Source organism: Notechis scutatus, chromosome 2 (assembly GCF_049901735.1).
Source record: "Notechis scutatus isolate UNSWTSFEM ecotype Mainland chromosome 2, rNotScu1.2, whole genome shotgun sequence".
Taxonomy (NCBI): domain Eukaryota; kingdom Metazoa; phylum Chordata; class Lepidosauria; order Squamata; family Elapidae; genus Notechis; species Notechis scutatus.
This window is the reverse complement of record NC_142010.1, coordinates 174,289,943-174,578,300: the sequence shown is the minus strand read 5'-3', so window position 1 is coordinate 174,578,300 and position 288,358 is coordinate 174,289,943. Positions and strand designations below refer to the sequence as shown.

The following is a 288,358-nucleotide window of genomic DNA, read 5'->3' as shown; positions in this document are numbered from 1 at the left end:
TAAAACTAAATCTACTTCAGAATTAAAGTTGTGCTATTGCCAGTTAATTTTATGGCCTGAACCCCAGATGTAGTATTTATTGATTCTCCTATAGATAAAAATAAGGAATGTAAAAAATGCCTTGTGGAATTCTCATGTATAGAAATAAGTAAATAAATGATCTGAACAACTTTTTGTTGCATTACAGGCACTAAAGGGTGTTTATTTTGTTTGTCTCCACAGGGGCTTGTTAAATCGAAACTCCTCCAGTCCAGAGATGGAGTAAAAGGCCTAATGTAAACATCTCAAACGTGTTCCTCACAAATTCTTTAAATCATTTCCCCCCCAAAGCACTTTTAAGTGCTAATTTCTAGTATTTAGACTTTTGAAAGAAAACTGGCTCAAGGATACAGCACATTATTTCTCGTATGAACTCTTGCATAAACTGATGCATCAGTTTAAAAACTAGACCTTTTTCAATTATCTTTTAATTTTAATTTAACCTCTCTTGGGCAAATACTTATCTAGTATGGCACTGAATCCTTCAGCAAGATACAGGCCTTATGAATGTAATTTTCCTACTGCAAACTTTTCTCAAAATCCTATGCCAAGTTTTTCTTTTTCTGCATTAATTCCATTATTAATTCTTATTAATTTAAATAGAGAAGCACCAGTTATACACAAGATGTTTATGGAGATTCTCAGTCATCTAAGTCATAGTTGTCCCAAAGGTGCTTTCTTTCAAAAAGCAACTGGAGGTTGTTGTTGTTTTTGAGCAAAACAAGAAGGTCCAGTTGCCTTTTGAAAACATCTTTGGATTATACACAAGAGTTATATTTGGAACGACAAACTATTTCAAAATTGTAGTTCACAGAATACATTAACCTAGATATTGCAAAGGGAGGCTTTCTATGGGGCCTCCACTATTCTTTGTGTAGTTCCACCCAAAATGGACAATCTCCAATATCCTGTTCTGCTAGAGATATAGAATTGAGGAAGCTTCTCAATAAAGATCCTGCAGACCACGCACTGTATCTGCTTACCAAGGAAAGAGAACAGCATGGCTTTCTTGTTTGTGTGTTTTAGTCAACAGATGACGTTTTTCTTAGCAATTGGTGGTTCTTCAGTTCTGGCTTCAGCTTTACTCCTTACTGCGCTTGTCTAATTATTTAGCAAATTATCTGGTATCGTGGCTCAAATTTCTCAGCAGGATTTGGAAATTATGTTCGACAAAGGAGACATTTATTTTATAAGTTTGAATTATGTTTTTTTGTTTTTGTTTTTGGAGGTTGGTCAAAAGGGGCATTGCTTTCATTCATTAGCTCATGCTTAAATTAAGATCCTTAAAAGTATAACTTCCCTATCACCATTTCCAAATCCCTCAGCTGTTCACAGATTAACCATTTTACGTCCTACATGTGCAGGGCATAGTTTATGGATGATGTCAAAGCACATCTTATTTACAATAGGCAGTTCCTCCTTCTCTTTATTCCTTGGAACATTTTCTTCAATTCCTGTTGGTATAGTGTCTTGGAAGTATGGACAAAAATTGTCACAAGCATTGTCTTTCTAATGCTGCAATGTAATTTATAACTACTGTATGTAAGAATTAGCAATGGTATGAATAAGGAGAATAATCTATTTGAATGAATAAACCTCATTGTGAACCTTTCTTGTCTATTTCTGTTGTTGCTCAGTCACTAAGTGATATCTGGCTCTTCGCGCCCCCATGGACCATAGCATGCCAGGCCCCCCATCCTCCAGTAAGTCCCCAAGTCTGCCCAAATTCACGCCCACTACGTCAATCACACTATCTAACCATTCTTGTCAACAGAAATGTCTTCTCCCCCCCCCCCCGCCCTTCTGCCTAAATTCACAACTGTGGCTTCAGAAGAGATTTTGAAATAATTTTAATAGTCATAAACTAGCTTGCATAGCATGGGTAGGCAAGATGAGAAAAACACCAAATCTTCCATATCAGAGAAGGGGAAGACTCAGATATTCAGTTCATTGGGGTAGGTTTTCATAATGCCCAGCCTGTTGTACCCTTATGGACTTGTTAATTACTTAATGACTATCCTCTAAACATAGGAATCGTTCTCCGATGAAAACCACTGGGCTTGTACTCAGACATAAGGATATGAAGAAGGTAGGCTGGCTTATTTAACCAGTGATGACCATTTGAGATATGCAAACTGTTATTATTTTGTATTCATCAAATGAAGCCATTCTGAGGTTGCCTGAGAAACAGTGGAAAGGACTGCACTCCTACGTATAAACAACTTGTGGTTGTTTGTGGTTGTATAGAAACCTCCACTTTCCTGCTTAACACTTCCTTGAGCATTTCATGCTTGAAATGATGCTGACTTAAAATACAAGATTTGTGTACTTGTCACGGCAGGAACAGGTTGAAGCTCTATGTATAACAAGCATGCCTGAAGTAGAATTGGATGATATAACTTCCTCAACTAAAACGTGCCCAGGCCATGCAAATCCCCAATTACTTCCATATAGGCATATATACAACTTTGTTTTTACAGAAAATCTTTATTTAAGTAAAAAATTACATTTAGTATTAAAGCTGAACATTTGAATTCCTACAATCAAAATGAAAAATCTTTTTGCCAATGAAGGCAAAGGTTATTTCTGAACTTTCAAACCTTGGATGCTTGGCAGGTGCAAAAAAAAAATTGAGCACCATCACTGTTTCTTCTTAACATATTCAAATATAAGTTAAAAACGTCTATTGGACTGATGCCTTTAATTCTGGACTTTCTTTTGTTCCCCACCATGACCAAAAAATTAGTAATTTTTTTCCGCATTTTTTTTAAAGAATTAGCAATCTTTACAAACCCATTTGGCAGTGGGTCACTTAAGAAAACCTATTAGGCTTGTAACTGGGATGAAATTTGAATTGAGATTGCCTGATTCAAACTTCTCACCTTGCTTATGGTCTCAACACAGTACTACTCAGAGTTTTAGCCCTAGTCGAAGATCTCTAAGCTATAAAGCTGATACTGTGGAGCACAATTCAAGGACATTCACAGGTGTGGTCAAAAACCCAAGATGGTAACCATGATCGTGGCAGGGCATGGTCAAAAAAATCAAGATGATACCAAAAGCAATAGCAATTTTATATACTCTATGCTGACTCTAAGAGTCAGCATATTGCCCCCAACAATCTGGGTCATCATTTTACCCACCTCGGAAGGATGGAAAGCCGAGTCAACTTTGAGCCTGGTGAGATTTGAACTGCCAAATTACAGGCAACCAGCAGGCAGCAGAAGTAGTCTGCAGTACTGTACTCTAATCACTGCGCCACCGTGGCTCATAATGATGATTACAGTGCAATCAAAGCTCTGCAATGTACATGCAAAAGCTTTGATCACATTATTGTAGTCATCACCTTGACTTTTTTGAACACACTTTATTTATTGGAATGGCATCCATTTTCTAGGAAGGCATTCTTAAAATATTCTGACAGGAAAATCGGAATATGTTGCCTCACCCATTTCTAAGTAAACTTTTTCAGGTAAACAAATATTTATTGAAAATACAATCCCTGTGCTAAAGTTATCCTTGTTTAAAACAAGCTTCACAGGGACGTTTCTCCTTACATAAGTATTCAAGCTGGGCTGTTCATAGTTTCTGCTGCCTTCCACTCTTTCCTTCTACTTCCTGCCTTATGTTGCAAAAAAGTGAGGGTGTGATGTGTTTGAATTATGCCAAGTTTGAACAAAAGAATGAAGTGGGTGAGGCAGAGGAAACTTCCTTATTCCAAGGCTTGAGTAGAAGCTCAAGATGGAGCTCTTCTTTGAGCTGAACTGCATTGTGGGAATAAGTACTCATGTTCTCCTATGAACCCACCATGACAGCGATTGTCAGAGTGTTTGCAGCGTGACTATTATTGTGAGACAACCCAGGAGCAAAACACGGCACACAGAGGCTTCGTCTTTTAACAATAGTTTATATACAAGACTGCTATATACATACATACACGTGTTAGGCAAATATCTGGCAATCAATCAATCTTGAACTCTATATGGAGAACTACAATGGCAAAACGCCCTCTCATGGCCGCCCTTATATAGACAGCTTGTTAAAGTGGCAATAACCCTGCTGACCCATCCTCAATTTTAAATTGGCAGTAGCCCTGCTGACTCATTCTCATTGCATCAGCATTTATAGCAGCCTTACAGCAGGTGGTCAGCTCTTAAATCTTCATTACCTTAACACTCCTCCCATTTAAATCTGAACAGCTGATAATCCAAATGCTTTAACATATTCCTGGTGTTTGTCCACAGGTACAGGCTTTGTTAATATATTAGCTGTATTACGGTCAGTAGGACAATGCTATAATTGCATCAGTTTCTCCTTTACAGCCTCCCTAACATTACAGTATTTGACGTCTACATTACAGTATTTGATGTATTTGATCTCCTGTTGCCATTTTCCGGTTCCCAACCTTTTCAGTTTTGTGGATTGGCAGTGGTGGTGGTGTTAGTGGGGAGGGGAAAGGGGTGGTTTCTCACACATACTGCTTGCATGAATGCAGCTTCATGCACTTGCCTGATGCTTGCACGGCCCGGTTCCCAACAGGCCTTGGCTGGCACAGGGCCACGAACAAAGGGTGGGGGATCCCTGGGCCATTATATTGTGGATGGAAATCTAAGTGGCACACACTCACGTGGTAGCTTTAAGGAAAGGTTAACAAATCCATCTTGGTTTCGTGCAATTCTGCAGATTCTGCAGCTTGAAATTATCATTATTTCACTCCAGGTAATAATTGGACGTTCTTGTTGTCAACTAGGCCAGTCTAGGGAAGAAAACAAAGTTGAGCAGTGCTCTGCTTTGTTCTCATAATTTCTTGGATGTAATTCCAGGAGAGTGCTTAAAAATGACCTGGGAGTCTCTCCATATTATTGGCGGAAGAAGAATAGAAAACTGAGCGAACAAAAGGAGAAGAATTTTGTTAAGAACAAGAAAACCATCCTTTTAAAGGTTATGGTTTGTCTGTAATAAAAAGCTACCTGCAACTTGCAGTTTAATCATCCATATGTGACTTCTGATATACCAGCTAATATAACTTCCGATGAACATTTTTGCTTCTTTTTAAGATAGTTCTCTGTAGAACATAGGCACAGAAAATGGACCTGGCCTGTCCCAATAATCCACAGCACGGATTTTGTAGTAGCCCACGAGTGTAGTTCCTGTAAAGAAAACCCAACAAATGAGAAATTGTGAAATTTAAATTCCTTTACGAGTTACTCCTAAATTGACTGATCAGGCTGAAATATATTTCTATAAATACAATTGTGACTGATCATTTAATTTTAATCCACGTTAAGAATATTCTGTTATAAATGAAATTGCAAATCTTCTTATCTTGTGTTGACAATTCCTGAAATCAATAGGTCCATCCATTTATATTTTAAATATGATTTTCTGCATTAACATATAATGAAGAAAACTTGTTACCGGTGGAACAGAATATCTGAACGATATAGGCATCTGGATTTGCACTCCAATATAATTGAAGAGACTTTCAAAGTGGAGTAGGAAATTTGTTGGGGTTACATGTCAATAGTAGATGGGGCTACATTTCCTCTGTAGGAACCTTTTTTCATGAAACAGGCAGGCCCCTTTCATATAAGATCTACTCTAAATGACTATCAAGCACAGGATATCTGAGATTTGAAAACTGTGGGTCGCAAGGCTCCCCGCTTTAAATTTAAGAATCTTTCTTCCAGAAGATATCATGCAGAAATTTTATTCATCTTCCCTTCAGTTCAAAAAACCAATTTAAGATTTTACATAAAACACTTAAACATAATACTTTATGCATATGGTCATCATTTTCCTTGAATTCCACCCCTTTAAAAATATTTTCTTTCATAAACTGCCTATGGAGAACTTCAAAACATTATGGATGGAAGCGAAGGTGTCATTACATATTTCGCTAAATAAGGATCTAAGGAATGCTTAGATCAGCAATCCTGGAACAGAATTTTAGGGAAGAACTTAAAGACACTGTTTGAAAAAAAAACCTATTTTCCTGATTTAGAAAAAGGCTTAAAACAAAAGCTTTCCTTCCCAAATCAACAAATTTATATTAATGATTATAGTTTTAACGGGAAATACAGTGGTAATAATAAATAACATTGTAAATAGTTTTAGTAAAGAATTGTAGTTTCCAATTAAATTCCAAATGCATGCTTGAGGTTTTAAATTGAAATTGCATTTTTTTCACCTTAAAAAATGCAGGAAATGTGTTGTTTTTTACCTGGACTGTAGATTAACATTGTAAATATACTGTCCTTGACACTGATTTGGTGATATTTTTTCCCATCCACTGAAAACATCACTTCAAATTTTTTCAAACATCTGTGTGAAAATACACATGCATATTTATCATAAGGGTTACAGGGTTATTTTTATTTTTTTCTGCAAAGTAAAAGGGTTTCCAGGAAAAGACTATAGAGAATTTGAAAGTATTTTCTCAAATACTGTTTTTTAAAAAGCAACAAGGGGAGAATCCAAAAGGTGAATATGTCCCTGCACAGTACAGTACCAATTGCAAAAAAAAATAAAAATGTTTTTTGAAAAAAAGATCTATTCTCATGCATTGGACAAAGAGCTGTCTTTTGAGATTGATAAATACATGTTAGATATTAAAACTGCTATTATTACTACTACGGTTGTCGGGAGCACCAGTGTTTCTAGCTTGAAAGAATTGAATGGTCACTTCACTGTAGCTCAGGGGACACCTACTTGGGCGCTCCTTTCATATCCTTGTTAACTTGCCCGCCAAAGTGGTACCCATTGATCTACTCGTGCTGCTTTCGAAATGATGGGTGGGCAGGAGCTGGAGGGTGTGATGGAATCCATCCCATTCTTCAGCAGCACCGAGGTCTTGAACATGAGTCTATCAATTGTCAGCCCGGTGTCTTAACTTTGTGAGCCACCACTTTCCTATTACAGTAAAACTACTGATCAATTTTGCTGGTAAATGGGGGAAGATTAAACTATCCCAAAGTCATTCCTTTAGTATAGTGGGCTGGCTGGGGAATTCTCAGAGTTGAAGTCCACACATCTCAAAAGTTATCGAAGTTGAGAAATATAGGTAGTCCTCGACTTACAACCACAACTAAGCCCCAAATTTTGGTTGTTATACGTGGTAGTTAAGTGAGTTTGTCACCGTTGCTAAGTGAATCACTGCAACTGTTAAGTTATTCATGCGCATGTTAAGCAAATCTGGCTTCCGTCATTGACTTTACTTGTCAGAAGATGGCTGGGGAGGTTACAAATGATAATCACATGATTACAGTCATCATAAGTACATGTCAGTTGCCAAGTGCCCAAATTTTGATCCTGTCATGCCCCTGGTGGAGACTGACCCTAAGGGAGAGGAGGAACAGCCAACTGGGAGTGGGAGTGTGGCTCCAGAGGTGGTGGAGGAGGGTGGGGAAGGGCAGGGGCCGGCTGAGCAGTCAGAGGAGGACCCAGGCCCATCCCCTCCCCATCCTTAGGCACACAGGGAGGAGAGGATAAGGGAGAGACGTGGTCTACTCAGGACGAGAGGGCCTTGATCCTCTTCATGGGCTGCAGCTGTGACAACTGTATAAGAGTTTGGACCTGCGTTCTGGCAAACGCTGGAGACAAAGCGTGTTTTATTTTGGTTTGAGGTTATCTTGGTTGGCGTCCTTCCAACAGACTGTATTTTGTTATCTCCTTGAACTTGGTAAATACTTCTCCTGTTCCGTTGTGGAAATTTCATCATTGTAATTTTGGTTTTTATTTTCACCTCTATCTGCTCATTAAGTTCGGACTGTATTGCTTTCTTTTGAAGACTATTTATGAGTACGTTTTATCTCCAACTGAGAATTTTTGAACAGTGGGGCCAAGTTGGAGGCATTTATTTATGTTTTGGACTTTGTTACATTTGTGTTACACTCTGGGTCATCACAGATCCCATGACCATGGGATGCTGCAACAGTCATAAGTGTGAAAAATGGTCATAAGTCACATTTTTCAGTTCTGTTGTAACTTTGAATGGTTACTAAATGGATGGTTGTAAGACAAGGACTTCTGAGAGATTCTGCTCTTACCCTTTTTAAAAAAAATTATATGCGTCTGTTTATACAACCAGGCAGCAGCCAAAAAAGTTAATACAATCCTTGGTTGCATAAACAGAGGCATAGAATCAAAATCATGTGAAGTATTATTACTGCTTTATAAAGCCTTAGTGAGACCAAACCAGGAATCCTGCATCCAATTTTGGTCACCACATTACAAAAAAATTGTTGAGACTTTGGAAAAAGTGCAGAGAACAGCAACTAAGATGATTAAGGGCCCGGAGACTAAAACATATGAAGAACCATCGCAGGATTTGGGTTTGGCCATTCTAGAGAAAAGAAGGATTAGGGGGGATATGACAGCAGTATTTCAGTATTTGGGAGGCTGCCACGAAGAGGAGGGGGTCAATTTATTTTCCAAAGGAACAGAAGGTAGGACAAGAAACAATGGACGGAAAAAATCAAGGAGAGAAGCAACCTGGAATTAAGGAGAAACTTCCTAATAGAGAGAACAATTAACCAGTGGAACCGCTTGCCTTCAGAAGTTGTGGGTGCTTCATCACTGGAGGTTTTTAAGAAGAGACTGGACAGTCACTTGTCTGAAATGCTATAGGATCTCCTGCTAGAGCAGGGGGTTGGACTAGAAGACCTCCAAGCTCCCTTCCAGCTCCGTTCTCAATTTTTTCACTTGTGGAAGGTGGCTTTGTCTCTAATTAAAAGTATTGGGGAAAATATGAGAGGCACAGATTTCAAGTCTTTCCTCCCAAACAGCACAAGCCATTTCTTATATTATACGATTCAAACTTCTTTAGTGCTACAGATGTAAGTCAAGGTGATCTGAGAAGTATTCATCAGCCCAGGTTTTTGTCGCCTTATGTAACCATACTGGAGGTTAGAATTATGATAGGGAAGAAATTTTCCAGCTAGTTGCTTGCAAACAAAGAACAATTACAGTGTTCAAAATTAAAAATAGCTATTAAATTAATAGTATTTTATCTGGAAAATGAATGAAAGGACAACAATGATGGATTTATTGAAAATGACCTACTTTGAATTCACACAGCTGTCATCCCATGTTATCAGAACTCGTCCTTTCATAAGACCAATGAAACGAACGCCATTCACCTGCCAAGACAGAATCGCTTGGACTAAATACTGCATGCATGGAAAATATGAGCTGAGATTCAGTTCAGGTTATTTAATGTGTGGATTGATTCATTTTTAGGTTCGGAAGAAACGAAAGCACATCAGTCCACACAAATAACAAAGTCAGGAAGGATGGCTGACTAACCAGGAAAACTAACCGGGCTTTGGATTTTACTAGGATATTTTCAAAGTAGCATTTAGAGTTGATTAAGTAGAATGTTAGACTTACTGTGTTCACTCACCATGAATTAAAATTTGTGTGCAATAAAGGAGCACATCTTTGGAGTATCATCTCACACACTTGGAGAATGCAAGCTGTTTCTTGAAGCTTTCTCCTTTACAATTCTTTCTAACATCTTTTAAGGAATTTGAATTGACAAATAATACAGCAACTTGCACAACGCTATAGTGAGGAATGCTTTTCTAACTGCTACTCACATGCCTCTGTAATCCCTTCTACTGCCTGCAAATTAGGCACACTACAAGCAGAATCAAGGTGAGCATCAATAAGTGCTGCCTTGTGATTGTGAATCGCGGTTGCATTTTTCCAATCTCACGACTGGGTAGAGGGTTAATCCTTTGTAGGACAAGATATTGTGTATACTAGATGATTGTCTTTTGCTATCAAGGGCTGTTTGCCACATTAAGGAAAAGATCTTAGGACATTTTTTTTTTGTCAAATTCTTGAATTTTTGTTACTGCTTGGCACGGGGCAAAAGCTCATCCTGTAAGAAAAACCCAACACAGCCTTATACATTGTTTACATCTAAGATAGAAGTAAAACAATCAAGCAAACAGCAAATATCAAAACAAAAAGCATCCTGCTATCTTTGCTTCTTATACAGGTTGGTAGGTTTTGTTTAGAGCTCATGAAAATAGAAAACAGGAGAAGATTGACCAAGTGGTCCAGAATAATAAAATCTAGTTTGGTGGATTTGTCACCTCAAAAATATAAGCTTAAGATAGGTTGATTCTGATTCACTTACTTCCAGATAAGTGTACATACGATTGGTCCTTGATAGGAAAAAAAAAATCTGGAGTTATACGCAGAGCAGACTGTCCTTTCATAAGAGCATAAGTATCTCAGAAATCGTGACAATTTCCCTTTCTTTCAACTCCAGCAAACCATTTGTAAGAGTGAGGAAGAGACAGGTATTTCTTTTCAAGTTAAAAGCTTGGAGGCACAGTGGTTAGAATGCGGTATTGCAGGCCAACTCTGCCCACATCCTGAAGTTCGATCCTGATGGAGTTCAAGGTTGTCTCAACCTTCCATCCTTCTGAAATCGGTAAAAGGAGGACCCAGACTTTTGGGGGGGCAATATGCTGACTTTGTAATTTGACATTGCTGTATAGCATTATGGTGCAATATATACGTCTAAATGTTGCTACTATTGCTATCTTGGGGAATGTAGCTTTTTTAGTACAAACCTGACATCCTTATTCTCTGGGACCCGCTTGTCTTCTAGGCCAGTGATCCCCAACCTTTTTGATGCCGCGGCCCGGTACTGGCATCAGCTGGGCGCCACGGCCCAGTACCGGCATCAGCTGGCGCCGCCATCTTTTTGATGAAAATGCCGTGACACGTTTCATCAAAAGCTTCCGGTGAGCTTGGCTCTACCGCCGTGAGCACCGGAAAAGCTCACCGGAAGCACTTTTTCATGAAAAAAAGATGGCGGCGCCCAGCAAGCCAGCGGCCCGGTAGGAGTTGTTCCACGGACCGGTACCGGTCCGTGGACCGGTGGTTGGGGACCCCTGTTCTAGGCCTACAAAAGCCTATACTGTGCACATTTTAGGAGTAGCCAGATATCCCTAAGACATATATTTACCACCTCAATGAGAGTTATGTCTTGGAGCAAGGGCTGGACATCTGTAATCCTTCATAGTGTTGGATTATAACAGTAAGCACTGCAGCCAGAGACCTGTAGTTCAACACCCAGATGGGCCAAAGTCCTTCACAGATGCTTTATAGGCCATGCTTTCCCTTTGGCTGGAAAGCTGTCTCTTTCTTTCTAACCTTGATAGGTTTTCCAGGTTCTGTACGAGGGTATACTTGTACTTGCCAGGGGGAAAAAGTGGCATCTGGTGCACAGCAGTGTAAAAACATTCTTTGGATCAAATAGTGCCGATAAAGGATAATAAAAGAACCGTGGGAGTCATTGAAAGAACGCCAAGAATCCTCCAGCCTCTCCTAACTCCAGAGTGAAGTCAGGCTAAGAAACAAATAAAGTCATTTAGTTTCCAACTTTCTGTGTTTGCAAGCAAGTGGCCTAAGAGAGCACCCACCTGGTTGGGAACAGAGAGGGGCTTTGCACAAATATGAAGGAGGAAAACAGCTGGAATTGGAAGTTCTTGCTTCAGCATTAAATGGTCTTTTGCAGGTAGTGGAAATGGTCCTTTCACCACAGGGTCCTAAGAAATAGATTAAAAATTAATGTTTAAAAAGGCAGAGATGCTGGAGAACATTATCTAGAACCTCAATGACACATATGAGTTGGGAAAATTATCAGTAGAAGACCATCATCTAAAGCAGGGGATATCCAAACTTGGCAACTTTAAGTCTCGTGGACTTCAACTCTCGACTATGCTGGCTGGGGAATTCTGGGAGTTGAAGTCCACAAGTCTTAAAGTTGCCAAGTTTGGAGACTCCTGATCTAAAAAAAGCCATTTCTTTGACTCTTGTACTCACATTGTTCATTGTAATTGGGGTGGTTTCTGCATTTTTATGTAAGGTATTTCATGTTTAAGCCTTCATTTAAAAATATGATTGTTGGGAAGTTCAATTGGCTTCTTAAGTTGAACTCTGGGAATCTATCATGATCATCTGAAGAAGAAATCTTTACCTCTTTTCTTAAATAGTTGCAGAATGTATGCTTACCAAGTTTAAAAGGTGTTTCAGGGGATGCAATCCCAGGATAAGGGGCAGCTGACTTAAAGAACTACGGAAAGGTGTTACATTTACACCCCTGTAAATTCAGATATTAGACTAGGACAACCCAGCTTCAAATCTCTCTTCACCCACATGGAAGTTCATTAGCTGACTTTGGGCCCTTCACTCTCTTTCAGCCCAATCTGCCTCTCAGGATTGTGATCGTGAGGAAAAATGGGAGGGAGAATCTTGTACACACCACCTGTAAGAAAGGTGAGGTGTAATTCTAACAAGCAAATAATGGTCCCCAAATTTTATTTATTTATTTAAGAAATGTATATGGCTTCCCAATTTCAATAACTGTGGCTCTGGATGGTGTATGATCCACCAGCAACATGTCGATATATCAGGAACCCAAACTGGTATTACATCACTTCATGCAAGTAGTCCAATCAATTCAGCTGGGATGGGTCCAACCATATATAACTACATATGGATGTGGGGAAGGTAATTCCAATGGGCAAGCACTACAAAGGAAAAAAACACATTCAAAAGAAAAGCAGAGAGGAGGCAAAGCCAATTGGTCCTGTCTCCTGCCACTTATGTGTATAGTTAGTGGAAAAAAGTGGGAGGCATAGGACAATGTCAAAAGAAGAGAAATATGGAGAAATATAGATGGGAGACCCCATCTATTTCTTGCTTAAACTCCTTTCCTTGTTTGTTTCAGATTCGTCGTCTAGTTGGCACGTGACTCCCAAGAAGGAATATTGTTCCCAATGGGTGAGGGAAGCTGAGGCCAACATTTCTGATTTCCAATTCTCCTCAGAAATTCTCTCTGTGTCTGCAACACCTTCTTTGTTTGTTTGTTTTTTTAAAAGCCCCATTTGCATTGAATCACTGAGCAGCTTCAAGAGGACACGGGTGGTGCTTAGATTCCCTAGTGCTCAAGCATGTCCTAATAGGAGAGCATGGGGGAAAGATCAAAAATAAAATCAGAGGGGAAACATTCCTTCTGGCTTTGTTTGTAAAGAAATCTATAACCATAAACATTTACATAACCCCTTCCATAGTGCCAGGTCCATGGAAAAAGTTGGCCCACAAGGAGCAAACATCTGGTTAGCATAAAAGGAATGAATCCGATTGGGACGACTACCTGATTTATTTCTACAGGACAAGACAAAAGAGATACAGAGGATAGGTGAGTAGATTGGGGGAGGGGTTGCCCTCATTTAGAGATCATTCCCGACATATATTAGCTTAATGCCATTTTGACTTTCCCCACAAATCACCCTGGAAAATGTAAGTTGGAAAAAATAATGACAATTCTTTTATTTGAAGGACTGTGGCACTGCCTCCCTTCAGAATTAAGGGTCCCTTCAATTGCTTGGGAATCTGTTACACCTGGAGAATAAAGAAGCTTTCATAATGCCAGATGTGGACATGGTGTGTGTGTGTGTGTGTGTGTGTGTGTGTGTCAAACTATTTTCCAAAACATCAAAAGGCAAGGTGAGAAACAATGGATGGAAACTCACCACAGAGGGAAGCAACCTAGAACTAAGAATAACTTTCCTAATGGAGCAATCAACCAATAAAACAACTTGCCTTCAAGAAGCTGTGGTGCTCCATCACTGGAGGCTTTCAAAAAAAAAAAAAAGATTGGGCAATTGTTTATCTGAAATTGTACAGGGTCTTCTGCTTAAGCAGGCAGCTGGAATAGAAGACCTCAAAGGTCCCTTCCAACTCTATTATTCTATGTTCTAATGTAAGGGTACAAGTTCAACACAAATTTTAAAATAAACTTAGCTTTTGAAGTTTTACCAGAGAAGGGGCTTTTCAAACGAGAGTAGATTTTGTAGTAGTTCAAATGAGAGCAGAGCTGAGCAGACGAGGGAGCCAAGAGACTGGAAGTGAGGTGAGAGGTTGATAGCCAAATATGAGTTTTCTCTCAGAATTTTTCTCAAGGGAGCTCTTTATTGCTATGAAAAAGCAGAGAGCTGCTAACATGAAGAGATCTGGAGGTTTAGACGTTTTATTTTTCTACTAAAGAAATTGTAGAATTTGAAGTATTGTGCTTTTCAAATAAACAAATGAGAGCAACCCTAAATGTATTCAGAAGTAAATATGTCTGTGTCCAGTGGGGCTTATTCTTTAATGCTTAGGACTCATTGAAAAACTGTGATAGAAGCCTATATTGTTATGAATGCTATGGAGAGAGCAGACAGTTTTGTTTATATTCTACCTTACAAAAACATGACATGAACCTAACGAAGTAAACAGAACTTCTTTTGACTGGAGCAAAAGAATACGCAATCCAGCCCCTCTGTCAATCAGCTCTGCTTATGATTTCTCAGAAATCTTCAAGGGGCTGTAGTTAAAAAGAGAGTGCTGGACGGGTCTAATTCAGCAGAAGAGTACCAGCATTCAGCAAAGAAGGAAGAGGACAAGCTGTTTGAAATAAGGGACCAGTATAAGGCAGCTCAAAAGAGTATACAGTACAGGAAATATGCAAGGTGGTAGTCAGAGCCTTGTTGCAAAGATTAAACTTATAGTCAATGGAAAGAAGTAAAAATGTCTCTTCCCCCTCAGCTTTTAGATGGGAGATGGGAGGGACCTACTTGTTTTAAGACTGAGCTAAAATTTTAAGGATTTTATCCTATCATCTGCCCACTTAACAACAATATATCACTCAAAGCTATAGAAAACTTTATTAATGTTTATTCTTACATAGTTATTTTAATGCCTTCCTTCCTTCCCTGTCTTCCTTCCTTCGCCCTCCCTTACATAAGCTTTCCCTAACCATGGCTGAAAATTGTGGGAGTTGAAATGCAATACATTTTTGTAGCCCGCCAGTGGCCAGTAGAGCTGGCGGCAGACTCGGACAGTGAGGAGGTTGGGGAGGAACATGGGCCAGTCCTGGAGTCTGGGGAAGGCTCTGATGAGTGCTCTGCATCGGAGGCAGGGCCATCTGACAGTTATTAGCTGCCTTTGGAGTCGGAGATCAGTGGGGCAGAAGAACAGCTGGAGCCTGTTCCTAATGTGCGCATGCGCAGAACTGCCAGGAGAATGGAACAGTTAAGGAACAAGAGTCAGCTCGGGAAGAAAGGCACAAGTGGATGGTGAATGGCCACTCCCATAGGAATAAATAGGAGCAAAAGGGGAGTGGTGTTTGCAGGAGACAATTAATTCGTTTAATTAGTGTGAAGATTTGTTTGTCTAAGTTCGTGACTCACCAAGACTCCTTGCCAAGTATTTCTTTGTACAGCGTTGCACTTGGAAGCTATCAGCCTGGCAACTCTCTAAGCCTGTCTGTGGTTGTAATTCATCCTTGAAAGACTGTTTGCCAGAACTTTGCTGGATGTGAATGATAGGAATTCACATTAGCCAAATAAAAAAGGGTTTTGTCGGGACAAGAAACCTGTTTCGTGATTTTGTGAAGCCTAGGTCAGAATACACATCTGGACGAAGTTAGGGAAAATTAGCTTAAACAAATGGTTTCTAACATGGTCTGTAGATCAATGAAAAAGTTTACTGTTTATTTTCTGTTTTGCACCATAAATATGTATACAATGCCATGGTGATTATTTTGACGTAAATTTTCATGCGACAGAGATATAGGGTGACAAAACATACTTAGGAAGAAACTCACTGAATTCAGAAACATTTGCTCTCAAATAAGTAGGGCCTGGGTCTGATTTCACAAAGAGCCATTTCTCAAATGCATGACACTGTACCTCAGCATCTCTTATTTGCTCCCATTGCATCTGAGAAGGAAAATCCGGCATTCCCGTTTTCTTCCATTCCAAATATGGATTGGTTAGGTTGTTATCCATGTAGTATGTGACATATACAAGTTCTTTGGGAAGACAAAGAAAATGTAATAGTTTTAAGGTTTGGCTTTAGTTGAATGTCAAATCAAACATAAGCGATCTGGTGCACAGTCGTTTATTTAATGATTTCAAGTAATAAGTTTTGGGCCTCCACTCTTGGACAAAATAGCTTTAGAGCAGAGGTCTCATTCTCGCAAAGTAGCTTTAGAGCAGAAGTCTCATTCTCGCTGGCTAATTGCGGCCCGCAGGACGATATCCTGTGGCCCCCACCGTGATATGAAAGTATAATATTAGTGCATTCTCCATGCGTCGCTAGCTGGCTAAACACTTCTATGTGCGGCCCAGCCTCACCCAGACTCTGCCTCCAGTGGCCCCCAGGTAAATTGTGTTTGAGACCCCTGCTTTAGAGAGAAACAGGGAAGTAGGTCATCAGGAGCCTGAAAAACCCAAGCTGGCATTGTTTCATCCTGTAGGCCACTGAAAAGGTTTTGCATCCTGAAATATGAAAGGGAATGGGGGGGAAAAATCCAACTGAGCCTGACTAAGATACAATGCTCAGTAGACTGTTCTGATGGGAGGCGAGGTAAGAGCCAAATCTCCAAATAGATTTGTTGACCCCTGAGTTGATATGTGCGACTCCAACGTTTCTCGCTCTCCTGCAAATCCCCGGTTAAAAAGATGGGGGCCTGCTTGTAACGTCACTTGATGAGTGAGGGGCAACAGTCCAGAACAAATCTCATTGCAGAACTCAAACTCGGTGAGGGTTTGTTTGTTGAAGTGAAACCCGAGATGCCGTTTCACTCTTTTCTAACTCTTTCTAAAAACCTGCTTGGGAACAAGTCTTTCTATGGGAATGAATGAAAGCAACATTTCTGCTGAAGAGAAAGAGATCCAAAGGGTGACAAGCTTTTCACCAAGAGAAATTTTTTTCACAATCAGATTTTTTTTCCACCATGAAGTTGTCTCGGTCTCACCCCCAGAACCAGTGGTGGGATTCAAATAATTTAACCACCGGTTCTCTGCCCTAATGATTTCTTCCAACAACCAGTTCACCAAACTGCTCAGAAACTTAACAACTGGTTCTCCCGAAGTGGTGCGAACTGGCTGAATCCCACAACTGTCCAGAACCGAAACAAAAACCCCTAACATTGAACGTACAATTGTTTCACAAAACACAATTCTGTGTGCTTCACTTGTCCTAATTAGATTGTGTGAATTGTCTATTCAAGGTAAGCCATCAGGGATTATCTGCTGGCCATGCGCCTTCAGAGTTCAAACCCCAAAACCTCTTCCCATATGGCTTAAAGAATGATCCTCCCGTGCCGCTACTCAAACTAAATACTCATTTAAAAGTAAGTATTTAGTGATCACTTTAGGATGAGGCAGTGTTTGTGTGTTCATGCTGTAGCTGTTAGGAACTGTCCATTGCCCTGTGAGACCTCAGAAAAGACCTCACTTGCATTTGTTTAACCTGCTTCCCCAAACTGAATGTAAATCTCATGTTTTCTGAAGGGTATCAGGTTAATAGCTCTACAAAAAAAAAAAAAAAAGTCATAGTAAAAATTTACCTCTGTGTTTAGGATAATTGGCTATGTTTAGAATCACAGTACTGATGTTCGAGGATGTCTTGTTATCATTGCTTGAATAGATCAGTATTGATGCTTGCCAGCTGTCTGACAATTGTAATCCTGAAGGTTTATGTAAGCTGGCTAATATTCCCAAAGAGTTACAGTCTTCTGATTTGTGACTGGAAATGTTGGCAGAAACTTGCTCTTCTCCTGCACAAGAGGGAGAAAACCTTGAACCAAAAAAAAAGGGCTTGAAATGAGAAACTTAACAGAGGAGCATTTAAAGCATGTTGTCATAGCTCCAGCAGTCGGCCACATGAACTGTAACACTGTGTTAGAACATTTCACCAAAAGATTTGAATTCCATGTGGGCATAAGAAGAGCTGAAGTTTGAAATAGCAGATAAATATTTAGTTGAAGATACCTAAGTTGCTTTATTGGTTCTTGTTCTGTTTGTTAAAATCTGTCCTTCTAAGATTGTGCCATATTTTTATTTTTAGTTTTTTTTTCATCCCCTCTTTATTATTTTTTATAAATAACTCAGGGTGGCAAACATATCTACTATTCCATCCTCCTCCTATTTTACCCACAACAGCACTGTGAAGTGAGTTGGGTTGAGCAAGAGTGACTGGCCTAAGTTCACTCATCTGCTTTTTACCAGAGGAAAAATATAAACTAATTATATGCTTGAAGGCAAGCAGCTACCACACACTATTTTTTCTCCCAAGTATGCAGGACTAGAATTTTTAGAACTCAGACAGTCTGCCTTTGGTATTCATTTGAATTAACATTAATATCCGAACAGACAAAGGATATAAGTATAATGATTTAAATTGAGATGAAATAAATAAAACAGATAATAAGGGGGGAGTATATGAAAGTGTGGAAGGCAAATAAGATATTGGTATATACACAGCATGAATTTTATTTTCTGTCCAAAAAGTATGTTACCGTAGCGTAACAAGAGTTTTATGAATTTTTAGTTTTGAGATTTGTTTGAGTATTGCCTTATTTCCCAGTTCATTTGAATTAACATCAGCTGGTCAACATAATATACTTCTTCCTTCTTTATCAAATGCAAGATACTTCATTTCTGGGAATAGTTAAGTGTGTGGAGGAAAGGCTGAGCCTGAGGGAGGAGTCAAACGCATCGTCAGCCTTGAATCCCTTCGTGCCCACAAGATATCTAAGTCCAGCCCATTTTCAATTCCGTTGACTCTTATCTGCTGCCAATTTGCTTTGACCATTAGTAGCTCCTTGAACTACTAACCTTGAGCTGTCTGGACTCTTGATTGGACAGTGTGATTAGCAGTTGTGAAAAGGAATGGGGGAGGGGGTGTCGTACCTAGCAAAGCCAGCAAGCCCATTACTGTGAGCACTGGCTTCCTCACCATCTGGACGTGGGGGGGCTTTGTGTTATTCATCTGAAAGCGTGCCGTAAGGGTCCTCTGGGTGAAGTAATAGGGATGGTAACTCAGGAATGCATTGTCGTTGCTTAGCAAAGTGTAGTTGATGGTGTTGTCGGGTTTAGCGATCAGAAGGTTTTGATGCTGAGCAATTACCTGTAAAGTAAAGGAACACCCTTTGAAAATACGTGAGTTATTATGTTAGCTCCGTAAAACAAGTGATATGCTTCTTTTATTTTATCTTACACTTTTATCTTTATTGTACCTAACCTACTACATGTTATTCTATTTTATCTCACCATAGCTATTTTATCTCACTTCACTCTACCTGATCTCATCTCATTTTATTGTATTTTACTGCTGCTGATGCTCATGTTTGATATGGTCAATTGACTAATCAATAAAGTATATCGTACTGTAACAAGTAATAGAAGTAACCTTCTATTTTCCAGGATTATTGATGGCCAACCCACTGCAGGACAAGATCATTATTTTAAACCAATCCCATCTAACCTGTTGCTCTTCAAATATATTTGGATAACAATTCTCATCATTCACAACCAGGTTAGGAATGCTTGAAGGAACTAGGTTGGGGAAAGGGTGATTTGCATCTCCTTTATGAAATTATACAGTATATAAATCATGGCTGTGGGTATTCTGCATACAGTAAAATTTTGCAACAAAGCAGCACAGGTTATGAAACGCATATACGTTAAAACAGGTTTGCAATATTTCCTCTTAATCTGGATGCTTTATTCCGTATCAGTACTATTTAGTGTATACTTAGCAAAAGTTGGCTTGCAATATGGAGGAATACAGCACTGTGCAAAGCACTGAAACTCCAAAGTTATTTATTGATATATGATACAGCATATACATTGATTAAATAAGTAAGCGGCTTTATTATTTTTGACAACTAGGAATTCAGGTATTTGTTATATATTTTCAAGTATAATGTTGCAACGAAGGAAAATAAATAGAAGTTGTTTCAACCAGTTAAAAGAAAAACTAAGATTTACAGCTGCACATTGGGTCAAATATCATATCTGATTCTTCTGCAGTCTTCCTAAAGAAGCATACAGTATACACATAGCTGAACACAAATATTTCATATTGGGATCACTGTACAGCTTTGCTTTCTTTCCACCTCATTTCTAATTCCAAACAGACGATCGCGCTGCAGTTTATCTCTCCTTACAGAAGAAATTAAATCCAGTTGCAGGATCACTGTGACAACTTGAAAAGAAAAAAAGCACCGTAACATTTTAGCATCAGGGTCCACCAAGAAAAAAAGCCTTTCCAATAGCTTGAATTGACCTAATTCCCTAGCCAGCTAAAATTAGGAATTTAAGAGGAGGATTGCAACAGCATAACTAATCAGATGCAGAAGGATTAATGTTCCATGCCAAAATAGGCACACACAAAAAAGCAGATTAGCTCTTAAGAACACCGAGTTTTGCAGAAAGGAGCTGTTATAAAACTGCATATAAAAATCACAAAAAGTTGCTCACATTAAAATGAATGAGACCCCAGGAAGACAAATTGTCACTGTTTCTAACTCTATTAATTTATGGAAGGTGTGTGTGTGTGAATGAAATAAACTTTACATTCCTTGGTCTTCACTGAAAAATCTAAGAGTAGGCGACTCACAGCACTTAGACTTGTATACCGCTTCATAATGCTTTATAGCACTCTTTGAGCAGTTTACAGAGTTAGCATATTGCCCCTAACAATCTGGGTCCTCATTTCACCGACCTCGGAAGTATAGAAGGCTGTGCTGACTTTGAGCCGGTCAGGATCGAACTCCCGGCTGTAGGCAGAGTCAGCCTACAATACTGTACTTTAACCACTGCCTCATTGAGGGCTCCTAGTAAAATAAATGGGGAAGCTGGATTCACTTAACAACAACACTATACACAAAAACATGATGGGAGTTTTGAGTACACAACATTTGAAACATTAGTTTGGAATCTTTCAGCTACAATTTCTAATTCATGGTGCATGGCATTCAACTAAAGTTCAGTGAATACAAATTCTGGGCTGTCTGTCAGATAATTCCATCCTTTCCCAACATTATGAACTCAATTGCTTGAAATTCATACCGAAAAGCGAATTTTGAAAAAGATGCAAATTACGTTTGACTCTTCTTTCTTTCTGTCATTCCTTGATCTTTTAAAGTGTAAGGATTAATTAATCAAATATAAGGAGGGAGAAGGGATTTTATAGAATTGGTGACTTGTTGAAGGAAGTCCTGTTATTTCTAAATATACATATATTGAAAAATGATTAGTTGTAATCTGATTTCCAACAAGTCAATCCTATATAAGCTGCCTTCATAATACTTTCATAATTAGCAATAAAATCTGAATATACTGTATCTATTTCACTTTGTGGGAAGTACCTCTCAGCAGTGCTTGTACTGTGTAAACATCTTATGTAAATAATAACAGGTTTGTTTGAAAATTTTACTGCTTAGCTCTCCTCCCCGCTGTGTAACCATGACTAAGAAGTGTGGAGTGCCAAAGTCAGCAGCAATGCCAGGCACATCTCCTGTTGAAGATATGGATGCCAACTGGCTCCAAAAACTATGATCTACTTCTGCCCCAATCTAGCCATGGTACCTCGGGTAGCAAGGAACATAAACAGGGTGAAGAACATTCCTGATGCCCTAAGCATTCAGGGTAATTGTTTAAGGAAAACAGATATTGCTTTTCATTATATAACACAATGATGCAGATCATAAACCTATAGGAAATGTCTTTTTTGGAAACCCACATCTCTTCTCTCCTCAAAGAAAGATGAGGAAAATACATCTAGGGCAGTGTTTCTCAACTGTGGCAACTTTAAGGTGTGTGGACTTCCACTTTCAGCATTAACTGGCTGAGGAAGTCTGGGAGTTGAAGTCCAAACGTCTTAAAGTAGAGACAAAGTTGAAAAATAACTGTTCTAAGGTATTGCTTAGGGGAACAGATACATCTTCTGGGCAACCAAGAACTTGTCAGAGTATATTCATTAACTGGCAGAGACATGGTTAACAAAGTCAGCAAGTGAGTAAGCATGGCAACAGACCAGCCAATGGGAGCTGACAGACTGGGTGTGGTTTGGCTCTGTGTGTTTTGCTGAGAATTGAAACTGAAACTAACTTGCTTGCTTGCTTGCGGAAACTGGTATCTGCTCTGAGCTGCTTCTGCTTCTGCTTGTGTTTTTGTTTATGTTAAGTTGAAAGAATCTACAAATAGTATTGTAAACTTTACTCGTTTTATTATGTTTACAAAGAAGTTAATGATGCTACCAAATCAGTCACCTGTGTGTTTTCTAGACTTGAATTTCTGTTGCAAACTCTTAACAGAACTTGAATCTGACATGATAAGATGATCCTTCAATAGCTAACTCAGGATAAATGTGTCAACCACTCATTCTTCAATTGCAAAAATTAGCCTTCGGTCAATAAAACCCACAAGCAGGGACAGAGATGCTCTATCAAATGAATATTTTATGCTTGATTCTCAGTAGCTCAAGAGATCTATCTTTGTTTTTAATTTAAAAAAAAGGGAAGAGAGGCTCAACCCACCTTCCCTTTTAAAGGGATGACCTTTGTTTGTTTTAAAATCCTAGGATAACCTTCTTGCTGAACCCTGTCCTCCAGCTTCTATTTACCAGAATATAGGTAGTCCTCAACTTACAACCATTTGTTTAATGACCATAGAAAGTTACAGTGGCACTGAAAAAAGTGACTTATGACCATTTTCCACACTTATGATGTTTATGACAGTAGCAGTGTCCTGGGGGTCATGTAATCACTTTTTCCAATCTTCTGACAATAGCAATAGCACTTAGACTTATATAACTGTCCCGTGATGCTTCACCACGCTCTCTGAGAAATTTATATTATTAGCAAATCGCTCCAACAATCTGGGTCACATGGCACATCTAACAAAAGTGGATGTAGATTTACAGCAAAGACAAGATCGTATGCTGGACTTAACACCCCTTTTTCTCCAAAGTGTATTTTAAATTGTAATTTGTTTTTAAACATGGTAGGCAGACACTACTATAAAGGAGAACGTTTGTTGCTAAGGGTTGAAATGAGGAGTCACTGCCAAAGAGCCAACACTAAACAACTCAACCAAAGAATCTCTAAGGCCGCCCCAACCCACACAGACAAGCAAAACATCAGAATATAAACTGACAGCAAATAGCACTCCTAACTAGCACTGATGATGTCGCCTGGTTAAGGGTAATGAAATGTCTGCAAGAAAATAAGCAAGCTCAGAGAGAACTAAAGACACTACTTATGATTACCAAAATTGCAAGGTGCAAATACAGTTTTCTCCCGTTAGGTGGTGCACAAAGCTTGACTTTGCAACATTGGGAAGCCTACAAAACTAAGCTAAAGCATTCATTCCAATGTAGCAGCTCAGTTGTGGCCATAAGTCTAGGGCTATCTGTTATCAATTAGTGGGGAAGGCAGCTGTGTATATGGGGGCTCTGAAAACAGCCCACCTCTAGTTGCATGCTGTATTCCCATAGGCCAAAGGCAGAGGTGGTATTCAGCAGGTTCTAACCAGTTCTGGAGAACCGGTAGTAAAAAATTTGAGTAGTTCAGAGAACCGGCAAATACCACCTCTGACTGGAGATTTTACAGTCTCCTTCCCCTGCCACACTCACCAAGCCATGCCCACAGAACCAGTAGTAAAGAAAATTGAATCCCACCACTGGCCAAAAGGATGTTGCAAATAGATGGAGCAACTATCCTCCATTTACTTTACCTTCTTCTCAACCGTTTTGGATCTGTTCTGGTTCATTATCTATGTCAGTGCATAAGTTGGTCGAAACAGAGCAAAGAGACATCTGTTACAAGCTTCCCGCTTCCTGTTGTCCCAATATAATATGGAGAAGTATGGCAATGAACTTTCTGGCCTTTTCCTGGTCTAGATTAGAGCCTAAATTCTTACAGCCCTGGCCTGGTCCTGACAGCCTGAATGTTTGTCAGAGCAAGCAGAGCAAATTGAGCAAGAAAGTCTAGATACGCTTCTGTTTATTTTGATATTCCAATTATCCAATAAAAACCTTAAATCAAAAATTTCTACATTTACCAGCATCAACCTTACCTTTACCACCATAGCTGCATAGGTCACATCCGCTCTCCACTGCTGTGGAATCGACCATCCTACTAAAGGATCAGCCTCATCATTGTATATAGGGACTGAGGCAAAATTGGGGAACATCTTCTGAATCTGTCCCATAGCCTCAGTTTCCTGTTCCAAGATATGAAGAGAACTCCCAGCTCCCTGGTGATTAGAAGTATTGTGATGACTCTTATTATCTATTAAGCATAATGTCAACTAAAAAGATACTCCTTTGGTCTTTCTAGCTGCCAGAAAAAAGGGATGGGGAAAAACCAGGGTCACTGTTAGGGAAAATACACCCGGTATTCCATAGTAGCCTCTTAAAACCTATGGTGGGATCAACCCAGAGGCTACCACCTAGTGAACCCCCAGACCATGGTCATAGGAGGCCAAACCCATTATGAGGTGCAGCGAATCCTTGATTCGAGGTGGCACAGGAGACAACCAATATCTAATCAAGTGGAAAGGCTACTCTTTATCAGAGGCATCTTGGGTAAAGAGTAGGAACGTCCTTGTGACGAGGTTCCATGCAGAAAACCCAACCAAACCTGGTGTGTGTGTGTGTGTGTTCGCAACCCTAAATTCTATACCTGTAATAAATTTGTTTTCTTTTTGTGTTGTACAGGTCACCTTTAGCAAGTGAGGGGAGCTGAATGTCAACTAAAAAGATACTCCTTTGGTCTTTTTAGCTGCCAGAAAAAGGGGGTGGGGGAAAGACCAGGGTCAAGGGGGAAATGTATGATGTAATTTAATATTGGCTTCACCCAGCCACACGCCAACATGGCAACTTCTAATAAACCAAATTTACTTTTTCTGAGATGAGGCTAGAGACTTTTGATTTGAATGAGGGTAGATTTGTTGGAGCCCTGACACATACACCTGATCTCCTACTCTTATACTATTGTGTCAAAATGAGGCCAGGGAATCTCTCTTTTTTATCATCTGTGAGGTTGTAGGGGGTCCACAGAAGCTCCAAAATTTATGACCAAATTAAGAAATTTTAAATGTACAAGAAGAGGAATACTATTAAATAATGATAGGAGGCTAATAAATCCAACTACATTTTTATAGCTATAAATAATATTAAGCTTATAATATTAATTCATATTAGGCTCCAAGAGCCAGTTTGGTCTCGCAGAACTAATGTGATCTAAGGCCCTAGATTACAATGCGAGAGACTGTGAATTCATGTCCCACCTTAGCCATGAAAGCCAGCTGAGTGGCTTTAGGCCAGTCATTTTTTCTCAGCCCAACCTACCTCACAGGGATGTTATGGAGAAAATAGGAGGAAAAAGGCATGTTAGGCATATTTGCCACCTTGAGATATTTGAGAAAATAATAAAGGTAGAATATAAATAAATGGCTTCTATTTTATTCTCATACTACCAGGGATTCTGTGGTTCGTTAAACCTTTGTTCATACTAAGCTATCCATCCTGATTAATACGCTCTACTGGGAGTCTTTTTACTTGAAGTTTTATTTTTTTTATTTATACAGCGTATAGTTCATCCAATTCTCAATAACTCTGGGCAGCTTAAAATTCGAAATATAAAATACAAAACTTCTCTCCCCCCAAAAACGAATAGCCTCAAAAGCAACATATAAGCCAGGAAAATTCATTCAACAGGGACACAACCTCAACCTTGCCCAAAGTTTGGGAGAAAAGTCAGGTCTTTCATAGCTTCCTGAAGGATGGAAGCCATCCAGATCTCTTGGGAGCGAGGCTATCATTCCCACAAGTCCCACAAGGTGAAACTGCTTAATCATTGGACTGGGAGAGAATCAATTTTGCCCCATCACATCAGATTGGCAGAAAAAATTGGAGACAGGCGCTCCCTCAAATCAAGAGGATAACCAAGCTCCTTGAATTGTACTGGGAAGTTCGTTGGTAACCTGAGCAACTCATGGAGCAATGGGGATCATACAGGCCTAATGAGGCATGCTCAACATGGCCGACACGGGTACATTCTGGACTACCTGTAGCTGCCAAGTTTAATAGAGGAAACTAAAGCTTCAGCTATAAATAAGCCTACAAGGTAATATAAATTTGAACATGCCATATAATTCTCTGCAAGAGGTAATAGCCACTTTTTATTCAACTCAATGTTTTCTACCCTGTCTATATTTTTTAAATCAGATAAAAGTAAATAAATGAGAACATTTAATTTGGATCAGGAATTTTTAAAGTTTTCGGCCATTAAAAAAAAAAATGAGCTGACCTTTTTATGCATGGCGATGTAGTCTAGCCGGACTCCTGTCTCTCCAGTGAAATAATTTGTGCCGTTGTAGCAATGACTGAGGAGGTTCCAGCAAATTGGAGACTTTGGAAATGGATGAAAGGAATCACCGGGGCCTCCCAATTTTAGCTGACAACTGGCTTCCCTTAATCCTTCAGAACAAGCATCATAGTAGTTGAGAAATCCTAGATGTAAAATGAAAGAGTTGTGAAAGACTTAGCATTTGGTATCAATATGGTATCTTGTCAATGGAACAGAAAAGTACTTCACCCTTCAAAACACGCTAGGCTGAAATCTAACAAAGCAGAGCATATTACAGAATATTTCTGTATTAACAACAGCTGATTAAGAAATATAACATTTGCCTCAACTTGTGTGTCTTCTTTGTGACTATGGAACTTGGGGCTATGGATTCTATTATGAATGCCGATAAAGTAATTAATATATATATGGAATATTATATTATTCCATGGAAACGGAATATATATATATTCTTAAGTTTTCGCGGGTAGTTACATGTATGGTATTCAGCTTTGTTCGGGTATTTTCCCACGTCATTATAGTTGTGCTTTTAAAGTTGTAGCAACGTTTCGGCAGAATCTCATCTGCCATCATCAGGCTTCTGTATTGTGTTCGTCTGTGAGTCAGACTTCATAGCATTGACTTCAATGGCACCAAAACGGAGGTGATTCCACCAGACTGTCAATTATTTGGAAGCCTAAACAATTTCCTAACACACCTAAACAACACCCCCCCCCAAAAAAAAAAAATCAAATTCACCATGAAAACGGAAACAAACAAACAACTACCATTCCTAGATGTACTAATCTACAAAAAACCCGATGGCACACTAGGACAAACCATATACCAGAAGAAAACACACACCAACCGCTACCTCAACGTCCAATCCCACCACCACCCAGCACAGATAAACTCCGTGGCCAAAACACTAATTGCCAGAACCAAATGCCTGGCAGACAAGACACACATAAAGACTGAACTATGCACCCTGACTAAAGTACTGACAGCCAATGGCTTCCACAAAAGCAAAATCACTGGCTTGATACACAAAAACACACTGAGACATAATGGAGACCTAAAAGATGAACAGACCTATAAAATAGTTGTCCTGCCCTACATAAGAGGTACTACAGACAAAATCAGTAAGATACTACACAGGCATCACATCAAGACTGCCTTCAAAACAGACAGAAAAATAGCAGCCATCCTAAGAAACCCCAAAGATAAAATTGACCTGGAAAACCAAGGCATATATGAAGTCCCCTGTGCATCATGCCCTGCCACATACATTGGACAGACCAATAGAAGAATAAGTACCCGCCTGGATAAACACAAAAATGAAGTAAAAAAGTTGGAACACACTTCCTCACTAGTCCAACACATGAAAGCCACAGGTCATAGCATTGACTTCAATGGCACCAAAACCCTAGCCACTATAGAAAACTCCAGCTACAGAATTATCAGAGTAGCCACAGAGATTGAAAAAAGACCTGAAAGCATGAATAGAAGAGATGACTCCACCAGACTGTCAATTATCTGGAAGCCTGCACTCTCAAACAAAAAAATCTCCACACCACAAGCCAGCCAAACACCTGGGCAAAAACAGACTCCCCCTGATACCTCCAGCTCAAACACACCCCAACCAGGCGCCCAGATGAAACCTAGCTTCCTAATAAATGATAGCCGCCCATTTACTCGGAGCCAAGCTGCACTAAAAGCCTCCAATACAGCAAACACAATGTTGCCAGCCAATCAAGACAAAAAAAGCTACAAAACAGACAGAAGATATTAGAAACACCAATCAAGCAGAACACAGCAAACTCCAAGACCAATAAACACAGACCAAGACTCCCAACCAATCAGGATGAAGAAAAAACCATTCTGGCACAGCATAGGCTAGCACCAAATTTAAAACAGAAACGGCTGTGAAAGTCTGACTCACAGACGAACCCAATACAGAAGCCTGATGATGGCAGATGAGACTCTGCCGAAATGTTGCTACAACTTTAAAAGCACAACTATAATGACATGGGAAAATACCCGAACAAAGCTGAATACCATGCATGTAAGTACCCGCGAAAACTTAAGAATATATATATGGATGGTATTCAGCTTTGTTCGGGTATTTTCCCACATCATTGTAGTTGTGCTTTTAAAGTTGTAGCAACGTTTCGGCAGAATCTCATCTGCCATCATCAGGCTTCTGTATTGTGTCCATCTGTGAGTCAGACTTTCACAGCCGTTTCAAAACAGACGAACACTATACATACATATATACATACACACACACACTGTATATATACATACATATATATTTTTCAACTCTACAGTCTCGTCACAAGCTTTGGGCATTCCTAGTGATTTCTCATTCAAGTACTAACAAGCTTGGCCTGACTAAACCTTTTTTGGGATCAGTTAAGGTGCAGGAATGTGCAACAATTGGGATGGAAAAATATTTTCTTCCCCCTTTTTCATCAGGTGAAGGCTTAAGCAAGAACAAGGCAACTGGAAAATCGTAGGTATTTCATGCAGAACTATTTAGGGCATCCTTTTGGGGACACTTTTAGGATTTTAAAAGTTGAGAAAAGTTTCCAAACTGGGTGCTCCAGAAAGTGATGTATTATAATTTCCAGGAAACTGTGGGGGACAAGTATTTTGTTCCTTCTTTATTTACCTGATAAAATCAAATCCACATTCTTAACATTCTTTGAAGAGCAAGAGGAGGATCATATAAATTGAATAAAATAAAATAAAGAAATGTTGGTCAAGTAATATATAATTAAAATGGTTTTAAAAGATTAAATAGCATTTAGTCTTTTGCTAACCTGGGCACAATAACCTAGCTTTGGAAGAGCCTGGATGGCAAAACCAACATCTATTTGATATCAAGTCTGGGTTTTACAAGATCTAAAGTGAGTAACATTTTCCTTGCTTGCCTTCAACGTCTCCTTGGAATTCTTTCCATATTATTCACAATTGTTATAAAAGGGATTTAAAACAGCTTACCATTTACAGTCATTGATACATTGTCAAAGTCATGGTGATCTGGTTCGTTCCAGGTCTCAAAATTCCACTTAGAAACATGTTTCAATCCATACCTCTCTGGAAACCAAACTTACAGTTAGTGTATTAAAACTCATTCATTAGACTATGAGGAAAATCTCAAGTGAACGACTCTTGGGCCAAACAGTTCCACACTAGCAGACTTTGCCATTAAGAGATATACATGGATGATTAATCTGGGAAATGAAAGATTTACAGATAATTTATTCCATAAAGTGGGGAGGGAGAGTCCCTGCGGATTTTACTCTGCTATTCATTGATGACTTTAGGAGGTGGTGGTCATCTCCATTTCAAGGACATTGACCCAGTATTGTCTGAAAACATTTCCACAGTTATATGACCAGCATGACATCACAGAGCACTGTTACCTTCCCACTGAAGTGGTACCTATTTGTCTACTTGTATTTGAATCAGTGGTGGGATTCATTTTTTACTAACGGTTCTGTGGGCATGGCTTGGTGGGTGTGGTAGAGGAAGGATACTGCAAAATCTCCATTCCCACCCCACTCCTGGGGGAAGGTTACTGCAAAATCTCATTCCCTCCCCACCCCACTAACCTGCTTTCCAGCTCCGTTCTCCTGTACAGGGCAACAAAACAAGACCCAGCCAATCAGCTGGGACTCTGGAGGCAAAGAATAGATGAGGGCGGGGCCAGTCAGAGGTGGTATTTGCCGGTTCTCTGAACTACTCAAAATTTCCGCTACCAGTTCTCCGAACTACTCAAAATTTCTGCTACCGGTTCTCCAGAACTGGTCAGAACCTGCTGAATACCACTTCTGATTTGCACGCTGTCGAACTGCTAGGCTGGCAAGAGCTGGGCGATGACAGGAGCTCACTCTGTTACATCGGCTTTGGATCTCAAACCTGGGCTGCTGGCTTTCCAGCTGACAAGTCCAGCGTCTTAACCACTGAGCCATTGTGTCACCCATTTACTCCACAATAGAGCCTCAAATTTGTCTACATAGGAGAACACAACGAGGAACCTCTGAAGTAGATGCAATTTTCCTAAAGACATACACAAAATTGCTGTAGCCCTTCATAATTCTGTTGCTTAATTGTATTGTGTAATGTAAAAGAAAAGGAAATAACCATATTAACTGTGTTGAATTAATATAGAGTTCAAATATATATAGTATGATCCTCAGTATATAGCTCAAAGGCCTAGTGTGATCCTCAGCCCAAAAGTTCATATATCCATGTGGTAGATCCATGTAAAGTGACAATAAAATTTGATTTTATTCTATTCTTAAATGTTTGCACCAGCCCTGAATTTGATTAACTTACCTATATATCTTTCGGCCAATTGTACAACCAGGTTCTTCCATTCTACCACTTGTTTTTTATCATCAAAGTCAGTGAAGTATCCTGAAGGATTTCCCATCAATTCAAAACCTTCATTTAAGATAAAACAGAAGGAAAATAATTCAATCAATCAATCAAGAATTGATAGCATTTTGCAATTTTCAATGTAAGCCTGCTTTAGTCTTCACTTTTGAACAATACTTAATATCCAAGGAATCAGGGGACCAATTTCATTTAAAGTGTGTGTAAAGCAGGAAAGGACCTCTACAGCTAATAATTTATGGTAACAGCAGACAAATAAGCCAAATGAATTCTTAAAAATGCAAATCTTCTACTAGATACATTTGAAGAAGGAACTTCAGATTTCAAACCATAATTATAGCCATGTGCACTCTTACCAATAATTTAAACACTATCAATTTAATTATTGATGTTCAGGTGAACAAGGCAGGCCAGTGAGAATATTCTTTAAGTATTCATCCACTGTAATATAATATCTGGTATTTTATACAGCGCTTTTTCATGGCTTTCCACACGTTCTTCAAATCCTTATAAAAGTTCTATGGAATGAATACATTCTAGTTCTATTATCTTTTTTATTAGAGAGTTGGAACAAGAAATGGGTTAAGGTATGTTTAGTATTCATGGCTCAACTGAGAATGTATCAAGAACTTGACCAATTATTTTAATCAGTACCCTCTAATTTCTTCCTGATGTGCATTCTTAAAATGCCACTTAGAAACTGAGGTACAAAACAATTTGAGAAATCTTTTTGTGAAGTTCTACTTGGGAGGTTGTGGGGATGTCTACTTAAGCATTCACTTGGTTCAGATATAATTCAGCGTCATTGGACAGCATTGCTATACAGATAGTCCTCTACTTAAAACCATTTGTTTTGTCATGCCCCTGGTGGAGACTGACTCTGAGGGAGAGGAGGAACAGCCAACTTCTACTCCGAAGTGTGGCTCCAGAGGTTGTGGAGGAGGCTGGGGAAGGGCAGAGGCCGGCTGAGCAGTCAGAGGAGGACCTAGGCCCATCCCCTATCCATCCTAAGGTATGCAGATAGGAGCGGATAAGGGAGAGATGTGGTCTACTCGGGAGGGAAGGGCCTTGATCCTCTTCATGGGCTGCAGCTGTGATAACTGAATAAGAGTTTGGACCTGCGTACCGGCGAACACTGGAAACGAAGTGTGTTTTATTTTGAGCTGAAGTTTATCTTGGTTGGCGTCCTTCCAACAGACTGTGCCTTGTTATCTCCTTGAATTTGGTAAATACTTCTCCTGTTCCATTGTGGAAATTTCATCATTGTAGTTTGTTTGGTTTTTTATTTCACCTCTATCTGCTCATTAAGTTCGGACTGTACTGCTTTCTTTTGAAGACTATTTTTGAGTACGTTTTATTTCCAGCTGAGTATTATTGAAGTTGGAGGCATTAAAGGACATTTATTTACGTTTTGGATTTTGTTACGTTTGTATCCCACCCTGGGTCATCACATGTTTAGTGACTGTTTAAAGTTACAATGGCGTTGAAAAAAGTGACTTATGACTAGACCTCACCTTTACCACCATTGCAGCATCCCCACAATTATGTGATCAAAATTTGGGTGCTTGGTAACCGGCATGCATTTACAATACTTGCAGCATCCAGAGGTCATATGATTGACATTTGCCAGCTGGCTTCCATCAAACTAAGTCAATTAGAGAAGCTGGATTTGCTTAACAACCATGGCAAAAAGGTCATAAAATTAGGCACACTTAACAAACACCTTGCTTAGCACATGGAAATTCTATTCCCAATTTGGTCATTAAGTTGAGGACTACCTATATCTATACTGTTCAGATTGCAAGTAGAGGCTTTTATGATAGTATAAATTCCTATTCAAAAAAACCCACAACCACTTCATTTCAAATAAGCTTCATACTGAAGTTGAATGGTCCAGATACTAGATTTATTTTCCCAGTAAAAACTGGACCTCAAAAATTGCTTTAAGGAAGGCACAAATTGCAACTATTTCCTCACTACTTTCTTATATTGTTTTTTGTTTTTTTTTACAAGTAGCACAAAAAAGTTTTGTAACGAAACAGGTTCTTTGTCGGCAAGTTCATATAGTTTGTTAACCTACAATACGGTTTATTTCTTTTTGGTTTAGCATGCTGTATGAACTCAACTCAATGAGATTTTTAAAAATAAATAGCTAACTAAAGGAACCATCTCCTTCAGCCTCTTCACTTCAAATAAAGGGACTTTGGTAGAGATGCTATGAAGGACTTTAAAGAATAGTGGACACTTGGAATTGACAAAATTAGGCTTCAAGTAAGAGTTCTTGTTGAGGTAATTCCCCGTTAGGAGAATGAGCGCACACAGGGAGACGTAGTGAGAGTGGTGAAGAATAACACACAAACAGCACACAGATACACTGTATAGTAAAATGTAGGTTTTTACTTCCAATACACGTTTAAGCAAAGTCCAACAAGGGTCCAAGTCATTCACGGTTAAAACAGTCAGTTTTCAGTCCAGGGATAATTCTAATAATAAAGTCCAGTATCAACAACAGTTCAGTAACAGACTTACATCAAATCCAAGAATAACAGTCAATAGGGAAAAATGGAGGACCTGCAACACTCTCAGCAACAAGAGAACAAGACTAAACAACCCAGGTTTCTGGCTCCATCTTATGGCGGTTTGAGGAACCACACCCAATTACAATTTTAGCATTCCCTTAAAGAGACAGTATTAAAATGTCTATTCTGATTTATATATTTTCCAACCCAGCTGTTAGGTGACTTACATTCCTAACAGTTCTGCACCTTTTTTTTTATGATGGGCAATTCTGAGAACAGAAGGACATTCTCACAAGGGTGTGTGTGTGTGTTGCCCATTCACAAAGTGATATCATAACCAGACTGCTAAATAGTCTCTCCTTCCACAATAAATGCTCCAGTGTTCCTGATCTTTTTTTTTCTTTCTTTCTCTCTTTCTTTTGTTTTCTTTCTCTCTTTCTTTCTGTTTTCTTTCTTTCTTTCTTTCTTTCTTTCTTTCTTTCTTTCTTTCTTTCTTCTTTCTTTCTTTCTTTCTTTCTTTCTTTCTTTCTTTCTTTCTTTCCTTCTTTCTTTCTTTCTTTCTTTCTTTCTTTTCCTTCCTTCCTTCCTTCCTTCCTTCCTTCCGAAGCATTAGGCTGATTTTCAAACATGCCATAGGCTAAGTGATGAAAGATGACGAAAGGCTGAAATGGATTTTTATGTATCTCTTTAAAATATCATTTTCTTCCAGTCACTGATTGTTTTATTGAGTATTTAATTACAAACCACCTTGAGTCTCTCTTTGATTTGGTGGCTTTACCAGATAGCGTCATCCTCATCTAAGACAGGTTTTGAGATCTGTTTGTAGTCCAGGCATTTGTAGAAATAACAATGAGCCAGAAATTGTTTTAAAATTGAAATTGCTTTACTCTATTGTAAGTTTCATTCACAATTTCATTCACAAACACATATGTGTCCATGTGTATGTAAATACACACACACACACACACACACGTATATATATCTGTAAGCCAACAAATAGCCTAATCTATAGATAGGCTAATGGACTGATATAAAGTAAAACAGTTTCATATGAACAGGAGTAATATTTAGCACCACTCTTAAAACACAGAGCAGGAGCCTCTAGCATTAAACGACACAAGTGATGAAGCCAGAATATGTACAGATAGCCCTCGAGTTACAAACAAAATTGAGCTCAACGTTTATGTTGCTAAGTGAGATATTTGTTAAGGGAGTTTTGCCCCATTTTACGACATTTCTTGCTACAGTTGTTAGGTGAATCACTGCAGTTGTTAAGTGAATCTGGCTTCCCCATTGACTTTGCTTGTCAGAAGTTCTCAAAAATGATCACATGAGCCCCCGGGACACTGCAACCCATGAAAAATATGAGTCAGTTGCCAAGCGTCTGAATTTTGATCCCATGACCATGAAGATGCTGCAACGGTCATGTGAAAAAAATGGTTATAAGTCATTTTTTTCGGTGACATTGCAACGGTCAATAAATGAACTGTTAGAACTCGAGATTAACTTGTATAACATTCAGCTAAAATGAGGCTACAATTTTTTATTCATTCAGTAATCTAATAGAATTCTACATTCATTGAAAGATTAGATGGATCCCATGATATTCAAAAAACAGAGTAGTATAATAATAAGAGCACTGTATTTTTCTTCTACCGTAATAACAATAGATAGTTGCAGAGTCTCTGTTTCTGACAACATTGGCTAAATATCAAATGTGCACACATCTACTGGCATTAGATAAAGTGCCCATTAGAGTACTTATGTCATGCCCCTGTCAGAATCTGATTCCGAGGGGGAGGCCGAGCAGCTGACAGGGAGTGGGAGTGTGACTCCATTGGCTGTGGAAGAAACTGGGGAAGGGCAAAGTCCGGCTGGGCAGAGCAGGGGAGAGGTAGAGCAAGGCAGAGGGAATTCAGAGGAAGATCCAGGCCCACCCCCTCTTCATCCTAGGGCACACAGGGAGGAACAGAGAAGGGAGCAATGTGAGTTGCGTGGCTTGCGGGGGAGGAAAGTGTTAAGTCGTGGGAATGAGACTCAGGACACCAGCATGACTGTCAATTGTTTTATTTCCTTCTAGGACTGAACTGCGGAGAAACTGCGGCAGCCCTTTTTATAGTTGGACTGCTCATGGCTGTGACCAGTGACAGCTCTTCAATTTTCCCGCCGCCACGGACCGACCAATTACAGGTAAGTATGTTAATACATAACAGAAAGGGCCCTGATTCCCTTCATTAGCTGCAGCTGGGAACATAGTGTTTAAAAAGGGAGTTTGCACATAGCAACTTGTTGGAAACACTTGTCGAGACTTATTTGGGTTCCTGGCGTCTTTCCAACTGTGTGTGTTTTGCTGGCCTTTGAAGTCTGCAATTCCTTATCCTGCCCTGTCCAGTTAATTGCTGCAGCGTGGTTTGTGTGGATTTTTACTTACAGTTTATATGTACTTTGTTTTCAGACTGAATTTCCTCCACTTAAAGACTGTTCTTGGGAGAGTTTTTTCTCCACCAGAAGGTAACTGGACATTGGGGGCAAAATTGGAGGTATTAAAGGGACTTTTCTTACATATGTGACTGTGTTGCCTTTGTGCCATGCCTCAGGTCATCACAACGTGTCTATCCAGTACTAGCTATTGATTTTCCTGGGATCAGATATAAAACAATAATTGTTCAGCTGTGTGAAATATAAGCATTTTAATGCTAACATTATTTGCAAAGGCTGTGTAACTTCCAACTGCCCTTTGTCCTTAAGGAAATGTAAAAATATCCATCAGATATGGTGGAAGTTTAACTTCTTGAATTGCAACATTTACTTGTTAAATTTTTGTAGTTATCAAGATAAGCAAATGATTGCACATAACTCCAAATACCTTCACTTAAACATTGTCAAACAGAAATAAGAATTGTCTGGTTTTATATTTACCAGGACATAGCTTGTTTTCCCAAAGAAGATTCATAAAGTTATCCAGGTTTGTGAAATTGTAGTGAAGTGTCCCATTTATCATCCTGAAAAAGAAATTGCAGACCTTTGACACCTGTTTGAATTGAAAGTTCCTCCTTCTCGCCCTCCCAAGTATAATTTCACAAACTTTTCATCAATAAGATAAAGGAGCAGCAAATTACTAATTTACAATAGAGTCTATGCAACTGTATACACCAGAATAACTTTCCATATGAATACATCAGCTAGCTGAATGGACTTCAGCAGAAAAAGATGAAATGGAGAATTAAAAGAATCCCCATACACTAGCCTTCTTTAACTTGGTGCATCCAAAGATATTCAATTATAATTCTAGAATTTGAAGCCAGCATGCAGAAGGCTGAGAGAGAGGGGGGTGGGGAAGAGGGAGGAAGGGAGTGGGAGAGAGAGAGAGCTTTCTATATGCTGACTGCAAACAAAATGAGAAGTTACCATATGTACATACGCATAGATTATTTGGGAAATTTAATTTCTAATATTGTTTCCTTTCTATAAAAAAAATCTCATTATTAAATTGCCTTTTATGATACAAGGACTTAAGGTTTTTTTTTTTCTTATTTAAGGAAAACAAAAGTTGTTGGAGTTATACAAAACCCTAGATTTCATGAAAGCATTCAGACTTTGATGACTTGTATGCTGGAATCATTTTTGGTTGCCCCATTAAGCAAATATGTTTAGTTCATATTCTACGGTAAAATGCATCTTTACAATAGATAATTTAGATTGGTTAACTGCATACAAGCCATGTGCTGGGTTAAACAGCATTAAACTTCTTACATGTAAACAAATATTGTAATTTGTATCAGTTGAATTCATCTCTAAGTGACATGCAGACCACAAAGTAAATGTATTATATTGCAGAAATGTTAAACATTTCTTCAGACTACATAGTAACACAGGTAATATACTGTGAAAAAAATATCTTTACTATCTTTATCCCAAAAATAACCAAATATTTAAAATTTGCATATGGATGTCGCTAAAACATTGTTCTCTAGATATGTGAGCAGTAATGAGATGGACCCTCACTCAATCATGATTGAAATAAACCACTGAAATCAGTAGTGTGAGTTAATCATGACTAGCTGAATCTAAGTTTGGATCAAATTAAATTATCATCATACAGTATATTTGAAATATACACATGAAACTGGTTCACACATGACACAGCTCATTTATAATAGAACTCAAGGTGTTCTGGACCGATGGCAATACCTTTGTATATTAAAGAAACCCACAAGTTATATAACAGTGATATATACATGGCAGGAGGAGGAGGAGGAGGTGATGATCTTGACCTTCTAAGGAGACTTTTATCTTGTATTTGGCCAAGCTCTCCAGGACCAAGGACAGCTCTATAAAGAAAGATAAACATTCCAACCAACCTACAGCTAGCTGCTGGCTGAATGTGTGACCCCTTCAAAAATTATTACAATAAGCAACAGCAAGACTTCAATGTTTCCAGCCAGCTTTTATCAGTCTAATTAGAAAACTCTCATGTACTGAAAAACAGAAATTCCAGATTCTGGTAGGTTGAACTTTGGTTCTGCAAACTCACTCCTCCGGGTTTTGCTCTATGCTTTCTGTCATTCCTGCTTAATCTTTTGTGAAATCAGAAGGTGCCTTAAGTAGAATCAAGTCTGAGGCTTCAGGCTTTGGAAAAAGTGGAAGAGGAAGAAGCCTGATGAGTAAGGGAACAGTAGAGGGATATTTTTGCTCCAACTGTATTGCAGTCCTAAGAGCCTAGAATTTTAATGTAATCCCACTCCAATATCAAGTCTGATATTTAATTTGAAAGCAAAAGGAGCAGAAGGAGAAACTTCAGAAGCTAGCTCCTAAGGAAACAACTTCCAACTGTTTAGCAATGCTTAGGAATAGCGAGTCTGACCTCCACATTTCATTTGAAGCAGCAGAAGGAAGCTGTGTGTGTATCTTGGCTGCTCTTTCTCCTTCATCCAACAAAATCCCTCCAACGGGTTTCTCAGCACTGAAAGCTAATAATTCTGCAAACGGCCACTGCAAAATGCCTATGAATAAGCAAGGCACACATAAAGATTCAGAACTGAGAGTGGACAAAGAGAGCTTTCTATCTGATCAAAATAATGCGGCCTGCTATTTCCTGTTTCTCAGCCAGCCTAGCCCAGCTACCTAATTCTCCATGCTTTCCTCGGCAACGGGGACAGAGCGAGAGGGAGGGAAAAGAAGAGACATGAAAATCAAAGAGCCTTACAGCTCCTTGCCTGATGGAGGTATGTTTCTATATTAACCTTCAGTATTTTTACTGTAACTCAGTATTATTCATTCTGGCATTCTAAGGAGGGGGAAAAAAACCAATAGCAGAACTGAAGCAAAACAGAACTGTCTCAACAAGATTTTTAATCAGGAAACAAGCTTGAAATGACTATATCCATACTATCATTTTGTTGATACATTTCTGAATTCAACCTCGAGCTACGAAAGCTGAAATATGGCAGCAGAGTGTTATCTTTTGATGATTATTTTTGTTGTTTTTACTAATGCTTTAATTACAGCTTGATTGCATGTCTCTTTCTTACTGGACTGTAAATCACAGTGAGTCAGTTTGAATTCGGCACTCTATAAAGATAACTTAAGTTCTGCTTTAAATATGAAATACAAATAAGCATTCAATAGCTCTGCTTTTTAAAACACTTCTTCCCAGTATGAGAATGAATACTCAAATGCTTATTGCTATTCAGCTATAATACAACAGGTATTGGGCAGCCAACTTCCACCAGAAATGGAAGTGTTAAAATTTTCTTTGCAATATACCCTTTGGTCTAAGAAAAGAAAGTCCCTAGGTAGGGAGAAAAGAATTGCAGAAATTAACCTTTAATGGTTAGCCCACAGTGGACAAGCGACATTATTTTGTTCTTAGTTAGCAAGGCATTATATTACTACATTATTACAGTTTGAACCAGTGACTCAACCCTATTCTTGGTTAAAAATCAATGATGAAATAACGGTTTCACAAATTTAAAATTAATCATTGTCAGGTTACATGTTATTTGGATGCAATACGACATTGGAAATGGCACCAAAGTTCTAAATTCCAGCAACAAAAAGTCATATGGTACATAAGAGTAACTTTTTAAGGGATAAAGCAATATAAATTCATTAATCAACAAACTGACTCAAAAACTACAGCCAGAGGTAGTTCTGGATATTTCACTACAAAAGTTTTTTAGGGTGATGAAAGGAACCATTCCTATGACTAGATGCATTTTCTATCATGGAAATGGAAAAGGCAAAGTAGATTTCTTCCTTGTTTTTGTTTTTTTAACATGGCTTTCTTTTTATAAAAGATTCTATTGCAGTTTCACCCAAACCATAATTTCTGACATTTTGCAAAATATAGGTTATGAGAAATTGCTTGATATGACATTAAGATGAGTTGAAGAATTTGGAATGTGAAAGCGGGATTTTAATTATTTAGGATGCAAAGTGTGTTGCCCTTTTTTAATGTGTAAAATTATTTTTATTGATCCAAATTTACATTTCTTGCCTCACACAGCACTATTTGTAAAGCAAACTAAGCCCAACCCTTTATTTAGTGAGATTCTGCAGTAGAAGTGGAAAAACGGCAGCATCTGGGTTTTACATAGATACCATTTACATTGACCACGGCGGAACAAACTATTTGGCATAGTTTACATAACATAGCCAAGAAATGGAAATCCACAGATTGAATCTTGCCAAAAGTGCTTCATAGGGTTGTTTTATTCCTAGCAGAATTGTTCTTTGTTTATGGTTAGGCAGCACTGGAAGAGATTGATCCTCAACCCCAAATAATGTCATATAGGTGGCATGTTTTAAATTCCTAATTTTGCTTCTGTGGATAGAATAGAAGGCAAGCCAGATCTGTTTACTACAAGAAAAAACATCTGCAGGTCTAGACTGGGATCACAACTTTATTTTGCTTGTGGTGGGCATTCTAATATTTAACACATTCAAACTGATCTCCCTCTATGAATCCACAAAGGGTGTCTTGAGGTGCTGTAGGTTTCCCAAGCCACCTTCTGTCACCCCCCTTCCTTGATCACATTCTGGAGATCTGATGCCAGATGGAGATCATCCAAGGGTCTTTCCACCTTTTCATCTCTTATGCAGATGATTGATCACATGGTCCATTGTATGAAGGCCACGCTCTGATTAAATTTCTCATAGTCTTCTTTGAGGGCTCCAGTGTTTTGAGATTACCCGGCAGAATCCTCTTAAGTGTTCTTCTCTTAGCAAAGGAGGGAGGCACCACGAGTTTCTGTACCTGGAAAGAACAGGGATGGATCCTCTATAAGCTATAGAGGTTTCCAGAAGATAATTGGGGCTTACAGCTGATAACTTGGAATGTGTAACATTGATCAAGTTCTCTGGGAGCACAGAATGTAGGAAGTAGCAAGTAAAGTGGGAAGGTGGATATGTTGTTGGATACCTTTCCTGCTAGCAAGTTATTATTTATTTTTGTCAATTGCTTACCAAATAATAGGTATAAGTAAAAACATAGTTATGAATACATGGAAACATGTAAGAAAAATAAAAAATAAAAATAAAATAAACAATAGGACGGACGGTGGGCACGTTGGTGTGCTTATGCACGCCCCCTACAGACCTCTTAGGAAAGGGGTGAGGTCAATAGTAGAAGGTTTAAGGTTAAAGTTTTTGCGGTTTGGGGAAGAAACCACAGAGTCAGGTAGAGTATTCCAGACATTGACCACTCTGTTGCTGAAGTCGTATTTCCTGCAATCAAGTTTGTATCTATTGTTTGCTCTTGTGTTGTTATGGTTGAAGCTGAAGTATTCATTGACAGGTAGGACATTGCAATGTATGATTTTATATACTATACTTAGATCGGACCGAAGGCAGCATAGTTCTAGGTTTTCTAGGTCTAGAATTTCGAGTCTGGTGGCATAAGGTATTCTACAACGAGTAGAGGAGTGGAGAACTCTTCTTGTGAAATATTTCTGGACTTTCTCAACTGTGTTAATATCAGATACGTAATGTGGGTTCCAGACTGATGAGCTGTATTCGAGTATTGGTCTAGCAAATGTTTTGTATGCTCTAGTTAGTAGTGTGATATTACCAGAGAAAAAGCTACGTAGGATTAGGTTAACAACTCTTATCTTTGATTATCTATGAGAGTTTAACCATGAGAACTGTAGGTGGCTCTGGAAAGTCAAAACGATAATGCCTTTGCTTGAGAAGAAGGGCCAGGGCTGACATGATAGCAGTGTTCCAATACCTAAGGGGTTGCCCCAAAGAAGAGGGGGTCAACCTATTCTCCAAAGCACCTGAAGGCAGACAAGGAGCAATAGATGGAAATTAATCAAGGAGAGAACCAACTTAGACCTAAGGAGAATTTACCTGATAATTAGAATTAATCAGTGGAACGACTTGTCTCCAGAAGTTGTGGGTGCTCCATCACTGCAGATTTTTTAAGAGAGATTGGACAACCATTTGTCTGAAATGGTATAGGGTCGTGATGGCGAACCTATGGCACGCATGCTGGAAGTGGCACGCAGAGCCATTTATGCCGGCACACGAGAGGTCACCCAAAAGAGCCCCACTGTGCATGCACATACGTGCGCCCCTCCCACCAGCCAGCTGATTGTCGGGTATCTGCCGTGCATGCATGGGGGGAGATGCACACACATGCACAGGGGATCGTGCGCGCATGCACAGGGGGCAGCGGGGGGTCACATGCACATTGCATCATGGGTGCAGGCATGCGAGCGTGCGTACATGCACTTTCGGCATGCGACGTGGAAAAGGTTAGCCATCACTGGTATAGGGTATCCTGCTTAAGCAGGGAGTTGGAGTAGAAGACCTCCATGGTTCCTTCCAAAGCTGTTATTCTGTGATCAGAGCAAACAAATTGGCACGTGGGAAGGAAGTCAAACCTGCCTTGCCATTCAATCTTCTCTCTTTCCTTGCATTTTCACAGTTACTTCCGGGGCAAAAGGTGAGACATTACATTAAAACAAAAGATAACAAGCTTGACAAAGAGGCGGAGACTGGCCAAAGGTGGTAGCTCATTCAGGTAAACATTCCTTTCAGGATAAAAAAAATATAAAATAAAATAAAATCCCTTCCTCTGTGTGATTGCAACCTCCAAACACAATATTACTTAAGTAGGAAGCCAGCTGATGTGGTTAAACAAACAGAGAAATACTACAAGCCTAACTACCTAGCATCTCCTTTTGGCCATGCAGCCAACTATAGTTACCAAATATAGATAGTCCTTGACGTACAACCACAACTGAGCTCAAAATTCCTGTGGCTAAGGAGGGCAGAGAAAGTTTTGCCCCATTTTATGACTTTTCTTGCCACAGTTGCTAAATGAATCACTGTAATTGTTAAGTTAATAACCTGTTTGTTAAGTGAATCTGGCTTCCCCATTGACTCTGGCTTGTCAGAAGGTCTCAAAAGGGGATCACATGACCCTGTGACACAGCAACCGTCACAACTATGAGTCAGTTGCCAAGTGGGCCTGAATTTTGATCATGTGACCATGGGGATGCTGCAACAGTCATAAGTGTGAAAAACAGTCATAAGTCGCATTTTTCAGTGCCGTTGGAACTTGGTCACTAAGTGAGCTGTTGTAAGTCAAGGGCTACCTGTCATTCCTAGTGGGCAGGCTTTGTTTCTGGGAAGAACAAAGAAGAAGTATAAAAGTAATCACTTGACAGCTGTAATTCTGCTGCAGTCTTCAAGTGCTGTTCCTTCGCATTAAGGCTGTCAAATAAACCCCGTCTCTGCCTCAAGCAACTTGCTTGTTCTGTGATAGGACCTGGCCTCAATTCGAACCCAGAATTGTCTTCTAACAAGCAGTTGTCTCCCACTTGATGCTGCCCTCATATTCTAGAGTGGAACTTGCATTCTCTCACTGGCCATGGCAGTGGAAGTTATAATCCTAATGCCCCTTTGGAAGAGATATATTTCTCATTCTGAAATTTATACAGCCATAATTTCTGAGTTAATATGTAAACCAGCAAAGGAATGTGAAAATGGAATGGACCAGGCCCGGAGCTGGAGAGAAAAACATTCCAGGATATATCCCTAAAGAAGAAAGGTTTGGGCATCAAATCAGAAGGTTTTTGAATGTTTTGTTCTAAGCCAAGGCAAGAAAAACCAAAAGTACACATATAGACTGGGTGAAACCAGGTTCAATAGCAGTATCTGTGAGAGGGATATTGGAGTCTTAGTGGACAACCAGCTAAATATGAGCCAGCAGTGTGCAGCCGCCGCCGCCAAAAAAGGTAATGCAATCCTAAATTGCATTAACAGAGAGAGATACAATCAAGTAAGGTACTAATATCACTCTATAAAGCCTTAGTAAGACCACACCTAGAGTACTGCATCCAGTTTTGGTCACCACACTATAAAAGAGATGTTGAGACTCTAGAAAAAGTACAGAGAAGAGCAACCAGGATGATTAGGGGACTGGAGACTAAAATATATGAAGAACGGTTACAGGGACTGGGCATGGCTAGTCCAGTAAAGAGAAGGACCAGGGGAGACATGATAGCAGTCTTCCAATATTTGAGGGGCTACCACAGAGAGGAGCGGGGTCAAGCTATTTTCTAAAGTGCCTGTAGGCCAGACAAGGAACAATAAATGGAAATTGAACAAGGAGAGATTTAACCTAGAAATAAGGAGAAACTTTCTGACAGTGAGAACAATCAATCAATGCCCTCGGAAGTTGTGGGAGCGCCATCATTTGAGACTTTCAAGAAGAGATTGGACTGCCATTTGTCAGAGATGGTGTAGGATCTCCTGCTTGGCCAGGGGGTTGGACTAGATGACCTACAAGGTCCCTTCCAACTCTGATTATCTGTTATCTGTTAAGCTTTCTCCACTTCCTCCTGGTCATGTGACCCGGACCAGAGCATGAAAACATAAACACACATACATGTATTATGAGAGAAGAGAAGCAACACATGTGCACAGGTCCAATATGTTCCACAGAAGAAAATACAAAGTATGATCACTGGTAGTAAAGAGGCTAGAAACTATTTTAGAAGTCAGGATTCGCATACTTTCACAAGAAAACCATTTATACAGAAGAAACACCAACTAGGAAATGCAAAACATTCAGCTATATCTGTCTAGAATTCTAGCTGTTAAGCAGTACATTAAACATTTAAATAGCAGACGTGAACTTTGTTTAGTTGGGTTTTCACCTATCTGCAGTGATAAGGCAAAAAAAAAATACTAACAAAAGGTATATAAATGAATATTTATTATTGTAGTTAATCAGCAGGTAACTTTGTTTTCCTTCAATTATTCCAATAGATCAAAATATTGTCATTTTGTCTTACCTAAATATATTTGCATTGGTGTGGCTTTCCAAAATATCTTTTCATTTCAGCTTGTCTCATCTTAGTACTACCATTTTGTGTACAACATTTTACAAAGCAGAGCTCTTTAAATTAAAACATTACTATAAAACAGCACAGTATTAAATTTTAAAGAATCTTACTTTACCAGTAGGAATTCTTACCCAACTAAATCTGTTATTTGCCTAGTCCGACAACCAACATGTGCTCCTCCCAAACTGGTGCCCTTCAGAAGAATAGTTACAACTCACATAAATTCCCATACTTGCTGGTAACTTGATAGTAAATGTGACAACACAGTCATGCAAAGGATAAGCAGTTATTAATTCACTCACATTCTAGTTGTTATTTATGTACTAAAATGGCATCCACAAAAAGTGATGATTCAGTAAAGATACTATTAAACTAAGTAAAAATTTCCAGACATATATTTATCTAATTTAACAGAAATATAAGGTATAAGAATCTAGATGAATAGATATATTCAAACAATGGGTATAACTAATTTCTCAAAAACAGCTAATATTTCACTGTTTATTTAGTTTTTTGAGAGTAATCTAAGTAACAAAGGCTGGTTAGCCCTAATGTTTGGTGGATTCCAGCATTAAGAAAAATATCAGATATGATCCTCACATCCTCACATCAATGTAATTACATATTCCCTCACCTCATTAGTTCTGATTGACACCTGAAATTATTGCCTAGGATACGTAGTTTAAATTTCTGCAATTTTCTTACATATTCTGTCATAAGGCAAATGCCAGTTTTATCTATCAAGTAGAATTCTGTGGCACATAAAGGCATACATGTTGTCTTGTGAGCTCTGGATTGGACTAATATTTTTATTATTTATCAAATTTATTGGCCACCCATCTTACTGGAGGGTAATTCTGGATGGCTTACAACTGTGATGGTGAACCTATGGCACATGTCCCAGAAGTGGCATACAGGGGGATCTCTGCTGGCATGCAAGCTGTCTCGCCAGCTCAGTTCCACTGCGCATGCGCACATGCCTCCTGCCAGCCAGCTGATTTTTGGGCATCTGCCGCGATACGCAGGGCGCATGTGGGAGATGCGTATGCATGCAGAGGGGGGCGGGGGAGTGTCATGCGTGCATTGCATTGTGGGTGCACTTTTGGCACGCGACGACAAAAAGGTTAGCCATCACTGGCTTACAACATTAAAACAAAGCTGCATAAATAGAATACTACAAAACTATAAAAACATAAAATATATAAGTAATGTCTATTATTACTATGGATTTTTGAATTTTCTATTTAAAGTAACTGAAGCTATATCTTAAAAGATAACCTTGTTTCAATTATTGTTGTTACAACAAATGTAATCATTGCAATCTAAATACTTCAGAATTTTTTTGCTGGTTCTCCAGTAGATTAAGACAGCTACGTCCATCATATGAAAATAAGCACAAGTGGTTTTCTAAAAGGTTCATCAGGATAGAGAACCAAGTTAGTAGGATTGCTCTTTAATTCATAGCTTCTTCCAGTTAGAAAACTATTGGGTGGGTGGAGGGGACTGGATCAATTATTACACAGTCTAAAGGAATATTGCTTGTTTAATATTTACCATTAAACTTGAGCAATTTAAAAGATTTGGAAAAAAGACAAGACGAAACATGAGGAAACGTCAGACTGCACTTTGTAATCCTTTGTTCACGCTCTTCAATCTTTACCTAGCTCAGACTATTGCTTGTTTGCGTTACCGCCTACATGTATTAAAAAGTATCTTCTACAGTCTTTAGTGCTGATTTGCTTCGATGCAGCTGATCAGGAAGGCAGTGAGATTCAAGTGGGCTTGTCATTCTCATACCTACACTACAGAACAAGACAGGTAAGAATAAAGCTTTTGTTCTCCCCCATTTCACAGATGAACAAACCACATGTGACTGCAGCAGCAGATTCATTAAAACAAGGAATAGAGGGTGTATTTTTTTAATCAGAAAAAGTAAGATATTTTTTTTTTTTTAACGCAGTACAAGATTTTATACACTTATGGCTATTTACAGTACATCTGGTGTTTTGCAGGACGTGGAGCTCAGTTTTCTTTGAATAAACTTCAAGAGAATCCTTAAAAATAAGTGAAATTTTCTCAGAACAATTACTGTTGAGAATTTACGTGATATATATATATATATGTTTTTAAAAATCTTAAATGCGGTTTTCTGTTCAATAAAGTCTTTCCTCCATTTTTGCCCAGCAAGAAGTTCTAGATACTCTCTTTTTCTGGTGGACCATACAAAGTTAGGAGACTTGCATACCATTTCTGTTAATTTATGAATATGTACTCTTTCTAGTATAAGCCAGCCACAGATTCTTAACCTGTGGTCCATGTTCCCAGTGGAGTGTGATGTCAACACAGTGGGGTCCACGAAGAGTTGAAAAAAAATGTTATGATTTAAATCTTGAGTTAAGTCTTGGGAGTCCATGGACATGGACCGTGGCCACAAAAGGTATTTAAAGGGGGTCCATGGTGAAGAAAAAGTTGAGAACCACTGGAATAAGCAATCTGCATAATTTAATTCAGCCTTAAATTTCAATAAACTTGCTATTAAGGATGTGGTTCATGATTCTTTTAAAGTGGAAGAAAAGTTCATTCATGTTATTTTATCATTTGATCTTTAATAGTTGAGCTAATGTTATCAATTATGTACACTGTAAAATGCTCTTCCTTCCTATTTCTCTCAACTATCGATAATCAGCTTACTTAAACCTGGGGAATATTAAGAGTGGCTGATTGCCTTCTTGGGAGCTTAGAAAAGCTCCCAAGCTTAGTATTGGGAACCATCCCAATACTGTTTTTTTCCATCTGTGCTTCCATTCTGCTTTTAATATAGATTATAAATACCCTAGGGGTCTGATAAGACTGAGCAAAAATATCTGGAATAAATATTATCCCTGTATGGAGATGTGTATATTAAAGGGTGACCTAAAAACAGGTTATTTGGTGCACTAATCTTCTGGTGGATGCAATGAGATTTTTAATTAGCCATGCCTATACTCCTAAACAATATATTTATTCTGAATGGATCTCTGATTTATCCAAACTAAAAAACTAGAATGCTTATGCTTTTATCTCAAAGGCCCAGAATAAGGTGACAAATGAAAGATACTTATTGTTGTGAAGCAACCCTAAGCCAATACACTTGTCGATTATATATATGGCCCCAACCAATATTTACTCCAGGACTATATAGTACCATTTCCGTATTTTGTCCAATTTCACCTCCATATACAAAACAGATGCCTCTCTGTTCATTAGGGGATGAGCGGGTGAGACCATACCTGATGATACCCAAAATACTACAATCAAAATCTGTGGATTCATCATTTTCATTTGATTTTAAAAAAAAAAAAATACATTACATTTTGAAAATAAAAACAGTATAATAAAAACATTAAAAAATGAAGTTATAAATCATTAAGGTCATTAAGAGAGTCACCCTGTGACCGGATATATCTCCATTGCAAATTGCAATCATGTGACTTTGGGATGCTGCAACAGTTATACATGTGAGCCAGTTGTCAAGTGCCCAAAATGAGATTGTGTGACTGTGGGGGAGGTTATCGCAGTCACAACTTTAAGGATGGGTTGTAGATACTTTTGGGGGCTCCGTGTAACTTCAACTGGTCATTAAGCAACTGGTCACTAAGAAATTTATTGTCTCTTAGCAGATATGCATTCTGTTTTTCACTGAGTATTACTTTTTTATAATAAAACTGGCAATCATCAACAAAAATCACCATTTGTGGCCTTCCCAGGTGGCTTCCATAAAGCAATGGAGGAATTATGATTTGCTTAACAACCGTGTGACTCACTTAACAGCTGCCTCACTTAATAGCAGAAGTTCCAGTCCCAAGTGTGGTCAAAAAGTTGAGGACTGCCTATATTGCTTCAAAGCTGTGCAACTAATTTCTCGCCTAAGTTTCTATTGTGCATAATGGTTTTTTTAAAATCAGATAATGTAATATGAATTTATGACCATCATAAAAAAACGAAGCAGAGATTTTCTTTCTTGCCTCCATTATCATAGTAAACTTAATATTTTAAAAAGTTGGTTCGACTGACCCAGAATCAATTTGATTAGGAAACATGTTGAATAAAAATAATAATGAATATTCAAATAATGCATCGGTTTGCTTGAGTCCCATTATAAGAAAGTGGCAGGTCTTTAACGATTACATTTCAAACAGTAATCTTTTTGAATTACAGGAAGTGATTAAAGCTGGTCCAGAATGAAACAAAAAATGGAAACAGTCACAACAGAAAATGGATCTCTTCTCCAGTTTTACATGGAAAGAAAGATCCCCCAAAAGGTCAGCAAAACAGCAGTTATCAAAAACCAGCTAAGAAAAAAATGTTCCTGCAGCATGAAAACAATGAAAAAGGCCATTCTGGATTTCTTTCCCGTGTTACAATGGCTTCCCAAATACAACTGCAAAGAATACATCTGGGGAGATGTTATGTCGGGACTGATCATTGGGATCATTTTAGTTCCTCAAGCAATAGCCTATTCTTTGTTGGCTGGCTTGAAGCCAATTTATAGCCTTTACACCTCGTTCTTTGCCAACATCATCTATTTTCTCATGGGAACCTCCAGACACGTGTCTGTGGGCATTTTCAGTTTATTAAGCTTAATGGTTGGACAGGTTGTGGATCGAGAATTGCTGCTGGCAGGATTCAACCTGAATGACGACCCACAGCAAGGTGTTGGTGACCAGGCTCATTTGAACTTCACGGTCTACAATTTTACCCTTGGGGTGACAAGCAATGAATGTGGGAAAGAATGCTATGCTATTGGGGTAGCTACAGCACTGACCTTCATGGCTGGAGTTTATCAGGTATGGTTTTTCCCTACCAATCCTCAACCCATATAGATTTGCAAATGTAAACTGAAAGTGTGGTTCATCTTAAGAGGCAAATATTTCTAGAGAAGTCTTAGAAATCAAATCTGATCCTATTCTTATTCCAAGCCAGGAGAAAGATGCAGGAGAAATGAATTGGAAGCAGGCTGGAGTTGGAAAGGAGGTCTCCATTTATTTGGTAGCCAGAAACAACAGTGACAATAGCATGTTTCTTGGGCGTCTGACAAATTGGGGTTGAGAGTAGATGGTGCTTTTATACAATTTTGGGGGCTTTGTGATTGACATGCCTATTTCTGTCCTTTAACATTTTAATGGCTGTTGCCAGATTCCTATGGGGTCATGTAGGGGTCATGACTGGCTCTATAGGCAAAAGGGGAAATGCAAATCCTAGGTGTTTTGTCTGTCTTGAGCTAAAACTGTCAGTTTCGGCTCCTTGCCTATTGTGCTGCTTATTCGGAGCTGCTGGATGCCCTTTGTTTACTAATAGAGTGGCCTGGCTTTATGAATGAATACAAAATCCAGTCACAAAGCCTAACCTTTTCAGGCTGCTGCTTGAGGCTGTTTTCCTATAGCAGAAAGACAGGGGCAGCTTTCTGCCTTTGTTAAGGAGATTTTTCTCCTCTTTTCCCTTAGGGGAAATATTTTATTCTGCCTCTTTTAATATTTTGTAGAGTATTTTATTCTGGGGAGGGGAGGACCTTCCCACAGAAGCAAGGAGAATCCCCATAAGAACAATTAAAAACAATCAAATATCAAACAGAAGCATAGGAGAGTAAAAGATAATTTTGTACCTCTTGTATTTGCTGCAAAGGAAATTAGTGAGCTTCTATTTTTTGCTTTTCTTTCTTTCTTTCTTTCTTTCTTTCTTTCTTTCTTTCTTTCTTTCTTTCTTTCTTTCTTTCTTTCTTCTTTCTTTCTTTCTTTCTTTCTTCTTTCTTTTCTTTGCTCTCTCTTTACTTTTTTTAGTTTATGTTAGTTTTTATGGGTTTTGTATAACTTTTAATAAATTTTAAAAGACAGATATAAGCCCGGTGAAACAAATGAATAGTAAATATACAGAGTAACAGAGTGAATGCTTGTAATTAAAGGGATTCTAGAAGAAGGCTTGGCAGATCTTTTTGTGAAGATTCAAATTAAATTACTTGGACAATTTATTTCATTTATTTATGTAATGCAATTCTCAGCCACCAAATTCCTCAGCAATTCTGATTGGTTTATATATATATAACAACAATCCATCCTAAAACACCCAATTAATAGACGACTAAATCCACATCACAAAAGGAAGAAACAATTTGACCATGAGAAAGCATGATTTTTTTTTTTAATCTGCTGCTTTATGTTATTGTCATGCAATTATTTTGTCTGCCTGTTTTTATCTCATCTGAGTCAGACACCTGGAGAATATTAAGTGAGCCTTTAAAGAAATAAATACAATTTATTTATTTAAATAAAAATTTAAAAGCTAAGGAGAAAAAGTATACAGGCTGTTTCCCTTATTATTTTACTTATCTAAAATCCACACTTGGAAATGTAACGCTTCTCCCAGTTCTAGGCCGGAAACAGATAAGAAGTCACTCAAAGATAAAGGAATTTCTGATAAGTAGATTTTTTTTAAAAGCAGAAAACGGGAATCAGGGTAATATGAAACAATACCTTATCAAATGTAGACCTATTTGCAGTGAAATCAAAACTGAATTTCTTGTACCTTTTTCTCCTACATGCGCTGTTTGAAATCATTATTAAAGTCTTTCTCTTTGGAATGGGAAGACACTCATCTCTTGTTTTGCAAATAGACTAATCTGTTTTTAGGTTGTGATCTTCTGAAAGCTAGGTTTCACACTGAGAAATAGGTTTGCCCCAGGGGCAAACTCTGAAGTTTGCTAAATGTACCCTACATCTGGATTTAGGGATAGTTCTGTATAATTTCATACATACATCTTACTCTTTTCCAGTGACACATCAAGCCAAGTCATAAAGAGACTTCTGGGGGGTAAAGTAGGTTGAAGAAACACGGGACAAAAAGGGTTTGGCACAATAGTAACTACTTACATAATTTATCCAAAGAGTAAAGGCAGGTATTTGGGGAGTGAGCTTACTTTAAAAATGTCAAATGTGTGATGCACAGATAAAACACTTTTGTAATTGCATACTCTTATTGTACTAATAATTGTATGGATATTTCTATTATTATGTTTCCTATTTTTCTGTAAAATTGTGTTCTTTGGTCTGAGATAATCTGGGGGGAAAAATAAGACAATCTAAAATACCACAAAGGTAGAAACATCTTCCCGCTGAATATTCCAAGCAGCGTTGACCTGATCTGGTTTTTCTTGCAGGTCCTGATGGGAATTTTTCACCTCGGGTTTGTATCTGTATATCTTTCTGAACCAGTGCTGGATGGATTTGCCACTGGTGCTTCGTTAACTATTTTAACAGCTCAAGTTAAATACCTCATTGGAATAAAAATCCCACGCGCCCAGGGACATGGGCTCTTGATTACCACTTGGGCTAACATTTTACCGAACGTTTCTCAAGCAAATCTATGCGATGTGATCACCAGCGCTATCTGCATTGCCGTACTGGTCACTGCGAAGGAACTGGGTGACAAGTACAAACACAAGCTCAGGATCCCTCTCCCCACAGAGCTGGTGGTAATTGTGATTGCCACCCTGGTATCTCATTATATGAAACTGAATGAAGTTTATGCATCCAGCGTATCGGGTGAAATTCCGACTGGATTTATACCACCTAAAATGCCCAGCTTCCACCTTATGCAAAGAGTTGCTGTTGATGCTCTCCCACTTGCCATTGTTGGCTTTGCTTTCACCGTTTCACTCTCCGAAATGTTTGCCAAGAAGTATGCCTATACTGTCAAGGCCAATCAGGAAATGTTTGCCATTGGCTTCTGTAATATCATTCCAGCTTTCTTCCACTGTTTCGCCACTAGTGCTGCTCTGGCTAAGACCCTGGTTAAAACGTCCACTGGATGCCAGACCCAGGTATCCAGTGTTGTGAGTGCTGTGGTTGTACTGCTTGTGCTGTTGTTCTTTGCTCCCCTCTTCTACAACCTACAAAAATGTGTTTTGGCTTGCATCATAATAGTGAGTCTAAGGGGAGCCCTGAGAAAATTCAAAGACATTCCTCAACGCTACCGCCTGGACAAAGTAGATGCCCTAGTTTGGTGTGTTACCATGCTCTCATCTGCTTTGGTCAGCACCGAAATGGGGTTGTTGGTTGGAGTTATTTTCTCAGTCTTCTGCATTATTGGCCGCACCCAGTGCCCACATGCTGCCTTGTTAGGGCAAATCGGGAACAGTGTCTTCTATGAAGACGACGAAGAATATAAAGACCTTCTCCCGGTTCCAAAGATCAAAATCTTCCGTTTTGAAGCACCACTTTATTATGCGAACAAGGACTTCTTCCTAAAGTGCCTCCACAACAGGACAGGGATGAATCCTGCACTTGAAGTTGCCAAAAGGAAAAAGTCCAGGAGGAAAGGGCAACAAAATCTGGATAATATATTAGGACAGAAAGAAATGGCACCATGCTTGGTTGCGGAAGATGGTGACTTTCATACAATCATCATCGATTGCTCTTCTATTCCATTTTTGGACACAGCTGGGGTCAGCGTATTGAAAGAAACATTCAAAGACTATCAGGAACTGGAGATCAGCATACATTTGGCTTGCTGTAATCCTTCAGTGATATCTTCCCTGGAAAAAGGAGGCTATTTTGAGAGCGCAGACAAAGACATGCACGAATTTCTGTTTCATAGTATATCTAGTGCTGTCCAGTTTGTAAGAGAGAAGGAAATTACAACGGATGACTCTGTTGTTTAGTCCAGTAATTGGCAGTTTGGAGATTTTGTGTTCATTATAGACAGATTGTGGTTTCAACATGCTTGGACTGGGTGCTTCCTTGAGCCCCGTTTGGTCATATGGAACACATTTCCAAAGCTTTTAGGTAAGCACTGTAACCCACAAATGAAATCTTAAATCAAATAAAGTTAGACATTGTTGAATATAACTATAAACAAAAACAGTTTTGTTCTAACTCTTGATCATTGGATAGTGTTTTGACCCCTGATCTTGTTCTTCCTCTCCCTGTTCTTCATTTAAAGGAGACCAAAAGCTTCCATCCTCAGTGTTGAAAAAAGGAATGTTTGCCATTATGTTCAATCTCATGTGACTTATATCAAGTGTTTCTGTAAACAAATAAGGTTCAAGGTGTTGTTTCCTACCATAATTTGTTAACTTACTGCAACTCATTTTTGTAACACTAAGCCATTCTTTAGCAATATATTTGCCTCAAGATATACTGTTCTCTTAAGTCTTCTTTACTGAAGATTAGGTATTTCTTTCATGGAGTCCTGTACTTCTTTTTCTTTTCAGAGTTTCTTTTTAAGGTTTCGTCCAGCATTGGATGAATGAAGGCTCTATTTCTTGATTTATCTTTTTTTTTTGTAAATTTTATTGGTTTTTAAAAACAAACATAAACAAACAAAACATAAAAACATCAAACTTTCTTCCATAGATATACAAACAGTGTGCCGGTTGGTTTACAAATTATTTTGTGCATCCATTTCGTAGTCATCAATTACAGTTACATCACATAAAAGCTCATATTATCAATCAAAGATTAAACACCCTAGTATCATTATTAATCAATCATTTGACTATAGTTTTATTCATTCATATTTTACGAGATAACCATAATTTACTTAGTTTATTTTATAACAATTCATATTATCCTCCCAAATCTATCCTAAAAACATTTTGTAGATATAATAAAAAAGAAATACATCTTTATATATTTATTATTTTCTAAAAATCTACATATTTCATTACTGTATTTTATTATCTATTTGCTAAAAACTGGAAAAATGAGAAAATACCATCGCAGGAGGAAATCATTAAGAAAATATTGGAATGTGCTGAAATGAGTAGATTGACATTTGAAATTAGAGAACAAGAGGATAAACAATTTTATAAAATTTGGGACCTTTTTTTTATCAATGGTTAGATAATAAAATACAGTAATGAAATATTTCTTGATTTATCTTAATGGTAATTTAAGATAAAAGCAAGAAACACCAGAAGTTATGTTCAGAAAGGATAAGCCCCACAGAGCAATAGCTTCGCTTACTTATGTTGGAGGTTCAAACTTTGCTTGCTAAACTGCAGATCATCTTCTCCTAAAACAATTATTTTTAATGTGTATCCTATCAGCCAGAAACAGCTCACAGCATTTTGTGATTAAAGACAAAATTGATACCTTTCACTGTAGTAGATAGAAACAGTCTTGCTATCTAGGGCAACTTAGCCAATAACAGAGAAGACTTAAATGTATTTTTTCTAAACCATAATTACAGGTAGTCCTTGATTTACGACACACAATGGAGCCCAAAATTTATGTTGTTAAGTGAGATAAGTGGTTAAGTGAATTTTTCTCCATTTTATGACCTTTCTTGCCACAATAGTTAAGTGAAACCTTGCAGTTGTTAAATTAGTAATAAGGTTGTTAAATGAATCTCTCTTCCCCATTGACTTTGCTTGTCAGAAGGTCACAAAAGTTGATCACATGACTCCAGGACACTGCAAATGTCATAAATAGGAGTCCATTGCCAAGTGTCTGAATTTTGATCACATGATCATGGAGATGGTGGTGTGAAAAACGATAAGTCACTTTTTCCAGTGCTTTATAACACTGAAGAGTCACTAAACAAATGGTTGTAAGTCGAGGACTACCTGGACTTAATTTTGGTGACCTAGGAGAAGTCATGATGGCAGTGTTCCAATTATCTAAGGCAGGAATGTAAAACTCGGGACTTTTCCCCCTTCGCTAAACCAGGCGTGGGTGTGGCCAGCACGTGACGCATCCGGCCCGTGAGCTGGGAGTTTGACAGCCCTGATCTAAGGGGCTGCCACAAAGAAGAGGAAGTCAGCCTATTCTCCAAAGCACCTGAGGGCAAGACAAGAAGTAGTGGATGGAAACTAATCAAGGAGAGAAGCAACTAAGAACTAAGGAGAAATTTCTTGACAGGACAATTAATCAATGGAATGACTTGCCTCTAGAATGTGGATTCTCCAACACTTAGTTTTTAAGAAGAGATTGGACAATAATTTGTCTGAAATGGTGTAGTAGGATTTCCTGCCTTAGTGGGGGATTGGACTAGAAGATCTCCAAAGTCCCTTCCAACTCTGTTATTCAGTTATAAAACAGTGTTCCAGTCAATCTCAGCTTCTGATGACTACATGGCACATCCTTGTGGTTTTCTGGGCAGCAACACAGCATGGCTTCCAGCCCTTCACAGCGTAGTCTCTAGCCCAAAAATATCTTGATGGTTTTCCATCCATGTATGAAGCAAATCTGACCCTACTTAGCTTGTAAGTCCAAGTCACATCTGCAGCAATTTCAGGATATATAGTATTCCAAAATTTCTGTTGAAACCCAGGAATAGCTCTGAAATACTTTATGCAATAATGTGCCTCTCAGTATAATGAGCTATGTAGGCTATTCTCAAACACTTAAAATAAAAGAAAAAAACCAGAATGTATGATTTCAATTTTAGGATCTCTTTGTAGAAATTGATCTCTGATTGGAAGAAACTTTACAGTTCTTTTTCCATACAGTTGTAAAGTTCCTCCTTCCTACATTTTGTCCACTGTGCTTTATTTATTGGGTCTCAATTTTCTTCCCTTCCTTCATACAATTCATTACGAAGTATTTACTAAGGCTCTTTGTGTACTTTTACAATTACATCATTTTATAGTACAAAGGGGAAATCACTGAATCACACATCAGAAAGTTTCTGTCCAGATATCCTCAACTGCTTTATAAAAAAAATAATCCTCCATCTTCAAAGAGGCTTCAACTGACAGCCAACAAAGATTAGTAAATTGAACGTGTCTGCTGTAATAGATGAATTGATATCTCTCCTGAAAAACACTGTGCATATCATATACATTTAAGGAAATATTTTCTATTGTTTCTTCAGGAGTTCATAATACTACACACCCCAAATTGCAATTCTGACACACAGTCTTTCAATTTTAATTCACTGTCTGAAAAATCTCTGAACTGGAAGACAGCTGCTTCTTCAAGTGAGGTCCACAAAATGGAATGCTTAATTTGTTTTTGTTTTTTTAATTAAGAAAACTGTTGATTCAGAGCCCATCAGAAGACAGGGTAGACCACATAGTTCTTCAGTACCTCTTGAAGCAAGTATATATAAATTCTACTGAAAACTAATTGTTGTTCACAAATCTGGCTGATAGATAGATAGATAGATAGATAGATAGATAGATAGATAGATAGATAGATAGATAGATAGACAGAGATAGATAAAGACATACAGACAAATAATCTTATACTAGTGAGCACATTTAAGTTCCTCCAACTGAACTTTCCACTGAAGCAGGCACAATTCAAAGTACTGTACAGAATCCTATACAATCAAAGAAGTCACATGGACCACTGAGTCTAACTCCCTTGTGCTGCTCAATACAAAAAACCAAATAAAACTATCCTCATTAGGGGGCTCTTTGAATTCTGTTTGAATATATCTAAGCACCTTCCTGGTAATCATCTCACACCACTCACATTTCTCCAAATACAAACCTTGCTCACCCACCTTCTGAGGTTGGAAATTGTAGGTTACAGAAGAATGATGGACTCTGTCTTAATTAACATGTTTTATCTGTCTGGCTTGCACTATTTCTTGCTATGTCATCAAAGCCAAACCACGGTGTGGCCAGAGAGCAGCCATATCAGTCCTCAGAAACAACAGAAGTATCATTCCTTTCTATTGCTGTATATTCTGAGAGGCTACATAGACATCTTCTGGATAACTTCTGATATTATAACCACAAGAAAATACATGCCCCTGTATAATCAAGATATTTTACATGCAAAGAACATCTGTTAATTATTCAGCTGTAAAATCACCTTTAAAGCAAAAATATCATCCAAAGCATTTTCTAGGTAGCCCTTGTAGTAACCAAGCAGACCCAATGCAAACTGAGATGTTATGCTTTGAAACATTCTAAATGATCCCTTATGAATCATGCTGGGAATTCCCACAAAAATATATTTCAAGAAACATTGTCTGTTATCAGAAATCCTTATTTTGAAAAGCTAGTTTTTTGTCCAAACTAGCATGGCTTACAAATGGTTCCCAAGCCATCTCTTAATAAGTTTTCTTTAATTCAGAAAAACTCTTTGGTGGCTTAGACAAACATAAAAAAACTACAAATGAGAGAGAGAGAGTAAAGAATGTAACTTACTCAGCTTGAATAAGTTCCAGCAGCCAATGGATTCGAATTTGTTCAATACCATTTTGTGGCACAGATGAAATATAAGCCAAATTAATTATTTGGTCTTTACTGAGATTAAACAAATCTGCTCGTCTGTGTGGTAGAGGAGGACTGAAAAAAAATGAGGAAAATATATTACTTAATATAGGTAGCATTTCTGATAGTTCAAAATTTCTCACATCAGATATCTTAGCAATCCATATAACAGCCTTGTAAATCGAGTTTTCTTACCAGCCAGTAAAGCTTAAGACACAAGTAGTTCTTACTTACCAACTGCAATTGAGACTGGCAACTGCTAAGCAACATAACCGTAAAGTAAATAATAAATAATATTAAATAAAAAATAAAAATAAATAATAAAGTACGCAACTTGTTAAGAAAATCACCTATGATTGTTCAGCGCAACATCGTATAACAGCGACTTGCGACTTTCTGCCAGCTTCCCCACTGACTTTGCTTGTTGGAATCTGGTTATGAAATTCTGGTTATGAAATTCTCAAATGGTAATCATGTAAACCCAGGATACTGTGACAACTGCAGCTTTGAGAACTGGTCATAGGTCTTTTTCAAAAGTGTTCTAATTTCAAGTGGTCGCTGAAAAAGTGTTTAAGTGAGAACTACCTCTATGCCTAATAGACATCCTTTCAAACTACATCTGCACAAGTGACAATTTGACACCCTGAAGTCATGTACAAATGCAGACTTTAGAGATTGGAAGTTTGGAAAACTCAGGTAGAAAAGGGAAGGGATTTTTTTTTTGCTGAATTAGGAACGGGAATCCCTCCAGGCTCTTGATTAAAAGGGGAAAAATTAAAAGAAGTTAGGATAAAGAACAAACAAAAACACACACAAAAGACTTCACCTTCAGTAGGCAAGAGCAGGCAACAGGTTTAGTTAGGAACAATGCATAAAATTATTTTTATGTTAAAGGTTTTTATGTTTATTTTCCTCTGGTTGTTACTCAATGCAAGCTCACTTTGATTTTTTTTTCTTGTACAAACTGGTAGTTTTTTTGCATCTGAATTGCTTTTAGATTAGTAGCAGTTCAATCTTGTGAATTGCTCAGAAATTTATACCGTCCTAAATGTGTTTTTCTGTTGCAAGTTTTTTGCAGATGCTTTTGTGTTTTGAATTGCTCTACATCTTTATTAACTTTTCCAATGAATATTTTACAGGTAGCTATTTTAAAATATATTTATATTTTCATTAAATTTTGTTCATTCTTTTCTTATTCTTCAGTGAGATAGGTCCATCTCTCCATACAAAAGGTAATGATTTTCCTAGGCCAGCCTTTTTCAACCTTTTTATATCACAATGCAGTTCACCTCTAACCTACACAATTCACATTTTTGCAACGCTGACACCAACAGCAAAGTGGCAGGTGGGCAGCTGAATTGCAGTAAATAAAAATAATCACACTGTGATCCAGCATTGCACAGCAGGTGAAGGTTAATAAATGTTTATCCCCCCCCCCCCCCCCCAATGATCTCTTATGAAACCCCTATGTGACTTCTTCCGGAACCCTACAGTGCTGCAGAAAGCCAGTTTAAAAAGCTTGCTCTAGACAGGTGCCCTAAACTGTACAGAGGCAGAAGATGGAGCTATAGAATTTCCCTTCTCGTTTTGTTTCCCCTTTTATTTGTCAGTAGCATGAAAAGACTATGGGACTCTCCCCTTATGCCGTTAGGCCTATTAGGTAGTTCCCACAAGCACAAACAGCAATACTAGCTCTATTTTTCTTGTAAGTTTACATGATCAGAATCCTGCAAGTCTGAAATTATTTATCTCTGCCTTTAGAAAACTATGGAAGGGCACCTTTGAAACGTTCCCCTCTGCTCTCCCTCCTTCTATGGCAGGGGTCTGGAACCATGACTTTCAACTCCCTGAATTCCTGAGCCAAATCCACGAGTCGTTATTTCCCACCCCTGTTCTGTGGGCCAAGATCTCTTTTACAAGCCGATGATCTAGTCTCCAGCTCTCCCTCCTGCCTATCTCATAAGATCATTTCCATATATCATTACAAATGCACTCACTATGATTGGGGAAGGAGAAAAAAACAGATAAGTGCATCTCCTTAGAAAGCAGGTAGTGTCAGCATTAACCTACCAAATTGCACCCCAAGGCTGAAGAGAGCTATGGTGGATAGTCCCCAAGGATTCTGAAGTAGGGGTTATAAACCTCCAACCTTTCACCCTCTGCTTATGTTTTCGGCTACCATTAGGTAAGCCAAATTTTTTATTTTTCATGTTTTTGAACCACCCACCTTTCTTAAGGATATATTATTTACATATTGCAAAAAGAGGGAGGGCTGCATTAGATCATTGCTTCCCTATGGGTTCATGGTGTGAGATTTCCAGGAAGAGATTTCTGAATCCCTAGCTCATTTTTCCACAATGCATTATGCTTTCTTAAAGAAATAATTGTTGCTCTATTGTGTGTTACGTTGTGCTATAGTGTATTTAGAATTGCAACCTAACCTCAGGGCTAAAGGGAATTGTACTAACTCTCACTTTGAATGGATTGTATTTACAAATAATGAAGGCATTTGCATAAAAATTACATATCACAAACCAATCTTGAAAAATCAGAGGTATGTATCGGAGGAATGTGTATTTTGATTGTCTTTGCTTTACCTTACTTTTGCACTATAAAAAAGGAGAAGAGTGAAAACCTTGACTTTGCGAAGTTAACTGCAAATATATAAACAATGTCTTCAATTTGCTTTTTTCAAACTGCAAACCGCATGACTTCACTGCATAAGCAACCCGTCATTTCTTACCAATATCCCGTGCTCTTCCAAAAATGCCTCAACTCGCCTGTAGGGCGTGAGAGATCCACGTTTATATGGACAGACCCGAAAGTCGCTTTCATTAGGATCAGGCTCAATAACTGCACAAAACTCCATGTTTTACCCGACTTCATAGCGCAGCGGATCTGAAATTCCCCCGCCTTTCCAGCTGCGCTTGACACCACTATCCGGCACACTCTATTCCTCTCAAACGGGGGAGCAAGTTGATATCCATACTATCATTAGCTATTTTATCATGTTTTACCACCCAATTTCTTCGCTAATATAGGGAGCAGATTTCATGAGGAAAATGGACGTTGGAAACATTAGTGCCTCCTGTTTTATTCCATAGTTGCTGTCCGCCATATTTTTGCCAAGACCCCCCTCTACAAAATATGGTCCTTCCCTCCATGTTACTTCCTGCTTTTCCTCCCAGCCCTAAAAGCCAATGAAGAGTTTCCCATCGATGCCAAGGTTGGATGGGGCTGCCTCGCAAAAATATTATCTTTATTGGAATAAGAAACCCCAGCCAGCACTAGGGTCACGTTTCCGAGGAAATCGATTGCGCTGGAATAATGATTTACTGTGAATGATCCATTCTGCTTAGGACTTGCCAAATATTGGGCCCTATTACCCAAGAGTGAGCAAGTTCCGTGCATTCAACTTCTGAGATAACGTGAGAGTGAGCAACAAGCGGCTACCAGTAATTTATGCTTAAATAAATAGGTTTAATCGATACCATGCACGCATATTATGCAGGTCTCATATACTGTAGCTCTCTAGGAAACTAGGGAAGCTGGAGGTTATGCTAAAGAAAAGACTAACTCTAGTTGACTGTGTGGTTTTTCTCTGCTATGTTTTTTATTTAATTGGCCCATGATTTTTTTATTGTTTTGTTTACAAATTAAGCCCCATATAATCCTACAAATTTCATTTAGTCTCCACCGAGTCTGTTTAACACCACGCCGGAACACATTAACAAATTACGATCAGTTAATCCTACATGCAATGGGATTTTGTATTCATAACTGCTATAAGAGCGATTCTGGACAAAACAGGATCCATCTTCGAGGAAACCCATCTAGGGCTGTAAAATCTCAATGACGCTAAACTCATTTAACTAGCGAGCAAGTTCCATGGGAGTCAATGGGGATTGATTTCCAAAGCAGCCTTCCCGGGTCTGTCTTCAGAGATCGCCGTTATTCCATCCACAGCGGAATGAAGATAATATGAACTCCGTTCGTTCTTCTATAAGCTCCCCTCAAGTTCCCCATCAGCCCTACTTTAACTACAGACCTTCCTTTCTCCTCTGGCTTTTTTTTTAAATAAAATTGTCCTCGTTTCTAACCGGCCAACCAATCATCTCACGCGAAACGCCGAAGGTGGAAGTTTATTTTAAAGGCGAGCGGGCTCCACCCCTCATTTTCTTCTCTTCCCGTGGATTGGCTGTTTCGGCAGCGCCGGAAACAACGCGCCAATGCGATGGGCCAATCATAGGGCGTCCCGACCCAGCCTGACGTTCGACCACACTTTTCCTTCGAGTTTGAATTTTGGCGGGGGCGGCGGTTCGTTTGGGTCATTGTTTTGGAATTCCTTCCGTTCGGATTTTCCTTGCAGTGGGAATAGCGGCGGCAACAACGGCCGTCTCTAAGGCTCTACATGGCCAAACGTTTGCGGGAAAGGTAAGAGGATGAGGGACTTTTCTGAAGCCAGGTTGTGTCGTGGTGGGAAGGGAACGAGGTCTGCCTCCGGAGCGCTGAGCGGCTAGCTAGCCGGACTTCTCGGCTCCTTTGGAAGTGAGTGGGGGGAACCCCTTTGTTGCCGCTCCCCCTCGTAAAAAGCAGCCTCGGAAGCAACGGAAGGTCTAAGGGAAGCTCGATATGTCTCAATAGGGTTTGACATATTTTGACAGCTAAGCAATAAAGCTTTGCATTGACTGGGCTTGGTTGCAATTCACACCGAAAGACCAGGAAATTTAGAAAAAGGGGGAAAAATGGACAGAGATTTATTTATTTTTAAAAAGGAGGCAGTGGTTAACCACTCATATTTGGCCGCTAAAACATAAACAAACAGTATTGACTGGGCTTGGTTGCAATTCACACCAAAAGACCAAGAAATTTAGAAAAAAAGGGAAAAATGATGAACAGGATATTTTTTTTAAAATGGAGGCAGTGGTTAACCCCTTATATTTGGCTGCCAAAACAAAAACTGTGTGTCCACGAAGTCCCAGGAGTCAAACCAGATTCCAGGATGTCTTTCTCCTGATATATCAATTTTAAGCTACTTAAAGTCATCAGGTTGCTTTGGGAAAGATGTCCTGGGGTTTCCCTGTCCATCTCTCCTTGCATATTATGAGGACCATAACATTGGCTTATTTTGCCTCTTCGTTTCAAAACAAGGGGGAAAGGGGGTTCTGAACACTTAAAAGTATTATTGTACGTAATTTATCTTTTGTTACTGAGCATACTGTGTTTTCCACTGAGATTTATAGTGGAGGGAATCTGGAACTTTTTGTATTTATTTTTGCCTTCAATTAAATTTCTAGCCTTTTCAATCACTGAAGGACTTGTATCCTTTTAAACCTCTTTTTATTAGAAGTACAAAAGTACAATAAATATAGTAACAGAAATTTTGGACAGCCAGTTTGGTATAGTAAGTTCCAGTTCCACCTTAGGCATTTGAGCTACACTAATTTCTCTCAGCCCTTATGAGGAGGCAGTGGCAAACAGTACAAAAAGCCTTGCCAGGAAAACATGTCCAAGCACTTATCAGAAATCAAAACTACAAGGAACAACAAGAACCAGAAGTCGAGGCATGTTATATATTTTTTAGAAAAAGTGGGATTACATGTATACTGTCAGGCCTCTACATCTGAATGCAATATTAATACTAATGTGATGCCAATGAGAATTCTGAAGAAGGGAACCGAACTGAAGCTTCTTGGATGAGAAGTAAAATGTCTTCAAGGAAAAACAAAGTCCAGTTGCCTTTTGATGAAGCGCTTTTGAGAATGACAATGCTTACATCGTCATTGTGGCATTAAAATAACTCTTCTCTTTTTCAGTGAAGTTTTGGCTTCTTCCCTGCTTAATAGTGTGAATCAAGCAATAGGAAAACTACTAGATTTGTGGGATGAAATGGGAATTGGCAAAGAGCTGCAGCTTGAACGTATGCATGCTGCAAAGTTCTATATTGAGGTATGGATCAGGCTGACAGCCTTGAAATGTAAAATGTCTTATGTGACATTGGATTGCATGAAACATCCGGTAACAATTCCCAGTACCCATTTTAGGGGGAAATTGTATTTGATTGATGTGATATTGGGCACCAAAGCATCAGAGGGCAGGACAAGAAACAATGGTTGGAAACTAATCAAAGAGAGAAGCAATCTGGAATTAAGGAGAAACTTCCTAACAGTGGGGAAAATTAATCAATGGAACAGCTTGCCTTCAGAAATTGTGGGCGCTCCATCACTGGAGGTTTTTAAGAAGAGACAGTCACTTGTCTGAAATGGTATAGGTTCTCCTGCTGTGGAGGGGGGGCTAGAAGACATCCAAGGTCCCTTCCATCTTCTATTTATTCCTATATTTCTATATCTATTCGATTTGTTGCTCAATTAGAAATTCTGGCTTCATTGCAGTAAAATAGGGGGATAGGTTACAGGCAATCTGGCTATGATTATGCTAACTTATGACCCCAAATAACCGTTTTAGCCCAATTTTTAAATAGTTCTGTAAATTTAAGGTCCATTTTAAAAATGGTCCTCCCCAAATCCTGTGTGATTTTACCCCACAAACCTGAAAATGTCACAACATCAGTAGAACATGGCAATTGCAGTACTTTGAGGCCTCAAATATGTAAAGTTGCTGACTCAGACAAACTGCTCATAACAGCTGTGAAAAGTATGTGGACAATGCCTCATAAAGTTTCTGAAATGTATAAAATGTTTGGAGATCGGACTATTCTGCATAATTCTATCTTTTCATTTTAATGATAAAAATTCAGGCTTTTCAGAGATTTTGAAACTAGAAAAGGAAAGCTACTTGATGGGAAGATAATAGGAAAAAAAATATAAGATAAATAGAATGGTGCCTGAATTCTTTGAAATACAGCAAACTGGAGTAGGGGCACCTTATCAAATTCTCTACTTTTTTCCTATTCCTTTTTCTTTGAGAATTTCTGTGCGAAGCAGCTCTTTGCAATTTTTATGGAAAATATGTTTCTTAAAGGTTTGATGCTGTATTCAAATAAAGATAACATTTCTTTTTGTAAAACCTTAGGGTTTTTGGAGAGTGGGATTGTTACTCTAAGGCAGGGGTCCCCAAACTTGGCAACTTTTAAGACTAGTGAACTTCAACTCCCAGAATTCTAGGGCTTTGTTGGAAGAAATCTCCTTCTGGATTCAGTTCCAAGTGGGGAAAAAGACACTGGAAACATGGAGGATGTTTGGAAGGTTTAATAGTGGACAGGACCACATGTCTTGAAGCTCTAAAGTGAAAAGGATGATCACATGCTTCAAGGTGAAGGAAGAGACCAAGAAAAGGAGTGATATGCTGAGAGTGCCTGAGTTTTATAAAAGCCTTTGTTGGGATTTGAATTGAAGCTTGTATTCTAATTGGTTGTCAGACTCCCATGGGGCCATGCAGAGGCAACTCTGTAGGCTGTCCTGAGTTCCAGGCTTGGTTGAGCCTTGCTGGATGAAGGTGCACTGAAAAGGGCTTTTGGCAATTGCTATAGGTTATGTAAAGCAGTGGCCCCCAACCTTTTTTGAACCAGGGACCGGTTTCACGATTATTTATTCTTCCACGGACCGGTACCTGAGTAACGTGAGACTCCACCGCCATCGGGACGGCTCTTCGCCTGAAGCCGCCCCCGCCAGCGAAACTAAGGCGCGAGCACCCAAACGCTGCTTTCCAACCGAAAACCCGGAAGCGCTGTCGAAACAAGATGGCGGCGCCCAAGCTTTGCGGCCCGGTAAAAAATGATCCACGGACCGGTACCGGTCCGGGGACCAGTGGTTGGGGACCCCTGATGTAAAGTATTCTGGCCCAGGCCTTAATGGCCCACCCATTAACAAAGGTGGGGGTGAGTTTCTGCTCTTGAGTTTCTACTCTTTTTAGGGGAAATATTCTGCCTTTTTAATATTTCCTAGGATATTTCAATTTTCTAGGAGAGGTGTGAGTGCTAACTTCCTACAGGTTAAAGTCCACAAGTCTTAAAGTTGCCAAATTTGGAGACTCCTGCTCTAAGGTATATTGTGCTTCAAGTAAAATTCACTAGTTTGACTATATTATCCCCTTCAGAAATGTGTGAAAAACATTGATGTGCATAGGACTACTTAAAAGCCTGGAAAGTTGGCCTTTGAAAGATCCATTAAGTCCATTATATCTCTCTAACCATACAAGAAAGTTTAAAGGCATTTGGTTTGGTATGGTTCTTTTTTCTCCTGAAAATAAATCGCTCAAGGGAAGAGGTGTTTATATTTAAAATCAATCAGTTAATGCAAGTATAAACCTGTCTCTGAACATCTGCCACTTTAATATAATTTAGATCAAAGCATTATAAACCAAAAACCTACTTATCAATTACTGGTATTCAAGTTTTCACTTTTTAGTGAGCAGTCATTTTATTTTCCAGATGTATGCTTCTGATTGCAATATTTGGGTTGTAGCAGGAAGATAGGGAGGATCAGTTTTTGCTGTTCTCTGTTTTGTTCTCATGCATCACATTTGTTTTCATTGAAACCATGTGGAAAATGGCATGAGGGATACAGAGGAAAGTGAGTCAGAAAAACTCTTCATTCCATTCATGAATGAAAGCCTTGATTGACAACAATCTGATACCTTTTTTGACTGGCCCTGGACATATATCAAATCCTGGGCTAATGGACATAGGCTTTATTTTAGCTATGGATTCTGTTGGGTTCTGATCAAATAACCAGTTCAACAATTAGATCGGTTAGAAACCTATGCTGACATGTTTTATGGGGGGTGTTTCTGGACAGAAACTATTGGAAGAAATGATTGATGATGAAAGCAGTGTGAAAGAAAAACTTGAAAATGATATTGAAATTAAGAAAAATCAGCTGAATACACTCAGAGACCAACTTGGTCTGGACCCTTACAAGGTAAGTTTTTTTCAGCTGCTAATTGTTTCCAAGAACAGAAAACTAAAGTGATATTAAGCTGCCATAAGTGACTTATTTATAATTTCATTGTAACACAATTCTGTAAATACCATTTCATTTGTATTTCACTATCTGGGATAGAATACGTGGAATCTGTATTATCAAAAATAGAATTTTATCCAATATATGACACATGTTTTAAAAATGTCCAGGGTTTGTTTCCAGTGCTTTTATACTGTAATTTACTTGGTAGGGGCATCCAAAGTGTGAAATGGAATCTGGTGGAAATTAAGTTGGTCTTTATTATAAAGACACTGCGGAAAATTTAAAAATTACCTGTTTACCCAAATTGCCTTTTAATCTCCTTAATTTCATGTCCTAATTGGTTTTTTTAAAATTGCAATACAAATACAAAATATTCAAATTGGTGATTTCAGTATTTGCTGTTTTTGATGTTTTTAGATTTTTTTTTTTTATTTCAGCATTTTCTAAATGCTAAATTGCTTTATCTTTTTTTAGTGGTGAGTATTTAAAAAACAAATAACTGTAAATTAAATTGAATAAAACTTGATGACAGGGACTGAACATTGTGAAGGAATTATCTGAGGGATTTCTTACTTTTTGAAGCAAACTGGGGAAAATAGTGTATTTCTCAGCAAAGTGGAGAATAATAAGCTTATTGTCAGGGTTCCGACTGATGCCCTAATTAAATCATGAGTCTCAAGCCCAGCTTCAAAAGAAATCCAGTTATTTATTAGGAGCTTCCTACCCAACCGACCAGGTGGAGCCAACTCTGATCTCAGTTAATTAGTGCTTTGCCTCTGACCCTGTGTCATATATGTCATTAGTCACATTCCACAGTGAAGCAATTTTGCTGGTTGTAAAAGTCCCTCTGGCCACTGTGGGTTTCTGTGGAGACATATTGGGTGGAATGTGCCTTGTTTTGATTGAGATATCAGCTCCTTGATGTAGCAGTGAAGTTCACTCTCCCATTCCCCTTGCCCATGGCAACTCCAGAGCAGTTCAGGAGTGCTTTGCAAGTTGACACTTACTTCAGTTGACTGTTCAATTGTTCATTGGCTAAACAGCTTGTAAACTCTTTCCTATTGCTTTTTTACTTCTATAAATTGGAGTTCCATGCTAGCATTGGTAAGCATGGGGCCCCTTGCATCTCCCAGCACCTGTTTAGCATCAGATATTTCTTGCTCTGTAACTCCTTAGAGAGATTTTCTGCTATTTGAATAATTTGAGAAGTTTTTTTAGCCTATGCCCTGGGTAGAAAGTTAGTACCCACCCCTCTCCTAGAAGAATGGAATATTTAAAAAGGCAGAGTATTATATTTCCCTGGATGAGAAATGGAGAAACATGTTTTTTAAAGCAGCCCTCACCTTTCTTAACAGCCCTCTGTAGATGTTAGCACTTAAGAGATAAAGAGCTTATTGAAAGAAGCCAAGTATCTAGGTAGCTCCATTCATAGGCAACAATTCCCTGTATCAAGGTTTGAACAAAGGTAGGATTAGCCCTCAGCTACAACACGAATTGCCCAAAGTTCCTTCATTGCATCATCTCAGAGCAGACCAAACTTCAACTAAACTTAGTTCAGACAACCTATAGAGCCGGCTATGACCCCTTCAACAGCCAATAGAATACATGTTCTTGCACAGAAAAAAGCAGCTCAAGTGTAAAGCTTAAGAGAAGGTATAATCCTTCCCTCACAACTCCCATGTGGTTCTGCTTCATCATTAAACCATCTTTCCAATCAGCTTCCATGTTTCCAGTGTCTTTCTCCCAGCTTGGAACTGAACCAGATGGATATTTCTTCCAACACCTAATTTCATAAACAAGACCCAGCAGGCAACATAAAGCAAGCCCCCAAATCACTCTTGTAGGAAGATGATTGGCCAAAATAATAACCATTGGAGCCTCACCTTTGGAATATACATCTAAAAGTCTATATTGGGGGAGAAAATACCAAGAACCAAGTTATAAAATGCCAACGTTAGTATAGGGTTACAAATCATCCATTGGTCTGCTGAAAGAACCATGTTTTAAGACTTCCCCTTACAACCACAGGATCAGGGCCCTGTGGACTTTGTGGGTGGGCTGATATTATTTCACAGCCTGGGGGTAGCCATAAAGAAGGTGTGTCTCCAAGGTCTAATTGTAATGATGGAACACGGAGCCTGCTGTTCTAGATCTAGTAGAATAAACAGACTACTGGATAGAGTCACACAAGTACTAAATGAATATATTTATATTTGCTGTATAACTTTACAGGTTGATGATGGCTTAACTATGCTTCAGTTAGAGAAGGAATATCGTCTGGCTTTGGATAGTGCCCTTAAAGAAAAACAGGAGAGGCTGGAGAAGTTGACACAGCTACAGCGAGAAGATCAGGAATTATGTGCAGAGCTTTGTGTAGTCCCTTACTACATCCCTACCGGCAGTATTCCGAATAGTACACAGCTAGAAGAAATAAAAGAACATGTAACAAATCTTCTGAAAGTAAAGGTATGGTACTTATTTATATCCCTTCATTAGCAAGTCAGACTTTGCTGTAAAAAAAATAAGCTAAATGAACATTCTGCTTTCTTGAGCGGAAAAAGAACAAGCATTGTGAGATCGCTCTGTTCTGCATCCCACCTGCAATGAAACTCCCATAAAGTTTGCTGCCGGAAGATAAACTTAAGACTTTCATTCAGACTTATGCTAAGAATTTGTAATCAACTTAAGCATGAAATGGAGGAATATGCAGAGATTCTGTTTTGTGATTGATGGAAAGTCAACTAATACGCTCTTGTTACCCTCTTGTGGGGACAGTTTTCCTGAATATCTTGAGGGTGATAGCTCCCTCACTTGACCATAAGTGATTTATTTATCAAATTTATATGGCCACCCATCCCTCACAGCTAGGCAGCTTACAATAAAACCAACAGTTGAAACGGTATACAAAAATAAAGTAAAACAAATATAAATAAAGTGATGACAGAACATTAGAATATTATGCATGGTGCAGCCAATGCATGGAGTAACTGTTGGCACGAGATCTCCAAGTTTGTTGAAACAGCCATGTTTTAAGAGGGCTGTTGATATGAAATGAGCCAACAGGACTGGCATGCTCCAAGCCCTTTCAATCAGTTATTAAAGCCAGGAAGCATGTCTTCTCTGCTGCAGTCTCTGCCCATCTTGTTCCTTCTTGTATTTGTTATTTATCTTGTGTTTTTTTCCTCTTATTAATACTGTATTTTATTTCCTTTGTGATATTGTGAGTTGGATAGATTCTAAATTGTGTAAAAATTGAATAAAATAAACTCTTTAATTTGATACATTTAAACTATTATTTGAACAGGAACAAAGATTAGAAAAGTTTCATAAACTGAGAAGAGAAGTCAGACTATATAGTAAAGAAATTGGGCACACACCCGATGGAACATTGGAAAATGATATGTTATGTGACGAAGAAGAAGAAGGATATATTTGTCTTACAAAAAAGTATCTTGAAGATCTTCAACAGCTTATCCATCAGGTTGGGCTTCTTGTGTAAAACATATTCGTATGAATGAATCGATTACTTCAACTATTAACTCACAATATTGTTTAAAGTTATGCTTCATAAAAAGCAGGGAAGGCTCCAAAATGAAAGTATCTCTCTCTTGGTGCAGATTCATAGCATTTATAACGTGGGTTATCAGTGTACTGTACTTTGTAACATTATAACGGGGTAATGGTAAGAATGATAATAAATCAAATTTTAATTAATTACTGTTTAGTTCAGGGTCATCTTTTGGATCTTAATATCAGCCTGTTCAAATGATTGACAAGGTTAAGATTATGCTTATTAAAAGCTATTTAATAGCATTTTGGTTATTGTGTTCAGTCTCTTACAACTTTTGAACAGGCGTGCGTGTGTGTATACATAGAAAGAGATCGTGTTCCAGTATCAACCATTATCCTTCACTGGGCAAAGGAACATGGAAACTGAGCCTCTTTTTTTCTTATTGACTCCTAAATATATTTATTTACCATGTCAACCTGGGTTCTGTGTTGGATCTGACTTGCTTTTCCCTTTAGGCTACAATTTACAAAGAAACACAGTTCACTTGCCTTGGTTTTTATTTATTTATTTGTATCCCATCTTTATTATTTTTACAAATAATTCAAGGCTGTGAACATATCCAACACATCTTCCTCCTCATATTTTCCCCTCAACAACTGCAGAGTGAGTGGCCCAGTCACCCAGCCGACCTTTATGGCTAAGGTGGGATTAGAATTCATACACTCCCATTTTCAGTCTAACGTCTCAACCGCTAGACCAAACTCTTAGTTCTCCATTCTTTAGATAACCCTTTTGCATATACTTATTTGAGTGTGCCTCTTTAGTTGCAGAAGAAGAAGGAGTCTCTGATGGCCACCAAGGATGTCCTGATGAAACAAGTTCAACTTCTATGGGACAGACTTAAGTGGCCCCAAGAAAATCAAGAACAGTTCACGAAAATGATCAGCCAGTGTTCCATCTGTGAAGCCACAAATATGGTAATAGAAGAAGAATTTTGATGTCTCTCTCCACTAATAACATGAATGTAGTAGGCGAAGTACATTGTGTAAGCATCACAATTAATGGTTTCATTTTGTTTTCATTAGTGGGAAGAAGAATTACAAACACTGGAAGAGGTGAAGAAGGAGAAACTTAAAGAAATAATTTTGAAAGTCAGGCAAGATCTTGAGAGCTATTGGCAGAAATGCTTTTATTCTGATGAACAAAAAGCTGCATTTCAGCCCTTTTATTATGGTAATTCATTGTAGCATATGTTTATAAATTCAAAATGTAATCATTATCTCCTTTACGCATGAGAAGTCCTATGCTTGAAAGCAAATAAGTGCTTTTTGTTGTGCAAAAGGGATAAAAAGGCATATGGGAGGCTTGCTGTGGGCAGGAGCTACAAAGGATGGGTGAAAAAGTCGCAGGAGCAACTTTAAACTTCCTGCTGGCTTCCCCATTAACTTGTGGGAAGTTGGCAGGAAACATGAAATCATGATGAATGCTGCTAGCTGCAATGACATAAAGTTCCCAGATTACACCTATGTAACTGGGAATGCTACAACATCCAGAACTCTGAGGACTGGTTATAAGTCTTCCTATTTCACAAGTGTTGTAACCCAAGAACGCAAGCCAAGAACTATCTGTATTGTTTATTGGAATAGTGGGATAAATGTTTAAAAAGTTTTCTGGGTTCAGTCACAATGAATGTGTTTTGTTTCTGCTCTTTTTTTTTTTTTTTTTTGCTATGTTTAATGAAAGTTTACTGATTTATATAGACAATTTCTCAGAAGAATTGTTGCATTATCATGATGAAGAACTGTTCAAAATAAAAATGGTTTATGAGGAAGACCAGAGTCTTTATGATACTGTTCATAAATGGGAGGCCATTCTGGATCGCTTCATTGAATTTGAGGTAGATGCTTTTTCAATTCTTACCATCTTTTTAATTGCCTGGGATAATTTATTATTTTTAAAATTTTGCAGCAAATACTATTTTCTGATATGAGTTAAAACACCGTATTTGCCTAGTGTTGGTATTTTACTGAAGAGTTATAATATCTCCCCATTGTCCACAGAAAAACAGATTTGGAGAATGCCAATCCAATGAGCTGAATGAGAAGAAAGTTATTTGATTTTTGAAATATAGATGCTAAAACAAGGATGTTGCAACTGTGATGATAAAATTCATGATAAAAAAATAATAGGCTTTTTTGCCATGAGATCAGTGAAGCTGATTTCAGTATCCAATTATTGATTTTATCCTTTGTAACTGCAAATTTTAATAGACTGAGAGAAGAAATCCAATGCTAAATTTCAATCGGAAACCCTGTTTATTTGAGAAGCTTACTGTTAAAATCTTAAAACACAGGTTTTTTCCCTCTAACATTCTAAAACTGATTCAGGTACAATAGAGGCAGTACTGTAGGAGAAGAGCAGACATCTGGGGATGGGGTAGTTAAACATCTCATCAGCTTAGAGTCTTTACATTCCTATAATGATTAATGTCAGGGGCAAAGAGTCAGGACCATCTGTTAGGTTGCAGCATAGAAGATTTGTTCAGATTTATACACAAGAATCTAAACTAAAGTTCAACACTAAATTGGTGCTAGATAAGGGTCAGCAGAATTCAGGAGGGGTTGGACTTGGACTGGTTTTGGGAACATAACAACTCTAAGCTAACCCAAAGGAGCTTTTTTCAAGTGGCAACTGGATTTTCTTGTTTTTCTTTGAAGACGTTTCTCTTCTCATCCGAGAAGCTTCTTCATCTCTGACTGGATGGTAGAATGGATGGATTTATGTTCCTTGCAGACAGCTGGTCATTTGCATTCTTTTAGAAAGTTGAGGCACTTGGGGTTTTATCTGTGTCCTCAGGGTCACCTGAGTAGTGCAAACGGGTGTGGAGCCTTCTTGCAACTGCTGAAAGGACTTATTTGAAGGCTCCGCACCCATTTGCACTACTCAGGTGACTCTGAGGACACAGATAAACCTCCAAATGGCCTGAGCAACTCTTTTAGAATATAAATGATCAGTTGTCTGCAAGGAATATAAATCCTTCCATTCCCCACCATCCAGTCAGAGCTGAAGAAGCTTCTTGGTTGAGAAGCAAAATGTCTTCGAAGAAAAATAAGAAAGTCCAGTTGCCTCTTGAAAAAGCATCTTTGGGACAACCATGACCTGGATGATTGAGAATCTTCGTAGACATTTGATTCTAATCTAATGACACGCTTAACCCTACTCCCCGTCCCTTCCAACTCTGTCTTCTCTTCTCCTACAGTCCTTGGGTTATGAACAAGTTTCATTCCCTAACTTGGTCTTTAACCAGAATGTATATTTAAGTCATACTTACAGATGGATTGCCTATTACTAAAAATGGCAGAAAGCACTCTCCTTTCTTTAGCCAATGAAGCGTTAAACCCACTCAATGCTTTCAAGGACTGCTGAAAATAGGCTGTATATGAAAATATGCAGCGTCAGCTAGTCCTGAAAGTATTGTGTGGCTTCAGTGCTTTGTCTGGTTGAGAAAAGAGAATTTTTAACCAATAGGCAGCCCCTTCATATCCAGGGGTTGTCTTTAAGTCAGATATTCTTAACTGGGGGGCTGTCTGTATCTAAATTGGGAAAATTTATTCATCTAGAAATATCATATGATTCTTTGTTATGCTAGTATTTACCTCACACATTTGGTTTTACTTTGATGTACACTGCTCAAAAAAATAAAGGGAACACTTAAACAACACCATGTAACTCCAAGTTAATCACACTTCTGTGAAATCAAACTGTCCACTTAGGTGGCAACACTGATTGACAATCAATTTCACATGCTCTTGTGCAAATGGAATAGACAACAGGTGGAAAGCATAGGCAGTTAGCAAGACATCCCCAATAAAGGAGTGGTTCTGCAGGTGGTGACCACAGACCACTTCTCAGTTCCTATGCTTTCTGGCTGACGGTTTGGTCACTTTTGAATGCTGGCGGTGCTTTCACTCTAGTGGTAGCATGAGACGGAGTCTACAACCCACACAAGTGGCTCCTTGCCAGGATGGCACATCAATGCGAGCTGTGGCAAGAAGGTTTGCTGTGTCTGTCAACGTAGTGTCCAGAGCATGGAGGCACTACCAGGAGACAGGCCAGTACATCAGGAGATGTGGAGGAGGCTGTAGGAGGGCAACAACCCAGCATCAGGATCACTACCTCTGCCTTTGTGCAAGGAGGGACAGGAGGAGCACTGCCAGAGCCCTGCAAAATGACCTCCAGCAGCCACAAATGTGCATGTGGCTGCTCAAACGGTCAGAAACAGACTCCATGAGGATGGTATGAGGGCCCGACGTCCACAGGTGGGGGTTGTGCTTACAGCCCAACACCGTGCAGAAGGTTTGGCATTTGCCAGAGAACACCAAGATTGGCAAATTCGCCACTGGCGCCCTGTGCTCTTCACAGATGAAAGCAGGTTCACACTGAGCACATGTGACAAACGTGACAGGGTCTGGAGACGCCGTGGAGAACGTTCTGCTGCCTGAAACATCCTCCATCATGACCGGTTTGGCAGTGGGTCAGTAATGGTGTGGGGTGGCATTTCTTTAGGGGGCCGCACAGCCCTCCATGTGCTCGCCAGAGGTAGCCTGACTGCCATTAGGTACCGAGATGAGATCCTCAGACCCCTTGTGTGACCATATGCTGGTGGGGTTGGCCCTGGGCTCCTCCTAATGCAAGACAATGCTAGACCACATGTGGCTGGAGTGTGTCAGCAGTTCCTGCAAGACGAAGGCATTGATGCTATGTTCCCCAGACCTGAATCCAATTGAGCACATCTGGGACATCACGTCTCGCTCCATCCACCGACGCCACGTTGCACCATAGACTGTCCAGGAGTTGGGGGATGCTTTAGTCCAGGTGTGGGAGGAGATCCCTCAGGAGACCATCCACCACCTCATCAGGAGCATGCCCAGGCGTTGTAGGGAGGTCATACAGGCACGTGGAGGCCACACACACTACTGAGCCTCATTTTGACTTGTTTTAAGGACATTACATCAAAGTTGGATCAGCCTGTAGTGTTTTTTTCCACTTTAATTTTGAGTGTAACTCCAAATCCAGACCTCCATGGGTTGCTAAATTTGATTTCCATTGATAATTTTTGTGTGAGTTTGTTGTCAGCGCATTCAACTATGTAATGAACGAAATATTTAATAAGAATATTTCATCCATTCAGATCTAGGATGTCTTATTTTTTTGTTCCCTTAATTTTTTGAGCAGTGTATATTTTCAATTTTTGCTGGTTGCTGACTGAATAAACAATATTTCATTTCATTATACTTTGATGTTATTCTTGAACTTCTTAGACTTATCTGATTTGTTTTCTTGTTAAACTCATCACTAAAATAAAAGCTATTTTAGCACAAGTTGATGAAATCAGAAATTACATCCAATACATATGCAGTAAGTGTTATGCTTTGGCTGTAGGCCTGAGGGAAGATTCCCCACCTATGAAAAGGATTGGTAGTGAAGTTGCTATGGGTAAATGCATTATTATTATGCATTATAAATGGTTATTCAGTATATTAATCTATTCAGTATTTGTGTTAAGAAAAAATCAACAGATCCAAGCAGGCTCCTAAACAGAGGCGGTAACCTGCTCAAAGATGAACGCGAAAGATCGAAGACTCAAAAGCAGTTATCAAAGGTAAAATGCCAGGACAATGTTTCCATAGCTTCTCTCATTTGTGTATGTGAGATGGGGATAACAGTTTTGAGATGTGGATAACAGTGAAAATTTTTTGCAATAGTGAACCTCCCTGAATAAAAAGACAAACATCAAATATTGTTAACGGTGCAAGATAAAAGAGCTGTAATATAACATGAAGTTAAGATAATCATACTGCCTCTTCTCGTATCATTTCATAAGGCTCTGGTAAATTGCAAAAACTTCTATTTATATAATCCTGGCTATAAATTCCTCAAATGGGAAATATATGTTTCTACTGACATGCCTCTTAGAATCATTGATGATTTGTTTGCATTGTGTGTTTTAATAGAATACAATTAAGACGTAAAAAGTTTTGTGAAGCAGCATTATGAAACTGATGTTAGAATAAGCCTTTTTTATATTTGAAACTTTAATTACTTGGGCACTTGATTAAGTTGGGCAGCTATAGAAATTGAATAAATAGTTAAAAATGCATAATTAACATAGACATTTCTTTTACAAATTTAGTTAGGAGAAGAACTGAAGAAAAAAGTTGAAAATTGGGAGAAGGAACATAATTCAAATTTCCTTATTAGAAACCAGAGGTTTCTTGATTCCATGGCCCGACAGTTGCAACATTACAAACTTAAAAAAGATCAACCCAAAACAGTAAGTTGTTATTCATTGTTTTGGTGCTTTTATTGTTTTTATTCATTATTTTGGTGCTTCATGCTTGAAGACAGGTTTTTCACACTTTTTTTAGCTGTAAGCATCATGCTATTGAACAAATAATCCTGAAACTTAGGAAAGTGGGTTAAAAAAACTAATTATACTTTTGCTATCTTTTTATCTCCTTTCCCAATGTTCTGAAGTTGCTCAATAGGTGAGTTCAAAGTGTGGTTTGTATCTCTTTGCAAATATGTTACTGGTGAATTTTGGCTGGATTATAATCTAAATGTAATTAATTTTTGAAAGAGATAATGAAAACACAAAATGGCCAACATGCTTGTCCATCTTTTAACAATAATGAAAAGGTGGAGGTAATCCATATATTTCTGTGATTGTCAGAGTTGTCTTATGGATTGGATGAAGATTGGTATAAAATGTATCAACATTTATTACTTTAAAATGACTTTTTATGTTTCAGTCAATGAAGTGGGAGGAATCTGCAACTCCAAAAGGAGCTATGAAAAGACCTGCCCAGTTGAATACTCCAACTACAAGCAAGATACGCAAAGTAAAATATTTTCTGAATGTTTGCTTGGTAACAAATGTTCATGCTGTTTGTCCTGTGTATACATGAGATATGGTATAAAAAGTCAGGAATATAATATTGCAGGGTCTATTGTGAAGGGCTGATCTTGAAACTTCCATATCCCAGGAAGCAATTGTTGAGTTTTCTCCCCAGACCTCCAAACTTCTCCCTATCTTTTATTTTTGTCTTTTGTTCTGGGCAGGTGAACCAGAGGTTCAAGTCAAATTCGAGGCTGAAACATCCCACTATTTTCAGTTTGTAAAGCTCTATGCAGGGGTGGGATTCAGATTTTTTAACAACCAGTTCTGTGGGTGTGGCTAGGTGGGCATGGCTTCTTCTTCTTCTTTTTTTTTCCAGCAACACCCCACCCCTCCCCAGCTCCATTTTTTTTCCTCCTGGGCCTCAGGGAAGTCTCCTGGGCAAAGCAGTAAGACAGCGAGGGGGATCCCAGCACAGCTGATCATCAGAACAGCTGATTGTCGGAAGGAGGGAAAAAAATACCTTAAGGAGTGACTGGGCGGGGAAGAATGCAGTCAGCTGTCGGGCATGCACCCAATGTCACACATGTGCGATAAGGACTGACGGGGAGGGGAGGGGCCGGCCAGGGATATGATTTGCTGATTCTCCGAACTGTGCAGAATCATAACAACCAGTTCTATAGAACCAGTCTGAACTGGTAGAATCCCACCCGTGGCTCTATGGGACTCAAAAGTACCCTTGGAAATAAAGATTATGTTTGAAGATGGCCCTTTAGTTATCAGCTTTCATTTTAAAAGAAAAATATAATAAAATAATCTTAAAATCGAATGGAACCTGACAGATACCTTGGGAATTTTAGCAGGTCCATTGTCCCCCAGGAATGTCTTAAACATTTCTGTCAAAGTTTCGCAATAGCCATGGAACTATTCTGCACAAAAAGTACATAAATATATTAGGATTACGGTATATTGAAGGCAATTTCTGGATTATTAAATACTTTTTTAAAAATGAAACAAAATCTGTTAGAATCCTATCTTGATTGTCTGTAGTATAGGCCACCCTAAAGCATTTTTCTGCGCAGTAGCTCGAACATGGGTGTCAAACTGAATCTTGTCACGTGACATATTGTGACTTTTTGTCTTTGTGGAGCCGGAGTGGGTGTGGCCTGTGCATGATGCATCCAGCCCGCGGGCCACCCATTTTGACACCCATGCTCTAACATGATAAAAATAAGCTGAGCACCAAGGACTCCACAATCCAGGTACAGTTGTTGTCTGTTAAATGGCAGGAAGAGGTTATTCTTTTGCTTTTGTCTGATTTTTTTGTTGCCTCGATCTAGTACAGTAGTCCTGAAAAAGAAGACTCTTAAAGGTATTTTTTAACTTTGAGATAATTTAAGAATATGTTCTTGGAGATTAACATTGGGTTTTAAATATGCTGCTTATTGAAATGTCCGCAAGTTTCTTATTCCTGACTAGAACTATTTTTTTTTTCAGGTAGCCTCAAACTTAACTGTACTTAAAGCATCCAGTTGCAATAACATAGCAACCAGTTTTGCTGTTCCTAGTAAACAGTTGCTTCAAAGCAAAGTGAGTAAAGCTGATCACATTTCTTTTTAAAACTTGGACTGGTTGTTGAAGGTAATACAATAATGTATCTTTGAGTTTGGAGACACAGTGTAAATCCACTTCTTGATCAACGTTGTTTGGGTTTCTGTCATTGAGAGTAAGGCATTTGTAGATCACATGACACATGAGCCGGCCTGATTCATACTCCTTCCTGATTGCTCTATTACTGGCCGATCTGCTTGGTGATTGACATCCAGGGAAGCTTCCCCAGGATTAGAGAGAGGAAAACAATGTGTTTGATAGACCACTTAAGATACACTGGGTTTCATTTGCAAGCTTTGACCTAAGCTCCTGAATCAGTATAGCTTTGAACAAAACAAAACAAAAGCAAAACTGGACTTAGCTTGAATTGATGAGTATTAATAGTCTTCCCATAAGTGCTTATTCAAAATTAATTGAAGTTCCACTAATTTCTTGTTTGTTTTGGATATTAATGGAATGCAAGCTGTGCTTTCTATGTTTGTATGTATAATTAACATTTCTAACTGATTCTGGCAACATAATTTTATTGTAAAAATGTATCGGGAAAAATTATTTTGTATTGCACTGTGTATATGAGGTGTTGGGGGGGGGGGGGGGGGGGGGGGGGGGGGTGTTTTTTTTTTTTTTTTTTTTTTTTTTTTTTTTTTTTTTTTTTTTTTTTTTTTTTTTTTTTTTTTTTTTTTTGTTTTTTTTTTTTTTTTTTTTTTTTTTGTTTTTTTTTTTTTTTTTTTTTTTTTTTTTTTTTTTTTTTTTTTTTTTTTTTTTTTTTTTTTTTTTTTTTTTGGGTGGTTGGGGGGGGGGGGTAATATATTGCAGGGTAATTCTGCCCACCGTCTTGAGTTCAATCCTGACGGAGCTCAAGATTGAATCAGACTTCCATTCTTCCAAGGTTGATAAAATTATTGTTGCAGAGGGCAATATGCTGAAAATGCAAACCACTCCGAGAAAGCTATAATGCAGGGGTCCCCAACCTGTGGGCTACGCCCTACTAGTGGGTCATGAGGGGTTTGCAACTGGGCAGCAAGCACACACGAGCATCTCACTTGTGCAAACAGTGGGCAAGTGCGAGCGCACGCTCCACTTAACTGAACGGCAAGCACACTGCTCACGTAAATGGAGCTGCACGTGTGCAGAACCCCATCCCACGGGCCACCGATCCACAAAGATAGAAACGCTGGGGAACTCTGCTGTAAAACACTATGGAGCAACATATACTGTAAGTCAGTGGTAGTCAACTTGGTCCCTACCACCCACTAATGGGCATTCCAGCTTTCATGATGGGCGGTAGGGGTTTTGTCCCCTACTTTATAAATCACCATTACTTTGGAACCGATGGGTGGTTAGAGAAAATTTTACTACTAACAGAGATACAAAAGTGGGCGGTAGGTATAAAAAGGTTGACTACCCCTGCTGTAAGTCTAAGTGCTATTGTTATTGCTATTTCTTTTTTGGATATTAAAGGGCTTTCCAAACTTAGCAAAAATGTTTTGACTGCTAGTCAATAAAAGCTCGGCTATTGTCTTACTGATCCTAGGGAATATGACATTAATGATGAGCACTGCAGTGGTCCATTTTTTTTTTTTTTTTGCCTACAAAATATTTTACAGACAATATTTCGTATGAACCATAACAACAAAACTGAAAATTTGAAGAAACACTCACATTCTTAGCAGGTGCTCAGTTGTTGGATTCATACAAAATAACTTATAGAAAAGTTCACTAGACCTGTAATACTAAATGTTGAAGAGCAAGACTTTCCAAAGTGTATGCTAAATTGGAATCTCATTTTAACATATTTTTTAGAAAAGTAACTGAGATCAGTATTTTCCATTTCTGAGAAAATACTTCATACAGTATGCCTGTATAAGATTTGTTGAAAATATTGCGTACAGTTGAAAAGATTATAAGTTTAATACAGTTTTTATTTGCTAGGGAAAGATCATAGTACAGAGTGAAGAATATTCCTGATGTATTATGTAACAAATAGAAGAATGTCAAAAAAAAATATCCTTCAGCTAGATATACAGTATTTAGTTATAGGAAAGTAAATTCGTATATAGTTTCAAATGTATATATTTAGATATAAGCAAGAATTATGATTATTGTTTTATGCAGGATTAAGGTACTTTGAATATACTAATATATCTGGAAGTAAGTTCCATTACAGTTCTTTGAATATATATCTGGAAGTAAATTCCATCATAGTGCATTAAATATGACTTACTTTCTCCTTTAGGTGTGCAGAAAGCAATTGTTTCATAAATGAGAAATTGTTATCTTCCTCCCAGAGTATTTTGATTAAAATACTGAATTTAAGCAGACAACTCATTCCCCCGAAAAATTACCCAGAAAGCTATCTCTTTATTAGTATATTCTCTGTGAGTCAAGGATGATCCCATTCATTTTAGATAAATTATTCAGAGAAAATAAAAGGTCTGGTTTACCTTTCAGGTAAATATTGTATAAACCTAACCTAAAAAATATTATATAAACTTAATTGGATGGGTTACTCTTAATTATGTTTAATAATTGATTGATATTCAAGTGATAACTCAAAGGGCCAATTGAAGCAGACTATCACTATGGATGCCATTCCTTGTGTTTTTGTTTTTGGTCTCTTTATTCATTTTTACCTTTTTTTAAAAAAAAGTGAGCCTTTTTTTTTAACCAGCTAGATGAGATAGAGTTGCATAATAGTGTGAGACATGAAACAGATTTTATAAGTCATGGGTCTAGATATTAAACAAATCTCGAGTTGTGTTTAACCACATGGACACTTCTGGGAAATGTTTGAAATGTGTTTGAATATTAGTAGCTCGGGTTGGTAGTTAGGCTGTTAGTTTATGCTCTGAGCTTGGCAATTTGGTTGCAAACGTTTCGTCACCATTTGAGGAGACATCATCAGTGAGTTTTGAATTGTGCTCGTCTGTCAGAACACAGGTCTTTAAATAACTTTTTATAAGATGCAGATTAGTCTGAATGTTTGTTGGATATTTCTAAGTCATGGTCTGATTTTGGACTGTTGGATTGGCTAGTTGTCGTTGCTGGGCTGTAGTTAAATACATTCTCCCTCGAGCCGCTCGGAGCATCCAGACTGTGGGATGTGCTTCTGAGTCCTCTTCTTTCAGGCTGAGCTTTAGACGAGGAAACGCTCCGCCCCTCCCACGTGGCATCGTGCAGCGTCTCCCCAGTCTTTTGCTCAGCCTCGAAGAATCAGGCTGCGTTTCAAAGAGCTCCTTGGCTGTTTCATTGAATCCTCCGTCCTAATAAGGTTTGCTTCCTTCCTCCTCCTGCGCAAAGGGTCAGGACTCAAGGAAATTTCTTCCCTGTCCTCAGGGCGAAGTTGCGGGCTCGCAGCGCCTTCAGCGCGACGCCCCCCACCCTTATCAGATCGTGTCGCTGCCTGCGCGTTGCCTGTGGCACGCCTCCTCCGCTGGATTCCCCCACCCTAAACGCCAACCGGAGGGCTATCGCCCCTAAGGCTTTAGGAGCGCCGAGCTGACCGGCCAAGCCTTCCTTTTCTTTCCGTCCCAAGGCGCCCAGGCAGTTCAGCTCGCGGACGCCATTTTGGCTCCACCTCGTGGCCGGGCGCTGAAAGTTTCTTTTTATTTAATATTCAGCTGCGGTGAATTAAATCTCCAGGCCTAGGGTTAAAGCCTAGCTGCCCATTGAACTGCCTGGCTAGTCTTGGTTAGTGCTTGTTGGCCTCCCGCAGCCCTTTTCGGGCGAAGTTGCAGCCTCCCCCTCCGGTTTTTTCTTCTGTTGTCTGGAGGCTGGCTGCCAGAGGCCTCCTATTCAACTCTAGGCCTCAGGCGTTATTCGACTGATTCGGCACTGAGAGATATACATCCAAGGAAATAACTATAATAGAATTTATATTTGATCCAAATACAAAAGGAATAATAACAAAAAGAAATAATTTTTTGGTACAGCAATTTTTCTCTTAAGATATTGGATATATCGGAGTACCTGTATATTCAGCTGATATAAAGAATATAAAAAGCACTACAGAAAGGAACAAAACAGGATTACATAGCTAAATATATATATATATATTTCTGTTATCTCTGTACAAGTAAAATTCCAAAAGGGGAGCGGGCCAGCCTCATTCTCACCCGGCCTTATCCAGGCCTGATCTGGGCGAGCCAACCGCCCTCATTAATCTCTATTGTTCAATATGGCAGACGACAATTCCTCTAAACGTCCTTCATTGAAGGCCAAGGCAAAGTCCCACTATTTGCGCAAGCAGGACAAGGAACCTAAGGGCTCTAGAAAGGACAAGGAACCTTCCAAGGCCTCTCAACGTGACGCCTTAAGGCGCCACAAGGCGTTAGAAAAAGAGTTCGACAGGCGTTCAAGGAGTCCCGCTCTGAACCGTCTCTACCTCCTCCTCCACCCCCTACCTCTATTCAACCTCTCCCCCAGGCCTTTCTTCCCTACCTAGGCGCAGTTCGCCCCAGGGTCTCCCGACCCCGGTCCTACGATGAGTCTGACACCCGAAGCCACTTTTACACCCACGGCTGCTGGTCTGCGCCAGGACGAACCTTCTACATCTGAGGTGCCACCTCACATCAGGGCTTGGATGGAATCAGCCATCCGCCAGAGTGTTATAGAGGAACTACAGCACATGTCCAGATCAGGCTTCTCTCCTCGAGTCTCCGAGCACGACTCCTTGTCTATCAGATCCCTTCCACAACCGGTCCCCGGTTGCTCAGGTACTCTCTCAGAGGGACAGCCCTCCACCGGTTGGGGCCCAGGTTGAGGAGGAAGGGGACTTTAGGGATTTCGAGGAGGAGGATTCCAGATGGGATCCTCCCGCTACAGTGAACCTCCCTTAGAGACTGACATCATGGAGGGGAGATGTCCGAGGACGAGGGCACTTCGACTGACCAACCCTCCTTTGGGGGCTCTTCAAACCACACATGTTCAAGTCCCTCCTTCTTAAGGCCAAGAATGTCTCGGGCCTTCTTTCCCAGGCCCCTGCTGACCTCCCCCATCCCAGAGGGCCCAGAAGATTCCATTTTCACCCAACCAGTGGTTGAAGCTGAGGTCATCCCTTCCCCCCATATTCGTAGATCTGGTAGCGAAGCAACTATCCTCCACAGGGACCCCTCCCACACCCTCTAGCCAAGACAAGAGGTTCTTTAATCTCGATTCGGCACTGTCCAGCCTCCTGAACATTCCAGAGGTCGATGACCCTATTGTGGGTCTAGCTTCCTCCTCTACACCTAGTGAGGCCCTAGAGGCCTTGAAACCTGAGGATAAGCGGGTGGAGCTGGCCCTGCGCAGGGCCCACCTATCCGACGCCTGGGCCATTAAGTCAGCTACCGCCCCTCTTTTTCACTAGGTCCTCTATCCGCTGGCTACGTCAGCTCAGGGAACACGTCCCTGCTTCCAACCTGAGGGCGCACCAGGACATTGCGAAGCTAGTGGCTGCAGCCGAGTTCTCGGCTGACGCCACTTACCAGTCGGTGAAATTCTCTTCCAGGGCCATCACGTCCCACGTCACGGCTCGTCGCCTGCTATGGCTCAAACACTGGCAGGCGGACGTAAAGAATAAGGTCAAGCTGGCCACTGCCCCTATTACAGGAGACAAACTGTTTGGCCCGGCCCTCGAACCCCTGCTGGTCGAGGGTCGCAGCAAGAGGAAGTACTTGCCTTCCCTTCTTCGAAGATCGGAGACCAGGGCTCTCAGCCCTTTCGGAGGAGCTTTCCCGCCCTTTCTACCAACCCCCTTCCCGCCCAGATTCCCCGACCCCCTTCCTTCCGATCCCAGGATCGCACGGACTCAGGCGACAGGACCAGGCGAGGGGTGGTTATAAGAGACCCTTTCGAGTGCGGGAGGAAGGCCCTACCGCAGAAGGTAGAGCCTCCTTCTCCCTCCCCATTGGTGGCCGCCTCCGCCACTTCGCCGCCCAATGGGACAAATCCACTTCCGATGCATGGGTTAGAGACACAATAAGGTTTGGTCTCGCCCTCGAGTTCAAATCCACTCCCCTGATCGTTTCTTCCCATCCCCTCCTCAGGGGATCCCACCAAACGTGCATTAATGGAGGCAGCCATCCATCACCTGCTTGATATTCAGGCCATTCAACCTGTCCCTCCGGCTCAGAGAGGAAAGGGATTTTACTCCCATCTCTTTGTCGTGCCCAAACATTCTGGGGCTGGAGAGCCATCCTAGACCTGAAACGGCTCAACCGTCACCTTATCCAGCGCAAATTCAAAATGCACACCTTGCAATCCATTCTCCTAGGCACCAGGCGGGAGACTGGCTGTCCTCCATAGATCTCTCTGAGGCATACCTTCATATTCCTATCAGGCCCTCTCATCACAAATTCCTTAGGTTCTGTTATAATGGCCTTCACTATCAATACGTGGCCCTACCCTTTGGGCTGGCCTCGGCCCCAGGACCTTCACCAGGTCCTGGCGGCCCTGGCGGCCCACCTCAGGAGCATTCCTGTCCGCCTCCACTGCTACTTGGGCGATATCCTTATCCTGTCCCCGTCCAAGTCCCAGGCAGTCAGGGATACCAGGGTCACCCTTTCCGCCCTACGGGCACACGGGTTTCTAGTCAATTGGCAAAGAGCCAACTTACCCTTCCACCCGAATCAACCACCTGGGTGCCATAATTGATTCGGTCTCAGAGAGAGTTTTCTCTCCCCAGAGAGGTTTCTTAGCATTCAAACCCTGGTCAAACAAATTAGACGTTCTAGGAGGGTGGCCTTGCTTGACCTCTCTAGATTGTTGGGAAAAATGGTGTCATGCATCTCTATTATTCCCTGGGCCCGCTTACACAGCAGGCCCCTCCAGTGGTTCCTGCTCCCGTTCCAAAGATCCGGAAGAAGCAACTCGAAGATCAGAGTCAAGGTCCCTCCAAAGGTCCTCACGTCTCTTCTCTGGTGGACCAATCCCGCCATCAACAGAGGCCACCTCTTTGCGGAGCCTCAAAGACTCACCGTCACTACCGACGCAAGTCTATCCGGTTGGGGCGCTCATCTCAACTCACTCTCGGCGCAAGGCAAATGGTCGCCGACCGAACAAAGATGCAGCATCAACTGGCTAGAGCTCCATGCCGTCCATCTGGCTCTGCGCTGCTTCCCCCAGATCCGCAGTCGCCATGTTCTCGTTCTCACAGACAACGTCACGGCCAAGGCCCATATCAACAGGCAAGGGGGCACCCAGTCAATTCAACTGATGAGGGAAGCCGAGCGCCTTTGCCGCTGGGCAGAGGCCAACCTCCTATCACTAAAAGCCGAACACATCTCCGGGGTAGACAATACCCAGGCGGACTGGCTGAGCAGGGCCACGGTGGACCAAGCAGAATGGTGACTTCATCCATCCCTGTTCGAGGAAGCGTCCAGGATATTCGGCCTTCCAGTGGTGGATCTGTTCGCTTCCCCATCCAACACACAACTTCCACGGTTTTTCTCCCGGTATCCGTCTCACGGGCGGAGAACCACAATGTTCTGCGCAGCCCATGGCCCCCAGGGCTCCTATATGCCTTCCCTCCGCTCCCGCTAGTGCCCAGAGTCATTCAGAAACTCATTCAGGAGAGGGCAGTCCTTCTCCTGGTGGCTCCCTATTGGCCCAGGCGACCGTGGTTTGCGGACCTCCGCAACCTATCGGTAGCGCCCCATGGCGGATCCCCGGACAGGGTCTCCCTCTCTCAGGGGCCCCTTCTACATCCGGAGCCTCAATGGCTACAGTTAGCCGTCTGGAAGTTGGCGGATCCGTCTGACTAGCGAGAACCTATCAAGCCATGTCATCGACACTATTTTGGCCGCCAGGCGACCCTCCACTACACGAATTTATGATGCCACTTGGAAGGGGTTCTGCAAGTGGTGTAGTGGGTCCCAGGTTGACCCTCTCTCTCCCTCCGTGGCTCAGATTCTGGAATTTCTTCAGGAAGGCCTTCGCAAGGGGCTTGCACCTAACACCCTGAGACGACAAGTCTCTGCCCTCTCAACAGTGGTCTCCTGTGATAACTACGGCTCCCTTTCCCATCACCCCGGGTTAGATCCTTCCTTAGGGGTGCCACCAACCTGTGCCCTCCCACTGTTCACAGGTTTCCCACATGGGACCTCAACAAGGTCCTAGTTTCTCTTACACGTTCTCCGTTTGAGCCTTTGAGGAAGTCATCTCTTCAGTTCCTCACCTTTAAGGTACTTTTTCTAGTAGCCATCACTTCTGCTCGTCAGTGTCGGAATTAGCAGCTCTGTCAGTCAGGAGCGATCTATGTGTGTTCCATGCAGACCGGGTCGTCCTGCGGCCTGACCCCACTTTCCTACCCAAAGTTAACTCGCCCTTCCATAGATCTCAGGAACTGGTTCTACCAAATTTTTGCCCTAGACCCTCCGGGAACAGGGAGGTTCTTTGGCACACCCTAGATGTTAGACGGGCCTTGCGTATATATATTAAGCGCACTCAGTCCTTACGAAGGTCGGAATCTCTTTTCCTGTCCTTTCAACCCAAGACACTAGGGCTCAAGGTTTCTCCTTCCACTATCAGCCGCTGGATCAGGGCGACCATCGCCAGGTGTTACCTTTCCCATTCTCTGCCGGCACCGGTGGAATAGCTGCCCATTCCACCAGGAGTGCAGCCACTTCGCGGCCTGGGCCACACAAGCCCCCATTGCTGACATTTGTAGGGCAGCCACCTGGGCCTCTCCGTCCCCGTTTATCAGGCATTACAAGATCGATACGTATGCCTCAGCTGAGGCCTCCTTTGGCCGGCGGGTCTTACAGAGGGTTGTCAATGATCCGGAGGGGCCTTCGGGCCAGACGGAGTCCCACCCATAGGACAGCCAAGCTTTGGTATGTCCCACAGTCTGGATGCTCCGAGCGGCTCGAGGAGAATGGGGCGTTGGTCCTTACCTGATCGCCCCTTCTAGGCGAGCCGCGAGGAGCATCCAGCCCCACCCTAGCATCTCCGTCTGGTGGGGACTCCTGTTTTCAGCCAAGGAGCCAATAGTTGATTAGATAGGATTAATAACTTCTCTTCTCGTTATCGCAAAAAACTGGGGAGACGCTGCGCGATGCCACGTGGGAGGGGCGGAGCGTTTCCTCGTCTAAAGCTCAGCCTGAAAGAAGAGGACTCAGAAGCACATCCCACAGTCTGGATGCTCCTCGCGGCTCGCCTAGAAGGGGCGTATCAGGTAAGGACCAACGCCCCAGTCTGTGTGATACAGATTAGGATTGGAATTGTTATCTGGGTGCTTCTGAGTCCTGGTTTGGTTTTGGCTAGTTTGATAATTTGAGTGGCTGGCTGTTGTTAGGGTTAGCGTTAGTGTTAGCACAATTCAAAATGCACTGACATTGTTGTGTCTGGAAGGATGGGTCCAAGAACGGAGACAGACTCAGAAAGTAACTACAGCTCTTTATTAGTGACTTCCGATCTGAGCGAAATGCCCTAGCCGCAGCAGCCCCTTTTATAGAGCTGGCTGTGGCTATACGGCCAATGACAGAGGTTTGAGCTTGCCGCGCTTGGTTTGCCCAATCGCGGCAACCCGTTTACCAGCCAATCGGATCAGTCCGGAGCGACCAATCACGACCCGCTGTTAGCGGACCAATCCGTTTTGCAGGCTTTCAAGCCTGCTAGTCCGGAACACCCCTCCCCTCTAGGTTCCGTCTAAGGGGTGGGGTTATATAGTCTCGCAGGTAGGCGGGTCTTCGCACCTGTCTACCTGACTTGCGCTGTTCGAAATGTCTTTGCTCAGTCTCTGGTTCCGACGGGCTGCTTGCCCGGAATCCCTGGAACGGTGAGCTGGTTCCGTAGCTGTGACTCCCTTCAGGTGACCTCGGGATGAGTGGCACGCCTCCTTCGTTGCTAGCACTTGGGCTCACAGGGTTTGCTAGACCTGTTTGGTTGCTGCTACTAGGTGAGACGATCACTTGCCAAGGCTCTTCATCAGCTGGTGAGTATTGTAGGCTTTGATGTGGTGATTGTGGGGTTCTTTCTTCTATATCAGATGTTGGTTCAATTTCAGAACCCCCAATTTCCCTTCCCCTTCTGGTTTCGTGGTTAGGGTCACTGATGGGAGATGTGGTTAGCCTGGATCGCAGCTGGTCGATGTGGCGTTTCCACACTCTCCCATCTGTGGTTTCTAGCCGGTAAGAGCGGGGGCCTGTAACTTGAGTTATTTTGGCAGGGATCCACAGAGGGTCACCTGAAAAGTTCTTTGCAAATACAGGGTCTCCTACCTTAAAGGCATGGTGTTTACTGCTGGAGCCCAGGGGTTTCTCCGGGGTGTATGCAGGATGTAGGCGGTCTAGAGGAGATCTGAGTTTTCTGGCCATCAGAAGTTCAGCTGGGCTTTTGTTGGTTGTAGTGTTTGGTGTAATATGCTGGAGAAGGAGCATCCTGGTGACTTTATCGTGGATGTTGCCATGTTCCATTTTTTGTAGAGTTCTTTTTGTGAACTGAACCATTCGTTCAGCTCTACTATTCGCCGCCGGGTGAGCCGGTGATGTCAGTGCGTGTCGTATGCCACGGTCTGCTAAGTATTGTTCAAAGGTTAAGGCGGTAAATTGAGGGCCATTGTCGGATACCAGGACATCTGGTAACCCGTGCGTTGCAAAAAGTCTGTTCAATTTCTTGATGACCGCATCTGTGGTGGTGGTCTTCATTTTATTAACCTCGAGCCAGTTAGAGTATGCGTCTACTGTTATTAGGAAAGTATGCCCTTTTGTAGGTCCCGCAAAATCGATATGGATGCGCGACCAGGGGCCTCTGGGCGTTTCCCATTCGGCTGGTATGGCTTTTGGTGGGGCTGAGCGTGTCTCTTGGCATTTGCTACAAGTGGCGACCCAGGTTTCAATTTGTTTGTCCATACCTGGCCACCAGGCATAGCTCCTTGCCAGAGCTTTCATGCGTACGATGCCCGGGTGTCCATTGTGCAGTAATTGTAGAACTTTTTTTTGTAGTTTTGCTGGTATGACCACTCGGTCTCCCCACAAAATGCACCCTTTTTGTGAGAAGAGTTCTGTTTGTCTGTTCTTGAAGGGTTTAAAGGTTTCGTTGGGTTCGATTTGTGGCCATCCCCTCTCCACCCAGCCAAGAACTCGTGCCAAGCATGAGTCTTTTTTGGTGTCCAATGCAATGTCTTGTGCTGTTAGTGGAGGCGAGGGAAGAGTCTCAATCTGTTGTGTTGATAGTGTGGGAGCCGGGTCATCTTGGAATTCTGGCAATGGAGAGCGGCTCAAAGCGTCTGTGTGGGGAATGGTTTTCCCCGGGCGGTGCTTCAATTGGTAGTCGTAGGCGGCTAAGAACTCCAACCATCATGTCATTCTGGGGGATAAAATATGTGGAGTAGGTTTATCGCCTGCCAAGATGCCAAGTAATGGTTTATGATCTGTGATGATGGAGAATGATCTTCCATACACATACTCGTGGAACCTTTTGATTGCAGATACGATAGCGAGGGCTTCCTTGTCTAGGTGACTATAGTTTCTTTCTGTTTTTGACAGTGTTCTTGAAAAAAATGCAATAGGCGCCTCTGTACCGTTTGGCAGGACGTGGCTCAAGATGGCTCCTACTCCGAAGGGTGAGGCGTCGCAAGTCACAGTTAGTGGAAGTGTTTCATTGTATTGGATGAGCACTGCATCTGAAGTTAAAACGTCCTTTACACGTTGAAAGGCATGTTCCTCCCTTCGTCCCCAAATCCAGGAAGCCTTTTTATCGAGGAGTCTATGAAGGGGTTCAGCAACGGTCGCCTTCTGGGGTAGGAAAATGTTATAAAAGTTAATGAGACCCAGGAAGGCTTGAAGGTCTGTTTTGTTTTGTGGTCTCGGGGCATTTTTGATTGCAGCCAATTTCTTTTCTGTAGGGTGAATTCCTTGTTTGTCAAGGAGGTAACCAAGAAATTCAACCCTTTCAGTGCATAACTGGCACTTTTCCTTCTTTACCTTGAGGCCAGCGTCTTGGAATTTTTGTAGGACTGTTCTCAGTCGTTTTTCTAGCTGACTCCTTGTTGGGGCGGCTATTAACACATCGTCGAAGTAGGGCACGACCCCTTTAATGCCCTGCAACAACCTTTCCATCAGACTTTGGAAAATGCCTGGTGCTACGCTTACTCCAAACGCGCCTCTGTACGTAACTATGGTTTGGGCTTCGGCGGTTTCAGCATCAACTGACAGCTGTTGATAAGCTTGGGCCAGGTCAAGCTTTGCGAATATTCTGCCACCCCCAAGTGAGTGAAGGAGATGCTGGACCACGGGTACCGGATAGGCGCTCTGCTGTAACGCATGGTTGAGGGTGGCCTTGGAATCCCCACATATTCTCAAGGATCCGCCAGGTTTTATGGGAGTTACAATTGGGGTCTCCCATTGGGCGTGATCAATGGGTTCTAACACGCCTTGTGCAATTAGTTTGTCCAGTTGCTCATCAATTTTTGGTTTGAGAGCAAAAGGAACACGGCGTGGTTTTAAACGAATGGGCGCGATGTCAGGGCGGAGATTAAAGGAGATAGGGGACCCCTTGTACTTGCCTAGATTTTCACTGAAGACTTCTTGGAAGTCCCGGACGAGGGCTACTTCCCAGTCTTCGTCTACAGTCTGATTGATGCCTGCCATTTCAATTCCTAATGGCACGAACCACTGTAGACCCAGTAGGCTGGGTCGGTCTCTGTCAACGATGGTGAGAGGTAGTATTGTGGTGTGGTTCTTGAAGGATACCTGGAAATGACTGGAACCGGCGACCGGAATCCGGTTGCCCTGGTAGTCCTTCAATATGAGTCTCTGAGTGCTGAGGTCCTGGCGGCGGATGTTGGGGATCAGCTGCTTCAGGGTTTTCCAGGAGACCATTGATAGGGAAGAACCGGAGTCTACTTCCATGATGCACGGTCGATTAATGGTGATGGTCTGATGTGCTTCTTCCTGTCTGGGTGCGCCGGTAAATTTCCGGGTTCTGTTGTACTGGCTCCACTGGTTGTTTGGGCGGTCTCGATTGGTGGTGGGGTTGCCATGTGTTTGTCGAAGACTGTTTTCTTTCCGTTTGGGACTGGCTCCTCTTTTATTCCGGCATACTTTAGCAATATGCCCTCTTTTCTCACAGAACCGACAGATGGCGTCTAGGAATCTGCATTCGGATCGTGGGTGGTTTTCACCACATCCGGCACATTGGAAGTTCGATTTACGACTCCACTGGTCTCGTTGTTCACGCTCTGACCGGAGTCTGTGGACTTCTTCCTCCTCACTATCTGATGTGGGCTCGATGTCTTCATGGTGGGTGGCTGATGTGTATTTTTCTGATGGCGTTGCTGTATCGTTGGTGGGTTGGCGGTTGGCCCCATTGGCCCGGCGCATCCGTGCTGCTGATTTGCGGGTGGCTTCTGCTGCGGTGGCGTCAGCTATTGAGTCTGCGAGGGAGATGTCTCCTTTGGCCATGATTTTGCTTTGGACCGTGGGGTCTCTTAGTCCCAGGACAACTCGATCCCTCATGGCTTCTTCTAGATTTGCGAAGCCACACAACCCACCTAAATTCCTTAGGTCAGCTACAAAATCCCCGATGCTCTCACCTTCGCGTTGGTCCCTTTGATAAAATTCGTGTCTGCAGATGAGAGTCGGTACTGCCGTTGCGTAGTGGTTGCGAAGGATGGGAGCAAGGGTATCCCAGTCCATCGATTTAACTTCAGCCGGTTTTGCCAGCGCTTTGGCCATTTTAAAGACGGCAGGTCCGCAATGCGTCAGGAAAACTGCTTGTTTTTTGCTGGGAGTGGCATCCTTCAGATTGTTGGACTCTAGGAACATCTGAAACCTGTCCATGTATGAGTCCCAGTCTTCGCTGGCTGGATCGAACGGGGCGGGTGGTATAGCGCTGCTGGCCATTCTGCCGATGTCTGCACGCTGTCAGCCATGTGCTCTTGTTGATCGTTGGTGAGTGCTCAGTCAGCTCTGCTGTCTCCGCATCCCATCCTCGTCGCCAGTGTTGTGTCTGGAAGGATGGGTCCAAGAACGGAGACAGACTCAGAAAGTAACCACAGCTCTTTAATAGTGACTTCCGATCTGAGCGAAATGCCCTAGCCGCAGCAGCCCCTTTTATAGAGCTGGCTGCGGCTATACGGCCAATGACAGAGGTTTGAGCTTGCCGCTCTTGGTTTGCCCAATCGCGGCAGCCCGTTTACCAGCCAATCGGATCAGTCCGGAGCGACCAATCACGACCCGCTGTTAGCGGACCAATCCGCTTTGCAGGCTTTCAAGCCTGCTAGTCCGGAACAGACATGTCTCCTCAAATGGTGACAAAACGTTTGCAACCAAATTGCCAAGCTCAGAGCTCAAACCAACAGCCTAACTTCTGGGAAATTTTCTTGATAAGAATTTGGTAAGATAAGAATTGCTATCTATCAGAATGGCTTTTTTCCCTTTATTATTTAATTCTAGCATAGTGGTCTCCCAACCAAATACTAAACTGTCTGACTTTCTTTGGCTTCTCTCTGTCCCATCACTCAAGGCAAGCATGGTTCTGCAATTTGCCATGCCAGTGGTTGCCTGAAATAATTTTCAATTAAACTAATAATCTGTGAAGCTGTACAGTACAAGATATATTGGGCAGTTTCCCTGTAGTGAAAAAGCTAGAGAACAGACACTGTAACAGTGCTGGAATAATGTATGTGTTGTCAAACAAGACTCTTATTAATTGAATGTAAGAAAGGCAGTAAAAGCTAAGATAATCAAATATGCTGCTAATGGGACAACTTGGAACTGTTTCCAAATGGTAAATAGAAAATAAATATAGTTTACCAATAAGATTTCCTGGCAAATAGTACAAGTAACGAGCAGAGAAATGGAAATGTATGAATCTTAAAACTTCATTCTGAACAGGAGTTGTTTTCAGGCTTTTGCTTGAGAATGAAATTCACTTTTTAAATTGGGTGCAATTTTTCCTCCTGTTCTACAACAGTTTATTTGCTTGCCTATATTTTATATTTGATGTAACTTGAGCCTAGGTGTGTATTACATTTTGCAGACTCCTTCCAAAAGCACACCTCTATATTCCCTGCACCAACCATCATTAGAAGAGTGCAAGAAAAGCAAATCTGACAACCAACTTAGTTATTCAGATTTTCTGGTATGTCTAACTTGTGTTTTTTTTACTGCATAATTCATAGGAAATAAGTAGAACATCAGGAGCAATGTGCTAAATATTGGTTTATTTCAGTTTGGTAATGGTATTGATAAGGGCCAGGGGTTTTCTTAAATTACTGTTATCTTGGGAGAGGAAATCATCATTGGCTGTGCGAATGTTTTGTATGAAGGGAATGTTAATCGCTATCCTATCTGGGATTACAGGTAGTCCTTGATTTAGCAGTAAAGCGCAAATTTACAATGGCACTGAAAAAAGTGACATAACCATTTTTCCCACTTACAACTGTTGCAGCATCCTCATGTTCATATGATCAAAATTCAGATGCTTGGCAATTCATGTTTATGATGGTTGTAGTGTCCCTGTGTCATGTGATCACTGTTTGTGACCTTCTGGCAAGCAAAATCAATGGGGAAGCCAGATTCACTTAACAATTGCAATGAGTGACTTAACCGTGGCAAGAAAAGTCGTAAAATGGGCCAAAACTCACTTAACAAATGTCTCACTTAGCAACATAAACTTTGGGACCAGTAGTTGTGGTCGTATGTTGAGGACAACCTGTATTTGAAGATTGCTTCATGAATGTTGAGTAACTCAAGACAGAACAAAGGCACCTGCTATTGGGATTAATTTGTCCAACTCTCATAATTAACATTCTTTTAATTGCACTTGCTCTTCAGCTACTTTTTCTTTCTTGAATTCAGGCTTGTCTTAATCCTATATAAATACCGTATTTGCCGGCGTATAAGACGACTTTTTGCCCTGAAAAACATGCCTCCAATTGGGGGTCTTATATGCCGGGTCGTCTTATACGCCGGCAAATAGTAATTGGGAAGCACTGCGGCTGCCCGCGGCTGAGGCACTTTTGCGCACCGTGGAAAGCGAATCCCGTGAAGCCGAAAGGAGCAGCCAGCCTTCTCCCAGCTCCCAAGGAAGCGAGGCTCGCACCGCCCGGGCTCCGCTGAGGTATCCGGCTGGGGCTGTCAGGAGTTGTTACCGCTGGCGCGGCTCAGCGCGGCTCAGTCCGCGTTGCCTCGGGAAGGAAAGGCAAAACCAGGAGCCGCTGCTGCCATTGCAAAAGCGCTGCCGCGGCTCTTCCTTTTGCCTTTCCCTTCCCGAGGCAGCGGGACTGGGCAGCGCGCGCCAGCGATAACAACTTCTGACAGCCCCAGCCGGATACCTCAGCGGAGCCCGGGCGGTGCCAGCCTCGTTTCCTTGGGAGCTGGGGAGAAGGCTGGCTGCTCCTTTCCGGCTTCACGGGATTCGTTTCCACGGTGCAAAAAGTGCCTCAAAAAAAAAAAAAAAGTGCAAAGTGGAAGGCGTGCGGAAGAGGGCGAGTATATAACAAACTATATTTTGAGTGGAAATGTTGGGGGGTCGTCTTATGCGCGGGTTGTCTTATACGCCGGCATATCGGTAGCTAAATTTTGTTTATTCTCAGCTCAGTTAAAAATAATATTCTCTGACCATAGGAAACCTTGATATCATTTCTGTTACTAATACCTTTTTCTTCCTCAACCCGTAATGCTGATTCTGTGTCCACCTGTAATTTAACAAACTATAATTCTACGATGCCTAATTTAACTTTTTAATCAACTAAATTTGGTTTTGCTTTTTTATCAGGAAGTCTTCATTAGCAACAATGGGCTAATAAATCATATTTTACATAAGTCTTCTAACTTGGGTTACAAGCCCCTTTCTTTGGTCCCTTTTTCAAAATAGCAGTTTTGTTTAAATTCTATTTCTAACTGCACCTAAAAACAAATATGGAAAAAGAGGGCTTATTTAATACTTGTGAAATATTCTCAGTTTCCTACATCCCAGTTGGCAATCAAGGTACTATATGTCAGGCTGAGCTCCATTCAAAATCCAAGAAAGAAATACTTAGGCTCTTTTAGTTAGAGAAAAGATACCTTTTACTGGAAACGAAGTGGTAGCTACAATAGAATTCTGAATCTAAGGAATTAGGCGCGTAAATCACACATACAAAGTGATGGAAATGATCCCACCCCCCATAGTTCAAATGATTCTTCCAATTAAAAGTTGTGAATATGATCATGTGGACCTCTTCAGGTGGTGATGAGGCTTCTGTCCGTTGACCTTGGCATACTTTGATAAAAGTTTGCAGTTGCACAGAGGAAAGAAAGCTAAGCAAGAAATAGAAACCTAAGCAAGAATGTCCTCTTCCCCCTCCTCATTTTTACAACACTAGAATATAACACCTCCAGCTCGCTTCCCAGACTTTACCCCCCTCCTCCCCCCGTTACTTATGACAGCCGAAAGATGCAAAGGAATAGTAGAAGATCTTGAAGGCTGACACTATATTTTGAATTTCTTGCTATCCCATGCATTTCAAATGGTTTCTTTGAACAGTTCTCCATTCCAGCTTATTGTGAAACATATCCATGCATCTGAGGCAAGGTTAGGGTGTCGTTCCCCCCCAGGATCATTTTATTCCTAGGAGGATTTCAGCTAATATGATTGTTAAAATATACATCTATCTGCTCATTCAAAATCATGCTTTGCTCTCCCTGAAAAAAAGAATCCATTCTAACTAGCTCCAGATGAAAATTCTGCTCTACTCTTTTCTTGGATACTCCCCCCCCCCCAAAAAAAACCCCTTAGTTTCTTTTCTTGCAGTAAAACTCAATTATCTACATTCTTTTTACCACATTTTTCATGCCAATTTCTTTTGAAATGGTTGATTTACTCCAGTGGTTCCCAAACTTTTTCAGTCCACCGCCCCCTTGGGCTACAAACTCATCCTCGCTGCTACCTACCCAGGGGTGGGATTCAAATTTCTGTGGGCATGGCCTAATTTGAGGGCGTGGCTTGCTGGTCACGTGACTGGCTGGCGTGGCTTGCTGGTCACATGACCGGGTAGGTGTGGTTTGGTGGTCATGTGACCGGGTGGGCGTGGCCAGGTGACTGGCAAACCAAATACAAGTGGTCCTCACTTAATGGCCGGTTGTTTAGCAAGTGTTCTAATTTATGACTGGCCTCCCCAGAGCTGCTTGACCTGTTTTTGGAGTTTTGACAGCCATGCACACACATACACATTCCCTTCTAACCCTCCTGGAGCAGGTCATTGGACTAGAATCAGCAAAGCATCTCTGATTAGATTCTAATAGTGAATAAAATCTAATCAGAGATGCTTTGCCGATTCTTGTTGATTTGTTTTATTTTTATTTATTTTATGTTGCTGAATTGCATTGACATGTGTGTCCCTTCTTGTGCACAACCCAGAAGCTTTTGTGATTCTTTGCAGCAAAAATTACCGACCTCTGGCTTTGCTCTAGTTTTCAAACGTGCCGCCACTGCTGTGTTCTAGGTGCGGGCCCCGCAGGTCCACCCCATTGAGCCCGCTGCATTGGAGGGACCTGCCCAAGCAAGTCTAAGTGGAGCGGTGCACCAAGTCAATGGGGTAAGCCTGACAGAGGGAAAGAGAGAGAGAAAAGAAAGAGAAGGAAGAAGAGAAAGAAAAGGGAAAGAAAGAAAAAGGGACAAAGAAAGAGGGGGGATGGAAGGAAGGGACAGAAAGAAAAAGAAATAAAGAAAAAGGGACAAAGAAAGAGGGGGGATGGAAGGAAGGGACAGAAAGAAAAAGAAATAAAGAAGGAGGGAGGGAGGAGAAAGATAATGAGATTTCTCCGGGGAGCCGTTCGGATCATCCAGAGAGTGGGAGGTGCTTCAGTCTGCGTCGTCGTAGGCTGAGCTTAATTACTGAGGATTGCTCCGCCCTTCACCACGTGGCTGCCTTGCAATCCCCAGTTTACGCTCAGCCTTCGTGAGATTAGGCTGTGCATTTCTCCACTCTTTGGCCGATTCAAGTTCCTTTTTAACAGCTATAGAAAAGAAAATTTCCCTTCAGGTTTGCCTTGCGTTTCGGTTCTCCTTAGCCTCTGCGCAATTGGGGTGGCTATAGCAGGGGAGCGCGTTCTTCGCCCCCAGGGGGGATAGGGAGCGGGCGGCTTTCGCGCTCCGGCGCCCATCCTCTCCCCCCTTCCAATCGGCTCCTTTCCTGCCGCTTTTCGCCCGCTATTGTGCGGCTCCACTCGATCGCGCTGATAAGCGCAGCTGGTGATCCCCCCACCGCGACGCCGATCGCCCCAGAAAGGGGCGAAAAATTGTCTCGCTGCCTCTCTCGGCCTCCAGGTTTACCGGAGAGGCTTAGTCTTGCCCTGAGCGGCCCGTTTTTAAAGGGATCGTGGGCGGCCGCCATTTTGGGTGCCGCCACGTGTTTCGGGCGCTTTCTAACAGGCCTCTGCGACTGCGAAGAGACTAGTCTTCTAATCATAGGCCTCCCAGCCTGTGAGAACTTACTGCATTCTTAGATATTGGCAAATTGTTGGCTTTCCGCAGCAGCTCTGGGCAGGGAATTGCAGCCTATCCCTCCCGGTGGTTGCCTGGGAGCTCCAGCTGCCAGAGGCCTCATTCCAGCCTCAGGCGTTCATTTGGACAATTGGAGAATTTAACACGTATCTGGGATCACTCCCTCCTGGGAGCGCTGAACAGGTCCCGGTTTATTTCTTGTCTAAAAGTATTAATAATAATAATAATAATAATAATAATAATAATAATAATAATAATAATAATAATAATAAATAACTATATACATATATATGTTTTCTGAGGTATATATATATATATATATATATTTTCATATATATTATTGGTACTTGGCAATAACGCATTACCAATACTGATTGGATTTCATATACATTGTCTATACACACGTGTATATTTATATCAATAATTATAACAGCAATAATATTGTAGAATTTATATATCTAAATTCCAAAAGGGGGCGCGGGCCGGCTGAAAGGACACCCGGCCTTGTTGTAGGCCGAACCCTTGGCGAGCCAACCGCCTTAAATTGGAGCTATAGTCCTTTCTTCTATAATGGCAGATGACAATTCCGCTAGAGGCTCTTCTTTGAAGGCCAGATCTAAGTCCTACCACCTGCGCAGACAGGCTAAGGAAGCCCCTAAGGAAACTTCCAAGGCTTCTCAGAGAGATGCCCCAAGGCGTCATAGGGAGAAAGAATTTGACAGGCGATCTAGAGAGGCACAACCAGTGCCCCCAGCCCTCCCAGACACCCCCCTCCCCCAGATTGTTCTTCCCTCTCCAGGCGCAGCTTATCCCAGGGTCACCAGGTCCCCGAACCAACGACCAGACGGACGCCCAAAGCTACTTTCACGCCCACGGCCGCTGGTCTGCGCCAGGAGGAGGCCGCCACTGTCGAGATCCCTGCGCACATGCAGGCATGGATGGAACGGGCTATCCGCCAGGGGATAGCAGAGGGCCTTCAACAGATGTCCAGGTCCGGTCCCCCCTCGATGGCACCCGAACACGACTCGCCATCAGTCAGGTCCTCGCCTAGATTGGACCCTACCCATGGTCAGGTACCCTTATGGGGGGACAGCCCCCTCCCAGAAGGGGAAATGGAGGAGGCTATAGAGGACCTGGATAGGCTCGGGGAGGAGGAGGATCTTGAATGGGGGTCTACACAGGGGGAACCCCTATTGGAGATAGACCCGATGGAAGGAGACATGTCCGAGGACGAGGGCCTCACTCCCGATCAACCCACCTTTCTGGGTTTGTTCAAGCCACACATGCTTAAATCACTACTCTTTAAGGCCAAGAACATTTCTGGCCTGTCGGTTCAGTCCTCTCCGGCTCTCCCCGCCCCGGCAGAGGGACAAGAGGACGCCATTTTTAGGCAGCCCGTGGTGGAGGCGGAGGTTATTCCGGCCCCACCCATATTCCACGACCTAGTTTCAGACCAATTGGACTCTACAAGAGCTCCCCCTGCCCCATCCAGCCAGGACAAGAGGTTCTTTAACCTCGAGCCGAGCTTTTGCAACTTGCTGCTCACTCCCGAGGTAGACGAGCCCATCGTTGGCTTAGTATCCTCGTCCTCCCCCAGTGACCCCCTGGAAGCCCTGAAACCCGAGGACAAAAGGTCCGAACTGGCCTTACGTAGGGCTCATCAGGCTGACACCTGGGCCATTAGATCGGCCACGGCCGCTTCCTTTTTCACCAGGTCCTCGATCCGGTGGCTCCGCCAACTGAAACAGCATGTTCCCCCCTCTAACACAGGGGCACATCAGGACATCGCAAAGTTGACGGCCGCAGCAGAATTCTCGGCCGACGCCACCTACCACGCGGTGAAGTTCTCCGCCCGAGCGATATCCTCTCACGTTACAGCTCGCCGCCTGCTCTGGCTCAAGCACTGGCAGGCGGACATAAAAAACAAGGTTAAGCTGGCCACTGCCCCCATTAAGGGGGACAGACTCTTTGGCACCGCCCTGGAGCCATTGCTATCCGAAACCCGAAGTAAGAAAAAATTTCTTCCCCCCGTTTTTCGGAGGTCAGAGTCAAGAGCCCCCCAGCCCTTTCGGAGAGGTCCCTCCCGACCCTTCTACCAGTCACCTTTCCAGCCCAGGTATCCGAGACCCCCTCCTTCCGGCCATTCCAGCCCCAGGATCGAGCCGATCCAGGTGACAGGAACAGGAGGGGCGGCAGCTACAGACGTCCCTTCAGGGGCTCCGGAGGGAAGCCCTTCCGGCGCACCAGATAGACCTCGTCCCTCCCTTCCCATCGGCGGACGCCTCAAGCATTTCGCTGACCGATGGGATCCCTCCACTTCCGATGCCTGGGTCCGGACACCATCAGACTTGGTCTCGCGCTTGAATTCCAGCGCACCCCCCGACTTCTTTTTGGCATCCCCCCTTCGAGGGACCCCACTAAACGCAACTTAATGGATTCAGCCCTTCAGCATCTCTTTAGCATACAGGCCATACAACCCGTCCCACCATCCCAGCGGGAGCAGGGGTTTTACTCCCACCTCTTCGTGGTCCCCAAATCCTCAGGGAGATGGAGGGCTATTCTAGACCTGAAACGCCTCAACCGTTACCTGATTTACCGCAGGTTTAAGATGCACACCTTACAGTCCATTCTCCTGGGCATCAGACAGGGGGATTGGCTAGCCTCTATAGACCTTCAGAGGCGTATCTCCACATTCCAATCCGGCCCTCCCATTCCATATTCCTCAGATTCTGCTACAACCACCACCACTTCCAATATGTGGCTCTTCCCTTTGGGCTGGCCTCTACCTCGAGGACCTTCACTAGGGTCCTCGCGGCTCTGGCGGCCCCCCTCAGGAACCTCCCGGTTCGTCTCCATTGTTACCTGGATGACATCCTCATCCTGTTCCACTCCAGACTCCAAGCAGAGAAGGATGTCAAAGCTACCCTCTCTGCCCTCCAAGACCATAGGTTTCCGGTAAACTGGAAAAAGAGCCAACTGTTACCATCTACACGGATCACCCACTTGGGGGCCGTCATTGACTCAGTTCGGGGAAAGGTTTTCCCTTCCTCGGAAAGATTCCTTAGCATTCAGGAAACCATCAAACACATCAGACGTTTTAGAAGGGTAACACTTTTGGATCTGTCTAAGCTACTACGTAAAATGGTCTCATGTATTTCCATTCTTCCCTGGGCCCGGTTACACACCAGGTCCGTACAGTGGTTCCTGCTTCCGTTCCAACGGTCCGGCAGTAGCAATTCAAAAGCCACGGTCAAGGTGCCTCAAAGGTCCTCACGTCTCTCCTCTGGTGGACCAGTCCCGCCATCAACAAGGGACATGGCCTCAAGGAGCCCCAACGCCTCACCCTCACCACAGACGCTAGCCTGTCCGGAGGGCGCGTTCACATCCACTCGCTTTCGACACAGGGCAGATGGTCTCAGGTAGAACGGGCATGCAGTATAAACTGGTTGGAACTCCACGCCATCCACCTGGGCCTACGCCACTTCCTCCCTCAGGTACGTGGGCGGCATGTCCTTATACTTACGGACAACATCACCGCCAAGGCCCATGTCAACCGACAAGGGGGCACCCAGTCCATCCGTTTGATGAGAGAGGCCAAGCGCCTCTGCCGTTGGGCGGAGCGCAATCTCCTCTCTCTCAAAGCCGAGCACATCTCAGGGGACTTAAACACCCGAGCAGACTGGTTGAGCAGGACCACGGGGGACCAGTCCGAGTGGCGCCTCCACCCGTCACTGTTCAGGGAGGCGACCGGGCTGTTCGGCCTCCCGTCAGTGGGCCTCCTCGCATCCCCCCTCAACACACAACTCCCCAGGTTTTTATCGAGGTACCCCTCCCACGGGGCCGAGAACTACAACGCCCTCCGTTGCCCCTGGCCCACAGGGCTTCTATATGCACTCCCTCCCTTAGCCCTGGTACCCAGGGTCATCCAGAAGCTCATCTCCGAGACAGCAGAACTGATTCTGGTGGCACCCTACTGGCCCAGGCGCCTATGGTTCGCGGACCTCCGCAACCTATCGGTGGCCCCTCCCTGGGAAATTCCTCCGAACAGGATATCCCTTCTCAGGGTCCCCTCCAGTACCCGGACCCGCAGTGGCTCCAGCTAGCCGTTTGGAGGTTGAGCGGGAGCGTTTAAGAAAGGAGCAGTTTTCGGACCAGGTTATTGATACTATCCTAGCCGCCAGGCGACCCTCCACAACCCGAATCTACAATGCCACTTGGAATAGTTTCTGCAAGTGGTGCCAGGGTTTCCAGGTCAACCCGCTCTCACCATCCATAGCTCAAGTGTTGGAATTCCTCCAAGAGGGTCTGAGGAAAGGTCTTTTTCCGAACGCCCTGAGGCGTCAGGTCGCAGCCCTTTTCAACCGTCATTGCTTGTGGCAATCTGGGGTCCCTTTCCCTCCACCCTCGCATTAGGGCATTCCTCAGGGGAGCCACTAACCTGTGTTCCCCATCAGTTCACAGATACCCCACCTGGGACCTCAATAAGGTCCTTGTGGCCCTTACCAAACACCCCTTTGAGCCGCTCAGGGAATCCACTCTCCAGTTCCTAACATTCAAAGTTGTGTTTCTGGTGGCCATTACTTCAGCTCGCCGAATATCAGAGATAGCGGCCTTGTCGGTGAGGAAGGACCTTTGCATCTTCCATGCCGACCGGGTAGTTCTCCGGCCGGATCCTACCTTCTTGCCCAAGGTCAACTCAGCCTTCCACAGGGCACAGGAACTCACACTTCCGAACTTCTGCCCCAATCCCTCACGGGAAAGGGAGAAGCTTTGGCACACCCTAGACGTAAGACGGGCCCTCTACATTTACATTAAACGTACCCAGCCCTTCAGGAGATCCGAATCCCTATTCCTTTCCTTTCAGCCCAAATCGTTAGGCCACAAAGTGTCCCCGTCAACCATCGGCCGCTGGATTAGAGCTACTATTTCCCAAGCTTACCTGTCCCAGGCCCTGCCCATTCCCAGCGGAATAACGGCACACTCCACCAGAAGTGCTGCTACCTCTGCTGCTTGGGCCACCCAGGCTCCAATTGCTGACATTTGTCGGGCGGCCACTTGGGCCTCCCCATCTCCCTTTATTAGACATTATAAGATCGACATATTTGCTTCGGCGGAGGCTTCGTTTGGTAGACGAGTCCTCCAGCGAGTCCTCAAGGAGCCGCAGAGATTGCAGGACCAGACGGACTCGCTCCCGTAGGACAGCCAAGCTTTGGTATGTCCCACTCTCTGGATGATCCGAACGGCTCCCAGGAGAATGGGCGTTGGTTCTTACCTGACACGCCATTTCTCTGGAGCCGTGAGGATCATCCAGCCCCACCCTTATTAAGTTTTCCGTCTGGTGGGGTCTTGTTTCGCCAATGAACTCTTTAGCATAGTAAGATGAGAGCAAGATCTTCTCTTCACTCTCGACTTGCGTAAACTGGGGATTGCAAGGCAGCCACGTGGTGAAGGGCGGAGCAATCCTCAGTAATTAAGCTCAGCCTACAACGACGCAGACTGAAGCACCTCCCACTCTCTGGATGATCCTCACGGCTCCAGAGAAATGGCGTGTCAGGTAAGAACCAACGCCCAATCTATTCTAGTCCAATCACCTCCTCCAGCAGGGTTAGAAGGGAGTGTGTGTGTGTGTGTTCTTGTAATTTACCAGTACATTTTGGTTTTGCCTTCTTCAGAATTGGCACAGTAATACATTGGGGAAAAGTAATTTTTAGGGTGGAGATCTGGTCCAATGGATCCTGTTTAAAGCCTCAACAAAATGTGAGAGCTTCCTGATAAGTCTTGACCATGTTTTGTCCACAAAACCTTTAATAGAAGCCAAAGAGGTTTCAATGTGCTGGCAAAGATGTTTCAATGTGGAAAAGGGCCTCAGTCTAAACTAGGCCTCATTTCAAACTGATGCATCAACACTCTCTCTCTCTGTCTGTCTGTCTGTCTGTCTGTCTCCCTCTCTCTTCGAACATGGATGGATGGATGGATGGATGGATGGATGGGGAGAGTGACAGGTAGGTAGGTAGATAGATTGATAGGTAGGCAGGCAGACCTTTTGGATGTATGTATGTATAGGTAGGTAGGTAGATTGGTAGATAAGTAGGTAGATAGATAGGTAGATAGGTAGGTCGGTAGGCAGGCAAGCAGGCAGGAAGACAGACAGACCTTATGGATGGATGGATGGATGGATGGATAGGTAGGTATATAAGTAGATAGGTAGATATATTGGTAGATAGGTAGGCAGGAAGACCTTTTGGATGAATGTATGGATAGATAGGTAGGTAGATAGATATATTGTAGATAGGTAGGTAGGCAAGCAGGCAGGAAGACAGACAGACAGACCTTTTGGATGGATGGATGGATAGGTAGGTAGGTAGGTAGGTAGATATATTGGTAGGTAGGCAGGCAGGCAGGAAGGAAGGCAGACAGACCTTTTGGATGGATGGATATGTAGGTAGATAGATAAATAGTTAGACAGACAGACAGAATTCAACAGCGGCGGCACTTTGGGACTACTACTCTGTCATGCCAAATGCAATCTCTGATCCATAGATGCATATCCCTGTCCTAACAAGCACAGAAATATTTTCAAACACAAACTATGCATACAGGTCTCCACTGAACACAGGGCTTCAACAAGTGATACTGAACCTGAAATCATCTCTAGGGAAGATGTACTCATCCATCCCAGAACACACAGGCCATTGGGATGAGCGACTAAAAGCAGAAGCAAATCACAGCTCAAGAACCCTGCATGCAGCACCATGACACAGAGAAGTCATGACAATTAGTCCTCATTTTACAACCATTCCATTTAGCAACTGTTCAGAGTTACAATGTGTCAGAGTATATTCATGAACTGGAATAGAGCTTAGTAACAAGGTCAGCCAATGAGAGCTAAGTTGAGGGCTGAAACTTAAAGAGAGAATCTGGGTGTGGTTTATCTCTGTTCTGTGCTCAGCTCTAAAGTGAAAGAGAAACTAGCTTGCTTGCTGAAAACTAGAGTTCTGCTCTGAACCTATAACATGTCTGCTTCTGTTTGAGTTTGCTCCATGTTGGAGAAATCTACAACTGGTATTGCTCTAGTTTCCCAACGTGCTGCCGCCGCCGGGTTCGACACACAGATTCCGCAGGCTCACCCCATTGAGCCCCTTGCACCGCTCTGGTGCAACAGTCAATGGGGTGAACCTGAGGTGCCGGTGCCTCGAACACCCCCCTGGCGCCTCTTAGCGTCCCCAAGGGGGCCGGCAGAGGGGCACTAAAAGGCGGCGGGTGGTGTTCAAGGCGCTGGCACAGCAGGCTCACCACTGTTGCACCGCTTTGGAGCCGACGCCTTGAATGTGGCAACACGTTGGGAAAGTAAAGCAAAGCCGCCGCATTCGAGGCGCTGGCTCCAGAGTGGTGCAACAGCCAATGGGGTGAGTCTGGGGTGCCGGTACCTCGAACTGCTTGTACTGCTGCCTTTTAGCGCCCCTGGGGTGCCAGTACCTCGTACTGCTGCCTTTTAGCGCCCCTCTTCCGGCCCCCTTGGGGGCACTAAGAGGTGCCACGGGGGCGTGCGAGGCGCCGGCAGCGCTCTCTAAGCGTAAACAAGCTGTAAAGCATCCATTTCATGGCCGTTAATAACTTTGAGTCATTATAAAACTACCAGTCTTTAAGCGACCCCTTTTCTATCTAAATCTAAGATTTTTATTCACCCCATTGAGTGTAGCTAGTGGTTCCCTGTTTCAAACATGCAGATTTTCCTAGTTTATCCTACTTAATGATTCAGTCATGTCTTTATTCATTTATGATTTTTGCTCTTCACTCTCATGATTCTCTGCAGTCTTCATTTTGAACCACTTCTGTGAATTATGTCATCTTTTTCTTCAAGTTTTTCTCCTAAATCCAAGGATTTGTTTAGAGACGAGTCCTTTGGTTTGTTTACCTGATGCTCTTTTGACTCTCATCTCCATTTCTCTGCTTTGGATAATTGGTTCTCTGTGGAATTCTCTTCAGTGCCTTGTCAAATAATGTACATATAAAGGACACAATATGATCACCTGTCTCTCGGTGATGAAATCTTCAGAAAATCTTTAGAAAATGTTTAATATATTGAATTACACACTGCTAGAAATTTAAGCTAGAAAGAACTGACAAGAACAGTGCTGCGTTCAATAATTTTATTACTGTTTGGAGTATTGTAAAGTATAATTAGTAATGGTTAGCACTATTACAGTTTAATTCTGCCAGATAGTATTATGGAACCATCATGATTGCAGTTTTAGAAAGCAAAGTTGAAAACAGTTCATCTTGAATTTAATTCCACCAAGCAGTTTTAATTCCACCAAGAAATCCCACATAGACTTTAGCATATGTAGGCATGTAACTTCCACTAAATCTTGTGGGAGTTACTTTGGAATAAATATGCATAGGATATCACTCTTAAATAAAAAAATATTTTAAACATCAAAGTAATTTCAGGTCAAGAAAGCAAACCAATAATGCTCCAGATATTCCTGGTACTTAACAGCAGCCCAACCAGCATGGCTAATAGTAAGAGTTGCTGGTTGGTGGGCTGTGGATCACAAATTCCCTACCATCCAGCTTTAGGTGTGCTGACAGAGCAAGTCACTGAGTTCACATATCACAGTAAACCAGGGGTCGCCAACCTTTTGGACCCCAGGGACCACCAAACTCATAATTTTAAATACAGGGGACCACTAACATGAATTTTAACTGATGGTGACTTGCTGACGTTGGTGAGAGAGAGAGATCTGATCTAACCTACCCCCCCCCACACACACACACAAACACACAGCAGCAGGGTAAGATTCAAATTTAACAATCTGTTCTGTGGGCGTGGCCTAATTTGTGGGTGTGGCTTGGTGGTCATGTGACTGGCTGGGCATGGCTTGTATGTAAATATAATCAGGCAAAGCAGGCAGGCAGATTGAGTTGCTCACAGAATCATTCAGAGATCTATCTATCTGCCATCAGTTACCTGAATCTGTCACATAAAATTTGCTTGCCATGAGTCTGCACTGAATAATAGAAACTTCAGTCCTAAGGAAGGTTTGGCTCTGCTTAAAAGCAGAGCCAAAGATCTAAAGACTAGCTAGAAAGCAAGAAACCCACCCATTTCCTGCTTTCTAGCTAATCTAAATCTCCCGGAACAGCTGTTGGTCGGGGAGGAGGAAAAATAGCAACTTAGCAGGCATGTTTGATGGGTTAGGAGTGAGTGGGCAGGGAGGGTTCCCGCAGGCCATGTGGGGGGCACAGCCTTGTGTTCCTGCACAGCCTGGATTAATTGCTTTGGGGTGTGTGCTTTGGGGATGACATTTCTCTGCAGGCCACCAAAATTTTCTCACGGACCACCAGTTGGCGACATTTACACTAAACTATAGCATGAATTACTTGATTTGCTTTGTGTAGAGCACGTCCTTTTTTGTCATATATCAATTCTGAGAACATGGTGTGGGTAGACTTGCAAAATGGGTGCTGGGTGGATTACCCATTCATGTCTGGTGGGTTATAATTAGTTACAAAGCCTTGGCTTACCAAAAGCTGTCCTAACATTCCTGCTTCCTATCTTTGCCCTATTCTCTTTGGGAATATTATTGAAAGTAAAGGCGATACTACTTTGCAACTTTCTGTTTTGTTTTGTTTTTTAATTAAAATGTTTTAGTCAGGTGAGGCAGAAAGTCTGGCCCCAGGGGAATGTGTTCTGTAAACTCAGCCAATTTTGATTGATTCAATAAGCTCTACAGGTAATATTTTCCTACCAACCCAACCATCGGTTCAGCAACATTTGAAATTACGATGGCACTCAAAAAGGAAGATTTACAACTGGTCCTCACACTTATGACCACTGCAGCATTTCTATGGTCATGTGTGGCAATGCAGGTGCTTGCAACTGGTGCATATTTATGGGGATCACAGTCTCCCTGTGGTCGCCATTTACCACCTTCCCAGCCAGCTTTCAAGAAGCAAAATCATTGGGGAAGCTGACAGGAAATTACAAGTCACAGTAACATGACAAATGTTAGGTTTATTAAAGACCACAGGTGATTTGCTTTACAACCAGAGCCAGAGCTGACATTGTAAGTTGGTATGGTTACTTGATGATGACATGGCATAGCAATGGAGTTGCTGATTCCAATTGTGGTTAATAAGTGAAGACTACCTGTATTTAAGCAAGCCAGAGCTTAGCACAATATATAATGTGAGCTTTATTCACACGTAATTGGTTGTTGGGATCACCAAAACAACAGGATTATTGGAGTTACAGCTTTATTGAAGCATGAAGGAGAAATGCATTGAAATGTAAACATTTATGAATTGATGTTTTGTTAGCTCTACTGCACAATTTTCTTATCCCTTTCAATATTACAGAACGAACTTGCAGTTAAATCAAGCATCAACAACAGGATTTTGAATTCCACACTCAAAGAGAATTTGAATGAATGAACCTTACTTGAAGTCTTCTCTTGCAAAGCTCATCAAGTCAATGGGAACTGAATGAACCTTATATCATTATGTAATAAGATACTAATAGGTCACCTTTTTTTAATAATCCGTATTTCTTTTCTGGTTGTATGTATATAAAACAATCAGAATACCACCACTTATATAATAAATGCTATTTTTATGGAAGAACGACTTTAGCAAACAGTAAGCTTAAATAGTTTCTTTTATATGTCTTAAATGCAGAGTGAATATACCAAATGAGGGGTTTATGATTAAAGGAATAATTATAAGTTGAGGGGAGAGGTGATAAAAAGCAGGTGTACTGTACAGTATCAGAAAGCCCTTGTTTATTTAAGACAATATAATATATGAAAGTCAGGTTATTCGTTGATATGTGTTCCTGTTTTCATTATCAACATTTTACTATTACAAAGTAAGTGTTTTGTGTAAATGTAAAAAAATAAAGATGTTCATCTATTTTGAAAAAGTTTTTCAAAAAAGCGAGCTGCTTCTTTTGATAATGTTTATATAGTTGCAATATATGCTGTGTTGGAATGCATTGGAGGTATTTCTCCTCAAACCATCAGAATATTTTGCCACATAATTTGGGAGGGACCCATGGTAATGATGACTATTCATCAAGCAACAGTATGTACTTCATAATAACATCGATTTCTGACATGGCTTTGATAAAATGGCTTTTACATGGATCTTGAAATTGTCCAGCAGGTTTCAGAAAGATTATAGAAAAGGATTAAAATTCCCTTTTTGTTTGTATTATGTGCTTACCTGGTTTAAATTATATTGATTGTTAGAGGGTTGATTGTTGTCCAGAGTGTGATTAGAGGACGAGGAAAACAACAACAAGAAGAGACAAAAGGCAGTAATAGGCCTTTGGGTGCAATCCTAAAATATAAGAGTGCCACTCGAACACCATTGACATACTGTAGATTAAAATCACCACCAATCAGTTGCAAAATGCAGCTTTTCTGAGAACAGCTTAAGTCTTGTGGATACCTTTAACACCATCAAACAATATCTGTCTGTCCCAAGTCCTTAGGAAAGACTCAACAGATGGACAAAAATGCCAAACCCAATCTAAATATGTGGCTGAGTGTGTGAGCAATCAATAATACAATACCACGCCATGCCATTGATTATCAGCACATTGGTGGTGTACCAAAAAGCCTTAGATGACAATTAGAAAATATGCACGAAATCTCTGTAAGTCAATTACAAAATGCCATACTATTTGGACCTGCGCTTATATTATGGCAATACATTATGAAACCCTAGGTTTTTGTCAAAAAGCTGATCTGCACTGAAGGCCAATACCAGCTAAAAAAACTGCCAGCTATCATTTTAAGCTGTGTATATAATAATGTGTAGTAAAGATTGTTTCCTGAATAGTGGTACAAGATTGGTTTCTGAATAGTGGCAGCATTTTTTTTCTTGAAAGGTAATTGGGAAGCCTGCTGGCTTCAGGTGGCCTTCTAAGCACTCCCTTTGGAGCTCCAGAACTTCTATATATATGCCAAAATTTGGCAGGATCATGAACAAAACAGTGATAATTTTTTTAAAATTAAAAACAAGAAGGTAGAGCTGGCAGCTAAAGTGTGCAGTGTGTAAATGAAACTCAAAAAAGGTCAAAAGCTATTTAACTCACAGCTCTTGATGACATTAAAAGTTTTTGCCACTTGCCTGGTGGGTCTGAATTTATTTGCTTATTTGCTTATTCATTTATCAAATGTATACAACTGCCCATCTGACCAAACAAGTGATATGGCCGGTATGTGGTTCTAAGGCCAAAAAAAGAACTACCAATTTTTATTTCTTAAGAGAACCCTTGTCCGACATGCATTCAAGCTAGCTAGAGCCTTATCTCTAATCGCATCACTAAAATACATTACAGGTAGTCCTTGACTTACAACTGTTTAGTGACTGCTTAAAGTTACAATGACACTGCAAAAAATGTGATTTTTGACCAGTTTTTCACACTTATAACCCAGCATCTCCATGATCGTCATCAAAATTCAGATGCTTAGCAATTGACTCCTATTTATGGAAGTTGCAGTGTCCTTGGGTCGCTCTTTTGCAATCTTCTGACGAAACAAAATCAATGAGGAAGCCAGGCTCACTTAACACTAATTTATTTAACAACTAGTGATTCACTTAAAAACCAAGATAAGAAAGGTTGTAAAATGGAGCAAATTCACTTAACAAATGCTTCATTTAACAACAGAATTGTTGCTTTTCGATTGTGGTCATACTGTAAGTCAAGGGTTACCTGTACCTGCTTGTATCAGAATTCCTAGAATAAATAAAAAAATGATCTAATAATGAATAGTATTCAAGGGCAGGATATCAATGATTGTGTTTCCAATTTTAACCCAGCAAATTTGCATAATTTTGAAGGATTAGATTATGCTTGCAAATGCATCTTTATATATGGAATATATTTCTTTGTGCATTATAAATATATGGCATAAAAGCGACACATGTCATACTACTTGTAACTTATACACATTTATTTTAGCAGATTGGAGTAGGGGAGGGGGAATTCTTAAGTAGGTTATATGACTTGTTTCAGGCTCACAATATACTTCAAAATGACATACTTAATATCAATTTTTTGTAAGAAATGGTAAGTACAAGAAATTAAACTATGCAGATACTTTTTATTAACAACAGAAACATTTTAATTATATTGGATTTGCCCCCAAAATGTTAAGAAAACAACATTGTACTATAATTGTGAAACCTCATGTACGTAGGTGAAGGAATAAATTCTCACATATTTCAGAAAGATACCTAGTTTGGGTTAAAAGCAGAATTTTGAAAACTTCCAAGAGTGAATTCCCAATTACTATTGGACTGAGTTAATTAAGGCAGACTTTCTTTGAAATAATTTATTTCCATAGTTTCTCATAGTAATATTGAAAAATATAATTGTTTTATCCCTATATTTCATTGTGGTATTGACAGTGTGCTGTAGAGGTACTGTTTTCTACCTATTTTCCAAAGCACCAGAAGGCAAGCTAAGAAATAATGGACGGAGAGAGAGAACCAAGCAGAGAAGCAACTTGGAATTAAGGAGAAATTTTCTAACAGAGAACAATTGACCAGCGCAACGGCTTGCCTACAGATATTATGGGTGCTCCATCACTGGAGGTTTTTAAGAACAGACTGGACAGCCATTTGTCTGGAATTTCTTGCTTGAGGGTTTCTTGCTTGAGCAGGAGTGCTGAACTAGAAAACTTCCAAGATCCCTTCCAACTCTGTTATTCTGTTCTCTTGTTTTCATTTCATTACCTACAAATGGGTACCTACCAGTGTACAAATGCATATTTTGCATGTATCTTTTGCAATGGTAACAAAATCAATCCATAACCAAAAGTAAAATTGCTAGTGCTAATCGACCCATTGTAATAGTATTAGCATTGTTTTAATTCTTGCAACAACCCTACCTTCTTCTCTAGCTAAACACTGCCCTCTAGAGGGTCTAATATGTTGGTGCCATAGTTAGAAATCTAAATACATCCAGCGCTTGTCCTCTGAATAATCCATTTAAAATTAATCCAACCATTATACAATATACTTCTGAGCTGCCTTGATCATCAATGATTTCAAATATGTAGGTTTTTCAACATGGGAGATGGGGAGGATTACATTGGGGAAAACAGGTAAAGCCAAATTTATATAAGCAATAGCACTTAAGACTTATGTACTGCTTCATAGTGCTTTACAGCCCTCTCTAAGTGGTTTACAGTGTCAGCCTATTGCCCCCAACAATTTGGGTCCTCATTTCAAGAACCTTGGAAGGGTGGAAGGCTGAGAGAACCATGAGTCAGTCAGGATTGAACTGCTGGCAGTTGGCAGAATTGGCCTGCATTACTACATTTTTACCACTGCACCACTGCAGCCATTTTACTATTTTGAGAGATCATAATAATACAATGTTTGAGAATCTTGAGAAGTTAAATCTATTTTCTTTTTCATCTTGATGGAGCAAAATCCCTTTCTGTTCACAAGAAGCTACTACTGAATTTCAGGATCCTTACTGCAAGACTATAGTATTACCTGGGAGCTCCCCTTGAAGACTGGTTAGGAACTATAGTTGTGTGTGTCCGACAGAGATCAGTCTTTATAGGATGCCCTGCTTGTGTAAAGCAGAGCAGGTAAAAGATTCTCTGTTACTTGTAATTGTATTTAAAATAATGGGATTTAAATGAAATGGTTGGTTTTTCTTGATACCTTGTTAATAAAATCAAATGCACACTTGGGGGGACACTTTAATAAGATAAAAAGGTAAGCATTCAAACTTTCAGCATCTGCATTCAAGAGGGACATCAATGTATTTTTCAATGCCTTTAGCTCTCTGAATAAAGCAGGCAGAACCAAATTGATGGGTGGGTGGGTGGATGGATGGATGGATAGATAGATTATAAATTTCAACTCAAAGGGAATTCTTTATATGGATCCCCCTGCTCCACATACATACACATACATCCATTTCATTCCACAATCTGCATTTCTCAGTGGTTTCTTCTGCATTTCACTCTATTATTTGGAGCAGATTCCTGAATATGTGCTAGCAAAGGAATGAGAAAAAAACAATCCCGTTTCAATATTCACTGCTCATGGTTTGCCTCAACCTTAGGGGATTCCCCCCCCCCCCCAACTTACCAGTCTAGCTCTGATATTCTGTGGAAATCTCCCAGCCAAGTACTAACAAAATCAACCCAGCTTAGGCCAGGCAAAGTTAGAACTAAGTTCAAGTATATCTAAGAGGTCTTCCAACATTTAGGACTGGAACCGTAGATGTCCATTTTATGCACTTTGGAATGAGAACCACTTCAAACAGACACAGCCAATCTATATGTTTGCGCTGTTAGGCCATTTGATTGATCAGACCAGTCAGTGAGATCATAAAAACTAGTTTTGTTGTCATACCAATGAATTCCTGCTGCACTGGGTAACTTGAAATATTTGGAATGGAAGAAGTTATGGAAAAAATTGATACATTTATTCAATGGAGAGATGGCCCTAATATAAGGCACTCTGAAAAAGGAAGTGGGAAGTTTTTCTGGAAAGATGGGGAAAAAAACTCATCTGCCTTGATTACCATCCTTAACATATTTTTAGCAAATCTGAGATCTTTGCATGTGACAGTTAAATTATCTGGAGAAAAATTGTTCTTCATTATGAATAAAGTGTGTGTGTACATGTGCTGCTTTTACAGAAGATGGAGTTACTTTGTTTTCCTTATAACACAAACAATATATTTAAGCTAAGTTCCTTCTAAAAGAAATCATATGCACATAAGTGTGAATCTTTGCAACTATTCTTGAAAAGTAGAAAGTGGTGGAGAGCTAGCACTTGCCACCTGCAGAGCATCATAGGAGGGAAGCTGTCTTACTGCATGGTAGCAAAAAAATCAGGAGCCTGGTAGCACTTTTTCTGACTGGGTAGTCCCCGTTTAGTGACTGCCTCATTCAGCAACTGTTTGTAGCTGCGACAGTGATAAAAAAGTAATTTTATGACCAATCCTCTTTTGCAGATCTGTAAAATATAACAGAGATGAAGTAAGATCATAAGCACGGTTACAATTTCACTTATTGGCCATTTGGCTTAACGACTGAGTTATTGATCCCAACTGTGGATTAACACGTTTTATTAAAAGGCAGTTTTCTTCTGATCATCTGCAGAGTAGAAATTAACCACTTGGGGGCGCTCACTTCCAACCCACTGCAGCTAAGACACTTGCTTCTTTGCAGTGCAATAAAACAGGGACCAAGGTCTTTTGAATTAGGCTTTCATCGTGGGGTTACCGATTTTGATTCCCAAGATTTTCCCATGGTTCCAGATGATGCCTTCCATTTATAACTTTCCCATGTCTTGCATATTCTTCCTACCCTAGAAAAATATATTGAGGAACAATGAAATAATGGTTCTTTTGGAAAATCAAAAGGTTCTTTTGGAAGTAGAAAGAATGCAAAGAAGAGGAACAAAGATTATAAGGGGTCTGGAGTCTAAACTGTATGATGAACAATTGAGGGAGCGAGTTATATCTTATGTAAAAAGAAAAAGGATTAGGGGAGATTTGATAGCAGTCTTCCAAGTATTTGAGGGGCTGTCATAGAAGGAATTGACCTATTCTCCAAAGCAGGAGTCGCCAACCTTTTGGACCTTGGACCACCAAACTCATAAATTTAAATTCCGGGGACTGATGGTGGGAGAGAGAGAGAGAGATCTGATTTAACCTCTCTCTCCCTCTCCCTTTCTCTCCCCCCCACCCCACACACACAGAGGTAGGGATGGGTGGGATTCAGATTTCTTAACAACCGGTTCTGTTGGCGTGACCTAATTTGTGGATTTGGCTTGGTGGTCATGTGACTGGCTGGGCATGACTTGTATCTAAATATTATAAATATTTATATAAATATTGAATTTTTTATTTAAAAAAGAGCAACTTTTACCCAAAATCAGGCACAGCAGGCAGGCAGATTGAGTTGCTCACAGAATCACAGATTCACTCAGAGATCTATCTTTCTGGCATTCGGCTACCTGAGTCTGTCACATACAATTTGCTTGCAAGCAAACTCATAACATTTGCTAGCAAGCAAACTCACAAAATTAACTCACAACACACCATGTATGTAAATATTGAATTTTTTATTTAAAAAAAAGAGCAAAGTTAGGCAAAGCAAGCAGACAGATTGAGTTGCTCACAGAATCACAGATTCATTCAGAGATCTATCTTTCTGCCATTGGCTACCTGAGTCTGCACTGACAAATAGAAGCTTCAGTCCTAAGGATGGTTCGGCTCTGCTTAAAAGCAGAGCCAAAGATCTAAAGATTAGCTAGAAAGCAACGATTTCCTGCTTTCTAGCTAATCTAAATCTCCCGGCACAGCAGAACAGCTGATGATTGGGAGGGGGGAGGAAAAATAGCAACTTAGCAGGCAAGTTTGCCAGGTAAGGAGTGAATGGGAGGGGAGGGTTCCAGAGGTGGTATTCAGCAGGTTCTGACCAGTTCTGGAGAACTGGTAGCGGAAATTTTGAGTCGATCGAAGAACCGGCAAATACCACTTCTGACTGGAGATTTTACAGTATCTTTCTCCTGCCACGCCCACCAAGTCACGCCCACAGAACCGGTAATTTTAAAAAAAATTGAATCCCACCACTGGAGGGTTCCTGTGGGCTATGTGGGTGGTGCAGCCTTGTGTTCCCGCGCAGCCTAGATTAATTGCTTTGGGGGGGGTTCTCTGGGGGTGACGTTTCTCTGCGGACCACCAAAATTTTCTTACAGACCACCGGTTGGCAACCACTGCTCCAAAGAACAAGAAGTGGGTGGAAGATCATTAGTGATAGATCCATCCTAGAATTAAGGAGAAATTGCCTGACAGTGAGAGCAATTAATCAGTGGAATAGCTTAACTCCAGAAGTTGTGGATGCTCCATCATTGGAAGTTTTCAAGAAGAGACTGGATAGTCATTTGTCCGAAATGGTACAGAGTCTCCTGCTTGAGCAAGAGGTTGGTCTAGATAGAAGACCTCCAAGATCCTTTCCAACCCCATTCTATGTTTTATTTGGAGAGACAGTCTACACAGCCACTGCAGAAACTTGAAGGGAGCATTTGATTTGCCACATGGTATTTAAAGTTCTGTTTATGTCAGCAAAAAAGTTGACGTAGATACATTCCAGAAGATAAATTCAAATCTATAGTCTATCACAGGGGTCCCCAACCACCGGGCCCCGGACCGGTACGGTCCGTGGAACATTTTCTACCAGGCCACCGGTTTGCTGGGCGCCGCCATCTTGTTTTGATGAGAAAGTGCTTCCGGTGAGCTTTTCTGGTTGGAAAGCGGCGTTTGGGTCCTGAAGGAATCCTCGCGCCTTAGTTTCATCGAAGGGGGGGCGGCTTCGAACAAAACTAAGGCGCGAGGATTCTTTCAGCACCCAAGGCAAGGCGAGCCGAGCGACTGCCCCGAAGCCGTCCCGAAGCCCATCGACAAAGGTACAAAGGAGGAGTTGAAGGTGGCGGGGAGAAGCGGGGGGTGGCTGGCTGGCCGGTCACTCAGCTCGCCTTGCCATGTGTGCTGATGCCGGTACCGGGCCGCAGATTATTTTGTGATGCCGGTACCAGGCTGTGGCACAAAAAAGGTTGGGGGCCACTGGTCTATCACACCTAAATTAGCAATGAGAACATCTTAAAAGTTCGGAATTATGATGCTTGGAGAGACAGTCTACACAGCCACTGCAGTAGAAGGCTGGGAAAATATTAATGAAGGTAAGGAATTAACAACAGGAGCAGACATCAAAAATAAATCCCTGAAGAAAAACTTTTTAGATCCATGATACATGACCTGCTTTCATTTATTAGTGCATTTTTTTTTCCTAATAGAACAAGGAAATGTTATGGGGCTTGGGGCAATAAAAGAAGCATTGTGGTTGAAGAGGTTAAGGACTTAAATGACATTTGAAACTTGAAGGGAGCATTTGATTTGCCACGTGGTATTTAAAGTTCTGTTTATGTCAGCAAAAAAGTTGACGTAGATACATTGCAGAAGATAAACTCAAATCTATAGTCTATCACACCTAAATTAGCAATGAGAACATCTTAAAACTTTAGAATTATGATGTTGCCTGAAGATAACTGCCTATAAAATAGAACAAAACCTCACAAACGTACAAAATACATGTCGTAAGCATGCGAGACAGCTTTCCCTGATAAAGCAGGCAAAACATGGATCAATTCCAAGATAAGAATTTATGTTGAAGTTTCTCATTCTATATTTGGGAAATAAATAAATAAATAAATCCCTCCCCCAATTCTATCTTAGCATTTCCAGTCCTCCTTTTCAGTTTTTAATCATGAAGCCAGGGAAAATAATCTATGAAATCTGATTATGTGACAAAACTGGTTTTGCATTAGGGAGAGGCTTTGCTTTGGGCGAATGTTTTTATGCAAAGAGACCGACCTGGAATTGGAAGAGAGCTTTCCATAAATAGATACAATTACTTATCACAACCAATTGGAGATAACCAGAAATGGGATGATGTCATCATTTTAGTATCTGATCAGGTTAAACTATAAAATGTCATTTGGACAGATTAGGAACCTCATTTAATTGTGCAATTCCCCCCCCCCCCTTTCTCCAGCAATGGGGAGGAAAGCACAAAAGCATCTGTTTGTTTGAATGTCCTTGGAGCCACAGCCCTCAAAAAGAGACTAGCAAGAAAAGGCTGTTTCACGGAAGATTACACCTTATTTTAGTTTTTAATCTCTGAACATTCCTCTGGGCAGAAGAAGAAAAAACAGAAAGATTTGTGTTTTGTTTTGCAAGAAGGACATGCTTTAACCATCCTTGAATAAGGAGGTGTTTTGAAATTTCTGGGAGGGGAGGAAGTGTGTTTCAGTTCAGCTGTGAGAGAAATAAGCCGGTATAGAAATTGGCTGTGCCATCAAACATGAAAAACACGTGATTGTTCAGCAAATAGCATCCTTTACATTAGAGGTGGTATTCAGCAGGTTCTGACCAGTTCTGGAGAACCGGTAGCGGACATTTTGAATAGTTCGGAGAACCGGCAAATACCACCTCTGATTGGCCCTGCCCCCATCTATTCTCTGCCTCCTGAGTCCCAGCCAATCAGCTGGGTCTTCTTTTGTTGCCCTGCACAGGAGAGCTGGAAAGCAGGTTGGTGGGTAGGGAGGGAATGGATATTTTGCAGTATCCTTCCTCTGCCACGCCCACCAAGCCACGCCCACAGAACCGGTACTGAAAAATTTTGGATTCCACCCCTGCTTTACATCCTGGTTCTCAGATCTTCCTTATCCTCCAGCTCCATCCTAATGAGAACGTGTGACTTTCTTCTGATGAAAAAGGAGGATGAAGGATTTGGGGTTTTTTTGTCATACAGGTAGCCCTTGATCTAGGGCTCATCACAAATGAGCCTCACATTTCTGTTGCTAAGTGAGACAGTTGTTAAGTGAGTTTTGCCGCATGTTTCGACCTTCCTTGCCACAGTGGTTAAGCAAATCACTGCAGTTCTTAAGTTAGCTACGCTTACTTGTTTAAGCGAATGTGTCTCTTCCCCATTGACTTTGCTTGTCAGAAGGTCAAAGAAGGTGATCACATGACCCCAGGACACTGCAACAGTCATAAATATGAGTCAGTTGCCAAGTGTTCAAAATTTTGATCACATAACCACAGGATGATTGTAAGTGTGAAAAATGGTCATAAGTCACTTTTTTCAGTGACTTTTTTCCAATTTCAGATACTTGGCAACTGACTGATATTTATGATTGTTGCAGTGTCCTGGATTTATGTCATCATCTTTTGCGACTTCTGACAAGCAAAGTTAATGGGATAACAGATTCACTTAGCAACCGTGTTACTAACTTAATGACTGCAGTGATTCACTTAACAACTGACAAGAAAGTTTGCAAAATGGAGCTAAAATTCACTTAATAAATGTCTCGCTTAGCAACAGAAATTTTGGTCTTGATGTAAGTCGAGGCCTACCTGTAGTGTCATTTAGGAGAAGGTAAACCACTCAATGTCTGAGGTTGTATGACACACTGAACACTCAAGTAGTTAACCACGGTTTAGCATAGCATGTCACGTGAACCCAGCCTATATGTTGGTGATTTGAGAATGCCTTGAAAAAGATCAGAAAATTGGGTTGATCAAACTACGTCCGAGTTAATTTCGGCCAAGCTGCTATTTGAGCAGTTTGTGGCTCAGCTCCAGTGACTATGGGGAATTTCCTACATTTTGTTTAAGACTTTCAGATTTCTTTCTTTTGAACACGTGAAAAAAAATTATGATAAAATGGGTTTGGCTTTTTGGTGAACTATGAAAGAAGCTACAATAAGATAATAAAAGGAGAAAATCAGGGAATAATCCTATTAAACAATTACAGCTAGAATGTAAGACAGAAAGAATGGGAAAGATGGGGATTGTGTCTCATTTGGATAAATTCCAAGCCCCTTTCTTGTATTTAGAAGTCCTAGTGGCACAGTGGTTAGAATTGCAGTATTGCAGGCAAATTCTGCCCACATCCTGGTGTTCGATCCTGACAGTGCTCGAGGTTGACTCAGCCTTCCACCCTTCCAAGGTCAGTAAGATGAGGGCCTAGATTGTTGGGGGCTGACATTATAAACTGCTCAGAGAGTGCTGTAAAACAATGTGGGGCGGTATAAAAGTCTCAGTGTTATTGTTCCTTACAGATAAGATCAAATGCAGAGATTGCCTGCTAAACATGAATTTGCTTTTATAGCCATTCTGGAATAATCAAGGTATCTAGTTATTCTCTGGAATAGCCTATACATCTAGACATCTTGATTATTTATTAATTATGTGCCGTCAGATTGATGTTGACTTTTAGTGACCAATAGGTAAGTTTTCTCTATGATGATCTGTCCCTAATTTGGTCCTTTGAGTCTTGCAATGGTGCGCCATCATTCATTGTTAATGACCCCATCCACCTTGCTGGTGGCCATCTTCTTCTCTTTGCTTCCTCTTTCCCAGTATTACGGCCTTCTCCACAGAGTTAATTCTTCGCATAATGTGTCCAAAGTAGGCTAATTTGAACCATGTCATTTGTGCCTCAAGCGACAACTTTGGCTTGATCTATTCCATGATTCATTTGTTTGCTTTCTTGGCTGTCCTCAGAAGTTTTCTCCAACATCAAAGTTCAAAAACATCAGCACTCTTCCTAACTTTCTTCTTCAAACTTAAACTTTAACTTGCATGGGTGGGAATACCATGGCTTGCATAATTCTGATTATAAATGTTTAAAACTTATTTTAGTTGCTTTCAGAGCTTCAGTGGCACAGTGGTTAGAGTTCAGTATTGTAGGCCACTTCTGCTGATTATCGGCTGCCTGCAATTTGGCAGTTCAAATCTCACCAGGCTCAAGGTTGACTCAGCCTTCCATCCTTCCAAGGTGGGTAAAATGAGGACCCAGATTGTTGGGGGCCATATGCTGACTCTGTAAACCTCTTAGAGAGGGCTGTAAAGCACTGTAAAGCGGTATATAAGTCTAAGTGCTATTGCTATTACTATTGTTTCTAGTACACTGTTCTGTTTGTGAATTTTACCCATTCCTCATTTTTGACCTTGTAATTGTAGGCCCCTTTACTGCAATAGTTATGTCTTTCGGCTTCTATGAATAGTATTGTAGTATTACAACATTTGAAAATGATTTTAAACCAAATATTCCGTTCCCCAATATTGAAGTAACTCAGAACATTATAGAAGGAAAAAATACATACGGTAAGACCTAATAAATGATTTGGATACTGATACTATAATAAAAATGTGACTCTTGCAGGAATACCAAGTAGATTATTTCACTTTGATCCAAGGACATCTCCACACTATGGAGATGTCAAAAAAAGTCAAGATAGATTTTCCAAAGCACCTGAAGGTCAGACAAGGAATAATGGATGGAAACTGAACAAGGAAAGATTCAACCTAGAAATAAATTTTCAGAAATTTTCTGACAGGGAGAGCAATCAACCAACGGAACAGCTTGCCTTCAGAAGTTGTGGGAGCTTCATCACTGGAAGCCTTCAAGAAGAGACTGGACTGCCACCTGTCAGAAATGGTTTAGGGTCTCTTGCTTGGGCGGAGGGGTTGGACTAGATGACCTACAAGGTACCTTCCAACTCTGTTAATCTCTTAATCTTACACATGCCACAAATCCGCAAGACTTGAGTCATCTTATAAGAATTTATATTACATTGCTAGAATCTTGGAGGGAGGTATCCAAAGTTTGGGAGCAACCTCACATTAGCTTTTGTAAAATCTCAGATTAAATCTCAGGAAACGTTTTAACAAAGACACCTGAGTTGTTGTATACATATTTGTGATATCTCTAGTAGAGAATGCACCAAATAGGCATTTTCTTTTAATTCTGCCAACCTGCAGCAATATAATGAATGGTTGTGGGAACTAGGTATATCTACTCTAATGAAGAGAAGGACTAGGGGTAATATAAAAGCAGTCTTCCAATACTTGAGGGACTATCACAGAGAAGAAAGTGTCAACTTATTCTCCAAGGCAAAGGTCCTCAAACTTGGCAACTTTAAGACTTGTAGACTTGCTGACACTATACTGACTGGAGAATTCTGGGAGTTGAAGTCCACAAGTCTTAAAGTTGCCAAGTTTCAAAGCAAATAAAGGCAGGAGAAGGAGTAACAGGTGGAAGATCATTAGTGATAGATCCATCCTAGAATTAAGGAGAAATTGCCTGACAGTGAGAGCAAGTAATCAGTGGAATAGCTTACCTCCAGAAGTTGTGGATGCGCCATCATTGGAAGTTTTCAAGAAGAGACTGGACAGCCATTTGTCCAGAATGGTATAGGATCTCCTGCTTGAGCAAGGGATTGGACTAGAACACCTCCATGGTCCCTTCCAGTCCTATTATTCTATGATCTATGTGTTTGTCCTTTGCAGAGTAACTCAGTTGATCAAAAGTCAGCAGTTCTCTTGGAAAAGCCTACCTTTTAGAATTATGGTTCTCTTCTCTATCTCCCTCTCGGCCTACTTAAAAATGAATGATTTCCATATAATCTTTTTCTAGAGTTCTGATCTGCATTGGTGTCCCTTGGCTGATAATTTATTTTGCATAACAATACCCTGAAATGCTTATGGTCAGAATGACCACCAAAGCTTTGCCCTAAAGCAGTATATATGCTGAAGCATACGTGTAATAGTACTTGTGCATATTGTCCTATGTTCTTACCTCTGTCTTTCTTCTCTTTCTCTGTTGACAGTATTAATCTTTAGTGATGACATTCAATCTATGTGGCTGTTATACTAAGTTCGCTTTGACAACAGCCTTGTCCTTTTTAACCTTCCTCTTCTATATTGTAGTAGATGATGCTTATTTTTTTAGGGAACCTCTATGCTTTGATTCAGAGCTTCATTATCCAAATGGATGTCAACTGTTTTGCACTGTCAGACAAATGTCCATAGAGGCTGCTTTTTTGAGACATCCAGAGCCCCCTCCAGCCAATCTGGGTCCATCAAAAATAGGAGGTAAGTGGCACGGCTCCTCTGTCTCACTTCATCCTTGCTCTTCACTTCACTGTGAACAGCAACGAGGAAAGGACGTTAAAAAAAAAGGCAGCCAATGGGGGAATAGTAAATCTATTCCTCCAATCATAATAGAAATATTGGGGGGGGGGGGGGAATTCTACATAATTTGGCTTCCAGAGACACATTAGAATTTCCAGAGACAGAAAGACAAGAGAAGATGGAACTAACTTCCCAATGGGAAATTGCTCTACCCTGCACCTCTATAGCAGAATGGGACAACTTGCTGAAGCCAATTCGTCACAGCCAACTTGCCATGAGACAGCTTGCTACAGGACAATTCAACAATTCAATTTAATTATTTAAAATAATTAAAAAAATATTTTAATTTTTGTCATTCCCATTTCATTTTGTCCTTCCTTTTGTACCCTTTCTTTAATGATTCTATGCCATCATTTTCTTCAATATGAGTGTAACTCTTGATCCGCAGTGAGTTGGTCGTGGCAAATTGTCCTGTGGCCAGTTGGTTGTGGCAAGTTGACTGTGGAAAAACTGACTGTGACAAGTTGTCCTAGACCCCCTCTAAAAGAAGTACCGTACTTTGGAGCTATTGTCACAGCAGTTCTTCTGCTATGCTGGAATTTAGCTTCCAGAATAAGTTGCATGGGCTTTCCAAGACTACTGGAAGTTCCAAAATATTTTGAATTCATTTGTTGGATAGAGCATTTTTACCCTGCACGACATTTTCTCTTTTGCCAGTTTTATGTAGTGATGGCCATATGGTTTCCTGAATGCCCATTGAGAAAATACTTCTGCCCAGGTATGCCAGCTGGATGTTTAACAGTAGAAACATTGTCTGGAAAGCAAGGAGTTTTTGTGTTGCATTTCCATGTTTCTCCAACTACATGTTCAAGATCTGGAATAAACACAAAAACCGTAAGCATTTGAGAGAAAACCAAAAAGCAATAATAGATCATTTGTTTGTTATTTATATTGATCAGATATTTATAAAAGGGTGCCAAACTATATATGTGATGAAAGTATTATTTCAAATGGGTATATATTATTATTATTTAAATGGGTATATATTGTGCTTCATTTTGATTTTAATATTTTGTTTTATTGTATACGTTTTGCCAAAATGCATGGGACCTTGTGCAAAAACTGTGTGTTAAAGGGTTTGTGAATTTTTTTTTCTAAAACTCACCATGAAATGATGAAACTGGACTGGTTTTTTTGCCAAGAATCTTTGATTTATGCAAGTTTGTGCATGTTCAGGAAGTTTGGTTGATGTCCTCATCCAAGTTGGGAAATAGTGCATTAATTCCCACAGTTATTATGTTTTTGCTTGAATATAGTTTTATAGTCTTTAAGCCGTCATTTTCTATGATCAGATCCTAGTCCAGTAATCAAGCAATTTGAAGTTGACCTACAGTCTTCTGGTCTGATATAAATGTTATACCATGCTTTAGATATTTTCTTTTTTAAAAAAATCATTTGGAAGAAGTTGTTTTATCAAAGCAGTTTTGCTTTCCTTCTTTTAACAAGGAATTGCCACATATCTATATTTGATCTCCCCCCCACATACACAAATTTTGATTTTATTTATCTTTTGTGAGACTTGCTCTATATATCAAAAGGGTGGAAGAGATTAATCCTCTAGTCAGGCACCATGATGCTATATAACAGAATAACAAAATAACCAGGTTGTATTGTAAAAATTACTTCATTCTTTTTTAAAAATAAATTTTATTGATTTTACAATTAAAACAAACCAACAACACATACATAAATGAAAGAGAGAAAAAGAAGAAAGGAAGAAGAAAATAGAAAGAAAAAAATAGAAAACAATTAAAAACATTCTCATCTTCAACAGTTTGTAAGACCTCTTTTTTATCCTTAGTTTATGCCATATACACACACCTAATCCTTACATATATCTGTGTATCACTACTATGGATCTAGCCTATCCTCTTTTGCCTTTTAGTGTGAAGTCTATCTTTGGTCTATCCATTTGTACCAGCAGTTCCAGCTGTTGTAGTATATTGAAGTGTCTTTATTTTTTAATGCCAGTTAATTTGTCCATTTCTGCACAACTTGAACTTTTTTGAATAATCATCTCCTCTGATGGAACATGAGGCTGCTTCCAACATTGTGCAAAAGCCAATCTGGCCACTGTCAAAATGTGTAGTATTATATATTTCGCTTTTTTTGATATTTGTTTATCAAAGATCCCTAACAGAAAGGACTCTGGTTTGAATTCGATCTATTCTCTTGTCATTTCTTCCAGCCAATTTCTAATTTTCTGCCAATATTTTTGAGCTTTTGTACAGGACTACCACACATGGAAAAAAGTTCCCTCTTTTTTTTTTTTTTGCATTTCCAGCAATTCGGACTCATATTGGGGTGGATCTTCGCTAATCTCGAAGGAGGAAGGTGCCATCTATAAAACATTTTATAGGCATTTTCTTTGTATGCTACTGATTTTGTAATTTTATTATTTCTACCCCAGACCTTTTCCCATTCTGTTATGGTGATGCTACGTCCTATATTCCTACACCAGGCTATCATGTTCCCTTTTACAATTTCTTCTTCTAATTCTACTTCTAATAAATAATTATAAAATTTTGTTATATTTTTTTTGCCTGATCCTAATAAAATTTTATCTAATTGCTGGAGTTTATTGTTAATTCCAAATTCTTTCTTGTCCTGTTTATATCTACTTTGAATTTGAAGATATGCCCACTGATCAATTTTTAGTCCCCGCTCTTGAAGTTCTTGCTGCAATTTCAAATTTCCTTGCGTATCCAATATGTCCTTATATTTAATAATTTTAGTGATATCCAGATTATTTGGGTGAATCATCGCCTCCATTGTTGAAATCCAAATTGGTATTTTTAAATAGTGTATTTTCCGTATTTTCTTCCAATTAGTTAATAATGAGTCTCTGATTAGGTGTCTGTGAAAATATTTCTGGCTAGTTTTCCCTACATCCCATAAAAAAGCATGCCACCCCTCTGCAAGTCATGGCCTTCTAAGAATAATATTCTCTTATTGGTTAAATTCACCCATTCCTTCAACCATACTAAAGAGGCTGCACTATAATACAACTCCCAATTTGGAAGTGCCAGCCCTCCCCTGCTCTTCATATCCTGCATTGCCTTTAAATTTATTCTAGTTTTTTTCCCTTGCCAGATAAATTTTACAGTTATTTTATTAAGTTCTTCAAAAAAAAATTTGTGTACTTTGATTGGGATCGTCTGAAATATATATAAGAATTTTGGAAGAATATTCATTTTAATAGCAGCAATCCTGCCTAATAATGAAAGTTGCAGCTTGCCCCATGTTTCTAAATCCTTCTTTACCTGTTGCATCAATTTATCATAATTATTTTCCTTAAGTGTCTTACAATGTGCTGTCAACCATATTCCTAAGTATTTAACTTTCTTTATCACTTGCATTCCCATAACTTCTTCTAGTTCCATTTTCTGTTTTTCTGTTAAATTTTTAGTCATCAACTTACATCCATAACTGAACCCAAAATTTCTGTTGCTATGTGAGACATTTGTTAAGTGAGTTTTGCCCCATTTTACAAAATTTGTTAAGTGAATCACTGCAGTTGTGAAATTAGTAACACAGTTGTTAAGTGAATCTGGCTTCCCCTTTGCTTGTCAGATGATCACAAAAGGTGAGCACATGACTCTGAGACATGGCAACCGTCATAAATATGAGTCAGTTGCCAAGCCTGAATTGTCTGTTGTCTGAATTTTGATCAAGTCACCCTAGGGATGCTGCACATTTTTCAGTGCTGTTGTAACTTAGAATGATCACTAAACAAACTGTTTTAAGTCAAGGACTACCTATATTGTCAGGCTATATAGCTGATTGTCAGCAACTTGATTTATAGAAACAGAAGAGGAATGTATAAAATCACACTTCGTCGCTGTCTTTCAAACCATGGTTTAATGATGGCAATGTATGATTTATAGCAGTGGTCGCCAACCAGTGGGGCAGGGACCACTGGTGGTTCGCAAGAAAATTTTGGTGATCTGCAGAGAAATGTCACCACCAAAGCAATTAATCCAGGCTGCGCGGGAACACAAAGCTGCGCCACCCACATGGCCTGCAGGAACACAAGGTTTGTGTCACTTGCATTGTGAACAACATGAGGTAGTGAGAGGGGGGGGGGGAAGGGCAGAGGGGGGGAACTTGCCCCACTCGCCCTATGCGCCTCACCTGGCCACCGGGCTGCTTCTTCCCGCTTCTTTCTTCTTCTGCTTTTGACTGCACGCAAGGAAAGCAGCAAAAGTCTTTCTATCTTTCCCCCAAACTCCTCCAGAAATGAGTCTTTGGGACCCTGCAAGGCATCCTGCTCCAAGAGGCTGCACCGGCACAACAAGTCTCACAAAAGACTCATTTCTGGCGGAGTTTGGGGGAGAGAAAGAAAGACTTCTGCTGGTTTTTCTCTCCCCCTCTCCCCCCAGCTGGAGACAGTATCCTGCGATCCCAAATAAAGAATGATCGATCGGTAGGAAAATGGGGTGGGGACTTTTTGGGGGGGATTTTCTCAGGGTCTCTGCTGCTTTCTGCAGAGACCCTAGGAAAACGTCAGCAGGCCACTGTCAGTCAAAATTAATATTAGTGGTCCGCGGGATTTAAAATTATGAGTTTGGTGGTCCCCGAGGTACAAAAGGTTGGCGATCCCTGATTTATATCATTATAAAAGCAGGAAGGATATCTGAGCATTAAACTTATTTCAGCAACCTGTTGGAATAAATATCCTTCTGGGTTCAGTTCCAAGTGGGGAAAAAGAGACTGGATTCATGGAAGTTGCTTGGAAAGAAGGTTTAATGGTGGACAGGACCACATGCCTCAGAGCTCCTGGGTGAAAAAGGAAGAGATGCTGACAATCCCTTGGTTTTACACCCTCTGTTAGGCCCCACCTTAGTGTTTCCTGTTCCTGTGTAAGAAATGTATCCCATTGGCTGTCAGACTCCCAGGGTGGAGGTCTTAGCTAACTTTGTAGACTTTGTCTGAACCACATGGCTTCACCTGAGTGCTGGCTAATGTAACCTTCCCAGGTGCCATGTGGTGAGATGGGTAATCCTACCATTTCCTGAGGGCCATGTCTTAATCCCATCCCCTTGGAGCTGAAGGAGGGGGACAGGGAGTGCAGGAAGCTGCTTTGTCTTTAAAACATATTTCTCCTTTTCTTCATCCAGGGAGGTATAATATTCTGCCTTTTCAATATTTTCTAGAATATTTCATTCTTCTAGGAAAGGGGTAGGTGCTAACTTTCTACAAACCTAATGGTTTCTTGAATGAAGGAGAGTTAGAACTTGCTAGAGGTAGAAATTAAGCTGATTTATAGATTCCGCATCTAAACCTTACTCATCCAATGTGGTAAATAATTAACTTAATTTTCTCCCCAAAACTCAGAAAATTTATTTTGAAGTTCAATATACTTTAACATAGGCTTGAAAAAGGTTTCTATAATTAATCATTCCATTTTTTAAAAAAATAATAAATTGCTAACAAGAGGTAAAAAGCCAAAACAAAATCTATTTTCTCTGATTGTTTTGTTTTGTTTTCAGGGGGTACATAAATCAGAAACCTGCTTTATACTTCCCACTACACTATATTTCTTAATCTATGATCAAACCATATTACAGGGCTTAGACAGCATAGTAAATAACAAACAAGAGGTTTCCAGTCACGGGCATCAAACTCGCAGTGTCATGTTTCTGTCATGTGATGTTTCATGACGTTTTCCCCATTCACACATCTGGGGTGGGCGTGGCCTGTGTGTGATGTATCCCACCCGCAGGCCGCAAATTTGACACCCCTGCTCTAGGTGGCATGGCCATTCTGGGATATATGCTGAAGGTGAGACTTCAAAAGAAGCCAGTTCACACATGAAACTCTATGAGTAACCAGATGAAAAGTAATGAAAGTGAAAAATAGATGTGCATGTGTCTCCTGAGGAGTGTGTGGAAATGTTGGATGTTTTAAGAGCAGAGATTTGCAGCACTGTAGTTTCTCATGGAAAATATTAGTAGGCATTGCCCTCCTGCTTTTAAACACATTTTTTTTCAATCCTCAAAACCAGAAACCTGTTCTGTCTAGCTATCTACCCCTCTCCAGATAAAAGCTCAAGCAGTCGAAGTATTTTGTATTGGTGCCAAGTTCTGCACTCCCACAGAATTAAAGCATACCTCTAGCTATCTGTAGGAATAATTCCACTTTTCAAATGAAGAGCAGTTTTATTCTACTCTAGAGATGTGGAATATTCACGCAATGCACCGATGTTCCATTTTTTTCATTGCTACATCTATTTTATATGTAGCATTATAGATAATAGTGTTTGCAATGAATAATTTTGAAGATCTGGTATCACTTTAATTCAGCTTTTGATCCCATGAAGTTTCATTTTAATAATCTCAAGCTGTATACGCTAATTTTTTTTCAGGATTTTGAATATGTAAATAAATGTTTCCAGTGTAATCAGAAATAAACAGTGACATGGTTCACACATAGCTGTAAGTCATAATATAATTTGGTTTGTGGCTTAAAAATTCTTTTGTATTGTAGCCTTAAGGTGATCTTCAGGAAATGGGGCTTTTATTGATAGAACCTTTTAAATGAACCTACCTCCTCATACCTGACATCTTCCCATCCAATGCATTTACCAGTGGAATGGTAGGAAAACGACACTAGTAGTTCTCAATTTACAATCATTTGTTGTTTGAAATTACAATGGCACTGAAAAAAGTGACTTCCCTCACTTATAAGACCAGACCATGGGTGTCAAACTTGCAGCGTTATGTTGCCGTCATGTGATGTATCATGAAGTTTTCCCCCTTCGCAGAACTGGGGTGGGTGTGGCATCCAGCCCATGGGCCGCCAGTTTGACACTCCTGGACCAGACCTTCTGGTTACAACTGTCATAGCAATCCCACAGTCACATGATGAAAATTTGCAACCAGAATCTATTTACAATAATTGCATTGTCCTGGGGTTATCTGATTGTCATTTGTAATCTTCCCAACTGGCTTCCAACAAGCAAAGACAATAGAGGAAGCTGGAATGCTTAATGACCACCTAATTCACTTAACAACTGTAGCAATTTGCTTAACAGTGTCAAAAAAAGATCATGAAATCAGGCACATCTCACGTAACAACTGCCTCGCTTAGCAACCAACATTTTGATCTCAATTGTGGTCATACGTCAAGGACCAGTATAGCATAGCACCATCCTCAGGTTTTTCTTCTTATCACTTGGGCCAGAATGTGAAACAGGCAGAATACTTGTCAGTTTCAACTAGTTTAAAACAAAAACAAAAGAAGAGACACTTGTTAGTGATCCATCCATGAACCAGTTTCTTAAAGAACTAGGTCTGGGGTAGTGATCCTCTTCAATTATTACTTGTCTTAAGAACTGGTACACTTGTTGCATGTGCAAACTGAAGAAGGAACCCAAGATTTTTTTTTTTTAAAAAAAGGTACCAGGATTTATTCTAGTGTATTTTTCTTGCCAAGATTCAGACATCCTGAAAATGGTTGTGAAGGACAGCAGCAGGAGAGTGACCAGGAGAGGGCATGCAAGTAGCTCTGTGTAATGACCAACAGGAGCAGAGACATTGTGTAGATCACTGTTCCTCAACTTCAGTGACTTTCCGATCGATGTACTTCAATTCCCAGAATTCCCCAGCCTGTCCTAGCTGAGGAATTCTGGGAGTTGAAGCCCACATGCCTGAAAGTCGCTGAGATTGAGAAACACTGGTCTAGATTGTGGCAGAGAAATTATGTGGATGGAAATATCACTTTTGAAGCGATGCAGAAAGTATTATTGCAACTGCCTCCTTGTTGGGAGAGAGGTGAGCTTAGGATAATTTCATTGCTTCGAGAATTGTAAAATGTGACTGCTGAAATGTTGCCCACTTGCAATTCTGCAGAATGATTCTAAGAGATGTATGAACCTACCCTTACTCCTTTTAATATTAACTGAACTAGGACATGACTAGTTAAACAAAAATGCTAATTTTAAAACATCGCTAGGTCAATGTTCCTGTATCTGTGAAGGATAGGCTTATTTTTATCCAGAATAACTTAAAATAAATCAATAACCACACTTGGTTTAATATGTGCGGTTTAAACATTTTATTGCTTCAAACAGTATTTGTCAGAGAACCTCCTCATTATTCCCATTCACATATTGTTCCAAAACAGTTGGGTCTTTAAAAAAAAAGTATGATACTTTCAAACACGTGTCCAGCAGAAGATTCTCTGAGGAAGTTTAGGCTGCTTGTTTCTAAAAACACCCTGGAGGAGGCCTTGTATCTCTGAATGCCTCATCAGAGGTGACCATTGCCCCATGGTTTCAAAGGAAAAAACAAGCAACTATAAGTTAAGCTGAGACCAGGTTGATGTAGTGCAGGGGTGCCAAACTTGGCAACTTTAAGTCTTGTGGACTTCTGCTAACCTAGCAGCTTGAAAGCATGCAAATGCGAGTAGATGAATAGGTACCACTTCTATGGGAAGGTAACAGTGTTCTGTGCTCCTCGGCGTATAGTCATGCTGGCCACATCAACATGGAAGTCTCTTCAGACAACGCTGGCTCACTCGGCTAAGAAATGGAGAAGAGCCCCATTACCGAGTCAGAAACGACTGGACATGGGAAACCTTTATAAGTTAAGTTGAGATGCTGGTTGGGGAATTTCAGGAGTTGAAATCCACAAGTCTTAAAGTTGCCAAGGTTGGACACCCCAAGGTAAGGTACCAGGCTAAAAAGGGTTAAGGTACCAGGCTAAAAACCAGAAGGCCATGAGTACTAGTCCTGCTTTAGCTACAAAGTCAGGTGACCTTGGGGCAGCCCCTTTTTCTCAACCCTGGGAAGAAGGCAAGGACAACTACTTCTGAAAAACCTTGCCAAGAAAACTCCAGGGACTTGCCCAGGCAGTTGCCAGGAATCAACACTGACTGGAAGGCCAAAAAAAAAAAGAAAAGAAAAAAGTGAAACCATCCTTTACAGGTAGTCCTCGACTTACAACAGTTCCTTTAGTGACTGTTCAAAGTTACAAAGGCATTGAAAAAAATGACTTATGAATGTTTTTTCACACTTATGACCATTGCAGCATCCCTCACAGGATCAAAATTCAGATGCTTGGCAACTGGTTCATATTCATACGGTTGCAGTGTCCTGGGATTGGCTTTTTCAACCTTCTGACAAGCAAAGTCAATGGGGAAGCCAGATTCACTTAACAACCGTTGTGATGACCCGGGGCGTGGGACGAAGGCAACACAGCCGGAGAAGACGTATAATTTCCTTTATTAGCTTCAACTGTGCCTCCAATGTATCAGTTACTCTCCGGTCAGGAGAAAAACTCACCCACAAACCTGCAACAGCCTTTGCCTGCAGATACTCAAACCAGTTGGGAGGATGCCAGGAATTCAGATAATAGTAGCCAACACTAGGTGAACTCAGTATTTGTTTCCAACAACCGCCCCTCCCATCTGCCTCTCCTTTAAACTCCATCCTCAGGTGTGCCTTGTGAAGGGAATCAGGACCCTTTCCTCCCTCGTAAGCCATGCAACCCACATTGGTCTCTACTCTGTTCTTCCCTGCGTGCCCTAGGATGAAGAGGGGGTGGGCCTTGGACTTCATCTGAACCCCCTCTCCCTTGTTCTACTTCTCCCCTGGTCTGCCCAGCCTGACTTTGCCCTTCCCCAGTTTCTTCCACAGCCAACGGAGCCACTCTCCCGCCCTCTGTCAGCTGTTCATCTTCCCCCTCGAATTCAGACTCCAATGGGGGCAGGACAACTGTGTTACTAACATAACAATTGGTTCACTTAACAATGGTGGTAAGAAAGCTTGTAAAATGAAGCAGAACTTACTTAATCAATGTTTCACTCAGCAACATAAATTTGGGGTTCAACTGTGATAGTAAAACGAAGACTACCGGTATTAGGGCTATCATACCTGACCTGGAAAAAATTCAGATGACTACAGTAGTAGAGTAGATGTCAGCCAAGAGTTATGCGTGATTCTTCCGTGATGACTTTTTCAGCCGAATTGTCATCTTCCTTATAAGCCCAAATCCATCGGGTAAACTTGCAAGATTCGTTTTGTACATGTATACATCCAAACTTGACTGTGTTGTTTCTCCGTGTCGTAGTGTAGGAAGTTAGCATCCACCCATCTCCTAGAAAAATGAAATATCCTGGGAAATATTAAAAAGGCAGAATATTTCCCCTAAAAAAAGAGTAGAAACTCAGAAGCAGGAACTCACCTCAGAAGCAGAAGCTCACCCCCACCTTTGTTAATGGGTGGGCCATTAAGGCCTGGGCCAGAATACTTTACATAACAAAGATCTCCAGGTAAAGCTATAGCAATTGCTCAAAATCCCTTCAGTGCATCATCATCCAGCAAGGCTCAACCAAGCCTGGAACTCAGGACAGCCTACACAGTTGCCCTGCATGGACTCATGGGAGTCTTGACAACCAATCAGAATACAATTCAAATCCCAACAAAGGTTATAAAACCCAGGCACTCTCAGCCCTTTCTTGATCTCTTCCTTCACCTTGAAGCATGTGATCATCCTTTTCACTTTGGAGCTTCAAGACATGTGGTCCTGTCCACCATTAAACCTTCCAAACAGCCCCCATATTTTCCAGTGTCTTTTTCCCCACTTGGAACTGAACCCAGAAGGGTATTTCTTCCCACAGTGGAATATATGTGGGCATATGCATAATTTTGTACTTATTTATGTTGTCATGTTTATGTTGTGCATATTGGAGGGGCTGACCCTCTTGAGAGCTGTGTAGGCGACGACCTTTCACTTTAAGGTATGCCGGTTAGCCTACATTCAAAGTGACGATAAAGTTATTCGAAGTTCTAAAGCGGGCAAGAGAGGCAGCCGGGATCCCGCCACTTGTCTGATCAGCCCTCCCGACCGATTAACCTTAGACGTCGGGTGCGGCATCCAGAGCGGAAGGTCTGATATCCCCCGAGACGAGCAAAAAAAAAAAAAAAAAAGGCTGGCTCCGAGTGCCACGCTGCCATTCAGGGCTCGAGGCGTCGGCGCCCTCCTCACCTCTCTCCTCAGACTCCGGCTCGCTCGCGGCCAGCCCGACAGGAGGCGGCCTTGAGGCGAAGGCCGGGTAGCGGCCGTCGGCGGAGCCAAGCGCCGCCCTCTGCGTCCCTCCCTCTCCCTCTGTCTGTTTCCTCCTCCTCCTCCTCCTCGCCCACGGCCCGCCGTTCTCTCTGGCTTGCCTGGCAAGCGCGGCGGAAGTCTCGCTTAGAGCCGCTGCTGCTGCCGCCGTTGCCGTTGGCTGCGCGTCCCCGGAGGCGTCCCCGGAGCAAGGAGCAAAAGCCCGGCGGTCCGCTTGGAAAAGAAGAGGAAAGCCGCCTTCTCCCAAGAAGAGCGGGAGACTGCGCTATCCGGGAACGCCGGCAGCAAATTGCCGCCTGAGCATGGCAGAAGGAGCCCGTTCCGTGCTGGGAGGCAGCCCCGCGTCCAGCCCGCTGATGGGCAGAGGCGGCAAGAGCCACTCGCTGCCCACGCCGTCGTCCTCTTCGACTTCGCTGCAGCAACACCAGCACCAGACGCCTCCTGCTTCCCCCAAACAGCCGCCGCCGCCGCCGCCGTCTCGAGGCAGCCCGCCCGGCCACTGCTTCAAGAGGGTCACCCTCACCAAGCCCACCTTCTGCCACTATTGCACCGACTTCATCTGGGGGTTGGCGGGCTACCTCTGCGAAGGTAAAACGATGCCGTGCAGAAGACAGGGTGCGTGGCGGGTTCGTGACTGGTGTGTGTGTGTGTGTGAGTGGGGAAGATGTAGGACGGCCGGCCTCGCCGCTTCCCCGGGTGGGGGAGAAGCGCCCAAGAAGGGGGGGAGGGAGAAGAATGCGTGCCATTTCCCCCCTTTCAACTCCCCCCCCCCGCTCCTGACTTCGGGCCGGGGGAGGGGAAGCTTGCTCTCCCCATTAGGGATGCCCGCCACTCCATCTCCTATTTGCCTTGCCGCCTGCCTCTTTTAAAAGAGTTGCCTCGGGAAGGTTCCCCCCTTTAAGCTGCGCAATATCTTTTAGGACCTTATCAATTGGGGGTTGGTTAGTAAAAACAAAAAACAAAACCCAGAATGAATTCGTTCTTCAAATTGGGACTCTTTTAAAACTACACCGGGTGTAATGGATGCAAAAATCAATCGATCGATCAATTAATCAATCGGCTTCATTTCTTCTCATGGGGCAGCATGGGATGCAAGCCATCTTTGCTGGTGGAGAGTTCTGCGGGCTTGGAAATCTTAGCCGTGTATTTTGTGGGGTTTGGGTTTGTCTTCTCAACTTGGTTTTCTGCTTGTGGGTGTTACAGCTCTCCCCCTCCTCCCTCTGCCCCCCGTTTTTGAGGTTGTCAAAATATCCAGCAGCTGATGGTTTCTTGATCTTCTTTCTACCAAGTTAAAGCTGTCTGTCTAAGAAGCGCAAAGCGTTTCTCTTTTAAATTCGCCCATTTTTTTATGTGTTTGGAGATTTTTTTTTTCAAGGGGGGGTGGAAAGCATCCCTTCACTTTAATGGATGCCTGGTACACATTCATTGGAAAAAGTTTTTCTATCACTTCATCTTTGTACGTAAAAGCTTCCCCACTGGAACAGCAAATGCAAAAGACCTCCTCTTGTTTATTTGCCAAACTAGGGTGAGTTTTTTTCTCTCTCTCCTTTCTTAACTCTCTCTGTGGAGTGGACAGGTTATTAGCAGATAAAAATATCTCAGGAAAAAGTAAAGCTTCATGAATTGTAAATGATGCAGAGGCAGGGCAATACTGTCAGTGTTCTACAGTGATAAAGTTTCTGGGTCTTAATAGTGACTTGTCTGAAAGGCTGAATTTTTCTTATCCCTTCATTTTTTATCCTGAGAAAATGCTCCCCTGCCCTTCTTTATATCACAGATAAAATGGATTTTCTCTCACAATATTGCTGATGGTTGAGCATTAGACAGTGGAACTGTCATGTACGTAGCAAGACAGGAGGTGACATTTTTCTCCTTGTTTTTCTCTCTCTCTCTGGGCAGGCATAAACAATGCCTGTTGATTTTTATCAACACCCAGCACCAAGGATTTCTTGAAAGGAAAGCAAGGTTTTATTATGAGGACTTGCCTCTGAATTTGAAGAGCCCATCGGGATGTTGCACCCATTGCAGAATACAAGTTGAGATACAAAGGTTTAACTCCTTTCCTTTACATAAATTTGAGGATCAATCAAATATGGAACAAAGGGCAGTTTTAAAGCCAGATTTGTACTTGATCAATCATTTCAGAGGAAGTAGCAGCTATTTATAGAGATTTGATATCTTAAAATCTGCTGTCATTTATAGTTGATATGATCAGGCTTGTAAGTGAGCAATAGTTATGGCAAACATCTGTATAAATCTCTTTTTAGTTACTACTGGAATGTTATTAATGAAAGCAGGTTCCATTTTTTAAACTGGATATTAGAGAAGCAGTTAAAGTGAATATATACTGTTATATGGATTGTGAGTGTGCATGAATACATATGAAAAACTTGTGCACAGTACATAAATATATTATTTAAGGACTGAGAGTTTATGCACTGGAGACAAATTCCTTGTGTGTCCAATCATACTTGGCCAATAAAGAATAAAAGAATTCTAGTTGTCACTTTTCTTCTTGATCTCTTGCACATAGATCAATAGCTCTGTAGTACATAAGATTTAATCCTTGGCATCTCTAATTATCATTGCCTTTTTCTAGAGAAAGACTGGTATCCTTGTGTAATCCCATTTAGTAACCTCAGTTTTACTTGAGGTTGCAGTTACACTTCCTCTGTTTGGTATTTGTAATTCTTGGAGACTGGTAGGTCATTAATTCAGAGAAGATTATTTGTTTAAGGGGAAGGAAAAGAAAAATCTTCATGTCAAAAGCATTTATGATGACATGCCCAACAGTATTCCTTGCTTTATTGGTACATATGCTGCCAACATTAGCTTTCAGTCCATGTGGATTGAGGCCTTAATGTCCATCTAAGATACATTTTTGGGATTCCTCTTGGTGATGGGGACGGACTCTGGGCTCCCATTACAACTTCAACTTAATTCAACCAATGCCAGAGTTGAAGAATATTTCCTATACATAAACACTTGGAGGGCTTAGTCAAATGATAGAAAAAATTACACTAGTTATGGTGTGGCTGTAAACGGGTTAGTGAGAGTAAGACTACATCCATGTCCCGCACAAATACTAATTGAATCCAATCATGAGTTCCTAAAAATTCCAGGAATTGTAGGATAAACAAGCGTGGGAATATATGCTTTTGTTTTCTGCTGTTGACAAGAATGTGTTATGTCCACAATAATGAACGCAATGGTTGTAATGTATCAGTTGTTTACCTTAATCTCCCTATATTTATATTGGGGACAAATTATAAAGATATATTCTGAAAATGTGTTCTGAAGACATTTTTTAAAATTGTAATGGCTTTTTTTACAGAGCCATAGAGGTACTCCTTGTATTACGATCACAGTTGAGCTCAAAATTTCTGTTGTTAAGTGAGTTTTGCCCCATGTTATGACTTTTTGGCCAGAGTTGTTAAGTGAATCACTCAGCTGTTAAGTGAGTAGCCCTGTTGTTAAGCGAAACCGGCTTTACTATTGACTTTGCTTGTTAGAAGGTCCCAAAAGGGGATCAAATGATCTTGGGACACAGCAATAGTCATAAATATGAGTCAGTTGCCAAGCATCTGAATTTTGATCCCATGATAATGGAGATGCTGCAAAGGTCGTAACTGTGAAAAAAAAGAAAAACCACATAAGTCACGTTTTTCAGTGCTGTTGTAACTTTGAACAGTCCCTAAATCAACTGTTGTAAGTTGAGAACTACCTGTATTTTTAGTCCTGTTTGAAGCGTTCTCTGCAGTTTTGGTTTCTTTATTTTAGATTACTTTGCTTATTTCACTTAACTGTTGATGCACCCTTGGGGGTCTGCTCAGATGATGCTTCAGTATGGTAGTTGATGTTAGTGGAAGGGGTTCCTTTAAATTCATTTGATTCATTCTCCCTAAAGTAAGGGGAAGCATGAGGACACCATGGGATAACATGTTGATCTTCACTTTGTGTCCCTTGTGTTCATGTAATTCTGAAGGGAAGTTATCTTGCAGGCACATGGAACCTATCTGAAGTTTTGAGGCTGTATATTTTTCTGCTATGCTGCTTCCTTCCTTCCCCTATTTTTATGGCTCTGGAAGGAAGCAGCTGTTTGTTCTTTGTGCGTAGATATTAGGATTGAACCTTCTTGATGTACAGTATTGATCTTTTGTAACTAGCTATGACATAGACATTTTAAGATGGACTAGAACAGGAAGGTCACATCAAGAAGGATAATTCACTGTATCTTAAGTCCTGGCACCATGATTAAGCATTGCTCATAGCCCTGTTACGTAAACACCAAATGGGGTGTGTAAGCCAGGTAAGGAAGTAGAGAATGTGAGCAATTTGCTATATTGCTGGATAGTTGAGCAATAACATGGAGTATGCATGAATGGAAGAGTAATTCTCTTACATCAGCTTTTGAAAAAGCTTAAAGCTAGTATCCAAGTGACTATTGTTTCTTTACCTTTTTGTTGTATAACAAGAAAGAAGTAAAGACTTATTCAAATACATAAGAAGCAGAAGTTGGCATAACATACTTTTCCCCATAAATAATTAAACAATGTATTATTGGCAGAGAAGGAAGTTCAGCTAAATGCCAGCAATAGGCCAAAAAGACCTTAATATCATATCATTAAAATAATTGATATAGTACTTTCCTTTCTTATTATCTGCTCTTAGCTAGTAACTACTCAAATGCTGTACCATGAATTAGCCAAGTATTAATATGTTCTGCCGCACTGTAGTGTTTTGTGCTATAAGATTGAGGATTCTACGATGCATTTTTTTAATTCCTTTTGTTTAGCTTGATACTTGGAGTACAGTTAAAAAAAATGGGAGCATGTTGTTCCTTTCAAAACATTTTAATAAAGTATTCTGAATAATGTCCCCATAACTAATGAGGTTTTGTTTAAGTCACCATAACCTTTTGTTTCTATTTACATAATTTTGATGGATTATGAATTATCTGAAAACTTTTTCACCTATGTTAGAACACTTATTACTGTCATTTTAAAATATGATTAAATATAGAATATTCTGAAACAAATAGGGAGGCAGTTATTCAAGCTTCTTGGTGATAGTCTTTTTATTCATTACCATGTCAGTGTCATCTGTATTAAATATGACCTCTAATGTTTCCATCTCTTAACCATGTCTTATTTGACATCTCTTTTTTATGTGTAGATTCATCTTCTCCTTAATGCTTGTTTTAATTAGGATTTAATATTAGTGTTTAAGTTGATAGTGACCATTGTCTCTTATTGTTACAATATACATATGCAATACACAATATGCATACAATATGCATTACAGAGCTCTGAATTCTGACTCCCGAAAGATAAAATATTTCTGGCTCTCAGTTAACCACAACACCTTGATTTACTGAAGTCTCCTAAATATATGGTGAGAAAGTATCAGCCCTGGGAGGTACTCCAGACAAGAATCCATGAGGACTAACAGTACTTTTATTGCAAGGCTACAGGAAAGAATTTTGCAAGTCTGAAAATGCATCTCTTCCTCCTCGCTTTTACAGCTCAAGCAACTAGGGAGGGTCACTTCTGAGACATTTGTCACGTTCTACTGCTTCTGTAAGCTAAGTTGCCCCTTACCTCACCATTGCCTAGATTGTTGCTCCATCTTCTCCTCTTCCTATCTGTCAAGGACATTCTCACAGACCATTCAATTAAGCTGTTTTCTTTCCTACTTGGGACCAGGGCTCTGGCCAGCATTTGAGAATGAAAAGGGCATTTTGGCCACTGCTTGCTTGTCTAGGCTCTATGCTGTTTGGAAAGTATTCTTTTTTCTTTTTAATCTTCCATTACGCCACTTAGATGGACAGTTAATCAAAATTGTAGCACAACTGTGGGCATGGAAAAAGGGCAATTCAGGTAGGAGTCAAGAAGAGTATGGGCTGTGAGACACTTCTGCCCTTGAGATTGAAAGAAGACAAGCCTTCAGTCCTACCCCTGCAAATAAATCCCATGGCATCTTTTGGGGTTCTTTTTGTGAGAAATCTGTGCAGCTCGGAAATATTGTTAGAAGCAGTCCGTGCTTAATTGAATAATATATCTAGTTGAGTATATTCTACTACTTAATATTATATAATCTGTATGAAGAATGCATTATTTTTGAGCTTGCTTCTTTTCTTGCAGACTTTTCATTACCTAAACTAGGTAACATCATCAGTGCAACGCCTGCAAGAAAACAAACAAGCTCAGAAAGCGCCAAGCACCCCTCATGTCACGCCTGAGCTACAAAATATCTGCCTTTATTAGTAATGCGTTATTTTTCTTCTGCTATATCTTGCAAAAAGATACCTCATTCTGGTCCTTAGCCTCATCAAGACATTTGAATTCTTGTCAAAATGTAGTTGGTCTCTTTTAGTAAATAAGTACTTTATTTCATGCCATTGATATAATAAAAAGTCAAACTTTGTCTATATTTGTCTATATGTCAAAGCTTCTATTTGTCTATAAGCTGCACGACCAAAGTATTTCTTAAGGTGAACATACAGTATGTATAAAAATGAGAGAGCTAAATTTAGAATCATTGTGGGATGAGCAAGCTAGCATATGGAACTAATATAGACATTGTTCCTGTAGCATTAATACTATTTGATGTGCTTGCTGTAATGCTTCAGTATGGATACTTCCTCTGGGCACAGACCTGCCAACAAGTATTCTCATCTTTTCTTTCTTAATATTTAGCTGAAGTTACAGAGCTGAACTTTAGGTGAAGTTAATTCTTTTGGATCTATTTTACATTGAGAAGTGTCCTTCCTTATTCCATACGTATTGTTATTGTCTGTTGAATAAAGGCAAATTTGGTAGCCTTTGTAAATTCCACTAGTTAAAGTAACTAACCGAATATGGACATAATACCTGCACAGGCAGAAAATAAAAGGGATAACATATCACCAAAACAGATTTGGCAGAAGTGTTTTTCTGATTTTCCTGGTTATGACCCAGCACAGTGGCTTGAATCTGTTGAAGGTCCTTGTAAATGTTTAGTATTTTGTAAATCAGTCTATAAGCCTGGGGCTCTGATGTTAGTTGCAATGTGGAAGGATCTTATCTGTTGCAGAATTTTACTTGTGTCTAATATATTGTGGCTTCAGTTTTACAGGGTCTCTTTAGAACGCTTTAGAACTAACTGAACTTCTCTAACACATTATAAGGGCCCCATTTATACTAGGATTCCAAAGCAGATCCAGTTGGCGTTTCATAATTAATTCACAACATACTAGAGAACAGCAATGTATCACAATGAACCAACAGAAGAGGGACATTCTTTGCTCTGAGGCCAAATCCACCTGAGTTAGAATATTGTCTAATGCTGGTACTTAAGAGATGAAACCTGGATAGCAGCCCGTTCTCACTGCAAATAAATTTTCTAGCGATTGTTAATTTTCTGGACAGCTCTCAACTAAGCCTTCTGCTCTTGCTGAGCATGCAACCAATAGTGACTAAACAAACAGTACTATAGAAATAGCTGTGTTTATCGTACTTCCAGTTTCTTAAGAAATAAAGCTATAAAAGGATTTTGCTATATAGTTAAATTGCAGAGTGGAAGTCCTTTGTCATGTTTTTACATTGGAGTTGCTAAGCATTTTTCATGGAAATGTGGTTGGGTTTTTTTTGAGTCTGTTTGGTTCTCTGGTCTTCATCATTTACAACAAACCCACCCAAACCTTTTCAGACTTCAGGCTGGTTTTTGTGTGGCATCCCAGGAACTGTGCTCCAAAACCTGGATTGGGCCACAACAGAGAAGTATGCAGAACTATGTAACAAACTTTAAGTTTTGATTTTAATTTTACTTTGCTATAGTTTAAAATAAACTTTCTAAATGAAATATAATTAATACGATTCCCCTATGGAGAACATTTTTATCTCTCCTGTCACTTGAAAAATGACTGACAGCAACTTTTTCAGAGATTCTGGCATATACATGCAGGGTATAAAACTATTAGGTTTCCTTTTCGAATTAAATCCCGTCAGTGTGGAGGTAAAACAATAACTTGTGGTCTAGTTTTGGAAATACATATTTGGGATTTGCTGAATCCTTTACCACAGCGGTGCTCAATCTTTGCGGCTTAGTGGCCAGGGAGAGAGGGAAACCATGCCGTGTGAGTGGCGGGCCGGCACGTGCAGCTCAACTCACTAAAGTGGCAGGCTGGTACACATACGCATGCATACAGAGTTCGACTGCAAGTTGAGCTGCATATGTGCTTCCATGCCAGCCTGCTTCTCGAACACCCTGGTTCTGAATAGGCCAGAGCCCCCATAGTGGACCACAGCCTGGGGGTTGGGGGACTCCTGCTTTACAGCTTTTCTCTCTTTTTTCATTCTCTCTTCCAATAATCTTGTTCTCCCTCTTTCTTTCCATGTGTTGACATGAATGATGAGCACAGTTTTTTCCATTGATTAGCAGCTGTCTATCCTTTGGGGGGGCCAGAAGCTCCTATGTGTTCCACCTGGGAAAGTGCAAGCCACTGCTTGCATGGTTGCCTGTAGGTAGTTGCTTCTTAAAATAGGAGAAAATTACAAGACTACAGTACATTTCTTTAACTCCTTTTATCCTTTTCAGGGACAACTGAGAATTTTCCCCAGACAGGATTATGTATTTTCTATCAAGCCTATAGAAGAAAAATAGATTTAGCGTTAATAAAAGATTATGATATTGTTTTTCTTGTTGGACTTGTAAATGTGGTGGAACTCAGTGCAATTAGTGAATGAAAACAAAAATGGAATAATAGCTCTTTCAAACTGATTGTTCCTTTGTGAGAGAAAGTTTGAGTTACACCAGGCACAATTTCTCACACCCACTCAGTGAGAAAAACTAGAACAAAATATTTAATTCTGGATATTTGGGTCTTAGAAACAATTACCACCTTGTTTCGAAAGGCAGAAAAGATTGGTAAAAGATAGGAGAATGCATTTATTTTACATCAGATGGAAAAGATAAATACAGGTAGTCTTCAACTTACAACAGTTCGTTTAGTGACCGAAATTACAACGGTACTGGAAAAAGTGACTTATGACCATTTTTCACACCTATGACTGTTGAAGCATCCCCATGGTCATGTGATTTACATTTGGATGCTGGACAACTGGTTCATATTTATGATGACTGCGTTGTCCCAGGGTCATGTGATCCCCTTTTGCAAGCTTCTGACAAGCTAAGTCAGTGGGGAAGCCAAATTCACTTAACAACCGTGTTACTAATTTAACAACTGCAGTGATTCACTTAACAAATGTGGCAAGAAAAGTTGTAAAATGGGGCAAAAGTCACTGAACAAATTTCTCACCTAGCAACATAAATTTTAGGTTCAGATATGGTCGTAAGTTGAGGACTACCAGTATATTGAAAGTAGGGCTGAGGTATAGTAGAATGAACTAAATCCAACTTTAATGAGGTATAGTAGAATGAACTAATCCAGCTTGTGTAGAATGCCATCAGCATATCTGAGGTAAAATTGGGCTTTGTTTATACTTGTGTGGCATACTGGCTCAAATGTATCCATTTCCCAGTGTTTGAGGGGCTGCCACAAAGAAGAGTGAGTCAACTTATTTTCAAAGCACCAGAAGGCAAGACAAGAAACAATGGATGGAAATTAATCAAGGAGTGAAGCAACCTTGAATTAAGGACTTTCTAACAGTGAGAACAATTAACCAGTGGAACAGTTTGCCTTCAGAAGTTGTGGGTTTCTCCTGAGAGCCGTTCGGATCATCCAGAGAGTGGGAGGTGCTTCAGTCTACGTCGTTGATGGCTGAGCTCAATCACTGAGGAACGCTCCGCCCTCCATCACGTGGCTCTCTTGCGTTCCCCAGTTTGCGCTCAGCCGTCGTCAAGTTAGGCTGTGCATTTCTCACTCCTTGGCCGATCCAAGACTGCTCTCAGGTTTGAATCTATATAAAAAAAACAAAAAACAAGTTATTTTCCTTAGCCTTCTGGCGCAGGACTGGGGATTTAAGGGGAGCGCGTTTCTTTCGCCCCAGGGGTTGTAGAACGGGCGACTTTCGCTCGGCGTAATTCCCCCCAATTTGATCTCTTGCCTGCCGTTTCTCTCGCTGCGCTTGCAGCAGCTTTACTGATCGCACTGATAAGTGCTGCTGGTATTCCCCCACCGCAAACGCCGCCGCCCTAAGAAGGGGCGAAAACTTACTGCTTGGCTTCCTCGGCCTCTTTTAAGGCCGGAGAAGTAAAAACTTCATTGCCCTGAGCAGCCCGGGACTTTAGCAACGTGGGCGATCGCCTCTAGGGCGCCCCACGTGGCGGGCGCCATCTTTAAAAAAATAAAATAAAGTGATTGAGGCCTCATAGCGCTGCGAAGTAACCGGCCCTAGCACAGGCCTCTCAGCCTGTAGGGCCTTTGCTAATTGGTACAATTTAGTAATTGTTGGCTTCCCGCAGCACGCTCAGGGCAAGTGATTGCAGCCTATCCCTCCCGGTTGTTGCCTGGGAGCTCCAGCTGCCAGAGGCCTCTTTCCAGCCTCAGGCGTTTAATTTGTATAATTGGCAATCTTTCATTAATAGAGTAATAATAATAATATTAATAATTACAATAATAATAATTATAATAATAATAATATTAATAATAATCATATATTACTAATAATAATATTAGAACAGGAATATTTACAATATTTCTAATTCTAATAGACATTGGAATATCTGCCTGTATGCAGGTCTAGATATTTCCTCATATATAGGTTTATATTTATACTCACATATAGATAGACCTGAGTGAGTTTATTCCTGTAATTTTTTTCTTATTGATATTGTACCTTAGCATTCCAAGTCTCATTGGATTGTTATCCTGCTTGTGCAGATAAGTATTAAGAATTATTTCAACATCTATATTACAGAATTTATACATCTAAATTCCAAAAGGGGGTGTGGGCCAGCTGAAAGGACACCCGGCCTTTGTTGTAGGTCGAACCCTTGGCGAGCCAACCGCCTTTAACTGTATTACTGTCCTTTCTTGTACAATGGCAGATGACATTCCCACCAAAGGCCCTTCTTTGAAGGCCAAATCCAAATCCTACCACCTGCGCAAACAGGCTAAGGAAACTCCTAAGGAAACTCCTAAGGAAACACCTAAAGAGACCTCTAAGGCTTCTCAGAGAGACGCCCTACGACGTCACAGGGCTCTCGAGAGGGAATTTGACAGGCGGTCCAGAGAGACACAACCGGTACTTCCAGCACCCTCCGCTCCTTCTACCTCCAGACCCCCTCCCCCTCCTCCAGATTGTTTTTCCGTCTCCAGGCGCAGCCCATCCCAGGGACACCAGGTCCCCGGCCCATCAACCAGTCAACCTCCTGAAGCTATTTTTACGCCCACGGCCGCTGGTCTTCGCCAGGAGGAGGCCCCCTCATCCGAGATCCCTGCGCACATACAGGCATTGATGGAACGGGCCATTCGCCAGGGGATAGCAGAGGGCCTTCAACAGATGTCCAGGTCTACTCCCCCCTCACTGGCGCCCGAACACGACCCACCATCAATGAGGTCCTCGCCTAGATCGGACCCTACTCGTGGTCAGGTACCTTCTCAAGGGGGCAGCCCTCTCCCAGAAAGGGACCCGGAGGAGGATATAGAGTATCTAGACCAATTTGGGGGAAGAGGAAATGGAATGGGGGTCTATGCAACAAGAGGAGCCCCTATCGGAGGTAGATCCTATGGAGGGGGACATGTCCGAGGATGAGGGTCTCACCCCGGACCAACCCACTGTTGCGGGCCTGTTCAAGCCCCACATGTTTAAATCCCTTTTATTCAAAGCCAGGAACATCTCTGGCCTGTCGGTGCAAACCTCCTCAGCTCTCCCCTCCCGGCAGAAGGTCAGGAGGACGCCATCTTTAGTCAACCCGTGGTGGAGGCGGAGGTAATCCCGGCTCCACCCCTATTTCATGACCTGGTCTCAAATCAACTGAATTCTACTAGGGCCCCTCCCGCCCCATCCAGCCTGGACAGGAGGTTCTTTAACCTCGAGTCGAGTTTCTGTGACTTACTCAACACCCCGAGGTGGATGAGCCCATTGTTGGGTTGGCCTCCTCGTCCTCCCCCAGTGACCCCCTAGAGGCTCTGAAACCCGAGGACAAGAGGTCCGAGCTCGCCCTACGTAGAGCTCACCAAGCGGACTCCTGGGCCATTAGATCAGCCACTGCGGCTTCTTTCTTCACCAGATCCTCGATCCGGTGGCTTCGGCAACTGAAGCAACATGTTCCCCCCTCCAACACAAGGGCTCACCAGGACATAGCAAAACTGACGGCCGCGGCGGAATTTTCCGCTGACGCCACCTTCCATGCGGTCAAGTTCTCTGCCCGGGCAATAACGTCCCATGTCACTGCTCGCCGCCTGCTCTGGCTTAAACACTGGCAGGCGGACGTTAAAAACAAAGTTAAGCTGGCTACTGCCCCCATAAAAGGGGACAAACTATTTGGCACGGCTCTGGACCCCTTGCTATCTGAAACCCGGAGCAAGAGAAAATTTCTCCCTCCTCTGTTTCGGAGGTCAGAGTCTAGAGGCCCCCACCCATTTCGGAGAGGCTCCTCCCGCCCTTTCTACCAGTCTCCCTTCCCGCCAAGGTACTCGAGACCCCCCCTCCTCCCGACCGTTCCAGCCCCAGGATCGAACCGATCCGGCCGATAGGAACAGGAGGGGCAGCGGCTACAGGCGCCCTTTCAGGGGCTCAGGAGGGAGGCCCTTCCGGCGTAGATAGATCCCGTCCCTCCTCTCCCATCGGCGGACGCCTCAAGCACTTTGCCAACCGATGGGACTCTTCCACCTCTGATACCTGGGTCCGTGATACCATCAGACTCGGCCTCACGCTCGAATTCAAGAGCGCCCCCCCCTGACTTCTTTCTGGCGTCCCCCCCCTCAAGGGACCCCATCAAACGCAACCTAATGGATTCAGCAATCCATCATCTTCTCCAAATACAGGCCATCCAACCCGTCCCACCCTCCCAGCGGGGGCAGGGGTTCTACTCCCACCTTTTTGTAGTCCCCAAATCCTCCGGAGGATGGAGGGCCATCTTGGACCTTAAACGCCTTAACCGTTATCTGGTCTATCACAGGTTCAAGATGCACACCCTGCAGTCCATCCTCCTCAGCATCCGCCAGGGGGACTGGCTATCCTCCATAGACCTCTCCGAGGCCTACCTCCACATTCCAATCCGACCCTCCCATTTCAGATTCCTCAGGTTCTGCTACAACCACCGCCACTTCCAATATGTCGCCCTTCCCTTTGGGCTAGCCTCTGCCCCGAGGACCTTCACTAAGGTCCTCGCGGCCCTGGCGGCTCATCTCAGGAATCTCCCGGTCCGCCTCCATTGCTACCTGGATGACATCCTCATCCTCTCTCCCTCCAGACCCCAAGCAGAGAGGGACATCAGGGTTACTATCTCGGCCCTCCAAGACCATGGTTTCCTAGTTAATTGGCAAAAGAGCCAACTATCCCCATCTACAAGGATCTCCCACTTGGGGCTGTCATTGACTCAGTGCAGGGTAAGGTGTTCCTCTCCCCGAGAGATTCCTTAGTATCCAGGAAGCCGTCAGGCATATCAGACGCACTCCAGGAAGGTTACAATTTTAGAATTGTCCAAATTACTGGGTAAAATGGTTTCTTCTTCTATCTCCATTGTTCCATGGGCCCGTTTACACGCTAGACCCCTACAATGGTTCCTGCTCCCATTCCAGCGGACCGGCAGAAGCAACTCAAAGGCCACAGTCAAGGTACCTCCAAGAGTCCTTACATCTCTCCTCTGGTGGACCAGCCCCACCATCAACAAGGGTCACTTCATCAAGGAGCCCCACCGCCTCACCCTTACCACAGATGCCAGCCTGTCCGGATGGGGCGCTCACATCCTCTCGCTCTCAACTCAGGGCACATGGTCTCAGGTAGAACGGGGTGCAGTATAAACTGGCTGGAGCTCCACGCCATCTTCCTGGCCCTGCGCAGTTTCCTCCCCCAAGTACGCGGGCGGCATGTCCTCATACTCACGGACAACGTCACCGCCAAGGCTCACGTCAACCGTCAGGGGGCACACAGTCCATCCGCTTGATGAGGGAGGCCAACGCCTCTGCCGTTGGGCAGAGCGCAATCTCCTCTCCCTCAGAGCCAAACACATCTCAGGGGACTCAAACTCCCAAGCGGATTGGCTAAGCAGGACCACGGTGGACCAGTCCGAATGGCGCATCCACCCGTCACTATTCAGGGAAGCGACCAGAATGTTCGGTCTCCCGTTAGTAGACCTCTTCGCCTCCCCACTCAACACGCAACTCCCCAGGTTTTTCTCCAGGTACCCCTCCCACGGGGCCGAGAATCACGACGCCCTCCGTTGCCCCTGGCCCACAGGGCTCCTCTATGCCTTCCCGCCTCTAGCCCTGGTTCCCAGAGTTCTCCAGAAGCTCATCTCCGAGAGGGCAGAGCTGATTCTAGTAGCACCCTTCTGGCCCAGGCGCCCCTGGTTTGCGGACCTCCGCAACTTATCGGTGGCCCCTCCCTGGAGAATCCCCCGACCAGGATATCCCTCTCCCAGGGGCCCCTTCAACACCCAGACCCTCAGTGGCTCCAGTTAGCCGTTTGGAGGTTGAGCGGGAACGCTTAAGGAAAGAACGGTTTTCCGACCAAGTTATTGAGACCATTTTAGCCGCCAGGCGGCCTTCAACAACCCGCATATACAACGCCACTTGGAAGGGATTCTGCGAGTGGTGTCATGGTCTCCAGATCAACCCGCTGTCACCTTCCATAGCTCAGGTCTTGGAGTTCCTCCAAGAGGGCCTGAGGAAAGGGCTTTCCCCCAACACCCTAAGGCGTCAGGTCGCAGCGCTATCCACAGTCATTGACTGTGATAACCTGGGTTCCCTTTCCCACCACCCCCGTATTCGGGCATTCCTCAGGGGGGCCACCAACCTGTGTCCCCCAACCATACACCGATACCCTACCTGGGACCTTAACAAGGTCCTGGTGTCTCTGACTAAGCAACCCTTTGAGCCTCTCAGGGAAGCCTCTCTCCAATTCCTCACATTCAAAGTGGTATTCCTGGTAGCTATTACTTCGGCCCGCCGCATATCGGAGTTGGCAGCCTTGTCGGTAAGGAAGGACCTTTGCATATTTCATGCCGATAGGGTGGTCCTCCGACCGGACCCTACCTTCCTGCCCAAGGTTAACTCGACCTTTCACAGGGCTCAAGAACTCATACTCCCGAACTTCTGTCCCAATCCCTCGTGGGAAAGGGAGAAGCTTTGGCACTCACTGGACGTAAGACGGGCCCTACGCATTTACATTAAGCATACCCAACCCTTCCGGAGGTCAGAATCTCTCTTCCTTTCCTTCCAGCCCAAATCCTTAGGCCACAAAGTGTCCCCGTCAACCATCGGCCGCTGGATTAGGGCTACCATTTCCAAGGCTTATTTGTCCCAGGCACTGCCGGTACCCAGGGGGATCACAGCACACTCCACCAGAAGTGCAGCCACCTCGGTGGCTTGGGCCACCCAGGCTCCAATTTCTGATATTTGTCGGGCAGCCACTTGGGCATCCCCTCTCCTTTCATTAGACACTATAAGATTGACACCTTTGCCTCGGAGGCTTCGTTTGGTGGCGAGTCCTCCAGCGAGTCTTCAGGGAACCTCGGAGATTGCAGGACCAGACGGGGTCCCTCCCGTGGGACAGCCAAGCTTTGGTATGTCCCACTCTCTGGATGATCCGAACGGCTCTCAGGAGAATGGGCGTTGGTTCTTACCTGACACGCCATTTCTCTGGAGCCGTGAGGATCATCCAGCCCCACCCTTAATTGCCGTCTGGTGGGGCCTTGTTTCGGCCAATGACCTATTTAGCATAGGGAGAGCAGAGCAACGTCCTTCTCTTCACCTTCGTCTTCACGCAAACTGGGGAACGCAAGAGAGCCACGTGATGGAGGGCGGAGCGTTCCTCAGTGATTGAGCTCAGCCATCAACGACGTAGACTGAAGCACCTCCCACTCTCTGGATGATCCTCACGGCTCCAGAGAAATGGCGTGTCAGGTAAGAACCAACGCCCAGTTTCATCTCTGGAGATTTTTAAGAAGAGACTGGACAACCACTTCTGTGAAATTGTATAGGGCAGTGGTGGCTAACCTTTTTGGGCTCCCGTGCCGATAATTGTGTGCGCACTTGTCTGCTTGTGCTTGCATGCCATCACCCAGAAGGCAATGTGCGCGACCCCTCTCCATGACCTGTGTGACTCATGCTGCGTGTTTCTGCACATGTGCGCATGACCCCCCCACGCGCTGTGTGCTGCGCATGTGTGAGTGTCTCCTGTGCGCATGCGCACCAGATACCCAACAATCAGCTGGCGGGCAGGCGGCACATACGCATGCGCAGTAGACCTTTTCTGGGTGAGGGCTCGCGTGCCGGCAGTAATGGCTCTGCATGCCACTTCCAGCACGCATGCCATAGATTCGCCACCACGGGTATAGGGTCTCTTGCTTGAAAAAGGGGTTGGACTGGAAGACCTACAAGGTCCCTTTTAGCTGTATTTTGATTATTATCAGAATTGCCCAGTATTGTTCTTATTGATAGCTGGAGATACGGTGTGGGACACAGCTATAACCAAGGCCGGTAATCTATCTACAAGCTTTTTTAACCTTACCAAAAAGGGTTACATGAAAGCTTTGACCAAAATTAAGATGTGTGATGGAGATCATAATATGTTATTCTGGTTGGCATATGGAAGACTGTGACTTGGAGTATAAGAGAAGTTACATGGTAAAAGAGCATGAATCAGAGAATGAAATAAAAGAAAAATTGATATTTTCTATGACTGTAAAGGGAAGGATATAATAAGTCTAAATAAAGATGGCCTGATTTTGTGGAATGGAATTGGTAAATGCACGCAGGAAAGTGAAGGTGTGGCATTAATTATGAAAAAAAAAGTCTACAATTCATGATAGAAAATATGAATTGGCGTCAGCTCAAGGGTTTTCAAACTATTTCAGGCTGCAGAACTTGTTTATTTATTTTTTCTTGGAACCCCTGATTAAGAGAGGTGGGGTACTAAGTGTCAGCTGACATACTCCAGCCCTTTTATTGTATCTTTAGAGAAATGGCTTTGGATGCCTGCAGCATTGAGGCAGGCGCATGGATGGTTGAGTGTATTCCATGTTGCTTCTTTTTCTCTCTACATTAGTCCCAGTCAGATAGTTTTTCCCCTTAGTGAAGCTAAGTGAAACTTAGCTAATGTAACTCATTCAGGTCCCCAAATAACTCTGGGTTATACAGACCCCAGTTCAAACAACTCTCGTGGCTATGAATGCATATGACAATAGGAAGACATTGGTTGGTGAGAGGTACACGTTGTGTTCCCATGATATGGAGATTCATTTGGGGAAAACTAGTGTAACATTCAGAATGAATGAGATTCAGAGAAGAAGAAATCTATTAGATGATGAAATGAGTGGCAGGAATGAGATGAAATGTACAGAAAATAATGAGACATACAGAGTCCCAAGAATACATGCAATAGTAACTATTTTTTAAATATCTGCTTAGAAGAAAGTATGTTTCAAGTATATGGTGTTTATACAGGGGGAAGGGATGAACAAAAACCATGCTGATTTCATTGTCTACAGTGAAAGGCCGAGATAATTAATAAAGGATATAAGAGGTTCTGAATCCTGGACAGGGCATTATCTCACAATATCAAGATAGGATCTAGGGAAAAATGTAATGGAGGAAAAAGAAGTGAAAAGAAACTAGAGTAGAATGACTGCAGGAAGAAAGCAGAAGAGTTCTATATGGAACAGAAAAATACAGAATAATTTCCCAGAAGAATAAATGGAAAGTGAATGTACGGAAAAAAACATGGCAGCTGCTCCAGAGACAGTAAAAGAGAATTACGTTAGAGAATGCCTCAGAAGTGTGCCTAATGAAAAGTGAAAAAGGATGCTTGATGGCATGATGAAGTGAAACAGGCTGAGAATGGGGGGCGGGGGGGGCGGTGGAAGACATGTAAGAGAATTGTTGTTGCAACGAATGAGTGGGAGATCTTGTGTGATTTGTATAGAAAAAATGATAGTTGTAAAGGATGTAGTCAAAGAGAGCAAGGAGCTATTAAGATTAAAAAAGAGAAAATGCACTGTGGTTTTGATAGATGTAATTTTTTTTAAAAAAAAAGGGCAATACAATTGAATGCAGCAGAAAGAGGGTATCTAAGACAGGGGTCTCCAACCTTGCCAATTTTAAGACTTGTGGACTTCAACTCCCAGAATTCCTCAGCCAGCTTTCTGGGAGTTGAAGTCCACAACTCTTAAATTTGGCAAGGTTGGAGACCTCTGACCTAAGAAGTGGGAGTGGAGAGGATCAGGAATGCATAGGTGGTGGTGGACTTCATATCAAAGTGTTTAGGTGACTTAGTCATGCAGAAAGAATGAATGAGTGAAACCTGAATCACAAATCAAATATCTGAAGGAAAAAAGAATGAGCCAGAAGAGGGGAAAACCAAGGAAGTCATGGTTGGATGGAGATAATGAGATTCTCAGAAGTTTAAAGAATAAAGGCAGTGTATGAAGACAGGGCAGGAGCAAGGATGAAAGGTATGGAGAGGAATATTGAATGGCAGGGCAGGAGCAAGGATGAAAGGTATGGAGAGGAATATTGAATGGCGAACCAGATTTAGCTGCATTTCCTTTTTTGTGTCTTATGGCATAATTCCCTTGGCTTATTATTTTCTATTTTCTGTGCAAACGCGGTTGAAGAATGATACCATGCTTTTAAGAAAGCGACTCATTCATTACCTGGCATATGGCCCTTAAAGCAGATGGATTTTTTTTAAACAATCATGCAGATTGTCCAAAAGACGAGGTGTTTTAATAGAGATATTGTAAACAGTGCAGCTGAGTTTATTTTACACATTGTCCTTTATTTTAGGGGATATTTAACTGCAATATTTAAACAGTTAACTATAGGTTATGGCTTTTGTGATATTTCACCCTACTTTCATGGCTTGCATAATATTACATATTACAGTTACTGTGATATTTGAGTTTAATTGCAAAAAGCCAAATTGAAGATAAGGTGGAGATAAAGATTTCCCCTCTAAGAGCTGTATCATTTGGTGTTCCCACCATGTAAGATGGGAGTCAGGTATTTAAACACGTACAACAAAATAGACTCTATTATTCTTTTGTTCCTATTCCTTTATGCTTACCCAAGGTGTTCAAGTTTCTGGAGTGGGCTGAATGAGTATGAGTCATCCTCTCCAATTTTCTTTCAGAAATACATGCCAGTGAAAGTAGTAACAGTAAATATATCTAGATGCTGGCAATTAAGCAGTTAGTAGAGCGTTGACCAAGAGAGAATAAATTACAGATTTTTTAATTTCCCATTATTTTAAGTAAGGGATGTCACAGAGGGAGGGATTGTGACTTTTCTTTGCAGCTTCTAGAGTGGTTCTAAAAGTAGCTGAAGCATTGGGATAAAAAAAAAAAAAAAAACAACAGTGCCAAATGTTATGCAAATTCACAGGGAAAAATTCATCTTTTAAATTCTGCTCTTAACCTGGGCAATTTTAAGATGTGTGAACTTCAACTCCCAGTATTTCGCAGAGGGGCATGCTGGCTGGGGAATTTCTGGGAATCTTAAAAGTTGCTCAGATTGAGAAACACTGGCATAATGGATTTATGTGTCGACTCTTTTTGTATGTCTTTCCTGCTCTCATTTTGTTATGTATCTACTGCATTTTTCACTCCATAAGACATGCTCCCCCCCCCCCACAAAGTGGGTGGAAATATCTGTGCGTCTTATGGAGCAAAAAATACAGGCAGTGGTGGCGGCAGGGTCCTTTTACAGTGCTGAATCCCGCCTCTTCTGTCTTTGTCAATGCCCATTTTCCTCCTCTAAACCTAGGCGCGTCTTGTGGCCAGGTGCGTCTTATAGTGCGAAAAAATATGGTACCTATATTTATGTGCGAGCACTGGGAAACAGAGACTAGGTTGCACATGCTCTGAGTCACATGACAGGAAGGAGGCAGGGCAGGGGCTTAAAATGGAGGGTTGGTCAGTAGCATTCCAAATTTTTTCCCCAAAGGTTTCTCTTATGGGATGAATTGGGGGGATTCTTCTGGAATATTTTTCTGCACAGCATCAAGCCAGATCTGCCCTTGCTTTTTCTTTTGCCAGCTTCTCCCACCATTGCATGTAGTCCTTGACTTACAACCAAAAATTACAAGGCACTACTTAAGACACAGATGGGAAGTTCTGATGGTTGCCCCCGGTCATGTGGTCATATGACCGGATTTGGGCACTTGGGAGCTAGCTGACATTTATTCACATGACCATGATTTACTAAGTTTTTCTGCTGGAAACCAGTGTTTACATCTGATTTCTGGTTAAAAAAAAAACCCACCTGTTGCAGACCCCATAGCATTCGCGTAACAATTGCAATGATTCACTTAACAAACACTGCCAAAAAGGTTGCAAAATAGGGTGCGGTGACCTGCTTAACAACTGGCATGACTTGCCCACTGTAATTCTGGGCTCAATTACGGTCGTAAGTTGAGGAATATCTGCATGAGCTTTTCAGGATATGGCGAGTTACGCTGCTGATAGACACCTAGATGGACAGAAAGACAGACTTCTTGAACCCCTTTATGTAATTTCTTTCCAACTTTCAGTTGGGGTGGGAAAGGTATGTCATAATTTTTGAGCTATATTTTTCATAGAAAAACTATTCCTTAAGAGTTGGGAAAACTCTTGAGCTATGTGCCCTGTTGCAAGGGAGGAAAAGCAGTTGGAAGAACTTGCTAATTTCACTCAGGCGGAATAGAGCTGAAGGTCTTCTGGTCTAACTCCTATGCCCTATACCAGTGGTCCCCAACCTTTTTTGTACCAGGGACCAGTTTCAAGCAGAAACACTTTTTCAAGGACCGGCGGCGGGGGGGCGGGGGGGGGAGAGATTCTATTTTCCATTCCCAAAACTTTATGTTTACCCTACAACTAGCATTAAAGACACCTGACTGCAGTCTCTCTAGTTCTAGGTCTTGCCCAGCTGTGTAGCTACAAAATTTCATGCAGATGTTTCTCTTATCTCTGTTTGGTGAAAACAGGAATTGAATGAGGAGCATTTAGTCAGTGTGTTTTCCCTAGGAAGCTCCTGTAGTCCTTGTTTAGGGATCATTCAGAGCTACGATGGACCTCTAACATCCAGCCCAGGAAGAAACTGCTTCAAAGAAGCCGGGGGTGGTGGCTTTTCCTGTCGCCGCACCTCCTCCGAAGCGCCCGTTCACCCCCGCCCGCCCCCGCGCGGTTCAATCCAGTGCTCCGTTTTGCCTGCCTGCCTGCCTTTCTGGTTGTTTGGGAGCAGCTTCGGCTGATAAAAAGAGGCGAATAGTTATTCTTCTCAGCCGAAGCTGCTCCGAATCAACCAGAAACGAAGGCAGGCAGGCAGGCAGAACGGAGCACTGGATTGAACCGCGGGCGGCGGGGCGGGTGGGGGTGAACGGGCGCTTCGGAGGAGCTGCGGCGACAGGAAAAGCCACCACCCCCCGGCTTCTTTGAAGCAGTTTCTTCCTGGGCTGGTGGAGGAGCGAGAGAGCGACTGAGAGAGGAACGAGGCAGGAGGAAACCGAAGCCACTGAGCCGGAGAGCAGGACAGGCTTTGGTTGCTTCCTCCTTCCCCTTCTTTCATTTGTGTCCTTGATCCCTGATCCCAGCAGCATTCACCGAAGGCGAAGAAAGCTGCCATTTTTTTATTTTTTTTATTTGCGGCCCGGTACAGAGTGCTCCACGGACCGGGACCGGTCCGCGGCTCGGTGGTTGGGGACCCCTGCCCTATACCATTTCAGGCAAATGGCTGCCCACTTTTTAAAAACCTACAGTGATGAAGCACCCACCTCTTCTGAAGACAAGCTGTTTCACTGATTAATTTTCCCCACTGTTAGGAAGTTTCTCCTTAATTCCAGGTTGCCTCTCTCTTTGATTAGTTTCCATCCATTGTTTCTTGTCCTGCCTTTTATGTACTTTAATGGGAAAAGCTTCGTGGCATTCACTGCTTTAAGACAACCATATGTGAAACAGGAAACAGTGAAAAATTTATTAAACAAACAAGAGGTTTTGCGGGATTTAGCCAGAATCAGTGTTGTTGTTTTTTCTTTGGAACTTTTGTCAGCATCTATAGTTTAAAGTAATAATAATAATTTATTAAATCTATCTGACCCCCTCCCCCAACACCTAGCACCTCCAAGCAATTTTAAAGTAATTAAAAAGTAATTAAACTTTAAAGTAATTAAAATTATGGGAGTAATTTTATTTTATTTTTTAAAACCGACTGGGCGGTTTTACTTTAATTCTAAAGTAATTAAAATTATGAAAGTAATTTTTAAAATTGAATTCTAGCCCAAGTAAATACTTACACAACTATTCGTTGCATGTCTCATGCTGAAATTAAGTTCTGCATAACTGCATATAATTGCCCTCTACTTTATCTTAGATTAACAGCACAGAAAATGTAGCTGACTGTGACATTGCACTGGTTTATATAATAAATGAATATCTTGGGGAACGTATTGGTAAAATATCCTATCATTTAATTAGGAAACAGATAAATATGGTGTTTTAAGAACAAAGCCCTGCCACTTTGTTTGGGATTACACTTGATTACCAGAATGAGGCATGTACATGCAAATAAAGAGAGAAGGGCAAAAAAAATCATAGAGTGGTTCATTCGTTTGGGAAATAATACTACAGAGAAAATAGAGATTTCTTCATATTGGATGATTTGGAATCCAGGGAAAGATCTTGTGACATAGTGTAACCTTGTAGCTGATTGTTTGTGGATGTTTTATTTTTAAATTGTCCAGAAGAGCAATTGCAATATTTGTGTGTGTGTGTGTGTGTGTGTGTGTAAAATGTGTGCATTTTGTAGATTTTGTTTAACATGTTTTTTTTTAAAAATGTGGGTAGTTATGGCAATATTGTCTTCTGTTTCACTTAATTGTTTTTAAAAATGATAACACTGTAATGTGTCATTTTTCTGAGGTCATTGACTACATTATAGAAAAACAGCCTGCTGCTCATTAGTAATGTTAGAGGAAGCTCTCAGAAAATCCTGATTCTGAATTTCAGTCAAAATCAAGCTAATAAATAAATAATGAGTAAATATATACTTAAGATGGCACATTTATATAGTATTATAAACTTGCTTTCCCAAACATTTCAACAGAAGTTGTGTTTATATCAGCATGATTTCCTAAGCCAGACAAAAATATTAGTCTTTGTTTTGACATTTATAAAACTATTCTTTTGGATATAGCAAGTTTTGAAATTTGCCCTTTTTGATTGCCAAATTATTCCTGTTCCATAGCAACCCTTTTTATAAAATCAACTTTGGAATAAAAGAGCATTTTTCAAATCTTAGTTTCTAATGGAGAAAGTTAGAAGCCTCACCCCTCTTGAACCAGGGATTCCAGATTGTTTTTTTTAATGAACAGGTTCTGCGTCCTGTAAAAATTTAAAACCCCTTGATTTAAAGTGCTGCAGCAAAGAATAAAATCTATGCATTTAAAACACTAATACCTTTTCCTCTATTCTGCTTTTGGCTTTCTTGAATAGTTCAGGGTTCTCAAGTGATTACCCGAACCAAGCACTTTACAAGACTTTATGATATCTATCCTCTTTTTGCTTGTTACTTTAGCTGGCAGAGAATTTAATCAGCATGACTTAAAACAAATTGGAAAGGAAAAATTAACTGTTCCAGGACTTCACCTTAACATTTACAAATCAGAAAAAATGTATGCTTCTCTATCTAGTAGCTGATAATTTTAAAACCTTATATGCTGAAGAGATCACAGAATGAGAGAAGTTATCCTTTAAGCAAAATGCAAACTTACTATAAAGACATCAAGACACATAGTTTATTTAAAAGGTCTGCTTTATTTTTATAACCAGAAAACTGACTTCTTAAGGTTAGTTTTGTGTAATGAGACAAGTTACATTTATATAGCTCTTTATTGTCTATTTATGTCCATACTCACAGTTGGAAAAAAGCCTGCTGGAAATTTGGAGAGACTGGCTTTTCATCTGCGTAATTTGAGTTTATATTGCCACATATATTATATGTTTTACTTGTAGTTTGAAGAGCCTAGAATGCTGTGAAAGAGATAGATTCAAGGTCAGTTTAGAAAAAAAAGAAACTGAAAATAAAACATTCAAGATTTTAATGCTAATCTTAAAACAATGGTGTACTGGAAAATTATGTATATTATACATATAAAATTATGTATATATTATATATATATGTTCATGGATATCAGAAAAAAATCTATAGAAAATTAACTTAAAGAATCAGGGAGTTGATGCAGTTTTTCCATATGGAAATGCCATAACTCTTCAAGGATATTACACAGATTTTTATTCATTGAGTAAAGACAATAATAAGAAGCTTTCTCCATATTTTATATTACCTGTACTAAACATCATCCAATAAAGCTAATTGGCAGGAAAATCAAGACAGGTAAAATATTGTATTAATTTATACAGCACATTATTGAATCATAATGAATGGGCTAAGTGAGTTTTTTTTCTCCCTTTGTCTGTTTCTTAATACAAATTGACATATTTATTTGTTTCCCACAGTTTGCAATTTTATGTCTCATGAGAAGTGCCTGAAGTATGTGAAGATACCTTGCTCATCTATCGCTCCAAGTCTTGTAAGGGTAAGTTCCTCATGCTTTGGGAAAAGCTAAATATCTAGTGTGGTGTAACTGGACGTCTGGTGCATAGGAGATTTGGGTTCTAGTCTATCATCAGCCACAGAAGCTGACTTGGTGACTTTGAGTCATTCACTTTGTCCAGTGCAACTTATTTCATAGGGTTGCTGTTGTGGAAATAGGGAGTGGAGGTGCCGTATTTCCTGGGCTCACACAAACCTGCCCCGCATAATTAATAAACATATCCGAGAAGACATAAATAAACATATCTGAGAAGAGACACATTTTGTTTAAGATCTTGCTGATAAATGATGTATAAGGATCCACATGCTCTGTATCACATTTTGCCCTTTGACTCTTGATATCTGCTCTGCCACACTATCCAATTCATCTCATATAATTCTTATGAAAAAAACATTTCCTTTTCACTTCTCTTTGGATGTCATGTTAACAAAAACAATAATAAATGTTCCTTTGATTATCATGACATGTTTCTGAGCGGGCTGCAGTGTCGTAAAAAAGAAGGGCGGCGGCGCCTGGTCAGGGGGGCCGCGGCGCGCGCGCCGGGGCCGGCGCGTGCCCAGGAGCCATCACTGCCTTGCATTTCCCTCCCTCCGCTTGGGGCGTTCGGGCCAAGGCTGGAGGTTTCCGGGTTCGGGGGCTTACCAAGTGCAGGCAGGGCTCCGCTGAGGCGGAGGGCGGTGGGGGGGGCTGTTGAGGAGGCCAGCGGTGCCGGGTCCCGTTCGGGGCCGGCGAGGCCGTGAAGGAGGAAAGTTGGAAGTGTGTTCCGGGCTGCTGGGAAGTTGGGGGGGGGGCGCTCGCCGGGGAGGTCGGGGGGGGGGGGGGGCGCCAGGCGTGGGGGCCAGGCGCGGGGGGGGGGGGGAGGAACGCGGTGGTGGGGTGCTGGGGCAGGTTTTTAAGGCCGCCGCAGCGGTGGGGGGGGGGGGGGGGGGCGCGGGGCTCCCGCCCGCCCGGGACCCCCGCCTCGGCCGAGCCCCCCGCCTGCCTGGTTAAGCCTAAGCCCCGGAAAAAAAGGGGTCGGGGGACTCACCTTCGGAGGGTCGCACCAAGGTGATTTAACTCAACTGGATGCAAAGTTCTTCTTTCTTTCCTGACAGTTTTGGCTTTGGGGCCCGCAGAGCAATACGCCACGCCTAGCGATTTTTCAGGGCGGGCGATTGGACAGACCACGGGCGGACCGCGGGCCGTGTTGCCCACCCTGCCCTAATTGGATCAACTGGATGGTTTATGCTCTACAGGGGTCCAACCCGGTCCACGGACGGTCCGTCCGTGGAACAAATTACCGCGTTGGGCGCCGCCATCTTGTTTTGATGAAAAAGTGCTTCCGGTTAGCTTTTCCGGGTAAAAAGCTCACCGGAAGCACTTTTTCATCAAAACAAGATGGCGGCGCTCAGCTGATGCCGGTACCGGGCCGCGCATAAAAAGGTTGGGGACCACTGCTCTATGAGACCCAACAAACCATGGTTGAAAATCGTGGCTTAGAATTACATACAAAAATTGGCAACATGCTATGTTAATGAATACGATCAGTGTTATATAAGGGGGAATAAACAGTTATATAAATAAACAAATAAACAGTATCCTGCAAAAGTATATCCATTTAAGGTTATTATTTTCAATATTTTCTATGCCTGAAAATATTCCTTCTATTTTTAATGTAAAGATACTGGTACAGTAGTTTTATTTACTAGAACTCTAATTAATGTTAATAGAAAATTTACTTTCTGATATATAAATGTAATCAAAGTATCCACATTTATCCAGAATTATATTCATAATTTTGCTAATTCTGGGATTTTAGAAGTACCGTACTTGCAAGTCATTGTGGGCCATGATGATCAAAATAAAAATGGAGAGAAATGTTTTGGTATATATGTATAGAGACTGGCCAAGTACTATTCTAGTACCTAAACCCAAGCCAAAGTTGGCATCTTTTCTTTTTGTGTTGCATAATATATGAAATCATGTTTTATGCATTAGTGTTGTGTGGGAACTAGATTATAGGGGCAAACTGTTAAAAACAGTGTCTTTAAAAAATACTGATTTATTGTTTCGGGGAATTAATCCCTGATATGAGGTAAGTTAATGTCAAATTGACATACCCATATATACAAGAATACAAGCCAATCATTCAGTTTATGTAATTGCTATTTACTATACTACTTTTTATGGGGATTTTCGTTGAATAGTTATTGGTGGTGGCCATTCCATTCTTGTTATAACCAAATCAAGAATGGGTCGGAGATCCCAATTTACTTTCCTGTCTGGTGGCAAAGGTTGAAGAAAATCTTTAGATGATAAAAAGGTGTCACTAGAATGAATACAGGTGGTCCTTTTATTTTTATTATTGTGCTACTTACAAGCTATGTTTTTATTTCAGGATGCGGTATCTCCCCCTCCCAATCTCCCAGTAACTGATATAAGAGAAAAATAGATTGATAAAACATTGAGATGGTAGTAGATGTGATGTGGATATAGAAGGCCACAGGTTTAATCTGTGACATTTTGAAGGTTTTGGACTCTCCAGCACTAGAAGATATCATGAAATGTCTCAGCTACTTCTGTTTATTAAAACGAATCTACTCCAATTCAACTTTAATTCCTAATGACTTCATGGATATCTTGGCCACAGTAAGTGGCTTGTTATTACCTTCTTCGGAGATGTTTCTCAACTGCTCTATTTTAGTACCCATTCAAATACTATCCAGATTTAATGCTTTCCAAGCCAAGATGTGGTCCCTATTAATTACATTTTCCTAATGAAGTATCTTATTTGGAAGAGACGAGCTGTGGATTAGCTGCATGAAGCAAATATTCAACTTGGTTCTTAATACTTAAAATATTAAGATATTAATACAGAAAGCTTAATGGCAATTTATTTTGTGGGTGAAAAATGTTTATTTATATACTCTAATCTCATTCCAGATTATATAAAGTGACTATTTTTGGAAGCTGTGGCACATGAAGAGTGTTAAATACATTTTTCCTGGTGGATTCTTAGACCACATTAATATTGCAAATCATAAATTGCATTTTTAAATTATAATTTCAAGGTTGATGAAAATCTGGCAATGGATCAATTTCAACTAAAATTTTAGCTCCATGTTAATTGAAACTGGACCATCTCTCTATCTTACTGAACATGTCTCTCTGAATGGAATTCAAGGTCAAATGAAGTCTTGTGAACTCAGATGGTTGGCATGAATAAGATAAGTTTTGTGTCAACAACTTTCAGAGAATTATGGAGTTAGCATACTATGACTAATCTTTGTTGCTTGGACTTAGTTACAAGCTGGCTCTAACTCATGATGTTTAAGAAGCTTTTTGTGAGCAGCTTGTATTGGTAAGTTTCAGTGGCTATTTTTGTGTATAAGTATGCATATGATTCTTCTTGGGAATTCCTTCTCAAGTAATGTTGAATTCAGAAGTCAGTTCATGACTTTGTGATATTGTTACACCACGGCTGCTTTAAAACAACTTGTATTGTAGATTCACTGCCCTTCTTCAGTATTTTCAGTGCTGCAGAACACCTTTCCTCCTCCTTGGTAATTATTTAATTGCTCTAACACAATTGGATGAGTGCTGCTTCTCCACGTGTTTAATATTTATTGTGAAGAAGGTAAATTAATGGAAGGATACCATTTTTGTTTGTTTATCATTATTCTTAAATGGATATAAATGGATTGCTTTTAGAATGCTGCAAAACACTCTAATAAACTACAGCATTTAAACAGAACCTTTGAACCTGAAAAGGTCTATGTGGATTGAAGTGAACACAGCAGTTGAATAAGCTCTGATTGAAATATCACAAGACATTCTGGATATTTTGATATGCAGAATATCTTGAAGTGAGACAGCTCATTTTTGTGTGGATTAGTTGTTTAAGCAGACTGTTGACTGTACCTACCGGTATATCCCCAATTGCCCCTTGGTAGCTTTGATCCCTGGAGTGGATGAGACTTATATTTTCAGTCCATTTTTATTGTTTCAAGGGAAGGGGTTAAGATTTCCCTTTTCAATTCCTGATTGGTTTTTCAGATTAGAATGCATTTGGGAAAGAAATCTCTACTACTCCCTTTAGAAGTTACTATTGCTGTTTGAACCTGAAGCAGCAGCCTCATTGATCTCCATATTAAATGTTCAGATGACTTCTTAAACAAACATATATTTGTTTCATATTTTTAAGATCAGCTTTGGCCCTGAGCTTGAATGTAACTGACTAATTCCTGATTTATCCAATTGTAGCCAGTGTCTTGCAAAGTCCTGATTTTGAGTTTTCAGAATAATGTCAAAAAACTGAACTTGAGACAGACTTCTCCCATTCACGTTTTTAAAGCCTGCGGTTGAATTCTGCCATTGTATCTTTGTGTTTTCAATATCATTATTAGTTCCTTCTAAACAAAACTTCCAAATAAAATCAGAAATGACCCAGCTGTTCTTCTGCACTTCGTTCAAGACTAAGGAAATAGGCTTTGAGAAAGTTGACACATGTTCAACTTTTTTTTTGTTACCCTAATGTTGAAAAACTTTGACTATGGCTGCTCCCTCTATTTTTCAGAAACTAGATTATCTTTGTTTTTGATAAACTGTTCAAGGCAGTCCATTAATTAGATCCTGTGGGAGAGTTAAATTGGTTTCAAATCCTGCATTCAGCTGTTTTCTTCCTCTTTAGAGGGACAAGGAATGAGGGCTTAATTGTTAATGTGTATGCCATCCATAGAGTGATAGAACTCTTTTTATAGTATGCTAAGGTATGGTTTAAAATTTTAAAACCATGCACATATGTATTTGTATGCGTGTGCGCGCAGTGTATGTCTTTGCATTACATATGCCAACAACTATGCAACTATTTAATGTGTTACATAACTAGAATATTTTTGTGTTCAGTTATTTATGCAAATAGAATATTCTATGCTAATACTTAAGGCCATGTTTCTCAGCCTTTATCTACAACTTTGACCTGTATCTAGCATTGCTACCTGGGGAATTCTGGGAATTCAATTCTATATATTTTAAACTTGCTAAGGTAGAGAAACTCCCTTGCGGAATCTGCTCTGGTTTCCTGTACTATATGATTTAAGGGTCCACAATGTAAGTTTATGCTGATTTGTATACAGTTTCCATGAGCTATTATTCAAGGAATGCTCATATAACTGAAGGAGCAGAAGGCCAGTTTGAAAAAAAAAATATCAAAGTCTTTGGCTAAAGCCTAAGACCTTGGATAATAATGTTCATAAAGTTTGTTAGCATTTTTTTTCCAAATATGAGAGGGAAGTATAATCATTTGTTACTCTTATTTAGAGTAAGAAGAGCTGTTTTAATTTCTTGAATGGGCAATTCCTTTCTTTGCGCCATCTATGCTGGTATTCAGTACAGGTAGTGGTCAACTTACAAGAGTTCATTTAGTGACCATTCAAAGTTACAACGGCACTGAAAAAAGTGACGTATGACCATTTTTCACACTTACAAGCATCCCGATGGTCATAATCATCAAAATTTAGATGCTTGGCAACTGACTCAATTTATGACGGTTGCAGTATCCCGGGGTCATGTGGTTCCTTTTTACAAACTTCTGACAGACAAAGTCAATGGGAAAGCTAGATTCATTTAACAACAGTGGCAAGAAAAGTTATAAAATGGGGCAAACTCACTTAACAAATGCTTCACTTAGCAACAAATTTTTTGGGTTCAATTATGGTCGTAAGTCAAGGACTGCCTGTATGTATCTGTACTTGAGCCTTTGTGTTAGGTTTCTACTTTTATTTTCCAACATTTCTGGAAAAGAGATTTTGACAGGAACATTCCCTATTTTGTTCTATCCGCAAAGAAAAAATAAAACCGAGGGTTACTGAATGGTTATTGAAGGCTCTGAGTTTTGCCGTTGAATTAGCACATTTAGTAAAATACTAATATTGCTGATACTATTATTACTACAGTGTTTGGATAAGTCACATTTCATTTATTCTTGAAAAACGAACGAGACAAATGAGGCCCATTTCCAATTCTTGTTTTTCCTTGGCCATATGCTTTCTGTAGGTAGTTTGATTTGTCTTAGCAAAGCTCTTGTTCTTATTGGAAGATGGGTACAATTTTTGTAGCAGCTTAGTGATACAGCTGGGAATAGATGGACACACTGGACAGGGAGTTTTGTTCTTTTTTTAAAATTTATTTCTTCCTTTGCTACAGATCAGGTTTTTAATGTACACTTAATTCCCAGAGTGACCAGTTTAATTCTTCTGATTTCTTAGGGATTGCATTGTTTTACTCTATCCAAGATATGAATTAGGTGCACCTTTGACTAGGTTGAACCATTTTAGTGGCATGACTGATCTCCTTGGGATTGGCTCTTTGTTATTGGACAGTATGACCAAAGTTATAATGTATTAGGAAATCCTGTCCATGGAAGTATGCTAAACATTGATATTAATCTCACCCAGTCTGTGTTTGTATATGACTTCTGCAAAAGGGTGACTAAAATGGTTTTTTTCCCCTCTAATGGCCAACATTTCTTCATTGGTTTATAATTCTGAAGGTCACTTTGTTTCCCAAGACATCTCATATCCATTGTAAAGAAAACAACTATTAATAATCATTGAATTCATGTTTGTAGTTTCACATTAATATTCCAAAGAAAATAATAGTGTGATGTAACCTCCATCTAAACTTGCACAAGGTTCCCCCCCTTTTTTTGTCCAGCGGATTTTTCTGAGTCTGCAGGCAAATTCAGAAAGCAATTTAAGAAACCCATATCTAGCATCTTCCTTTAAAAGTACATCCTGACTAGGAGTTACAGTCTCCATGCATCTGGGGGAGGAAGGGGGGATAATTGGTTTGGAAAGAGAATTCCAAGTTGTAACACTAAGTACTGTAGACAGACAGACAGACAGACAGAAATAAATTAATGACATAATGGCAAGAATTCTCCTATATCTGGCTTTTATCTGTTGCTTGGCTATATCTTCCTGTTGAAATGTGGGCTTTTTGGTTCCAAAAGTCAAAGTATATCCTTTTCTTTTCAAACTTTATAAGAAGCTTTCAGTCATGTTTATATTTCTATTTTGAATAGGATAGCACATGGATTTGCTTAACTATTTCAAATTTATACTATCCCTATATATAATCTCTTCTTCTAATCAAATGAACGGTAGCTGATTTTTAATTGTCAGAGAGATAAAATGTGCTATAATAGTCTCTAAAGAAAAATTGGTTAAGAGGTGCATGTTTACATTAGGTCTTATTCTTCATCCAAAAACAATATTTATATTAACTCCATTTATGGATTAATATTTTATTTCACTAGTTTGCAGCTGCTTTTACTTGTCTCCAGTATTGATTGTTTACAGCGTAAATATAGAGCATGAAACAATCCTTTTTGAAGCCAGAATTACGTTTCTTAAGGATTCTGACCTCAAATAGATTTATGTGTTTTTATTGATATTAGAAATGTTCCCTGTTTTGAGAGTCTTTTAAGATAATGCTAGTGTGCATTCTTTCTTGTTAGTATAGCAGTTACTAATTTGTATGAGGCTTATTGAAATTATGCTCTAGATCTTGGATAGTTCTTTGCGCACTCGATTAATATGTATTTACAGACCCCTCACATCCCGGACATAAACTGTTTCAACTCCTTCCCTCAAAACGATGCTATAGAGCACTGCACACCAGAACAACTAGACACAAGAACAGTTTTTTCCCGAAAGCCATCACTCTGCTAAACAAATAATTCCCTCAACACTGTTCAACTATTTACAAAGTGTACACTACTATTACTGTTAATCTTCTCAACACTCCTTATCATCCATCCCCTCCCACTTGACTGTTTCCTAGTATGATTTGATTGTTGATTGTACTCTATGACTATCATTAAGTACGTTATAATTCTTGATTCTTAACTAATGTACCTTTTCTTTATGTATACTGAGAGTATTTACACCAAGACAAATTCCTTGTGTGTCCAATCACACTTGGCCAATAAAGTATTCTATTCTATTCTATTCTATTCTATTCTATTCTATTCTATTCTATTCTATTCTATTCTATTCTATTCTATTCTATTCTACTCTACTCTACTCTACTCTACTCTACTCTATTCTAGTTCTTGTGCAGATAAGTCTTAGGTCAAATTAAGCCATTCCTTGATTTGTGTAACAGTTTAGTGTGAACTGGCTTCCTGCTGACTTTAGCTAGAAGCCCATACATACATGCATACATATATATGTGTCTTTGTGTTTTGTGTGTGCATTTCAATCATGTGTATCATTGTTTAAGCCAATCAGCATAATGAGAATTTGAAAAGCAAGGGAACCCCCTATAAAAATAGAAACAGGAAGTTTAACTGCTGAAGATAGCTGAAAATAGAACAGGCATCTTTGTCCCCCAAACAGCTGTTAATGCTTCCATTTTCTAGAGTTAAGCCACATTATTGTTTTTGTTTTGTGGACTTTTTGAAAATGCCTTTCCTGTGATATGAAAGCTAATAACTCTTTTGAACAGTGTGTAAGGCATAGATTTCCATTTTTTCTATGTTATTTCTGATTTAACATAAAGCCAAAATTCTGTTTTGCATACTATACCTTTTGGCTTAAGGATATAATGGAAAGATCTATGGTGTGAAAGTTGTAGAGCATATATAAGTATAGTGGCCCTGTATTTGTGAACCACTGTTTACAGGTTGTCAAATAAATATTTGGGACAAGGTAGTATATATTTGGGAGTGTACAAAACAGCATTTCAGTTTTATACTTTAACAACATATCCGAATTGGAAGGGACTATGGAGATCTTCTAGTCCAATCCCCTGCTCAAGTAGGATGCCCTATACCATTCTGGACAAATGGCTGCCCAATCTCTTCTCAAAAACCTCCAATGATGGAACACTTACAACTTCTGAAGGCAAGCAGTTCCATTGGTTAATTTTGTTCTCATAGGGAGTTTCTCCTTAATTCCAGGTTGCTTCTCTCCTTGATTAGTTTCCATCCATCGCTTCTTTTCCTGCCTTCTGGTGCTTTGGAGAATAGGCTCTTCTTTGTGGCAACCCCTCAAATAGTGGAACACTGCTATCATGTCACCCTTAGTTCTTCTTTTCACTAGACTAGACATATCCAATTCTTGCAATAGTTCTTGATATGCTTTAACCTCTGGTCCCTTAATCATCTTTGTTGCTCTTCTCTGCAGTCTTTCTGGAGTTTCAACATCTTTTTTATATTGTGGCAACAAAAACTGGATGCAATATTCCAAGTGTGGATTTACCAAGACATTATAAAGTGGTACTAACACTTCAAATGATGTTGATTAATATTAGTATCATAAATGTACTTGATGAACATGGTGTAATTTGACAATATGTCATACTTTAGGCAACCCTGGTAGCTGAATATCCTTGTCTCATTCACATACGATATTTTCTGGTGTTAAAATCCTACTTAATTAGATATGGCTTGTATATTATGCTCATCTGGTACATAGCATGATGCTAAGCTCGTTCTCCTGTCACAGCTTTAGTTACATGAACGTTGAAATTTTTTGCTTCAAATTTTGATGAACTGCAAACCTTTGTATCATTTGACAATGACTAATTTTAATGGTAATTTTTGGAAACAAACCATCTTTGTAAAATATGGATTAAACTGGCTTGCTTTCACTAACCAAATGAAAGATGAATGGCATTTTGATGGTTTGTGTAATCAAATCAACTATTTAATTAAAAATGAAGGTTAAAGCTTTGAAGTCCTTCTAGCTTATGTCTCTGATTATTTAAGGACTTTGGGATAATGCAGTAAAATTCCAATATTAAACACATGCGTGAGGATGTGATTCAGTATATTAAGGATAATTACATGACTTTAAAGCAAAGGCAAATATGAGATTACATTATCTTGCACAGTGATCTTAATGGATTATAAAGACTTCTAGAAAGGGGTTTCAATAATAAACGAGAACCAAAATTGATATTGCTTGTACAATTAAAGCAGCTACTTGTCTATGGTGATGATTAAGTACAAGAATAATTGAGGCTTTATGGAGTGAAGGAAGTAAGATTAATCTCAGGGACGAATTTGGCAGAGGGGGGTGAAGAAGAGATTAAATCAGGCTGTTAAAACTGGATTCTTCTCATTTTCTGAGAATGTGTGGTGATTTGCATATCTTGATGGAGAGCTATTTTTGTCCATTCACAAGAAAGAGAGTCAACGGAAGGCTCTGATTATTGCCATCTTGGACAGAAGGGAACCTACTCAATAGTAATTGCATCATCTGATTGCGTAAAATAGGGAGAATATTCCTTTTGCAATGCTTGTGCAACAGAGAGACTTTTTATGCATGGGTTATTAGGTCAGACACAGCTGGCACTATCCCACCCTTATCTTCAGTGGTGGAAATATGCTGCTTGGGAATGGGACACTGCCTGTCTTTCTCAGCTGTATTTTTCTTTGCTGCCCTTTTGCCTTTCTGCAGTGTAGAACTACATCCTTCAACTGCAACTTCATTTATGTATCTCCTTAAAGGGAGATTTGTTTCTTGACTGGGTGATGTAAAGAGGCTTTTAAATTTTTTTTCCTGATTTTTTTTTTAAAAAAATGCATTAATAGAACATTGCTGTTGCACCTCGACACCAGTACGATGTTTGAAAACTTTTTGTATACCAGCAAGCTCAGCAAGCTTCTTTTCTGGTTTCACCTGAAGAAAATTTAGACGTGGCCCATCAAATAATATGAGGCTGCAAAATTCATAAGCCTTGGCCACAGTCTAATGAATGAGGATGATGGATCTTAGGCTTTCAATTCCTGGAAATGGGATAGCTCTTACAGAATAATTGCAGGTGGATAGATCTGATATAATTCCTCCCCCTTGGAAGGTTACCAGTTAATTTACTCAGATCTTTTATTGTTCATTTATCAAAGAAAAAGAAGTTCCAGATTTCATCAGTAGCACTATGATGCCACTGTACATTTGTTATCTCTTTATATCAATAATACAATACTCAGCTCCATTCAGTTGCCCCGACCACCCCGATGCAAGAGATTACAGGAATTAAAAGGGGAAAAAAATATAGATCAAGTCAGAACACTTTCTGATGGCCCTGGAGTTCTTGATGGGAAATATTAAATTGGGCTCTTCCAAGCATCTGATGAGCCTAATTCGGTTCCAGAAGGAACCTGGCTTGTTCTTGAAGATTAGTTCTGTTGAATAGCCCAAACTGAAGTCCTAGTGTGTCCTGGAATTGGGGCCTCTGGATTGGATCACACCCAAGCAGCCCCTCCTTACCCAGGGATCCTCGAACTCTCCTTGGTTTACAGAGGAGTTCAGGGAGATAAGTGTTTGAAAGGTACCTGGAGTGCTACTGAAGACCAACGAGAAGTGAATTAGATCCAATATAGATTAGAACTGCTATTATAACCTACTTTGTGGTTGTAAGAGCAGCAAAATGTCAATATTTCTTTGCCATTTTTATGTCCACATTTTTATGTCTTTCAAGTGACCTGACTCTCCCTGGTAGGAGGTAGCTGTTATGTCTACCTATAAGGTTACTCTGAGGAATTGGCAAGGTATCTGAAAGCCAATTAGATTTGTATCAAGTTAAACTATAGCTTTCAAGCAGTCCTGCGGAGGTGACTGGAACAGGATCTAACTTGGTTATCAGGGAGGAGTTTTTTTCCCTGTTGAACCTGATAAAAGTGCTCAGGATTTGTGTAACTATTAGCTTTGCCATCTTTGTTTGAAATCCGTATTCCACAATGTTGGCTAAGGCTTCCAGGAGATAACGTTGGGTCTTGGCAGTAATAAAGGGATGGTCCCACTAAAGGAAGCAGTGGGCTGCCTCTTCTTCATAACAACAATCTCCCTCAAATGACAATTGTCCAGAATCATCCGATGATTTTGTACAATTGTCATCCAATTTACAATTTTTGCTTTTGGGGGAAGGCGATGGAGAAGTTGATTGTACAGCAGCTTCAGAGGACTCTGCAGAAGCAGATTATCTGAACGTCTTTCAGTCAAGATTCAAGCTAAGGTATGGGGCTGAGAACACATTATTTACTCTCTAGGATGATTTCTAATAGGAATGGGGTGGTGTGTGTGTGTGTGTGTGTTATTCTTTTGGACCTAGCTGCTTTTGATACTACAGGTAGTCCTCGACTTATTATCACAATTGAGCCCAGAACTTATGTTGGTAAGTGAGAAATTTGCTAAGTGTATTTTGCCCCATTTTATGACTTTTCTTGTTATGTTTGTTAAGTGAATCACTGCTATTATTAAATTAGTAACACGGTTGTTAAGTGAATCTGGATTCCCCGTTGACTTTGCTTGTCAGAAGGTCACAGAAGATGGTAACATGATGTCAGGCACTGCAACTGTCATAAATATGAACCAGTTATCAAACATCTGAATATAAATCACATGACCCTGGGAGTGCGGCAATGGTCATAAGTCACTTTTTCCAGTGTCTTTGTAACTTTGAATGGTCATTAAACAAACTCTCGTAAGTTGAGGACTACCTGTATTCATCATTGTTAGTGTTTGGGGATTAACCCCTAGTAGAGTAGCAGCAGTAGTCAAGCCAGGAAGGGCCCCAGAGTATACACACACTGAACACAAACACTGTTTGTAGTTTAAATAGTTTTAATCCATTTAGAGTTTAAAACATTGTCATTCAGTCCAATAGTCATTCACTATATTTCCATCCAGTAAGACTCACTATTACAGTCCAAGTTAAGAGTCCTTGCAATATCTTTATCAGCCGATAAAGATATCTTCTCCTCCTCCGGTGCCTCTCTCCAGAGGAACAAACGCTGGATATTCAGCAAGAAGCTCAAACAGTAGAACAGTTGAATTCAGCAATAAATCAGCAAAACAGTAGCAGACAGGAATATCTCAGTCACAGGCACAGTTACAGTCAGTAATCACAGTTAGTCACAGTAAGACACAGTTAGTCGCAGTAAGCTTTCCAGCTTCTAATGCTTCCTTATATTGTAACTTCTAACCGCACCCTTAATCGGCTAATTGCCTGCAGCATTGTGCTTAAAGTGATAAGCACTTAAACCATGATATCTAAGTTTTATATATTTATTCACCCAAACCATATTTGGTATCAATGTTATACCTAACAATCATGATACCCTTTTGGACTGGGTCCAGAATTTGGGGGTCTGCTGCCTACATATGAGACCTTTTTCTGGAGTTCTATTTGTCTATTCTGGAAGATTCTGGAAGAGAAGGCTAGGCTAGAGATCCCATCAACAAAGAAATAGACCTCATGATCAAGCTTTCTTAGTGATTCTCCCCCCTCCTTTGGAACAGCTTGTCTCTGGATACCTGAGCTACCCACTCCCTGTTACATTTTCAAAATTATGGATTCTTGAAGACAGGCATTTAGAAATGATTGAAAAAATATATTTTCCCTTAGTGGTGGGGATTGATGGCGATTTGTTACTCTTCTTCCAGTTTTACCTCTATTGTAATACCTTGTAAGCAGTTTAGAGTCCTGGGAAATGGAGAGGTGTGTAAATTGAAGCAATAGAGAAATAAAGAAACCAGTAACGTAGCCTTTTCCGATTCTTAATGCATGGAAGAGGCTCAGTAAATTGTTTTATCACCTACTTTCATTCAGTTGCCTTCATCCTTGTTCCGTATTTCATCTCCTGGCCTCCAGATCGCAAGGGTAGACAGAAAATACTTTTCATTTACTGTATCAAAGCAAGCTGTTGTCATTGGTCTTTTTGCTCTGTGGCATTCAGTGAATAATTTGAATTGCATATCCCCAATGTTTTCTCTATGCCATGTAGTTCCTGCATTAATGTACGGTATCAGAAAAATTAGTAGCCTTTGCTCATAATTGGCCTTTGTTTTGTGATGTTTTCATTAATTTTCGATAGTTTGATGAACTACATAAAAAAGAAATGTTTAGTAGGTAGGAAGCTGCTCTTAAAGTTAAGGTTGGCATTTCCTACAGCAACTTGAATTTCTTTCTCTCTCCTTATGGTATATTTAGTTTCTTCATACATTAGATAATTTCTGTGACTCACTGATTGACCTTAGGCGTCACCAACCTCAGAAAACATTATGCAAATAACAGTGGGTACTAAAACTGTGTGGGCTATTTTGTACAGCTTGGGGGAAAGCTATACGTGGCCTCCATTCTGATAGCAGAATGCCATTCTAATAAGTAAAGAAATCAGTATATAACCCGTCATCTCAAAATATACCAAATGCCAATGCTAGTAATGACATTATTAAGTATTTATAAAGGCTTTATAGCAATTCTACAAATGCTGTCTTCAATATACAATCTTATTCCAGTATGTTCTCCTTTAAAATCCAGCAATAAAAATATGTTATTTATTTATGTATTAAATTTCTACATTACCCATCTCACCTCAAGTGACTGCCAAATTAGCTGGTTTAAAAGCAGAATTAAGGTGAACACGGGATTATGTTCACCCAAGTCAAGAAATTGGAAATTAAAATAGAGGCCACAATTATAGATATATCTCATGACATTAATGATGCCATACAAAATTTTGACTTAAGTCAATTTGGTAACATTTTTCAGCCAAGGATAAATTTATATTTTGAGAGTAAGTGATGAGTGCATACACAAAATGGCAGGGGTATCTCCCAATTTTCAGTATAATTGCCATTGTGGACACGAGCAGTGAGAAAACACATGAGAAGTCAAATCAGTCCAGAAAGAATCCCATTTGCATAAAATCTTTGTGGAGAAGGTTGTGTAAGATCTGCACCCGGTGAATAATTTTTGCTTCCTCCAGATTTAGGCTGACTGAACAAGGGAAAGTAAGAGTAGGTGGAAAACTAATTATAGATAAACATAGCTTTGACTCTACGGTGTCATTATTGATTGTGGGGTACTTATTTGTCAAGGTAGCAACCTCAGTTTCTAAAATCTCTGGTTGTGGAATTTTTCTGAATTTGAGATAGCCTTAATTCTGAACTTTTTCTACTGAATTTCCTTGATTTTATCAGTATTGATTTATAGTTCCAAGCTTTTTCCCTGGTTTCTGGTAAATCAGCTTGTGTGATAAATAGGATTTGTTAATGATGCATAGTTCATATTTTTAATGTTTCCAACAGTAAACATAATTAATCATGTTTCTTAATGAGAAGAAATTAGTATAGTAATTGGTTGATTATATGCCATCAAGTTGATATTGACTATTTAGCAGCCACATAGATTTCTTGTCTCCTTTTGAATGTTGTGTTTATATACTCATGAAAAAATGGAGCCTTGGCTTCTGACTGGACATTAACCAAATGCATAGCAGTTAAAATATATATGCAACATAAACCACTGTGCAATATGTAGTTAATCCATATCTTTTTCCCCCTGCAGGTTCCAGTTGCACATTGTTTTGGACCCATAGGACATTACAAGAGAAAGTTCTGTTCTGTGTGCAGAAAGCAGTTGGAAAGTCCAGCATTTCGTTGTGAAGGTAAGCTCCAAAAAGAATGGATTATACTACTAATCAGCATAGCTTAATTTCATTGTTTATTTATTTTATTTATTTGATTTGCCAATTGTTTACAAGATAATAAGTATAAGTGTATACATAGTTGTGAATACATGAAATGGGTACATATAAGAAAAATAAAAGAATAAGAGAAACAATAGGACAGGGACGGTAGGCACGATGGTGCGCTTTACATGCACGCCCCTACAGACCTCTTAGGAAAGGGGTGAGGTCAATAGTAGACAGTCTAAGGTTAAAGTTTTGGGGTTTGGGGAAGAGACTATAGAGTCGGGTAGAGAGTATTCCAGACATTGACCACTCTATTGCTGAAGTCGTATTTCCTGCAATCAAGTTTGGTGCGGTTTACTTTGAGTTTGTATCTATTGTGTGCTCTTTGTGTTGTTATGGTTGAAGCTGAAGTATTCATTGACAGGTAGGACATTGCAATGTGATTTTATATACGATTTTATATGATTATATATATTATATATTATATATATTTATATATAATATATATTATATTTATATATTATATATTATATTATTTATATATTATATATAATATATATTATATATTATATGATTTTATATATGATTTTATATACCATGCTTAAGTCATGCTTAAGTTGTTAACTTCTTTTCCCTGATTCCAATCTATGTTTTTCTATGAAAAGAAAATGTTTGAGTGTTTCTTTGATCTTTAAAGGAAGTCTGAAGACTTGGTGGAAAAAAAAATCAAAAGAAAACCTGTATTCTCCTTTGCAATGGAATTGTTTTCAGCAATGAAACATATTCCTTTGTGTTTCATGGCATTCACCATTGAACGGGGAACTTACTCTTGTTGTGTATAAGAATTAGAATTAGAATACTTTATTTGGCCAAGTGTCAGACAAGGAATTTGTCTCTGATGCAAAAATTTTCAGTGTACATGCAAAACAACAGATTCATCCTCCTCCTCCTCATCGAGTAAAGAAGATAATAAGAAGGATAAATGATAATAATACAGCCATACTACATTGGTAAATATATTGTACTAAAGGTGGACCCCAACCTTTTGGGTACCAGGGACTGGTTCTGTGGAGAAAGGTTCTTCCATGGACTGGAAGGGGTGTGGCAGATTCGCTTGTATGCACAACCTGGTTTCTAGCATGCCGTGGACCGATGCCGGTCCATGGACTCCGGGTTGGGACCCCTGCTGTACATAGACGTTAGGCAGCACTGTGAAATTTAACTGGTTAGCAGATCACCTAATTTAAATAACTTTTAAATTCGTATTCACAATACTTTACGTACAAATTTTACAACGGTAAAACAGTTGTAATATTTTTTTAAAGCTTATCCTGAAAAAAGGAAGTATAGAGGAATATAGAGATGCACGTGGGTGAACAGACATAGAGGGAAGTTCATTTTGCTTTTCCCCATTTATTTCAGTATGTGAGATACACGTACACACAGACTGTGCCCCCTTTGCTTGCAGTGATTGCCGTCAGTGCCATCAAGACGGTCATCAAAATCATGTAAGTATACCTTCACCTAGTTACATTTTTATCAAAGTAGTAAAACATTAAATGTTATCTACAGCATGCAGAAGGAAAACTAAAACAAGAACAAAAAGAAATCAGAAAAAATGAAAAATTGCTTGTGATTGTGTATGCCTCTGTGAATGTATGAGTGAATTTTACATACCCTATGTAAACATATGCATAAATATTAAACACTATTGTAAAACATCATTAATATAGTTAATTAATGGTGATGAATTTCAATAAATTCCCCAAGCTCTTTGTTGTTAGATTACTTTTTCAGCTAAATAAATTTCCCACACCTTTAAATATTGCTGATTCAATTAAAAATGTAACCTACCTTTTCAATGTTTTTCAGTAACAAATTTGGTAGATAACAACAAAAAATAATTTGTATCCAGAGTCATACAAGTGCTGTATAGAAATTCGATAAATAAATAAATAATAAATGAGCAATGTTGCCACATTTTTTTTGAAACTTTTGACCCAAGAAAATAACTAGTAGAGCATTGTTACTAAAGTCGTAACCAATTTTATCTGTTGACAAATCTAAGTTAAAATCCTATTTTAGTAGATTTCAGGTGCAACAGGCAGAATTTCCATCCAATCTTCTTTTTGATATAGCAGGAATGTCCTGCTGAAACAATCTGGACATAATAATTAATATAAAATGCAAAAGGACTTACTAATTTTTCCTTCTTTGCACTGCTGAAAGTCCTTTGCATAATAATATCATTAATAAGATAAGATAAATTATGCCACCATCTCCTCCATTTAAGCTACTATGGAAATAGTAAATCAATGCAAATTACATAATTTGTATTTCAAAGATATTTAGGAAGAGAAAATATGCCAGCCCATGTATGATACATTAAATTAAGCGTTCATTGCATAATGTAGTGAAAGTTTAGAGTTTAGTGCCTCTTGGGGATTGCTGTCACAGACAATTCAATGCCACAGCGAGCTCCAGTGAAATTCATGAAGTTCAATTCCAAACCTCACCTCCCAGAGTTTACTGAGTTTTTAAAAAATAAATATACTCAATATGAGAGTTCTATATTGAAGAGATGCACCAGATTTTAAATGAAGGGTGCATGCATTGATTTTCAGATATTATTTATGGTCATAGTTGATGAGATCCTGTCAGCTTATGAAGGAATGGCTGATTTCAATTCATTTGAAAGAAATTAGGGCTATGAACAATCCTTTTCCATCATTATTTGGGTATGCTTTGAATAACATGGGAAATAAATTTGCTTAGCTATACATAAAACAAAATTTTCTAAGTCTTTAACATATAGATGAATAACTGGCAGTTCAATATAATTAAGATTGCTGAAAGTATGTTTTACTTGACTTTCTGTATGATCTTAGATTCTTCAGATATGATAATGTAACTACTTTAGGGATTTAACGTCCTGTGAGGCTTTAAAAATGTGTGATAATAATAGCAACAATAATTTATTTATTAAATGATAACAATAGATTATTATATGTATATGTGACACACACACACACACACTTACTTACTATACACAGGTAGTCCTCAACTTACCTCAGTTTATTCAGTGACTATTTGAAGTTACAGTGGCTCTGAAAAAAGTGACTTATGACCATTTTTCACACAACCATTGCAGCATCCCCATTGTCATGTGATCAAAATTCAGACCCTTGGCAGCTGACTCGTATTTATGACAGTTGCAGTATTTCTGCATCATGTGATCACCTGAAACCTTCTGACAAGCAAAGTTAATGGGAGAAAGCTGGATTAACAACCATGTTGCTAACTTAACAACTGCAGTGATTCATTTCACAACTGTAGCAAGAAAGGTCATAAAATGGGGCAAAGCTCACTGAACAACTCTCACTTAGCAGCAGAAATTTTGGGCTCAATTGTGGTTGTATGTCGAGGACTATCCTACTGCTTAACTCCCAGTGATCCTGGGTGGTTACTCTGGTAAAAATCAGTAAAGATTCTTTTGACTCAAACTTCACTTAACTCTTGATGATTGGCTGTCTATTGGGATTTCTTTGGCAGCAACGCAGAAATAATTTGCCTCTGCTTTCTTCTGAGATATCCTTACAAAATATTTCTCAGTATGGTCTGTTGGGTAGTTTTTGGATACTTTCCCATCCAAGGACTCGTGTTTGACCCTGTTAGGGCAAAACGTTATGATGCCCTCTTAGCGTAATTCTTGTGATTCTGCTTCTCTTTATAGGATATGTACCTTCATCACTGGAGGGAGGGAAACCTTCCATCAGGCTCACGTTGCAAAGTTTGTAAGAAAACCTGTGGCTCTTCTGACGTGCTCTCGGGCATGAGATGTGAATGGTGTGGCATCCTGGTAAGTATATTAAGGCTTAGGCAAGTCTCCAAGGAAACACAGGATAAATATATTCAAAGGAAAGAAAGTTATCTGGAGATTCTCAGTCACTCAGGTCATGGTTGTCCCAAAGGTGCTTTTTCAAGAGGCAACTAGATTTTTGGTGTTTTTTTTAAAGACGTTTTCCTTCTCATCTAAGAAGCTTCTTCATCTCTGACTGGATGGTGGGGAATGGAAGGATTTAACAACTTGCTAAAAGAATGCAAATGACCAGCTGTCTGCAAGGAGTATAAATCCTTCCATTCCAGTCAGAGCTGAAGAAGCTTCTTGGATGAGACGCGAAGTGTCTTCAAAGAAAAACTAGAAAGTCCAGTTGCCTCTTGAAAAAGCACCTTTGGGACAGAAAAGAAAGTTGTTCTCCAAAAGATCTTTACTATAACTGTGCGAAACAAAACATAATATTGAAATGTGTTTGAAACCGCAAAGCATCTACTCTGGGAAACCATCATGGCCTTTGTGGTGTTCCCTAGATTAAAAATAAAAATTGTTATTTAAATTCATAGAAGAGTATTGGTATAACATAAAATTAGAGATTAAATGTTTAGCCTTCAAAGCAGAACATTTGTTCCTTCTTTTTTTTAATATAAATTTTATTTGGGTTTTCACAAAAACAATACAAATAAGACATCTTTTTTTGAGAATAGCGTGATCCTGGGTTATCACTTTTCCATACAGACACAAACTCAATTTCATATTCATCTCTGTGTTCTATTCTATGTCTTACTACTATTTTAACATTTTCTCCATAATTTTTCCTCTCCCTTTGTTTTCTCAACTTTATTTTTAATTATCTCATATCTAAATTCAATTATATATCTTTTTCCAAGTTTCAATGTCTTTCTAATCATTATATTTATACTTTTGTCTGTCCTGCTTCAATTTCCTATTACCTTTTCTCATTAAACAAATTTTCCCCTGTAGTTACTAATTGGAGTATGACTCCTTTATATCTTTTAATTTTATCCATTCAACTCTTGTTTAAACTTCAATTTATGCCTTTAGAATTATAAATTCAGTATAGTACATAACATCCAATCGAATTCTGCTTGGTACATTCTTAAAATACACACTATGTTCTTTATATATATATATAAAACAATAGTAAATAAAACACTCATTCCATTCCAATTCAATTCTATCATTAATATTAGTTACAATCTTAACGTCTTTAACATTTCTTTTCAATTGAACATCATACTTCCTTGGGAACACCTATAAACTTTCCATAATTAATTCTTTTTTTCCACCCATATTTCTCTTCACTGATATTTTTATAAATCATTAATAATAATTAAAATGTTCCCATCCTTTCCTAATTTCATTCTCTCATTCATTTTATTTCATTTATTTATTAACAAACATTCCATTGCATTACAATAAGTATTTTATCCATCATTTTAATCATACATTGTTTCATATTTCCTAGAATTATTTCTATTTCTAATATAACAATACTATCTTATGTACCTTTGCAGAATCCCTTTTTCAATTACATTTTCACCCATTATGTCTAAATAGGCTTATACTTTCAATCCTTATACATTTCCCTGTTTCTCTATATCTTGTTTCTGTCTTTTATAACTTCTTTTCCTTTTCTTCTTCCCCCTCTTCTTCTCCCTCCCCTTTTTGCCCCCTTGTCTCTCTACTTCTAATTCTCTCTTCTGTAATCCTCTCTTCTGTTGCTTCCTAATATTGTAATTATTTTTCAAACTATTCTTTTTTTTTTTCAAATCTTAAACTTTTCACTCTCTTTCCCCCCTTTCCTCCCCCCCCCACATAAAATTACTTGATCATTAAAGATGGCTTCTTCTTTGTCCCAACCTTCTTGTTCTACAAGCGTTTCTTGTTGTTTCTCATAGTTCCAGATCTCCATTTCTAAAAATTGAAATACGAAGCCAAAAGAACCTCTTCCTTCTTGTGCATCTTCTTTCTGTCTTTTAAGTTCCATTTTCAGGTCTTCCAAAAGTGATGCCATTTTAAACACTTTTAAACAATCACCCAATTGATTTTAGTCATTTAAGTCCAATAGCCAAAAATCCAAAAATCACTAAGTAATCCAAATAATCCAAAGCTGTTTCTTCTTGCTTTTTTCTACTTTCTCTTCCTGGGGTTCTATTATTTTGTTACAAAGTTTCAGTTAGAATATATCTTTTAGGAATCTTGTTAAGGTTTCACTGTAAGTTCCTTTTAGTTCCAGGCAGTCTCCTCCATTTTTCCAGATCCCGCCCTTTTATTCTTTCCTTTTCTCTCCTTTCCTTCTTTTAAAGGTTTTTGAATATCCAAAAGTCTTTATTATCCCTTTGACATTTTATTTTCAGCTTAAATGCCTATTGATGTCAAAGTGGATTTTTGTCAATTTCTTACTTAAATCTCTTAGCTGTCAGTATAAGGAAGGGAAGAAAAAAACAAACCAAATCCTTTCCCTTCCCTTTCTCCTTCGCTGCTTCACAATCTTCTTTGGGAACAATGTTATTTTTTATAGTTCAAATTCCAGAGTACTTTACATTGTTGCTTTTTCAATTCAACCTGGTCAACCAAAACTTTCTCTTCTTATCTTCCTCCTGCACATTCTTTTCCGGTCAAGTTCTTCTTTGAGGTGGCCATTTCTGACCACCGTTGCAACCGCCTTTGGGAAAGGGAGTAATGGCCAGCTGAGGAGGAGAGATGTGGCTCTCCTCGACCCTGCTGGCAGTCTCCCCCCGCTTCAACACCTCTACGGGATGGCTTAGCCCTGAATCCATTCGGCTTGGGGTGCTCCGGCGGCGAGCACAGATCAAAACCGTTCACGATCGCAGATTTCGGTCCGTCGCTGAAGAAGCTCAAACCGGAAGTCAACATTTGTTCCTTCTGAATAGCAGCGTTAAATAGAAAACTGGAGTTGGCTTGAAGGAGAGAAATAACCTACGATTATTTCCACCATTAAAACTTAATGAGCAGAGGTGGGGATGGACAAAGAAGTCAAGATGGTGACCACAAGGATGTGATTGAACTTGATTCAGTCTGCCTGTTTTTCATGGCTGCCATCTTGGCCTTTTTGCCCACACTCTCTGTGGATATCTCTGTAGCTGAGAGAAAAGCGCATGAGGAAGTTTTGGTGAGGTTTCAGCATACAGGTGGTCCTCAGTTAATAACCACTCATTCAACAACTCAATAAAAGCATTGAAGGAGTGGTACTTACAACCAGTCCTTAAAGTTCTGGCTCTTTCAGTGCCCCATGGTCATGGGTATGTGATCCGGTCACTCAACAACCAGCCTGGATTTCCATGATCAAATAATTGTGATTTGCAGCCTTCCCGGCTGGCTCCCCACAATCAAAATCAGCAGGGAGTTTGAAGTCCTCACTTAATGACCTGCAGTAATTCACCTAATAATGATAACCGGAACTTGCCAAGACTGCTGTTATTTAACATTCCCGACATATGATTTTGCACTTTAGAACTTCATTGCTTAGCAACAGAAATTCCAGTCTCAATTATCATTAAGTGAGGACATATGTGTGTGCCTTGTCCCTTTTTGCTTTTACTATTAAAAGCAGGCTATTAAAGTTTCACCTGAATTAAATTTGAAAGTACTTTTGTTTTTCTATTCTGTTGTCAGAACTTGAATCCATCCAAGCACACAAAATATCTTTTGCGCTGTAGATATCAAGGAAGAGAAGACATGTGGTTAATCTTTTACCTTAATTAGCAAACAAGATAGAAAACATTCTAACAATCAGCAATCCAAAATTCCTGATGTTCTGTTGGCTACTTATTAAATCGAATAAGCTTCAGAATTATTAGCATGGTGTGTCTGTTTGGTTAATAAATCTCTACAGATGGTAACATTTCTGCTAGTTACATATATATTGGAACAAGGGAGCCAGTTTGGTCTAATGGTTAAGGCACCAGGTTAAAAACCAGAAGACTGTGAGTTCAAATCCGGCCTTAGCCATGAAAGCTAATTGGATGATCCTGGGCCAGTTGTTCTTTCTCAGTTTAACTCACCTCACAAGGTTGTTGAGGGGAAAATAGGAGAAAAAAGGATATGTTCGTCATCTTGGGTTGTTTATAAAAACAATAAAGGAGGGATATTAATGAAATAAAAATTTAAGAATAAGAAAAAGTAAAACAGACTAAGAGAGTTAATTTGATGTAGTGGATAAAGCAACAGGCTAGAAACTAGGAAACTGTGAGTTATAATCCTGCACAAAGCTAGCTGGGTGACTTTGGGCCAGTCACTCCCTCTCAGCCCTCTCATGGGAAGAAAGCACTTTTAAAATGCCGCCAAAAGACTTGTAGGGACTTGTACAGTTGTTGCCAGGAATCAAGGCTGACTTGGAAATACACAGACGCACATAAAAGAAGTCTGATATCATGAAGTAGAACCATAGAGTAAGAGTAAACATAAAAAAACCAGATAAATGTTAGCTATTATTTCTGATGCTGTCAGTACTTATTTTATAAAAGAACGGAAACTTTCTTCAAATGATTTCCTCATTCTTTGTAAGGGAAATCTGCTTTTCCTAAGTATGAACTTTCTTCCTCCATTAAAACAGTTTGTAGTTCCGAGTATATAGACGCTCACATTATTATCAAAGCTCAGATATGGATTTGGATTTGTGAGAAATTAATAGTGTCTGTAGTTATGGCTAAAAGAATGCTGAATCATACAGCACTGAAAATATAACTGTTCTCAACTCTAGAGCTGCATAGCAGTTTTTTTGGGAAAAAGCATTAAGTCTGACAAAACTCCCACCATTTCTGTGTTTTATCTCTGCCACTGTAGAATATCACAAACTACAGAAGACAAAATGTGATGTTGTAACCTCTTGGCTATCTGATACAACTTCTTGAGAACTTGATGTTGTGTTTTCTGTAGGCTCATGCCGCTTGCTGTGTGATTGTGCCTCCTGAGTGTACTTTTGGAAGATTAAGGAACATGATTCTTCCTCCCAGTTGTGTGCGATTATTTTGTCGGAACTTCAGTAAAATGCACTGTTTCCGAATATCAGAAAGCATACAAGCAGAGCCAGGTAAAGTTCAGAAGTTATGTTAAGCTGTTCAGAATCATGTTAAACGGTTTCATTATTGTTTTCTCTTTCTCTGTCTTTCTCTTGAATTCACATTATTATGAGTTATGGTTAAATAACATTATGAATTGATTTGGTCTGCTACAGGTAGTCTTTGTTTAGTGACCATAAGTGTGACTGGCAACTCGGTCATTAAAGCAAAGCAATCGCTAAGTGGAACCGTTACTGTTTTTATTATCTTACTTCAGATTTCCTTTGCTTTATAGGCTTGCTAATGTAGCAAATGTGGGCACTGGTTACTTTTTCATCACCTTTGTAACTGCAAACAGTTGCTGACCATGGTAGTCGCAAAACAAGGACTACCTGTAATACGTTATCACCAATATAAATAGCTGTTCTGGCCGGTGATTTGAGGGTTATTTTTCTTCCAAGGGTTAGAAACATTGACAGGTTTGTAGGTTTCAAAAAAAATATGAGATGAAATGGTTTAGCCAGTTCAAAATATCAGGAAACTGTGGTTTTGGGGGTTTGTTTTGAGCTCACTAAATATAAGAAAACATTTTAAACCTTTCCTGGAAAAGGAGGAGGAGGACAGAAAACTAAACTAATATTTCGGTAAAGTAGTAAGCCATTATAAAATTTAAATTCTTAGTTTATCAAAAATTGTATAGTACAGTCTCCTTTCCCTGATGTCTTGCACATAGATTGAAACTATAGTTTCCACAACTCCTAGCCAACACACTAATTACAAATTTGTAGTGGGGAAAAAAAGAGGCCATTATAGCACAACATGGGATAGATTTGGTGATCTGACAAATATGCAAACTTTTTTTAAAAAAATGTGTGATTTATTTGCTTGGATTATCCTGAAAAAAAAAACACTGTTTAGAGTCTAAAGCAATATTTTGCTGCCCTCTACAGTACATCTTAGACCAATATCTTCAGGAAAATGTATTTATTTTATTTAGCAAATTTATATAGCTGCCAATCTCAGAAACCTATCTTTGGATGGCATATTTAAAAACACCCCCCTCCCCCACATTCAGTTGTGTCTGATTCTCAGAGACTTCCTGGAAAGGTCCCTGCAGTTTTCTTGGCAAAGTTTTTCAGAAGTGGTTTCCCATTGCCTCCTTCTTAGGGTTGAGAAAAAGGGACTGGCCCAAGACCACCCAGCTGGCTTTATACCCAAAGCCAACACACACAATCTCCCAGTTTCTAGCCTGATGCCTTAATCATTACACCAAACTGGCATGCCAATTAAATTTAATTGTTTAATTAAAACAAATAAAAAGCCAAGATATTTTCTTTTTAGATTTTTGGTGACTCTTTCCTTGGGTTGTTGTCCACCTATTTGTATTCTTTACACTACAGAGTAAGCCTTTCTCAACATATTACAAATTTAATTATTCTTTTAATTAATCTTTTCTCTTTTACCACCAACCAATTGTCAACAAACATTACTGTTTAAATCCATCTAGGTTGCCAACCATTGCATCTTAATTCCTGCTTTCTCCCAATTCTTCTTCCTAGAATCTCCAGAATTTAACACGCCTCCTCTGAGTGTGTTATAGCCAGGGGTGGGATTCTACCGGTTCTCTCCAGTTCTGTAGAACCAGTAGCTCTGAAGAGCAGCAGACATAGAACCAGTTCTATGTCTGCTGCTGTTTTGGTCCACCCACCCACCCGGGCTCTTACCCGACCTTTTATTTCCTGCTTTTTCAACCTTAGCTGCTTTGCGGCACAGCTGCGGTTGAAAAAGCAAGGAAAAAAATGCTTTTTCAAACACTTCACACCTGTCTAGGCTGCAAGCTGACGACATTTCACACGCAAAACGTAAATCACCGAACCGGTAGTTACACCGGTCAGATCCCATCCCTGGTTATAGCCCTTTCTCCTCTATGAAAGCACTATTCATTGAGGAGCTAAGCCAATTGATCATTTCAGCTTTGTCTATCAGCTAAGAGAAGGAATGGCAGAACTTGAGGATGGACTCAAAAGAGGAATCAGCGTAGAATCACTACGTAGCCACAAAGACCTCTCTTGAATCTTGTTAACCCTTATTTAGCACAAAAGTTGGGCTAAAATAGATTCTTGTAAGGGCAGGAATAGTAAAAAAAAATCAGTTTAATTGGAACTTCACATGTGATCCGGGTCTTTTGCACCTGATATCAGCTGCCTAACCAAAAATATGTATTTTAAGTTTCTCTATGGATTCAGGAACCCCAATAAGAAGCCGAATATAGATTATTGCAATATTGTTTTCTTCTTCATAAAAATAATAAATAAAATTTAATAAACTTGCGCCAGGTTCTTTGATTCAGGAGCAGAATTCATTCCAGGGTTAATGTAGTTTGCACCTCTCTGCTATGAAACAGTTTCATTGTGACTATAGGGATTTTTAACTCCCCCCAAGGGCATAAATGTCCTTAGTATCCTGATTCAGCACTCTTCATTATGTAATAGATTATGTCAATGTAAGAAGAGCAATATTGGGAGCCTGTTTTTTTCTGAATACTGTAGTATCTTTAAAGCAATGCATTATCCTCCATATAAATTGCTTTTCCAATTTTTCTTCCAACAGATGATGACGATGATGTTGATAGTTCAGCACAATCATCATCAAAAGAATCCCAGGTTTCAGCAGATTCAAGTAAGTGGCATTTGATATTAAGTCCAGATTATCTCCAGATTACAAAGGTTTATACACAGATAATCTGCAGTTTTTATTGTGCAAAATGTTCAGTCCAAAAGATTGTCAAGAAGTTGGTGTAGAGCAAACTCAACGCCAAACTGGGTGTCAAACTCAATGTTTTCACGGCGGTGTTACGTGACCGATCGGGACTTTTCCCCCCTTTGCTAAATTGGACATGGCGTGGCCAGCATGTGATGCATCTGGCCCGTGGGCCATGAGTTTGATAGCCCTCGTGTACAGAGTCAGGAGGGTGATCTTGCAGAAATATACAGGAACCCTCCTATCTGAGCAAAAGGAGCTGAAGCACCCTTTAAAGCCCAAACAAAGATATAACATTTGGAAGTTGTTCAGGGAGATTCACTGAAATATAAGAAGGAGAAGTATGACTGGACATACTTCTTTTGTTATTATAGCCAATCTTAATGAACATTTTAGCCTTTTTGGGAGATGATTTCCTCATATGGCCTACTAGCGTAGCTGACAGCTAGCCAGCTCTTGTTGTAATTGACAGTATTATTATTAAACAATGATTAATTCAAGCTGTTTCTGTGATTCAGCCCTTTAAAGTGTCTGCAGTGCAGCTTCTTTGGAATATTAGCTTTTTATTTTTGAAAATTTAAAAATACGTAATATAAGGTTAAAACTGATAAACTAACCTAATATCCTAACTATAAAATGACATATGGAAAGAAATCCGCTGCTATCTCTCTATTGAATTAAATATCTGTATTCATTGTGGTTGATTAACTGTTTATACACTAGTTTCATTGTGATTTAAAAAGCAGGATTTAAATTTTTTTACATAAAATAATCATCTACATTTTACATATCTCGTTGCCTTTTGCATTGTCAAGTTTAAGAGCTGCTTACTATTTTGTTAGCTTATTAATTGTACTTTTTAATGTAATTGTTATTAACAATGTTTTTCTAAAGAGTTAAGAACCATATAAATTTTGAGTTAAAGAGAAATAGAGAAAAGTAATAGAAAAGTGAAAAAGAAATATAGAAAAAAGTAGAAAAGAAAGAAAAAAAGAATAACAAAGAAGTGGCTTTTGGTCTTCTTAACAGCAGTTATAAGACCTTTTATATATTTCCCCCTCTCTTTTAAGGTTACATCAAAGTTTCCTTAATGTAACCTTTCTAGTCTTCCGATCAATAAAAATCATAAGTTCATTTTTTTTTCCAGCAAAAAGTCCTAACGACTGTCCAGCCTCTAATAAATGTAGTAGCTGATCTTTCTCTAAGCAAACAATTTTTCTACTTCTGCTAGAGCTCTGTACCAATCCTCCATTGTCGGTATTTCAGAATCTTCACACACTAATGATCCTATATAAAAACAATATGCAATGGCTTTTTTTCTAGTTGTCTGTGCATTAATCTCAGCTAAAAGTTCTTGGTTCAGTTGAATCTTTGTCTCCATAATTCTGTGTATTTGAATTCAAAACGTTCTGGCTTTTTTACAAGTCCATCAAGCAGGATAAAATGACCCTTGATGTCCGCATTTCCAACATACTGTACTTTTTGAAGTACTTTTTCTCATGATTAGATTATTTTTCTGGAGTCATATACCAATGGAGCATCGTTTTATAAAAATTCTTCTTTAAATGATAATGTGAATTTCAGCCCTTTCAGCTACATTTTCCCACTGTTCCAACAATATTATGTCTCAAATTCTCAGCCAGTTTTATCCTATACCCTTTCACCTGTTCATTTTCAATTTCTAATTTCAGCAAGAGTGCATACATTTTGGCAATTACATGTATCATCATTTGTACATAATTCAATTTCTGTCTTCTATTGCTCAGTTCCAAATGTCCTGTTATCTACCTTAAATCTTTCTCTTAACTGTGCTTTTATTTGTTGTACTTTTCAGTCATGAGGTCTCCAAGAATGGTTTAAAATGCTTGCATTAGGGAAGCTTTGATTTAAGAACAGGGATCACTTTTTCCTTTCTCCAATAGCCTTCCTGTTGTTTTCAGAATCTTTTCATGCACTAGATACAGAGATAGTCCTCTGAGCTTTTCATGCTGAAGATAAAATATTTGAAGATTCATCTTGTCTTCCCACATTAGAATATTTGGTGTTTTCCATTCTAAACAACTATCCTTCCTCCACATGAAATATTTTCTGCTAGGGTACAGGAGATGCCATGTGTTTCCATGGATTCTGAAGCATTGCTTGAAGTTAAATCCAAAATATTCCATGTAGGATGCATGGTCCTATTTTCTATCATGTGTTCTCTATTATGAAGTCTGATTGAATTCAATAGGTGTTCCTGAATAAGGGTGTATGAAATCCGGGATAATTGTAGGATCCGATGATTTTCTTTCTAATTTTGTAATCCTCTAGATTTCTTCACCCGAAATTAACTGCAGATTTTTCGGATGAAATATAAATATAAAGCTATCTGAATTATGGAGAACTGTGTTCTCCAACAACTTTTATTTAAACTTATATTTAAAAAGCAACTACTTAACCAGTATTTTTAAAAGACCTGAATATTTAGCAGGATTTGGTATACATATTTTTTTTAAATATTATTAAAATGTTCAGAAGTAGGATATAAAATAACAGAATCTCATGGGCTGAGCCATAAAACATTGTGAAGCCTTTATTAAGAAAGAGTCAACATTTTTATTGCTGATTCATAGTATGTTTTATTAATTTTGTTTTATTTTTATATGAACAATGTTTTGTGCACTTGCTAATTGGTTTTAGTTTTTAAATTTTATGGGTTTCTGTTCTCAGAATTCTAAACAATTTAAAAATTTTGAATTACAGTTTTGGAGACTTATTTTATTTATATCAATATTTATTTCGCCCTTGTGACCTCATAAACTTTGTTCCCTGAGCTATAAAATGAAATTCATAGTATGGAGTGCTGAAAATCATATTGGTTTTGTCAGTTTTATATGTTTTTAAAATTGTGTTATGACTCATTTTTTGCTGGATAATAAGAAAATTATTACTGCCTTAGGATGATGAAAATGGAGCAAATATTCCCTATAAATGGAAAGTGGGTATGACTGTGGATGTGAAGCCTTTTGATTTTGTGAAACATTTGAATGGAGGCTTATGTAGAAATAGAGTTTAGCATTGTGCCATTGATAGTTCATCAGGTACTTATGAAGCCTGGTACAGTGATTAGAATGCAGTATTACAGGCTAACTCTGCCCACTGCAAGAGTTCAATCCTGATGAGGCGCAAGGTTGACTCAGCTTCCATCCTTCTGAGGTTGTTAAAATAAGGACCCACATTGTTGGGGGGCAATATGCTGACTCTGCAAACTGCCCAGAGACTACTGTAAAGCACTATAGGGTGGTCTATACCTCTTAAGTGCTATTGCTGTTGCTATGTTGGCAGTCTTGTATAGCCATAAATCATGGTTTTGGATAATTAGCATTGATTCTCAAGAACTGTTTGGATCCAGATTTTGCTAGAGCATCCAGGATTGTAAATGAAAAGGTGCCAATGCAATTTTTAACCTTTTAGAATAATGGAATCCATATGTCTTTAAGTCCACATGTCTTAAAGTTGCCAAGGTTGAGAAACACTCACTGCACCAGATGACTTCTGATTGATGGCTGTTTAGCTTCTGATTAAAAATTGGCAGGTATTAAACATAATTTTGTCTAATTCCCTGATCAGAGCATGGTTCACTAGAGCAACATTTTTCAATGGGAACCTCAAGACATATGGATTACAACCATCAGAATTCTGGGAATTAAAGTCCCCATATTTTAATATTTGCAAGGTTGAGAAACACTGCACTAGATAACATCTGACTGGGATGACTTATCTAGCTTCTGATTCAGGAGCTGTAGCAAAGGAGAACTCTTCATGTGGTAATCTATACTACTGGATGACAGCTAGTATAGTCTGATAGCTCATGAGTGGAAGAGAAATCATTTTTAAAATGCATCTGAGAAATCCTTGCTTATTTCTTATAGATCAGATGTTACTTGATGTAGCCTCTTTGATCAGTGTAAATAATAGAACTGCAATCACAATCCAATAATATTGTAATTAAGAATTAACTTTTTGAACACCTTAGCAATTTGGAGATATATGGTACTTAACTGTATTTCTTGTGTTACATGTTAGAATATTTGTTTTTGTTTTAGGTAAACAAATGTTAAAAATATATGATGGGAATGATGCAGTAAAACGTAATCAGTACCGTCTTATTACAGTTCCGAGGATTGCAAAAAATGAAGAAGTTGTGGTAAGAATGCCGACAGACCAAACTGAGTTCTCTGTTTATTGAAAATGCTGAAGAAGTTAATTCTGTTCGTAAGAGGGACTAATGATTTTGTTCAAGGGTTATTCTTTTATTGCAAAACAGTAACCAGTGAGAAAGTAACTAGTAGCTGGCATAGTACTAACATAGATATGTGTTTTTAAATTTTATCTTAATTTTCAGTATATTTTACAGTCTTTGCCATGTGCGCAATGCTGCTACTTGTATTTTGAGTTTTGATTGACTAAATAGAGAATTAACATTTGGAGGTTATTAAGTTATGCCTACTTAATGAGAGAGGACATCTGGCTACTAATTGTCACTATACCAATGAAGGAGATTAAGTAAAGCTTCTGCAAAGTTGAGTTTGATGACTGGACAAGTCCAAGTTAATTTCTTAGTAAATTTAAGAAAATAAATTGCTGTTGCTCTTTCTGGAACGTCATTGCAATTTCTCAATCTATTCTGAGTCCTTGGAACGACTGAATAATCTCCCATCCCGGAGCTAATCGATCTGATTCCACTTAACGTATTCAAGAACAATCTAGGATGAGGGGTACATTGGTAATTGCGATACATGATGATGCATTACAATAGAGCTTGCCAATATTGAGTAAAGATTAGAATTTCATTCTTTTTTCCATTCTTATCACAAAACTTCTCAGGGGAAATGTAACTGCTGATTGGAACTGTATATTTGACACAAGTTGGGGGCTGTATCACCATTTCATTCAGGCGTATTTTTTGATTTTTTTAAAAAACAAGGATTTACTGTTGTAGGAGGCTGCACTGAGGGCATACTACATCAGTGATGATCAACAAGATTACGAACTTCAGACATTCACTCAGCAGGCCTTGTTTTGTGACGACATCATTAATAGGAATGATACAATTGAAGAGACGCAGCCGGGGTCTGTCTTCCGAGAAGCAGTTCCTGAGGCGTGGGTTATCAGAGCTAAACCTAAGGAGAATGAAGTCATAAAGATTTATCCCGGCTGGCTGAAGTGAGTCATCTTTTTCTCCAGCAAATTCCAATTCCACTCTTGTTGTATATTTATTTACTCAAAAGAGATGATCCACCCAAAATATAACAGGGAAAAAAATCAGCAGACTACGTAGCATGGTCAGGTCAATCTAAATGTACCTGAAACCAGTTTTTGAAGGAATATCTGGGTAAAGAAGGAAGAGAATGAGGCATGGGGGAATGAGGCACGGGGAAGAAAGAACTGGAAGGGAAGGGAAAGAGAGAAAAAGCGAGAGAGAAAGGAGACCTGTCTAGACATAACATGGATTAAATTCTTCAAGCAAATAGCTCTTCCAAAGCAGCTGCTAATCTTCAGGCTAATCTTCAAAGGCATCCATGCCTTGCAGCAACAAATTACTGTAGTCATATCTACTGTAGCTCCTGTATAAGTCTCTTCTTTTAGCAGCTGCTTCTATATTTACCGGGGAATGCAAGAGTACCTCCCTCAATTCATAGATCCCTTTTGTATGAAGGATACAAGAAGGTTGAAGTCTTCCTTGCTTGCAGCTCTGTACCTAGGGACTGTGTGAACATATCCATGTGTCTTGTTTGATAATATTTCTTGTTGGCTTCCTGTTCAAGTATTAATAAAGTCAGATAGGAGTTGCTAGCTACTACTATGACATGATTTCAAAATACTGAGGTTATTCATTCTACAGTGTCAACCTTATACATAAACAAACAACTTAAGAGTTAGTTAAGTACATCCAGGTAGTCACTACATTGCATTATTTTAACATCATTTAGAATATGGAAAGCACTTGTCTTTTTCTTTTGTATTGTTTACACTAAAAATAATAGCAACATTGGGATTAATTTGTAGATCCACTTTGGTGGGATTGAAAAAAGAGTTGGTTCCCCTTCCTCCACCTCCTTCCCGAGTCACATTCAATGAGGCTCCAACCATTATATTGTTGACTCAATTTTTTGTAATGTCCAATAAAAAGCCTTTGCCCAATCCTTGGAATCAATCTCTCCATACTGAATCATCAGAATTTGGTGATAAAGCTAAATGGCCCTGAATTTTTAGAAAAACAATATTTATTTGGTTTTTAAAAAATTATTTATTTATTTGTATCTTGCCTTTATTTTTACAAATAACTCAAGGTGGTGAATATGTACAACACATGCTCCTACTGTCACACAACAGCAACCCTGTCAGTGGGTTGGGTAGAGAAAAAGGGAGGGAGGCAGGGAGGTTGGGAGGGAGATGGAGGGAGAGAGGGAGAGGGAGAGAGGGATAGAGAGAGATTGGTGCAAAGTCACCCAGCTGGCTTTAATAGCTAAGGTGGGACTTGAACTCACAGTCTCCTGATTGTATTGGCACAATTTCCATGTGTAGAAACGCAAACAGCTTACTCTCAGGCTGACAAGAATTACATAATCACAATAGTCTATCTCAGTAAAGTATAGTTCTACTCATACTGAAGAGTCTGTTCCCTGACCCAGGCTACTTCAAAGGGCTGACATTTTAACACCTAGCCATTGATGCAGAATCGTATCATTCATATCCTGTTGATTTCATTCTCAAAATATGGCAAAGTTCATATTTTGGGCAGAGTCCAAGACATAAGAATGAGTATTCCAGCTCCTCAGTTGTGTCTCCAGCAGCAAGATGGTGATTACTGATTAGATTGTCTCTGAGCTGTCCAGTCTCTATAAAGCCTGTATTATCATACTGTCCTCATTTTAAGCTACTTGGAAATTAATTTACATTACATAATTACATAATCACATTACTTGAAGGAATCCTGTATGGAGTTACCTAAATAGGATGTCCAGGTAATATGATGTATGGGATGATAATTCGTAAATGTGATCTTATTTTCTGTAGGCAATTTGTTTTACTTTGGCTCTACGTAATTTAGAATAAAATTTTTAAAAGTTGATTACAGGTGGTCCTCAACTTGCAACTACAATTGAGGCCAAAATTTCCATTGCTAAACATGATGACTGCTACGTGAGTTTTGCCCCATTTTACAACCTTTCTTGCCAGAGCTGTTAATCGAATCACTGCAGTTGTTAAGTTAGTAATGTGATGGTTAGGTGAATCTGGCTTCCCCATAGAGTTTGTGTGATGACCCAGGGTGGGATACAAAATAAAGACAGTCACAAAAACAGGTGAAGCCCCTTTTATTCCTTTACTTTGCTTCAAAGCTCCAAATATCCTTGACTGGAGACAAAAAAAACTCCCCCACACGCAGTTACGAAAAGGAGGAAATGCCATTTAAACTAAAAATGCCTATAAATTATAAAGAGTAAAAACAACACAAACCACACTGAAGCAATTAAGGGAATCAGGCAAGATAAGGGCTTGAAGACGTCCACAGATATCGTAACGCACACTGGGAAGGACGCCAAACTCAGAGAGGAACAACAGACTAGAGATATTTCCATCCTTTGTTTCCAGCACTGGCCCATTTGCATGTCCGTCCTTTTAACCAGTTCTCACAGCTGCAGCCCATGAAGAGGATCAAGGCCCTTTCCTCCACTATAGACTACGCCAGGCTTGTCCAACCCGCGGCCCATGGGCTGCATGCGGCCCAGGTCGCCTCGTAATGCGGCCCAACGCCCACCCCAACCTTCATGAAAGATCCAGCGAGGAGGAGAGGCAGGCGCGAGGTGGGGCGAGGCGAGCAACAGAAAAGGCGGGCAGCCGCAGCCCAAAAGTCCCGCCCCGCCACCTCCTGCTGTTGCCGCCGCCACCGCTGCTGCTTCTGCCCCGCCGCCGCTGCCGCCGCTGCTGCTTCTGCCCCCGCCACTGCTTCTGCCCCGCCACCGCCACCGCTGCTGCATTTGCAGGAGGAGAGGTAGGCGCGAGGCGGGCGAGCTTTCTTCCCCTCTCCCCCACCCCACAAAATTTGGCCGGAAAATTATAAAATAAAAATAAATAATTTTTAATAAATAATAATAATAATTTTATTTTATTATTTTATTAATTTAATTTAATTTAATTTAATTTAATTTAATGATTTGATTGATTTGATTTGATTTGATTGATTTGATTTTGATTTAATTATGTGCGGCCCAAACCAAATTTTCATCTTCTAATGTGGCCCAGGGAAGGTGAAAGGTTGGACACCCCTGGACTACGCCATTCAGTTCTCTCCCTTATCCTCTCCTCCCCGCTTGCCCTAGGATGGAGAGGGGATGGGCCTGGGTCTTTCTTTGACTGCCCAGCCAGCCTCTGCCCTTCCCTAGCCTCCTCCACAACCTCCGGAGCCACACTTCCACTCCCTGTCAGCTGTTCCTCTTCTCCCTCACAGTCAGTCTTCAACAGGGGCATGACAGTTTGCTTGTGGGAAGATCATAGGAGGTGATCCCATGATCCTGGGACACTGCAACTGTCATAAATACATGCCAGTTGCCAAGGGTTCAAATTTTGATCACATGACCATGGGGGTGCTGCAGTTGTCATAAGTGCGAAAAACAGTCATCAGCCACAGTTGTTATTTTGTAGGTCACTAAACTAATGGTTGTAAGTTGACAACTACCTGCAGTGAGTTTGGTATTTGTTTATTCTTTTCTGTTTGTATCTCAGATAGATATAATGCTTTTAATTAGTTTCAGTGAAGTCGGCAATGTCTGAGACTTCTCACACAGTATTATTGCCCAATTCACTGTTAACAAAATTCTGTTTTGGAAGCGTGAAGTTTGCAGATGGATGGGAAGCATACAAAGTTAGTATTTGTCTCCTTTAAGGATTTAAATCTCTTGAACAAAACATTTATTTAGTAGCAAAACGGAGCCACTTAATAGGGACATTTAATTTTGTTTATTCAAATAATGCACTAAGTTAGATCAGTCTATTATCAGAAATTGGTGTGGTATCTATATCACATGCTTTAACTTCAGATTTCAAAGTAAAAAGACATCAGAAAACAATCTAGCTGAAGAGAATTTCTGTGTCTAGAAGAGAAGGGAAGCCCAATTCCTGTTGGCCGTTATTAATAGAATGCCAAATATCCGGCAATGGAACTGTAACATGTAACCTTGCAAAATATTATGAATCTCAGGATATAATTTGAGGGGGTGGACTGTTCTGATTTAAAAAGAGATTCAGATCACTTCCAACTGTTGTATGCTTGATTTAGGAGGCAGGTATTGAAAACAAATATTTGTTTTGGACAATGTGTAATTGGAGTGCTATAAATTCAAGACCTTAGACTTTGATTATTCAGTCTGATAATAAATATGACACGGCCTTTTTCACCTGATATTTCTTCTTTAATGATTTACTTAGAAAATCTGAGATAAAATAACAACCTTTGCACATTTTTACCATTTATATAATTCTCCCAAGATCCCTTGGCTTTCTATAAAATTACATCGTTTTTAAGGAGCAATTGTCATTCCCAACATTTTTAAATTTAGCCAATACTTGTTTATGCTTGTGTGGAAAAAAAACCCCACTTAATTTTGCATGTTCGAAAGGAGACTATCAGTAGAACAAGAAAAGGAAGAAAGCTATGTGTATTCATGCCTTAGCTGGATGACAGTGAAAGCAGCAGCAATTATTAAAATCAAAACAATATATTATACCTTTGCATTATTTTCTAATCTTTAAACTTCTTAATTCCTTAGCAAGTTTTTCAGATTAGCAAGAGAAATGCTAGCTCTCTGTGTGCACTATTGTTCCAGCAATATCTGTAGAGATACATAACAGCTTCTTTTTTTCTAAATGAAATACATGGTGTGATAGCTTGCCTTGCTGTATTTGTTTATTTACTAGCTTTAACCACTGAAACTGTAACTTTTAGTTTTAAAATCAGGCAGTGATTATATGCATTTGAAGATTGTTTTTAAAAAGGATCTAACTAAATCTTGTCCTTAATAGCTATTATTATATTGTCATCTTTATTCATTTTTTTGTTTTGTTGGTTTTTATTTTTATGATATATTTATATTTATATTTATATTTATATTTATATTTATATATATATATATATATATATATATATATATATATATATTTGTTTTCTTAAGTTTTCGGGTACTTACATGTATGGTGTTCGGCTTGGTTCGGGTATTTTCCCACGTCATTGTAGTTGTTCTTTTAAAGTTGTAGCAACGTTTCAGCAGAATCTCATCTGCCATCATCAGCTTCTTTACAGTGGTTTCAGATTTGAATTTGGGGCGCTATTGCTGTGCCAGAATGGTTTTCTTCATCCTGATTGGTTGGAAGTCTTGGTCTGTGTTTTGGTCTGGGTTTGCTGTGTTCTGCTTGATTGGTGTCTCTAATATCTTCTGTCTGTTTTTGGCTCTTTTGTATCTTGATTGGCTGGCAGCATTGTGTTGCTTTAATGGAGGCCTTTAGTGCAGATATATTGTTGGTGGTGTTTCCACATCATTGTAGTTGTGCTTTAAAGTTGTAGCCGTTTGCAGAATCTCATCTGCCATCATCAGGCTTCTGTATTGTGTTCATCTGTTCGTCTTACAGACGAACACAGTACAGAAGCCTGATGATGGCAGATGAGATTCTGCCAAAGTTCTAAACTGCTAACAATATATATATATATATATATATATATATATATATATATATATTCTAAGTTTGTATTCTTTCAGTTGTTTAAATCATTAGTTGTGCTAAAGTGTAGACGTTGCGAATCTGCCATCATCAGGCTTCATTGTCATCTGTTGTCTACAGCAACACAGTACAAGGAAAATACATATCCCGAACAAAGCTGAATAGCATACATACATACATACATACATACAACATAAAAAAATTATTTATATTTTGCATTTGTAGACTGCCCGTCTCCCTCTGTGTTTGTCTTGCTGAATCGTGTTTGCTTGATGGACAATTATATAATCATATAATCTCAGACACTAATTATAGATGATGGTAGCAAGTCTGGGAGTTAAAAACCAGATTTTAATCAGCTGCAAAGAAAATGATAGGGAGCAGAATACTATAGTTTAAGAGCAAACCAAGAGGAATCTTGAAGACTCTTCATGATTAGTTTATTTATCAAGACAGAAGCTTCAGTGGGTGCCACAATAACATAAATAAATAAATAATCAAATAAGTTAATATATACATTCTCCTATGATACATTCACATGGTATATGTGTGGTATATATGTTAAGGTTTAGTAGCTTATTTTATAAGCTTCAGGATCAATATCTCACAATTTGACAAATAGTACTATTTTAGAGAATAAGAAAATATTGTTTCTGTTTCTTTGATTCTCTTATCTCATATATATCCATGTCCTCAGGGTTGGAGTGGCCTGTGTCTCAATACGCATAAATAAGGGAAGCACCACCGAAATGGTGATTAAAGAAGTTCTTCCACTACTTGGATACCAGGTAGGTGGTATAAAGCTACCAGTTGGTTCTTCTAAGGCAGTGGTTCCCAAAGGGGGTGGTACCGCCCCCTGGGGGGGCAGTGGGATGCCTTAGGGGGGCGCTAAGAGGCAAGGGGGCTGGCAGGGGGGCACTAAGAGGCAAGGGGGGCATTCGAGGCGCCGGCCCTGCAGGTTCACTCATTGACTCAGAGCCAGCGCCTCCAATGCGGAAGCAGTGGCACGTTATGTGCCGCTACGGCCGTGTTCGATGTGCCACCCCCCTGCCACCTCTTAGCGCCCCTCTGCTGGCCCCCTTGGGGATGCTAAGAGGCGGCAGGGGGCATTCGAGGCGCCGGTCTTGCAGGTTCACCCATTGACTGTAGCACCGCTCCGGAGTCGGTGCCTCCAATGCAGAAGCGGTGGCACGTTATGTGCCGTCGCAGCAGTGTTCAATGCACCGTTCAGATTGAATGAGGCCTAGTTTAGACTGAGGCCCTTTTCCACATTGAAACATCTTTGCCAGCACATTGAAACATCTCTGGCTTCTATTAAAGGTTTTGTGGACAAAACATGGTCAAGACTATCAGGAAGCTCTCACATTTTGTTGAGGCTTTAAACAGGATCCATTGGACCAGATTTCCACCCTAACAATTACTTTTCCCCAATATATTACAGTGCCAATTCTGAAGAAGGCAAAACCAAAATGTACTGGTAAATTACAGGGAGAACACACACACATACCCTTCTAACCCTGCTGGAGGAGGTGATTGGAATAGAATAGATATCTCATTATCTTTCTCCTCCCTCCCTCCCTCCCTCCCCTCCCTCCTTCTTTATTTTTTTTTCTTTCTGTCCCTTCCTTCCATCCCCCCCTCTTTCTTTGTCCCTTTTTGTTTCTTTCCCTTTTCTCTTTATTTTCTTTCTCTCTCTCTCTCTTTCTTTTCTCTCTCTCTTTCCCTCTCTCAGGCTCATCCCTTTGGATCGGGGTTGCCAAACTTTTGGACCTCATGGACCACCAAACTCATAATTTTAAATCCCGGAGACCACTAATATGAATTTTGACTGACGGTGGCTTTCTGGCATTGGTGGGAGAGAGAGAGAGAGAGAGATCTGATCCAACCTCTCTCTCTCCCTTTCTCACACACACACAGGCAGGGGTGGGATTTAGACCCCTGATCTAAAGCTGTCAAAACTCCAAAAACTAGTAGCTCTGGGGAGGCCAGTCATAAATTAGAACACTTGCTAGACAACCGGTCATTAAGTGAGGACCACTTGTATTTGGTTTGCCAGTCACCTGGCCACGCCCATCCAGTCACATGAACAGCAAGCCACGCCCACCCAGTCATGTGACCAGCAAACCATACCCTCAAATTAGGCCACATCCATAGAAATTTGAATCCCACCCCTGGGTGGGGGGCACCGAGGATGAGTTTGTAGCACCAAGGGGGCAGTAGACCGAAAAAGTTTGGGAACCACTGTCCTAGGGTCTGATGAGTTAAATTTAATGGTCTTACTCAATTTGTAGTCCTATTGTGATTCCAAACAAGAGGCATATGAAAATAGCTGGTCCATTAGAGTTTTCTTATATGTCCTCTGTTTCTCCACATCCTGCAATGTCCTAGGAACTAGGTATTGAAATATTTTTTTCCCTGACTAGCTGCTATGTTGACCTTACTTGATAGAAGAATGATGGGAAAGGGAAGCAGAAGGTCAGGATGATCACTCTCCCCAAAAAGCTGATGGAAGGGCTTAGGTCTATATATTCAATCTTGACCGGATTGAAATTTATAATTTTTATGATCTTGTTAGAGGGAGTGAAGATTACAAGGAGTGGGTCTTCTTCTGCATGAGATCCAAAAGAATTTGGATTTTTTTCCCTACTTGATATGTGGCATGAGAAATCGGGATAAGATCCACAAGAATCAGGTTTTGGTATTATTATAAATACTAAGTATAATTCACATTCCTTTCTTCAGTGTATGCTGCGTCTGTGAGAGTTTTCCTGCTGAAAACAGGCAATTTCACATTTTTCTTTAATAGACTGAATCATGTTCTGCTCTGAAGCCCCCAAATAGTTTAAATTAATATTTAAGACTAAGCCTGGATGAGAGTAATCCTTATCCTCTTCTCTTTTTTGTGGCTTTTGGAGGGGTTTTTTTTTTTTTGCATTGATTCTTGCCAAAATTAAGAATCCATTATTAGTTAGCCACTGATGATAATGTTATTGATGTTCTACACCTGGCTTGTTAAAGAATTTTGTGCAAAACATGCATTGCTTTAGATCATTGGTGGCTGAGTGCCACTCATTCTATAGAGCAAGGGTGTCAAACTCGTGTCGTCATGGCGGTGTCATGTGACCTATCGTGACTTTCCCCCCCTTCGCTGAACCAGGCGTGGGCATGGCCAGCATGTGACGCATCCTGCCTACGGGCCAATAGTTTGACAGCCCTGCTAAAAAGTAAATTAACATTTAATATTTTGGCATTTATGCGGTGTTCAAGGAAATTTTGCCTTTTCAATGTTTAATAAAGGCTCACAACTTGTTTTTCAAACCGCAATGCAAAATTTCCCATCTTTTCAGGTAGTAAAAAGATTGTGATACTAAAGGGACGGCAGCTTACCTCTGTTTATAAGACATTTTCTTTTCTTTTTAAATGATGAAAACTGCTCAGTTTTAAATCCTATAGTTTGCTGGGCATTCATTTTAACATATCTGTCTTTTGGCAGTCAGATTGCTTCCAAAACTTCAAATTGGTGGAGATCCTGATGGGCTCCAGACAAGGTGAGATGCTGTTCCACTGAATTATGTAAACGTAACTTCAATTTAAAAAACCTAAATGTCTGATTGTTTCTCTCTTTTTAAATTGCAAGTTCCCTTACTCCTAAGAAATTTCTGTACTTGCCATTTTGACTGTTTTAATTAATTGCATGATAGCTTTCAATTAAAAAAGAATCAATTAAGATTTTTTTAAAAATTCTCCTTAGTTCAGCGAATGGTGCTGGATGACCACGAATCAATTATCAGCAGGTTACAAGACATCAGAAAGGTAAACAAGGAAACTGTACAAAGTACTTTTCTATATCCTTCGGTGCTTTACTAAATGTTCAAACTCTTATGAATATTTCTATTAAAAAAACCCCTCATGGTACAAAGATATTTAGGCAAACTGGCTGGATTCACACTTAAGATTCCACAATTGCTGATATTTCCCCTTTATAACTTAGGAACATGGCTTTTCTGTTGAGGTGCTATCTCTTAACCAAGCAGAAACACCAGAAGGAACAAAATTCAGTACAGGTAGTCCTTGAGTTATGACCACAATTGGGTCCAGAATTTATGTTGCTAAATGAAACGTTCATTAAGTGAGTTTGCCCCATTTTGCAACCTTTCATTTTTGCATTTGTTAAATGAATCATTGCATTTGTTAGTAACTTGCTTGTTAAGTGAATCTGGCTTCCCCATTGAGTTTTGCTTGTCAGAAGGTCACAAAGGGGGAATCACGTGACCCACACGGACACTGCAGCCGTTGTAAATAATGAGTCAGTTGCCAAGCATCTGAATTTTGATTATGTGACCGTGAGGATGCTGCAACAATCATATAATCAAAAAACGGTCATAAGTCACTTTTTCTGGTGCCATTGTAACTTCGAACGGTCACTTAAATGAACTGTTGTAAGTTGAGGACTACCTGTATTTCATCAGTGCTGGAAGCCTGGGTTTATCCCTCCTTTAAAAAGCCACTAGTTGGAATAAGAAAATGTATAGTAGCTCCAAATCCTGGTTTATTTGAGGAAGGGGTCCTAGTTCATTAGTAATACAAAGTTCTTGCTTCTAGTGGTCTTTGTCTTTGATTGTGCTGATTATGTGTTGCTTATAAACTGCATTTCTGGCTTTTGTGGCAATAGTTATTGTGATCATAAGTAATTGTGCAAAATAGTTTACTATCTTCTTCACTGTGTATTGTTGGCATAGAATTTTAAATTCAATTTATTTCAGTGCCTGTTCATACTAAAGGCATTCTAAACTATTTACAGTTTTCAAGCTGTTGCTAACATGTAGGACAGACAGACTGAAAATGAACAAGGAAATCCACATAAAAGGAAATGTCTCCGCTGAAGAATGATCCTTATGGTAGACAGGCTTCATGGTCTGGGAATTGTGTTTTGGTACCGATGGTAGAATGGTTATAGTAGTCTTGACCTTCTCTCCGTATGAAATGTGCTTTAAGGTGATGAAATGTAATTTTTTTCTTACACAGACATCGTTACGTCAGATGAACCAAACAAGATTTTACATTGTAGAAAATAATATATCAACTGTGCGGGTCCATCTGTTTGTTGGCGGTCTGCCACTCCATCTTACTACAGAAGAATATACAAAAATCCTCAAAGATGAATTAGCCATCAAAAGTACGTCAGATATCCCTTTCCCCTGTGTCTTTTTTTAATCTGCATAAATTGAAAAGTGCTTTTATGTTTGGAAATGTTCTCAGATGCTATCAATTTTTGGAATTACTTTTCATATTTTATACATGCTGTAACTTGTAGAAAATGATTAAAATCTTATTTAATCAGAGGCAATCATCTGTATGCCCCTGACACTTATTTTTACTATTCATAAATTGTCCTACCCTTTCATTTTTTTCCTTGGATTGAATAGCAGCCACTTTCCATTTTTGTACATAAGATTTTACATGAAAGACTTATTAGATGGATATGCATTGCATTTATCAGTCATTTTTAGTTTGGGGGGTGGGAATTTTAAAAAGTAATAAGGAATACTGGTGTTAAAGTAATATATCCCCTTAAGAAGAGAAGGTATGAACACAGGTTTCTTTTTAAAATTAACTAAGTTAGAATTGGCTATTTCAGATAATGAAGAAGTAGAAATTTATGAGTTGGGTATATCGCTGGGTAAAAATATAATGGATTCTTTGTTAAACACCTACCCAACTTGTTATGCAATCATTCTACCCTCCATTTCTCCATCACATTTGTGAGAATGAATGTGGGTTGCGTATATATCTATCTGTTGGGTCCTCAAAAGCTCTGTTGCACAGATGAAAATTGTGCCCATGGTTTATGAAATGTTACCCATCCTATCCTTGTTGATAGAAACTTAAATTAATAGCTAGCTTATGTGTGATTTGTATTTGTTTAACTAACATATTCCCATCAGTACTGTTTGGAATTTGCTTTATTTTATCACGAACCAGTTGATCCTATTTACTGTCCTGAAGCCTTAGCTTAAAACCCATGGACAATTTGTGTTTAAATTTTTACTCATCTTCAAATAAACAAAACTGGTCTTTTAAAATAAAGTTTTTTAAAGGGATGCTTAGACAATGATTTTTTTATTATCATTTCAGCCAATTTAGTTTCTATGAGTCACATATATTCATCTCAAGGTAAGAATATCATATTTTCATTCAAATTTGGCAGCTGAATTATTGGATGTTCTGTTTTGCTCTAGTTCATGTATGGTGCATATAAGAATTATTTCACTAGCTCTTTCCCTTCCTCATAATGCTCTTTGCATGTAGAAGCAAGAGCTCTTCCCTTATCATACTATTATGTGTATTAATATGTCATCTCCTGGAATAGAAAAAATCTAGACCGTACCATAGAAAGAAATGTTTTCTAGAAATAAACCCAGTCCCTAGTGACCCTAATAATCAATAAAGTTTTAGATTTGAGTGAGTGAGGTGAATGGCATACTAATACTTACGTTGGAACAAATATGGGAACTCGCAGTATTATACATATAAAATATAAGCATGTCATGTTAAATATATTCTTCATTTATTTAGGTGCTGTTGTACTAGAAATTACTTGTTTTTCCGAAGCTGAAAGACTGTATATGTTAGTTAAAGATACTTTCATCAATGACAAGGCATTAACTGCAGTTATTCTCCCTGAAATTCTGGTAAGATCCATTGGCTGTCTGTAGTAACATATGATCTAATTACACAGTTCATGTTTATTTAGCATATTTTCTCCGATGTTTATTTTTATTTTGTTTTATTTGTAAGACACATGCTATATATTGCTTCGATCTGGTGGCTCTCTAAATGCATTATTACATTTTATGTGAAAGCTATAGAATTTCTTTATAATATACTGTGGCACCAATAGGAGTGAATCTCTGAAGGCCTTCAGGCAGGTCTCTGCAAGCGTTTGGAAAGCCATAACGAGTGGGCTACCAGTATTTCAGGGGTGAAACGTGTTTCAAAAGTGGGGAGCTGCCATAGACTAGGTCCATTTCTATGACCCTACTAATTATACTGCATAGTACACAAGGACCTTCAACAGGCATTCTCTGTTTGAACATAACAGTTAGACAAATTCAGATTTCATGTATACCCAAGTGACTACACCTTGAATGCACTTGGAAACATATGGACAGCCATAACTGTAACTCTGATAGTTATGTAGCAGCAATGAGATTGCCCATAACATGGTGTGAGACACAGCTTGCACTAATTGAAATTTCTGTGTCCTTTTCAATAATAGCCATATATATAAAAGGAATTGCATTAATCCAGAAGTGAGGTATGTTCTTCAGCTCTAGGCAAGAGTACAGCTATTGCTAAGAACTGCTGGAGACCCTCCTGATCATGTGGAAGTAATGATCAGGAGGGTCTCCATCAAGAACCATGAGTCCAGATGGGGTCCCAAGATAAGGTAAACATCTGTTCAGAGAGAGAGTTGTTATGAATCCAGAACCATTAAACTACTTAATGAACTATCATCCCATTTTGTCTATTTTATTTCCTATCCCGATCCTGGTAGCCCCAGGTACTGGCTTACAACTTCCACCATATCCCTCATTTGAATGAGAATGGAGATAGATAGTGATGATATTTTATCCCAAACTGGTGGATAATCTCTTCTACTAGCTTTCTGTAGATGTTTAATGTGATTGGAGACTGCAGTAATTGCAAAATAAACAAGAGAATAACAGAATTGGGGTCCTTGAGGTCCTCTAGTCCAATTTGGTGGTCTCTTGCTTGAGCATACCATCTCAGACAAAAGTTGTCCAATCTCTTCTTAACAACTTCTAATGATGGAGTACCCACAACTTTTGAAGGCAAGCATTCCACTTGTTAATTGTTCTCACTGTTAGGACATTTCTCCTTAATTCTACATTGGTTCTCAATTTGATTAGTTTACATCCATTGCTTATTGTCTTGCCTTCAATTACTTTGGAGAATAGGTTGACCACCTCTTCTTTGTGGGAGCCCCTCAAATATTGGAACACTGCTATCATGTCATCCTATCTTTCTTTTTACTAGATTAGACATACCCAATTCCTGCAACCGTTTTTTGTATGTTTTAGCCTCCAGCCCCCTAATCTTTGTTGCGCTTCTTTGCATTCTTTCCAGAGTCTCATGATTTTTTTTATATCGTGGCAACCAAAACTGAATGCAATATTCCAAGTGTGGTCTTACCAAGACATTATAAAGTGGCAATAACACTTCACATCAGGGGTGGGATTCTACCAGTTCGCACCTATTCGCTAGAACCGGTTGTTAACATTCTAAGCAGTTCAGAGAACCGGTTATTAGAAGAAATTACTGGCCTAATCCTGTAAGGAAGGCAGGAAGGAAAGATTCTGGAGTTTTTTTCTCCTCCTTTGCTGGTACTTTGCTTGTGTGGAGTGGCCATTCAAAGTTACAATGGCACTGAAAAAAGTGACTTATGATCATTTTTCACACTTATGACTGTTGCAGCATCCCCACAGTCATGAGAGGCCAGGCGAGGAGATGCGTGCCTCGATGTGAGTGATATTGAGTTGGCCATGCCCAGCCAATAACATGACCACCAAGCCACGTCCACCCAGTCACATGACGACCAAGCCATGCCCACCAACTAAGTCACGGCCACAGAACCGGTTAAAAAATTTGAATCCCACCCCTGCTTCACATGTTAGTTACATTAAATTAAATACTTAGAATAAGTTAGTTAAATAGCTAGAATAAAAACATCTTAATTTATTAATATAAAGGAAATAATCCATTGCACGTTGCTGACTGAATATTTTATATAATTGAGTTGTTCCTTAAAGTCCAACTGGATTGATATTCTTTCAATAATGAATGTTCAAACATTTGCCCAGTATACATTGTATTAATTAAATATGTGCTCTCTGGCATAGAGGTGATACAAATCTATTCTAATAATCAGAACAAAGTTTTCTTAGTGAAATGAAAGTGATTTCATTTTTATAGCAATTTAACTTGTTAAATTAAATTCAGCACTATTTTGATTTTCCACTCTGATCACACGGAAAATGTGAAGAATTAACAAACAGTGACACAGAAGAATTTACTGTCAATTAGGAAATGTGTTGTTATAAACAAAGAACAGTTGTGTTTGTTTTGGACATTTAAAATAATAAGCTATTTTGGTTCTATAAAAGAAGAACAGCTTTGCCAATTTAAAAGCTTGAAGGACAGTTTCAGTGTGCTTTAAATAAGAACGCTAGCTGTTTCTGGAGAGTATAACAGTGAGTTCATTTACGTTTGTAAATAACTCTGTATATTGTTGAATATAGTCAGTATTGAATTGGCAATAGATCTGGCAGGCTGAAATCTCTTGAAAATGTAAAAATGAATGGTGGGAGCAGCATGAAATCTTATTTCCTAGGATGTGCGTCTTATGGCATTTAGGAATCCTTTGATGTTTCTTTTATAAGTTAGACCAATCATGTGTATTCTTATCTGGCTGAATTTCTCCCTAGCCGTTCTGTGATTTGTGTTGTGGTTACATACTGATACAGGGATCATTTGTGAGATTACATCAGGGGACAATAACCCGTAACCTGCTATAGTTACTGCTATTCCTTGTTTACTGACCCTAAGTGAATCCTTTGTTTCTTATGATTTGCAAGAGATTTGAATTCTAGATAAGAACTTTTAAGATTTGCCTATTAAACAATAGGTGCAGTTGCAGAGATCAATGACTTATAGTAAACACTTTGAAAAATTACTTGAAATTGTCCAGTAGGATCATGCAAACAATTAGTTAAGCCTTGCTTTACAAGGCTTCCTGTACATATTAGTCAGATTTCAAAGACTTTGCTTTTACGCCCAAATTAAAATAGGCAGGCGGAGGTTTATTTCTGCTCAAGTGAACACTTGGTGCATGATGCTTTTTCTAAGGCAGCACTCTGATTTTTTTTCAGGCAGAAAGAAGTTGGGAAAAAATGCAGTCATACATTGCAAAGGAGTCCCTTAAGTCTTTTTATTACTTATTTCTACATGTTGCTCCTCTTAATGATTAATTTTTCTTAGGAATTTGAGTCAAAGGAAAAGAGAGGTACAGAATTTAGAGAAGGGAATTTCTTTCACTGCATTTGGGGTGTGTGTGTGTAGGTGTAGAAAAAGCAAGATGAACATTCATATGAACTGGTTCAGATCCAACCTGATTAATAATTTAAAAGTTACATAAACAATTCCCTTTGTTCTCAGATCAGTTGCAAAAAGTTCAGAAATATTTGGTTCCACTTTAGATTAATGAGTGCTTGGAAATCCCTGGTTTGATGGCAGTAGAAACAAGTCAGGTCTGTGGATTGTGAAGCTGTTTTCTGTAAAGTAGCCATAATTACATTTAATCACAAACTATGTGTAAACTTGTGGCTAATCTAAACTAGAAGCAGAAACTTTCAATTTTCGTACAACTTTGCCAGGAGAGAAGGGAACGATGTAGGTTGTTTTCCTTGTGAAGCCAGATTTATATAGATTTACACATAATTGTTTGAAATCGACCAGAGTTTTCTAGTATAAAGCATGGAATAAAGTAGATGAAAGGGTAGCCTCACCAAGTATCCCACAATAAAAATAAGAGAGTTAATCTTTCTAGTCCATTTTCATTTATGAAAAATGAAAAGTGGATATTTCTGATTGATATGGTAGTTTGTTATAAGCCCATAGGGCAGGGGTGTCCAACCTTGGCAACTTTAAGACTTGTGGACTTCAACTCCCAGAATTCCTCAGCCAGCAATTCCTCACCCAGAATTCTGGGAGTTGAAGTCCACAAGTCTTAAAGTTGCCAAGGTTGGACACCCCTGCCATAGGGTCTTCCAGTCCTTCAGTCATTCGTATGTACTACAAAAATAAAATAAGGACAAAATCAGGGTTTGCTGCCAGGGGTCGCTTGCAAAGACTTGTAGGGATTTTGAAAACCAAATCCCAAAATGGCTGCCGTGGAGGATTCATAATCCTGTATAAGGGTGTGCAGGTGAGGAGTTCTTGCTGTGTGATGGAGAAGGTGGCTGGACCCACCCTTCAAATCTCCCCAACTCTGTTATAGAGCAAATGGATCTTGATTTTCCTCTGTAGAAACCTCTTCAATATTTTGTGAAGACCATTGATTTGGTATAGTGGAACCATACTCTCAACCCAGTGCCTCCCCAGTGATGAGGGAGCAAGACACTGAACTAACCAGCAGAGCAGAAGGAAGGCAACAGCTGGCACTCTTGGCAAGGAAGAGGTTTAAGACTCACAGAAACAGTTTTCATTTGCAATTTAAGCATCTGGCTTCATGTGCGGTGACTTTGCGAATCCAATTATTTACAACCCCTGCTTGTTTAACTGCTGTTGATTTTGGCATCATAAATCTTCAACTTGGGTTTGGATTGCTTGACCTAGAATTCATCTTTGTCCAACTAGATGCTTATCTGTGATTATTTGTTTCCCCGTTTTTTGCCTTTTACTTTGCCAATTGCTGCTCCCTTGTTGTCAGAATTTGCAGAGATTACACTTCCCCTTAATAGGGAAGTCCAGGAATTTTGTTTTGTTCCTTGTTCCTGATTGGCAAGAATGCCAAGATATAAAGCTCCCTCATCCATTTTGATATCATTGAGAACATAGTTGGTTATTTATTGATTGCTTTGTCTTCGGGAAATATATTACCCTAATATCCCTCAGTTCCATATATTCATATCATATCCCTTCATTACACTCTTCTTCCATGGGCTTGAGCCCTGTGCTACCTATTACTCAAAAATCTCCTTCTCTACTTTTAAAGATGAGGGCAATGTCCTTGCTATTCCCCAGATCTCCCAGCAGTCATAATCCAGAGTTCCACAACATTCACCTGTTTGTAATGTTCACTTGGATCTGTCAAAGGATGACAATTATGCCTCCAAAGCGTCTTGTGTTTCTCCTATCTATTTCATCACTGGATACTTAGGTCTGTTACAGATTACATCCTTTCTCTGTTACTCATTCTTGTGTTTCCAGTCTTGGAGTCAACCTCCTTTACCCACCATTGGCCCTCTTTGAATCCACTGGAGCAAATACAAGAATGATCATTGTATCTTGAGACAATAACTAGTGCCTGTGTTTCTTCGGTAGGGACAAAATAGGCCTTCAATCTGTAGGAGGTATGTTCATCCAGGTCCATATAAAATGTCTTCCAGCAGTTCTTACACCGACTAAGATCCTAGCAAAGATGCACAAGAATCCAACATCCATACATCCTTTTCATCCCATGGAGGCTTCAGCAGCCATGGTTTGCTTCATTTTGTGACTTGTATACTGGGATTACATCCTATTCCCCAAATGACCTGAACTTCGGGAAAAGCGCATAACCTAGATCTTTATTCTGACTGACTCACATCTTGAAGGAGTCGATTCTGGTAATCTGTCTTCATACGTCCTTCCCTTCTTCCCTGCTTGGTGCTGGTGATGTTAGGATTTCATGCAGGATCTGCTATGTTGGTATCAGGAATTAAGGGGATTTAGCATGAAATGCAGCTAGTCACTCGTTGTATGCATGGAGGACAAGACTCCAAACAAAGCATGCCATACACTATAGCAGATTCTGAATGGGCTTTGCAGAAGTGGGAAGCCCTTTGGTGAATTCACAGAAGACTATTCAGTTTCATTGTAAGTAAGTTGGTTTCATTGGTTTGTGTTGATTGGCTGTTAAAGTAGAATAAACCATAATGAGCACTGATGCTCTGTTTCTGAAAGTACCTCTACCGAAAGATTGGAGTATTGAACTGATGGGAGGTTAAGAAACAGAAGCGACTCTACATCATAGTTTATCTTTTCATTTGGAAGCTCAGACCAGTGATTAGTATAAATCATGGTGTCAGAAAGAACCCTCTACTAGAGCCAGATGTAATTAGAGCCCAGGAGGAAAAGAATGCTTTGGTTTGATAATATTAATGCATTCATTCTCTCAAAAATAAACTGCTTGTCGCTGTTATTTTCCATTTTTGCCTAAGCCAATGAAAGATAGTCTTTAGGGATAAAGGCAAACTGTTCCTGTGTTTAAGCAGCTGCCTAGAACAATCAATGCCTTACCTTTGATTCAGCTTTGCTCATTTTGGAGTAAATGTGGCAGAGACGGTTCAAGTTATATTTGTTTGTTGTTGGTTAGTTTGATTTATATAGATGTCCAGATTGCAAAAAGCAACTCTGAGCAGCTTACAATTGGAGAAAATCATGAAAAACAAACTAACTAACTAAAAACTAAAAATGGAGCACAACCAATGCCTGGATCTAAAAAGAGAATAACAAAATAAAAGCTAACAGAATAATTGAGACCAGCCATAGTTTTCATTCTGGATAGGTTCATCTCACACTCTGGTCCAGTGTCCAGGAGAACAGCCATATTTTCAGGGTTTTATGTCGGGCTAGTAGTGTCAGACCATTTGAACCTTGGGAAATAATATTCCATAAAGCAGGTGCTATGACAGAGAAGGCATCACCAGGTCTTACCAGGTTTCATTGTTTCTGCCAAATCTCATAGAGCCATGATGGTGAACCTATGGCATGCGATAGGTCATCCGGAACAGACCCACTGCGCATGCGCCCCCTGCCAGCCGGCTGATTATTGGGTATCTCCCGTGCATGTGCAGGGGGCGGGGCGCACGTGGGGGGTTGTGCACGCATGCACGAAGGCATGGGGCATGGGGGGGGGTCACATGCGCAGGGGGGATGGGGGTTGTGCACACATTGCATTATGGGTGCAGGCATGGATGAGGAAAAGGTTAGCCATCGCTGTCATAGAGTAAGCAGAAACAATTGGAGTTGAGAAGTCCTACAAATAACCTTGCCTTAGGCCATGTAGGTCATTTATACTAGATGATAACTGGCAACCTGAACTGCATCCATGAGCCAACACAGCTCACAAAAGTTTGTTGTTCCATCACTTAGTCCTAACTTTGCAACCCCATGGATCACAGCACATCAGGCTCCCACTGTCCTCCATGAATTTGCCCAAATTCATGTTTCACTGCATTGATGACACTATTTAACCATCTCATCCTCTGCTGTCTCCTTTTCATTTTGCCTTCAATCTTTCCCAACTTCAGGGTCTATTCCAATAAGTCCTCTCCTCTCATTAGGTGCCCGAAATATTTGAGCTTCAGCTTCACTTTCTGTCCTTCCAAAGAACAACCAGGGTTGATTTCCTTTAGGATTGACTCTGATTTGATCATCTTGCAGTCCAAGGGACTCTCAAGAGTCTTCTTCAACACCACAATTTGAAAGCAGCAGTTCTTCAGTGCTCAGACTTCCTTAAAAAATGTACTACCACTGGGAAAATCACAGTTCTCAAAATAGGCTTGTCACTGACTTGTCCAACAACTACTTGGGCTGCTAGACCAATGACAGCTTTTGGGTAGCTTTCAAAGGTAGGCCCCATGTACACCACATTGCAGTGGTGCAAACCAGAGGTGACCAGAGCACAAACGATTGTGAACAGCCTACCGGTCTAAGAAAGGACCCAGCTGGTACACATGAGCATAAAGACCTTCATTGATATGGCTGCCATCTGCTTTTCCAGACGTTTTACTTTTGATAACTCAACCCCGGTATATCAAGGTTACCAAATTCTTGGCAATAGCTATCCCTTGTAGAAGTCAGCTGGTACCCCCTTTTTATAACTAATTATTTTAAGCTTGGCATATGAGGCAATTTTAAGTTTTATATGTGTTTATTATCAGTCTGGGATAATCATTTAACTGTGCTGTTCCTTACTGGAAGTTCCAAACTGCTTTTTCAGGAGACAACTGGACTTTGGTTCCCCACCCCACTTTGAAGATGTTTTGCTTATCATCCAAGAAGCTTCTTCAGCTCTGACTGGATGGTGGGGTATGAAAGGATTTATATTCCTTGCAGACATCTGGTCATTCCCATCTTCCCTTCGAATGGTATGAACAGACTTCCAAAAATAATAACAATAATAATAATTGCAGACTACAGAAGCCATTAATACCACTCAAGTGACCCTGAGGACACAGGTAAACCTCCAAGTGGCCTCAGCAACCCTCTAAAAGGATGCAAATGACCAGCTATCTGCAAAGAATATAAACCCTTCCATTCTCCACCAGCCAGTCAGAGCTGAAGAAGCTTCTTGGATGATAAGCAAAATGTCTTCAGAGAAAAACAAAATCCCAGTTGCCTCCTGAAAAAGCACTTTTACGACAGCCATGACCTGGATGACTAAGAGCCTCTACAGACTTCCTTACTGGAAGTTAGGTGCAAGTAATAAAAATAAGACTTTCTTTGGAAATCACTAACAGACATCTTTGTGCCTTTTAAATTCATGACCAACACCTCCCCAAAAACTGCAAAAATGTTCTTAATAAGTACTCTTAGATTGTTAGGAATGTTGGGTTTTTATTGTCTTAAGCATCATCGTGTAGTTTGGAACTTTATCTTGTTGTCTCTAAATGCCACATTTTTTAACCACTTTCTCCTTTCATTATTTTTTTAGCAAAATAAGCTTCCTCAGAACTGCTGTCCTTTACTTGTATTTGTGAATCCCAAAAGTGGAGGTCTTAAAGGTCGGAATTTGCTGTACAGTTTCCGAAAACTGTTGAATCCTCACCAGATCTTTGAACTAACAAATGGAGGTCCACTGCCTGGGTAATCTCTTGTTTCTATTCAATACATCTTGACTGTTTCACGTGTGATTTGTTTAGGGTGATTTTTTTTTCCCCTTGCTCTTTTTTTCTCCTTGCTCTTGGCCTTGCAAAGCTGCCGAAGCCCTGAGCAATGGCCAAATGAAATTGCTCGAGTAACATTTTTAGTCTGCCCTTGGAGAAGAAATGAAGAGGATAACATTTCCTCATCTCAACTCCTTTTTGTTCCTGAGCCTTTTTGTGTTAAAAATTTGGCACCGTGTAAATGGCTTAGGGGTTTGAAAATCGGTAACCTTGGTTAATTAGGTGATCTTGTATCGTTTCAATACGGGTGAGAAGATGGCGTTGCCAAGGAACATCTTAAGATTTTGCAGCTGCTGTGTTGGGATTTCCTAATTCTCTCTTTTGACCAGAAGATTCTGACGCCTTATTGTCTGTTTATTTTGGAAGGTTGCTCGAATTGGAGCGCAAAGCTGCTGTTTGCAAAAAGGAGATCCGAAGCCTTGGGCTAATGCTCCACAAAGGCTTTGGAAGGCAGCCACCTCTTTCAAAAGCTTTTAGTGCAGTAATCAGGAAGCATCACAGTGTGAATAGCGATGTGGCTGAGCTTGGCCAAAAGGTTCAGTTTAAAAAAAAAAAAAAAAGGGAAGATATGTTTAACCCTACTGTCAAATAATAAATCTTTGCGCTCTTTTCAATAGGCTCTCAAGACACTTATTAAAACTGTCAGGGTGAGTTGAATAAATGCCATTTCTATTTTTTGCATCGGGATTTGGCAGCAGTTATTCCAAAGAAAAGAAGCTAATTTGTCAAAGACACAGTGATGCAAAGAATGAAAAAAAGAGAAAGCTGAAAACTCTAGATACTTGCCCTTTATTGGAAAATAGACTGAATGTTCATTACATGACTTTCCCCCGCTACTTACACATGTAAATTTTGATGAAGTATTAATTGAAAATGAAACATTGCAAGGTGGGGTTTTTTTCTACTTAAGCTGCACGAAATACATCCACATGTTCTACAGACTTTTTTTTTAATAAGTAGAAGTACAAAATTAATTTTAGGTTGGTTTGAGTACTTTCCCCTCTCTCAGTTTTATTTATTGGTGACGAGTTTTATTTTTCAAATAGCCAACAAACTATTTTGCTTGCTTTCTTCTTCTTGCCACATGCAAATCTGCCGTCTTTTCATTTTGAATGCATATTACATAGCTGGAAAGTGATACTATAAAAAGTCAGTGGACTTTTTATCTGTTACCCAGGAATGTGTTTTTGAGTAGTCAATCCCCATTTTTCAGACCAGCAAGATATTTAAATCAAATAACCATTATCAAACTCTGAAGAGCACTTTAGCATTTTTTAATGCTCTCCTTACAGTTGTTTTTGAGGGCAAACATAATCTGCAAATCTGAGATTGAGAAGGACTTTTTGGCCTTATAGCTCACGCCTTACTGTATTGGGTCTATAAGGCCCATTCCATCATTCCATATATATGGAATTCTCTTCTCTCCAAGAGGTGACACTAGGTGACTTGCAAAATAAAACATTAACTATTAAGATAATAAATATTAATGTTAAAATTGATTTAAAATCAACAAAGGTGATAGGAAGGGAGCAGGATGCATATGAAGGTGAAGTCTTATTTGAAAAAGAACGTTAGGTTGGCTCATTTTTTGTTTATTTTTTTCTGATTTTGGTGCTATTATGTTAGAATATGAAAAAAAAATCCATGTTTAATACAATCAGATCTTCTAGAACAGTGGTTCCCAACCTTTTTTTCGCCTCGCACCCCTAAAGAAATTTCACTCGAACCTCTCACCCCCTGGAATAAAAATGCCATATAGCCAATATCCTATTATTTACCTGGACTTTTCTCGCACCCCCTGGAATATCGTCTCGCACCCCCAGGGGGTGCAAGCACCCCAGGTTGGGAACCCCTGTTCTAGAATGAAGAGGTAATACTAGATCATTCTTTGAGTGATCTTCATACTGTTGTCAGTATCTCAAAAGCATTCAGACAAGATCCAGAAAGTTACTCTTTATACATCTCCCAGGAGTCTGAGCCCAATGAAATTTCTCAATTCTTTCTGTCCTTCAAATTGCTTTTGGGGCTGGAAGGGTTGTTGCTGGATTAAATAAAGTCCATTCTCTCCTTGCCTATGTAGAATTCATTTGGTTCTTGTCTATAAAAAAAAAGAAGATACACAAGCCCATGTCTGTTTTTAATCGCTGAATAGATTTAAAGAAAACTGTACATACGTTTGAATTCGCAGTTATGCTAACAATATTATTGTGCTTATTGTCTTTTTATACATTGAAGATTTCACACCTTCTCTCAAATTCCATATTTCCGAATATTGGTATGCGGTGGTGATGGCACAGTTGGATGGGTCCTTGGTGCCCTGGAAGAGATCAGGCACAAGCTCGCCTGCCCTGAACCATCTGTGGCTATTTTGCCTTTAGGAACAGGTGAGACTTAAACTGCAGCTTTCAGGAAGAAGAAGGGCAATGGGTGAGGATTCTCATAAGCTCAAAGATTCTATCCTTCCGCAAATTAAATTAGCACTGGCTACTGTTACAGCAAACTGGTGTTATTCGGTTATTTCCAACAGCAAATTCAGCAAACATCTCATTTTAACTTTGTAAGTGATAATTAAAAATGTATTTGAATCAATGGCCTTGTAGATGTGTCAGAACTACAACTCCCAGTAGTCTACACCAATGATTCTCATCCTTTTCTTCACCACAGACCCCTTTTAAATACCTTTTGTGGCCCCAGACCACACAGACTTAACTCAAGATTTAAATCTTAACATTTCTTTGAGACTTTTTGGACCCCTCCTGTGACATCATGGCCCCTCGGGGGTTGGTAGACCATAGGTTGAGAACTACCGGTCTCCACCCTTGGTCAGAAGTGGTAGGCCTACTGAAATTTAGGTTGTCTTAGAGTAACACTTTCTTTTTCTTTAGTAGGTTTTTTAAATGAAAATATTCTCTTTTTGATCAGGTAACGACTTAGGGAGGGTCCTGCGTTGGGGTGCTGGCTACAGTGGCGAAGATCCGTACTCCATTCTGATATCTGTAGATGAAGCTGACGATGTTCTGATGGATCGTTGGACCATCCTTTTAGATGCTCAAGAGGCACTGGAAAGCTCAGAAAATGGTGTTTCAGAGCCAGAACCTCCTAAGGTATTTCTCAATTTTTTTTCCTTCCTGAAATTACAACAATAATAACAGTAAAAAAGAAGAAGTAAACAGTAAAAAAAAAAAAAAAAAAGGAAGGTGCTGAACATCCAAAACTCATTAATTAAAGCAGTAGAGGATAATTTGGTTGTATTGGAGTGTCCTTCTCTGATGCCTGCTATTTATTAAGTAGATTTATAGTCTTCTCTCATTTTCCCCTTCACTTTCGCTTCTACATCTCTCTTTTTTTTCACCATAATTACTCTCTTCTCATTCTCTGTTCCTCTTTTCTGATGAATATGCAAGTCATGATGAAAATTCTTACCTTAATGACAATGCAATGTTGACAGGCATTATGCACAGAGGATGTCTGTGTTTAAAAAATATAATCAATATTCTGATTACTTGTGAATGATGCAATTTTATTTTGAAAGGCCTATAAATTGAAAATGTTACACATTTTCCTTAATTTGAAGATTGCAAAGCTATGAAATATTCTAATTAGAATATATATGTTTGATAAAGTAATTACCAAACGGCTAGGATTTTTATAAAATCCTTGTAGAATGGATCACAGTTTACGTCTCGTTCCTTTTCATAAACCAATAAAGCAACAGCTGAGTGTGCTATTCTATTCTAGGTTAAGCACAGTAAAGTTTACATTGTCTGCCACATAAAATGAAACCACCAGCTTTCTTATATAGCCTCTTGAAATGCATTACATGAAGAATGTTTGGGATTTAATGTGAGATATGTCATACCTCTTCAAATTATTTTCCAAGGAAGATTATTTGTTTCTGTATCAAATCTGGAAACCATCCATCTCACTCACAGAGCAGACTCTGAGCGGTGTACAATTAAACCATAAAAATATGATATCAGTTTTCCAATATTTGAGGGGCTGCCACAAAGAGGAGGGGGTCAATAGCAATAGCATTTAGACTTATATACTGCTTTACAGCCCTTTCTTAGCGGTTTACAAAGCCAGCCTATTTCCCCCAACAATCTGGGTCCTTTTTTACCCACCTCGGAAGGATGGAAGGCTGAGTCAACCTTGAGCCTGGTGAGATTTGAACTGCCAAATTTCAGGCAGCCAGCAGAAGCAGCCTGCAGTACTGCACTCTAACCACTGCGCCACTGCAGCTGTTTTCCAAAGCACCCAAAGGCCAGACAAGGAACAATGGATGGAAACTGATAAAGGAGAGATTCAACCTAGAAATAAGGAGGAATTTTTTTGACAGTGAGAACGATCAACCAGTAAGACAGCTTGCCTTCAGAAGTTGTGGGAGCTTCATCACTGGAAGTTTTCAAAAAGAGACTGGACTGTCATTTGTCAGAAATGGTGTTGGATCTCCTGCTTGGGGTGGGAGGTTGGACTATAAGACCTACAAGTTCCCTTCCAACTCTGTTAATCTGTTAAGGAGAGGTATAAATATATAAATAATGTATTCTGGTAGGAGGCAGTTAAAACAAGAATAAAATTAACAAAAGTTAAAAAGATGGAGGGAGGACCTTTATATGAGACTCAAGTGAGTCAGCAGAGCCAGGTCTTCAGATACTTCTGAAAAGGCTAGGAGAGCGGGGTGCTTGTCTCACCTCTGGGGGGAGAATATTTCAAAGGCCAGTGGCTATGGCAGAGAAAGCTCTCTTCCTGGACTCCAGGAAGATTGTGTGAATATGGTTTCCCCCGAAATCACTCACAGAAGGGTCTCTTCTTGGATTCCAGGGAGATTGTGTTAATCTGGTTTGTCCAAAATAACTCAGAAGAACCATAGCTATATAAGCAGGGGTCCAGTTCTTTCTTCACCAAATCCAATGCTTGGACTATCTTTTTATTTTGTAGCAAAACTCCATGCAGGGATGTGACAGACTAAAAACAAAACATATGTTTGGCAGTGTAGAAAAAGGAGAAGACAACGGATAAACTGGATGCTGAGAACTGAGAATATTACTGGATTGCCTTTGGAAATGCTACAAGTTCTTATGAAAGGCAGGTCAAGGTAGACATTTGTCCTGTTGAAGACAAATGTCAAGATAACATTTGTCTGCTCAACTGGAAGTTGAACCTAACTAGATAGGATCTGTTTTTATACTGTAGTTCTTTTAAGTTGGAGAGTTTGTAATGGAGATATTCCTGTGTATTTGTTTAGAAATTAGAAATAGTTTAGTTCCAAATGTGAAACTTCATTTCTCCTCCCCTCCTTCCCAGATTGTACAGATGAATAATTATTGTGGCCTTGGAATTGATGCAGAGCTGAGTCTAGGTTTCCATCATGCAAGGGAAGAAGAGCCAGACAAATTCAATAGCAGGTATTTGGATTTTATTTTATTTTTTGGAGAAAAGGAACAAGTTCTCTCACTAATTGAAAAACATTGAGAAGAAACTTTCATGTGTTTCAGCTCATTAATACAGGTGGTGTTTCATTTACGACTATAATTGAGTCTGGAATTAGAGTCATAAGTTGTGCTGATAGTTAAATGGGTCACCACACGACCACCTGATTTTACAACTTTTTTTTTTTTTGCAATGGTCATTAAGCAAATGTGACACTAGTAAAGCAGATGTCGTGGTCATGAAGGGACTTGGTTGTCCACAATGGGCATTTTTGCCAGAAACCAGAAGTAAACACCAGTTTCTGGCAATACGCATTATAAATTGTCAGAATATTCATGAATTGGCAGAGACATGGGTTACAAGGTCAGCCAATGGGAGCTGAATTGGGGGCTGAATTGGAAGGAGTCTGGGCGTGGCTTAGCTCCGTGCTCAGCTCTGAAGAAACAAAACTTCTTTGAGTTATTTAAAGTGAAACTAAACCTCTCTGCTCTGAACTCTGAAACTGCTGCTTGTGTTTTTCTTGTGTTACGTTGGAGGAATCTACTATTGGTATTGTAAACTTTACTTCAAATGTTATTATGTATATAAAGAAGTTAATGAATCCTGTTGAATCAGTCATCTGTGCATGTTTTCTGGATTTGAATTTCTGCTGCAAAATCTGACATAAATTGCAATTGTGACTGTGGGACGCTTCAAATGACTATAAAAGCAGTCTGGCTACCAAGTGTCCAAAAAGCAGTCTGGCTACCAAGTGTCCAAAATGTTATCATGTGAAGCCCAGCCACTGGGACATCAAATCTGTGTTGTTAGATAGCTGGGGAGCTAAGGTGGACACCACTTCAGCTTCTTTCAGGGTGGAGGAGAAGGAGGCAATGGAGTGTCACCACAGGAAAAGACCTTACAAAAGCTCACAGAACTTCTTTTGGTGATGGGACCTGGAAGAAGACCTTATTAGATGCAAGTACTGAGTAGGTACATATGAAAGAAGGTAACTTCTTCAGGTGACCTGGTCCTAAACCATTGTGGTCTTTAAAGGTCTAAAGCAGCACTTTGAATTGGACCTGGACCAGGAACCAGCATAGATGACAAAGAATTGGAATCATTTGTTCATATTGGCCAGTCCCAAGTAGTCTGACTGCTCTAGTTTGAACTAACTCAAGTGTCCAGACCATTTTTAAAGGCAACCCCATCTACAATGCAACAGAATATCTGTTACAAGACTATATTGACTATCTTACTTTATTTTGTCATTGCACCTCGTACAATGAAATCAAACACCATCTTCAGTGCACATCATGACCATGAAAATAAACACAAACACACATCCTTCACCCTTCATACATTGAACCGGAATCTTGGGCTAATATAGAAATGTACATGGTACTTATCAAACCATAAATTAAGGATATTATTAAAAATTGATATTAGGATATCATGGCAACCCTAACACTAATCAATAGTAAACACCATATCTCATACTTGTCCGATGAGAAGATCATGCTTCTGCCTATTTTGTGCCTCAGTTGCCCGGCTACATGTCTATCTAATCTATCTTGGGTGATCTTAAACAGCTAAGCAAGACTAGTTATTATTTGAATGGGAGAACATCTGGAAATCCAGGTCTCTGCGTTAGACTAGAACATTTATATTAAAAAAAAATCTCATGAAATGGTAATGGCAAATTGCTTCCATATTATCCAAGATATCTGTGGGGATGTATGAGCTCATCTGAGCTTGAAGAAGATTACCATTTTCCCCACTTTCCCCACTTACAGACCCATGAGTGGATGTGAGTTTTATCCCATGGCTGCTAATTTTGCTCAGATGCGTTTCATGAAGGCTTTGTCTAAGACTTTTGAAAATCCAAACATACAGGGGTGGGTTTCTACCGGTTCTGTCCACCTCTGTAGAACTGGTAGCTCTGAAGAGCAGCAGACATAGAACCAGTTCTATGTCTGCTGATGTTTTTGCCCACCCACCCACCCGGGCTGTTAGCTGATCTTTATTTCCTGATTTTTCAACTTCAGCTGCCGAATGAGGCACAACTGCAGTTAGAAAAGCAAGAAAAGAGGGCTGTTTCAAAGGCTGCTTCTCGGCAGCAGCGGTGGCAGCAGCAGCGGCAGCAGCGTGCTAATGATGTGCTAATGACGATTGACAGGCGCACAGCTCACAGCAGGCAGGGAAGCTCGTAAATCCCAAACTGGTTGTTAACCCTGTCGTATCCCACCCCTGCAAACATATGCTAACTATCAGGTCATCTCTACGTAGTCCCAGAAAAGTGAGGCAAGGCTTACCTCTTCAGAATGTCAGTGGCTCTTCCTCCAGTTCCCGCTCCCCCTTGCTGTCTTCGACAATTTTCTTTTTAATAGCATTTCATACCAATTTAGATACATGGAGCTAAGAGACGTGGTTAGGATGCAGTATTGCAGTAATCTAATTCTGCCAACTGCCAGCAGTTCGATTCTGACCGGCTCAAGGTTGACTCAGCCTTCCATCCTTCCAAGGTTCGGAAAATGAGGACCTAGATTGTTGGGGCCAATAGGCTGACTCTGTAAACCGCTTAGAGAACGGCTGTAAAGCACTGTGAAGCGGTATATAAGTCTAAGTGCTATTGCTATTGCTAACTGGCTTCCTGTTCATAGGAATGATAAAAACATAATGCAAGATACTGTCAGTGGTTGTTTGGAAATAAATTCAACCATCATATATAAACTCGTCCATTGTGTTTATTCACCTGAAGCCTGCCCTCCATGTGGGGAAGAGGGAATCTTGACACAGCACCCTAGGTACCTGCCAGAGGCATTAGATTATAATCCCCATCATCCCAAATAATCCTGCTGGCTGAGTTGAAGAGGGATAATACTCCAAAAGATATGAAGTAGAAGACTGAGTTATTCTTGATTCTCTTAGTTTAAACTCCAAAAAAACACACTTGAGCCTTGTTTTTTCAACAGTTCCCTGAATATCTACATTCATCATAGTTCCTAAGTAAACATGTCAAGGTTCAGCTATTTTTCTGTTCACAATGAATCCCATTTCCAGTGTATTGCTCTCGGATCACTGTTCTGATACTTCAGTTTAGAAATGTATTATCTCACTCTGAACTTTAAAGCGTTCGTCTAGTAAGGCCTGATTCGATTCTGCATTCCAAGGTATGAATATTGTGGCCCATTGGCTGCCAGCAGAGCTGGCAGCAGAGTCAGACGAGGAGGAGGTGGAAGGGCAGCCTGGGCCGACTCTGGAACCTTTGGAAGGCCCGATGAGGAGGCAGCCTTAGAGGCAGATGCAGGGCCGTCTGTCTGCCCCCAGGAGGAGAGGCAGCTATCTTCAGGGCCTGAGCTGAGTGAGTGAACAGATGAGACCCACCCCAGATGCACGTATGCGTAAAGAGGAGAGCAACGGAAAGCAAGCCGGTTCTCAGGGAAAAGCAGACGTAGACGCTAGCTAGCCCTTCCCTGGCTGGGAAATAAATCATCGGGGTTTGGGAGTGGCCTTTCCAGTGTACATGAATCAAATCAGAGTCCTTTGCCAGAACCAGGTTTGTTGGAACTAACCGCTCTGTATTTGAGGTGCCAACGGAATCTCCCTGCTGGGAAATAACAGGGAGTGAATTTATCTCAACTGTTGTGAACAGGGACTATTTCTGCTTGGCTTAATCATCGAAAGGACTTTCTATCTTGAGTTCTCATGTGAACAGAGACTTTTCTTACCCTGTTTCAGAAGGGGGAAAGACTTTCATTTGTCACTAATTACTTTTGGTTTTGTTGATCCAGCATGAACAAAGACTGTTCCTGCCCTGACTTAAATAAAAAAGCGGGGTTTGTGTTACTCGTGAGTAAGTGGTTTCTCATTGCTTGCGAAGGCTGGGTCAGAACAATGAAACTGGTCTTTATATAGGAATAAAGATGTTTGACAATTCTGCTGGGCAACCTAATTGAGGCTGAGACATGGTCACTTTTTAAATAAAGTACAGCCCGGTTCCATTTCAGGCTTGAGCTGCTAGAAATTTACCTATCTGAATGAGGAAAGCAAGCCTACCATAAAATCAGAGAAGGAAACTATTATGTCAATAATCAAAGCACGGACCGTGATGTACATATCACAGAGCTTACCATTTTTATAAAATAAAATTTTGTTTCTAGGCTACACAACAAAGGAGTCTATGTAAAAGTTGGGCTGCAGAAAATGAGCCATACCAGGAGTCTTCATAAAGAAATCAAACTTCAGGTGGACCAGCATGAAGTTGAGCTCCCAAGTATAGAGGGTCTTATTTTCATAAATATCCCCAGGTAAAATACTAGACATCTGGCCTTTTACCAAACAGTCCTTATTGTTGGTGTTTACAGCTGCTTTCTTTTGATAGTTAAAATTGTTTTTATTAATAAATAGCTCTTAGGTGCTTTTGTATTAAGAGTTTGCTTTACATTCTGAGTTATGTTATTCTACTGTGGATTTAATAAACAACTGTGAGTTGTTAATGCATAGGAGCTTCAAGTTTATGTGCTTCTTGTTCTTCTTCTGACGGGTGCATGATTTTCTTTGAGTTTGGTTAGACTAGCACTGGTGGTGTGACCTAATTTGAGCAATGCAATGACTGCAAGAAAAGCACCAAGCTCAGAGACCATCAAGCAACCCTCGTTTCAGTCTTGAGCTACAAATATTTGCCTTTGTTCTTCTGTTGGGGCTGCAAAGACGAGGTTGTATGTCAGCTAACGTTGCAGCTGTATACTATCTTGTTTCCCAGTTTAAATATACTACACTGGGGTTATGAAATTCGGTCTAATGGTTAAGGGATCAGGCTACAAACCAGGACACTGTGAGTTCTGGTCTTCCCTTAAGTATGAAAGCTGGCTGAAAGTGAGCCAGTCACTTTCTCTCAGCCCATCTCACCACACAGGTTGGGGGGGAAATAGGTGGAGGAAGGAGTATTGGGTATGTTTACCTTCTTATGTATAAAAATAATAAAGGCAGGATAAAAAAAAATATATTCTGATTTTAGACAAGATGTTTAACTGCTAATTTAAAATAGAAAATGTTTTGGTCTATTCCTTGGCATTGCCAAGCAATGGCAAAAAGGCTTGCCAAAAAAAATTATGATATATTGTACTGTTCAAGTGAGATGCATATAGTTTGCGATGCCTTGTATGTATAATTTGTTATATAGTCTACACTGATTTAGAGAGAGAGAGAGAGAGAGAGAGAGAGAGAGAGACACGTAACTATTTCACAGAGATACAAAACAGTTTTGAAATGTGTGAAGCATAGTGACATGAACAAATGGTCTCTGTTCTAGCTGTTCTAATTATTGTTCCTCCTGCCTTTGTCCATTCAGTTTCACTTCTGAACACATGAAACTGCCTTGCACAGAATCACACCATTGGAGTCTTGGCTCACTAGTGTTTGTGCCAGCTGCCCAGAGCTTTCATTGTCTTGTATGGACATTTTCCCCCCTTTGCCTTTTACCCAAAATATTTTCATAAGATGATATCCGATTCTCAGATTATAAAACGTGAGACTCTTCTGAGAATTCTGATAAATAGTAAAGAAAAAAGAAAAAAAAAAAGAAATCAGTTACCTGTCAAGTCTATTTTATGTATATAGAAAAGGTGTTATAATAATGATTCTTTCTGTTACATTAGTGTGTCTGTTATTTATAGATAATATAAGGAAATATTGGAGATATGAATATAAGGTTCACTAAACCAGCATTTGTTTGGTTTAGCTCATGTATCATACAAAGCCAAAACAGACATATCCTAGTCAGTAGTGGGATTCAAATTTTTTTACTATCAGTTCTGTGGGCGTGGCTTGGTGGGCCTGCTTTCCAGCTCCGTTCTCCTGTGCAGGGCAACCAAAGAAAGCCCAGCCGATCAGCTGGGACTCAGGAGGCAGAGAATAGATGGGGGCGGGGCCAGTCAGAGGCGGGATTTGCTGGTTCTCCGAACTACTCAAAATTTCTGCTACCGGTTCTTCAGAACTGGTCAGAACCTGCTGAATACCACCTCTGATCCTAATATGATGTAGCACAAACTGTGAATCCAATCAGCATATTAATTATTTGTAAAGGCTTTAAAATGAGCCCTGAGTATATTAAAGGACAGAAAAATAAATGAGATAAAACCAATTTTTAAAATAACTAGGCAAATCCATTTTAGTCAGTTTTTACATTTTTCTCATTTTTAAAGTTTTTTTTAAAAAACATTTCTATATGAAAAATGTATCACCAATCTGTTAATCTGACATGGTCCGAATAACAGATCTATCTTTATTAATTATACTCACCTCTGAATAAACTCTTGTTTGTTTCTTTATAAACGCTAGCACATCTTCACAGGTTGACTTGGTATGTTGGGACAGAGGTTTTCTTTTTGTGGCCCGGTCTTTAAAGTTCTGTGGGTTAATATAGGATTTATGACTGCTCTTCATTTTACCTAAAAGGTTTTGCAGTATGTCTGCTGCTCTCAAGCTCCCTCTGCAGGTCATCAAGACAAGAGCGGAGACCATATCTAAATATTACCTGGTCTTCTGATGATTAAATACTTATTATTTTCTTTCAAGTTGCTACAATGTCCCTGTATGATGCCCATAATTACGGTATCATTGGGGGGAAACTACATGTACTGTATGTACTGTTTGTACACTGTTTTTTCTGTTTTAATTTTCTGCAAAATAAATGCTCCAAAGTAAACATCTTATAGAAATAAAAAGGTATTAGAGGTATTAAATATGGCTTGTCACACAGTCAACACAGACTGGATTTGGCATTTTTATTTACTTATCAAGGCTTTCCCAAGGACTTGAGATAGGCAAATGTTGTTTGGTGGTGTTAAGGGTACCTTCACAGAATGTAAGTTGTTTCACATAAAGCTGCCTTTTGCAGTTGACCGTGATTTTGCCAATACCATGTTCCAGCTGTTTTATTATTATTAGTGCATTATTTTTAATCACCCGGAGATACATATGTAAAAATAGACAGCCGTATGAATTTTCTAAATAAATAAATACAATTAAAGTTATTTCATCGCTTTCTTTCTAGTTGGGGATCAGGTGCTGATCTTTGGGGTTCTGATAATGACAATCGGTTTGAGAAACCAAAAATTGATGATGGCTTATTAGAAGTAGTCGGTGTCACTGGAGTTGTTCACATGGTAAGTCGAAGTGCACTTGACTTCTCTTAATAGCTTTTATTTTGCATTTAAAGCCTTTTAGGGGGGTATAATGGATTTGTGCTAATTGACTTGACCTGAAACAATTGCACTTGTAAATTAATTGAGATGTATGTATATTGAAAGAGAAGGCTATAGGAATATAGTATGGTGATGCCTGGGAGGGAATTCAGTGTGATAGTTGTAACTTTAAATGGAAGCATATTTGGAGATTATAGAGCATAGAATTATAGGCCTGGAAGGGATTTTGGAGGTCTTTTAGTCCAACCCTTTGCTCAAGGAAGACTTTATATTGTCCCAGTCAAATGGTTATTCAGTCTATGTTTGAAAACCTCCCGCAGTTAACAGATTAACAGAGTTGGAAGGGACCTTGTAGGTCATCTAGTCCAACTCCCCTGCCCAAGCAAGAGACCCTACACCATTTTTGACAGAGGGAGCATCTAAACCTCCAGGAAGCAGGTTTAATTGTTCTCGCTGTCAGAAAATGTATCCTTACTTCTAGGTTATAATTGGGAGAAATTCCATGTGTGATGCATTTATAAAAATTATAAAAGAATCGGTTACCCAGTGATAGATCTCAAAGGAGACCTGACCCTTTTTTTTTTAAAGATGTTTTGATTACTAGTCGTCTCCCCCCCACCCCCCCAAATAGGGTCAAGTTCAAGGAGGTCTCCGTTCTGGCATCCGGATTGCCCAAGGCTCCTACTTCCGTGTGACACTTCGGAAGCCAATTCCTGTCCAAGTAGATGGTGAGCCCTGGATTCAACCACCAGGTCAGATGATTATTTCTGCAGCAGGACCAAAGGTAATTTATATGTTTGGTGTCCAACGTTTTATCATTACTGTAGAAAAGAAGGAAAAAAACGTAACTACATTCAGCTCCTGTACTTAACAGACTATATAGCCAGATGGATCTGGTTGAAATATAATGTATTTTAGTTGTTAGAAATGCCAAGAGCTGTAGCCTTTTCCCTTCAGCCTTCTTGATCTGCTGTGATTGGAGGCTTTTTGGGCTAGCTAACCAGAATTATATCTCAGGAATATATATTACCGAGGGTAGAATAAACCTGCATGTCAGATGAATGTCCTATCATGTATTCAGGTTGGTTTTTTTGGGTGGGGGGGGAAGAATGGATTAATCAACCCAGAAAATCATGGTATGCTTGCAGAAGGCATAGTGGAGACTGACTATATATGATAATTGATTTATTGCTCAAAAGTCATGTTCTCACTGTACCATTAAGTTTGCAGGCTGGAGCATACATAACTAAATCTCCCTCATGCAATATATACGTACATGAAAAACTAAAATGTGAGGTTCCAACCTAACCTTTTCTCTTCCTTCCCAAATACAGAGTTTTCTTTGAGTACAACATTTTTCAATATACTTGTAAGGTCCTTCTCACGATTGAAGTTAATGAGATAATAGTTCCAAAAGTTGTTTGTTATCATAGTCAGAGCTAGCTCTTTCTTCTAGGATTCAGTCTACAGAATCAAATGAATATCTGAATGTACACCATATTATTTCTGTATGCATAGCTTGTCAAAAGTTTTCCCGCTACCTATCACTCTCTCCGTCTCCAATGTATTATATTGAGCACATGTTGGAATGATTGCTTCCTGTTGCCGTGTCTACTACAATTCTTGGCTTAATGGTAATGCCAGTTAGGGGAGGCTGGGGTATGTTAAGCCAACGCCTTAGAAACAAAAGCTAGGCCTTCCCTCTTTTTAAGATTTTTTTTTTAATTGCATAATTGTCTGATTTTTAATTGTCAGATTTCTTTTGTACGTGTGATCTTTGCAGGTCCATATGTTAAAGAAATCAAAACAGAAACAGAAGAAAACTGGAAACACAAAGGATTCAAGAAGCGAGAGCACATTGACTGATGAAGCAGGGCACTGATGGGAGATACTCAAGAGTCCAAATGCTGCACATCTACTGTAGATGACACCTGTCTGGCAAAATACTGTTGCATAGTTCAGGTCGTTTATGAGCCTGTCTTCTTGTTCCATGTTCATTGTTCAGTAGCCATGTAACTGACATGAGACTATGGTTGTACCCAGGAGTGGATCGGAGGAGTTTGTATTAGGGAGCCTTTTAGAAAAGTACATTCTTTCTCCTTTTTCAGCCACTCTGTTGAAGGATTTAAGCTAGTCCAGAGAAAAATAAATAACTTGAGTGAAAATCAAAAAGAACCCATAATATCATTTGGGAACTAGTTCCTGAAGTAGGGTAGAGTTATGATGACTTAATCCAGGAATGCAATCCAGACTCTGTTCCACTGGGCCGGCTTCATTGCAGTTTTTTTTGACCCCTGATCTACACAACAAGGGATCCCATTGCCTTTCCCTCTTCACCTGCGTGCAATCCACATGTTCCTCATACTTTTTTTCATCAATAATTGTTAAAACACGGAACAGAGCTCTCGTTGAAGAACTGGCAAAGAAAACGCTTAATAGGATGCGGGAGAAGGAAAATTCTCCCCATAACGGCTAACTGTGGCCTATTCCGAGTTTTCATCTATGCACCACGAACACTTTCACTACACTACCACAAGAAACATTTTGAGAGAAAAGAAAGCTCCTATAATTTTGACTTTTTTTTATAGTTTACAGATTTTTTTTTTTATAAGACCTGCAAGCTTTCATTTTCTAATACATCGCATGTGTTTCTTTTCTCTAATTCTGCTCTGCAAGTCAGTGTTCCCGATTTCAGTCTTTAGCCTTCTCTTTCTGTCAGCATTCAGACTGTTGCCGAAATATCAAACTCAGAATGGGTACGAAGCACAATGTAGTTCAACTAATTTATTTCAACCTTTATTTGATAAATATTAAACGATCGTGCAGAAAATAAAATTACACATTGGTTTATTTTCAGTTAAAATACTTTGAACTTTTTAAAAACAAAGAATAGATTGTGTTTTCTGAAGGTGGCAATTGTGCTGATGGTGCCAAAGATCCTATATAGAGACTTCCTTGCGATTAAGAAACTGATTATTGGCCAGTACATAAGACATTTTTTGCTTGTTTTCACGATTATCATTTTGTGGTGTTATTTTCCCTCTGTAACAATCATTCATAGTTTTGGCCGTCAACTCACTACAGGTACTCCTCGACTTATGACCAAAATTTCTGTTGCAAAGTGAGACAGTTGTTAGGTGAGTTTTGTCCCATTTTACGACTTTTCTTGCCACATTTGTGAAGCGAGGGCTCCTTGACGCTCTCTGAGCTTGCTTGTTTTCTCTCAGACATTTCATTACCCAACTAGGTAACATCACCAGTGCTATGTCAACCCTGAGCTACAAATGTCAACCCTGAGCTACAGACATCCTCCTTTATTAGTTATTAGTTGTTAAGTGAATCATTGCAGTTGTTAAATTAGTGACACAGTTGTTAAGTGAATCCGGCTCCCCCGCTGACTTGCTTGACAGGAGGGCGGAAAAGGGGATCACATGACCTTGGGAAACTGTAACTGCCATAAATAGGAGGCGGTTGCCAAGCGTTTTGAATTTTGATCACGTGACTATAAGGATGCTGCAACAGTAGTAACTGAGAAATGGTCATAAGTCACTTTTTCAGTTCCATTGTAACGTCAAGCAGTCACTAAATGAACTGTTGTAAGTCGAGAACTACCTGTATAACCTTCCCCCACCCCTGAAATAAGTAGTCTGGGTTCAGAGGCTAACAGAAGATATTTGGAGCTTTGGTTCCTCTGCCCCTTTTCGGTTTGGATATATCTGAAATGAAGTTCATTTTCAATGAACTGCGACTTGCCATGTCTTCAAAACTTAGATAAGCTGTGGTTGACCACAATCAAGGCTTGAATTCAGTTCCAAATTGCAGTTACTTCTAAGCTTCAATTAATCACAAACAAAAAAAACCAGAAAACAACAGTGGCATAAATCTCTGACTTCTTTGTGACCACACCAAAGTGAAAAATATTCCACGTTAAGTCCGGGACTCAGGTGATTAAATGATGGTGAATGTGTGGCTCTTCTAACTATTGCTGAACTCAAGACTTCTAGTGTCCTTCATCACAAGCATATTGCCTAGAATAGTTTAGCAGCATCTAGAAGATGGGCAGTTGGAATAAATTGGGTACTGTTTCATATGGAGTAGCAAAAGGAAAATAAAAGTGGGTGGGGCAGTAGATTCAAATTTTTTAACTACGGGTTCTATGGGCGTGGCTTGGTGGGCGTGGTAGGGGAACAATACTTTAAAATCTCCAGTCAGAGGTGGGATTTGCTGGTTCTCAGCACTACTCAAAATTTCCGCTACTGGTTCTCCAGAATTTCCTGCCTAATACCACCTCGCCGGGGGTATCCTATTTTTAGGTGTCTAACTGGTTGGAATTGTACCACACTGTAGTAATTAACCCTGAATGCCAAAAGAGTAGCAGTAGCCAGGATTAGAATCATGATATGCGACCAGATCATAGGCAGAAGTTGTCTTTGTGTATTTGAAAAATAACTTGATAGAGGTTCATCTTCATTCATATTCAAGAAATCATGTGCTTGTGCAAGTAGTGCCTGTTATAGTATCTTTTCCACATGTGTTAGAATGGATAAAGCCTTACTAAGTGGTGACAAGTCTCTTTAAAAATGAATGTCTTAACATTTTACGCATAGCAATAGAAGGAAATTAGAAAATGTCTAGTAAACATTGGAGCTCAGAAGGGTCTGCAGGATTTGCTTTGGTTTAGAAAAAAATGCACTTTCAAAAGCATAATTGTTTTGCTTCTGCAAATGCTGCTGTATTTTCCCAGGAGAACAGGGATGGATGGACATAGCGTGTTCTTGTAGATAATACATCCCCAACTTTGTCAGCCTGTTTTGGCATTCTGTGTGTCTTGCATCTCTCATATATATTTGCAAATAATGGCAAAGAAAAATTGTGTGGTGCTCACTAGTGTTCTTTAACTAGATGTTTTCATGCACCAGTCTTCCAACCAGTGAGAGCGTGTTGCAGTTTACAGTATTTCTTATCTCCATGCTGTGCCATCCAATGTAATATTGGAGAATGGTGAATATTTTGTAAAAGGTGTTCTTACAATTGCTTTTTTATTCTTAACATGTGACTTGATTCTAGACTTTTTGGTTTCTTAGAAGTTTGACCATAAAATGTTGCATAGCAATGAGAATATTTGTTTAAAATATTTGTAATATAATATTTGCTTTATTTTGGGAGTTCCGAAGTTTTCATAATATCAAAATCATATGTGTGCTTTTCTTTTATCAAATCTTAGAACTTGCCCATAATCCAAAGAATGGCAAAAGTTGTTATGGGATGTGTGTGTTAGCTCAGGGAGAGACACTGATCATGTTCTGATGACATGCTTATCATGGTTTGTTTAAGACTTTAGAACAGAGGTCTTCAAACTTGACAAATTTAAGACTTGTGGACTTCAACTCCCAGAATTCCTCTTCCAGACTTGTTAGCTCAGGAATTCTGGGAGTTGAAATCCACAAGTCTTAAAGTTGCCAAGTTTGAAGACCCTTGCTCTAGATTCTAGAACATACCTGGTGTACACGATTCTTAGCCGTGACCATCTCCACTTCAACTGTGGTTGCTTTTGGCTTATTAAGGAATGTATAAGAGTTCTGATGTCATCAGCCAGTAAGTTATCTCTGCTACTAGCAACAAAACTGAAAACAACTCTTCAGTTATTTTTCATACGGATAAATAAAAGGTGCTGGCAGATGATGCTAGGATTTTTAAACCTTAAACCAGCCAAGTCTGTGTGGTGGAAACCAACATGCAGAATTAGACTTTAGCGAACATGACCTGACGAACTCAGAATGAAAATGAAATTTAACTACTTAAGCACAAAGTAATCTTTGATCTCTTTCTTCATCATCTTTACCTCTTTTTGTGTTTGTGTCTCTGTGGGTGGGGCCTTCAAGTCAGCTTTGAGTCCAAGCAGCTGCCTGGACAAAACTCTGTGTAATTTTTTTTTTTTTTTGAGAGCGTTTAACAACAACGACAACAAAAATCCTTCTCACCCTTATGGGTAGTATTTGTCTTCCCCAATCTCGGTCTTCTTCCAAAGGCCTGGGAATTTGAAAGTTCTGTGCAATATTTTAGCTGTTTCTAGCACTGCAATCTTCTGATACTCTTCCTGGGATCAGTTGGGTCACTTTGGCCTTTACTTTCCACATCTGTTCTACTTCTTCCTTCAGGTGCTCCTTCTTCCTGATGTTGTTTTCATTTGGCATTGCTACATCTATCACCACTGTTGTCTTTTGGTCCTTGTCTGTTACTTGATTGACCAGTTCCTGCTTGTCTGGATATGGAAGTCCTACAGGATCTTAACCCTGTAACTCTGTAATCCTTGATTTTTTGTGAAATCTCCCATCTTGTCTTGAGATGGTCTAGCCATTGCACTGTGCAGATGTTCCTACACACAATCCCAGCTACTTGGCTATGTCATTCAACATATGCTATTCCAATGTCCTTCTTATGTGTTGCCTCGGTGTGTTGGACTGTCTCTGAGATCTCTCTGCCTAGTCTGCACATTGGGTACTCTCTAGTTCTGAACCCTTAGAAGGGAACAGACTTTCCCACTAATCAGTAGAATGACAAAATTGGATTCAACTCAGAGAACATTGATGTAACTGGTTTAGTGCATCCCAAGTCACATGACTGTTTCTTTAATAGAAAATCTGCATAGCCAACTATTTGAAAAGCCTACATTAACTGAAGGCAATTACAATTAGATGGGTCCATTGCATTTAACTGAAGACAATTACAATTAACTGAAGACAATTACAATTAGATGGGTCCATTGCACTAAGCCAAAAATATTGCTTGCTTTATTTTAATCTAATGTGCCATACGCATCTAGCCATTGTTGGCTGCAAATCATGGTTGTGATTTCATGTATTTATGGAATAAACCATGGTTAAATAAATCACAGCTTAATGCAATCTGTGAATCAGTCTAAATATGTCCCCAAAGTTGTGCAGCATTTGATTCTCAAAAAAGTGTGTTTGAGTGGGTGGTGGGTGGGTTGAGATTGTAGCACCTTCTGCAATTCCTTAATATTTCTGCATTTCCCCCCCGAGAATCTCATAGTTGCCCTCCACATATTTCATCTAAACATAAACCATTTCATGCTACGTTAGTTTTCATGGTAATTTGAAGGTGTTCTTCACACTTTAACTGATCTAAAATAGGACTTAGCTTTAGTTCTTTTGTCTGCATGAAACATGTACATAGTTTTGGTTGCACTACTTTTTCTGAGTAAATATACAAAAATAATAACAAAGAGCACATCTTTTTTGTCCTTGACACATTTTCTGAAATATGCTGCCCTTTAAATATTATTCACGCAGCAACATAAGACATGTGCAGTGTTGTAGCATTTTCAGAAAAAAAACACATCCAGATTATTAGACAAAAATATTATTTGGGCATATATTGCTTCATATTTTTCACTACATTGCTGATTGTAGCCGGGATGCTTAAAAAGTAAACTACATAGAATGTCTTATGTGCCTTTTACGCTTGTGCTAAATTGCCCCTTTATACAGCTCTAGAGTCCCCCTAGATTGCATGCCAAGTTTCAGAAGCACAATGTTCCAGAAAGTTTAATGGAATTGTAGCATGAAATAGGTTTCCTAAACTTCCAGAGGTCCTGCTGCCTTTCGCTTCCTTATTACTCCCCGTTTCCAAATGCTGAAGGAGGAAAAATGCATGCGTGCTGGCTCCGTTCCTCCAGTGACAATACCATGCCACCCTTACTGTCTAAAGCTGCTGTCCTTCATCAGTGTGTTATGTTTTCCTCATGTGATTTTTGAAGTGCTGCATTGATATACTCGGGCATTAAAAAGAATAAGTTTCTTTGCACTATAAAAGGCTTCCCTCTGTGCTGCGTGCCTTTGACATTTTCTTTGAGAAATGGAGGGACTTCCCTGCCGGTTCCCCTTGAAACCCATGAAACGTCCAAGTTAGGGTGATGTGATTGGTGGTGAGGATTAGTTTTTCTTACAAAGATATAAGCTATGAGGGTTGGCCTCAGACTGTTATAGCCTAATACAAATGTCGCTGACTCTGCAAACGTTGAATTAGATACCTAAGAACATGCTCTCTCTTTTGCTTTTTTTCCTCCACTGAGCACTAACTATGGTTTTGCGTCACTGGAAAACCAGAGCAGGCGATGAGTTAATGCAAATTGTAATTATAGTTTGCTATCTGATTCCAACAGCCTGTGATTTACAAAGCAACTGTCGGGCGTAATGTTCAACCGTAGTGAAATACTGGAAAGCAATAGAAGTACAAGTAGCCTTCAACTTAAGACCACAATTGGGATCAGAATTTTCTGCTGCTAAGCAAGACAGTTGTTAAATGAATCGCACCTGATTTTGGGAAGTTTTTTTTTTTTAAGATGGCATGAATAATTTTTAACAAGGAAGAGTGAATTCGTCTTTGTATATGTTCCCTATTATGTACACTGTATGGATAGGCTGCTTAGCTTGCAGATTGGGCAAGCTTTTCAGAAGTAAAAATAAACCAAACTCTGTATAAGCCCAGATCACATTGACAAAAATGTGAATGTTGAAATTGGTCTTGGCACAGGCTTGCTAAGAATTATTTTCACACTCTACCTAGTAATGTAATAATAATATAGACGTCTCTTGTTTACACACTTCCTTAATTTTGCACTTGTAAATATAAGAGAAGCTTTGTCGTAGTTATTACAAAATTTTTGCCTGGCATTTAAAATCCTAGATGAAAAGAATGTGCATTTTAGGGTTAAGATCTCCAGTACATAGTTAACTTGTCTGCTTTGTAATTCTGCTATATTTGTGAATTTATTCACCATCCTGACTTCTCCTTCCAAATAGACTTAGGTGTAGCAAATACTTCTGTAAGATATTAATAAATAAATGGAAATTTCCCTATAAGCTTCTATAAAAATTACTGTTTAAAGTCATGAGAAATTATAATTTTTAGTGCAGTATCGGAAATAAGAATTATACTAACCATTAATATTTGTGTTGGGTCTATGCACTCAAAATGGCAGTCTCTGCATTCCAGTTTTATAGTTCTGGCAGGTGAATTCTGTTTTGGTCCTTTAAATGTGAAGTTCATTTTATGGACATTAGTGTAGATCACAGGTGTCCAACCTTGCCAACTTCAAGACATGTGGACTTTAACTCCCAGAATCCCCCAAACTGGCTGGGGAATTCTGGGAGTTCAAGACCACAAGCCTTAAAGATGCCAAAGTTGGACATGCCTTCTGAAGATATAAGTCTAAGAATAGGAATATTGGCTATTACCCTTGAATTGAATAGGATTTACACAAGCTATCTCCAGGTTGGCACCCATTTAGTGTGCTGGACAGCCATGTTTTTTTTGGGGGGTGGGGAGTTGTTGATGGAAATTGAAGTTCAAGAAATAGGTTGAAAAGTAGGTTGGGGAAAGCTAATTGACACCATTTTGGATCACGTGTGTACATTTAGTGCCTTTCAATTCCACGAGAACGGATTACCGTGATGATAATGTTCTTTTCATAAGTTAATCAGGTTTGGCTAGTGATCTTTCAAGATTTTACCTTACTGTTGTGACTTTGAGACGGTTGAAGGTCTGAGTGCTACTAAGTGAGGTTTTCATTTTGCTAGACTGTTTCCTCACTTGAAATGGCTTACGAAACTACAGTTTGCTTTAATGAAGAAAAGATATGGGCACCTGCAGTTGTTGCCTACCACAAATGTTCATGAACTTTGGGAAGTGATTTTGGCGAGTGGGAAATGAACCACAGAACCTAAATGAGGATAGAATCAGTTTGACTTTTGGTAACTTGGATGGGTTAGGTTATGACCCTTTAGACTGGAATAACTACTGCAAAATAACTACTTTTTGTGAGTTTGGTTGTCTGTAATTTTCATTAGATAGAAATCCCTTCATAGAACATGAAAACACAATTTAATGTCATTTGGTGGGTGGCTTTGATATTTACGGGGTTATGACTGTTGATTGTAAATATTAGTGCACTGCTTTTCATTGCTTTCTGCATTTAATAGTAAAATTCTATTTTTTGATTGGTCTCTTAAGATGCTCTTCAAAGCTGTAAGTGCTGCTTTTGACTCATCTGAAGATTCAGAGTCTGTAGCATTTGTACTGACTTATATATTGACTAAACATTTGTAACTAACTAGATGGTTTATATTTTCTGAAAATAATTTATAAGGAGGGTTTTATACGTAGTTACAGAAATTTTGATGGAGATCTTATGTTAAATATTCATCAATAATAATATAGAAAAGTAAAGAGTCTATTTTGGGGGGATTCCCTGATTTGATTTGTAAAAGGTATGTCCACAATATCTTTATTTCAGATAACATTTCAGCTAGCAAGTCTAGTATATGTCACATTTTCTGCACAAATATTGCTTCCATGTAGGAAATATGTAGCACCCATATATATGCCGTTGCCATAGAGTAGACACATATGCTTAAGTCCTCTATATGTGAAGATGATTGGAAACCCTGTTTGGTGAACATTGGTAGTGTAAACATATTGTATATCCATTGAGCATTTACACTGATCAATACACAAATCTTTCACTATTAAGTAGAGAAGTGGAATTTGGTATGTATAAAACTGATCTTTTTTCAAGAAGGAAAATATTAAGTGCATGTTGTTTTTCTGCATGTTTCTATAGATATGAATTGCTGCTAGCTTTGATTTTCTGTCTATCTATAGATATTATTATAATCTGTTCACTTAGTAATTCTGGATAAATGAGTCCTGTTGAATCTCTGGGTTTCTCTGCATGAACAGAGGGGTAGAGAGTAAGGAATTAGACCTTGCTGGATATGCCTTAGGCTAAACGGGTAAAGAATTTTTAAAGTCCAGAAATCCAGATAATGTTCAGAAGGCAGACAAGTCCCCAATTCATTCAACTATAAGGAGAGGGGAGGCACAACACCATCAGACCTGCAAGATTATGTTACTTTTATTATATCTAATTTCAATTTTAAAAGGTAGCTTTAGCCTTTCAATGGAGTTGATTTCATGGTCTAGTCTACCTAGGGGGACTAAAAGGAGATCAGTTGTGTCAGAGAAGCATTTTTAAGGTTGACTCAGCCTTCCGTCCTTCCGAGGTTGGTAAAATGAGGACCCAGATTGTTGGGGGCAATATGGTGACTCTATAAACCACTTAGAGAGGGCTGTATAAAGTGGTATATTAAGCTTAATAGCTATTGATATTCTCAAATATCATGTTGCCCCCACATGAAATTCAAATATGTTTTTAGAAAATAAAATTAGTAATTGCAGCCTGTTTTGCTTGGAAAAGTGATTACTTTCCGTAATTGATCTTCCTGGCATCTATCCATTCACTTCAAAAGCTGCCCTGCCTTTATCTATAGAAATAAGGAACAAGCCTGATGCAAGATTATCAGATATGTAAATTTTATATGCCAAATTGGCAAGCTTAAATAAACATTTGTTCAAGAAATAAGTGAGAATCCTAATTTGCTCTGTACCAAAACAAAAATGTAAAGAAGTCATAAAAATAATGTTGTTCACTATTTTGTAATTAACATAAAAGGTCTCTAAAGACGCATTGACTTCTATTATATAAAGGCGAAAGAAAAATTACTTGCTAAGGTTCTAGGTAAGAAAAAGTTTATCAATGTCACTTTTGGTTTTTTTGTCACAATACAGTACATCTTATACAGAACAAGCTGTGCAATATGAGTCACTTGGTAGCAATTGAAATTTAGATAATTTTATTGTAGTTAGCTTATATTGTTATTGCAACAGGACAGCTATAATCCTATTTTCAAAACTCTTGTTCTGCTGGTCAGTGACCAAAATAAAGAAACTATAAGCCTGTTAGGATTAGTGTTTTATATACTCCTAGAAGCATCTGAAAAGTTTTTCAGAACAAAGGACCATCTTACACTGATATTTTAGGGGGGTATTTTAAGCATTTATAGTTCTGAATCTTTGATCCAAGAAAAGGTTTCCAAGAAAATTAGGAAAATTGTATGGGATAATTGTAGCAGGTTCAGATGGTTTAATCCGGGGGTCTCCAAACTTAGCAACTCAAGACTTGTGGACTTTAACTCCCAGAATTCCCCAGCCAGAAATCACTCAGAAAGATTGTTTTCCTGATCAAATAGGTAAAATGAGGCACAAAGAGTCTCCATTGCTTTGTTTTTGCATAGTATATATTTACTTCGCTTTTTAAAAAACCACCTTTGATTGCTGTATCGGTAACCAAGTAAGCCTCTAATTCCCGTGGTTGCCTGAAGATTCAGTTACATATTTTGTACTGCAGTTTAACTATTTTGACTCAAAGACTCTTCGGAATAAACAAGTTGGTAGTTTCCTCCTGGAGATCTCTAAGAGTCCTCCTTGGTCAAGTAGAGTTCTCTGGCTTTGCAAAGGAATTACTCGTAAGCCAGTTCCGAAAAGACGATGATTGATCAAAAGTAGTTCAGGGGATATGATTGCCATTTGTAAAGAATTAGGTCACAGGGGATGCCTTTGAACATACCTAATACACAACTGTTCACTGCTGTGCTATTCTCGACTGCAACTGAAACATTAAATATTTTCTCTCTGGGCATGCCCCTGTGGTTGACACACACACAGAGATCCTCAGGTGGATGGAGTGTGCTTTCCTCATTCAAAATGAGAGGCCTAGGAAGTTCCAGAGAAAGATTACGTTTTGCAGCTGTCAGTCAAATGCACTTTCTCCTTATGGCGCCAGGTGGACTTGGCACCCCTTGAAATTGCTGTGAAATGTAGATCTTCCTGATTTTTCCCCTCCATCCTGCTGCCCTGAGCTGCCTTGCTTTAGAAGAGAGAGGTGGTGATAGACCTTTGCTGACATCAGCATTGGATTAGTGACCCAGTCCCCTGATCCCACAGGGTGGCAGTGTGAAACATTTATGTATTCATAGTCTAAAAGATGGCACAGAAGGGAGCCTTGCCTTTGAAAACTATGGGGGTGGGGGTGATGCATTGAACTTTCTTCTATTAAATAAGAGAAGATTTTGTGGCAAAGGCCTATTTCTAACATACAAATCATGTGTGGCCAACGGAGTCGTGTGCCGTGCTTGCTTTTTTGCAATATATGCGCTTAACAACTTGCTCCCGAACAATTGTGAAATTCTAATAATTAGGAGAGCATCCCCACAGTGCTTAAACAGAAGCTAGCAACGCACATCAACTTGTTTACTTGTTTCTTTGGTATTAGTTTTGTTGTGTGCCTAGTTTTCTACTTAATCTGCCTTGCAAACTCTTTGTCTTTGAAGTAGCAGTCCTGAAATGCAATGACTGTAAACATTATTTATAAGTTATGCTTTTTTTTATTTCGATATTTAAATATGTTTGTCTTCAGGTTATAACCTTAAAAAGAGATCTGTATATATATTTTTGCTATGTATTTATGTTTGGTTGCATTTTGATTGTATATTTTGCATTGATTTAAAATATTCTGTATCAAGTACATTGTGACTACTGGATATGCCTAGAATTTTCTGTTACAAATATAACAGTTAAATTTCTGTTGTACCTAGTTATGCTTGTCCGTTGTGTTTTTAATGCTGCAGGAAAACTCATAAGCAGCCTTCAAAGTATCTGGTCAAAGTAACAGATAATCCTGAGCAAATAAATGCATGCACTCTTCTAAAACCTATCCATAAGATTGTTCATAGATGATATGATACATTGGCCTCCCCCATTTTCTACTTTGTTTAAACAAACAGAACACTTGGACTCCCATTTATCATTCAAAACACTTCAAGATCTGTAACAAATGATGTGCAGCAGAGAGCTACTTCTTCAGAGCTCTTCCGTTTTGTTCCCTTCCACTGTCCCATCGAATAATATCCCATAGCTACTGGGGAGACATGGCCTTCTTGGATATGTTGATGGTTCTCTGCAATCCATGAAATTTTTGTAAGCTTATTAGTTCCATGGTTGGGATGGTACTTCCCAACAGCCAAATTCTGCCCTTCATAGCAATTACAGTATATCAGTTGCACGTAAATGCTCCCACTGAATCACCCTGGACATGAGATGTCCTAGAAGACCTGAAATACTTTGCTTCTATATATTTCAAGCATCTACTTTCTTAGCAACAATTAGCCACGTACATAAATCATACTACACCATAAACTTTGGTATAGTGCAAAGTGGAGCCAAACAAACCATATACTATCCTGGGTGAACCCACAGTTCTACACAGCTTTCTAGGAAGAAAAGGAGTGATTACCCAGAACTTTGTTGCGATTAACCATCATTGCCTAAGATTAAGTTCTATTTAACTGAAAATCCTTGTTTCTAACTCTGAAAAAGTGCCTCCATTCATAATGGCAACGAATGAAGCTGCCTATTAGAATGGCGCATGGTTCAGTTTGTCAATCCGTGATTCAGTCTTCCCTCTATGAATACTTATGAATCTCTAGTTTTCTTTTCTCTCCCTGCTCCCAATATTGTCTGTTTGTCCTCCATTAATCAAGACAATGCAACAGAGCTTAGCATTTATGTCCTGATTCTGCATCCCTCCTTCCCTTCTTTCCTTGATGATTCCATGGCCTTATACTTCCTTCCTTCCTTCCATGCCACTTACACATTCAACTATGAGAAGGAATAAAAAGAATCAATGTTTTACAGTCAATTATCACAAAGTTATAATTTATTGAGTTTATGGCACTTGGGGTGCTGAGGTGTCAACTGATTGTAAGGCATACAGCTTAGTCCAGAGTTCATTTAGAAATACTCCATCTCATGCTGTTACTACAACATCCTCATCTTCTGTTTTGTTGGTGGAAAAGCTTTGAGATGTTTCTGCAGAGATCCTCTTGTAATTAGTGTGAAATGTAATGATAAAGAAACAGCATGCCACAGTGCTGATTCCAGCCATCACTAGTGTTGCATCTATAAGAAAAAAATGGATATTCTCCATCATTTGAACATATTTGAAATATATAGAAACAAAACCCAATAGTTCTTAAACCATGTTTAAATAAGTTCCACTTAGCTACCTATGGTATCTCAGTGGGAGGAGCAATGCATACAACTAGAATATATTGAATACTTAAAACTACGGGGATTTTACCCAAATCAGTTGAAGTCTGAATTATTATTACTGAGCTAGTATTAGTATTTTGTAAAACAACATATGTCTCAAGAAACTTACTAAAATTGCAGAACGAGAAAGTCATTTAACCAAAGATACAATGATACACAATAATGTCCTGTTTGAGATTTGATGAACAAATCAAAATAAGTTCATCAAATAAGACACACAAAACAAGTCTATACATGTGCAACGCTGACACACTAAACCCAGACATTTTGGCACCAAGGCCACATTTCCTAATTTTGGGCAAACCAAAAGCTGCTGATGGAGAGTGGGTGAGGCTATCATAAATGTTAGTGTGGCCAACAATTCCTCAGTCAAGGAATTACCAAGTGAAACAAACAATAAACACCAACCTAATCAACTACGAAGAAGAAAACAAAACTCCCGCCAACATTGATAGAGCAAACCACAACCAAGCTCAGAGTGCACCATAGGGTCACAATTCTCTCCACTTTTTAAATAAGGAGCTTGGAGGGTTTTTTTAAAAAAAGCTATAACAGTTTAATAGAATACCATACAACTATTTTGTACCATCAAACTTAAGTAGCTTGATCAAAGAAGCTGCTGGGACCTTCAAAAGGAATTGGGGTTGCACACCTGGATGATTGCCCAGAGATGGTTTAAACCAGGGGGCCCCAAACTTGGCAACTTTAAGACTTGTGGTCTTCAACCCCCAGAATTCCTCAGCCAGGATAGCTGGCTGAGGAAATCTGGGAGTTGAAGTCCACAAGTCTTAAAGGTGCCAAGTGGGGATCCCTGGTCTAAACAATAAGATGAAAGAAGTTTGTCTTCTGTCCTGGTAACAGACATGTTATTGATTTCTTTTATATCCCACCTTTATTATTTTTATCAACAACTCAAGACAGGATATATTTAATACTCTTTCCTCCTCCTATTTTCCCTATAGAAACAACTTGTGAGGTGAATTGGGCTGAGACAGAGTGGCTGGCCCAAAGTCATCTAGCCAGCTTTCATGGCTAAGATAGAACGAGAACTCACAATCACCTGGTTTATAGTCTGGTGCCTAGTTTCATCCAAGCCAAATAGCAGTCAGAGTAGATTTGGGGTAGAAAACCAATATAGTCATTTTCCTAAGATCCTTGATTACTTCATCCGTCCCCAATAAAAGTCAATAGACTAAGCCATTAAAAAAAAAGCCCATAAGCAATACTAGGATTTCATTCAACTTTAGGCCTCCCTGATGCTGGCAAAGAATCTGCTGGCGACTTTAGTCCAAATGTTCATGTGCCAACAAATCATTCAAAGGGACATACTTACTTGACCAATCCATTGGAGGACCTAAGGATGCAGCACAAGTGGAGAAAGGGGCATTCTTTTTTTCCACAGCCAGGTTCTGGAAGAGTAGTATGAAGAGAACTGCTAGGATCTGGCTGTTGAAACAAAACTGACTGTTACCCATCTGCTGATAACATCTCAAATATACCTACTTTGAAGCAAGATTTTCAGCTTTCACAACCAAGATTTGCTGCGGGGCTTAAAATAGACTTTCAGCATGACCTAACTCAGGGGTTGGCAACCTTAAACACTCAAAGAGCCACAAAGGTCCTAGCCAGAAGCCTCCCATTCAATTCTGGAGCCAATCGAAAGTCTGTAGTGTCTCCTCCTAGCGCGGCATCCTTTTTCCTCTGCCTGTTCTAACCAAAAGCCCTAACAACTGTGAAGCTGACCGGTGACAGGGAACCGCAGAGAGGAATGAAAGAGCCACATGCGGCTCCAGAGCCGCGGATTGCCCACCCCTGGCCTAGCTATTGATCTACTGTAGAATCTAACCTAGTTTTTTTTTTCCTTAGCTGGCATCAATAAGACTGCATGTTCCAAAATTTCTAGCTACCACAGCCAAACAAGAATGCGCTGAAGATGTCAGATTTCTTCCCATTTTGGAAGGAAAAAGTAGGAAATCTTCCTGTTCCCTTCTTTACCAGGAATTTATATTTATTTATTTATTTATTTATTTATATATATATATATGTATGTATGTATGTATGTATGTATGTATGTATATGTGTGTGTGTGTGTGTGTGTATATATATATATATATATATATATATATATATATATATATATATATATATATATATATATATATATATATATATATGGTATTCGGCTTGGTTCGGTATTTTCCCATCGCATTGTAGTTGTTCTTTTAAAGTTGTAGCAGCTTTCAGCAGAATCTCATCTGCCAAATTTAAATCTGAAACCACTGTAAAAGTCTGACCCACAGACGGACACAATACAGAAGCCTGATGATGGCAGATGAGATTCTGCTGAAGCGTTGCTACAACTTTAAAAGAACAACTACAATGATGTGGGAAAATACCGAACCAAGCCGACATATACATGTAGTACCTGAAAACTTAAGAAAACAAATATATATATATATATATATGTTTTCTTAAGTTTTCAGGTACTTACATGTATGGCCTTCAGCTTTGTTCGGTATTTTCCCACGTCATAGTAGTGGTGCTTTTAAAGTTGTAGCTATATATAGTAGCTTTATATATATATAATGAAGCAGGGGAAGAGTTTGAAAAACATAGCTTTTCTTAAGCCACAAGAATACTGTTCTGTTGGTGGGTATATTACTACTAGAACCGGTGACTGTAATTAAACAAAACAGAAAACATGCACAAAGCAATTACAGTAACCAAGGAAATCACACTTTCCTAATAAGAATTTCTTGCACTGTCCCTCCGTGAAGTCTTTTCTACTTGAACGAACACAGCCTTTTCTTTTCTTCAACCTTGTGTGACTTGAATAAAGTACCTGTTTTGTAACACAGCTTATGCATTTTGATTTATATGTAGCAGAGAGATGAGAAACAAGAGTTTAAACAAAGGCAAAGATGAAAGAGCCGTTCCCTCTTGGGAAACATTTAATGGCTCTATTCTGCAATGTCCTGCACTATTGCGCACAAATCCTTTTAGAAATGATTTTGTTTGGCTTCACTTCCAAAGTGTGGAAGAAAAACAAGTTATTTAAATTTATTAGTGGTTTTCCAGGATTTGGGCAATTCTGACTCCTACTGGCTTCAAAGGCAAAAAGAATCATTGCTCCTGGAAATCATATATTCGTTTAGTGTTTCTCAAACTTGCCAACTTTAAGATCCACAAACTTCCTCAACCAGCATTTTTTGTTGAACAGCCTAAAGCCCAAGGGTCTTGGTTCACATGTGATGCTGGGCCATAAACTATGACTTGCTGACAATGGCTGGAATTAACATCACACTAAACCCAACCCAAATCAAGTGTCCTAAAGCCCAGTAAATGAGTCCAGTTATTGCCCAGAGAAGATCAATTTCCATTTTCCATTTCCAATTTCAATTACCATGTGTCCCCAAAAATAAGACCCTGTCTTTTTTTTTGCCACCAAAAAAGGCACCATGTCTTATTTTCAGGAGATGTCATCCACTGACTAACCTCACTTATGAGCGTCGCTCCTGGCCTACTTTTCACTGTTAGAGGCCTTCAGAAACTTCCTGTTCTGCAACCGGCAAGGCTTTCCTGAAGGCCTCTGCAGCCAATAACCGAGCTCTGGGTCGATCCAGAGGTTTGTTATCAGCTACAGAGGCCTTCAAGAAAGCCTTGCCAGCCTTGCAGCCTACAGAAAAAATGGGCCAGCAAGGCAGGTGTCGGGGTGTGCGAGGCCTGGCTACAACTGTCCAAAGGTAAGTAGGAGGGCATCTCCACCACCCCACATTCTCACCCTAGCTTAATTTTTACCCATGCACCCTGGAGTGGGCGGGATCTTAATTAGGGCTTATTTTGGGAGTAGGGCTTATATTGGGCACACATGTAAAAATCAAGCTAGGACTTACTTTCAGGGTAGATCGTATTTTCAGGGAAACAGGGTACTTGAATGAATCTTATTTATCTACCTGGTCACAAAAATGATCCCTGATGATGTTCCTTCTCCCACAGGATAAGAGCATTCAACGTTTAGTTCCATCACGATGGGATAGATAGAAAATCCAAAAAGCCCAAAAAGACTGCTGAATATTGCCACAGCGTAGGTTTGTTCTCTCATCTGAGATACCTACAGGAAGAGAAGAGAACATAACCATAGCAAATGGGGAAGTCTCTACAGCTTTATGTCCAGCAGATATTCCTGCCACCCAGAGCCATGCTACACATTTATATCTGAGTATGGCAAATTAGGCAATGCTGTTCTCCAGTTTCTCTCTGACACTAATGCAACCATTTAGATTTACTTCTTTAGATAATATTTAATTTGAGGGAATGGCAACTCCTGAGTCAACAAACCCATGCATTTTTTTCTAGACAAAAGTTTTGAAAGTGGTTAGCCATTGAAAGTGGTTACGGTCACCCAACTGGCTTTGGGCCTAAATTAGGACTAGAATTCACAGTCTCCTGGTCTCAAGACTAGTGGCTTAAACCATTATACCAAAATCGGCTCTCTCTTTAGGTAAACTAAACATGAAAAGCAACATGGAACTTTCAACAGGGAATTTTGGGAAGTGAAGCCCCATTTCTTTTTGAAGATGCAAATTTGGGAAGTCAGTTCTACAAAAATAATAGTTTTTAAAGCAATAGTAAGTGATTCAGACCCACAAAATATGTCTTGGCATTAGTTTAACCACCAGTATGCTCATGAGAACTTTTATGCTAGTTAAAAAGTTCGTAAATAAAATGGAATGATTAGATGGTCATAAGAAATATTGACATGGGTTCAGTTTTTATTTCTCTATTCCAGATTTCTACTCATTTTATTTTATCCTCCTAAGACTTCAGTGAGATAGTTTGGGATCAAAGAAGTGCAATGATTCTACTTACTCTATCTTCAAAATATTCCTCTGATCTCCTTCTCCAGTATCAGAGTGAAAGTGAAAATATTTCAATCTTAATTATATCTCTTGGCACTGGAGGGATTAAGTGTTAATCAGTCCTTACTTAAATATCTATGGTTACATGGAAAACACGCTTCTGTTAATAATCACATTGTAAGATTTAGATGGTTAACTATTACTTAGAGGATGAGATTTATTCAACTGAAAGGTTCATTTTCTCTACAGAAGGGCAGACAGAAGCATTATTTCAGTTTCAAAATATATTTACCACTGCAAATCCAATGCAAGTCAAAGCAGATAGAACAAAACTGATTTTGGTAGTTTCCGTAAACTTCTTTGTCCTATCTACATAAAGTCCAAGGAAGAAGGCACCAATGAGCCCAAATATAATGAACAAAGCTCCAGTCAAACCTGCAAAAAACTTTACAAGATATTGAATTAGGGCACATAGTTGAACAATTTTAGGAATAAAGGGTAGTACTCTGTTTTTTCTTAATCGCTGGATTTATGACTAAAATTATAACCACCAAGCCGGTAACAATTTTAGAAACACCTGTACATTGAAGGAACTAGATACCTTGGATCTCCAGTTCAGTTACTTCAGTTCTAAAGTATTGAGATAAAGTATTGAGAAAGTATAAAGTATAGAGCTGTGATGGTGCAGTAGTTAGAATGCAGTATTGCAGGCTAATTCTGCCGACTGCCAGGAGTTCGATTCTGACTGGTTCAGGGTTGACACAGCCTTCCATCTGTCTGAGATCAGTAAAATGAGGATCCAGATTGTGGGGGGTAATATGCTGACTCAAAACTGCTTAGAGAGGGCTGTAAAGCATTATGAAGCGGTGAATAAATCTAAGTGCAATTGCTATTTAAATGTGTGTAACCAACTCTGTATGTATATCTAGAAGAATGAGTTCAGTAATTCAAGTTAGTGATATTGGTAATATATTGAAACCTGGAAATTAGGGGAAATTCAAAAGGAAAATAGAAGCCTCATAAGTCTTATAACTGATTATCAGGAGAGATCCTGGGTTCAGCTAAGTGATCTGTGGTTAACCTCCCACCTTTAATGTCCTAAGAACTGGAAAAACTAGATGTTATCTTTTGGGGGAAACTGGATCTTCATTTTATGGGTGATTTTGAAATGCAGGGCACACAGCTGAAACATGTGGCACAATTTCTGAGCACAATATAATATAATACACCATACAATACATTTTATGACATTGACAAAAAAGGAGAAAAACTTGATAACAAAAGTGCTCATCCAATTAAACCGATACTATCAGAATTCTATTTCGCAAATACATTAGTTAAGCAAAACTTAACCACAACCAGAGAAATAAAAGTCACAGCGATTAGACAATAATAACTGCAAATAAAATGAATTCAGCTGAGTAGATGGTGGGCTATTGGCTGCAACCAGGAATCTTTGGCAGTAAAGACAATCTAACAAAATACGCCTTAATGTTTTGATAACAACTTCACCTCAATGGCAGAAGTTATTTATTTAAATCAACGTTTCCTCAAATTTGGCAACTTTAAGATGTGTGAACTTCAATTCCCAGAATTCCATGGCTGAGATATAATGCCCTTCCAATGTCTTCTCTGAATTTGGGAGCGGTTATTGAAGTTAGATCTCTTGCCAGCTTACAAAGTAGAACTAGCGGACCGGATCTTGCACCGTCAAGATCGCAATATAGCTTCTGGTAAGAGAAGGGGAGGGATCCTAATTATTTATGTACGTAAAGACTGGTGCACAAACAGTAAAATAACAAACAGCCATTGCTCACCAGATTTAGAGGCCATGATGACTGTTCAGTGTAGACCGTTTTATTTGCCACGGGAGCAAACAGTAGTTACCATCACTGCTGTATATTTACCTCCAGATACTAATGTCAGCATGGCGCTCAGTCACCTTCAAGACATAATTACCATGCAACAGAGAGCTCATCCTGAGGGCGTTCACATCATTGCTGGGGATTTCAACAGAGCATGCCTAAAAACTCTGCTCCCCAAACTTTACCAACATGTTAAGTGCCCAACCAGGGGAAAAAACACACTTGATCATGTGTATTCAAATATTAAGCATGCTTACAGAGCAAAACCTCTTCCCCACTTAGGACAATCAGATCATTTCACCCTGATTTTACTACCAGCCTACACCCCCCTTAGGAAGAGAACAAAACCTAGCAGTCAAACTATTAGATGCTTGCCTGAAAATGCCCTCTCCCAGCTTCAGGACTGTTTTGCCCGCACAGATTGGAGCATCTTCAAACAACAGGACTTCGAGTTATACACAGAGACTGTGCTTTTCTACATGAAGACCTGTGTAGAAAATGTCACTGTGGACAAACGCATACGGACCTTCCCAAACAGGAAACCCTGGATGACCAGCGAAGTCCAGGCTCTGTTCAGGGCCCGTGACCTGGCTTTTAGAGCAGGTGACACCTCACAGTACAGCACTGCCAGAGCTGAGCTGAGAAGGGGCATCAAACATGCTAAAGAGATGTATAGGAGGAAGGTTGAGGGCCACTTTACTGACAGTGACCCACGGCAGATGTGGAGGGGGATACAGGCCCTGACCAACTATAAAGGCCAGGACCCAACAAACAGCGAGAGCAGTAGCACTCTGGCAGAGGAACTAAACAGCTTTTTTGCACACTTTGAGACCACCAAGAACCTGGACATACTGCCTCATGGACCATGATGCTGCACCTCTCTCTCTTCAGGTGCATGAGGTGAGAAAAACACTGAGAGCAGTAAATCCCAGGAAAGCTGCAGGGCCTGATGGCATTCCTGGTGCAGTAATTAAAGCGTGTGCTGACCAGTTGGCAGAAATACTTACAGAGCTGTTCAATCTATCTTTAACACATGCCATCATCCCACAATGTCTGAAGGCTGCAACCGTCATCCCCATTCCCAAAAAAAACAAATATAAACACTCTCAATGACTATAGGCCCATAGCCTTAACAAGTTCCGTTATGAAGGTTTTTGAGCGACTAGTTGCACAGCACATCAGAGACTGCCTCCCGCCCTCCTTTGATCAACATCCGTTTGCTTATAGAGCAAACTGATCTACAGTGGATGCTGTGGCCATCACACTTCAGAGAGCGCTGAGTCATCTGGAGAACAAACAGAGCTATGTGAGGATGCTCTTTGTGGACTACAGCTCTGTGCTTAACACTATCATCCCAGATATACTAGTAACCAAACTGTATAATCTGCAGGTCCCCACCCCCACAGGCTCCTGGATTAAGATTTTTTTGACAAACAGACCACAATTTGTTAGACTTGTCCCCCACCTTTCTTCCACTCTTCCACTCAGTGCTGGTTCCCCCCAGGGTTGTGTCTTGAGCCCCCTGATATATGCCTTGTACACCTTTGACTGCTCACCAAGCCACACAACAAACACCATCATAAAGTTTGCGGACGACACGACCATGATTGATCTCATCTCCGGAGAGGATGAGACAGCATATAGGGCAGAAGTAGAGAACCTGTCTATCTGGTGTTCAAAGAACAATCTGTCACTGAATGTCCATAAAACCAAAGAACTGATTATGGACTTCAGGAAACATGGACAGGATCATGCCCCACTCATCATCAACGGAGAATGAGTGGAAATTGTCCCTACGATCAGATTCCTTGGCATCCATATTTCAGCTGATATCTCCTGGTCCCCTAACACCAAGGCCATAGTGACGAAGGCTCAGCAGCGACTGCACTTCCTGCGGGTTCTCAGGAAGAACAATCTGGATAAGAAGCTGTTGCTGGTTTTCTATAAAGCCTCTGTGGAGAGCACTCTGACATATTGTCTGGGTATGTGGTATGCAGGCTCCACAGTTGAGGACAGGAAAACTGTACAGAGGGTGATAAACACAGCTCAAAAGGTCATTGGTTGCCCTCTGCCCTCCCTGGAAGACTTAGCCAGGTCCCGCTGCCAAAGCAGAATCAAGGCCATTATAGAAGACCCCTCACACCCTGGCAATTATCTTTTTGACCTGCTGCCGTCTGGATGACGTTTTAGGTCAATAAAATCCCACATCACTAGACTAACAAATAGTTTCTTTCCCTGGGCCATCCGAACCGCAAATAAACACCAAGTCACTACCTCATTAAGATGTGAAAAGATGTGAAATCTCAATACCCCATTCAGATGTATAATAACATATTACAGTACAATCCATCTCTTGTGTATTATACTCGGCTAAGCATTACAGTCAGTGTTGGATGTATATTTTGTGTATATTCGTAGATGTTGTACTCTCAAATTGCAAATGGAGACGTGAGTACTCTATCTTTCTTATCTTCCTTTTTAAATGCTTTGGTTTTATTGTATTGCGAACAGTTGCTGGGGTGCATCCACAGTTTCGTTGTACTTGTACAATGACAATAAAGTTCTTCTAATTTTAATTCTAATTCAAAGGGGGGGGAATAACTGTGAAGGTACAAATGTTCAGGTGGGCCAGCCAGATCTAATTGGCTTTCAGATGTACAGTATGCTGATTAAGAGCTGTGCTGGATGTTTTTATTCCATCTCTGGAATTTCTGCAGGTGGAAAACTAGCGTTTCAAATGCTCAGGCAAGGTCTTACTCTCGGGTGAAACAAGTCATCAATTAAAATTAGAGTGCCCAAATTCACAGGATGGGGGTGTGTGTGGCAAAAATCACTTAATCAATACGAGAAGATGCATTTCATTTCAGCCAGTGAACGTGACCAGCTTAAAACAAGCTACAACAAAATTCACCCTGGTAAATGTAATGTATTTAAAGTATGTAACCCAATGCAGAACTGCACTGTTGAAATGCAAATTAGGAACTAAAGGACATATGGTCTAAAGACGTTCCCCAAAATTACTGATAAGTGAATTCTAAAACTTCTAAATTCTAACTCTAAATTCTAAAACTAGATTCTCAGTCAGTTGTAAACCAGTAAATTAACAATATAAAAATGAACTGCACTATAAAACCTAACGATCTAAAAACTCAGTAATAAGTTACAGTGAATAGTTCGTTCATGCAGGACCAAATATTAGAGTAAATATGAAGAGGTTACTCGTGGAGACTAGAGGTCATCAAAATCTTGCTACAGTAGGTGTAATACTATATAGCTTTCCTTGGTAAGAAAAAGTTAACAAGCAACAACAAAGGGAAAATAAACACTTGAGGTTCTTTACAGAGGTTGTGTCCATGCGTGAAGGTGCATTCTGGTCCATCAGCTGAACTGAACCTGTTCTGCATGAGAACAGGTTTGACTAGCTTTGAGAATCTGAATCAGAAGGAAAACTATTGTTGAAATGGAGAGATTAGTAAATGGATATAATTACCTGGTTTCTATTTAGGCTGATCAAAGTGTATTTGGATATACTTCGGAATAAGGTCTCTTAGTATCAAAAGGCCTTTTTCCGATAACTCTCTTAGCTTGTGTAAATTTGACAGAATGTAGGAAATCAAGAGGGAGGCCGCACGATGGAAGTTTTCTAACAATTGTCTGAGCCCAAGTGGATTGGAATTTATTCAATAAAAGAAATGAGATCAACTCTACTGGGAAATCATGTCATTTAAGCCAGTAATTGAAAATTAATAAGCAGGCTGTTTCCTCAACCCTCATTTGGCCAGCTTCAAGCCTCAGAATAACCTTGGATATGCATTTTGGAGCTTTGAAACACAGCTCTGTTAGACTTTGTGTGCCCTACTTCTATCAGCCTATATACTTTAGGAAGGTCTATAGGGGACCCATAAAGCAAACAAGCCAACAATTTGACTGCAAATAACTTTTAGAGCTGTGGAGATGCATTTCCTGCCTTTTATGTGAAAAAAGAAACTGAGGAGACCTTGGTGGTTTTTGGAATAAAATAAAATAGAACATTTTTCCAATAGAAGACCTGATCAGTTTTGTTTGGCTTTATTGTTGAACAATTTGACACTATTAACTATTACCAACATACAAGTTATCTAATTCTGCTCTTATGGTTGCCCTCTACTGCTGATGTATCATCTTAAAGAAATTATTTATTTGTTTATCGTATTTATATGCCACTCATCTCACAGTTCGAGGCAGGCCAGTTATGCAACTGAACAGAAGAATAAGAACAGAAGAACAGAACCAAACTTAATAAGTGCCTTTCAAGGGTCAGGGTAAGTTCTCCCATTCTCCTTTTCCCGCCAGACTCTTCAAATTAAATGCCCCGAAAGAGCATGGACAATTTGGAGAGGACATAGCCCGTGCAACCATTAATCACAAGTTTCAGCATGAGAAAAAAGTACTTCCTAGTTTTCCACCTGCACTGCTTCTGCAACTGCCATGTATTAGAAAGAAACCTTCCAAGTTGGTGGGAGGGCTGAAGCAAGGAATTAGTCTGGACCCATTAAAGTAAATACAAGAGGGCAAGGTCGGACTCCCACTGAATACCTTTAAACCTTATCTAGTCTTTACCAGGCGAAAGCTGTCAAGTCTGGGGAGATTCCTGTGCAACAGGAACACAACAATAAAGCAGTTAGTTTGAACTCTACAGGCATGGGCCTGGTTGTTTGCACCAGACAGCATGTGATAGCTTGCTTCCTTATCTCACAACCCAACCTCTCAAAGTTCCTGGGTTGTCTTAGCTTCTCCTGCCATTCAATGCCATGTTGGCACAGACACATAAAAAAAAGAAGGGACTTACATTGGAATATCCATTGACGCATAGGATCTGTTCCAACAGAGAACTGAGACATGTGAACAGTGCTATCCCCGTGCCAAAGCAGAGGTTCAGGATGATGTAAGGCTTATTTCGGCTGAGCTGGAGCAAGGGCAGCAAGAGAGAGTTGTCAAAACACAGCACATTATCCAAGGTGCCAGTAGAACTTTTACTTATTTCAATATTAAAATGTATATGCCACTCATCTCACTTTGCAATGACTCTGGGCGGCTTATTATTACAATTACAAATATAAAACTAATTCAAAGGTGTTGCTGGATTTGCACTTTGTGTTTCGGGACTTCTGATTTGCAAGGCTAATGTTCAGAAACATAGTGTTTGTATTCCAGAGGAATGCCACTTTAATGTGTGCAAGGGATGTCATGGCACACAGTGTGCCATTTCTGCTTCCATTGTGCTGACCACCCTGCTTCTACTGCAGACACCACTAGGCATTTTATCGAGTCCTAAAGGCCTTTGGTCTCATTCAGCACAGTATAGAATGGAATAGAAATAGAGTAGAGTAGAATAGAGCAGAATAGAAGCTGGAAGGGACCTTGGAGGTCTTCTAGTCCAGCCCCCTGCTGTAGCTCTATCCCAATTTCAGACAAGTGGCTGTCCAGTGATGAAGCACCCACAACTTCTGGTGGCAAGCTGTTCCACTGGTCAACTGTCCTCCCTGTTACGAAGTTTCTCCTTAATTCCAGGTTGCTTCTCTCTTTGATTAGTTTCCAATCATGGACTGATTCCTTAAACACCGACATAGCAAGAAGGATACTTTTTTTTGTTACCATATAACCTAGGTTTGGTTTTACACACACACACGCATGCACACAAAATTTATATACCATCCATCTTGCTGCTCAGGGCAACCGTATATACAGAAAATAGCCCTTGACAGCAACCTGGACTGTATAATAGAGCCCAGAATTACAGTAGTAAATTGTGCCAGCCATTCAGGGGGCCATCATGTGACACCCCCCCACACACCTGATTTTATAACCTTTTTTGCAAATGAATGTAGTAGTCATTAAGTTCTGGGGGTACCCGTCATGGAACTGCTTGATTAACCTATGCGCCTTTACATCCCAGCTCTTGACCAGTGATGGGATTCAAACATTTTTACTACCGGTTCTGTGGGCATGGCTTCGTGTGCATGGCAGGGGAAGGTTACTACAAAATCTCATTCCCTCCCCACCCCACTAACCTGCTTTCCAGTTCTGTTCTCCTGTGCTGGGCAACCAAAGAAGAGCCAGCTGGGACTCGGGAGGCAGAGAAGAGATGGGGTCGGGGCCAGTCAGAGGTGGTATTTGCCGGTTCTCTGAACGATTCAAATTTTCCGCTACCAGTTGTCCAGAACTGGTCAGATCCTGCTGAATACCATCTCTGCTCTTGACCCAAGTGGCCCCCTAGAGGAGGGGTATCCCTTCCACTGCACCAGGTACTGCAGTCTACTCCTGCGCCATTTTGAATCCAGAACCTTTTTTTAATCTCATAATGCGTCTCCCAACGCACCGCTATTGGTTTTGGGGCTTCCCGATCTACCGGTCTAATCAGCGAGCCTACCGCCGGCTTTTGTGAAAGCAGGGGAGGCTACTCTGTACCGTAAGAGGGTTAATCCCTTTCACTATGGGGAAAGGCCCACCTGCCTCGGAGTTTTGCTTGCTATGGGACTGTTCCTTGGAACTCTGATACAGACACCATGGTCGCTAAGTGAACCCACTGTTTGTAATGGCTGTTCTTTTTTTTTAAACTGGAAGAAAACAGCCAAACGGTCTTTTTGGTTTCCAGCAAAAAAAAAAAATGCATCACAAATTGCAGTCACGTGAGCAGGAGACTCTGCAATTGGCTGTACGTATGGGCTGCTTGCCCAGTATCCAAAAGCAATCACATGACAGATGGGTGGCTCTTGTAATGGGGTCGAAAGCAGGGGTGGGATGCTACCGGTTCTATAGAGCCGGTAGCTCTGAAGAGCAGCAGACACCAAACCGGTTCTGTGTTTGCTACTGTTTGGCCCGCCTGCCCGCCCGGGCTCTTACCTGTCCTTTATTTCCTGCTTTTTCGATCTCAGTTGCTTTGCGTGGCATAGCTGAGGCTGAAAAAGCAGGAAAAAAGAGGCTTTTCAAACGCTGCGCATCTGCACGCAATGCTTTTCAGCTGTCCGGGCGGCACAGCCTAAGGTTGTTTTACACACGCGCACAGCAAAATGTAGTCAATGAACCGGTAGTAACACCTGTTGAATCCCACCCCTGGTCGAAATTCCCTTTTGTGAGGCAGGGGGAAATCCATCACACCTTTGAATATTTCTTGACCAAGAACTACCTGTAACTACAGGGGCAATCCCCCAGTTTATTCCTTTGCTTTGCTTGCATCTTACCATTTTCAAACCTTCACAGAAAGTTGGTGAGCTTAAATGGTCAGCACTCGCTGACGGGGGAGTTGGAGGGACACTACTGCAAACGCCGACGGTGGACAGGAGGCAGCCAAGGATAGCGGGCGCTGCAGACACCCCAATCTGTAAAACAGGCACCCGGCCAATTTTTAAAAAACATCAGCGGTTCTGCAATTTGCCTCCCCAAAAACAGATAACCTCGTGCTCAATACTAAGTGAAATTTCAGGATCATTTACCAGTAAAGGGATATCTTTCACTTCTGGAGCAATTGTCGGTGACAATAGGTTAACTATGAGCATGCCCAATGGATTGGCTAAACGGAAATGCAAGAAAAAAAAAGAAAAGAAAAGAGATGATTGGATATGATTTCACCAAAGTAACTGGAACACATTCAACATATATATGAACTGGACAGGAGAACAAGTAGAATCCCTATCTGTTCCATACATGAAGCCACAATCTCTTCAGAAGCCTTTTGTTGGGAGCTTTTGCTTCGCTAGAAAGAAAGCAAACTGAGCAATGGGAATCTTGGGGTGGCCTCATTTTTCAAATAAATGGGCTTTAGGATTCTCATCAATGGCAGGCGAAGAGCTTTCTCAATTGTGCCACATGTGGGAAAGGGGTTGATGCGACTAATTCATCAAGTCAGCCCTTGTGATCGAACAATGATTTTTCAGGTCGAAGGCTGAACGAATCAGGGAGAGCCTTTCAATAGACAACTAGCAAACGAGGAAGATGGTTTTCAGTTTTAGTCATGATTTGACATTCCAATGTCGTGTGGCCAGTTCTGGGAGATCCCACCTACAGAATGTATCCGGACATAGATATATCATCTTTTTTTTTTTTTGCTCTTCCTAAGGAGAATTATTCATTTATTCATAGTCAATGAGAACTGCTTAGGTAAGATCCCATGAAATAATTAAATACAATTAATATTCAACTCAATTTACTTAGCAGCATGATTTCTGGAAAATATAGTATAGGTATACCTAGAATGCCAGCTGGCATTCTCTCTCATGAATATGGATGAGTCATGCTTAACCTTTCTCTTTGGGGTATCCCTCTAAAACCTGTGTTTCTCAACCTCAGCCATTTTAAATTCTGGGAGTTGCAGTTCACATATCTTAAAATTGCTGAGGCTGAGAAACGCTGTTCTAGACATTAGTGAACTGCAATTTCCATCTCTCAGCATAGCCAGTGGCGAGAAACGCTAGAAGTCCTACTTCAGCAACATCTGGAGAGCCACAGATTCTCCACCCTACTTACATAGTTCAAAAGTCTAGTACATACATCTTCACAAAACAGCCCTGTCCAGTAAGCTAGTAATAAACTCTTGCACTGACAATGGAAACCTCAACAGGGAAAGCATTGTGTTCCCCAAGAAAAGTGACATCTGAAATCCATCTTACTGCATCAGCTTTGGAATAACCAATGCCGACTCAATTACTTACACATAGAGGCAATCATGTTGGCTGTGGCTCGTTGGTCTTCAGGGAACCATAGGGCTGCTAGCTTGGTTGGTGCAAAGATGATGAGTGGCTGGGCCCCAGCACAGAGGCACTGTCCTACAAGAAGGTAGACGTAGTTTAGGGAGCCTAAGCTCAGGCTATCGATAACACTGAAAGCACGAATGATGCTGCCCACCATGTTGAGCCAGGCGCAGAGTAGCACCTGCAAGAGAAAAAGCCACACAGCCAGCGTTAGCATGAATCAGTCTTCCATGACCTGGTCATAAGACTGAGTAACACTGCTAAAAATGCCCTCCTGAGTTATATTTCCAAGTGTGCAACCAAGTACTTAATAGAAGGCTGCCTAATCTTTATATTAAATAGCATGAGACTGCTAGCCCATGGTGAAGCAGAGAATCTGGAAGATGGGCAGGGATATTCTGTCTCACCCAGCATAAATTCAAGTAGGTGGTGCTAATTAAACAAGTGGCATGCTGATAAATTGTATAACAACCATCTCATCTAGCTCTGCCTCTGCCGTGCCACTAGCTGCCAAATAACTGATTGGTATCCTAGGCTTTGCAGCTCAACTGGATTGTAAAATTCCAGAAAATTTAACAATTGCCTTTTATAAGCCAGTATCAGTACATCACTGTACGTAAAGCATTCAAGGAATGACATCCCCCCTCACAGAATTACATGGAAGTTGGTAAGGTGCTGGACGCTGTCCATGGTCCTAAAATGTCAAGACACTCCCAGCTTATTCTCAATAGACATATTTTTGATATTAGTGAAAAAGAGACCATGCGCATGCAGGAGTCCTTGCTCAACTGAAGCTGGATCAATGCCATTTGCAATTGTGTAAATAAACCCAAAAGTATAGTGTTAGCTGCAAGCAGGCTCTGTCCAAAAATACAGAATTTGCAGTGGGATGAACAGCTATCAAGGCATCTCCAAGGCAAAGTTATACGCTGACTATCAAAGATCAAGGGACGCAGTGGCTCAGTGCTAAGATGCTGAGCTTGTCGATCCAGAAAGTTCGGCAGTTCAGCGTTTTGAATCCCTAGCACCGTGTAACGGAGTGAGCTCCCGTTACTTGTCCCAGCTTCTGCCAACCTAGCAGTTCGAAAGCATGTAAAAATGCAAGTAGAAAAATAGGGACCACTTTGGTGGGAAGGTAACAGCGTTCCGTGCACCTTCGGTGTTTAGTCATGCCGGCCACATGACGACAGAGATGTCTTTGGACAGCGCTGTCTCTTCGGCTTTGTAACGGAGATGAGCACTGCCCCTAGAGCCAGAAACGACTAGCCTGTATGTGCGAGGGGAACCTTTACCTTTACCTTATCAAAGATCAGTTTCAAACACAGTGAAATCATATGGGAAGACTCCAACTCCAAACCCATGGGCAGAAAAGAAATGGCAGCAAACCCAGATCACAATGTTACTGCTAAACAAACATGCGCACAAAACTTCCTTAAAGTCATTTAAAATGATTGTGCAATACTGTGTCCTGGGCATGTTGAAAATAACATTTTCCAGCTCCATGGGAAAATCCCCACATCCCTGGCTGCTGAAGAATACATGTACAAACAAAGGATCCTATCACATCTTTTAGGATGTACACCGAAGGTCAAAACTAGGTGAGGTCTTCAACTATTATGTCCATATTTGTACCCCCTAAAGGCTATAAACACAGGATAGGCTATAAATACTGTAAGCCAACCAACCAAATATATAAATAAACAAATGCATCATGTTAATACTTTATTGAGTCTATTGCTCTGCATTTATCTCGGGATTCTAGTTCCCAGAACGTCTATCCATCCTATGCTGGCTGTGATTCTGTGCACAGAAATCCCAACATATATAAAAACCACCAGGTTGGGAAATGACAAACTAGAACCTTGATATTTTAACATTCCAGTATTAAAGTAGCAGTTTTTGAGTATTTAGTCGGGGGCTTTTTGATGTGATTCAGGTTTGAAGTGCAGGACTTTCTCCACTCTCCCAGTTGCAATGAAAATCCTTAACACATTCCTCTCATGAGCTAAATCAGGTGTCTCCAGACTTGGCAAATTTAAGACTTGTGGGCTTCAACTCCCAGAATTCTGGGAATTGAAGTCCACTTAAAGTTGCCAGGTTCAGAGACCCCTGAACTAAACTTCAGTATGTTTGCATGTGCGCAGAAAACTGAGTGGAGGAAAAAATCCAAACCAGATCTGAATTTAAATTTGTTTTGTTTCTTAATGTAAAGAAAAAGCACATATGATATTACACTTAATGTTGCATCCATCTCTCCCTTCCTTTATGTCAAACATCTCGTGGTGTGCACTGCTGTCTCCCTACCTTGCAATCTACCACATATCTCAATGTCATGGCTTCCAGTTGTGTAGGGTCAGCAGTGAAAAGTGAGTTATCTGATTTTGGGGGAGCTCATTGGCCAGTTCTGATTTTCCAGTGAAGCAGACCCCACCAATTTTTGGGAAAATCCTCAAAACCCATTCTGAAGATCACGATAGGAATAAAGCGACTCGTGCTCCTTTCCATTCTCCTTACAGCGCATCTGAGTCCGATGGTGTCCAGAATCCATATTGCTAGAAGCCCCACAGGAACTGATACCACAAAATACACAATGGAGAGCCAATTGACCATATCCAGTGAGGTATTGAATCGTTCAGCTGTTATGTCAGCCACTGGAGCAAACGTCAACCATAGCTAAAGAAAGGAAACGAGAAGAACAAAACATGCTTAAACATTCAGGTATCCTTGTTTGTGAGTACTAAAATTTAGGCACCTTCTAAGCCAGGGTCTCAAACTCAGTTTCATTGAGGGCCACATCAGGGTTGTGTTTGACCTTGAGGGGGCCGGAGGGGCATGGCCAGGTGGGCGTGGCCAGCTCAATGTCATGTGTGTCTGGGGCATCTATGGTGGCCCGGGCGGCCTCCCCAGGCTCAGTTTTTGGCTGACAGAGGCACTGTGGGCCAGTCCTTCACTGTTTCCAGGGCGACCCCGTAGGCTAAATCTAAGCACCCCCCTCACGGGCCAGATCCAGCCCACAGGCCTTGAATTTGACACCCCTGTTCTAAGCTATGTGTACTATGGTTTCTTACCTCTTGTATATAATATAATAACATAACAAAATATAATGCAACATTTTAAAGCACCCTATGTCATTTATCATCATCATCATCAGTCTCTTTTGGATGAATATTCAACAGCTCTGAAGAAAGTGCTGAAGACAGTCGACCACAAAAAGAAATACAACTCTGGACAAATTATTTAAAGGTAACTTTTCAACAACCTTAAGATGTATCAATTACAAACATAAAATGGTCACCGAGCATTATGGAAGCCTAAATTGAAAAAACTGGTATCAATGCCCTATTCAAATCCAGAGAGAGTGGAAACCAACTGCAATCAAAATAGAACTCTTACCTGAAATCCTATACAAGTATAGATAGAATATTCCCAATAATTAGTTGGCAAAGGACAGGCAGGTCATATCCAGGTAGCAAAAAAATCTAAAAGACTGCTAGAAGGACCCAAAGAATAGCAATGTCTCAATTTTGCTGCTACCATATGGTGACCATTCAGATTTTGAAACTCAGATATGCCTTATCCAGCACATTATTATTATTTTTTTGCATCAGGATTTTGGTTCTAGACTATAAGTGCAATCTGAAAATAGGCAGGTCTCTAAACCATGACACAGAAATTTAGATTAGATTAGATTAGATTTAACTTTATTGTCATTGCCATGGATACAGGCAACGAAATGCAGTTAGCATTCAACCAGAAGTGTAAAACAACAGTAAAATATAAATATATGTATGCAAATATGCAAGGCATCTATGAATATGTCAATGGAAAACACAACAAAATGTATGTACACGAGCACACAAGGATAAGTGTGACTGTACATATATGAACATATACAACTGCACAAAATGTTTATGGACACACTGAATATAATGCACAGAGAACTATGCCAAATACATCATATATTATCAAGGGAAGCATCAGCATATGTGTGGGGACAAACAAACTGAGGAGTTCAGCAAGGAACTGGTAAAAGCTGTTCCCTATTTCTTTAAATTAGTGTGTGGTAAAAGCTGTTCCCTATTTCTTTAAATTAGTAAATAAAATCATATTGATGAACAAATATCCCTATATTTTTTCTGACATTTTTCTAGAAATCAGATGTCCTTATCATGCATTCCTTATTAAGAGTAGAATACTTCTTTTTTTTTATTTTATCCTTTTTTTAAATAAATTTTTTTATTGGTTTCTAAAACAAACATAAACAAACAAAACATAAAAACACCAAATCAGCTTCCATATATGTACATACAGTGTGCCGGTTGGTTTACAAATTGTTTTGTACTTCCATTTCATAGTCTTCAATTATAATTACATTGTATATAATCTCGTATTTTCAATCAATATATTAAATACATTAATATCATTATTAATCAGTCATTTGACTATACTTTTATTTATTCATGTTTTCCAAAATGATCATATTTTACTTAATTTGTTTTATGACAATTCATATTATCATCCCAGATCTATCCTAGAATCATTTTGTAGATATAATAAGAAAGAAGTACATCTTTATATATTTATTATTTTCTAAAAGTCTACCTATTTCATTACTGTATTTTATTGTCTAACCATTGATAGAATAGATCCCAAATTTTATAAAATTGTTTATCATCTTGTTCTCTAATTTCAAATGTCAATCTACTCATTTCAGCACATTCCAATATTTTCTTAATGATTTCCTCCTGTGATGGTATTTTCTCATTTTTCCAGTTTTTAGCAAATACAATCCTAGCCGCTATTAATACATTTACAATCAGGTATTTCAAGTCTTTACTATATATTTCAGGTAAAATTCCCAATAAAAATATTTCTGGTTTCAAATCTATATGCTTTTTTGTCATTTTTTCCAACCACATGTGGATTTTAGTCCAGTATTTTTTAGCATCCGCACAAGTCCACCACATATGGTAATATGAGCCAGGTGTCTGATGACATTTCCAACATTTTTCGGATTTATTCTTGAACATTCTTGCTATTCTTGTTGGGGTAAAGTGCCACCTGTAAAACATCTTATACAAATTTTCTTTATATGCTGTTGACATTGTCATTTTATAATTTTGAGACCACAATTTTTGCCATTTCTCTAGATCAATCCGATATCCAAAATTCTTCCCCCAAGCAATCATAGTTTCTTTGACTTGTTCTTCTTTTAGTTTAATTTCTAATAAATATCCATACAATTTTTTAATCACCTTTTCATCAGTACCTGTCAAAATCTTATCTAAGTCAGTTTATCATAGAAACCTTCTGTTTTAGAATCTTTATCATACCTTGAATGTATTTGCACATATGAAAACCAATTCATCTTTATACCTTGTTCCTCTAGTTTTTGTATAGATGTCAGTTCACCCTTTTCATTCAATATTTCACCATATCTAACTGTTTGTTCCTTTTTGTATATTATAGGAAAAGAAAATGCTTCAATAGTCGATAGCCAGACTGGAATTTTCAAATAACATTGTCTTTTAATCTTCTCCCAGTTTAACCACAGAGACTCCCATATATAATGTCTTCTAAAATACCCCTGTGTTTTAGTTCCTTTATACCATAAAAAAGCATGCCACCCCAACAACAGATCATGTCCTTCTAATGTCAACAATCTAGTATTTCTTAGTGTTATCCATTCCTTAACCCACATCAGATTTGTAGCTTGATAATACAACTCCCAATTAGGCAACCAAATCCTCCTCTTATTCTAGTATCTTGCAAAAGTTTTAACTTTATTCTCGCTTTCTTACCTTGCTATATATATTTCAACACAATTTTATTTAAATCTTCAAAGTAGTCTTTTCCAAGCCTAATTGGAATTGTTTGAAACAAATATAAAATTCTGGGTAATATATTCATCTTGATTGTTGATATTCTCCCTATTAATGACAGTTGTAAATTTTCCCATTTCGCCAAATCTAGCGCTATCTGCTGCTTAAGTTTGATATAATTATTTTCTTTTAGTGTACTACATCTTGCTGTCAAATGTATCCCCAAGTACTTGATCTTATTCGTGACCTGAATTTTCAATAGGTCTGCCAATTCTTCCTTTTGCCTTGATAGCATATTCTTTGTCAAGATCTTTGTCTTATCTTTATTTATTTTCAAACCAGCCACCTTTCCATATGTCTCTATCTTTTCTATATTTTGGTGCTGTTTCTAGTGGGTCTTCTAAAATAAAAACCAGATCATCTGCAAATGCTTGCAACTTAAATTCTTCCTTTTTAATTTTCATCCCTTTTATATTCTTTTCATCTCTAATATTTCTGTTTAACACTTCCAAAGTTAACACAAACAACAAAGGTGATAGTGGGCACCCTTGTCTTGTTCCTTGTCTTATATCAATAGATTCTGTCAGTTCTCCCTCTATTATTACCTTTGCCGTCTGCTTATGATATATAGCTTCTATCACTTGAATAATTTTTTTAGCAAAGCCCATCTGTTCCAGCAGTAATAACATGAATCGCCAATTCACATTATCAAATGCCTTCTGTGCATCTAGAAATATCAAAGCCATTTGTTTTTCGGGATGTGCCTCGTAGTATTCCAAAGTGTCCAGGATTACTCTCATATTGTCTTTGATTTGTCTCTTTGGCAGAAATCCATTTTGGTCAGGATGGATAAAATTATTTAAATTTTTTTTAAGTCTTTCTGCCAATATTGAAGAAAAGATTTTATAATCTGCGATTAGTAGGGAGATAGGTCTATAGTTCTTGATTTGTAATGGATCGGTCTCCTCTTTTGGAATAAGTGTAATATAGGCTTTTGATCATGATTCAGGTATCCTCTTCTTTAACATAACTTCATTCATAACTTCTAGCAATGGAAAATTCAATGATTCTTGTAATGTTTTGTAAAATTCTGCCGGAAGTCCATCTGGGCCTGGTGCCTTTCCATTATTTTGTTTCTTAAGTGCTTCAGTTAACTCCATCATCGTTATATTGCTTTCTAACATTGTTTCAATCTCTTTAGGTATCTGGAGTAAATTAGCATTCTGTAAATACTGTTTAACTCTTTCCTCATCAATATTCTCTTGTGTGTATAGTTTCCCATAAAAATTTCAAATAATTTCCTTCTTCTCTTTACTACCATAGCAAACTTGGCTTTGGTCATCTATTAATTGCAATATTTTCCTTGATTCTTTCTCCTTTCTCAATTTATATGCTAACCATCTACCTGGTTTATTTGCATCTTCAAAACAGTTCTGTTTGGCACCTCTAATTTTTTGTGCTAATTCTTCTTTTTCTATTAGACCCATTTTATATTTGGTTATATCCATTTTTAACTTAATGTCCTTTCTCTGTGGCATTTTCTGTAGCTCTTTTTCAAGTCCTTTATACTCATCTTCTAAAGCCTTAGAGGCTAATCTTTTCATGGTATTTCTTTTCCTTGTATAGTCTATTATCAAGCCTCTGGCATATGCCTTCATTGTATCCCATACGTTCTGGATTGATGTGTCTTCTTTTTTGTTTTCTCCAAAGAAAAAGGCCAATTCTTTCTCCATCCACTGTGTGAAGTCTTTTCCCTTTAAAATAGTATTATTTAACGTCCATCTAGATCTTCTTCTTTGTCCCTTCCATTTAATTGTCATTGGATTGTGTTCTGCCCAAGTACTTGTTTCAATATTTATTTCTTGAATATTAGTTAACAATTCTGTTGACATCCATATCATATCTATTCTGGACCATGATAAGTGTCTATTTGAGTAGAAGGTGTATTGTTTAGTTTTAGCATTTCTTTCTCTCCATGTATCTTTTAAGTTTATTTCATCTACCATTTTAAAAAAAGATTTAGGGAGAGCATTACTTCAGAGTGTAAGAGATACTACTACTACTACTATTACTACTACGAAGAAGTTGCTGGTAAAATGATATACTGAGTTTAAATGCTCAAATTAAAAGATACTGTAAGACAAAAATAAAATAACTACCTGTTTGCCGGCGTATAAGACGACTTTTTGCCCTAAAAACATGCCTCCAAGTGGGGGTGCGTCTTATACGCCGGTAAATACATTGTCACTCGGTGCAAGAGCGACGGGGCGGAGCTCCCGCAACTTGCGAAGCCCCTTCAAGCCCAGCCGAAGTCTCTCTTCCTCCTCCTCCTCCACCCACCCACCCACCCTCCGCCCGGCTCGGGCGCTGCGGAGGCCAATCTGGAGGTGGGGTGGGGTGGAGCGGAGGGTCTGGCGGGCCGCCGCCCAGCCAGCCCCGAGCCGCGTAATGGCCCGGGAGTGGGGGGAGAAGGTGGTGGGGGTGGACTGTGGCGCCCCTCCTTCTGGGCAGCGGGCGGGGGCGGCAATTTGCTCCTCCCGCTTCTCCCTCCCTCTTGAAAGACCGGGAGGGCTGTGCTTGGGGCGGGGGGTGTCCTCAGGAAGTTCCTGATGGGACCCCGCTGGGCAGGGCCACCCGGCTCCCGAGCTGCTTTCCAGGGTCCCCTTGGGAAGAAAAGGGTCCGGTGGGCGGTGGAAGAAGGCGAGCGCCCTCCTCCCGCCCCTGTCCCGTCCCGTCCCTCCTCTTGTCCCCTCCTCCTCCCCGCTTAAGAGAGAAAGATTTGCCTCCCTGCACCGAGCTTCCACCCGGCGCCGCGTCTCCCGGCCAGCGCGTGCTTGCGACTTGGGAACCGCCAAGCGACTTTAAAACCGAGCGGAGGCCAGAGATAGCCGGAATTACCCTCCACACCACACACACACACACACACACACAGAGAGAGAGAGAGAGAGAGAGTTGGCAGCTGTCCATCCCCACCCTTGGAGTCCCGATGGCACGCACGCGGGGCTGTCACAAAGAAAGGGAGAGGAATTGAGTGCCAGCCTGAGAAAGGCGAAGCTGCCTCTCTAAAGCATTTTGGTGGCTTTGTAAGTTTGGGGGAAAGGGGTTGGGGGTGTCAATCAAGAATTATATCCAGAATACCCCAAGTGTTACAACTTACCGTATTTGCCAGCGTATGAGACGACTTTTTTTGCCTTGAAAAGCATGCCTCCAAGTGGGGGGTCGTCTTATACTGCGAGTATATAACAAAAACTATATTTTGAGTGGAAATGTTGGGGGCTCGTCTTATACGCCCAGTCGTCTTATACGCCGGCAAATACGGTATAAGGTATTCCTCATTTGAAAAGCCTTCTTTTGAACAGCATGCAAACATACTTGGAACAGAGCTTCTGATGTTGGCTTCAGGATTTCAAGAGATGCAGGTACAGGAAACTAGGATAGTTACCTAGTGGTACATGCTTGGGTACCACTGAATTGGTTTCCTTCTATGTAATTGGTTATTCCTTTCGTGAAATTAGTAATTAGTTGCTGTGAGTCAAGTTGCATATAAATTTAATAAACAGTAATTATTCTCCATGTCACATCAGGTTGAAAAACTTAGGGATTTATACATTGGTAGATCAGATATACATTGGTATATCTGATCTGAAACAACAAATCCCAAAGTCGACATTTGCGTTTGTCTGAATCAGTTGTCAAAAACCAGCAATGACCATCAGCTTCTGCCCTTCCAAGGTCAATCTACAAGCCCTTCTTAGATACAAATCCTACATCCACATTCTCCATCATCAAAAGTGCAAGTAGCTCTGAACTGAAACTGCTAAATGAAATGAAGTTAATGAAGTTTTAAATGGGTCAGGCAAAGTGACAGGACCAGCCGGGCTAATTGTGACTCAAGGACCATAATCCCCAAATAAACTATGCAGCATTTGAAACTGAGAAAACAGTTTGCAAAGTGGAAATATTTAATGGGTGATTTTTTTTCTTTCTTTCTTTCTAGCTCCCCCCCCTCCAAGTGCAAGCTCTGCTGTTTTGGGGGTGGGGGGGAATCAGCCAATTGTTAATCCATTAGTTGCAATAGGAAATGACCAACTGGCTCAGTCTGACATTGTGGGCTGAAAAAGTGGGACTGGCCCCAAATCATTCATCTGTTTTTTTCAGTCCTAAGATAGGACTGGAACTCATATCGTCCTGATTTCTAGCTTGATGCCTTTACCACTAGACTGAACTTCTCTAAAGCCAAAGCAGTCCTGGGCTGCATTAACAGAGGGATAGAATCAATATCACATGAAGTGTTAGTACCACTTTATAATGCCTTGGTAAGGCCACACTTGGAATACTGCATCCAGTTTTGGTCGCCACGATATAAAAAGATGTTGAAACTCTAGGAAGAAGGCAGAGAAGTGCAACAAAGATGATTAAGGGGCTGGAGGTTAAAGCATATGAAGAACATTTGCAGGAATTTGGGCATATCTAGTTTAATGAAAAGAAGGATTAGGAGTGACATGACAGCAGTGTTCCAATATTTGAGGTCTGCCACAAAGAAGAGGCAGACAAGCTATTCTGCAAAGCACTTGAAGGAAGGAAAAGAAGCAGTGGGTGGAAATTAATCAAGGAGAGAACCAACCTAGAATTAAGGAGACATTTCCTGACAATAAGGACGATTAACCAGTGGAATGGGTTGCCTTCCGTAGTTGTGGGTGTTCTAGCACTGGAGGTTTTTAAGAAGAGATTCGACAGCCATTTGTCGAGAATGGTATAGGGTCTACTGCTTGTGCAGGGCATGGGTTAGAAGACTTCCAAGGTCCCTTCCACTTCTGTTATTTATTTATTTAAAATATTTCTATAATTCCCCATCTTACAACCAATTTTGGGCTGTCCCCAATCAAGAGGTGAAATTTGGTGACCTCAGAGGTGGCATTCAGCAGGTTCTGACCAGTTCTGGAGAACCGGTAGCGGAAATTTTGAGTAGTTTGGAGAACCAGCAAATACCACCTCTGACTGGCTTCACCCCCATCTATTCTCTGCCCCCCGAGTCCCAGCTGATTGGCTGGGTCTTCTTTTGTTGCCCTGCACAGGAGAACGGAGCTGGAAAGCAGGTTAGTGGGGTGAGGAGGGAATGGAGATTTTGTAGTATCCTTCCCCTGCCATGGCGACCAAGCCATGCCCACCAAGCCACACCATGCCCACAGAACCAGTAGTAACAAAAACTGAATCCCACCACTGGGTGACCTATATGGTAATTCACAAAAAGAAATCACAGGTCAAGTGCTTAGGATATTCTCCTTTGCCTAGCCCCACCCCCAAAAAATCTGATAAAATTAGTGCAGCTTCCTTTGAATTAATATTTATAGGCTTCCATTATCCTACAACTGTTGACCACTAATGGGTTGAAGGATGTTCTAGAGGAAACTGAGCAGACTTGATTTACTACTAGTAGCGTTTTGTGAGTAGTAGGGAAAATCTCATGTGCTTGGAATACACTAGTGAAACTTTGGATTAGCAGGATTTAATTTACCACTGATACTCCCATTGGTAATTACAGAAACTTTTTAAAACAAATAAAGAGAAGGATGGGAAGGACAAACCCATTTCTACCAGAGATTACTGAAACTGTGGCTAGTGAATATATGGTCTACGTGAAAACTTCCAAGGATTTTTAAAACACACAGGATTTACATAAAGGCCTTTAAAAGCGTTCTAAAATTAGTGGGTGGAATCCCTATTGCTAGGTTTTTAGTACTGAAACAATTTAAAAAATGTTGCAGAACTGTGTTCCCTATGTTCAATATGCTCTGTGACTGTGTTCCTTGTGTTCTCTATGTTCTGTAATGAGGGGTTAGTTTCTGCAGGTTTGAACCCAGTAGGAACCCACATAGGAAAAAGTAGGATGAGTTCACAGATGGCAGCAGACTCAGAAAATAAATTCAGAAGAGCTCTTGCTACTTTCATCACTGGTCTTTTGTCAGGCCAAGCAACCAGAATCACATGTGTAGAGTTTAAAGTAACTAGTTTCCTGCCTATAATACAGGAATCTGCCCGAACAGCTGGCTGTCGTTGATCTATCTGTTTCATGGAGCTTGGCCGGGGGTGGAGGGGGGAGGCGGGAGAGTGAGTCCTGGATCCCTTGTGGCCATGCAATGATTCAAGGCTAATTCCCCATTTCAGTCCTCCTCCCTGCCTGGCTGGGTGTTTCCTGGTATCTGCACTTCTTTTGAAATGCTACTTGTAGGAATAAGGAGAGAGGCAACTCCTCTGTGTGCCTTAATTATGGCATTTAATTAATTTCATTGAAGAGATGTGAAGTGACTAGAAAAAATGTCAGAACATCAGGGATTTGCCACCATACCCTGCTTATAAATACTCCTAGAGCATTAAGCTGCTTGCTATTAGAACGAGAATAGCAAAACTTATGGATCTGAGCCATTAAGGCAAACTTCATGTTATATATGCTGGTCTATGATTACAATAAAGATTTGACCTAAACGTTATCTATGGCAATTTCAAAATACACATCCACCTGTAATGGGAAATCAGAATAACCTTGAGGAACAAGGGGAAGAGACGCAACCAAGTTAGATAAAAGAAACCTGAGTCTGGAGCAGAAACATAATTTGATGAAGTGTCTCAGACATCCCTAGTTCTTTTGAAGATAAAGAAATAGGGTACAATCAGACTTACAAGATTCTGTTATTGTAACCTTATAATAAAGTACTATTAGCATTCATAGCATCCCAGTCTGGTCTAGGTTGAAGGGCTGCTGTTTGGGAATGATGACCCTTCAGCGAAGGATGGAAATCTCCAATTCTTTTCATCCCAGACAGGATGTTAAAATGTTCCTCTTTCCCATTACAATGAATTTAGAGAAAGCTGAAAACCTGTGTAGCATGTTTACGGGAGAGAAGCCTTCCCAACTCCCTAATCGTAAACTAATGATAATATATTTTATTTTGCTTCTATATAGCAATGGAGACCTGTGAGCTTCCAGAAATTGTTAGATAGCAACTCCCAGCATCCTTCACCATTAGCTGTCATGCCCCTGTCAGAGTCTGAATCCGAGGAGGAAGACAAACAGCTGACAGGGAGTGGGAGTATGGCTCTGTTGGCTGGGGAGAAAACTGGGGAAGGGCACAGTCCGGCTGGGCAGAGCAGGGAAGAGGTAGAACAAGGGAGAGGGAGTTCAGAAGAAGACCCAGGCCCACCCACCCCTTCATCCTGGGCCACGCAGGGGGGAATGGAGAAGAGAACAATGTGGGTTGTGTGGCTTATGGGGGAGGAAAGGGCCCTTATTCCCTTTATTAGCCACAGCTGGGAAGAGAGTTTAAAAGAAATGCATGCTGAGTGCGGCAGCTGATGGGAGCAAACGTGAGTTTATCTTGTGTTGACTTTGCTTATCTGTGTTCCTGGCGTCTTCCTAACCGTGTTGAGTTCTTGCCATGCCTTCACGTCTAGAATTCTTGCTCCTGCCCTGTCGGACTAATTACCTCGTTTTGCCTTGATTGGACTTATAGTTACAGCTTTTGTTGACCACATTTTAGACTTGATTCTCCGTAGCCAAAGGCTGTTCCTGGGAGAGTTTTTCTCCAACCAGAAGGTAACCATGACATGGGGAGCAAAGTTGGAGCTAATAAAGGGACTCCTACTGATATATCTGACTGTGTTACCTTTGTGCCACGCCCCAGATCATCACAATTGACTATGCTAGTTCACACTGCTAAGAACTACAGTCACGCAGCATCTGAAAAGCTCCAAGTTCTACTGAACACGTCAATTAACAAGTCAGTCACTTGCTCATATTTGTACCTGAAAACAAACTTTACAAAGGAAGTTGTGGGTGTTCAGCAGCTATTGATGCTGATAGCTGATTGATACCTTGGCAAAAAGGAAAAGGAGAAGATAAGTTGCAGAGCAGTCGTAGTATAAATCAATGTAGCAGCTTCCATATTCTTTCCTGCCAGAAATAGGATGCAGACATGGGAAAGCATCTGAAGAGGCCGAAAAGAAGTCCCCCCATGAATGCCTGTAATCATTACCATGATCAAGGCTAGTGGTGGGAACCCAGACATTTCAGAAGACATGGAAGCCTAGAGGCAGAACCTGGGTGATAGGATCCATAAATATGGTGTCCCTTGTTTCATACATTAAATTGATGCTCATCAAATGTATACGACATGAAAAGTAGCTGTCAATCAACATTAATCCCAACATGTATGGCATAATACCTCAATGCGAACAAATTTAACAAATGAACCCACGTTTAAACACTTAAACCTTATGCTAAGCAAGCCGCAGTATTGTGTATCCTTGTAAGCCAATGATCCTACAGACCTGATTACACAGATTATTTTTATAACTAGATTAACGAGACAATTGAGGTTCAGAACGCTCCTTGTACAGTGACTCCATAATCACTGAACTCTTAGTAATCCAGAAGGATCTGGAGTGTGCCTTCCAAAGTAACCTGGCTTTTAGTCTTAATTGTTCTTGATATCAGGGCTCTCAAAACCTTTCATGATACTAAAAGAAATTTAAAAAGATTGTGTAGGCTCTCTCCAAACAATCGCTGTATGAAAATTAGTGTTTTTCTCCCTCCTCCATAGCTTTAGAACTTGGGCTCATCCAGCATATCCTGCCTCCATGATAAAAGGGCATTCTTCTTTGCACAATGGGGCATTGACAGTGGAATTTGCTACTGCTGTCTGATGATGGCCATCAGTTTAAAATAAGTTTCAAAGGCTTGATTCATGGAGAATTGACTTTGGGTGGCTGTATCTTGCCTCCAAAATCACCGGCCTTTTAATGGCAGCTGCTGGGGCGTGGCAGTGTTGGTGAGCAAGCAATGTGTTTATTCCTAAATTCATCTGCTTGGACATCACATCTTACAGATGGCTGGGCTCGGTGGGCTATTGCCTTGAGCCAGCAAAATGTGGCTTACATTCCTGTGCTTTTAAGAAAGTTTGCAAGCATGGACCAGAGGGAAAATGCACTTTTTCACTCTCCAGCAAGGGACATTTCCGATAAGCTCCTGTCATTGATTTGGTTGCCTAAGATGATATTAAAGCACTTAAATTTGCTAAGTCTTTGAAGTGGCTGGCTCAACAAATATCTGCCTTCCAGTTAGAAAAGCATCTAACAGCTTACATGCAAATCTGAGAAGAGCTTTTTCTATAGATCACTTCTAACAACTGGATTCCACAATAAGACATGAAAGTTTTCATGGAATTCCATTTATGGAAAGGCTGTGCATTTGTGGCACATGAGCCATTTAAGACATTGGACATATTATTTTGGACTGCAAACTATATGCTGCAGAAAGAGCTGCTCTTTTAGATTACTTGAAAACAAAAAAATATTGGGTCTTACAGTTTGCAGGGAATGAAATGAACTTGTATATCACTAATAAGATATGTGGCAAGATGGGCAGCAAACAAATTTAATACATAAAATAAGACATGTCCCAAAGGTGCTTTTTCAAGAGGCAACTGGACTTTTTTGGTTTTTCTTTGAAGACATTTTGCTTCTCACCCAAAAAGCTTTTGGCATTTTCTTCAAAGAAAAAACTAGGAAAGTTTCTAAATAAGTTAGATCAGCTGTCTGTGATTCCAGAAATGAAAAACAAAATGAAGGCATCTTATCCTGTTGATTTATTTTCTCCCCATCTTCTGCACATCCCAGAAAATTAAGCATCTTTAGAATATTAAGACTCTGTTGGTATACAAAAAATAGCTATAACAAAACAATCAATTCTTTTATTCAGTCTCTGTTGGCTTTTAAAGTGAATTAGATTATGCAGGTGAAGCCTTTGCCCTTCACTTGGGTTCAAAGTACTAAGAAGGAAAGTGCATTCTGCACATGGTCAGAGGTTCTTTATAATTAATGTTTATCAGTTTGTTTTTTTACATTCAAGCCATAAGTAAAATCTATAATAAAGCAAGGCTCTTATTGAATAGAGTAGAATTTCAAAAGAAATCCTCTTGTTCTATAGTTTTCCAAGCCTACTGCCTTCCAGATGTCTCCATCTCCACTTTCCAAAATTCTTAACCTTTTATTATGACATTATGGCAGGGATACCAACCCTAGGTCTGTGGCATGCCAGAAACAGTACGCAAACATGCCAACAGCACACGAAACCCCTCTGGTCCATGAAAAAACCTCTCTCCAGGGAACTGGTCCCTGATGCCAAAAAGGTTGTGGGGGGCACTGAATTAGGAGATTATCTGAATTATCTGAATGAGGGGATTATCTGATGGGGGGGGGGACTATTAGGGTAAGTAATAATGCATAAGCGCACCACCGTGCCTACCATCCCTGTCCTATTGATTCTTTTTATTTTTCTTATATGTATCCATTTCATGTATTCATAACTATGTTTATACTTATACCTATTATCTTGTAAGCCATAGACAAATCAAAATAAATAAATAAATAACTAAATAAACAAACTTCGCCATGAACTTCACTTGGGTTAATCTTTCAGCCTGCTTCAGGGAGTTGTTATAAAGATCAACAGAGGGACTATTAGTGCAAAGCAGTGGAATTAATTAATTAAAGAGACACCCAATTCGTTCAGTCCGACATCGCTATGGAGGAAGCCATGAAATGAATCTCGCACGTTCTCACGTTTCTTCCATCGGTCTCAGATCAGCCTGCAGGCAACCCCCGCTTATGGGAAATATGTTAAGGGGCTTTCCCCCGCAAAGCAGGGAAAAAGGTGTGGGGGACTTCGAGGATCTCTTACAAACCCAAGCCCTCACCCAGCCCCGCACATCTGGAAGGAGCCTGGGCTGGGAATCGCAGCTCGATCACTTTCCTCCTTCGCTTTCGGGACGCCGGTAGAAATCTCCCAACCCTTCGGGCGAAGGAACCAAGCCAACCTCAGGGCGTGCGGCGGCGAAGGGGTTGCCGGAGCGCCGTGTGTTTGCGATGGGTAGTAGCGCCGCGGGGTTACAAACCGCCTCGGATCGTCTTGGTTACGGGTGTACCAAGAAGACGGGCGTTTGCAAAGCAATGAATAAATAAATAAATAAAAATGAGCCAGGACGGATCGGGTCGGGAAATGGGAAAGCAGGGAAATAAAAAGTCAAAATAAAAATAATAAAAGTCCCGACCGGCTGATTGTGGAGAAGCGGCGGGGGGAGGAGAAGCGAAACTGCCCGGGTAACTGTACCACTTACCATCGCATTGGAGCAGTTGACTATGCAGACGGCCGTCAGGATAAACCAGCGCCGCTTGTAAACCTTGAAGGCTTGCCCCGAGGAAGGCTGGGGTTCATGCTTGATGGGGTGGCCGTCGTCCATCGGAGCGCCGTCCTTCCCTCCGCCGTCCCGAGGCTGCCCGGGGAAACTCTCCGCCGCGCTGCTCAAGACCTTCTGAGCCATCCTCGCCGTCATCTCCCATGCAGGGTTGCCTTGCAACAGCCGAGTCGGCGAAAAGGGGGAAGGGAAAAAAAAAAAAGGGAATTGGCACATCCGCGCTAGCAGGGCCTGAAAAGCCAGTTTCCTCCCCGCCAAACGAAGCTCCCTTCGCCTCCGCAGCTTTTGCGGCGCCTGCCGCGGGAAACTCCTCTCTGACTTCTCGGCACTGGGAAACAGCGGCTTTCTTGCAGCTCCGCCGCCGCTTCCAAACAGGGCCGCGGGATCCTAGCGCCTGCCCTGTTCGGTTCCCCGCCGGTTTGTTTCCCCGTCGGCCTTGTTTTCGAGTTCTATTCCTTGGGCCTGTTGTCCCGATGGTGTTTTTTTCATGAGGCAATTTGGACTCCCCCCCTCACCCCTTGGAAACGTTTACCTCAGGGATCTCCAAACCTGGCAACTTTAAGACTTGTGGACTTCAACTCCCAGAATTCTCCAGCCGCTATGCTGGCTGGAGAATTCTGGGAGTTGCTGGCTGGAGAATTCTGGGAGTTGAAGTCCACAAGTCTTAAAGTTGCCAGGTTTGGAGATCTCTGGTTTAGCTTCTCACCCAAGAAGCTTCTTCATAACCGGTTTGATGGAGGAGAAGCGAAGTGTTTTCGAGGACTAAGAAAGCCCAAGTTGCTTTTTGGGACAACCATGATCTTTGGCTGTCTATGGAGATTCTTACTCACTCAGGTCATGGTTGTCCCAAAGATGGTTTTCCAAAACGCAACTTGGAGTTGTTGTTGTTTTCTTTTCTGGGAGACGTTTCGTTGAAGTGAAACAAAATCCAGTTGCCTTTGGAAAAAGTTTTTTTGGGACGGATGATCTGGAATGATTAAGAATCTCTCTAAATTCTCAACATTCTCGACCTGTCAAATAGGGAGGTGGGGAGGAGGTGTCAACTAGGAGAAACCCTAGTACAACCAAGCCAAGTTTATCTAATCTAGGCTTTGGTTATGCTAGCTAGGAACTATTGCATCTGAAAAATCCCAGATGGGTGCAGACACTTCAATCATCCAGGAAGGCAGAGTCCTAAAATAGGATGGTTCCCCCCCACCCCACCCCACCCCCGCAAAAAAAGGATGCCTTGGGCAAAGGATCAAGGTCCTACTCTTCACCACCACCACCCCACTAAATCAAAGATGCACAAAAGTTCCCAAACCAGTTGGGCTGGTTTCTGAACTCAGAAAAGGAACAAGCAGGTGGCCACCTGAGGCATCAGAGTTTGAATCATACAAGAAAGGATTTTTCTTACTTTTTAAAAATATATGAACAACCTCTAATTGGTTTCATCACTATTACTGCATGATTGCCCGAGATTGGAATAGAATCCTGCGGTTTTTATTTATTTACTCATATCAGTGCCAAGAACTTGGTTGAGTTATCACCTTCAAGAAGAAACCACTTGCAGCAAGACAAAACCACTGCAAGTGGTTTCTTCTCACAGGGGACAACTCGACTAAGATGTGTGTTGGGTAGAAAGATATATTCTGCTCAACCAAGCTGGGTGTTGGGTAGAAAGATATATTCTGCTGTCCCAAAACATCACTACCTTCACAAATTAACAGCTCATGGATACCCATGGATTTGAAGAAGCATATTATGTGGATTCTTACAAATTGACTGCAATGGGAGGGGGAAACCTAAAAAAAAGTCTGTGGTAAACATGGTAAATCATATGCCCATTTGTTCATTTATCAGAAAACAAACTTTCTTGACTCTTCTAAATACCTTCTCCTGTATTCTACAGTTGACTTTAGAAGAGAATATTTGTAGCTCAGAGTTGAACGTAGAGTCCTTAGTGGTCTCTGAGGCCAGTGGTTTTCTTGCAGACATTTCATTAGCAAACAAGCACTAATGGTGTAAATTTGGTAATAAAATGTCTTCAAGAAAACCATCAAGCTCAGAGAGCACCAAGGACCCCACAGTTGACTTTTTTTTTTTTTTTCAGGCCAGTGGATGAGCTAGACTACAAGTAGTCCTTGGGTTACAATCACTCACTCAGTGACTGTTCAAAGTTAAGATGTTGATTTCTGACATTCTCTACCAGCTTCCCAGAAGCAAAGTCAATGGGGAAGCAGGTAGGAAGTTGAAAGTTGTGATCACGTGAGGTCCTTGCCTTGCTTAAAAATGTGTACGATCCTTGCAAACAACAGCAACTGGGACTCCCAGAATTGTTGTTACTAAGCAATGTGATCATGTTTCATCATATTTTACATCCATGTCACTTAGCAATGGAATTCCTGGTTCCAATAGCTGTCTAATTCGAGGACTAGTGTCCATCATTTTTTTTACTTTCTAAGAAAAGAAGGTGTGTTTTAAATCAGTTCAACTCCACTCAGTTCTTTTTATTTTTTTCCCAATATGTGTGCATTTAAAATTTTATTTCTCTTCTGTGGCCCAAAGGGGTATAGCCTAAGTCTAAGATTAATATTCATCAATGCATCCAAAAGTGCTTGACCTGACCTAGTTAAGTGAATTGTGTGAAGACAGACAATGGGACTTATTTCAGAATACATATGCCTCACGTGCTGTTAGTTTGGTATGGTGATTAAGGTGCAGGCCTAGAACCCGGGAGATTGTGAATTCTAGTCCCTTATTAGGCATGATAAACCAGCTGGGTGACTTCTAAAGCACTCACTCTCAGCCCAACTGAGTTGTTGTGGGGAATAATAGGAGGAAAAAGGACTATTAGATATTTTTGTCACTTTGTACATGGAAAAAAGTGGGATAAAAAATAATCAAAGTGCTGGATTTGAATGGGAGATCCCTATAAGAAGAAGTGGAAAAGCAGTGTAGTACAGAATTTAGGCCAGAGAGTAGCCATCTGATGGTTGCTGTCTGCAGGGCCAGATAAATGCCAGCAGAAACACAGCCCAATAATGCTGCCTCCCACCTTCCATCGCTTAATGGACAAGATATTAAGATTCAGTAAGTGCTAAAAGCTACGGTTGTGTGAAATAGTTAAGGATATATAGCTATAAGGAAAATACTCTGGTGCCGCCTTCCCTTGGTGCCCAAACCACATACTTATTTTGCTTAATGGTTAATCCAGGGCTGGCTGTGCCCCCCAAATTTCACAGTGGCTCCTTCTAGCATTTACTGGCTCACTGCTGTACTTGAACTGAATGGAGTTGAATTGATTTAAAACACAGGTCTTCTCTTCTAAGAAAGTAAAAAAAAAAAATGATGGGTGCTGTAGTCCTCCAGTTGGAACCAGGAATTCCAGTGCTAAGTGACACAGTTGTAAAATATGTTGTAACACAATCACATTGCTTAGTAACAGCAATTCTGGCAGTCCCAGTTTTTAAGGATTGCACAAGTTTTTAAGGACCTCATATGACCACAACTTTGTCAGCCGTCTCATAGCATAAGACTTGTGATGTGGCTCTTGCTTCCTGCACTCTGGAGGCAAGACCACCACCATCATAGGACTCTTAGGCAGAATGAGGTGCCCAGGTCCCAACCTGGGAAGAAGCAACAGAAACATTTCAAAGATCAGACGTGCTGGCCTGGTGTATGTGTGTGTATACACAAGCCTGATGATGGCAGATGAGATTCTGCCGAAACGCCGCTACAACTTTAAAAGCACAACTATAATGACGTGGGAAAATACCCGAAGAAAGCTGAACGCCATACATGTAAGTACTCGTGAAAACTTAAATCTATCTATCTATCTATCTATCTATCTATCTATCTATCTATCTATCTATCTATCTATCTATTTGCTGCTCTCAGCAGTTGAGTTGGCTGAACATTGAAAAAGTTTAGACCGCAATCTGCAAGATGAACAGAGCCATTCCTGTTCAAAAACATATTTTGATTTGCCTTCTAAAGAGATGAGAGAAAAAGAGGGGTTAGGATCAGAATCTAAAAGTGTCTGGCTGCATCAGAGCTCTGATGTGGTAGAAAACTATCCAAGGACCAGTTTCCACTGCCTGTAAGTTCAGCTGGGAAATGGAAGAAATGTATTTTATCTCAAGCAGTATAACTTTTGGTTTCGTCCAACTGTGGCCTGACAAAGAGAGATGGGAATGCAGCAGTCTCATGACCAATGACTCAATTCCCACAAACACACTGCTGAACAAACAATTTGGCGATTCTAGAAATGCACAGCAGATGTGCTGTGGATGCATATTGTGGACCGTATAGCAAGGCAGGAGCTGGCAACCCTTCCTTCCACTTGTTTCCCCTGTTTCTTCTTCTGGCTGGTGGCCACATCTGACTCTGGTGAATTCATATCTGCTCTGCCACTATGCAGTTCGATCCTCATGTAACACATTAAAAGAATGACGCAGATGCTTTTCAAGTGTTATACCTTGTTGAGTGTGGTGGGAAGGTAAGGATAAGCCTTCAGGCTTGTCTTCTCCAGTCCAACTCTCCATATTGAAGGAGCATCTAGAGTGGCACCTGCAAACATGGTTAAAATATAACCTCAGGTCTTCTTTAACAGGGGAAGGTGGGTGTGAATGAGTCAGAATAAGCAATTCTGAAAAAGCTACTAAGGAAAAGGAGAGCATCTCTTGAAGTTAAGGCTGCCCTACCCTTCAGTTGTATTTGGATTATAGTTACCAGTATTGCCAGCCAGCATGGCTAATGACCTCCCAGAAGTATCTGCAGTACATCAGTTTTGGAAATGCTGCTCTGAGTCATTTTTGTTTTTAATTAGCCCTTGAAGTTGACTGAAGAGTTTCTTGTATATTAAGTCAATTGCCCTATAACCATTTTATAAGGTTTATGTTAATTTTTACTATACATTTTGTACTATGTAATAAAATTATTGTTATAGCCATCTTATCAGGTAGGGCACTATCAATATCATCTCAACCTGCTGGGCCGCAAGAAATTTTTGGTGGTCCACAGAGAAATCTCACCCCCAGAGCACCCACCCCCCAAAGCAATTAATCCAGGCTGTGTAGAAACACAAGGCTGTGCCAACCCACGGGAACCCTCCCCGCCCACTCACTCCTTACCAGGCAAATTTGCCTGCTAAATTGCTATTTTTCCTTTTTCTGACCATCAGCTGTTCTGCTGTGCCGGAGAGTTAGATTAGCTAGGAAGCAGGAAATGGTTGGATTTCTTGCTTTCTAGCTAGTCTTTAGATCTTCGGCTCTGCTTTTAAGAACAGCCGAACCTCCCTTAGAATGGAAGGTTCTATTATTCAGTGCAGACTCACAGCAAGCAAATTTTATGTGACAGACTGAGCTAGCCGATGGCAGACAGATAGATCACTGAATGATTCTGTGAGCAACTCAATCTGCCTGCCTGCTTTACCTGATCTTGGGTAAAAGTTGCTCTTTTTTATAAAAAATTCAATATTTACATACATGGTGTATTGTGAGTTAATTTTGTGAGTTTGCTTGCAAGCAAATTTTATGTGACAGACTGAGCTAGCCAATGAATGAATCTGTGATTCTGTAGGCAACTCAATCTGCCTGCCTGCTTTGCCTGATTTTGGGTAAAAGTTGCTCTTTTTTAATAAAAAAATCCAATATTTATATAAATATAATATTTACATACAAGCCATGCCCAGCCAGTCACATGACCGCCAAGCCACACCCATAAATTAGGCCATGCCCACAGAGCCAGTTTGTGGTCCCTGGGATTTAAAATGATGAGTTTGGTGGTCCCTGAGGTCCAAAACGTTGGCGACCCCTGTGCTCACCCATTCTGTATCCAAACTTGCTTCATGGGTTAGGGTTTCCTAATACATCTTAATGGAACGGATTCTTCCCTAATGCCATAATCCATAATATGTACCACAATTTCGTTGATCATAGTAAATGAAAGCCAAACCATCATGACTTTGCCCAATCTATGAACCCAACAGTGTGTCACCTAAGAGTTTGTGGATGTCCTTGAGGACAATTTGTACCCCTAGGCTTTACTCTAGTTTTTATTTGCTTTGGTTTTATTTGCTTATTTTATTTGCTTTTCTACATTTGTAAAGACTGAAAATACCTGATTCACACCCCCTTTCTCCCAAACCAAGTTTGTCTGTGATCATATAGCAAGAGATTTCCTTAGATCCGGGGTATATATCACTTTGCCTGCAATTCTGATGCATCAGTGTGGCATCCCTGATCTAGACACAAAACTGCCTTGTATTCACGAATACAAGTCCCATCTAATTCAGTATGTCAGAGCTAACCAGCAGTAGCTTTCAGGGTTTCAGTTAAATTTCTTCCACAGCTGACTATTTTGAGTCCTTTTTGTATGCTTTTGTCCCAAAGCCATTATCATTCTTTGTTTCCTTTTGCCTTATTTGTATAGCATGTGGTTGTACAACTTTATTGCCCTATAAAAAGATGTTGCTGTTCTGTAGCAATGAATCCAAGTTTCCTTCAAAACCAGAGTCCTAAAGCAGGGTGTCAAGCACAAGGCCCGCGGGCCAAAATGCGGCCCGCCAGAGCCTCGTGATCTGATGGCCAGCGGTGCCGCGCCAGCCTTGCAGCCTCCCCTTTTTTTTTTTCAATGAATTTACTCCGTGCCTGCGGAGTAAATTCATTTAAAAATGGCTCAAGTTAAAAAAAAAAAAAAATTACTTACCTTCCGGGACCTGGCCCGACTTCTTTACCCCACACTGCTCCCTGGGTGTCGGACGTGGCGTCATCCGCGTGACATCCGCCCGACATCTCCAGGGATCAGAGGTGCTTGAGACACCGCGGAGAGGAGCAAGAAGAAAAGTAAAGAAGAAAAGTAAAAAGGTAAGAAGTAAATGGAGGGCAGATGGCTGGGCACTTTAAAAGGGCAGATGGCTGGGCACTATAAAAGGGGCAGATGGCTGAAGCCTTTAAAGGGGGCACATGGCTGGGCACTTTAAAAAGGGGCACATGGCTGGGCGCACTTTAAAAGGGGCACATGGCTGGGCACTTTAAATAGGGAGCACATGGCTGGGCACTATAAAAGGGGGCACTGTGGCTGGGCACTATAAAGGGGCAGCATGGCTGGGCACTATAATAATTGTACATTTGAATATCTACTTGTCATTATTCTGAGCTATGTTTCTGCTTTCAGAGCTAGTTATTACACGTTATTGCAAAAAACAGTAATAATTGAATGCAGTGACATTAATTTATGATAATAAAGAGTGGACACATAGACCACAGAATACAACCCGGCCCTTTGATGGGGACCAAACTGCAATGCCCCACGATGAATTTGAAGTTTGACACCCCTGGTCTAAGGTTCACTCCTATTTCCTATAGTTTGCCTCTATAATGACATGCCAGTTTTGAACTTTGCACACATATTTGCTGGTAAACTTTGACACAATAAGGATCAGGGTGTTTGCACACATACTCATCTAAACTGGAGCTGTGATGTGACATTGTTGTGGAACCTATCACATGATGCATTCTGACTTCTTCAAACTTGATGTGTGAAGATTTGAAAGGAAAGCATTTCCTTCCAATGAACCTCCTACCAAATCTGGTGCAATCATGCAGCTATATAAATTTGGACCTTGCATTTATAGTCTTGCCTTTAAAAGTCCAGATGTATCAATTCAGTTCTAAGCTCACATTTCATTCTTTCTCCTTTTTAAAGGCTGCTTCTACCTTTCTGGGAAGAAAAAAAAAGAATAAACATCAAACAAAACTATTGACTAGTTCTGACAAAAGGAAAGAAAAACACCAAGGGTATTTATTTATTTGTATCCCACTTTTATTATTTTTGCGAATAACTCAAGGAGATGAACATATCCAACATAACTTCCCAGTTTCCCCACAATAACACAATCTTATGAGGTGGGTAAGGGTTGGGCTGGGAGTGAATGACTGGCCCAAAGTCAGCCAGCCAGCTTTTCATGACTAATACGAAGCATTAAGGAGCCTCGGTACCACAGTGGTTAGAATGCAGTACTGCAAGCTACTTCTGCTGCAGCCAACTGCCTACAATTTGGCAGATCAAATCTCACCAGGCTCAAGGTTGACTCAGCCTTCCATCCTTCCAAGGTGGGTAAAAGAGGACCCAGATTGTTGGGGGCAATAGGCTGGCTTTGTAAACTGCTTTGAGAGGGCTGTCAAGCACTATAAAGCGTATATAAATCTAAGTGCTATTGTTATTATCAGATAGACTAGCAGATGGACAAATGTAAATCTTGTTTGTTAGCTTGAAACCTTTTGTAGGGGAAATAGGAGGCCTGGGTTCATCTTAGTCCTGTGCAAAAAGGCCAAAATCTTGGCTTTCTTTAAAGTATTGGGGTAATTAAATATAATTTTTATTGAGAACTTTTACATCAGTAAAAGGCAAATGTAAATAAAAATATGAAAAATAAAGGAAAAATGTGCACAAAGTAAAACAGGAAGTAAGAAGGGTAAAGGAACAAGAATTCGAAAATATAAGTGACTTATGACCTTCTTGTCAACGGTTATAAACAAACTTATTTTCCCTTCTCCCTCTTGAGGTTACAGAAATCTCTTCAGGCCCTTTTTAATCCCTTCTCAATCATCAAATCAATAAATCATCACTTCTTTTTTTTCCCATTTTGAGCAAAAAGGTCTACAAAGATTTCCAGTCTTCTAGAAAAAGGGCTTATTACTTTGTCCAAACTAATCAGTTTTGCCATTTCTGCCAATCCTGACAAATTCACAACCCATTCCTCCATTGTGGGAGATTTAGTATTCCACCATTGCTGGGCATACAGGTAATTTTCAACTTACAATCATTCATTTAATGACTGTTCAAAGTTACAATGGCACTGAAAAAAAGTGATTTATGACCTTTGTAGCATTCCCCACGCTCATGAGATCAAACTTCAGGTGCTTGGCAATTGGTTCCTACTTATGACCATTGCTGTGTCCCAAGGTCATGTGATCACCTTTTGCAACCTGACAAGCAAAGCCCATGGGGAAGCCAGATTCACTTAACAACCGAGTTACTAATTTATCAACTGCAGTGATTCACTTAATGACTGTGGCAAGAAAGGTCGTAAAATGGGGCAAAACTCACCTAATAAATGTCTCACTTAACAACAGAAATTTGGGGCTCAATTGTGGTCATAATTTGAGAACTACCTGAAGTTCACTTTCAAATTCCATCTTATGTTGTTTGATTCCAGTTACCTTTTTTTTTAACCTATCTTTCTCTGCATCTGAACATCACTGAAAACTAAATCTTTGGCAGTCTGCAGTGAAGTACTGAAGTAGGGCTGACTTGCGTTGATTAGCTACGTCCTTTTTCTTTTTAAAGGCTTATGCAGAAGAGCAGTAAAGGGTCAGAGAATTGGCCAAATACAGCTATCGAGGTTCAATCAATGGAAGTGTTATGTTGCTTTACTAGGGAGGTTGGTAGTGATGTTCAGGGAATCACCTTGGAATTTGATCGCCCCATCAAAGCTTTCCACTACCGTAATAATTTCTCACCCTAGAAACTCATGTGTCAAGCACTTTTGGTTTGTTAAATAAATACTTATTACAGAAAAAGTTGCAGCAATCCACATGCCTGTGGCTCTGATATTTGGTTACATAGTTATTACTTCTTTTTTCTGTTGACGTTGTCACATCTTAGGATTTTTTTTTAAATGTGTGATGATGTCAGCTAAGCAACACCATCGCCTAATCCATGTGTATTTGTTTATGGTTGAGAGGAGATTTCAATTTGATTGCTCAGGGTTTTTTTTTTAAATGCATATATTCTATAAAACTAAATTTGCCTCCATTAAAGATTAAAAGATGTGGGTAGAACATGTGATAAATCCTAGGACCCAAAATAGTATTAAAATAGTATTTAAAAGCCCCCCTCGCTACCTTACTGTTATATTAAAGGAAGTATTTAAATATGCTGAGTTGGTGATTCTTTATAATTTCTGTGAGAAGTGCATATAAATGCAAGAGGTTAATGAATCTCTAATGAACATGAATATGGAAAATTGCCAATTAAGCAACATATAACACATTAAGATTCCAGAAAAAAAGATGAGGTGCATGAAGTAGAAGATACACACACACAGAGAGAGAGAGAGAGAGAGAGAGAGAGACACAGAGGCTGAAACTCCTCTCCTCTGCTTGTATTTTGCCTTTGGAACAGATTTCTTTTCAGGTGGGGAGGGAAAGTAGAACTTCTTAGCATCAGAGCGTGTTAATAATAATATACAGAAAACTAATGCTATGATGGTCATTTCGAAAAATCCTTTCTTAGTGAGCACTTAGAAGCCAAGAGTCCAGTCTTATTAAAACATACAGCTGATTGAAAGAATCTTTGAGTGAGACCACAATGAAATGAACCGCTTATAAGATCTCTGATACAGCCCATACTACTACATGAATACCACATATGCCGTTACTGTGCAACAGGAAGATGGATGTGCTAAGGCTAGCTAAAGAATAGAATACAGAATGAAACAGTTGGAAGGGACCCTGGATGTCTTTTAGTCCAACCCCCTGCTCAAGCATGGAGCTGCACATGTCACCTGAAATCCAAATCACAGGAAAAAGCAGCCATCAATTGCTATTTAGAATGGGTCAGTGGTGGGGTTCAATTTTTTTTGCTACTGATTCTGTGGGAGTGGCTTGGTGGGCGTGGCAAGGGAAGGATACTGTAAAATCTCCAGCCAGAGGCGGGATTTGCCGGTTCTCCAAACTACTCAAAATTTCCGCTACCGGTTCTCCGGAACTGGTTAGAACCTGCTAAATACCACCTCTGGAATGGGTGGTGAGGCAATGTTTGTAAGGTTGGATCCTCAGCCCATTAATTTCGTCCCCTAATCTTTTTCTCCAAAAAGACTTTCAACCTAACAACCATGAGAAGGCAGCAAACGGATAATCTCTTCCTCTTAAAGTTGCCAAGGTTGAGAAATAAGAGTTTGACTCTCTTGGCTGCCATCTGGTGGCCCTCTGGATTTGGACAGCCCACTAGCTAAGAGTTGCAATATGAAAAATCACGTCTATTGATTCTGGTATTAGATTGGAACATTCATGGAAAAAGCAGGGCAAAGATAGCAGTATTTTGAAGCCACATCTACACAGGTTTGCATTCTAGGATGGAGGGAACTTTCTCAAAGAAGAGACGTTGGGAGCCATCATGTCTTCCTTTCCTGATGTTCTCCCTCTGGAAAGCCCCGCCTTTTTGTTGCCCAGAAAACATCAGCTAGTTGAGTCAGGCACAAGCAAGTCAGTTTCAAGGTTTCACATCCTCTAAGTTCAGTCTGAAGAGGACACAATGGCTCTGCTGAGCGTGTCAGCCGACAGCCTGAGTTCAAGACCCAAATGCCGCACGACAGGGTGAGCTCCTGTTATTTGCCACAGCTGCTGCCCACCCTAGCAGTTCAAAAGCATGCAAATGCGAGGAGATAAATAGGTACCACTTCTGTTGTATTGGTCTAGACGGACACACCAGGCAGACACAGGAGCTGAAGAATAACGTTTCTTTATTTGAAGCAGTAACAGATTAACGTGGCTGCCCAGCTGGGCTGGCAGCCGGCTGGCTGGAGCCGGAGCCCCAACTCCCCAGCTGATGCCGTTTGACAGCTCCTTATATAGTCTGCTGTCAAACGGCACCAACCAATGGGAACAGTAAGATGGTCCCGCTCAAAATGCGGACCAGGTTGAAGACTTAGCTAGTCAGGGACACAACACCCTTTCCCTAGCTAAGGACACGCGCTGCCCAGCCTTTTGGGAATACAATGGTATAACCAGGAAATTGAACTAGTGAGGAAATTGAACTAGTGGCCAGGGACGAGCACCTGGCCTGGGAAGGAGACCCTGACAAACGTGGCAAGCAACCCTGCCCAGGTGACCTCCCGCCTGTGGCGGAGTAAGGCCCCCCACATCCCAAGGGTTGTGGGTCAAATACTGACAGCTGCCTGCCTTGGAACCAACGCTGCAGAGATGGCAGGTCTAGCTGTGGCTTGCGTGAAGGGCTATGTGGGGACCACTGAGTTAGGGAGCTGACTATGATGGTCAAGGCCTAAGGCTGAAAAAGGGGAGCAGGCCTTCGTGCTCTCCTGGCCCCCCTAGGGTAGTGACAATCCAACCTCCCACCCACCTAGCTTGAGACCCCCTGGGGACATATAGACAATCTAACATATAGCTACTACCAAGATTGCAAGACCAGGTGGAAGGACCCTAATGGTGGGTGCATGGAAGGACTCTAATGGTGGGTGCATGGAAGGACTCTAATGGTGGGTGCGCTCGTCGTTCAGCCTCTGCCACCCACCACCCCTAAATACGGGAGCCATCCCCCAGAGTCATTGGGAAGGGGGGGGGGGCAGAGAGAATTTTTATTTAACGACCTGAGAGAACGAAGAAAGGTCTCAAACAGTTCAGTGAACCCGTAACAACGCCAGCCATGCTCAAAACTACGAAGGGACTGCAGATCTGCCGAGCAAAGGCTGCACCGAGTTCACGATGGAGAAAGGCCTGGAGCTGAACGCAGCAGGCCCACGAAGAGCTGCACCCGCAGTAGGCCCATCGCTCGGCAGCTGGTGGGAGTCGAGGAGGCGCTCGGGCTGTCGGCGGCCACGGCGGAGGCGGCAGCGGCGGCGACGGCCGGGACGGGAGGCGACTGCAGCGGAGGTCGCGCGGCGGCGGCGGAGGCCGGAGAGGCCACGCAGCGGCGGTGGCAGCGGAGGCGCAGCGGCGGGCGGAGAGAGGCGGCGGCTGCGGAGAGAGACGACGCGGCTGCGGAGGCGCGGCGGCGGCAGCGGGCAGCGCGGCGGCAGAACGGAGGCCGCGGCGGCTGAAGAGTGGAGGCCGCAGCGGCAGCAGCGGAGGCCGCAGCGGCGGCAGAAGAGCGGAGGCTGCGGCGGCGGCAGCGGCGACAGAAGAGCGGAGGCCACGGCGGCGGCAGCGGAGGCGGCGGCGCGCGGTAGAATGGAGGCGCGGCGGCTGAAGAGCGGAGGCGCGCAGCGGCGGCAGAAGAGCGTGAGGCGCGGCCGGCGGCGGCAGAAGAGCGTAGGCGCGGCGGCGGCTGAAAAGCGGAGGCCGCGGCGGCGGCAGCGGAGGGCACGCAGCGGCGGCTGAAGAGCGGAGGCGCCGGCGGCGCGTAGCGGAGGCGCGCGCGGGCGGCTGAAGAGCGGAGGCGCGGCGGCGGCAGCGGAGGCAGCGGCGGCGGCTGAAGAGCGGAGGCGCGGCGGCGGTAGCGGAGGCGCGGCAGCGGCTGAAGAGCGGAGGCCGCAGCGGCGGGTAGCGGAGGCGCGGCGGCGGCTGAAGAGCGGAGGCGCGGCGGCGCGTAGAGAGGCGCGCGCGGCTGAAGAGCGGAGGCCGCGGGGCGCGCAGCGGAGGCCGCGGCGGGAGCGGCTGCAGCGAGGCGCCGGCGCCCTTGGCGGGAGCGGCTGTCGGGTCGCGCGGCGGCAGCAGCGACGGTAACGGCGGCCGGATCGGTGGGGGAAGCGTGGACTCGCCGGCCTTCACGGCCTTGAGGTGAAGTCTGGACCTCTGCTAGAGGCTGTAGGCTTTTGCGCTCTTGTAGCGCCCACGGGTGGGGGTTTTTTCGCCAGCCTTCACGAGCCTTGAGGCGACGTCTGTTCCTCGACTGGGGAGGCTTTTCAGACTTCTGCGCTTTTGGTAGCGCCAACAGGGGTTTCGCCAGCCTTCACGGGCCTTGAGGCGACGTCTGTTCCTCGGCTGGGGAGGCTTTCAGACTTCTGCGCCTTGGTAGCGCCAACGGGGTGCCTTTCGCACGGAGGCTAGAGTGCCTGTCAGGCAGTGACTTTCTTTTCCTCAGCTCAGGAGACTTCTTTTCCTCAGCTCAGGGAGACTTTCCCCTCAGCTCAGGGAGACTTTCTTTTCCTCAGCTCAGGGAGACTTTCTTTCCTCAGCTCAGGAGGCTCTTTTAAATTTGGCGCACAGAGACTGTCTGCGGCTCCAGACATTCTGTGGCTTCAGCTCTTTCTTCAGTGACTTAGCTTCTTGCCTGGGTGTCTCTTCTGACATCCCACCCTCGTCGCCAGTGTTGTATTGGTCTAGACGGACACACCAGGCAGACACAGGAGCTGAAGAATAACGTTTCTTTATTTGAAGCAGTAACAGATTAACGTGGCTGCCCAGCTGGGCTGGCAGCCGGCTGGCTGGAGCCGGAGCCCCAACTCCCCAGCTGATGCCGTTTGACAGCTCCTTATATAGTCTGCTGTCAAACGGCACCAACCAATGGGAACAGTAAGATGGTCCCGCTCAAAATGCGGACCAGGTTGAAGACTTAGCTAGTCAGGGACACAACAACTTCAGTGGGAAGGTAACAGCGTTCTGTGTGCCTCGGCAATAGTCATTGCTGGCCACATGACCACAGAAATGTCTTCGGACAATGCTGGCTCCCTCAGCTAATAAATGGAGATGAACATCCACCAACCCCGGAACCAGGACAGGCAAAACCTTTATCTTTAAGCCCAGTCCATTACCCAATCTTGTGAAAAGGAAGAAAAGAGGAAAGGGAAACAGCTGTGGAAGCGAAGCTGGGGATCTGGTTTCCTCAGAGCCAGAGCAACACTGCAGAATAGACACTGAGCTCAGGAACCAGACAAAAGGTTCAGACCTGGCAGACAACAGTAAGTCACATAGTTTCCCACACACAACTGCGCCAAACCTAACCCTTTTTTCTCCATCCCTCACATGTTGCAAGATTGCAGATGTTCCGTTTTTTTTTCAGGGAAAACACTTATTTTTTCATACTGGAACATGTTGGGATGCTTCAGTCTGCCTCAGCAGGGAGCTACTTACGAGATGTCCTCAGCAAACAGTAAGTGGGATGTTTCTTTGCTGTTGAGTTAAAGTGCTAACCACCCACTTTGAGTCTGCCAAAACAAAATCTGTCCCCATGGCTGATTCCTCTTTTGCCTCTGTCCTCAATTGCACCCAATCCCCTGACTGCCCTAGAAAGTTAACCATTTTAGGCATCGTGGATTGTGCTTAGACTGTTTCAGAAGGAGAGAGAAAATAGCACGGAGGGCTTCACAGGCTGCAGATGAGATGGACGCAACAATGTGGGAAAGCAGAAGAAAATAGACGCTGTCGGGACATCAGGGATGGGCTTCATAAATTTTAGCAAAGGGTTCTCTGTCCGGTTGCTGGGTGGGCGTGGCCATGGTGGGTGTGGCCTAGTTGGCCTCCTGCACCATGGCAGGGTGGGGTGTTTTTTCCCTCCCCAAGCTCCGGAGGCTTTCCTTGAGCCCATTTCTGGCCTTCCTGAATGTCCAGGAGGCCCGTTTTTCACCCTCCTCGAGCCTCCGCATGCACCCTGCACTTACCTGCATCCAAAACGGGCCTTGTGGGGACTCCTGGGAGAGGCAGAGTGAGGTGGGTGTGGCCAGACAGGAGTGGAATTTGGGGGTTCTCTGAACTGCACAGAATCTTAGCTAGGGGCTCTGCCGAACCCCTGTGAACCCCCAGCAGCCCACCCCTGCAAGGGCATATATCATGTGCTGTTGTTAGATGCAAGGAGAGACATGCCTTACCATTACTGATCATCATCTCCTAAGGATACTCAAGACATTGATGGGCTTTCATCTTTAAATCTCAAGGATTTCAAGGATCTAACAGACGTACACCTACTCTCAGCTACTTCTCTTCTGAGGCCTACAAAATAGGTCATAGCAGATATCAAGGTTATAGCTAATCTAACTATCCCAGACAGATGAGGATGGATTATTTGTTTCCTCAGAAACATCAGAGCTGCCACTGAAAAGGAATGTTACTTGGCCACATCAACAGAGGGATGGTATCAAGGTCATGTGAAGGTTTAGTATTGCTTTATACTACACTGGTAAGACCCCACTTAGAATAATGCATCCAGTTCTGGTCACCATGATACAAAAAACTATGTTGACCCTAGAAAGAGTGCAGAGAAGAGCAACAAAGATGACTAGGGGACTGGAGGCTAAACTGTATGTTGAACAGTTGTGGGAATCAGGTATATATAGTATAACAAAGATAATGCTGATATGATAGCAGTCTTCCAGTACTTGAGGGGCTGTCACAGAAGGGGCCAACCTATTCTCCAAAACACAAGGGCCGGATAAGAAGCAACCAATGGAAGCTTACCAAAAAGAGAGCCAACCTAGAAT

At 40.6% G+C, this 288,358-nt stretch overlaps 6 protein-coding genes across 13 annotated transcripts in view; 4 read left to right on the top strand and 2 right to left on the bottom strand.

The window, feature by feature from the left end:
* The window catches only part of LOC113415451 (purpurin-like), a 16,380-nt gene extending 14,278 nt beyond the window's left edge, over positions 1–2,102 (top strand). The window contains exon 6 of one of the 2 annotated variants that reach the window (XM_087957444.1): positions 2,071–2,102. In XM_087957444.1, coding sequence (XP_087813570.1) covers positions 2,071–2,087 — 17 coding nt within the window. In that variant the 3' untranslated portion in view covers positions 2,088–2,102. Of the gene's footprint in view, positions 1–222; positions 1,652–2,070 lie in introns of those variants that run through there. The other variant, XM_087957445.1, reaches the window with a different exon arrangement.
* Positions 2,013–60,670, bottom strand: IDUA (alpha-L-iduronidase). 2 transcript variants are annotated; one of them, XM_026672990.2, is made up of 14 exons: positions 60,488–60,664; positions 57,679–57,819; positions 36,100–36,182; positions 30,602–30,709; positions 29,261–29,356; positions 26,216–26,418; positions 23,979–24,158; positions 18,807–19,023; positions 17,462–17,671; positions 15,798–15,919; positions 11,484–11,609; positions 9,103–9,179; positions 6,263–6,363; positions 2,013–5,189 (listed from the first exon to the last, which is right to left on the bottom strand). In XM_026672990.2, the coding sequence occupies exons 1-14, from the start codon at positions 60,628–60,630 to the stop codon at positions 5,092–5,094; spliced, it is 1,905 nt and encodes a 634-aa protein (XP_026528775.2). In that variant the 5' UTR covers positions 60,631–60,664; the 3' UTR covers positions 2,013–5,091. The 2 variants fall into 2 exon arrangements, with proteins under 2 accessions (XP_026528775.2, XP_087813568.1); XM_087957442.1 differs by lacking the exon at positions 36,100–36,182 and having other exon boundaries at positions 60,488–60,670.
* On the top strand, positions 38,057–53,841 carry SLC26A1 (solute carrier family 26 member 1). Of its 4 annotated transcripts, XM_087957439.1 has the most exons (5): positions 38,057–38,405; positions 42,113–42,208; positions 46,263–46,358; positions 48,738–49,366; positions 51,730–53,841. In XM_087957439.1, exons 4-5 carry the CDS (start codon positions 48,761–48,763, stop codon positions 53,230–53,232), a joined length of 2,109 nt encoding a protein of 702 aa, XP_087813565.1. In that variant the 5' UTR covers positions 38,057–38,405; positions 42,113–42,208; positions 46,263–46,358; positions 48,738–48,760; the 3' UTR covers positions 53,233–53,841. The 4 variants fall into 4 exon arrangements, with proteins under 4 accessions (XP_087813565.1, XP_087813566.1, XP_026528772.1 ...); XM_087957440.1 differs by lacking the exon at positions 42,113–42,208; XM_026672987.2 differs by lacking the exons at positions 42,113–42,208; positions 46,263–46,358.
* A 1,319-nt stretch (positions 60,671–61,989) lies between the features above and the next one.
* On the top strand, positions 61,990–109,022 carry LOC113415442 (protein regulator of cytokinesis 1-like). 2 transcript variants are annotated; one of them, XM_026672849.2, is made up of 14 exons: positions 62,011–62,178; positions 63,561–63,693; positions 66,501–66,623; positions 68,901–69,134; positions 69,973–70,149; positions 71,004–71,156; positions 71,265–71,412; positions 71,940–72,076; positions 75,746–75,841; positions 76,373–76,513; positions 76,992–77,081; positions 78,575–78,667; positions 93,650–93,751; positions 108,461–109,022. In XM_026672849.2, the coding sequence occupies exons 1-14, from the start codon at positions 62,156–62,158 to the stop codon at positions 108,533–108,535; spliced, it is 1,725 nt and encodes a 574-aa protein (XP_026528634.2). In that variant the 5' UTR covers positions 62,011–62,155; the 3' UTR covers positions 108,536–109,022. The 2 variants fall into 2 exon arrangements, with proteins under 2 accessions (XP_026528635.2, XP_026528634.2); XM_026672850.2 differs by lacking the exon at positions 93,650–93,751 and having other exon boundaries at positions 61,990–62,178.
* Positions 109,023–133,813: 24,791 nt separating this feature from the next.
* On the top strand, positions 133,814–227,492 carry DGKQ (diacylglycerol kinase theta). Of its 2 annotated transcripts, XM_026672848.2 has the most exons (23): positions 133,814–134,344; positions 158,354–158,433; positions 173,791–173,890; positions 175,340–175,425; positions 177,651–177,776; positions 182,676–182,829; positions 185,408–185,476; positions 189,643–189,743; positions 190,539–190,762; positions 197,010–197,100; positions 199,806–199,860; positions 200,064–200,125; positions 201,338–201,488; positions 202,448–202,486; positions 202,889–203,004; positions 211,815–211,966; positions 214,282–214,430; positions 214,969–215,150; positions 217,354–217,454; positions 221,622–221,768; positions 224,516–224,627; positions 225,298–225,450; positions 226,450–227,492. In XM_026672848.2, the coding sequence occupies exons 1-23, from the start codon at positions 134,059–134,061 to the stop codon at positions 226,546–226,548; spliced, it is 2,835 nt and encodes a 944-aa protein (XP_026528633.2). In that variant the 5' UTR covers positions 133,814–134,058; the 3' UTR covers positions 226,549–227,492. The 2 variants fall into 2 exon arrangements, 1 of the variants encoding a protein (XP_026528633.2); XR_015747972.1 differs by lacking the exon at positions 217,354–217,454 and having other exon boundaries at positions 133,939–134,344.
* Positions 227,493–239,286: 11,794 nt separating this feature from the next.
* Positions 239,287–272,551, bottom strand: SLC49A3 (solute carrier family 49 member 3). Its single transcript, XM_026672984.2, has 10 exons — positions 272,143–272,551; positions 257,664–257,822; positions 255,111–255,330; positions 253,896–253,972; positions 253,644–253,781; positions 251,252–251,368; positions 244,851–245,003; positions 243,653–243,810; positions 241,033–241,145; positions 239,287–239,546 (listed from the first exon to the last, which is right to left on the bottom strand). Exons 1-10 carry the CDS (start codon positions 272,434–272,436, stop codon positions 239,395–239,397), a joined length of 1,581 nt encoding a protein of 526 aa, XP_026528769.2. The 5' UTR covers positions 272,437–272,551; the 3' UTR covers positions 239,287–239,394.
* Between the last annotated feature and the right edge of the window lie 15,807 nt (positions 272,552–288,358).

What these genes read in the sequence shown, in the direction of transcription:
- SLC26A1 (XM_026672987.2), top strand. Translation starts at nt 48,761, where the DNA reads ATGAAACAAAAAATGGAAACAGTCACAACAGAAAATGGATCTCTTCTC. An exon ending in TCATGGCTGGAGTTTATCAG is followed by an intron (nt 49,367 to 51,729) that starts GTATGGTTTTTC and finishes TTTTTCTTGCAG; the next exon opens with GTCCTGATGGGAATTTTTCA.
- IDUA (XM_026672990.2), bottom strand. Translation starts at nt 60,630, where the DNA reads ATGAAGTCGGGTAAAACATGGAGTTTTGTGCAGTTATTGAGCCTGATC. An exon ending in TGTATCAATGACTGTAAATG is followed by an intron (nt 26,419 to 29,260) that starts GTAAGCTGTTTT and finishes TTTTACATCTAG; the next exon opens with GATTTCTCAACTACTATGAT. An exon ending in CAATTATCCTAAACACAGAG is followed by an intron (nt 15,920 to 17,461) that starts GTAAATTTTTAC and finishes GTCTTCCCAAAG; the next exon opens with AACTTGTATATGTCACATAC.
- LOC113415442 (XM_026672849.2), top strand. Translation starts at nt 62,156, where the DNA reads ATGGCCAAACGTTTGCGGGAAAG. An exon ending in CTGCAAAGTTCTATATTGAG is followed by an intron (nt 63,694 to 66,500) that starts GTATGGATCAGG and finishes GTTTCTGGACAG; the next exon opens with AAACTATTGGAAGAAATGAT. An exon ending in TCTGTGAAGCCACAAATATG is followed by an intron (nt 71,157 to 71,264) that starts GTAATAGAAGAA and finishes TGTTTTCATTAG; the next exon opens with TGGGAAGAAGAATTACAAAC.
- DGKQ (XM_026672848.2), top strand. Translation starts at nt 134,059, where the DNA reads ATGGCAGAAGGAGCCCGTTCCGTGCTGGGAGGCAGCCCCGCGTCCAGC. An exon ending in TTCCACTACTTGGATACCAG is followed by an intron (nt 197,101 to 199,805) that starts GTAGGTGGTATA and finishes GTCTTTTGGCAG; the next exon opens with TCAGATTGCTTCCAAAACTT. An exon ending in TCACTGGAGTTGTTCACATG is followed by an intron (nt 224,628 to 225,297) that starts GTAAGTCGAAGT and finishes CCCCCCAAATAG; the next exon opens with GGTCAAGTTCAAGGAGGTCT.
- SLC49A3 (XM_026672984.2), bottom strand. Translation starts at nt 272,436, where the DNA reads ATGTGCCAATTCCCTTTTTTTTTTTTCCCTTCCCCCTTTTCGCCGACT. An exon ending in TGAAAGATATCCCTTTACTG is followed by an intron (nt 253,782 to 253,895) that starts GTAAATGATCCT and finishes CCTGTTTTACAG; the next exon opens with ATTGGGGTGTCTGCAGCGCC. An exon ending in TCTGTGAAGGTTTGAAAATG is followed by an intron (nt 251,369 to 253,643) that starts GTAAGATGCAAG and finishes CCCTTGCTCCAG; the next exon opens with CTCAGCCGAAATAAGCCTTA.